The 288,358-nt window shown below is 40.7% G+C and overlaps 11 protein-coding genes and 1 long non-coding RNA gene across 23 annotated transcripts; 5 read left to right on the top strand and 7 right to left on the bottom strand.

Moving 5' to 3' along the window:
- Window positions 1-17,569: 17,569 nt before the first annotated feature.
- Window positions 17,570-35,280, bottom strand: gpr139 (G protein-coupled receptor 139; the record flags this gene model as incomplete). The annotated part of the gene is made up of 2 exons (XM_082531367.1): window positions 17,570-18,584; window positions 35,136-35,280. 2 exons carry the CDS (start codon window positions 35,278-35,280, stop codon window positions 17,578-17,580), a joined length of 1,152 nt encoding a protein of 383 aa, XP_082387493.1. The 3' UTR covers window positions 17,570-17,577.
- A 9,324-nt stretch (window positions 35,281-44,604) lies between these two features.
- On the top strand, window positions 44,605-51,183 carry proza (protein Z, vitamin K-dependent plasma glycoprotein a). Its single transcript, XM_082531365.1, has 9 exons — window positions 44,605-44,771; window positions 45,941-46,075; window positions 46,374-46,513; window positions 46,633-46,657; window positions 46,740-46,853; window positions 46,947-47,078; window positions 48,598-48,713; window positions 48,824-48,941; window positions 50,226-51,183. Exons 2-9 carry the CDS (start codon window positions 45,997-45,999, stop codon window positions 50,756-50,758), a joined length of 1,257 nt encoding a protein of 418 aa, XP_082387491.1. The 5' UTR covers window positions 44,605-44,771; window positions 45,941-45,996; the 3' UTR covers window positions 50,759-51,183.
- A 14,700-nt stretch (window positions 51,184-65,883) lies between these two features.
- On the top strand, window positions 65,884-83,167 carry gprc5ba (G protein-coupled receptor, class C, group 5, member Ba). Its single transcript, XM_082531366.1, has 4 exons — window positions 65,884-66,734; window positions 75,206-76,225; window positions 76,444-76,565; window positions 79,720-83,167. The coding sequence occupies exons 2-4, from the start codon at window positions 75,208-75,210 to the stop codon at window positions 79,762-79,764; spliced, it is 1,185 nt and encodes a 394-aa protein (XP_082387492.1). The 5' UTR covers window positions 65,884-66,734; window positions 75,206-75,207; the 3' UTR covers window positions 79,765-83,167.
- iqck (IQ motif containing K) lies at window positions 80,922-101,936 on the bottom strand. The gene is made up of 9 exons (XM_082531371.1): window positions 101,729-101,936; window positions 101,573-101,655; window positions 100,439-100,565; window positions 100,240-100,337; window positions 99,720-99,772; window positions 99,502-99,579; window positions 98,791-98,875; window positions 92,171-92,282; window positions 80,922-86,650 (listed from the first exon to the last, which is right to left on the bottom strand). The coding sequence occupies exons 1-9, from the start codon at window positions 101,736-101,738 to the stop codon at window positions 86,373-86,375; spliced, it is 924 nt and encodes a 307-aa protein (XP_082387497.1). The 5' UTR covers window positions 101,739-101,936; the 3' UTR covers window positions 80,922-86,372.
- Window positions 101,937-103,361: 1,425 nt separating this feature from the next.
- sun1b (Sad1 and UNC84 domain containing 1b) lies at window positions 103,362-131,999 on the bottom strand. Of its 7 annotated transcripts, none has more exons than XM_082531307.1 (23): window positions 128,703-129,013; window positions 126,267-126,364; window positions 115,497-115,706; window positions 114,513-114,760; window positions 113,086-113,358; window positions 112,821-112,955; window positions 112,257-112,385; window positions 111,515-111,598; window positions 110,727-110,837; window positions 110,459-110,578; window positions 110,263-110,356; window positions 109,477-109,535; window positions 108,773-108,963; window positions 108,386-108,661; window positions 108,197-108,289; window positions 107,740-107,831; window positions 107,491-107,635; window positions 107,064-107,378; window positions 106,832-106,916; window positions 105,666-105,781; window positions 105,393-105,560; window positions 105,207-105,299; window positions 103,362-105,097 (listed from the first exon to the last, which is right to left on the bottom strand). In XM_082531307.1, exons 2-23 carry the CDS (start codon window positions 126,341-126,343, stop codon window positions 104,981-104,983), a joined length of 3,231 nt encoding a protein of 1,076 aa, XP_082387433.1. In that variant the 5' UTR covers window positions 126,344-126,364; window positions 128,703-129,013; the 3' UTR covers window positions 103,362-104,980. The 7 variants fall into 7 exon arrangements, with proteins under 7 accessions (XP_082387433.1, XP_082387432.1, XP_082387435.1 ...); XM_082531306.1 differs by lacking the exon at window positions 128,703-129,013 and adding an exon at window positions 126,768-126,892; XM_082531309.1 differs by lacking the exons at window positions 126,267-126,364; window positions 128,703-129,013 and adding an exon at window positions 131,838-131,999.
- LOC309705493 (uncharacterized protein) lies at window positions 131,398-136,451 on the top strand. Its single transcript, XM_082531373.1, has 6 exons — window positions 131,398-131,449; window positions 135,237-135,546; window positions 135,649-135,684; window positions 135,843-135,992; window positions 136,063-136,181; window positions 136,277-136,451. The coding sequence occupies exons 2-6, from the start codon at window positions 135,477-135,479 to the stop codon at window positions 136,397-136,399; spliced, it is 498 nt and encodes a 165-aa protein (XP_082387499.1). The 5' UTR covers window positions 131,398-131,449; window positions 135,237-135,476; the 3' UTR covers window positions 136,400-136,451.
- A 2,149-nt stretch (window positions 136,452-138,600) lies between these two features.
- ccp110 (centriolar coiled-coil protein 110) lies at window positions 138,601-151,009 on the top strand. The gene is made up of 14 exons (XM_082531334.1): window positions 138,601-138,913; window positions 139,630-139,840; window positions 140,453-140,581; window positions 144,552-145,704; window positions 145,870-145,991; window positions 146,257-146,434; window positions 148,034-148,143; window positions 148,531-148,647; window positions 148,785-148,886; window positions 148,966-149,082; window positions 149,425-149,498; window positions 149,581-149,646; window positions 149,766-149,825; window positions 149,949-151,009. The coding sequence occupies exons 2-14, from the start codon at window positions 139,676-139,678 to the stop codon at window positions 150,022-150,024; spliced, it is 2,469 nt and encodes an 822-aa protein (XP_082387460.1). The 5' UTR covers window positions 138,601-138,913; window positions 139,630-139,675; the 3' UTR covers window positions 150,025-151,009.
- A 5,043-nt stretch (window positions 151,010-156,052) lies between these two features.
- Window positions 156,053-178,997, bottom strand: LOC309705466 (nuclear GTPase SLIP-GC-like). Of its 3 annotated transcripts, none has more exons than XM_082531315.1 (22): window positions 178,772-178,997; window positions 177,752-177,782; window positions 169,702-170,231; window positions 168,957-169,151; window positions 167,003-167,027; window positions 166,763-166,846; window positions 165,678-165,765; window positions 165,186-165,399; window positions 164,868-165,089; window positions 163,466-163,666; window positions 163,216-163,388; window positions 162,544-162,598; window positions 162,368-162,455; window positions 162,157-162,278; window positions 160,200-160,376; window positions 159,953-160,107; window positions 159,717-159,834; window positions 159,478-159,586; window positions 158,071-158,201; window positions 157,869-157,950; window positions 157,712-157,781; window positions 156,053-157,234 (listed from the first exon to the last, which is right to left on the bottom strand). In XM_082531315.1, the coding sequence occupies exons 3-22, from the start codon at window positions 170,182-170,184 to the stop codon at window positions 157,225-157,227; spliced, it is 2,802 nt and encodes a 933-aa protein (XP_082387441.1). In that variant the 5' UTR covers window positions 170,185-170,231; window positions 177,752-177,782; window positions 178,772-178,997; the 3' UTR covers window positions 156,053-157,224. The 3 variants fall into 3 exon arrangements, with proteins under 3 accessions (XP_082387441.1, XP_082387442.1, XP_082387443.1); XM_082531316.1 differs by having other exon boundaries at window positions 177,752-177,779; XM_082531317.1 differs by lacking the exon at window positions 177,752-177,782.
- An 11,130-nt stretch (window positions 178,998-190,127) lies between these two features.
- LOC309705489 (nuclear GTPase SLIP-GC-like) lies at window positions 190,128-197,333 on the bottom strand. Its single transcript, XM_082531368.1, has 13 exons — window positions 197,084-197,333; window positions 196,357-196,557; window positions 196,107-196,279; window positions 194,708-194,762; window positions 194,531-194,618; window positions 194,324-194,445; window positions 192,676-192,852; window positions 192,432-192,586; window positions 192,205-192,322; window positions 192,002-192,110; window positions 191,806-191,936; window positions 191,588-191,669; window positions 190,128-191,484 (listed from the first exon to the last, which is right to left on the bottom strand). Exons 1-13 carry the CDS (start codon window positions 197,153-197,155, stop codon window positions 191,420-191,422), a joined length of 1,548 nt encoding a protein of 515 aa, XP_082387494.1. The 5' UTR covers window positions 197,156-197,333; the 3' UTR covers window positions 190,128-191,419.
- Window positions 197,334-205,970: 8,637 nt separating this feature from the next.
- Window positions 205,971-225,571, bottom strand: LOC309705484 (nuclear GTPase SLIP-GC-like; the record flags this gene model as incomplete). Of its 4 annotated transcripts, XM_082531363.1 has the most annotated exons (19): window positions 218,786-218,858; window positions 217,424-217,448; window positions 217,184-217,267; window positions 216,072-216,159; window positions 215,580-215,793; window positions 215,265-215,483; window positions 213,407-213,607; window positions 213,157-213,329; window positions 212,464-212,518; window positions 212,288-212,375; window positions 212,077-212,198; window positions 210,117-210,293; window positions 209,870-210,024; window positions 209,634-209,751; window positions 209,395-209,503; window positions 207,990-208,118; window positions 207,786-207,869; window positions 207,617-207,698; window positions 205,971-207,141 (listed from the first exon to the last, which is right to left on the bottom strand). In XM_082531363.1, the coding sequence occupies exons 4-19, from the start codon at window positions 216,125-216,127 to the stop codon at window positions 206,988-206,990; spliced, it is 2,136 nt and encodes a 711-aa protein (XP_082387489.1). In that variant the 5' UTR covers window positions 216,128-216,159; window positions 217,184-217,267; window positions 217,424-217,448; window positions 218,786-218,858. The 4 variants fall into 4 exon arrangements, with proteins under 4 accessions (XP_082387489.1, XP_082387488.1, XP_082387487.1 ...); XM_082531364.1 differs by lacking the exons at window positions 205,971-207,141; window positions 207,617-207,698; window positions 207,786-207,869; window positions 207,990-208,118; window positions 218,786-218,858 and adding exons at window positions 219,310-219,504; window positions 220,039-220,574; window positions 223,696-223,726; window positions 225,349-225,571 and having other exon boundaries at window positions 209,345-209,503; XM_082531362.1 differs by lacking the exons at window positions 217,424-217,448; window positions 218,786-218,858 and having other exon boundaries at window positions 207,024-207,152; window positions 207,630-207,698; window positions 217,184-217,261.
- An 8,089-nt stretch (window positions 225,572-233,660) lies between these two features.
- On the bottom strand, window positions 233,661-283,915 carry LOC309705481 (nuclear GTPase SLIP-GC-like). Its single transcript, XM_082531358.1, has 22 exons — window positions 283,570-283,915; window positions 283,364-283,445; window positions 282,961-283,073; window positions 281,060-281,104; window positions 280,915-280,944; window positions 280,621-280,645; window positions 280,419-280,490; window positions 280,034-280,127; window positions 279,392-279,608; window positions 279,082-279,276; window positions 275,067-275,273; window positions 274,804-274,970; window positions 260,455-260,524; window positions 260,288-260,375; window positions 260,014-260,135; window positions 236,103-236,276; window positions 235,864-236,012; window positions 235,602-235,719; window positions 235,290-235,398; window positions 235,054-235,184; window positions 234,475-234,556; window positions 233,661-234,390 (listed from the first exon to the last, which is right to left on the bottom strand). Exons 2-22 carry the CDS (start codon window positions 283,428-283,430, stop codon window positions 234,308-234,310), a joined length of 2,358 nt encoding a protein of 785 aa, XP_082387484.1. The 5' UTR covers window positions 283,431-283,445; window positions 283,570-283,915; the 3' UTR covers window positions 233,661-234,307.
- Window positions 246,816-254,724, top strand: LOC309705496. The gene is made up of 5 exons (XR_014276562.1): window positions 246,816-246,842; window positions 248,567-248,599; window positions 252,626-252,785; window positions 253,005-253,960; window positions 254,598-254,724. It is a non-coding gene; the product is annotated as an uncharacterized lncRNA (long non-coding RNA).
- Window positions 283,916-288,358: the final 4,443 nt, after the last annotated feature.

Raw genomic sequence — 288,358 nt, 5'->3', positions numbered from 1 at the left:
CACAAAAAGAAATCACAACATTTTGCTGCAAAAGAGCATCAAATTTCATTAAAAAAAACCCCCCACTGAACTGGCTTTAGATATGATTTTGAAAATAAAACATTTAATCCAGTGAATTCACTGAAAAGTCTTTTTTCATAACTACAGGCATAACTGACAATAACTTTGGAGAAGTCTTACTGTCCCACCTACTACTGTTTGTTACCGTGTCTTCTAAAGTCTCTCTCAACTGTGTCTCCATGCTCACGAAGTGTAAAGTATTGAAGCCACAATAGCACTACAACATTATACATCTATAGAGTCTATGTGAGCATCATGTTCTGTATGCCCGTGCAGAGATTAGCTGCCCACACACCCAGTGTTGTGTGTTGCCAGGTTGTGTCATAGATGGTTCTAAATTATATAGTGTTGATTGCGCTTCATAGTCATAGTTCAAGCACAAAGAACAAGGATTTATTTATATTTGTCAGGCTGCTGGAAACTTGATCCAACATTTAGAGTTTAGTTTGCATTCATGATTCCTTTTGCTGCATTTTGAAGATGCTTAAAGTTCAAGTTTTTATTCCTGTTTATGTCTCTGAGTTTATTTGTAATTTCTGGTTTATGTTCTCTTGTTTATTGGGTTCCCTTTGTGCCTTTGCCTTCGTCTATCTGTCCCTCGCTCCTTCTCTGTTCGCTCGCTCCCTCGCTCTCCGGGTCCTAGTCACGTCCTTGTGTTTTGTCTCCCTATTCTGTTCCTCTCCTTGTCTTTCATTCCATGTCTCCCCTGTCTGTCATATGCATCCATGTCGGTTTCTTCCCCGAACCCCAGTGTGAAGCCCGTTTGTCTCTGTCTGCATCTCATTGTGTTTCCTGTTTTATTTTGACAGTCTCTTGTCCTGTGTTCAGTTTTGCTTCCCCTGTCTCGTTATATCTATTCGTCTCAGCTGTGTCTCTATTTTGACCCTTGTGTATGTATATATTGTGTCAGTTATCCATTATGCCTTGTCAGGTCGTCTGTTAATCCTCCTTTGTGTCTTCAAGTTGTTCCAGGTTACTGTTCAAGAGTTAGTTTTCCCAGTTTATGATTCATGATTAGTGTCACGGCTGCCGAGGCGAGCCGTGTGGAGTTGGAAAAAGGACCCAAGAGCAAGCAGTGTATGAAAAGATTAGTGGAGTTTATTTACAAGGTGTCAGTGGCAGGAACAGAAAACGAATAATGAGACAAACTAACGGAAACCTAAACTGGGAAAACTAAAGAGCAACTAGAAATCCACAGGACACGGGGTGAAAGGCAGAGAGACGCAGACTGACGGAGGATACAAAAACGCAGAGAGACACAGATGAATGCAGAAAAGCGCAGACTTACATGGAGTAATACAGACGAACCGGCAACAGGCAGGAGAACACACAGGGCTTAAATACACACACCAGTAATCAGGGGATAAGAGACAGGAGGGCAACACAGCTGGGAGAAATCAGAGCTGACGGGACAGGGGAAATGTAAACTGAACACACTCACATCAGACATGAACCTTCAGAATAAAACAGGAAATTAACAGACAGAGAACCAGACAGGACACTGAACTTGACAGGCAGACTCATGAGCAGACACAATAACACCATGGACAGACAGAGGGAACACAGAGAAGTGGGAGCAGGCAGGCAAAGAACAGAAACCTAACAAATGGCAAAATAACAACAGAATACACACTCGGAATGAACAAAAGCATAAGGAAACACAAAACACTGAGTCCTCAGACTCAGGACCATGACAATTAGTTTTTGGTCTAGTTGGTTTTCTCATTCGTTTACATTTTTGTAAAATTATTTTTCTTTGTCAGCTAATGGTAAATATTTGGACGATAATACTGATTATGATAACGTTTTGAATTCTTCAACCAGGAGGGAGTAGAGAAAAGGATATGAAAGAATAAAAGCCAGCACACAGTCATGAAAAGGTTTGTTTTAATCGGGTCCAGTTTGTCTCGTTAAACGCTCTTTTTATTTTTGTTCCTGGTCTCTGCTTGCCTTTCTATAAAAGTTCCCACTAGTACAGAGCACACCTTATCGTGACTGTGTGGGTGTGTTTTGATCAGATTTGTTTGACCTGGAAGTGTATTTGTCAAAACACGGAGATTCAAATGCTGCAAAATCCAGATTACCAGATGAGCACAGCTGGATCGGCACAAACGTGCATAAATCTCTCACGTGAAACAGCTACAGCTGATAAGTTTTGCGTTCAGGCGTCTCATAAGATGACTGATGCAAAAAAAATGTTTTTTAGGGCCTTTCAGGTTGGAAAAATTACCTTATTTCCTCCAGTCTGTACCATATATTCTGTAACACCTTCTTCAATACATTTCCCGGAACAATTCAGCTGATTTGCTCCAGTCACTTTGTTCTCTGAATACAAACCTTTTTAAAGCTTCATCATCCCACTATATAATTTTACCACAATCAAGACATGATTTGCCACCTCCTGCAGTCAAAAAGACTCACAGGTGTGTGACACTCCTGTGACTGTAAACTACTACTGATGTCCCTAATCGTGCTCATCTGTGTGACGAACCTCGTCAGATGAGTCACAAGACGGAGTGCTGTTGTTTGTCTTTGTGTTTCATTTAACTCTGTGCGAAGGCAGGTCCAAACACACACTTACAGCAGTTATTGCTCAGTAAGGAGGATGAGTTGAGTATTTTAGAGAGCGCCTGGAGCAGTGACAGACGCCTACATCACAGACAGATATAATAACAATATAATGCAATCCAATTTGATGTCTCTCTGAAGAAAATATCAGAAACACCCACGTTTGTGCTGTAACACCTGTGTGTTAGGAGGAAATGCAATGCAGCCCTGTACAACGTTATTAAAACCTCAACACTGAGTTTGTTTAGTACTGGTTTTTGCAAGGATGACTGTGCTGAACTGTTACTGCTGTTATGCAGACTCCTCCGCTGACCTCTCTAAATACACCTTATATTACCATAAAGGTTTGATTTAAACCTTTAAAAAGCTTTTCATGGTGCGTACTGCCTAAGTGGTCATGCTTAGAGCGTTAATAGGCACTGAAAAGCTTATCTGAAGAAGCACAAACTGAAGAGGGCTTCATCAGGGTGATATGGAAAAGTACAATGTGGCACGAACTCAAAAATATTTTGCTCAGCAAATAAATGATATTCGCAAATTTTATTTGTATTATTAAATTAGGTTAGAGAGCTTATTAGTGATTGCTTTCTGCTCTGAATTTACATTGTAAAAGTTCCCTTTAAATGTTGTAGTGTGTAGATTTTTCACTCTAATGTGAAACGATTTCTCTAACTCTGGAGGGTTTGAGGCCATTTAGAAAATTTAAGCAGGTAAAATGCTGACTGCACTCACCGGCCAACTGCTTGTTAATGTAGATATCTAATGAGCCAATCAGAAGGCAGCAACTCATGGCATTTAGGCATGTAGACGCGGTCAAGATGACCGGCAAAAGGTCAAACTGAGCATTAGAATGGGGAAGAAAAGGGATTCAACTGACTTTGAATGTGGTGCCAGAAATTAATGCCAGTGGAGCTGGTTGGAGTATTGTTTGAAACTGCTGATCTACTGAGATTTTCGGTTTACAGAGAACGGTCCAGAAAAGAGAAGATATCCAGTGAGCAGCATTCTCTGGATGAAAATGCCTTGGTGATGCCAGAGGTCAAACTTTTTTGATAGGAAGGCAACAGTAACTCAAATGGCCACTTGTTACATCAAAGCTGTGCAGAAGAACATCTCTGAATACACAGGACACCAGATCTTGAAGCAAATGAGCTTCAGCAGCAGAAGACCACATCGGGTGCCGCTCCTGTCACCTAAGAACAAGAAACCGTGACTAGAATACACACAAAAGCAACAAAACTGGAAAATACAAGATTGGAAAAACATCGTCTGGTTTGATAAATCTTGATTTTTGCTGCAACATTCAGATGGTAGCATCAGAATTTGGCGTCAGAGTGGTATGTAGCAGCTTTTCTGCGTCTTGCTTAGTACAAACTGAGCATTGCTGAGACACCACAGCCTACCTGAGTATTGTTGCTGACCATGTCATAGAGCTGAAAACACCCCAAACTGCTTTCTTAAACATGGCAGTGAGTTCACTGTACTTGAATGGCCTCCACAGTCACCACATGTGAATCTAGGAGAACCCGTTTGGGCTGTTTTGGAACAGGAGATTCACATCATAGATGTGAAGCTGACAAATCTGCAGCAACTGTGATGCTGTCATTTCATTATGGAGCAAAATCTTAGAGGAATGTTTCCAGGACCTTCTTTAATCTGTGCAATGAAGAATTAAGGCAACCCTGAAAGCAAAAGAAGGGGTAACCCAGTGTACCTACTGTAGCACAGTGTAGCTGTTAACCAGATAGGTGTATTATATATATAGCACAGTGTGTAATGGACACAGTATACCAAATTAAAATAAATAAATTAAAAAGGTAATTAATTACAAGTGAGATTTTATTCTAATATAAAAACAAAACAAATCTATGACTATAAACACTTTTACTGCCGTGACATTCATGGTCTATTTCCTTATACTGTTTAGAGGCATTTGCAATAGATTTTCCACATATGTAAAATACAGTAAAAGTAGAATTTCCCGAAAAGCAAGTTTCAAGTGAAATAATCATGAACACAGTTGAAGATTTGCCCACCATTACTCTGCTTTGAAGTACACTTGAGTGCACTAAGATTTTAATATGGGATATATTTTCACTGGGTTAAAAGTCAAGCCTCTGAAGCATCAGTGCAGCATTTACTTTTTAAATGCTGCAAAAACATCACCTATGATCAACAGCATATATGGTTTTCCATCAAACATTTGAACAGGCGCTTTAAATTATGTTTTTACAGCTGCCGGCTTGGGTCTGCACTCCATCTTCATCCTCCTTGATCTCAGAGCTTCGTGTGGCACCATCAATCACATCCAATTACATTTAAAGTCTCACAGATTTTCAGGAAGCCTCGCTCCTAAGTGGTCCTATGTCTCACATCTATGCCGTGAGCTTTACGTCAATGTGGGCGGCTTAAGAAAAACAATTGGATTTCTTGAAATCTCAAACCTCTGTAAATCAAAGTTCCCCCTAACTACAGCCCAGAAACATCGTCTCTGTAAAATCAAAACAGATCAAAGAATTTTCATCCTATATTTACAAGATATTTCTTTTAATGACTGAAATGTTTCTTTGAAGCCTGAACTTTTCATTGCTGACTAATATCATTAACACTGCTCTACTCTGTTCACATGTCCCAGAGAGCCAGCACGCACAAAACCCGTTGACTGACTGAAGCAGCTAAGTGGAATTTAGCCATCAAACTGTAAATGATAAAATTAGAAGTTTGACAGCCCCTGATTACAAGGATTTGCTGCTTGAAATGAGAAGAAATTGCATGAAAGTTTTCACAGTATTATGTGAACTTGAATGACAGACAGACAAGGAAATTGGATAAAATAATGTGCCAGGGTTTGATTTAATTTTTCTCAATTTGTCTTCACTCAGGCTGAAATTTTGAATGAAATCCCTTCAATGTATGTGAGATGCATTCTCTGAAACAACCACAGAAACTGTTGTAATGTTAAAATCAGCCTTTCGTGTGGTTTTTGGATGATGTCTAATCTCTGTCTTGGATATATAGATGAACATATACACTTGATTAGATACAGATTGCTAATCTGGGTTGCACCAGTACTGCATTACTTTTAACAAAAGTAATGAGATTTCTTCTTTGACTGAGAATTCAATTCAATTCAATTTTATTTATATAGCGCCAAATCACAACAAAAGTCGCCTCAAGGCGCTTCATAGATACAGAGAAAAACCCAACAATCATATGACCCCCTATGAGCAAGCACTTTGGCGACAGTGGGAAGGAAAAACTCCCTTTTAACAGGAAGAAACCTCCGGCAGAACCAGGCTGAGGGAGGGGCGGCCATCTGCTGCGACCGGTTAGGGTGAGAGAAGGAAGACAGGATAAAAGACATGCTGTGGAAGAGAGACAGAGGTTAATAACAAATATGATTCAATGCAGGGAGGTCTATTAACACATAGTGAGTGAGAAAGGTGACTGGAAAGGAAAAACTCAATGCATCATGGGAATCCCCCGGCAGCCTAAGTCTATTGCAGCATAACTAAGGGAGGATTCAGGGTCACCTGGTCCAGCCCTAACTATATGCTTTAGCAAAAAGGAAAGTTTTAAGCCTAATCTTAAAAGTAGAGATAGTGTCTGTCTCCCGAATCCAAACTGGAAGCTGGTCCCACAGAAGAGGTGCCTGAAAACTGAAGGCTCTCCCTCCCATTCTACTTTTAAATACTCTAGGAACAACAAGTAAGCCTGCAGTGTGAGAGCGAAGTGCTCTAATAGGGTGATATGGTACTACAAGGTCATTAAGATAAGATGGGGCCTGATTATTTAAGGCACATTATTTATTTATGTGAGGAGCAGGATTTTGAATTCAATTCTGGATTTAACAGGAAGCCAATGAAGGGAAGCCAAAACAGGAGAAATATGCTCTCTCTTTCTAGTCTCTGTCAGTACTCTTGCTGCAGCATTTTGGATTAGCTGAAGACTTTTCGGCGAGTTTTTAGGACATTCTGATAATAATGAATTACAGTAGTCCAGCCTGGAAGTAATGAATGCATGAACTAGTTTTTCAGCGTCACTCTGAGACAGGATATTTCTAATTTTAGAGATGTTGCGCAAATGGAAGAACGCGGTCTTACATATTTGTTTAATATGTGCGTTGAAGGACATGTCCTGGTCAAAAATGACTCCAAGGTTCCTCACAGCGTTACTGGAGGCCAAGGTAATGCCATCCAGAGTAAGAATCTGGTTAGATACCATTTTTCTAAGCTTTTCAGGGCCGAGTACAATAACCTCAGTTTTATCTGAATTAAGAAGCAGAAAGTTAGCGGCCATCCAGGTCTTTATGTCTTTAAGACATTCCTGCAGTTTAACTAATTGGTGTGTGTTATCTGGCTTCATGGACAGATAGAGCTGGGTGTCATCTTCATAGCAGTGAAAATGTATGCTATGTCTTCTAATGATGCTGCCTAAGGGAAGCATGTATAATGTAAACAGAATTGGTCCTAGCACTGAACCCTGTGGAACTCCATAATTAACCTCAGTGTGTGAAGAGGACTCTCCATTTACATGCACAAACTGGAGTCTATTAGATAGATATGATTCAAACCACTGCAGCACAGTACCTGTAATACCTACAGCATGTTCTAATCGCTCTAATAGGATATTATGGTCGACAGTATCGAATGCTGCACTGAGGTCTAGCAGGACAAGCACAGAGATGAGTCCACTGTCAGAGGCCATAAGAAGATCATTTGTAACCTTCACTAAAGCTGTTTCTGTGCTGTGATGAGCCTTGAAACCTGACTGAAACTCTTCAAATAAACCATTCCTCTGCAGATGATCTGTTAGCTGTTTGACAACTACTCTTTCAAGGATTTTTGATATGAAAGGAAGGTTGGAGATTGGCCTATAATTAGCTAAGACTGCTGGGTCTAGAGATGGCTTTTTGAGTAAAGGTTTAACTACAGCTAGCTTGAAGGCCTGTGGTACATAGCCGATCATTAGAGATAGGTTGATCATATTTAAGATTGAAGAATTAATTAATGGCAGGACTTCTTTGAGAAGTTTTGTAGGAATGGGGTCTAAAAGACACGTTGATGGCTTGGAGGAAGTAATTATTGAAGTTAACTCAGAAAGATCAATTGGACAAAAAGAGTCTAACTTAACATCGATGGTACTAAGAGTAGCTGTAGATAATGTTACATCTGTGGGATGATTGCTGGTAATTTTTTCTCTAATGATAAAAATTTTATTTGTGAAGAAGTTCATGACGTCATTACTAGTTAACGTTAAAGGGATTGTTGGCTTAAAAGAGCTCTGACTTTTTGTCAGCCTGGCTACAGAGCTGAAGAGAAACCTGGGGTTGTTCTTATTTTCTTCAATCAGTGATGAATAGTAAGATGTTCTGGCTTTGCGGAGGGCTTTCTTATAAAGCAGCAAACTATTTCTCCAGGCTAAATGATGATCCTCTAAATCTGTGACACGCCATTTCCTCTCCAGATTACGAGTCATCTGCTTTAGGGTACGTGTTTAAAAATTATACCACGGAGTCAATGTGTGCACAAATACAAGCTTCAAATAAATAGGGACAAGATGTCGTTCATTTCTAATGATTGTTGCTTACAGCGTTCACAAAATGCGATTTGATGCACTGGACATGATTTTAATTCATTATCAAGGAAAATGAGAAAGAGCAAAAATAGCAACTTCATAATTATTTGTCATTCAATGGATATTAGCCTCATATTAATGTATTCTTTTTTAATATTATTGTTGTTGTTAATACCAAGGATACAACTGAATGCCCACGTGAGCACACGCAGCCACAATCGGCAGCATCCGACAGGCTCATCCATCTTTATTACTGCAGCAACAGCCTGCTCACACTTGCCATGTGAATACACAGACTCTGTGTTTTTTCCTCGTCCTTCCATGTTTCCCTCCTTATTTCCTCATTTTTGAAGCATAAGCTTCACATGGGTAAGAGTGGACAGCACATTTATCAAAAAGACAGACTTTATCTTAGTGTGCAGATGAAAAGCGCAGTCCCCTCAGATCGTAAAATTCAATCCCGTGTGGATTTATTGAGAGACCACTCGCAGGTTGTTTCCATGAAACAAACGCGCCGTTTCTTTTGTGCAGCTGCTTTTAATGTGACTGTTATGCAGGGAATGTGAAATGTGAGCATTATTTTTCTAATTGGCTTTTCGTGAGCTCTGTGAATTGATGATTGGTAGACTGTGAATATGAGCAAGTCAGAGATTGGTTTACTGCCTGTGGATCGAACCAGGGGGAGTTTGGAAGATGACACAATTGTGTTGCTTTGTCTTCAGTCAGAGGTGATTATGGTCTGATAAAATAACATCTTCTCCTGCTCCGTTTCTCACTTATACTGACGCTGACAGGAACAAAGTGTTGGATGACTCAGGGCAGCTGTCAGAAGACTTTAATTGGGCACGCACACACTCACACTCACTCACACAGCATCATCATCACTCCAGAGGGCATGACACTGACTCACAATCACTGTCTAGAGGTTTACACCCTTAGAATGTACTGATTTACATTATGAGGACTGGCTTTCCATTCCATCAATAACATATATCTGCACACGCACACACACACGCACACACACACAAATCCCTCCTCTCGCTGTATGAGCTTGTGAGCAACCCCCTGGACTGCTTCCGATGAGCTTCTGCTTTGTTAGTGCAGTGTAAGTAGCAACATGATAACATCTACCCAGCTCTGCAGTATTTTCTAAATGCTTTAAACCACACTGATTGTAGTTCCCATAATTTTAATGGTACACAGCTGGATTTGAAACTCTAGATTTATGCACCGTTGCACAAACCGGGGAGAAATGCTGTCCTGAATCAGTGTTACACGCTGGCTCTACCACCACAGTAAGTGATAAATGGGCTAAAATAAGCAGTGCAAAGTGTTTCATATGGAAATGGGAAAAATGTGAACCGCTGTTTTAAACGTCAGTAACTTCTGTTCATCTGTTGCAGCAGAAATCGAGACTCATCAGCCCAGACAACTTTTTTGTAGCCTCAGTTTCTTCAGCACCATGGACCTCATCTGCTTCAAGGTTTGACATGTTGTGTGACCACCTCTGCCATCAACAAGGCATTTTCACCTCTGCCTCCGGCCATTCTTTGTAAGCCCTAGAGATGGTTCTGTGGGAAAATCCCATTAGAGCAGCAATTTCTGGTACTCAGTGCAGCCCACCTGGTACCAACCAATTGAACAGCTGTACCTAATAAAGTAATAAGTAAGTAATAAACCAATGGGTGTACATTCTAGCAACTATTTAAAAAGAATAGCTCTACTTAAAAGGTACTTATTTTGCTTTCCTTATTTCCTCATATATTCTCTTACACTGGCCTCAGCAACCCAGTAGGCAACAAAATGGCCAAAATCTGAAATATTAACCTCAAAATTTGTATTACTAGTTGCTGTGCAGTAAGTCAGACTCTAGAGTGCTCTAAAGGCTTCAGACAGTTTTTATAGTCTGGATCTTTATGATGCCTATTAGTTTAAAACATTTCCCTAGTTTTGCATGTTCAGCTAGAACGACTAAAAAGTCTATTAGAAAGTCAGCGTTAGTCATATTAGAAATTTTGTTCTGATAAATCACTAAAAAGACTAAAAACACATATCCAGAAGAAGTATTTTATTAACACAGTTTCTTAACTGTATTTATTTTGAGTATCTTAATTTAGAGTTTTAATTTGAATAGTAATGATAGTAATGGATCCTTTTTGGGTTTCAGCTTAAAATTAGTAAAAAATAACATGATTATGTGATTACCTAAAAAAATAATAATGGGCATTTATCAATAAAAAAAACATCTGATCTTTCAAGACTTCTACAGTTTCTGCATTAGTGCAGTTAAGCCTTTTGTGTTTCTGTTATGGATGTACATCTGTGTAGTAACATCCTTGGTGTTAACTAATGTATGATTTTATTAGTAGACAAAAAAAAAGACACACTTCACCTTCAGCTCTGTGTCTCAACACTTAGACATACTGCTCTTTATTTATTTAATCAAAAATATGTGCCAATACTTTTCTGCATACTTTCTCACAGCACAGTAATACATAGTCCTTATACAGTCAATACATTCATTAAGAGGAGGAAAAAAGTGGATTTATGCAAGCCTATAATCACTCCAATACAATCAAAAAACACTGATTTGAAATACTGCCACGGAGGAGGGTAAAAGACTGCTCGAAAAAGTCATTGTGTAGAAAATCGCTATCAGAAAAATACCAACAAAAAATGCCAGAAGCGTCATGAGTACATTAATACATCATTAGAATAGTGTGCTGCATTTAATGACTGAGTATAAATACATATTCGATCTTATACATTACAAGTCCTATGGCACAAACACTTTTAAAGCTCCTTTCTGTCTAATATAAACTTTATTTACACACACATTTGTGCACACACAATTGTGCAAACACACACGCGCGCACACACACACACGCTGCAGAGCTGAGCAGGTAGAGAGAGACAGAGAGGAAATGGAGCAGAGAAAGATGCGTGAAAGAGAAAATACAATTTTCCCCTCTGATTGATTTATGTTTAGTTATCTTTTTAATATCTGGCTGCAGAAAATATAGATCCCGGGCACTTTCTTTTTTCTCCCCCTCATAATAGGGAATATTTCTTGGCACTGACCACCCTCACACACCAACACCTTCTCCCAGCAGCCTCACGTGGGGGAATATGGGACACCTGCATGTGACGCCCCCCCCCCCCCCCCCCCCCCCCCAACAAACACACACACACATCCATCCCTCCGTTTTGATTTCGCAGCATGTCTGCCTCTCTCCCTGGAGGCCGTGACAATGAGCCGCTGGTTGTCGCATAAAATGTCACATTAACATTGGCGAAACACTGAATGGGGTTAACACGCCAAATGAATGTCATGGCAACACTGATCTGGGTTGAGCTCCGTACACTGATGCTGAGGCAAATTTTTTGAAATTGCACTTTCCTAGTGATCGCATGTTGGCCATTAGGCAACGCTGATTAGAACCGAGGCACATATTTCATGGCGTTTACATTCGATCAAGTCTGACATCCTGCTGCTGAGCGTGGCTTTCAGTATCCACTGGTTTCGGCTCAAGGCCCCTAAATTTCCTGGTGAAAAAGATGGAGCGATACGCTGTGCACGAGGCATAAAAGGCTCCAAGGTAATCAGTTAACAATTAATGAGGACACCTGAGAAATTAACTTTGAGCAAGTCCTTTTGCAAGCAAAGAGGGATGAGTAGGAGGAGTAAAGGAGGTGAGGAGCAGAGGGCTACTCGCTCATTTGTTTGTTTTTCTGTTTGTTTGCATTCAGGGGGAAAAAAATCAATTTGTGTGGGAAAAAAAGAAATTGGAAACGAGAATGGACGGGCAATGTACCGAGAAGGCGGGAGGGTTGGAAGTTGGGAAATTGGGTTTACTCTGGTAAAAGAAATCTTTGATGACAAAAGAAATTGGAAAGACTTGTATTGTATAAGCCCATAGCTGGAATTTGTACAACTGCAGCACTTGAAAATGTTTTTAGCACAAAAGAAATGGAGGTTTTGGACACAGTTTTATCTCTCTGTGAGGAGTTCAGCCAGTTCACTGGTGGAATGAGGATTTCTTAATAAATGAGTTGGACTAAACTCATTATCTCTCATTTCCTCATCACCTATAGACACTCCAGGGCCCTATGATAGTTCAGAAATTTGATTTGGTTTATCTGTGACATCATCAATTCTTGTGAAAACATACCCTCCCTTTCATGTAAAATGTAACCAAATGCATACCAAAGCCCAGTTTGGTGCCACCTGGGGTAAGTGGGCACAGCAGATGTGCAAGTTAATATTCGTCAGCTATAAATGGGTGGATATGCTCATTTTAACATAATATGTACTGTTATATTGTGTTGGAAATGTGTAAGCTTATTTGACTATCAAAAAACAAACGTTACATTACTACAAAGTCTATTTGCCAGAATGATGGTAAGTTTTATTTGATGGGAAAATATCTTCTTATGCCACTTTTATTGTCTCACCAAAGAAAGTTCAAGACTGATTTAATCATAAATGCACTATAAATGCATATTTTTTAAAATAATTTTCAGAATGGGCATAGGAAAATTATATAAAAAACATTTATATATTTTTTTAATGTTTACAAGTGCACTCCAACACCAGCTATAACACAACATTTAAAAACTATTTAATTCCCAACTCATTGCATAGTAATACTTGGCCATCATCACTTTTTTTTAGTATCATTTCCAACATGCATGGAACAGCTAAGGAATACCGTGTTGTATTAATGAAGATGGTAAATAGACTGGTTCACATGTGGCACTCTTATACTTCACAAGTAGAGTAGCTCTTCTTTTTTTCTATGTCTAAGTGCTTTTGTCTAACATTCACACTAAGATGAACACATCAGGGACGACTTGGAGTGCAAAGATACATTGGCATGCAGACTGGAGCATGGCTTGCCCCACTAAACTTCTTGATTAGTAAATGACCTGCTCTGAATCTTGAGTTACCCAGATGAAAGAGTCTGTGTTAAGATTTACAATGGGTGGTAGGTGGCATAATTTAGTTAGGTGGTCCATAAGGCCTCAGTGACACCTAGAGATCCTCTGGCAACCTTTGGCTGCTAGGGAAAAACATGCGTTCCCTGAATGGTTGGTAAGTGGTTGCTGGCCTTTGCAAGGTGAAATCGGTTATCAAAAGGATGATGCACCAAACACCTCTTTGTGATTCCTTTGGTCAATAGCAGGTTTCTGCAGCTGTCTGAAGTTTGCATGGAAGATGCAAACACTTGCTAACTACTAGCCGAACTTTAGTGAAACTTGGAAAAAATGCAACTCAAACTGAATTTCACCACTGCTGGGATAGCAGCAGTTAGCCAGCAGTTGGTGTCATCCATAGCTAGCTAACTACAGGCAACTGTAGGGTGACCAACTGTCCTCTTTTCCACGGACATGTACCCTTTTCATGTTCTGTCCGGGGCGTCCGGGGGGATTTTCGAGATGGATGAAAATGCCTGGGTTTTCCTATTGGCCTACAGAGGACGCATATGTGTGACGTCATCCCCGAGCTGCTGCTTTGTGAGTGATTGTTCTGGGCTTACAGATGGGACAGATGATGTTTAAAAGATGTCAAAGCGCAAATGCATCCTTTCAGACGAACTGCAAAAGAAATTTCCCTCATCCCGGTACTGGTAATTTTTCTTATACAGATGAGGCATCATTACTGTAGCATTATTTAATTCCAGAGGTTTTTAAGTTATTTTTTTTGCACTTGTTGGCTTCTAAAAGCCATAACACAGAGAAGGCATCGTTTAAATATGTTAAATATGTTTCTTTAAGCAAACAGTATTATTAAAGTTCTTCATGACTGGGCCAAGTGTCCTCTTTTTTGGAAATCAAAATATGGTCACCCTAAGCAATTGAAACAATCTGTTAGCGACCAAAGCAATCTTATATACCTCTCTGTGACCAGTTTCACCTAGCGACTGCCAGCAACCACTGGTTAACTATGGAATACACATTTTTCCCTAGTAACTCACTGACTCATCCCTAGGGCTGTCTGACAGGGGTTTAGCTATTGATTTCACAGACTTTTTTCTGGCGACTAGTAGTTGCTGGGGGGAGGGGGTCACAGATTAGTCTCAAACTCTTCTTCTGCATCATTCAAAATACCAGCAGAGCAAATTTGCCTGCTGTCTCTCTGTGTCAGTTTCAGTCATTTAGGAGCCTATTGACGATCATAAGACATCCCAGCACGTATGCAAATCATGACACCTAGGAGTCTGGGCAAAACATTTGTATGTAATGAGTTGGGAATGAAAACAGGCTGTTTAAACATTTGCCTTATTTATGTCAATTATCAGGGTACAAAGAAGAAGGGAAAATGATCTGCAATACATATATATATATATATATATATATACATATATAACATATATATATTAGGGGTGCAACGATACTCGTATCAATATTGAACCGTTCGATACAGTGCTTTCGGTTCGGTACGCATATGTATTGAACAATACAAAATTTTTAATTTATTTTATCAACTTTTCTTCTGACGATGCTGTCTGTGTTGAGAGCTCACTGGATCTGCGTTCGACTACTCCGCCTAGGCTGCACTGTCAAGCGCAGATCCACTGAGCGCAGCGCAAGCTAGCAAGACAGAAGCTAAGCTCGTTGCAACATGGCAAATTGAACCTCCCCCATCCTCATTCAGATCTGGCCTTTGGAACTATTTTGGTCTTCATGTGACGTATGACCCTGAAGGTAAGCTCGTCATGGACAAAAGTAAAACAGTATGTCGGATGTGCCAAGCAATGCTCAATTACATTGGTGGGAACTAGTGCGTTAGCGCAGTTTGCTCGTTAACGTGTTGACGCCGTCCAGCCCCACGCAAGGGGCGATCCGCGGTAGCTCGTTAACGGAGATTTGCCGTGTTGTGGCGTTAATGTCAATGTCAGCTTGCGTGCTTGTTGTTTTTGTCTGCTTCCACTTGTCTTTGCACTAGGGTGATGTTGGTGTAAATGTGCAGTCATATTTGTTGTGTTCCCACTAGTGCTGTAAGCGTTAATCTGAAATGACATTAACGCCATAACGCGGCAAATCTCCGTTAATGAGTTACCGTGGATCGCCCCGTGCGTGGGGCTGGACGGCGTCAACACGTTAACGAGCAAACTGCGCTGACGCACTAGTTCCCACCAATGTAATTGAGCATTGCTTAGCACATCCGACATACTGTTTTACTTTTGTCCATGGCGCTTACCATCAGGGTCATGCTTCACATGAAAACCAAGATAGTTCCAAACGCCAGATCTGAATGAGGGCAGGGGAGGTTCAATTTCGGGTAGCGTTGAGGCAGCTGCCATGTTGCAACGAGCTTAGCTTCTGTCTTGCGCTGCGCTCAATGGATCTGCACTCGACAGTGCAGCCTAGGCGGAGTAGTCGAACGCAGATTCACTGAGCGCTCAACACAGACAGCATCATCAGAAGAAAAGTTGATAAAATAAATAAAAAATTTTGTATTGTTCGATACATATGCATACCGAACCGAAAGCACTGTATCGAACGGTTCAATATCGATACGAGTATTGTTGCACTCCTAATATGTGTATATATATATATATATATATATATATATATATATATATATATATATATATATATATATACACTTAATCACTGTGTTTTAGGATTGTTAGTCAGTTTTTGCTCTCATGGCTTCTAAAGTGCAAGCAAAGAAACGACATGCAGGCAGTCACGCCCTCAAGTGTCTCAGACAGTGTCGAACAAGAGTTTGGAGGGCACGACTTTATCAGCTATGACAGACACACCTCACATTCATCAGATTTAAAGCCTTACAGAAAGAAAGACGTGAGGTGTGTCATCCCAGGTATTAACAGAAATCTGCCCTTTGGCACAGCTCCATTCTCACTAGATTGATGAACACTTCTAATGCCCCAAGGTGTCTGCAGAATGGATGTGCATTGATCTCAGTGCACTCTGTCTGTGGGCAATACAGTACAGGGTTTGTGTGTGTGTGTGTATATGTGTGTGTGTTCTCATTTATGGTTTGTTACCAGGCAATACTGAGACAGAGTTGATGTACGTGACTATATTTCTGTATAAAATGTTACAGAAGTGCCATTGCCCAGCAGCAGAAAGAGCAGAGCAGAGCAGTGTCACCTTGGGCTTGAGACCAAATTCACTGCTGCATCATGGGAGCAAAAAAACAAAAAAACTTTGGACGGAGGGCAAAACCCCCCCAAACAAACAAATGGAGCAGCTTTTTCTGTCCTCTCTATCTTTCTCTCTTTCTCAGTCTCTTACAAAGATAAAGGGTTAAAGAGATGTTCAGCTACATTCATTATATTCTTCCGGTTAATGGCTAACAGTAAGTCACCAAGGACCATTAATAGTTAAAGAGGACTATCTACTTACAGCAGAAATTTCCTCATCCTAATACTGGAGAAGGGATTACTACATAAAATGACACCTTGGCACCACACCAACTCCAAGTCATATTTTTTTTTATCTTTTTTTTTGTTTTTTTTGCAAAGCTACAATAACAGTCATATCTACCATCACATAAATAGTTTACCAACAATAAGCAGAGTGCCTATTCAGCCTACAGCAGTCTGCAAGCTTGGACGTTGGATGACTCGATCTTCCACAGCGAGTGTCGACTTGGAGGTGACCTGCACTGCTAGGGTGAACTCAGCACACGCAAGGAAAAGTCTGGGAGGGCTGCTCGTTTTATGAAAGCCCTACTTAACATGCCGTGGAGACTCTTCTGCGTGTTAAACTGGAAATGACAGCGCTGTTTTACATTGCTTGAGAAAGAGCGTGAGGATCATGTGGCAGTGGGCACACTGTCAGTGGCTCTGCCTGAGTGAATCACCCCTTGAGGTGAGATGTTTAGTGCCCACACTCTTACTGAAACTTTGCCTTTTGGAAATGACTCCCAGCAGCAAAAGACACAGCTGTTCGAAGCTCTTCATCGGCAGCGTGCAGCACGGCCCGCAGTAACTTTGACGCCCCACAGAGGACTTGTTTTTATAGTTTTGTCAGTTTATATGTTACAAATGGTGGCTCATACTGAGTGCTAGATGGTCGTGATGTCTTTTTATCAGTCTACAGCCATCAGTTACTTACAGTAGATTTATTTTTTTTGCATGAAGGAAACCATCAACACCTATTCAGTGCTGGTCGCTGCTTTGTGAATACTTTTTTGAACATCAGAAGCCTTGCTGGTTGTTTTTCCACCTTGCTTTGCTCAAAGGTAGTTGAGCCATTTGCTCAATAGGTGTTTTGACATTTTCAAGCCTTAAAAGATACAGGCAAAGCTGGTCACCATCGAGACAAGCCTGAATACACCCGCTGCCCCACCCCTCCAGTGATTGAGGGTAGGGGAAGCAACTCGTGGCTAAGAGCTCAAGAGGAAATGCAGATGGGCTTCCCATTTTTGTCATACTGGTACACCAGCATCTTGATGCAGTGGGAGTTGGCTGGTGAGATCCAGGGACTGCTTGTGATGGAGAAGTTGTGGCTGGCGTAGAATGGCGGCGGCTGCTTCCGGCAGTGGACCAAGGCTCGCAGCACATTGGCCGCCATGCTCTGGAAACGCTTGCTGATGAAGCAGTAGAGGAAGAAGTTGATCCCGGTGTTGAGCAGTGCTAGCATGTTTGCCAGATCCGTGAGTACATGGAGCAGACGGCTGGCAGTTTGTGATGCCGGGGGAGATGAGTAGAAGTGGTAGAGGATCACGAGGGTGCGCGGTGCCCACAGAACAGCAAAAATGGAGGTGATGGCGAGGAGGATGGCGGTGGTCTTGCCGGTTGAATAACCACGCAGACGGAAACAGCTACGGCGTCTGCGCAGCTTACGCACAATGACGGCATTAAGGGAAAAGAAGACCGTGCAGGGTAGGAGGTACACGGTGGCACAGTGGGCCCACACAAGGACGTGCTGGGCCACCGTTCTTTTGTCGCCCTCTTCTCCTCCTCCTTCTCTTCCGCCCCCTCCTCGATCACTACTACCCAGTCCAGGAAGGCTGTGCCAAAACTCAGGCCACCAGTAGTAGGGAGCTGCAGAGACCAAGCATCCAACGTAGACGGCGAATATCACTCTGCGTGTGCGGGCTGGGTAGGAGACCGTGTGGTAGCGCAGAGGGTGACAAACAGCGATGTAACGATCAATGGTAAGAGGCACGGTGATCCAGATGGAGGTGTGGATGGAGGAAAACTCCAGCACCTGAACTGCGTTATTTAATGACGGAGGCAGCGGCGCTGCCAAAATAAAATCCTCCAATATAAAGTCAACAAAAACAATGAGGAACAGAACGAGGATGTCGGCGGCTGCCAGAGCCAGGAGATAATTGTAGGAGGACTTCTGACGACGCAGCACCAGCTGGGACAGGATTACCACAGTCAGGATGTTAGCTAGGAGGAGGTGGGAGGGGGATGCGGACAGGTGATTGAAAGAAGATAGAGGAAATAGGGAAATGATGAGGAAGGAAAAAGTATGATGAGATCGGGAAAAGGTATGGGCATGGATTAGGGCAGGGAGAAAACAGAGAAATTGAGTGTTAGTGAGCAGATAATTGAAAGCGCTAGCAATAAACAAGACAGCAACAGAGAGGGAGTTGATAGTGATATGTCGGTCGCGAATGAAATGGCTCTTAGAGCCAGATCTTTGACGTGAACAACGCGAGACCTGGCTCCTTATCGCGAGCCGTGGTTTTTTTTTTCTTTCTCGCACCCTCTCTCGCACTTTTTTCCGCTTTGTGCTTTGCACTGGGAAGAGGGGGGAGGGGCGATAGTTACACTCGCAGTAGCACAGGAACAGAGCGGGAGGGAGAGACAGAGAAAGAGAGCCAGGGACAACATCACATTAGAAAGGTATAGTAATCATCCACAACTATTTTCAGTTGCAGATGATAAAGGATTCAGAAAGTTTATTCATGCAGGTCCATATGACAGAGATTATGCATGTTCTTTTTGTTTTCATATTTTAATTTATTTAATTGTGTTGTGGTTTGCAGTGTTTTGTGTGGTTTCACTTTAAATTGGTTTAAAAGGAAAAAGCTGAAAATTTAAATAGTTAAAAGTTGAAATGTGAATAATTGGGTTTGTATTATATGATTTATTTATTACATTTTATGTGGAGTGAATAAATAAAAGTATATTTACGGTGACCCCCAGAGACAAAGCATGTACAAACTTCAAAACACGTAAAAACTCCAAAACACGTACAAAAGACAACAGAAGTGCTCCAGGATGCTAGGCGCAGTGTTGAGCTTTTGTTACCTAGTGGTTACCTAGTGAATATATATGAGTGCTTGTGTATAAATACACAAACAATACACATATGCTTTCAGTTGTGTAATTTAAGTGATCTAGGTAGCTCTGTTTTGGAAGTTCAGTTAAAGCTAGAAATGTGTTTTGGAGTTTGTACGTGCTTTGTCTCTAGGGGCCACCGCATATATTTACATATAAACATATATAAATAAAACCACTTTTCGGAGCCGAAAGAGCCGGCTCTTTTTAGTGAGCCGAGCCGAAAGAGTCGGTTCTCTAAAAAGAGCTGGAAATCCCATCACTAGGAGTTGATAGCAATAGAGATACTGCAGACAGGTAGGTGCTAACACAAGCTCAACACAAAAAGCAGACACCAAAATTAGGAGGCTAGAAAATTTAAACTGAGCAAAAAAGAAAGCACATCAACAGCACCACCTAAAAGCAGGTGTAAAAGCATGCCGAGTGAACTCTGTGCCCTGTGACATTTTCTTGCAGTTTCAGTCCACAGTATACAAAAATATTCAATTCTGTCATTATTCCCAGACAGTGTTTTCCATGTTCAAACAGCTCCTATTCTGTAAACCTTCTCTAGTTTATTGATCCCCTTCATCTACACCTGCTGTGTGATTCCAGCAGCACCTGCCTGTGCCTTTGGCCAAATTGTTATCTGCAATAAAGAGCGAACCCACAACAAAAACAGGAGGGCAGCGTGCAGCATCGCAGCCTTGGCAATTTGCTGAGTTCACTACTATGTGCCATCCTGCTGCCGGCAATTTCGGTCCTAAAACAAAGCACAAGGGCACCCCATCTCTCCATTTGCCTCTGTTTTCGATTTTTATTCCATGTGCCCAGCAAGCTCCATAATAACTTCTCATCCAGCCTGCCAAGTTTCTCTCCCAGCTGATTTATTACGCATTTGTTTTACAGGTAAATACCCAAGATGGAGTGCAAAAAGGCCTGAATGTGATTTAGCTCACGACTGCATTTAGTCTGACTGCTGTGCATCTGAGAGGCACCAGCACAGCTTTCTGGCTCTCACGTGGACCTGCACATCCCATTTCTCCAATCAGTGCAAATTGCACATTGCTCCCAAGATAGTCCCATCACATCAGCAAGGTTTATAGGCCTCACTCAAACCCTTCCCAAACTCCGCTTATTTGTGTTTTTTCATTCCTGTTGTTTCATTGTTGCCCCTCTACTGCACCCATTGGTAATTTAATTAGCACCAACGCATCTGAAACGAATCCACTCTGCTAGTTGACTGACTAGGCAGATATTATAGAAGGTTAACAGAATTGATGCTATACTGTGATTTAAGTGTCCCTTAATTTTTTTGTGCAGTGTATTTCACCATCAACACAGCCTATTATGACACTGATCAATAGTGCCACAGATTAGATACAGGACTGGGAGGAGATCCCCCTAAGACCCAACCCAGCATCACCTCAGAGACATGCCCAGATGTTGTGCATATAGATAGATGGGTGGCTAATCCAACCCTCAAAGGGATGAGGATTATGACTTTCACTGTTACGCCTACACAATGTATGTCAGTAAAAAGTTTTAGCTTGAATACTTTGTTCATCACGATACAATGTGAGCTTTAGGTTTTCTCTTGCTTTTTCTTTTAGGCATCAAATAGTGTAATTTTTTGTGATCTGTAGACTTACTTCAACAAATCTGACTTAAACTCAATGCAAAACAAATTTGTGATATTCTTGAGGTCTTCTCAACCGGCTCAATGCATTTCTCTTGAAATATTTACTGTTTATTTCTACACATTTTTCAGTATTAGTTTGCTAACAGTTATCTTCTGCTTGCTTAATTGGTGCATTGCTACCTGTGGTTGTTGTTGTTTTTAAATACACCAGTGCCACCAACTACACACTAGAAGAATAGATTGCAAGCATCAGTAGGGCTGCTTATCAACTAAATGGGTTTCTAAGTGAAAAATGGACTTTCTCCTAAAAACTGTGCTGCATAATGCTCAGGATACCTTTAATGGACTCTGGCTATCAACTTTCATAACCAAGGTTATCTATCTTCCTGAAACGCTGATGCTGACATTTTGAAAATAAACGTTATTTTTCCCTGAAAGCGATGATCCGTGAATTCTGTTTGCTACCACTTTATTTGAAGGTGTGTCACCCTGAGCCATGGGATGAGTCTTTTTTGATGTTTATGGTCGATGTCAGTGAGTGTTTTTAGGTCATTTATGTTATTTTAAACTAATACCAAAATGGTTTGAGACATCAATGTTATGATAACATGACATTACCAAAGATTAGGTTACTGTACAACCGGGGTTTCATGCCTTGTTCAACCTGCACCGCTGTAGCTGAGGTCAAAGAAAACATTCAAGGCACTTCAAGTAAAGTCTTACCTTCTGTTCTGATAATATTCAGTGAAGGCAGCCATTTATTTAATGCATTTGAACCTTTTTTTGTCCTCACAGGAACGTAAGTGCAGTGTGAAATTCAGAGACACGTTTTGAGTCACTTGTTTCCAGTTTATCCAGAGATTTCTATTTCATGCTCTATTAGTTCAATAACCTAACTAACGATAAAATACACACAACATTGCATGTGTGCTTTGCTGTTGCTGCATAACCCTCTTTAAGTCAAACCTGCCGGAGACACGTAAACATTACACTTTACACAACAGCTTCACAGACATCAAAGCACTCAGTGGCAGTCACAGTCCACACAGTGTGTCTGTGTGTGTGTATGTTCTGTGATCCTTGTGCCTCCCTCTGCAGTAAAAGATCTGGGATTGGATTAAATATGGCAGCTTGAAGTCTGGTACATCACACTTCACAGCCTCTGCCACTGTCAACTGATTAGAAATTACAAAGCCAGCTCTGGATAACGACTAAAGTTGTGCGGAGGATGTGCAGCAGACGACACAAACGCACATAGAAATGCATGTGCGGCTCCACAAATGTGCATAAAAAACACACAGATCGTTAGGGAAGCACCAATTCATTAACGATCTATCAATAACCACAAATGAGACGTCAAAGCTGCTCACAACACCCAACAACTTAACAAATATCAGTCACATCACAATTGCACAGCTCACTATCCTCTCCATAGCTGAGTTGCTTTCGTCTTAAATCTTGTCTGACTGTGTCATCGATTCTTTGAGTTTAAAGCTGCTTGTTGTTGTTTTTGATTTTAATTTTGGTAGATTACAGATTACACAACTCAAATCAAACAGTAAGAGATGTGGTACTTAATCGTTTGTGCTATGAGGTGTATAATAACCCCAAATGAGAGACAGTATAGCGATTTTGTGTCATGTGAAGGTGTTTTAATCTTTTCCCTTTGATTTGACAAAACTTTAATAACAAAAAAACCCTTGATTTTCTTTTTATTTGACTGTTGGCAGTTGATTTGGGTAACAGGGGTCAAGTTTGGTTGGTTGCTCCCAGTTACTGAGCACATTGTCGTTGCTGTTTGCAGGACATTAAGTCAAAGTCAGCGCATTGATTTTTAGACCAAAAAAACATTTGGATCTTGGTAATCGGCTAACTGAGTTACTGTCTGAAGGAAAAATGTCATGTCCTTCTTCTGGCTTCTTAAACGTATGGCTTTGCTATATTTTTTTGTCATTCATAGCATTTTGAATACATGTGGGTTGGGATTATTGATCAGATAAATTTTACTTTAGGTTAACAAGCCAACAATGCTCAGGGTCTAGGAGATGTCACTGGGGTCATACTGACATAAAAGTATACTTAGTGACACCATGATTTTATTTATATGTAGGCTAATTGCTTTTTGTTTTGCTTCCTTACTCAGTGTATCATTGTCTTTTGTACTTGTCTAGTCACATGACTCTTAAGTACTTTTACTTTATTATTACGGTCATCACATCATCTTTTTTCCAACTCAGAAATGGCTTTATTTGGATGAGAGGACATTAGTAATTTGCATCCATAACTGTATGAGGACTCAAAATTTCACTCACTGGGCTGTACTATACAGCAAGCTATACCTCAACTGACAACAGCTAACGGCTTAAGATGACCGCATTGGTAGCACTGTTAACCATCGCTGTGAGTCCATCGCCATTACAGTGGTTCTGAGGGCTTGCCAGACAGTATTTTCCTTAGTGATAAGCCTCATGACTCAGACAAAACCTCCATATCTGAGCTGATATAGGAATTGAAAACATGGGAATTGGAAGCAAAGAAATCATTGAGTTGTTTTCAAAGTTTTCACCAGAAATTAATTATTTTTCAAGCTATATAATCTGGTAATTTCTGAGCTTTTGCGCTAATACAGTATAATAATGGATTGGATTTATATAGCGCTTTTCAAGGCACCCAAAGCGCTTTACAATACCACTATTCATTCACTCTCACATTCATACACTGGTGGAGGCAGCTACAGTTGTAGCCACAGCTGCCCTGGGGCAGACTGACAGAAGGGAGGCTGCCATATCGCGCCATCGGCCCCTCTGGCCAACACCAGTAGGCAAGTAGGGTAAAGTGTCTTGCCCAGGGACACAACGACCAGGACAGAGAGCCCAGGGATCGAACCGGCGACCTTCCGGTTACAGATGCGATTCCCAACCCCCTGAGCCACGGTCGCCCAGGGGGCAGAAAAAATCCACTCCTGTCTTCAACCTACCACTACTGCAAGGTTACAAAAATTGAGAGTTGCATGACCCTGAAAAAACAACACTGAAGTCTGGCTTGTGCTCTTGTGCTGCCATTCGTGAAGGTGACAACAGTGAGAATAATTAACTCTTTAGTCACAGCCCCCTGTAGTAATGTATAATGTTAATCCTGCAATTTAACCAGACAGCAGCTGGTGAGTGTTTTTAATCAGTGTGTTCCATGCAAACTATGGGGAACATCAGGAATCTGCTACCGAGCAAAGCAATCACAAGGATGTTTTCATGAAGCAGTCAAGGAATGCACGATTTTTCCTTAGCGACTGGTGGTTGCCAGGGAGTCACTGACCAATCTGTAGACCTGTGTAACTGGGGCTTAAGCAATCCATTTCCTGGGTACTGTCATCAGTCACTGGGAAATGATTGGTCTTTTTTTCCCACTTGATGCTATCAGACCTAGGGGAAATGTGGACCAGCAGCAAGTGGCACACAGGCTAGAGAGCACTGCGTAGCTAATTATAAAAAACTGGATTAATAGAGAGGACACCAAAGTTAGCGTCTTGCTCATTTATTTCTGGGCTACCATTCATTCACTCAACCTATACACACAGTACAAGTCACATTAAACCAAGCATTCTTCAAATAGTTACAGAATGCAAACTTTAAAAAGCAAAAAACGCAATAATTCAAAATAATTTTACTTATTCAAATACTCATAACTTAAAAAAAACACAAAACCCGGCTGAAGGATAACTTACAGCATAACTCAAATAGCTCATTTAATGTTCACACAACATTCCCACAACATTCGCGCCATATACGCTATTACTCTTGAATGTATTGTTACCAGAGCGTAAATACAACATGGCGGCAGACGACTGCGAATGCCATGCTCATCAAATCACAGGCTTTCCCCTTAACTCATGTACTCCCTACTGTCTGGTTAACACTAGAACAAACTCTACAACACATTTTCTGAATTTGCAGATTGCTTCTATCACAACGCACACCTGTATGACTGGGGCCTTATCTACCTGACCATATACCGTCACCATGATTGTCATGCAATCAAATAAATGAATGAGATAGCATGATGTGGTTAGCGATCATGTGTCTGTAAAACCTCTATAGACACCAAAACAGTTTTTTTCTTTTACTGTGAAACCTTGGAGTCATTTTTGACCAGGACATGTCCTTCAACGCACATATTAAACAAATATGTAAGACTGCTTTCTTCCATTTGTGCAACATCTCTAAAATTAGAAATATCCTGTCTCAGAGTGACGCTGAAAAACTAGTTCATGCATTCATTACTTCCAGGCTGGACTACTGTAATTCATTATTATCAGGATGTCCTAAAAACTCACTGAAAAGCCTTCAGCTAATCCAAAATGCTGCAGCAAGAGTCCTGACAGGGACTAGAAAGAGAGAGCATATTTCTCCTGTTTTGGCTTCCCTTCATTGGCTTCCTGTTAAATCCAGAATTGAATTCAAAATCCTGCTCCTCACATACAAGGTCTTAAATAATCAGGCCCCATCTTATCTTAATGACCTTGTAGTACCATATCACCCTATTAGAGCACTTCGCTCTCCCACTGCAGGCCTACTTGTTGTTCCTAGAGTATTTAAAAGTAGAATGGGAGGGAGAGCCTTCAGTTTTCAGGCCCCTCTTCTGTGGAACCAGCTTCCAGTTTGGATTCGGGAGACAGACACTATCTCTACTTTCAAGATTAGGCTTAAAACTTTCCTTTTTGCTAAAGCATATATTTAGAGCTGGACCAGGTGACCTTGAATCCTCCCTTAGTTATGCTGCAATAGACGTAGGCTGCCGGGGATTCCCATGATCAATCAATCAATCAAAGCTTTATTCGTCACATGCAGGTTGCCCTGCAGTGAAATGGGACCCCCCCCCCCGACCTTACACATATAGCACAAACATTACATGGGGATACAGGTCGGAGATTGGTAGAATCAGAGAAAAAAAACATTGAAATGTACACTACAGTGGGGAAAGTACAAGAGGAAAAAAAGAGACCCCTACTCATGCTGTGCTTCCATGGTAGGACAGCATGAGAACAGGAAACACAAAAAACTCCTCTGCACAAAGAGCACATAAATGTCCACAGCACAACATTATGAAGACATGACAAGCTACAGGGGTGGGTGGGGGGTGAGGAGTAATCTGAAGCGAACACAGCATTGATGCTGGTTGTACTGATGCATTGAGTTTTTCCTTTCCAGTCACCTTTCTCACTCACTATGTGTTAATAGAGCTCTCTGCATTGAATCATATCTGTTATTAACCTCTGTCTCTCTTCCACAGCATGTCTTTTATCCTGTTTTCCTTCTCTCACCCCAACCGGTCGCAGGAGATGGCCCCGCCCCTCCCTGAGCCTGGTTCTGCCGGAGGTTTCTTCCTGTTAAAAGGGAGTTTTTCCTTCCCACTGTCGCCAAAGTGCTTGCTCATAGGGGGTCATATGATTGTTGGGTTTTTCTCTGTATCTACTGTACTATATAAAGCGCCTTGAGGCGACTTTTGTTGTGATTTGGCGCTATATAAATAAAATTGAATTGAAATTGAATTGAAATATAAATACTCTATTTTCACTTCGGTGAAGCTGGACATTTTGATTGGTGTTTATGGGGACTGGTTCGCTCTTAGAGCCTCAAGCGGTGATTTAAGGAACTGCAGTTTTCGGTACGTGCAGCTTTCTTCATTTTTCAACACTATAGCCTCTTTTCTACTACTCGACTTGACTTGATGGGTATTTTAGGGTATTATACAGGTATTTTGGTAAACATAGCTTCTATTCTACGTGTTTGGGGAACATGAACAGCATTTTGGATCACTGAAAACTAAGTTTTTGAAAGAATTCCAGCCATGGTAATAATTTACATGCGTTTATATGTGAACAGGGAAAACCGAGATTTTGTTCTGCAACGTCTAAAGTGTCACACTGTGTGCCATACTATTGTTTGCGGCTTTCGATTGGCCGATATTTCTTCACAGTTTGGGTTCTATGTTTCTGTTGACAGCACCAGAGATATTGTAAATAAATTTTAAAAATCCCTATTTGAAAAATATATGCTCCTTTCACATTATTTTTTTTTAAACTAATTTGGGATTTTCTTTTATTATTGTAGGGTCTCACAAAATAAAGCACCTTAAGGCAACTGTTGTGATTTGGCCCTATATAAATGGACAGTGTTGGGGGAGTAACAGAATATATGTATTTAAAAAACTAAATATGAGTAACTGTATCCATCACAGTTACTGTTTAAATAGGTGATAATTAGAATACAGTTACTTTGTTGAAATAAATGGATTACACGGCGGTCTTTTCCTGTTTCATATGTCTCTCTCTAATTTTGGTAATTCCACGCTGGTGGAAACCCAAACAAAACACACAATAAGAGGCTTTAATGTAAGCGTCCTGTTGGTGGCGTCAGTTACACAATAGACCTGAAGCCACCACAACAGAGCCAGCAGTGCACGGGCAGGAATGCATTTCTTACTTGGAAATTCTGACACCACTTCACATTTAAAGAAGAAAAGGATGGGCGAAATCTGACTGTGCAATGCAAACTCTGTTGCCGCAACTAAGCTGCTCTCAGCATCAAAAGACTCCACCTCCAACCTAAAGAAGCATCTGCTTGTAAGTTCTTTAAAAAAAAACAAAAAAAACTAACGTTAGCCTACTGCAACTAACTTGTTTTAGTTGTGGTAGCTACCTGGGTTATGTGCCACTTCAGTATCTCGATGTACTATTGCTGTGTGATTTATTACTATTACTGAAGGCTACTCGCCACCAACCTAACATTGTTAGCTGGTGCTAGCTGGGGTTAGTTCATAGACAGCAGACTGTTAGACTTGATGGATAGCATTAACAACGTGCTAGCTGCAGATAATCATGTGCACTTCTGAAAGCAGACAGAAAGAAAACATATTACTGATACAGAATTAGTTTTCTATACGAGATCACTGCAAAAAGTGCAGCCTTACCGAATGTCCACCCTACTCTTACTCATTTTATATTGAGATTTAAAAATCTAGTTGGTATTGGTATGGCGAGTAAGCTTCAGTCATAGTAATAAATCACACAGCAATTGTACATTCATGTAGTTGTAAAAAGCGTGACAATATATTAAGTAATCCAAAGTATTCAGAATACTTTGCTCACATTAAGTAACTTAACAGAATACGTTACAAGTATTCTGTACTCTGTAGTGGAATAGATTTTAAAAGTAACCTTCCCAACACTGTAAATAGATTTGAGTAGAATAGTGGGGTTAGTTTAAGTGTGAATATGAGTGTCATTGGTTGTCTGTCTGTGATAAGGAAAAGCAGAAGAGGATGGATGAATTAGTTTGTCTTATCACTGCATTTTTATGGGAAAAGTTTATTGCTAACTTTGTGCTGTCTTCCAGATGGAGATCCATTACAAATCAAACACATAATAGACGTCACCTTCAATCCATTGCCTCACGTTCTCTATTGTACCTCTGCCCATCCGTTTTCCTCTCTGTGTACATACTGCTGAACAGAGGGGGAGTGACATAAAATGGAAACAGTGAGGTGTTGACTGTCACAGGCTGGGTATTATTCTGTTTGGGCTCCCCAGCGAGGCAGGGCACTCTACAAACAAACAAAGGGGATCTGTTGAGAGCTTGACATTTCCATTTAGCCTGAGCCACCCTGCACTGGGTTGCCTATTCATTTCAATTGACTCCTGCTCTTTCCGTCGTCTCTGGAGCGGGGGTAGATCTGCTTGGCATTCAGGTGGTATGGGGTGGCACATGCGGGGCTCGTCTCAGCAGGAACAGGGGAAGCCGAGGTGCAGAGAGGTACACCGTGCGCGCACAGAAAGGCACATGCGACAGAAAAACATTCACCATCCTTTCCTTTTTTTTTCTTTGTGGGAGAAAAAAATAAGCATCTCCATCCAAGAGGAAATTAGAATAACCTGTTGGACGGATAATCGGCTGTTCTGTGTCTGTCTACTTTTGATTGTGTGTGTTTGCACGGGTGATTACTTTGGTGATCTGTGTGCCTTTATGCATGTCTCAGCTCCCCCCGCTGTGCCCCTAATATAACGAGGGACAGGGCCATTGACGTTATTTAGCAGGAAAAGGGAAGGCAGAGTGTGCTCCCTGAGGTGTGTAACGAGGCTGACTCATCCCACCACTAAAGGGACGTGTTCAGCCGGGCTGTCGACAAATGACACAGCACAGTTTAACCCCTCACAACAGCAAGTATAACATAGAGACAGAGAGACTGACACGTTCTTATACAACTGTCATCAAGTTTTCTCACGGGCCCCATGTAAAGCAGAAACAATATTGTAAAACGGAAATTATGATCTAAAAAAAGAGAAGCATTGCATCATTGCAATTAGGGAATTTTTCTCCCCTTTATAATCTTGGAGGAAATCGAGGTCAAGCTTTAATGGCTTTTCCGGAGGCTAATAAGAATAGGGTGAAGTGTGATCTGAGGAAGGTGGCAGGTGAGTGAGCAGGGACAGAGACAGACAGACAGAGAGGTATCGAGGACGGGCGGCAGGAGGAAAGGAAGCGAGGTGAGAGACGGAGAGTGGGTGAATATCAAAAGCTTGCTTCAAAGGTCACAGCACTTTGTTCCTGATGACCAGCATTTCCCTTTTGTCTATCTCTAAGTGTCAGACTGGACATGAAGGGTGGCGATTCCTTAATTTCTCCAAACCAAAAAACAGGGGTGCGTCCCCACTACAAAGCAGTGAAAAGCAAACAGGGAAGATAAAAAATGATGGTTTTCTTTTTTACAAAGCATTCATTTGCATTCAGTATGGGATTTAAATGCAGTGACAGTCAACCTGATTCCTGATGTGTGAGGTGAGTGCTAACAGAGGATTTCAGAAGAAGCCCAAAGGAGAAATAAATTCAATAACATAAAGCTAACAATGAGAAAAATCAGAGAAGGGGAGACGGAGATGTGTACGGAAACTGAATATTTAAGTTTAATGGGCATATTAAGAGAAAATAAGCCCTCTCCCTATGTGCTGCTAATGGTATTGATGTGACTGCAGTGCTTTGCTGCCTGCTCACCTTAACAGCCATTCATTTTACAGACAGGCCACAGTGAGTCAAGGTTTGGGCACGACTGTCCTCACATCAAAGCTAAGGCTGCCGCCGGTGATAAGGTGCAGGTATTGTGCACTGAATGACAAAGACCTGCTATTAATTTTTTAAGGATTAGTCAACTAAATCAGCAATTGTAATGTTCACCTAAGGAAAATGTAGCACGTGTAATTGAGTGTGATGTGTGAAAAGAAAGAAAAGGAGCACATTTGATAATAGATGTGAGGAGGGAAGAAGGGGAAACAGATAGAAGATCAGGAATGTTAATCATTAAAAGTCATCTAATTAGCCATAGATTTATATGTTACTGCTGTCCAAAGAATCCAAACGACTTACACATACCGAGTTTGCTGTATTCTCTGCAGCCGTGACAGCATTTTTCTGCCTACTGGTCAAATAAAGTCAGTTCTGTCACAGCACATCTCTGATTTATTGCCTCAAGCAACACCTCCCTCCTCTCTAGCCTCCTCTGTTCTCCCGTGCCATCTCTGGCCCATCTCTCCCATAACAAGCTCTCACTCTCCCCCTATCTTTCTCTGCTTTCGTAAATCAGTACTTGAAATCTGCTCATGCTTCAGGATATACCCTCACATCCATTTCCTTTGCATGCCCCACCTATTTTAAAAAAACATCTTTAGAGTGATTGGATTTTTATCAACAAGTTACCAACCCACTACAGACGTCCCGCTGCTGGTGCATATTGACAGATCAATAGCTCAAACTGAAAATCGATGGGGGTCCGTCTCTTCATTATCCTAAACAGCGGCTGACACTGGCCCCGTACACTGCAACATGGAGGCAGGGGTTGTTAGTGCTGAACCTTCCCAACCTTTCCCCCCCTGCGTGGATGCAAGAGTGTGAGTGGGAGGAGACACCTGAACACAGTCACACTTGTGAGGAGCTTTGAGGAGCGGCGAGGTACCATGCAGAAATGTGAGCACACATATGTTTGTGCACAGGGAGTCAGGGAGGAATCCCATGGGAGCTTTACAGCAAGCGACTGAAAACAACACATGTGATTCTCTTTTCCCACAATGTTGAAAGTAAAGCATCAAAAAGAGCATCATTTTCTGGTCTCCCACTGAAACGGCTGAAGTGCTTTTTCTTTTTACTGAGATAACAGTCTCAGTCTTCCCAAGGTCAAAAATGTGCTACATTCTTTGACAGTGTGCAGACTTGGAGTTGAATTGCTCTACCAGAACATTTATTCAGCTACTGAACATCACAACCATTTTAAGATGCTTTACTCAAGCGTGCAAAGGAGACCTGCTGTGCTAATTTCCAACTCTATATTTTTAAGTGGCATGGTGCAAGTCGCAATTCAGAATAATCTTTACATGTCTTGTGCAGACACTTTGTTCTTATCCTGGCTTTCTTCTAATTCCTTCTTACTGTAGGATTCATGCTTCAGCAGGAAATCTATGGCATAGCTCCATGGTGACTGCAAACCTCTCTGAAACCTTATGCTGTAACCTATGGCATAACCTTATGACCACCTCCTGTGCATTTACTTTTTCACTGCAGTTTTTTAAAATGTATCCGTTAGAGAATAACAATCACCATCTCCATATAAGGAATAATAATCTAATATAATGAGCATAAGGGCTCAAAAATGTCAGCACATACCTGGAGAGAGATTTCTGTCAAAACCCAAGACGAAAAAAAAAAAAGCCTCAGTAATTTATTTGCTTCTGTCGGCGATGACCACACAGTAATAAATACATAATGCACCAGAACAAACATAAATGCTGGCAACGATATCGGCCACTTGTTAAAAGTTGGTGCTGGTATTGGATTGATACTTTGGTTTTGTTTTCTAATTTCAGTATTCAGCCCGATGAACTTAAATAAAAATATATTGTAAATGAAAATGGGGGGGGGATATGATTTTTGCGTCATGTCTATTTCTTTTATAGCTTAAAGCACATTTAAATAACAGAAGTTGGCCTAGAGTGCTTTATAGACAGGCACGTTTATATTCTGACACTCCCAAAAAATAGATTCAAAATACATGAAAAGCTGTGTTTTGTTGTGTTAACTATACACTGTATAAAGTAAAGATCATAGTGATTTAGTGTTTTTTTTAAACGTGTGTTCAGTTTGCAAACTGCAAATAATGATTCATCTCATAAGTCGGGACACACTGATCTGCCTGATCTGCTATTACGGATACTGATATCAGTAATGGTATCAGCAATACTGTCCCTGTTTTTACTTGGTATCTGCTCGATACCAAAACTTGCACAGCACTAAGACTTACATAGGTTACATCGTAGGCTCTGCACCGATTCGCCGGAGAAGTCTAAATCAGGCCTTATTGGCTACCAAAATATTTGAAAACCAAGAACACTTACTGTTACATAGATACGCAGATGCTGTGCTGTGTTGTAGACTGTCTTGTATGGAGTATAATGGGCCGATGTGTAGAATAGCTTTATCTCAACGGGGACAGTGTATCATGAGTTCACTGGATTGTGCGTTACTCCATTATTCAAGCCCAAACACTGTGCTTGTTTTGGTAAAATTATCTTTTATGACTAATTAAATGAAGTTTTAATTGTTAATTATTGGAGGCAATAGAGTTTAATTTAATCTCCTTAGCGGCTTTGTGCCCTGCTGCATTATCTCGGGGCGCAGACATTTCATTAACGCGTTTTGCGTGTTTAATTCAGATGCAGAAGTCTTCAGGCTACGCAAAATGGCTTCTGTTTGCAGAAAGGGCTGATGAATCACCAGGGGAAGTAGGATTTAAAATGTGTAGGTACAGGTCAGTAAACAGCTCCATAAACAACAAATTGTGTTTGAGAAATGTTGGACTGTGTTGGCCCAGACATTAGGGGGACCCTCTCTCGAGGACCCGCTTGTCACACAGCATTGTTCATTAGCTGATGGCTTCCCACTCCACAATTTTTGTTTCACCGGCGAATGCTCTGAGACATGCTGTACTTCACCTCTATAATTCCATCATGTCAAAGGAAGAGCCAGAGAAACGATGCCTTCATTGTACTGCTTGCTATGCCACCACACGTCTGCTCTGTCTCAAGCAGTGTGCTGTAGTGAGTGGAGAACGAAAGAGAGCGGGTTAGCGATTAATTAAAAATGTGGCAATTCGTTTCAGCTCTGTCGTCTGTAGCACCCCGAGTCGGGGCTCAGAGGTGCTACTTCAGCCAGCTCGGCTGTTATTAATCTCTCCCTCTCTATTAGTGCTCTGATCTTTCTCTCCTAACTCCACTTTTCTTCTTCTTCTGGGTGTCCGCATCTTCCATTTTTTTGACTCGCTCCCAATTCATCTCCTTTTCTTATCGCCTTCTTCCCGCCTTGCTGTGACCCCTGTCTGCCCGCCGCACTGCAGGTCAAAGTCTGTCTGCACGGATGCGATGCTGCCTCGCTAAAACCTCATTTCAGTTAACTAATGAATCACTGGCTGACGATCAAATTAACAGCCTCCTTTCCTTCCTATGTGTCTAATATGTGTGGTTCTGCGGGTCACGCTGCTACTACTCACACATGCTGCGCTCATGAAACATTCATGATTCAGCTTGAGTGGAACGAGCTGTGTCATAATGATTGAATAAGTCGAACCTGCTGCCGCAAAGTATCAGCCCGCTGCACTCAACTCAGCCATTAATTCAGACGACTATTGTAGGATTGCCTTACACTCTCAGGTTATTGTTACTCAGTGATTAAACAACCAGCTTCAATCCAATTTGTAAAGACGACTCAGCAGCAGAATCAAATACAATTTCGGCAGAAAACGACAGCTAAGTAAATTGCTTGCTCTGCCATCCAGGGGAAACAATTAAGCGAGGTTTGATCAGAAAGAACGACTTTTACTTTTACAAGACAGCAAATCTCTGGAGCGACTGCAGTCTTGGCACGCGAGAGCTTTTCACTTTGCAATGCAGATCTGTTTTGAACCAGCACAGCTTAGCTTGTTGATAACATCTCACTCCCTTTATCAAGGAAAGAGGTTCGGCGATAAAGAAGATGTGTTAATCGCGAGGATTAGCATGAATAAGGCATCAGAAGTCAGTGCTGCTGTTCACCAAAGTGAGTCCACGTCATGTCAGAACTCCCAATAAATCAGATCATAAAATTGAGGTTAATTAGTGTAACCTCCAAATTATGTTTTACACTCTTTAATCCCAGATTGAGTTCAGTTTTTGGGTAAAAGCAGACAGTCCACTGGGTCTTCACCTAATCTCTTATTAGGCTTCAGCACTTTTCCTCTTTCATCTGACCTCCAGGTTTTCTGTCTGTGTCTCAGGCTGTCTCTGTTACACACACACACACCTCACTTTGCCTCCCTGTGTGAGACTAGGTCAGTGCTCATAGATCACGCATTGGGATGGAGACAGTAAATGGGTCTGACAGTGTCTGTGAATGGACTAATCATTCAATGGTATAGACACGACAAGGCAGTGTCATTAATTCAGGTCATAGAGAAGAGACATGTAACACACACATACACACTCATCCCAGAGGTTAACCCATGAGTCCCACAATTTGTCATGCAAACATACATATGCCAGCTCCAGATTAATAAAAAAGATGTCATCTCTTAGTTTGAGATCAAATGTCTGGGAAATATTGGAAGAGAGTAATTTCACTTATCAGTATGTCGCTCCCTATTATCCCTGAATCTTTCCAAGTAAGAGGCAAAAGCATAAGAAACTCCAAATGGACACAAGCACAGACACATACATGCTTAGTGCATGTGCACCCACAAGTGTTGGCCACAAGGTCAGGCTGATGAATCAACAGTATGTGTGCATGAAGTGACACTCGGGAGCAGCTGTGCATGACACACTCACTTAGTCCTGCAGGTAAGTGCACAACAAATCAAGATGCAACACTGCACGCCACCAAAGCCAGACTGTCATCAAAAAACGTGAGCAAATTAACACAGAATAAGGCATGCAGGTGAAAGAATACACTCATGTGCACGTCTCTTACCTGGTAGGCCAAGACAGAGCAGGACACTATAATAGATGACGGGTAGTGGTCCGAGAGGGCATCCCTGGGCAGCTTCAGAGGGATTCTGCCCTGTGCTCCAGGTGCTCCCGTTTGGGGGAAAAACAGGGAAGTGGCTGTGCTCCATGGCCTCTTCCTGGTCCTCTTCCTCAGCTGAGCTCAGTGTCAAGAAGCGTGCTGGCCACGAGATCGAACCGCCTGGAAGCCGGTTTTGGGGAGAGGGTGCTCTGTCCTTGGGTGCCAATCAGCATGGGTGTGTGTACGTGTGCGTTTGGCAAGACCGCAAGGTTGAGTGAGTGAGTGAGAAGGAGGGAGGAATGGGAAGAGATGGAGGAGAGCGAGATAGGCAGCAGACGGGGGAGATGCGAGGGATGATATGTGTTAGTAGGTGACGGAAAAAGGAAGGTGGCGAGAGGAGCTGAGAGGGAGGCGTGAAGAGGTGAGTGTGAAGGTAGAAGTGGAGAGGGGAGGATGCTGCCTGAGTGTGTGAGCGAGGGGAATGAGAGCGAGTCGGGAGCGCAGCGGGGAGGAGGAGAGAGGGAGGGCAAAGAAGAGGGAAAGAGAAAGGGCAGAAAGAGAGGGAGGGAGAGACGGAGACTGAGAGTGGAGGCAGCAAGCGGGATGAGGATGAGGGGAGGATGCTTAAAGAGAGAAATAGGGGTTTGAGGGCAGAGAACATAAAGAGATCATAAAACTGATGGGGAGCCAGATGTGATAGACGAGAAAAGATAAATGGGGGGTTAAGTCAACTGTGGAAAAGGACATAGTGCATTTGCCCTTGTCATTGTGTTTGTTTTCTGTCAGTGTGTCTCTTCATTGCTTGGTGGCTTTCTGATTGCATATCGAGTTAGGGGACAGATCACAAGCTGGGTCCATTAGTCTTTAAAATGTCTTTACATCCACAAGCCAATTTGCACATCCTGGATGTCACACAGAGTATAATTACATATGACCAGACTTGTGTGTGCATGTAGGTGTGTGTGTGTGGTGGGAAATGGGGGTTGGGATTGGCTGCACAGTCTAATTCTAATGCAGTGTGAACAGTTTGAATCTCCAGCTAAAAGGTGCTAATGAACTCTAGGCTGACACTTAAAAACTCAAGTATTCCACCTTAAGACAGATTCCAATTTCTGGTTCATCAGTTGGTGTGACAGCAGGTCTGCAGCTGCCTGTTATTTTCATTTTCTATTCATCTGTCAGTTATTACAAATGATCCTCTGGTTGTTTGGTGTGTAAAATGATGTGTTTATTCCTCAGACTTCTCAGATATAGTAGACTGTTTTCTCCATCCCACTGATTGCGATGTAGCTGAAACTCTTTGCTACAATATTACAGATAAGTGTTGGACCATTTAATAAATTGCTCTTGAGTTTCAGAAAGAGAGCAGTAATGAGTAATTTCATGTAAGCTGTTCTAGGCTTAAAAAAAAAGAAAAGAAACCACTGTAACGACCTGTAACTATTTTTCAAATGTTGCCAAGCATGGCAGAATCACGAAAGAGGAGCCTTTGAAATGCTGAGATTAAAAAGACACGGGGATTGTTGTGCTCTGTTTTTGACACATCAAATTTGTCAGAGTTGAGAATTTCAGGAGGTTAAAAAGCTGGGTTGTTAGTTTACCCTCTGATCTGCCACGCTGAAAAGGCAGAAGTAATTTTCTAAGTTATTATCAATAGTTGTTGGAGTTTTTCTAATTGCACCAGTACAAAAAGATTTGTTTAAAATTTTTAAAGCGTCTCTCATTTCCATTCAGTCCGCATTCTGCCGTTCTGCAACCGTTATTGACTTACGTTTTATTCAGGTGGAAATTTTAAACAATAGCCTCGATCTTAGGAACGCTAAAGTTCTTCGTTTAATAAAAGAAAAGAAAAAAAGACTCACAATGACCCATAATCATTCTAATGGAACAGAAAGGAGAAAACAAACAGCTCTTTAGATTCAGTGAACAATATCAGCAAATATATATTTAATTTTTTCTTCTATCAACACTTGTTAACAGAAAGCCCAGTGACTAATTTTTTCACTTTAATTTTTAACATGTACTCTACTTAGGTACGAGTTTGAGGCCATTTACGGTACATTTCTATGATAGATTTATTTGCAGATCAAGATTTTCATACAAAATTCACTCATTAGTTGTGTCTTGCTAGTAGCAGCTTTGACCCTACTTTGCCTTTAGGACTGCTTTAAGTCTTCATAACATAGATTCAGCGAGGTGCTGGAATCATTCCTCAGCGATTTTAGCCCATGTTCACATGATAGGATCACACAGTTGCTACAGTTTTGTCAGGACCACATCCACCACATCCCAAAAGGTGCTTTGTTGGACTGAGATCCGGTGACTGTGGAGCTCATTTGAATATAGTGGACTCATTATTTTGTTCAAGAAATGTGAAATTTGAGATCATTGGGGCTTATTACATGGTATGCTCTGTTGGTGGGAGTAGCCATGAGAAGATGGGTGCAGCGACCGTGTGGCGACCGTGGCTCAGGGGGTTGGGAATCGCATCTGTAACCGGAAGGTCGCCGGTTCGATCCCTGGGCTCTCTGTCCTGGTCGTTGTGTCCCTGGGCAAGACACTTTACCCTACTTGCCTACTGGTGTTGGCCAGAGGGGCCGATGGCGCGATATGGCAGCCTCGCTTCTGTCAGTCTGCCCCAGGGCATCTGTGGCTACAACTGTAGCTTGCCTCCACCAGTGTATGAATGTGAGAGTGAATGAATAGTGGTATTGTAAAGTGCTTTGGGTGCCTTGAAAAGCGCTATATAAATCCAATCCATTATTAGTGTGGCCATAAAGGGAGGGACATGGTCAGCAGCAATACTCAGGTAGGCTGTGGGGTTTAAATGATTCCCAGTTGGTACTAAGAGGCCCAAAGTGCACCAAGAAAACATCCCCAACACCATTGCACCACCAGCAAAATGAACTGTTGATACACAGCAGGATGGGTCCATGATTTCATGTCGTTTCTGCCGCGTACAGCAGGAATGAAGACTCATCAGACCAGACTCATCAGACCAGGCAACATTTTCTAATCTTCAGTCGTCCAGTTTTGTTTAGCTGACAGGAGTGACACCCTTTGTGGTCATCTGCTGCTGTAGCTGATCAGCCACATCAGAGATGCTCTTCTGCACACCTTAGTTAGAATGAGTTTAGTTTGAGCCACTGTTGGGTTCATTGAACAGTATAATCATTCTCCTCTGACCTGTGACATAAACTAAGCATTTTTTACCCTGAGAACTGTGGCTCACCAGATACAGTATGTTCTCTTTCGCTGACTATTCTCTGTAAACCCTAGAGATGGCTGTGTGGGAAAATCCCAGTAGATCAGCAGTTTCTGTCTGGCAACAACAAGCGTGCTACATTCAAAGTCATTTAAATCACCTTTTTCCACCTTTGTGATGCTCACTTTGAACTTCAGCAGAACATGATTGAGAGAATATGATTAGCTTTCCAGTGAAGCAGCCTAACACTTTATTCCAATATCACAACAAAGTTCTCCTCCAAAATGAGAATGTATTTGAATTAACACCTCTGTAAAGCAGCTTGAACAAAAACTAAACATTCTAACTTTTATTAGACTGGGTTGTGACTCCTTATGAATAAGGGAAGAGCTGAGAGAAGTCGCTTTTTTATTAGTTTTACCCAGATGTTCCTAATAAACTGCCAACTGAGTGCAAGCAGAAGATTTACAATTACACCCGAGGGTCTTTTTTCCCCTCAGATCTCACCACCCACTGCTATATCTATCATTTCTGTGTCATTTGCCACGTTATTTCTCAGTGCATGAACCATACAAAACGTGAGCTATGAGATGGTGTCAGTGTAGCGATTACATAGCATGCAGATGCATACGTATTATGATTACACTACAGGCTTTTTTAGGCTTTCAAGAGAAGCTACACGTGCAGAAAGCAGGCATCAAAAAGGTTTTGGCATGATTACAGTGAAACATCATGTCCATTTAGGGAGCTGTCTTAGGGAGCTGCTCTTTCTGCCCATCTTCAGCTCAATCTGGGCCTACGCTGCCTCTTTCTCAGTTCTGAAGCCAGAGAGCCGCATCCTGCTCATCTCTGCTGTCTGAGCACCATACTTTAGATCATTTATAAAGTAGGACATGCGTCTGCGATAAGAAGGTGAGGGCAGATTAGATTATACAGTCTCACACAAAGAAAGAGAAGAAGAGAGATTTTTGTGGCAGAAAATGAACCACTTGTCGAAGGGAAGGAATCACAGCATCATCTTTATACCCGCTAGGAGCTTCATTTATGGCATTATGAGCATTTTCTACCCAGATGGGCACTAGTGTAAAGGAAAGCAAGAATTGAGCGCTAAAGTGTCCAGTAATGGCTCACCCGTATTTGCTAAAAGCCACTTGAAAAGTGGAACAAAGGTGAGCGAGAGTAGAAGAGAAAAGAAAGGAATAATCATGTGCTTTTAATTATTTTCTGCAACACGTGAACAAATGAGCTGCAAGGGATGCAGGGAGGGGAGCTCCACGATTGAGTGTTAAATAAAATATAGCCAGATGACGTGAATTAATCACAGAGAGATGTGGGGGGAAACGGAAGATATCCTTCAAGAGTAGGTAGCATAGCTGTGAAAAACCCCCACAGGGTTAGAGCTGGCCTGCTTTCCAGTACTTAATACAACATCATCATTGGTCCTTGTCACGCAAACTCGATTACATGTAATCTTGTGGTGCTTTGATCCAGGCGGGATTGTGTTGTGCATGTGGGTTGTTGTTTGCAGTTAGATTTAATATAGGACATCAGATACTGTCCTGTGTACGTGTGAGGGTATTTTTTGATGTGTAATGCAGTGATATTTTTCAAAACCAAACCAGGACAGACGACGGCTGTTATACACGTTAGTTATGGAACGCGGTTGAACTTCAGCCCGACCCCATTATGCCCTGCGGTGACGCATGTGGATGAGTTCAGTGGTAGGATAGGTTTGTGCAGGTCGTTACAGGGCACGTGTGTTATTAACTCATTACATCATCATTACACGCAGTGTTTCAGGACCCCATGCTGCCAGGTCATCACCGAAACGAGCACCGGATGCACAAAAGAAAAAAAACAAACGCAGGTTGTTGCTAAAGAAATGGTTGGTGATTTGTGTTCAGTGCAAACGCCACAGAAATAAAAATACTAATTCAAGTGCTGTGCTGATGTTAACAGCTATCTTATTTGTTTTATTCTTTGCAACAAGCCTAAATTTTCAGAAAAGGTGCCAATGATCCGGCTCAGAGGCTTAAAGAGTGTCTACTGGTTTATAAATGGTGTGAGGCCAGGCCAGTTCAGGTGTGCCTTTTGGTTTTCTGTTAACAATACATGAAATACCAGATACTTAAATGTGCAACTGCAAAGAAAGTATCGTGCAGTATTATTGGCATTTGATTGCTTTTTCTGTGGAGCATCTGTCATCTGTTGTGAGAAGCTGGCTAATGTTAAGTACAGTGCCAAACAAGCTAAGAAAACATCCCTACAGAGACAGTTTTGTCCTACTTCAAAAGAGCACCAGCTCTGAACCAGAAGCTCTAAGACTGTGTGTCTCATAGTGATATGCTGACATACACTATATGGTGCATAAATGGTGAATAAGACCAATCATTCAGCCATGGGAACAAGCTTCCATACCATTGCAAATATTTAAGGAAGAATATGTAATTTGTTGTGCTCATCTCAGGTTGCATTTACCTAATTTTAAGATCTAGATATTTTTCATTATGTCCTGATATGTAAACACTTAGAAATGACAGAGGGTGTACTTTCCTTTTACCATGACTGTACATTATAGAGACAAAAGTATTGGGCCACGCCATTTAATATTGGAATTCAGGTGTTTTCAGTCCCGTTATGTGTGTAAAATCATGCACCTAGCCGTGCAGTCTGCCTTTATAAACGTGTGTGAAAGAAGGGGTCGGTCTAAGACCTCACTGAATTTGAAGGTGATACTGAAATGAGATGCTACCATTTCCTCAAGTCAGTTTGTTTAATTTCTTCCCTGCAGGTATTCCACCATCGGTGGTAAGTGGTATTATTGCAAAGTGGAAATGTTTAAGAGTCCCAGCAACTCCGCCACAAAGTGCCTGATCACATAAAGTTACAGAGCGGGGTCGTGCAGTTCGTATACGTCACCAGCCATCAACTGAGAGCTCCAAACCTCCTCTGACATTAACAAAATCTGAGCATGGGGAGCTACATGGCATTAGTTCCTATGGCTGAGCAGCTCCTGTAGCTGTAATGTGTAGGTGTCCCAATGCTTTTTTCTGAATATCACCCATCTACAGCTGTTTGTATAATACGTATGTATAAATGACATGAAAAATAATAATTTGCCATCTTGGGCTAAATGGAAATATTCAAGGCTACATGCAGACTTTGTGAGGCTAAACTTTAACTTATCCAGTGCTAAATCTGCATGCTATTGTACCCGATGCTTATTAGCAGGCACTGCTTAAAGTTAAAATCTGACATGTATGGTTGGACAGACTGAAAGAAAAGTCTGAGGATCGATAAATTCAGAAGCATCCTTTCTCTGGTCTAACGAACTGACGAGGGAGGAGATCCAGGTTTTAGTGTTACTTTTTTAATATTGTAAACAACCATGCTTTGTAACCAGGTTTGAACAGCAGGTGTAAACATGTCTGGGGAAGCCTATTTAGAATAATATGTTAAGTCATTTGAGCCTGGATCAAAGTGGTGGAACAGCAGGCAAATCGACATGTTGCTAGCACAGCTTTAAAGCAAAGAAGGGAAGCCAGAAAGCGAGAGAGGGAGAGACTCCAGACAGGGAGTCCGGTGGACTTAACAACCAGGCTGTTAAATTCATCACAAAGTTGTCAAGTATCAGGTGACATTAATTATAGATGCCTTGTGCGATGAGCCGTTTGTTTAGTGTGCCTGTAAAATTGGGCCATAGATGTGAAGAGGAGTGGGTCAGCGAGGTTACACGTGAGCGCTGTGCCACCCTTTCTTTCCTGCTACCCTCCAATTTAGAGTCAGCACTCAAAAATAATAAGAGGAGTGGGAAAGAATTGGGAGCAAGAGCGAAAGAGAGTGGGAGGGTGAGAGACAACACAAGAGTGGGGATGCTGAATAAAACATAACAGAAGGAAAGAGATGGATGGATGACTGAGCAAGTTTTCCTCTACTCCTCTTTCTAAGCCAGCGCATACAGCACTGAGCACACCTGCATGCTCGCACGTAACACACCAGTAACACATCTGGTGTACGCTGCACATCCCATGTGCGCCCGTGTATACTATGCATGCGTGTCTTTAGCAATTTCACCGGACACCGGACACCAGACACGCCAGGGAAATTATCAGAATCATTTGCACATCTAGCTGCAGCTCGGCACGCCCGAGCAGGCTCTGCGTTCGCTCTCGCCACCCCTGGGTGAGTCTCCCTGGTCTAAGTGGTCCAGCTTCTGCCCCTGCCCAGCACCAGGGACCAGCTGGTCTGACCAGGCTCTTATAATACTTCTGTTATTAGACTTGGGAAATGGAGACATTTAACACTGCTGCAGCTGAGACTAAAGCCCCACGGCCCTGTCTGTAAATTACACTGCTCTCACAAACAATTGCATTGAAATAAGGCCACTGAGGAAGGATTTTGGCTCTGTAAAATGTAGCCTTGATGACCTAGTTTCAGCAACTACCACCACTGCCTGTGTGCGTGAGTGTGTTTGATCATCTTCACCAACTATCGCTAATCACAAAGTTTACCATTAAATATGCAACAGCTCTAAACGCAGGCTCATAACTCTTCGTGAATTAAAGGAATGCCTTTCAAGTCATTCTGCCGTTGTAATTTGCTGCAGCGATGAAGCATAAAAGATTGGGTTTAATTGTGTGCTTTACCTAAAAAAATATTCTCAGCCTCTTTGAAATCGGCTCCTCAACAGTTTCTGTCTGATCCTCCTGATCAGACCCTTCTGTAGCGCCCCAATCTCGACCAGGGCTGTTTGATGTTGTCTGAGCTGATGTGTGTTTGTTTGCAGTTGGACTTCTCCTATTGATCACAGCAGATTGGACCCAGTTATGTTTGCTCAAGTGTGCAGACATTAGAGGACCTCCTCATTCTGATCACACCGCTGAGAGAAATATGGGCCGTAACAGCAGTAATGATGGGAAAACTCTCCCTTTTGTTTTTAGTCAGTATCAAAGGGATTCTGCAATAGCTCTCAGGTTTCCTTTATACTTTCCGTTTAGCATGGATATAAGCTGACAGCAGTTCAATCAAAGAAACATCACAGAACAAAGACTTACATATCTACAAATTCCTATAAATAATTCAGTAACACATATGTTTTAAATAGTTCTATGTATTAGAAATACTAAACTCCTCTAATCTATCACTTTGGTTTGAAGCAAGTGATTTACTTTTTTTGCTTCACATCCTGCTGAGGAGTCAATCAGGAAAAGGCGTGCACAAGGCATCCTTTTCAGACGTCTGAAACACCTCAACTTGCTGCTTTCAATATGGAGGAGCAGCGGCTGTACCCCGAGTCCCTCTCGATCAGCTGACCTCCTCCTATCTCTAAGGGAGAACCCAGCCACCCTTCAAAGGAAACTCATCTTGGCCACATATATCCACAACCTCATTCTATCGGTCACTACCCAGAGCTCGTGTCTATAGAAGAGGGTCATAGGAATGTAGCTTGACTACAACAGATCTGCCCCAATCCACCTGTCAATCTTACCCCTCACACTCACTTATTAAATAATATTCCCAAAATATCAGCCAAGCACAAAAAAGAAAGAGCAAATCTGTCTTGTTATTTAGCTTCTGGTATCAGTCACTCAAAAACCAAACAAAAAAAGAAAAACATCCATTGTGTGGTTCTTTTGATTGACAGATGGCCCTGCTAGGCTTCAGCTCCACTACTTTGAGTCATTCAAAATGGACCTCATCAGAGTGTGTATGTGTGCTGCTGTTGGTGTCTTCTCAAGCATTTCTATTGGATCCTTTGATTACTATCATTGCCTGATGTCAGGTGGAGACTGTCTAAGACACAGACGCTCCACTTCACTTTTGCAGTTCTTTGTTGTCTTAACTTCACCACTCGACGTTGCTGTTTAGGTAGTCGAGGCCCAAAGATTATGTCACTCATAATATCTTGATGGCAGTGAAATGTGTCTGAAATAAAGCCTTTAAAGAAAAATTCTTGGTATTTCTTATATTCTGCTCAGTATCTCATTTATTAACAGGCTTTTAAGTTCATCGGCACTATTCACTCTCACTTTGTCTTTCTTCTCCTTTATTTTATTTTATTTTTTTTAAACTTCAGGCCTGTATTGTCATCTTAGTCGCCTGTGCTTCTGGTGTAGTTTTTGATGGTTTTATTCTTCAACTTCATTGCTATCTATCCGCACACCCAGGCTCTGTCTTGTCTCACAGCACCCTCTGGTGGTTGTTTTCAGTCATCGGACTCGGTACAAGCTGTAAACAGTGAGGGAGTCAGGGAAGGAGTGGGCAGGCGCGGATGTAATCAGGACTCGTTATTTTGGATCGACAGGCCCGATCCGTCTGCGAGGCCGCTGCGTGTCTCAGAACAACCGAGGCGAAGGAGCATCAGCCGGGCCGGCTCCTCCATTCAGTCCGGGGCGGTAAGTACGGAGCAGCACTGCTGCTGTGGTTGTTGTTAATGTTCGTAGAATTTCTCCTTCAGGCCTGCTGAGACACCCCGCCATGAAAACAGTGACTCTGCTACAGTGTAGCATCATGTAGGTGCCCAGCATCCTGTTTACTAAAAGGCGTAGATGCTGCTTTATATCGGTATTTGTTGCAATACCAACCATGTACCTCTAGAAAGAAGCATAAAAAGCCAAGACTGTACTAATAGAGCCATTAACGTGCTACCGAAAGCATATTGTTGTTTATGTTGGGCAGAGGCAGATGTTTGTTTATAAGTGCATTTTATGGGTTGGGCCCACGTTTGTCTCCAGAGCTGCTTTTTCTTCGTGTCATAGATTCAACATGTTGACATGATAGCATCACGCATTTGCTGCACATTTGTCAAATGCACATACATGATGTGAGTCGCCTCTTCCACCACATCCCAAAGGTGCTCTATTGGATTGAGATTATTGTGGAGGCCATCAGAGTACAGTGAGTACGTACTCATTGTCATGTTCAAGAAACCAGTTTGAGGTGATCAGAGCTTCGTGACGTGGTTTGTTATCCTGCTGGAAGCAGCCATCAGTAGATGGGCACCCCGTGCCATCTACCCCGTGGACATAAAGGGATGAGAAGCAACAATACTTAAGTAGACTGTGGTGTTTAAATGATGCTGGGTTTGTACTTGTGGGCCCAAGGTATGCCTATAAAATATTTCTAACACCATGGCACGACCAGCAGTAGCTGTAAGCTTTGATACAAAGCAGGAGGGATCCATGCTTTCATGTTGTTTCTGGCAAATTCTCACACAACCGTCTAAATGTCGCAGAAGAATCCAGACTCAACATCTCTAACCAGTTTCTCTAGCAGGTTGGTAGTGCTGTTGTATGCTCGCTTCAGAGAGCTCCCCAAATGAAGTGCTTAACTTTATAAAGAACCAGTGAGCCAGCTGCGGCCACTACTGCGCAATAACTGAGTGAACTACAGCTTCATAACACCCAGGCAGCGATTTTCATTCTTTCTAACTGACTGCGGCCTTCTAAAACATTAAACAGTGCCTACTTCTTTCTCTTCTGCATGTCCTTCTACTGCTTAATGTCTTTTCCCAGAAATCCTCATGCATCAAAAACTCTGCTTGTCTCTGTGTCTTTCTGTACAGCGGTCCCTGCATCACTGACACATTGCCTCAGAGCTGGGATACACTTCAGTGACACCATGCACTTCGTGACCACACCTGCTGCGGTGCTGTGTCTGCTGGCTGGGGCATCGGTGGCCATTCACGCCCCTGAGACAGGTAAGGAGGGCAGCATGGAGCCAGGGGACTCCACAGGGCTCAACAGCGGTCAGTTGTAATAAAAAGCAAAGATTTAAAGGTCAGGTTTGTGAGAGCAGACAGCAAATAACATGTCAGAGGGATTCAGTGCTAAGAAAGTCAGGTCAGTCGTTTTATGGAGCAGACGTCTTGGCGCTGGGTCAGTGAGATGCTGCTTATTTGGCTTATATTAAGTTAATGGTTAATGATCTGTTTAGTACTTCTAAGCTATATTGAGTCTTTGATGCTATGATATCTGAGACCTTATGTGTCCCCTCAGTTTTTTTGGACAAGGAGCAGGCAACCTCCTTAATCTCCCGTCAGAAGAGAAATACACCTTCCACTCTGGAGCAGGCTTGCATGGAGAAGGTGTGCAGCTACGAGGAGGCCAGAAAGTTCTTCCAAGACACATACCGCACGGTGAGCCCACTGTTAATCCCCTCCTCATTTCCTCAAACCTCCTTTGCGCCTCTGTTTGTAAAGAGAAAGCCACTGTGCAGCTCCAGATGTTTACTTGTGCCGTGTTATTTCTTCTCCAGGATATCTTCTGGTCAGTCTACGTTGGTAAGTGCATTATTAAAAGGATTGTCCATTACTGCCTATGCATTCGCACTGCATTACAGCTTATTAACTTCTCCGTGTTCAGATGGAGATCAGTGCGCAGAGAAGCCCTGCAAGAATGGAGCCATGTGTTCAGACAGCGTTGGAGGCTTTGATTGTGTCTGTAAGTCGGGTTTCACTGGAGCCCTCTGCGAGAAAGGTGAGAAGGAGACGGCAGGATTTCGCACATGAACATCATTTTTGATTTGCTTTTCAAGTTCTGCAAGCTTTCCACTTTGTTTTCACAATGCAGACGAGACTCTGTGCACTCTGGAAAAGGACCAGGGCTGCTCTCAGTTCTGTAAACCAGGCTACATATCCTACGAATGCTCCTGCGCCCGTGGGTGGAAGCTCAACACAGACAAGAAACAGTGTGTGCCTCAAGGTACGTCTGTCATGTATTGAAATTACTTTTTTCTGCATGTTCTTTGTTCGAGTTTGAAAAAAAAAATCCGTGTTTTATGCCTGTGTCTATTATTTACTGAATAACATGGCAGATTACTAGTTGCCAGTGATTGTGGGTGGTGGAAAACCTTTGGCAGTACATCAAAACAATACATAAAGGTTATCCATCCATCTTCTGCCACTTATGTGGGTCTTCAATAAAAGCAGTCTAAGCATAAATGCACAGACCCACTCAGTGAGCCACCTCCTCCAGCTCTTCAAAGATCACTAAGGCCAGCTGAGATATATATAATAAATAATCTCTCCATCGTGTTCCTCTTTGTAGGAAATAACAGAAATACTTCACCTAGGAAGCACCACAGTAGATATACTAAGGACTCCTCGATGTGGAGTGGTAGTGGCTCCACTCTGTGGCCCTCCTGAATGACAGAGCTCCTCTTGCTGTCTCTAAGGGAGAACCCAGCCACCCTGCCGAGGAATCTCTTTTCCATTCTTTGCATCCAAAATCTCATTCTTTCTGTGACTACAAAGATTTTGTGGCCGTGTGTGAGGGCGAGAATGTAAATCAATCAACACTTAACTGTGACACTTGGCTCTCTCTTCAGATATACTCATTTTACTTTCACTGCTGAAACTGCACCAATGCATCTGTCAGTCTCCCCGCTCCACCCTTATGAACAAGACCCTGACATATTTGAACTCCCTCTCTCAGGTACCAGTTTTTCCCTGACCTGAAGTGGGAATCGTGGCCTCAGACTAGGAGGTGCTATCTGTCATTTTTGCTGCTTCACACTTGGCTGCTAACTGCCCCAGTGCGAGATGCATGTCACCTACTAATGAAGCCAGAAGAGAGGTGATGCTGAGGCCACCAAAGGGCAAGTGGTGGAGGCCACCCTCCACCACTTGGCTGTGTTTAGAAATTCTGTGACCATTTTTACACTGCATAAAAATGAGGTCACACCAGGGTACCGCAGTCGATTTAGCATCTCTGCTTAATCTGACAATCTGTCTTTGGGTTGTGGGAAGAGGCTGGAATACTGGGGAAAACCCACAGGGACAGTGAAAATATGCCAGCTTCACACAGCCTCCAACCAACCAGCATTGTTGCCTCAAAGCAAAATTGCTGTTATTAGGTACTATGGAGGACCCCTACACCTCCATAGTGCCTCATGAAGAGCTGAATTTATTACAGCACAAGGGTTTGAAGTGAAAATGGCGTTTAGAGCAGGAAAAAACAGTTTTCTCTTAGAGGGCATAGACAAGAGACCCATCTGCCCATGTTTGTTTACTTTTTCAGTCATTTTTCTAACATTGTATCGCTTACATGATGCTGTCAAAGATATAATCAAGACACCCATCCAGCCAGCTCAGATGAAAAGAGGATTTCTGATATTTCCCCACAGACTGCTTTTGACTACAAAAACTATTGCTAGATATGCCCGTCGTACTTCAAAAATAATGTAGTCAAAGAAATAATCATAATCATCTCCTTCTGTCAGTCGAGTACCCCTGCGGTAAGGCGGTCCGTCTACAACAGTTGCAAGGCAAATTGTCCAGAATCAGCACCAGCAACCCTGAAGGAATTGCCTGTTTGTCATCAGAATGTCCGTGGCAGGTAGGAGGACACTTGTTAACATAAAGACACAATGATTTCAGTGTGTGGGTGTGCGTTTCTCAAAGGTATGAAAAAGAGATGCAGGGTCTTAACTGTCGTGCTGTTTGCAGGCTGTTCTGGTGAGTTCAGAGTCTGCAGGTTTCTGTAGCGGAGTCATACTGAAGGAGAACTTTGTCCTGACTACAGCTCAGTGTGCCAAAAAATACTCATCCTTCCAGGTGGTTGTTGGTGAGTAAACAAAGATTATACAAACACTGCAAGTAGGTAGTGATTGATATGTATTGTACATTTTATAATACACAGTTAGTTTTCCATTGCCCCCCAAAAATGTAATCTAAAATAATAATAAAAAATGTACATAATATGTATACAAAATGTTTAAGTATAGATTCAAAAGGGGGGTGTTTGCATTTGTAATGATTTCCATCCTGTATGAAGGAAATCCATAACATATCCTCCTGAGAACCAGCCAATTAGTTTATGTCCTCTGTAATGGACATTTGTTTTCTGTCTTTATATCTTCAGACTCATTTAAGCTATCCTACTAAATCCTGATGTGTTAAATAGAGGACATCTTGGGCTTTCCATTGATATCTAATGTGTTTGGGTGACCTCTTTCAGCTCCAAAGAGGAAGGACATCACAAAAAAATTAAATCCAACGATTAATTTTCCCCTCGGTTCTCAGGAGGATAAATAATAACAGTACCATAGATGTTACTGTGTGTGGAGGGACCTATCCAAGCTTTCCTTTCAGATTCAGAACAAATTTGTCTCTTTTTTGGTTTATGTTACATGTCCACCTGTGATGATATATTATAATTTTTTAATGGCATGAAAACACATACATGTCAGCACATTGTATAGAAGCCAGCATGTGCCTTAAAATATAAATATTTAAGTGAAAAGTCTTTTCAGTCAGCAGACGCAGCACAGTTTAGGTTTATAACTGAAGAAAGCACAAGACTTCTGGAAACAGACTAATAAGATAAAGGTGGAGATAACTGGCCAGAATGCACAGCATTGTGTTTGGTATCAGCACAAACACTCACAGTAAAAACTGTAAAAACTGTTTTATTATCAAAGACCGACATTTATTTAGCTCACATTGTCTGCTCAGAACAAATAGCATTTACCTAAATAAACACAAATCCACAAATTGAAAAATTCTACCATTTTATAATCGTTGTTAAATAAAATTACAGAATAAATCGATCAAAAAAAGAAGTTTCCAAAATTGTCATTTTATAAATCATGAATATTACATCAGCAAATTAGTGTTTATTTAAATATGGTTTCTTTTGCTGTTTTAAAATGTAATAAAATAATTATAATCTAATAATTATAATAATAATAATAATAATAATAATAATAATAATCAAGCTATTAATATAATTATTGCAACAGCTCTGCACTGAACTCGAGCACAGAAGTGCAGTAAATCTTGTGCTGCATGCCGGTTTTTCGATTTTTAGAACTTTTAACATCATCGCCCTTCCTTATCTCCTGCACAGGTAAAGACAGCAGCAGTAATACTGACCAACAGACGCTGTATGTTAAAGTGATTCATGTCCACCCGCGCTATGTGGAAGGTCGCCCTGAAAACGACCTGGCTGTGATTGAGCTCCGCGACCGCATCATCTTTAAAAGACACATGATTGCTGCCTGTCTGCCAGAACGAGACTTTGCTGAGAGCGTTTTGATGGCAGGTGACTACACAACGGTGGTCACTGGCTGGAAGGAACCACAGCAGGGGTCTGCTTTCCAGGGCTCGCTCACTCTTAACACCCTGGTGTACAACAAGCTTCCCATGTGTCTGGAAACTCACGGAAACTTGATGACCAACAAGATGGGCTGCACTGCACCTCGTGAGAACGCCGGCTGCACCATGAGCTCCGGCAGCCCCCTGCTCACCCTGTACAGGGACGTGTTCTTCCTCACTGGTGTGGTGAGTCAGCCAACAGGGGCCGACTGCAGCAAAGGATACATCTTCCAGAAGGTGTCGCGCCACCTCGGCTGGCTGCGGCAAAGAATAGGTTCACGTTAGGAGCGGTAGTCAGAGAGCACACTGAGGTTATTGATCATGGAATAGGATAATACAGGTTAATAAATAATAAAACAGGGAAACTGAATATTTTCCTCCTTCTAACTTAGTCTCTTCTTTATCCTTGTCCTTGTGTATTTAAAAATTTTTAATAACTAACATAACATATATGCTGTCATCTCCGTTCCTCTTTGGTGTGTCTCGTTTATCCACAAGGTGGCTCTCTGGTTACATAAAGACAGAAGCTTTCATTACATGTATCCTACAACTACAGCAGAAACGGTGAGAGATGTGTGAATTATTCAGCATGTGTTTTGTGATGTGGACGTACCGTTTTAATAACCTCTGAGCGCTGTACTCGTTGACATGCACCTTATAAGACTATTACTCATCACTGTTGTATGAATGTAATAAAGTGTAACACCACACCTACTGTCAGCGTTGTCATTGTGGTTATAAGAGGTTATAATTATTTCAGAACTTTACATATAAAGCTTGAGATGTGTCATAGTTTGTGGGAGATCATCAAACACAAGAACGTGGGCATTACTATTAATGTCAAATGAATATACACGACTGTGCAAAAGTCTTGGGCTGATCCCTGTTTCTTTATTCTTCAGCACAGTCTGAACTCTCTTAGGCTGTTTCTTCTAATTTCTTTAAGGAGTGTTCAGGAATAGGTCTCCAGGTTTCTTGAAGAACATTCAAAGCTCTTCTTTGGATGTTTGATTCCTTTTGTTCCTCTATCTGTCAAGAAGATAGCAGTAATGTTGAGGTCCAGGTTCTGTGGAAGCCAATCCATGACTGATAGTGTTTCAGTGTATGTTTTTTCCATCCAGTTATGCTTTTTACAGCATTGGCAGTGTATTTGGGGTCATTGTCGTGTTTAAAAAGGAAATTGTTCCCAATCAGATACTTTCCAGATGGATGCATGATCGTACTTTTCTGTGTTCATACCGGTAATTCCATCAATTTTGACAAAATCTCCAACAAATGCAGTTCCAAACTATGACAAAGTCTCCGATGTTTTACAGATGGCTGTAGATACTCACTGTTCTATCTCTGTCCTGACTTTCTCTGTACAAATTGACCAAAAATGTCTAATTTGGATTAATCACACCATAAGACTTGTTGCCACTCATTTACAGTCCAGTTCTCCCCACTTCCCTTTCCTAAGTATCGCTGCTGGAGAGCCATCCTTGCATTGAGACCAACTGAAGGGCCAGATCCATCTCTCAGGTCCTGTTCATGCTTGGACAACTCCTAGGTCAGTGTTAAGAAACACTCCTCTGAAAATTATCAGGTACAACAAGTGTACTGAAAATCTGTAAAAAAGCAGCCAATGTCCAAAGAAAAACTTTGGAAGACCTTCAGAAAGCCTGGAGGATTGTTGCTCTGGCTCCTTGGAAGTAAAATATAAAGAAATGACGGGTGGCTCAAGACTTTTGCCCATTACTCTGTAATACATCAACAACAGCAAAGAATCTAAAATTACGAACTAATACTTAAAATATAATTCTGCCACACCAACCACATTTCCACCACGTTTCATATTGAAGCTCTGTGATGCTGTGCTTTGAACACATCTTTAAATCGGCATGCTAACACGGTAACAGCATGCTGTTTATCATGTAGAACCAAGACTGACATGTTAATTCAGCATATTAGCATAGTATTTGCTCATTAGCACTACCCACTCTGGCTGATGGGGGTATCATTAGTTTTGTGGCCATTTGGTTAGAAGCCAAAGTGTCATCAGGGTCATCGTCTTCATGGTCTGATGAAGAGCAGGTGTGCAAGTGGCTTCTTGCGGTATGCGAGCTTTCAGCCCAACACCTTTTCTGTTTTTTAAACATTAAAGTTGGCAATACAGAAACGCTCAAAATAACAACCACTGCAGCCTGAATTACTTTACTTTGATCAGTGATCAGCACACTATCTCAGAAAACTACTTGACTACATTTATGACGTCAGATCAAGACTTTTAGTTTCGTTATGAGGGATGATTTACACATTCGCTCGACAACCAAAAGGTCTCTGGATCGAATCCAGCTGGAGATGCAAATCTCTGTTGGGGTTACATCATGAAGGGGATCTGGTGTAAAAACTCATGTTGACCTAGGAGACAAGAGGAGAGCTGAAAGTATCTCATTCTTATAAAGAGGAATCATTACCTGTCTGTGTTTGTAGCAGGGGAAAACAAGGCGCACATGTGGTCAGGTTGCTTGTCCATCACAGGCTGACAGACAACCACAGAGCTGTGTGTATGATTGTCTGTCAGCCTGTGATGGACTAGCATTGCTGGCTGGTGGACCACAGCCCGTTCAGAATCAGCTTGCCTTTGGACTTTAGTTAGGAAGCCAAAGTCCCTGGAGAGAAACCAAGCATGGGAAGGGCACAAAAACATGCATGCTCTGCAAACAACATACAAACAACCAGATTAGCTATTTAATGCACTACTGTGCCATCCTCAGGGTAGAAGCTCCTCGGGAAGGGAGGAGTGAAGTGCAACATATTATACTGCTAAAACAGCTCCCAGTCCACACACAGAGTCACCATCTTCCACCATCCGCCATCTGCAAATAAATAAAAAATGCACAAGTCACATTAACTGTATGAAAAACAACCTGACAAGCAAAACCAAAATCAAAAGCTCAGAAAGTAGTGAGATTTCAAGACGTGATCTTCCCACAAAATAGCAGGATGTTTAGAAAATTAATTTCTCTAAGGTAAAATATTTAATGGGACCGTGAGGCAAAATTAAAAGTATGTTTGAGAACAAGTACAAAGTCTTGAAGCTGACAGACTTGAGGGAATCAGGGCAGTTATTTTACAGGCATGTTGGTTTGTGTTTAAATATGACGCTTTGGGGTGTGAGTTAAAGCGTTAAATTTGCAGTTTGCATAATTTACATACCACAGTAGCGGACTATTGACAATCTGACAATCTAAACGTCTAATATACCCCTTTCCCCCCACTTAGACAATATTAGCTTACCCTCGCTGTCACATACCCCTGTGTTGTCTGGCAACATTTTCCCACAGAGCCTCTCCCTCTACAGTCTTCTCACAGCCTCCCTGGTGAACAAGGCCAGGCCCATGTCACAGAGGCAGAGAAAAGGAGAGGCAGAAGAATGGCCAAGAGAGAGGGTAGGAGACGCCACATAACAACAAAAACCTGGCCTGCCACTTTTGATTGGAAGCTTGAAAAGGACAGCTCGGAAAGCTGGGGCCCACGTTGGCTGTTGCTATGGCACTCACCTAGGAGATGGCTCCTTGCTCCCAAAAATGGCAGCGCTCCTTTTGCTGGGCCGTCCAGCGGAGATTCATGTGAGCAGAGCTCCTTCCTTCCTGAGTCTGGTCCCGCTCTCTCGTTCTGACAGTTCCGTTTATGTGATCGAGCTCACAGAGCCGTTCAAAAACACACACCGAGCAAGGTGTAGGCTAAGGAGTGCAGCTCTCCTCTGAGCTGCAGAACTGTGAAATGTATCAGTTACATATCAAACAGTCACTGCATCTTACCCCGAGAATAAAACCTCAAATCTGAGCAAATGGGGAGACGAGGACGTGATGGGAATGCTGAGAGGGAGGAAGATGTTTGAGAAGTAAAGTGCTGAGGTGCAGAAATGGAGAAGGACGCAAAGATGAAGAGCAGCAGATGAAGAGATTTGCTGTGTTGATACAGAAGAGATGACTGCTATTGTGCTGATGGATTGATGGACTTAAAGTATATTAGATATGAATGAAACATTAACAGGGTTGTTATTACTTAGGGAAGCTTTTACTCTACACAAATCAAATGTTACTTTTATTGGACAGGTTTGCTGTGCACTGTTATTCAGACTACACTGTGTCAGTGGTGTGTGTTTGCATCTGGCCAGGGTACTAAATCAGTAACACCCCCAAACCCAAAGAGCATTTGCATGCTGTGACCCCAAATCCTTGCTAGTGTGTGCAAGAACATGCATGTAAGTATGCATAACACATGGATGCCTTTTTTGGGGATGGGGGGTCGACATCAAATGACAGACTTTAGGAAGGATTATCTGTCTGTGTGGTGTCTGATCCACACATGGGGGGTTAGCATTATGTCTGCACACTGAAAGCAGATTGACTGTGTTAAAATCTGATGGGCTTTGCATGCAATCTGTAAAGGCATCCCTGTGATCTCGTCCAATAATCCCCCACCCCAAAATCCATGTCCCCAATCTTTTCTCACTTCAGGACTTCACACATATGGAGAACTCTCCAGTCAGATTGGGTGAAAAAAAGGAAAAGAAAAACAAAAGCTTTCCCCCTCCACCCAACCCCGCCCCTAACCTACCCCTATGCAAACTCATCCGCACGCCAAACACAGTAGCTTCTACTTCATTGGGTAATTGTGCAGAAGAGTGGAGGTAACGTGAGACCTCGAGAGGTTACAGCAAGGGCTGAAAGAAGTGTTTGAAAGAGAAAATATGAGACAGGCTGTAGACTTTTATATAACTCTGCAGCAGTCTCCCTGATATCAGCTCAGCTGTTTGTGTACAGCCACGCTAGTGCTTCTGTGAGGCTGTTTGTGCTAAATACATCAGCGTGTTCACAGTGACTATAATGAGGGTATAATGCTTACTATGTTTACCATCATGCTCGCATGCTGAACAGAAGAAATGCTACAATTATATAGTTACTAGGGGTGCAACAATACTCGTATCGATATTGAACTGTTCGATACAGTGCTTTCGGTTCGGTACGCATATGTATCGAACAATACAAAATTTGTAATTTATTTTATCAACTTTCCTTCTGACGATGCTGTCTGTGTTGAGCGCTCAGTGAATCTGCGTTCGACTACTAGGCCTAGGCTGCACTGTCGAGCGCAGATCCACTGAGCGTTCAACACAGACAGCATCGTCAGAAGGAAGAGCGCAGGGCAAGCTAGCAAGACAGAAGTTAAGCTCTCCTTGCAACATGGCAAATTGAACCTCCCCCACCCTCATTCAGATCTGGCGTTTGGAATTATTTTGGTTTTCATGTGACATATGACCCTGAAGGTAAGCGAGTCATGGACTAAAGTAAAACAGTATGTTGGATGTGCCACGCAATGCTCAATTACATGGGTGGGAACTAGTGTGTTAGCGCAGTTAGCTCATAAACGTGTTGGCTGTCTAGCCCCACGCAGGGGTAGCTCGTTAACGGATGTAACACCTGCTTAGTATAGTAGGGTTAAACTTATAGACTAGATTCGAGAGGAGTAAAATAAATTTGAGAGAATTGAGTGTTGAACAGCCGGCAGATTTATTACAATGTTACAGTGGTGCAATAATCCAATGTAAACAGCATAGAAAATTAACAGAAGATCAACAGAGAAGAGCGCTCTTTTGAAAATAACAACAAAATAAAATAAAATAAGTAGTCTCTTTAGACCTGACTCCTGATGAGCAGGATATTGGGAGTTCAATAGTTTCCCAGAGAAACAATCCGTATGAAGTAAGCAGTTTTTGCTCTTGCTTATCTGAAATCCTGCGATTCGAAGTAATTCAGACTGTAGCTCTACTCCTGCATCCAGAACAGCTGGCCACACTGCTTTTGGATTCGCCAAGAGTTTTCACAGGGTCTGGCTCGCCATCCATATCCAGAACCACTTCAGATCCAGGATCACAAAAAACCAGTCAGCACATACAGTACAGAGCAATAAACAAAATAGTTCTTAACAGTTTTTCTAAATAAAATGAGATCTCATAAAGTTTTCAAAATCAAGTACACTGTCGTTTTAACATTGTTCTGTCTCTATGAATTCCATTTGTATTGCTTTACAGCATTACAATCAATTGTATTTAAATACCCCTTTTTAAGGCATATGTAATCACATCATGAAATGTTTGTAACGTAACTAGTTTTAAATAACTTATTTACATGTATTAACCTATAACTGAAATGACAAAGTGCAGAAAAGGCACTGGACAACATTTATGGCTAAAAGAGAAGTGCATCCTGCATTAGTTTTGCACATTTGTGAAGATGTCCAATCAAATAGACAATAAAATAAAATACGACATTCCATTTCACACACGATTCAAGTACTCCGACTGGTTTTAGCTTTTTTTAGACAATACGGAATTCGCACTGTTGCAGTGTTTACCACATGTAAAATTAGCATAAGTTTTCCTGCTAACTTATCATCTCTAGTAACTCACCGGAATTCCCAAGAAACAAATACACGCTCTGCCTGGTTTTGGTCAAGAGTAAAACACATAAAGGCCTCTGAAAAGTACATAACTTTAAGTTGGAGACTGTTGAAAATACTTTATAACACTTATTTTATACCAAAAGACTCACTGTGTAGCTTGTTATTTGCTCTCGGTGTCTTGCTCCGTTTTGCCTAGCTTAATGCAGCAACGTGCTTTTGTTGCATTCACTGAACTACGGAAAATCAAAGTGTGTTCAAGGGGTGTCGGAAATAATAATACCAGGTAAAAACAAGAAAATACTAGTAACCATGTCTATAGGGGTTACACGGAGATTTGCCGTGTTGTGGCGTTAACGTCATTTCAACGAGATTAACGCTGACAGCACTAGTGGGAACACAACCAATATGACTGCACATTTACGCCGACATCATCCTAGTGCAAAGACAAAAACAACAAGCATGCATACTACAAACTTTACCCGAGTCATTTAGACAGCCGTTAGCACATGATTCTCCTTATGGGAACCTGATATGTTTAATATTGTGGCGAGCTCAGACAACGAGGAGACGGAGGTGTTGTTTGGTCTTGCTTCCCGTGAGCTAGCCAGGGAGCACAGCCGTTTATTGACATCTGCAGAAGAACACTGCCGCTAGTTAACTGCTCAGCGCAACCGCACAGCAACAACAACACACAGAACGCCCTCTGACCCCGGAAGGACACACCGTCGCAGCGAGAAGGCGTCACCCGTCACTATGGCAACATAAACAAAACATAACTGTACAAACAGAACCCCGAACAGCCCTGACCCGCTACATAGCCCCCACCTAAGGGGTCAGTCGTCCCCGACGACCCCATTACCCCACACAAAGTCCTGCAAATGTCCAGGTGCCTTCTTTTGGCGCACCGGCCGGTCACGACCGGCGGGGGAAAAGTCACTCGGGTCAGAACATGGGGTGCCACCATCATCCCACTTCTGACACCAATGTGGCGAGCTCAGACAACGAGGAGATGGAGGTGTCGTTTGGTCTTGCTTCCCGTAAGCTAGCCAGGGAGCACAGCCGTTTATTGACATCTGCAGAAGAACACTGCCGCTAGCTAACTGCTCAGCGCGGCAACCGCACAGCAACAACAACAACAACACACAGGGCGCCCTCTGACCCCGGAAGGACACACCGTCGCAGCGAGAGGGCGTCACCCGTCACTATGGCAACATAAACAAAACATAACTGTACAAACAGAACCCCGAACAGCCCTGGCCCGCTACAATATGCTGCTGAGAATATAGCCCAGAAGAAGCGTATAGTATAGCTTTTATTTTGGAAAGAGCCATTTCTCTGTAATAAACTCTCTTTTCCAAAGATGAGTGATTCCTCAATCAGATGCAGGTGTTACCGCGCCAGATCCGCGGCCCCGAACCGTAGTAAGGAAACCTCTGGCAGTTACTTGAAGGTTCCGTAACTGACTCGTAGCCGGCAACAGCTTACTATACAGGTCAACTCCGCAAGCAAAAAGATCGAAGGAGGCGTAGGAAACTGCTTCACCGAACTTTATTTCTTCTCTAAGGCACGAACTTCGCGTACAGTGGGCTGAAACAGTTTACTCACAGCGAGCATCGCCGACACAACTCTGGCTGTCGAGGGAGTTATTATATTCCTTTTATTTATTTTCTTTTCGTCTCTTCTGTAGCTAACCGTTACTTTTTCCCCTTCTCCGCTCTCTCTCTTCACACACACACCAGGCAGTCCCGCTACACACATCCCGAATACATTTTCCATCAGGTTTCATCCTTAAAGGGCCATGCCTGTAACACGGGGCTTGCAAAATCGCTAGCCCGACGTCCCGGGGCTAGCGATTTTTCCAGTCGGGCTACCAAAATCTATCTCTGCCCTGCCGGTCGGGCTATTGTAGGAAGGAAAAATATATGTCAATGCTTTTGCATTCTTTCGGAAATGTAGCTGGGTAATTATGTCATTGCATCGGTGAGCCACTGTCAATATGTGACATATTGAAATCGCGTTTGAATTTGCGCTTGTTTTTTGCTTTCACTTTGCAAATGTCCAGGTGCCTTCTTTTGGCGCACCGGCCGGTCACGACCGGCGGGGGAAAAGTCACTCGGGTCAGAACATGGGGTGCCACCATCATCCCACTTCTGACACCAATGTGCCGAGCTCAGACAACGAGGAGACGGAGGTGTCGTTTGGTCTTGCTTCCCGTGAGCTAGCCAGGGAGCACAGCCGTTTATTGACATCTGCAGAAGAACACTGCCGCTAGCTAACTGCTCAGCGCGGCAACAGCACAGCAACAACAACAACAACACACAGGGCGCCCTCTGACCCCGGAAGGACACACTGTCGCAGCGAGAGGGCGTCACTCGTCACTATGGCAACATAAACAAAACATAACTGTACAAACAGAACCCCGAACAGCCCTGACCCGCTACATAGCCCCCCACCTAAGGGGTCAGTCGTCCCCGACGACCCCATTGCCCCACACAAAGTCCTGCAAATGTCTAGGTGCCTTCTTTTGGCGCACCGGCCGGTCACGACCCGCGGGGGAAAAGTCACTCGGGTCAGAACATGGGGTGCCACCATCATCCCACTTCTGACACCAATGTGGCGAGCTCAGACAACGAGGAGACGGAGGTGTCGTTTGGTCTTGCTTCCCGTGAGCTAGCCAGGGAGCACAGCCGTTTATTGACATCTGCAGAAGAACACTGCCGCTAGCTAACTGCTCAGCGCGGCAACAGCACAGCAACAACAACAACAACACACAGAACGCCCTCTGACCCCGGAAGGACACACCGTCGCAGCGAGAGGGCGTCACCCGTCACTATGGCAACATAAACAAAACATAACTGTACAAACAGAACCCCGAACAGCCCTGACCCGCTACAATATGCTGCTGAGAATATAGCCCAGAAGAAGCGTATAGTATAGCTTTTATGGGAAAGTGCCAAAAACTGGAATTCCTGCAATGGCCACACGAGGCTGGATCCAAAACTAAAGAATCATGTTAAAAATGGTCATATTTACAACAGAAATTAACATATCCAGGCACCCATCCATTTTTGTTAACTTCTTATCCAATCCATGTTAATCAGTTTAACTTCAGCGGCACACTAAATGATTTTGGTCACTAGAACTAATTATCCCAGTCACAACATTTGAATTATGGTTACATTTTAACATTTTGGAGCTGCTACAAGTTTATCTAGGCTTGTAGATATGCCTAGTTAAGGATGTGATTGCCTTGATTGACAAGTGGGTGTGATTTTATTTTGTTGACTATATTCGGTTGCACTAAAAACATTCAAGAGGTCTGCTGTTCAGCTTTTTCCAGTAAGTGTTTTATTTTTTTTTATATTTTTTGTTCTTTTTTTCCCAGCTGTCTGAAGGCTTCAACATAGAGTAATGCCATAATGACAATATCCATCGTTTATATACAGTCTCTAGATAAACTGTAAACTACCATAAACTAAATAGAAACACTAAGAGTCAATTAACAAACTTTTCCGTTCTTATCATTTTGCTAACATTGTCAGATATGTGGGATAAACATGGAGCACAGCTGGGGAGGATGGCAGCATTGCAAGTTTTGTATTGTTTTCATTGTTTTCAGACTGCATGGGTCAACATGCCAAACAAGCACACTCATTTATAGAATACCTCATTCAGCAGCCATTTCCATTGTACCACATATCACACACATACATTACAATATGAATTATTTTTAACATATAAGAGGTAAAAATGTTCAATTCTGTAAACTACTCACAACATCAGACCACCATCCTTTAGTCCCTGTGTGCAGCAAATTCATTGACAGCACTGATCAAAGTCCTGGCAGTTTTCTCCTCCTGCTATATTCTCTCCTTCCTCTTTTGAGCACTACTTTATTTTTTTCTACTTTTTTACTACTCTGTTATTTCTGATAATAAAAGATCATCAACTTTAGGACACACCTACAAAAAACCAAACAAATTAAGACAAGATCTTAATGAATTTGACAGCACCGGCAACGTTTCTATATTTGCTTTTCTTTTGTCTACTCCCGTGGGCTTCCTGTAGTTGCAGGTCTTCTGAAACCAGACCCAGTCCTTGAAACAGGCTTTAAAAACAATATGTCACTTTCAGCATGTGGGCGCAGTGACTGTGGATGATAGAGGAGGAAAGGTAAATCCTGGAGCTGCCTTTATTCCCCTGACCTCACCCTGACCTTGCAAAGGTTAAACCATAAAGCCACTGAGAAACCCGAGGAGCTGAAAGAAAGATCTCCAAAGCTCACTGGGTGAAAACGAGCACACAAAAGTCCCTGTTGTGGTCTTTGAAGAGGTCAGATAAGAAGAGGTGTGTGTGTGTCTTTGTTCAGAGTATCCTGATATACTGTATTGTTTTAAGATGACATGACTAGTTGACATATAGATGATCTTTGCCATTAATCCTCTTTCTTCGGGGCAAGGTTACCTCAGAAGGCCATGACCTCTCAGGTTTAAGGAGGGTTTATGTCAATGTGGTGGACAGATAGGTCTGGATTATGTGCAGAATGTACAACCTTTGGTGATGTAGTTTGCAATTTGCTTAAAGTTAAGGCTATGATGAGAGCAGTATTTAAAAAATAAATAAATAAAGGAGGGGCTGAGATATCTTAATATTTATTCCAAAGTATTGGTTGAATATGAGTGATGTAATCCAACTGTTAAAAACCTGTCTTTACAAGGTGCAAAAACCACCCTTCTACAGCAGGCATTCTGTTGAACGTACACATTACAGGAACACTTTTTAATCAGAGTATAGCATCAAGCCAGCTAATCTTCTGGGATATTGATCTGGTTAGTTAAGAAGCAGAGGGGGTTGTTAATCAGTTTCAGCTGCTTTGGGGTTAATGAAATTAGCAACAGGTGCACTAGAGGAGCAACAATGACACGACGCCCAAATCAAGAATGGTTTTACAGGTGGAGGCCACTGATATTTTCTCACTGCTCGTGCTTTCTGGCTGTTTCTTCACTAGTATTGCATTTGGAGGTTGTACAGATAGTCCAACTCTTCCACCATGCTGCATTGATTAAGTGCCATTGTCAGAAGGTTTGCTGTGTTTCCCGGCACAGTCTCGAGAGCGTGGAGCTAGGAAACATTGTGTTGCCTGTAACATCAGTTTTGTGGTTGGTCGGTGATGGTCTGGGAGGCTTATTCATGTCATGATGCACAGACTGCAACAGGCATACTGCAACAGGCATTTGAAGGATGAAGTCCTTGGACCCGGTGTGCAGTGGGTCCTGGGTTCCTCGTGGTGCATAATAACACCCGGTCTCATGCTGCAATAAAAGTTTGGCAAAACAGACTAGCCTGCCTCATCCAGCAAGGTTTTTTTTCCTACTAAGGTCCGATGTGTTTTCAGGGTGTTCCTTTAATGTTTTTGAGTATATTTTTTGTTAGAAGCATTCAAGGCCAACTCCAAGGATTGGGTGTAGTTATACAGATAAACCAGAGGAGCAAAACTGTAACAAAACGACACAATATAGATCAACTTCAACATTTCACCTTCTGTTTAGAAGTTATTGAATAAAACCTCATAGATATTTGTAAATATACACAATGTAAGAGTTCAGCCAAGGTTTTTTCCTCACCAGACACCCCGCCTAGCACACTTCACATCCTTTGTCCCTGTTTGATATTTTTCAGCCAGTTTAAAATAGGAAGTGAGGCTGGAAACAAAGTGTTCTTTAAAATTAGACTCTTCCCGCTAATTTTGGACACCTGCATCCTGCCATAGTTAATACAGCCTGTGTGGTCATGGACTCTCATTCTGACGCTCGTCACTGGAAACAGATGCAACACATGTTCTGTATGTCAGCCACCCTGCTGTCACTGTGAGGCTTATTGTGTGCAACCCAGCGGGGCCTTGACAAGGCAAAGCAATCTCTGACCAGCATGCAGGCACTGTAACATACTGTATATGCGATATAATGAGCAAACCAATAGAAATTATGACCGACACAAGGAGGATTATAACTCAGAGTCAGAGCCAAAGTTAGTCTAACTGCCTGTCAGTAATGTTATATCAGAGCACGATTGAGACTCACACTGATCCAGAGTTGCCTTGTCACCCTCTATGAATACTTAAGCAGGAATTTTCCACTGGGTGCTTTCATCTGAGCCTCACTGTAGATGTAACTGCACCTATTCTGTTACAGTCTTTGCTTAATTTATTCAGCAAGTTGTAGATCGAGACTGCGTTTGAAAAAGAGCGACTATAAAGCCTGCACAACATAACGTCAAGACAAATTACTCAGACAAAGCACTCACTGTACAACATCAATCACAAACTCAAAGAGATTCAAGGACCTACATACATAACGCAAAAGAATTAACCTAAACTCTTATAATTAGGTGCTATGGTTATCACCTCAACTGAAAAAAAGATGATAAATAAGTAAATCAGCAACATATAAACCACAACAATTTGAGTTTATTACATATAACAAATATAATAAATAGACCAAAATCAGGAAATTTAGTTTTTGGTTTGAATTTGTTTGAAATGTTGTGTCACATTTGACCTCTGACCTCTCCTTCAAGGTCAACAGTTGGATCTGAAGGGGAAAGTGACAATAATGCTATATAGAGCTATTTAAAACTATGTTTCTTACTGCTATTGTTTGTATTGTGAATATATGAGTATACAGGGAACGATATATGGGGATTCTAAATATCACGTTACTTATGACCTCTGACCTCTTCTTCAAGGTCAAATTAGGTCAAACTTTCATAAAATGCATTTTATCTTTAAAATTTGTCAGGGATTCTAAATATTGTGTCATAGTGTGCATCCGTATCATGTGACATTTGACCTCTGACTTCACTTTTACATTTCATATCTGCCTTTCCTTCAAACTGACCCCAAAATGTGTTATATCTTTAAAAAAGTATTGTCAACAGAAACTACTACTTAGGACTTACTAATATTATATAAAAAGCTCAAGTTATTCATGTATTCATGTTCTTATTTATCTACTTATCATACAAATCAATTCCTATTATCTGTTACCCTTTCAGCTGCAACGCCCTAACGCAATCAGCTATCATCTAATGATAATCTTAGTGCACACAACAGGAGGTGCCTCCCTACGCTCCTTATAGCCTTCCTGTTGCTCCCAAAGACTCTCAGCAGTTCCCAGATTATCTTACAGTACTCTAATGAAACTATGTTTAATTTTAGAGTGACAGACAGGTTTATCCCTTGGACTTTTTAGCCTACCACAATTAACGAATTCCTTGGGATCTCCGGTTTTGGCTTGGCAACAAGTTGCCAGAAGATTAGTCACGTACATAATTAGTCCCTGTGAGAATAAATCTAAATAGCTGCCGTTTGTGTTGAATAAATAAAAGACTTCTAGCGTGTTAACTACTTAATTTCGGAGTTGATGATAAGTTGATTTCATTCCACATATTTCTGAGGCTGACACGACAGAGGTATCAGTCTTCTCAGCACTCTCTTTTGTGTTTATGAACTCTGCGGCTCAAAATGGTGGCCTAATTACCCATCCCAGCTCCACACTCAGGAATTACATGGTAATAAACCTCTTAATTGGACTATTACTCTAACCAGATAAGGTATTCACATCGGGATGTTCTTTAAAATCCATTTCTTGTGATTAACTAGGTGTGATTATATAACGATTTCCCTGCCTGTTCGCAGTTGTCCATAAAAACGATGAGAATAAAGATGAAATTGATGTTGTCTGCGGATGCCGGAGTGAGAGGACCGTTAATCTTCTCAGTCCTTCTGTTTTGAGCTGTGACCCCCTTCCTCTTCCTCCACCCCCTCTTCCCATGCTGTCACTCTCCCAGCCTGCACCTGTCAGATTAGTCTCATATCCTCAGCTGCTACTCCATGTGATACGCCTCCTTACTGCCCAGAGCCTGCATGTCATTTTACTTTGCATGTATTTATGAGTCGGAGTGCATGTGAAAGGAAAAGCGGGGAAAAGGGGGAGAGAGACCAGATAGAGGCCAGTCCCATGGAAAATGTATAAAATGTGAGTGTTGCTGGTTGTTGCTTCCCAGTTTCTTCCTCGTGGTGCAGCAGGATTTGGCTTAGTACCATTAACATGCAGAAGCCAAAATTTAGATGAACACCGCCCCCCAAATTGCTGGATTACCTGCAATCTAATAAAACTAAACCTTTCTCTGTGAACGGATATTTTTGCACCAGCTCCACACTGCAAGCATTACCGTCACCTGGTCAGACGTGTTAGGCTGCTTTTGGGGGTAGAATGTTTGTAAAATGGAAATCCTTCCCCATGACTCGCATCTTGCAACACTAATAAAACAGGGAATCCAAGACGAGGATGAGATGGTAGGAGCCAGTGGGGGTGTTCCACCAGTCCAAGCCTCCCTGGAAGATGGACTGGAGCAGCTGAGACAACAAGCATGTGATGTGAGCGAGAAATAATAATCACCACAATTTGTTACCGTCAAGATCCCCAAGATAACAAAAGGAATCCCGGAAAGTGGATCGTGTAACTGTAAAAATAAGAGTCACAAAAAAACGGTCCACGAGAACAGAAGTCGGAGAGATTTAAAAGTAGTTATTATATAGGGCTTTTCTACTCTACAAGGAGCACTCGGAGCACTTCGTAAAGCATGCCTCATTTTTACATTTCAATCTGCTTTGATGAATAAATTGAAGAGCAACTTAGGGTTCAAATATCTTTCCCTAGGATACTTTATGGCATGCAATCCCCCAACCTCCCAATTGGTAGATAACCCGGGATACCTAACGAGCTATAGCCATCAACCTAAATGCCATTTCATTCGTCATCCACGTTATTAAGCGTGTTTATTACTACTATTTATTACCTCTATTGGAATAGAGGACATTAGCTTGAGAACTTTATTCTGAAAGGCACAATCGGAAACGCATTGGATAAGTTGACGTTGCATTGGTGTGTTTTCTGTGAGCTCGGAACAGTGCCGCACCAGCTGGATGTGACAGAGTTGCATGTAGAGGGTCCAATCTGTGCTCACAGGCTGAAACAGTGACAGAGATCTTAGGTGGAGTGGAGTGTGCGCGTGCACGCGCTCGAGTCTCGTCGTGCAGCGAGCTAATAAAGCGTGCACGTGTCAGTGATCAATTAATCTGTCACGGTTACAGTGAACGAGGACAGAGACGGCGGGGACTGTGGCGGCTGTGGAGAGCTGTCACTTTCTCTGTGCGCGTAGAAGGATTATCATTACGCACGTTATGCGGAGCGCAGCTTCGGTGATGCGCTGAGTCGGGAGAGGTGCAGCGGGGAGCAGCGAGAGTCAGCCCGGACATTCAGCGGCATAATCAGCGCAGTAACTGGAAGAGGGGGATCCGTGTTGTTATGGGCATCGCAGGATTCCGACCGGCCGTCTGTTTTATTTATTCCGGTGAACACTCCGACGTTGGTGCCGAATCAAAGTCAAATATGCGCACTGCTGAACAAAGGATTTAAAGGGAAAACGATAAAGAATCTCTTAAATATTTCAACCCTTAAACCCGGTTTGTCTCATCCTCTCTCTTGTTTTTGGACTTCCATTCATGCACATTCTGCCGCTGAGGAAAACAGACACGGGCTGAATAACCGGGTACCTCTGGTGTGGAACCAGGAGCAGGAGGAATCCTCTGGTCTTATCTCATAAGGGTCCATGTGGATGGAGAGAGAATACGCAAACCCAGCGAGCGGAGCTCATTACGAAATGTGACATTTTTATTGTGTTTCCCATCAAACCTGACAACTGTGCACCCGTCTTCATCCTCGAACATCTTTAATTTACGTCGTTCAAGGTACGTGCTGCTCACCATGTCGCCTACAGATACTGATTTTTTAAGGGGAAAGGGGGGGCAGGGGGAGTTATCCTTGTGGAAATGTGTACGCACGACATTTACTGAGGGCTGTTTGGCTGAATACCCTACAGGGAATCACTGTTTATTTGAATGCACCTGCGTCTGTACTGTATTAAGGCCGATTTTTTTTAAAGGGGGGTTTATCAGCTGAGAAGGAAGTTGCATCACTGACAGCCGTAGAAAAAAAGGCGATGCACCAAATGCAGGTGTGGGGAGCAGAGGGCAAACATGGGTTGAGCATTTTTGCAGAAATGTATATTCATGCACGATGCTCAGCTCATACTGTCTCGAGCTTAAGGCAAATTAGGTAAAAACTAAAGAAAATGACTGAAGCAGTTCGACTGGTGAGACATTTGAGGTTTTTTTCTCACGAGGATAGAAACGCTGCTCTCTTTTAGTGGCAGCGACTCCATTTTCACCCCACAACACACTGGGATATTTTGGGAGTGTCAATCACTCCGCCGTGCTTTAGTTCGGAGGTTAGATGTCATTCTTTTATTTTTGGAATCACACACACATTCCCCCCACCCCCAGGATAACAATGGCCTTACTTCTGGTCCCTCAAACAAACACACTCTTCTGGAAGCCCCCAGGGATCCTCCCATGTGGTCGTATTGTTAAGAGAGAGGGGGATGCTGAAAAAAGGAAAAGAAGAAAAGGGCATTCTCTGAATTTGTGTTTGCATTAAGCTGCTTCTTTGGCCAGCTAAAACACAGGGGTGTCCCTTTTAGTAGACTTGAACCTCTCATGCTGGCCTTGCAGACAGGACACAGTGCCCTGGATGTCTAACTTGACAAGAAATCACACTTAAATGACCTCTTGAGCCCAATTAGAAAAAGGATCTTTGCATGGAAACTGATGCCAGTTTATGGATTACCCTCCTTATTGATCAGTAGATAGATGATACGCGAGCTCTGAGCGCAGGATTGTGTACCGAGTAAGCTCACTGGCCTGTTTTGGAGTGCTTTGTTTTCTATCATTAATCAATATTCAGCAGGCTGAAGCTGTTTATTGTCAGACTGTGAATTCATGAGTTACTTAGCATCCTCTTGGGGAAAAATAAAGCTACAGTTTGTCCTCTGGGAGGACGCCATATGTGCCGTGTTCAGATGATTGTAAACGTGTATGTGTGTTTGTGTGTGTAGCTTCATGTACATATGAAGCAGCTGACTGTATAAAATGGGGTATTTTTGTCACTTACATGGGAACTCCTTGCTTCTCCTTTTATATGTGTATTTGTGATCATGCACCTCCCACCCTTTCCAACACACACACACACACACACACCCACACACGCTCCAGGCAAGAGCCTCGCTCCAATTCTTCCTCCGCATATCCGGCTGTTCCTTCTTCCTCTTGCCTCTCTGATCACTATCACGCTCTCTAACCAAATCTGATCTCCCTGGGCCCCTGTGACCACCCCCACCCTCCAACCCCAGCCTCCTTCATCTCCACCCCGGGTCCCATCAAGTTATCTATAATGGATGCAGCTCATTCGTGTCACACGGAAGCAGAACACGTGACACCAGATGTCCGTGGCTCTAGTTTCAGGGTACACTTTGGGGTTTGGCATGCCTTCACATCTGACCCGTCACCTCACGCTTGTTGTTATTGTCGGAGGGAGAGAGACAAGATAGTCAAGGGAGGGGAGTAAGGGTTGAGAATAAACACTGGCGCTCTTAATTGCCAAGTCAATTAGCATATGGTCTCGCTGCGAGTCCAGTCACATGGTAATGAGGCCTAATTAGGGTGGCCAGGGATGTCTGAAGAGTCTTGGGAGAATACTTACACTGTCAGATTCTTCAGTATGGCACCCAAGAGCTTGGTGTGGCAAATGTATCACGTCTCTTCAGGCTCTTCTTTCAGGTTTTTTTTTATTCCTAAACCTGTTTATATATGTTGTCTTTGAGGGGTTTTTTTCCCCTTAACTTTGCCTTTCCAACTTCTTCCCACTGTTTTAGCACCCACATGTACATCACAGTGCAATAACACATCACTTCCCTCATTTTTCTCTTTAAATTTCCATTGTTTTGTCTGTTGCTACCAGCTGGATTATGATCGAGCTCACAAATGTCACAAGACTGTTGACAAACGCAGTCAGATCAGATGATGGAATTCACTTTTGGCTATTTTATGTGAAGTAGGAGGTTGGATGCTTTCCAGCAAATCCATTCCCTCGCATTTGTTTATGATAAACCTTCATCAAAAAAATGGCGTCATGAATGGGTAACAGTTGACCGGCTACGACAAAAATCTTGTCGGAATACTGAAGAAAGCGTGCTGTACTTGCAGGATCAAAGCTGCTGTAGATGTCTCCAATCCATGCACAGGAAACTCTAGGATGTCTGCTGCTGTGTCGCTGGGATCTCAGGTCTGTTTATTTCAGCAGCCTTGCAGGAAGTACAAAACTTGGAAGTATAGAAATATATATTCGTGCATGAGACTCAGCATATAAATTGGCCACATATTGGCGGTTTTCATCATTGAATGTCTGTGACTCTGGTTAAATGCACTGGTAGAGAGGTTGTCTCTGGTCATCTTGTCAAAGTGTTCTCAAGAGAGAAAGAAGACTCGTCGCTATAGGAAATAAAACCAAGTCCAGCCAAGCCAAGTTTAATTTAAAACCCTCTCAGATCCTCTAAAACTGGTTGATGAAAACTGGAAGGAAGAAGATGTTCGAGCCAGCCCTCTCACTCAGAACGTCTTCATCTGTAGACCATGTACAGTCTTAATATACTTTTACACTACAGCACTAGGTCCTTAGAAAGAATAGAATAAAACTAACTCTTATATTAACTGGTTATAATGTACTTCATTTAATAACTGAAAAAGTTACAGGAATAAACACCTGTTATTCAAATGGTCAGTATTTTAAGTAATTTATAGATTTTTGTCAATGCACTATCCTGACTTTATTTGTTTTTTTGTTTTTTTTTTGCTTGTCAGCTAGTTATTATGTAGCAAAGATTTTTATATAAACAACATTATCATTATTTTTAAAAAAAAGGCCCTGAAAGGATCTAATTGCAACCTTCATAATATTCTATAAGGATGAATCAGTGGAGAGGGACAAACACGAGTTGCTCTTTCAGACCAGGCTTTCATTCCTGAAGCCACTGCAGGCCTGGGTTCATATTATATATATAACCCCAGCTAATAATGTAAACGTATGCAGTGTTATAAGAAAAGGTGGATAATGCTGGCGTCATTGAGCGGTGTCACCAGCAAGCAGATGGCAGGACAAGACGTGCAGTTGACCCGCTCACCTCAACAGCTGGATCCATGCGTTTCCAGATGTATACCTATGCATTTAAGCCCTCGTACAGACACAGATTCATCCCCATTCAGATTCAAATTCTCGGCATAAGACTCAAAAAATGACAATTACTGCGGGTTGTCAAATCGTAATAATCCTCCCAATTATCACAAGGGTAATTAGAAAGCATCTGCTCGTGAGCTACGTCTGATAATTGTTGGAGCTTGTAATTGTACAGGACAGCTTGTTTCTACCCCCCACCCCCCCAACCCCTATCCCCCTCCCACCCCCATCCCTGCCTATCCAGCCTGGGGCAGATCTGAATGACTGCAGTGCTGCACATTTGCACTCTCATGCTTGTATTCCTGTTGCGTTTTAACAGCAGCGCTGTAAGGAATTGCATGCTGCATTCTTTCCACAATCAGTGTTGTGTCACAATGTGTTGCCTTCTCTCTCACACACACACACACACACACACACACACACACACACACACACACACACACACACACACACACACCCACCCATAGTAAATGCCACCAAGCTGTTGCGTGAACATAATGCCAGTATGTTTATGCGAAAGCAACACATGTAACACTGCTAGATGGGAAATGAAGGGGACTAAGATGGACCTCTGGTTGCCAGCAGGCTTCTTGGCACTGAGGAAGATGAAGCCTGAGAAACAGCAGCCATGCAGCAGAACTGGCAGGAGCTGGATCCTTCCCTCAGTTACATAAGATACACAGTGAAAATAAAAGGAAAGGAAAGCAGGGGGGATGAGGAGGTGGAGTAGGAAGGCGCGAGGGGGCACAAGCAGAAAAGGGGAAATGATGCCAAAATGGAAGCAAGACGGTGCATTAGGGATTAGACACTGGGTAGCAAAAGAGGGGGACTAGTCGAGGTGTACGAGGCGCATCTTTCACAGCACGTCTTTTTTTTTTTTTTTTTTACTATTTAATTTGTAAAAATGTGTATACACACACACACACACACACACACACACACACACACACACACACACACACACACACACACACACACACACACACACACACACACGTAGGAAAATATTTAGTATACACATCCAGAAATGCATACACTATTATATATTGTACATATATTTATTAGTTTCAGGTTGGCCATTCTTGTATTTTGCTCGTTTGTGTTGTTGTCTTTGCACATCTCTGTTGCTTGTGGGGCTCGCACACAAGAATTTCACTCGCATGTGCTGTGCCAGTGTGCCTGCACATGTGATGTGACAATAAAAGTGATTTGATTTGATTTGATTTCAATTTGACGTCTTCAAATACAGCAAGTCGAGGCCGCTCTGGCTGCTCTGGAGGAGCGGTGGCATTGAAAATCCAACAGAATAGAGGATTTTTTTTTTAATGGAGGGGAGGGCAGAGATGGCTGCGTGATGAGTGACAGAGAGAGAAACACGTCTAGAGAGCGAGGGGAGGGCGAGACGGCGGCTACATCCTCTGTGCTGCACAAACCAAAAGGCCAGACAGTTTCGCTTCTAAAACCACTCGTGTAAAGCTGAAGTAAAAAAGAGGTGTCTGTAGGTGTGCGGCATATTCTGCGTAGCATTTTGCACATGCACGTCTCGCTGCTTGTGCATGTGTGCAGCCATTCTCTCTGCGCATCCTTCAGCTTTGCAGCTTACCGGTCTGCCAAGCCACTCAAAAAGCAGCCAGAGCAACCATCTGTGTGAGAGGGGGGTGACGAGATGGCGAGCGAGTCAAAAAGTCACGAGTGTGCAGGCCACAAGCTCCAGTCCCTCCGTGTCCTGTTGTGATGTGCACTTGTCTCGAGTGCAAAGCGTTAATGTCCCAGTAATTACAACGTGACAAAGGATGTGTGGAAGAAAGACAAAAAGAAGGAGGAGGAGCAGGCTGCTTGGCTTTTTGAGGATGAGCGAGTGAGGTTTTAATTCCTTGGCTGCTCTCCCTTGTTCTTGTAGTTTAGTGACGGAGCATAAAAAGCGGGATGATGTTAGGAGGAAACATGAGTGTTTTTGTGCATTGAGGCGTGCATGATAATGTCAGGTGTTTTTGTATGCACAAAAAGATCCAGCTCTGGATTTTTATGTGTGTGTGTTTTGGTGAGTCATTCCTCTGTAAGCACTGATTGCTGTTAATATAGACCAATAATAACCAGCGGCTAAGAGCTGCTGCAGCAAGGAAGGAAGGATGGGATGAGACAACAGGAAATAACAAGCAGGAAATGAGGGAGCAAAGAATTTTATTAATGAGGAGGCATGAAGAAGAATTTTGGAGAGTGTAAATCTCTGAAGGATACATGAAAGGGCTCGAAACACATGAATATGCACAACGCACATATATATATATGCACACATCTTTCACTGTTATGCCCTCAGGGGAGGGGGGGGGGGGGGGGGGGGTGAGAAATAAATAATGCTATTTCGCAAACTTGTAAACAACTGCTCTCTTAAAAAATCCATCTTAAATGTATATGAGGAAAGAAACATCAAAAGCTTGTAAATAAATGGATGGTCCAACTATGCAGGCAGGGCGAGAAGGAAGGTCTGGAGAAGAATTATAAAGCAGTACATATTGTGTTTTTCAGTTTCTTATAGAAGATTAATAATCCTTTTTTTTTTTTTTTTACATCTTTATGACCTTTTTTGTGGCAAAATAGGTTTGAACATGGGTGTTATTGGTCTTTTTTAAATGATGTGTAAGCAATCTTAGCTACAGTTTATAATATAATTCAAAGATGTAGAGAATCTGGAGAAATCTCTTTCTGCAAAGGACAAGACAGAAAACTAAAACAGTGGTGACCTTTAGGGCCTCAGCCTGTACTTCATTAAACTTAAACTGCAGTACTAAAAATCACTGCATGGGCAGTAAATATATTTTCTATGTGATGTAAAACTGTACCATTAGAAAAAAAGACCTTGACTAGTGGGTGCTGGTACAACTCACCAAGCAAACCGCATGCCATAGGGCTACTGCTCTTTTTCTCTCTGTCTCAGCTTTAGAGACAGAGTGTCTGTCTGTCCCCCCACCCCCCATCAAGACCTTGATTAACCACTGGCTCCTCACTGAAGAGAGACCACTTGGTTTGTTATCAGCACACAGTTCAAAAGTCAGCATCCTTGATGGTATGGAGGTACATTAGTGCACATGTCACGGGTGACCTGCACACCTAAGAAGACACTGTTAAGACTAAGTGACATATGACGTCCACCCATCCATGTCCAAACACATCCTGCGTGTGTTAGAACAACACGGCTGCATAGGAGAAAAAAGAGCGCAGGCAGTTAGCCTGACCCATCCTACAGTCCAGATCTGTAATGCACTGAATTAATTTGGAGCAACACAAGAACTGTTAAGTCTCAGATGATTTATTTGTATTAATACAGCATTTAAATTATTTCAAATCTGCTTGTTTTTATTGAGATTTTAGAGCACGTCCAATGTTGCGCTCTAAGCTGTGACAAACATGTGAGCAGTCAATTTGAGCTTATCTACACATCCAGCCATTATGAAGCAACTTAATCATTAGTTTAGAGTCAACCTGCTATATTTAAATCTACTGTTGAGTGTCCTTTTGTCAAAGGAGAGTTAGAATGAGCTCTTGTTAGAAGCTAAAAGTAAATGGCACCGGTAAAGTGGCAGACAGACATCTGAACAATGAGCTGAAAGTCAATATAGAGCAGCAGAGAGCTGCAGGACTCCATGGGAATATGAGCGATGGTTTTTATTTAATGCAATGTTGTTAAAAAATATTGATTGTAGCTGGTTTCCTCTTTACTGTCATACCTTACAGGAAAGTCAGAAATGTCACAAAGACAGTACAGCCCAAAGTGGGGCTACACTGCTACTTATTGACTAGACTTCCTCGTATTTTCCAAATGTCTTGAGTCTATTTCTCTCTTCTTCCAGTCTGCTCTATTTAATAACTGGTGTGTTTAAACCTAGTACTCTCCTCTATCGCCCCAACCATATGACTCATCCCAACTTACTTGATATAGAGAGACAGAGGACATGAAGCTGGAAATATCCAGTGTTCACTATGTGGTATGCAAACACTGTCTATTCGTGGACACAGCGAGACGTTCGTGGCGGACTCGCACTGTGACTAAAGTTCTCTGAAATAAACAATCCAACGTGCAGCTGTAAGCATGGAGAGGATAGAAAAGAGCAGTGTGCATGAGCCAGCCTGGAAAGAATGCCCGAAAGCTTAGTGACAGCAGCCTGGCAGGAAGATATGTTTGTGCGCGCGGTGTTGTGGCGCCTTTAAATACAGATCAACCTCCCATAAAACACACAGCTTTGTCAGGTGAAACGACAGCGCTGATCATCCCAGCAAAGCCCACAATGAAATGAAAGATTGTGTATTTTTATGTGTGTTTGTGTGGCTGACAACTGTGATGAATAAAGGAAAAGGGAGACTGAGACGGCATTGATTTTGCAGAGTGCTTATGTGGGTTTTTTTGTTTTTTGTTTTTCCCCTCACTGGGACACTTTTCTCAAAAGTACACAAATGTTTGTACTTGTGCTCGAGGTTCTGTTGCTGTTGTCTACAATAGATTGTCGCTAGGTGCCCTTAGATGCCTGATAGTGAGCCAAACTGAGTGTACAGTAGTTCCTTTCTCTGTTTCTCTTGTTTTTTTTCATAAAAATATGCATGATGCTGCAGCTCCCCTGTCAGCACTCCAAAGGCTAGTGTGCTGGATAAGACTAGACAAATCACACCCCAAAAACTCTGTTGTTGTGTAGGTAGGTTGTGTAGGGCTCTTTTGTATTTTTCATTGCATGGGAGGGTTGCTGTTTTTATTTGAAGCCATTTACCTCAGAAATGAACCCTTTAAAAAACTTCTAAAAGGTTCAAAAAAGGTCTGGCTAAAGGCTATTATTGGTGAAACAGGACGTGTGTGTGTTAGAAAGGCTTCAGTCATTCACCCTGCACGAACTACTGTCTTTTGTTCCCTCTCTAAAACACAGCAGTGGCCGATTGTCTTTATTGTCACACAAAGGAATGATTGCTGTGGGAGTGACTGCTCAGCTCTACAGCTTTGCAAATGTTATTGACCAGAATGACTTACTGACTTTCTCTCCCCTACTTTTCTCCACTCTCCCTCATTGCCCCTTACCTCTGCATCATCTCGCTATCTGTCTTCTCTCAGAGATGGCGTTCCCACCAGTTCTCCTCCTGCTGCTGCTGACTGTTGCTCACTGTGCCAACAGCGAGCCAGAGCCGCTCCCTAGAGGCTGTGGCTGGGGCCTTGTGCGTCCGTACACCCTCCTCTGTGACCTGGACTCCATATGGGGGGTGGCCGTTGAATCTGTGGCTGCCGGTGGGGTGCTGGCTGCCATCTTGCTCGCCCTAGTCCTGCTGTGCCGTTTACGCCACATCAGTGAGGGCGAGAAGCGCAGCGGCGTGGGACCTATCCTCCTTCTGCTTCTCGGTATCCTTGGCTTGTTCGGCCTGAGCTTTGCTTACCTGATTGAGCGGGATGAGTCACTGTGTCTTCTTCGCAGGGCCCTATGGGGTCTCCTTTTTGCTGTTTGCTTCTCCTGCTTGCTGGTTCAGGGCGTCCGCCTGCGCAGGCTTGGCAGGGAGCGTCGCAGCCCTGGTGGCTGTGCCTTAACCGGCCTGGCACTGGGTTTGAGTGCCGTACAGGGCATCATTGCTGCAGAGTGGCTGCTTCTGACCGTGCTGAGGGAAGGAAAAGCTGCCTGTCAGTATCTTCCTCTGGACTTCGCACTGGCATGCAGCTACGTGCTAGCCCTCCTACTAGCTGCGCTGACCGCAGCCTCCCTGGCCCTGTGTGGCAAGACACGTCAGTGGCGCTGCAGTGCCATCTGGCTGCTGGTCACCTGCCTGATGTCACTGCTGCTGTGGGTGGCCTGGGTGGGCTTCTATCTGTATGGAAACAACTGGCTCGGCAGGTCTCCAGAGTGGGATGACCCAGCGCTGGCTATTGCTTTGGTTGCTCAGGGCTGGCTGCTGCTGATCTTCCATGCCATTCCCGAATCTCACGTCTGCCTGAGACCCCCACCCCAACCCACTGCCCCGGATTATTTCGACACATCCCAGAACTCAACGCGGATGAGGGAGACGAGCTTCGACGATGACACCCCTCTATCTCACAGGCAGTTTGTGGAGAACCAGGGCTATGGATATAATGACGAGAACACTGCAGGTACAGCACAATCTGATACTTTTGAGCAAACAGGCGTAATTTAGCTTTGTAGGAGGAATGTAGGCCAAAGTGACTAATGCAACTCTTGGACACATTTGTATGCTTGGCTAGTAATAACTGCAGGAGGACATTTCTGCAAGTGTTTCTTTGGTTCCTCCAGACAGTAAGCCGAGTGGTGAGTCAGGGTGAGTAATCTCTGTCCGTCTCTTCCACGCCAGGCTTGAGGAGCGGTGGCGGTGCCGGGCAGCACAGCAGCAACACCGGTGCCAGGCCAAGCGCTCCTTTCCGCAGCAACGTCTACCAGCCCACCGAGATGACCATGATCCTGAACGGGGGAGCGGTGAGTACATCCTCCCAGTCACAGGTACACGCCGCTTACACGCCGCTCTCTCATTCGACCACGCCGACAAGACTGCATGCACATTTGTGCGTTCTGGACCATACGTCATTGCACAAGAATGAGGGAGAGGTGTGAGAGTGTGTGCGTGCGTACTCAGTTTGTGTTTGGAAACTCTCAAGCGACTGTGTTTGTTCCACGTGCATGGACGGATTTGTCACAAATGGTCACTCATCTGACATTGATCTGTGTAAGGGTGATTGTGAGGAAGCTTCTGCTTCTTATTCTGCTGTCTGTGTAAAAATATAATACCAATTGTCCCCTTAATGATGCCACCGTCAGGTGACCCAGCAAGATTCATTGTGCAGGATGAATGGTCACCATGGCTGGTGCAGGTAAACTGCTTTCCAGCCACTGTGCTATGAATTAAGCAAACCCAACAACACCTAGCATATTACAGAAGTCTAAAAAGCTGAAACGACACTCTGCTGACAGAGATAATTTGTAGTCACTATTCCTAGAAATTGCAGCTGGGCGTGCTGATCGAGCTGACAAAGGGAACGGAGAGGCGTCTCCTTAAGCTGCTTTGCATAAAATATCACTAGTCTGCATGAACGGTGTTGTTGTGCACCCCCATTAAAGGCAGGCAGCGTTTATTTGTACAGCCGGCTCAGGGCGCTCTGAAGGAACCGATTTGCAGAAAGCATGAAATAAAGAACCTTTAACAGCAGTTTTAAAGGATACTAAAACAAATACGAGCACAAAGAATTAAATAGAAAACTGCAGGATTGTATTGCAAGGTTGATAATGGTCTAAGTACAGTTTGACATTTTAGGAGACTGGCACATTCCCCATCTTACAGCAAGTAAAACAGGAAAATCAATACCCCTCCATTCTTTACAGTAAATATCAATCATCTGCCAGGCTGAAAGTGGAAACATGGAAACATTTAGCCTTTTTTAATACATTAAATCAGTCTTTGTACTAAATTAATAAGCTCCTGCTTAAACCCACATATTTACACTTAACATAAGTGTAACTTTAGCTAAAGTGCAAGCTAAGTTGCATTGGCTAAATGTGAAGGTGGCCTGTGCTGGAGGTAAAGCTTTATTTCTAATTCTCTCTGTGTGATGAGTCATGTTCGCCCATTTGTCACTGCAGCACTATTTTTGTATAAAGCCTCACTTTCAGATCCACTCCACTTTCTGTTAAGTTACTCCAATGATAAAAACACAGCACTTTCCAAAACCCTTTATTCCTAAATAAGAGTTTTATTGTGAACCATCTGAAGGAGTAGGCAACCATATGTGACGACATCTGGCTGGTATTAATGGATGACAAACCGAAATGGATCAGAATCAACAAATTAAACACGACAAAAAGCAACAATATGATTGTACCGTTGGATTTTTTTTTTTTTTTAATTGGAATGCACATTTTATGACAGGCACTTTGTTTTTTTCCCGGAGGCTGGTCATTATTGGAGACCAGGCTATTAACTGACCACAGTGCATTTGGGGAAATATAATAGCTGCTATAATTGGATTCGTGTGGCTTTAAAATTTAATAGCAATACAATAATATGAGCCATTATTTTCCATCAATAAAAACATTATACTTTTTGACGGATAAATATTGCATTTGTTCCCTTACGGCAGAGAGCAGTATCATTTACTGCAGTATCTTTGTTAACACTTTCCACAATGACGTCCCCTGTTTCCTTAATGACTAGTTCTGACACCTCAGGATAGATCACTAAAGATGTGGTTTCACAACCATTAGAACAGTTTCTGGGGGGGTTTAAGGGTAGCTGCACAAGCTAACTTCTTCTGATGCGCACCTACTCATTTTGTTCTACAAGCAGGCCTGAAAGATGTTCATAAAAGAGCTTCAAAGGTTACTCCTAGTAGGTTTTCAAAGGGTGAAGAGTTAAATAGCATTTTTATAGGGAATATTAATTATGCATTTACAAGAAAAAGAAATGCAGTTTTTAGCTTTTCTGGAGCCCTGAATACAGCCTGCAGGTTTTCCACTCAGGTTTCAGGGTACAGCTAGTCTCTGGCTACGTCCACACTAATGCGTTTTCGTTTGAAAATGCATAGTTTTCTCTCCGTTTTGGCCTCCCGTCCACACTGAGACGGCGTTTTCCCCAAGGAAAAACGCAGCGTTTTCCCCAAGGAAAAACGCAGCATTTTCCCCAAGGAAAAACTCAGCGTTTTCCCCAAGGAAAAACACAGTGTTTTCCCCAAGGAAAAACGCAGCGTTTTCAAAACCCTCTCAAAAATGCATACATTTCAAAATGGAGCTGTCCTGTTGCAGTGTGGACACTCAAAAACGATGACGCATTTTAGTCATGTGATGCAGTCATGTGACCAATTAAACAAAGATAGCGGAGTGCATTATACAGCAGTTGTTTTGTTTGCTCTCAATTTTGACAGCCCTAAAACAGATTAATATCGGTCTGTACATGCTCCAAATAGCTTTTCTTCAAATTCTTTAATTCTCACTCGCTTGGCAACTTTGTACTTTTGTGTTACTCGCAGCAACAACTCCACCTCATTGTTAGTCCATTTAAAAAACTCGGTGCTTTTCCTCGACATTTTGCCGCGACGTTTCAACGAGCCCGAAAGTAAATAAACGGCAGACAGAAACGAGGCAGGCCGAATCTTCTTGCGTTTCATGCATGTGCAGTACTGGAACGTTAGAGTTTTCTGCCGTTTCAATGTGGACGCACAACTCTGTGAAAACGACTGAAAACGCTAGTGTGGACGCGGAGCGTTTTCAGACGAAAACGCCGTTTTCAAATCTATCCGGGCTAGTGTGGACGTAGTCTCTGTGTCACTTGAGAGGTCAATAACAGGGCAAAAAAGCCAAAGTAGCTTCAATTCTGTGAATGGCATAAGATATTTGCAATTTACCTGGATTGTGGCAGCTCGATAGCCTGAAGAGAGAATTCATATAGACTGGTTTTAGTGTGTAAATACATCTGCAATGGCAAAAACATAGGCATTTTGTTTTAAAACACAGAGAGGTGTCCACATAAAGTGTGAATGGAACGTATGCAGACCCTGTAACCATGTGAATTAACATGCATGTCTAAAAATGAGATGCTTTCTCGACTGCTGACGGTTAACAAACGTAACTTTTTCACCTACAGGTGCCCTCTGCCCCTCCTACCTACACGGGGAGGCAGCTGTGGTGAGCGAGAGGTTTGGAAAGAGGCTGTGTGATTTAAAAAGGAAAAAAAAAGGACGAGATGAAGAGGGTGAGGAGGGAGAATGAGGGGGGTCCAGGACGAAGGGCCCACCTCCCTGTCTGGCTGGACTGGACTAAAAGCACGGATGCCTACATCGACCTTTCACTCTGTGTACAGACTTTAACACTGACTGTGTGCCAATCAACTACTGTTTGAGTGTGTGTGAGATTCAGAGAGAGCAGGATATGGAGGACAGAGCTGAAGGTTTTCTAGAAGAGTGGAAATATGAAAGAAAGTAGCAAAAAAAGAAAAGAAAAAGACTGATCTGAAAATGCCGACATGCAGTATTCCTTTTTAGGTATCATTATCTCCTGTGACACTACAACATTGTAGGCATCCCTGAAAACTGTGAAATAGATTGCTTTTTCCTGCTCACTCTCTCTTTCTGTCAGGCAGGATGTCTTTTCTGCAGCTCCACACAATGAAGGCGTTCGAGTGGAAACATTTGGCTCTGTCCTCCATCCCTCCACACCGTAGGTGTAGACAGAGCACATGGGCAAACTGTACAAGTTGAGCAGAGCCCTCCTAAAATAACCCTGCCTCTGTAGGTGTGAATGTACAGCATATAAGAGGAAAGTGTGTGTGTGTATGTGTGTGGTCCCTATAACACTCCAGCAAACCTTTCCTCTCCAGACTGTTACCCCCCACCCGACAACTCTCAACACCCCAGACCTGTCTCCTCCCTCTCTCTCACCTCTGTTAGGGTTAGGGTTGCGATCAGAACCATCTGTGAATAAAACACATAACTCTTCTCACCTTCCGCCATCCTCCCACCTGCATGGACACTTTGCAAACACAAACTCTGAAGCCTGAACTGTGACTGGAAAGGAAGTTTCCCCAATGACCACAGCTGCACCTGAACAGCGCTGCCCACAAACCGCTTTTAGATGTACGATAAAGCAGAGCGGATTATGATTGGACAAAGGGAACGTCAGTCATGACCGGGCGAGGGGGGGAGGGGGGGAGAGGCGCCGCTTAATGAATCGAGGTCAGACAGCTGTACGCACCCACATCTCCAGAGCCACTGGCGTTTTGAAGCAGCCAGGAGAAACTGTCACTTTATATCAGCAAGAAACGGAGCGAGGAAATGAAATGGTCTCCCGTTCTCGGTTCCTGTATTTGTGTTTGTGTGTGCGTACGTGAGTGTTGTGATTTCACGAGTGTCGACAGGGGAGAAAAAAAAAAATCTAAGTCCAGGTACATTTCTGGTGCTAAATATTCCTCGACCCTCCAGTGAGGCACGGAACTACAAAAATAACACTTATATTGATACAGTAGTCAAGCTGTGAGTGACAAGACTATATTTAGAGCTGTGGCTGGTGTTTGGAGATATCCTAGAGCCTCAGAAAGATCAGATTAACAGTGCAAGGTAGAAAGAGGGGGATCAAATGGAAAAGGAGGAGGAGGAGGGTGGCGGTGAGTAGGAATGAGATAGCACGAGACGGCCCCAAAGGGAAGTCTGTGTGACAGTGAAATCTCTGAGACTTCCTTCACTCAGCCTCCAATCTGTATGAGAAAATGGCTCCCACGTCTGTACGTTTGTATCCATGTTCCTCTTCTCTATGTCGTTGTCTTCATTTCTGTTTTCTTTTTTTCTGGTGGAGCGTCTCTTCCTCCTCCTCCTCCTTCCTCTCCTCCTCCAGACTCTTTCTGTGGACAGCTATAGCTCAAGTCTCTGTGCCAAGAAGGACTCTTGTTTCACTGGAGTCTCTGTTTCACGCCCTTTCCCTTCATCATGGCACCAGCTCTCTCTTTCACCCGAGGAGCTGTGTACATAGTAGTGCTGTAAAGCTTTGCTTGCTTGTTTACCTTTTTTTCCCTTTTTTTTAAACTGTAGGCTGAGTTTAGATATCAGTGATTCATTGGAGAACTGACTGACCACTGCAAACTGATTTTATCTTCTTTTTTTAACTGGTTTGCTTTGTGTTTATACATTTGCCTGTTTGTTACATTATGCTTGTATTTTTTAAACTATAGCATTTTGGAAATGTTTCGCCAACACTAGATGTGCTTTTATTTTATTTTATTTCATTTTGAATTTTTTTGTTTGTTTGTTTGATTAAGGAAAAAATGTGAGTTGTCAATTATCAGGATTTATGTTGGTTGTACCTCCCACACTTTGCTGTTACGGGGATGCAAACGTGATTATGTTCAAATTTTCAAAAAGACAACAATGCCTATTGATAATTTTGCCACTTCATGCAGTAAATCATGACTTAGTCTGTGATATATTAGGGATAGCTATAAAAAAAAAAGAAAATGCAAAGCAGGCAGGGCTCAAGCCCACCAATAGTCAGTGCGCTGGCCCCTGATCTTACTAAGAAAAGACAAGGGGTCAATCCTTGACTACTGCTGTATGTTTATGTCTTACACACTGGCTATTCTAAAATAGGACTGCTACTTGCAGGCCAGCTTCATGCCCAAAGACAGCTTGTCCTGTTATACCAGGCTCTGTTTGGGCAGGCCTGGTCTGAAACAGGCTACAAGCCTCATATCCATGCAAGAAGAACTGTCCTCAGGGTTTTAGATGGTCAGCAGCAAAGAAACAAAGCTCCTGAGTATCAGCACTCAGAGCTGAGGGGGAGGGAGGTTTCAATTCTTGTGATGTTTTCACTCTATGTGGAGTACATAAAAAAAAAAGAATAACATGATGTGACTTTGTAGACTTTGCACTCGTCAACTACCTATCTGTGCATGCTTATCACCATTTCTACATATATGACCTTTCTCAGACCTACTTTTGAATACTAACTATTTATGTAAAAGGTCATGTGGCAACAATCATACTTTCAGTGTATATCAGATGACACACTTAATGTCTGTGCGAGCTGGTTCTTGAGAAACAAAGGGAAATGGTCCAAAGCAGTATGATTCCCCAAAAGGAACAAAATGCCATCATCACTGGACCTAATAATAACTTCCTCTGTTAGTTTAAAGAGTTGAGGGTAAAAAAAAAAGTACAAAAAAAGGAGAATCGTCCGACTGATATTGTCTGTGTTTAAAATCAAATAGACTGTGGTGAGATTTTGCACACAACTTCTATGTTAAGTTTGTCGTCCCTGGGTAGCCCATTTGAAAACCCTTACTCCCTGGGGTTGACATGTCCTTGCCTGTACTCTCCTGATTTGTCTTGCCTTCAGACTGCTCCAGTGGGGCAGCTGACAGGGGTAATATTGGTTTTCACAGCTATGACTGTGCAGTGACGCAGCATGCCTATGTATAGAACTTGATTCCCCTGGTTAGAAAAAGACAAAAAAAAAAAAAACCAACAGTTAACTCTCTTGTTTCTGTAACCAATTCAGGACAAAAAAAGTTAAATAAAGGTGTCATATTTGTAGTTAACTTTTAATTGGATGTTGTGTTTTTTTCCTGATGACACATGGTAACAATAACAGCCAGGTATTATGGAAGAATAAAAAACTGCATGTGCTTTTCCCATTTTTGTCAAACCTTCGCAACGTTTCTGTCCATACAGATAAACCATTGAGTCATTGAATGTTTTTGCTTCTCATTCTGTAACCTAAAGCAGTTGGTTAGCCTAGCTTAGCTTAGCACAAACATGCGCAAAAAGGATGAAACCATTAGCCTGAACAAAAACGTATTCATGTGAAGTAATTTAATGAGATGCAACATGTTCAATTGTAAGCTTTAAGCATGTTTTTTGTTACCTTTGAACATGGACAGGCTAGCATAAAGAATTAGCATAGTCTTTATGCTAATTAAGCTAATAGGCATACAGATTCCATCTTTAACAGATAAACTACCCAATCAGACTCTTGACAAAAAATGTTCACTAATATCTGTAGCAAATTCTTGAATCACCCCTTGAATTCTTTACATTTTGCTTCCAGGAAGCTACTTTCTTGTAATATTTTAAAATTGTCTTGAGCAATAATTCTCCAAGTTCTTCTTTGGACACTGGTTGCTTTTTCACTCATGTAGTCCAGTCCTTGTACCTAACCATTTTCAGAGGAATTTTTTTGTTGTTGTTTGTTTTTGTTTGTTAAGCTACTTAACTCAACCTACAAGTAATTAAGCATTACAAAAGGCACCTAACTCAAAGGATGAACCAGAGGTTTGTCTATACATAACAGACAACTTCACAAAGAATTCTTTTACAATTTCTTTAGGCATCTTTAGGCACTTTGTTACTATTGCAAAAACACATAATTAGTTTAAATTTCTTTACTTGAATCTAGAAAAAAATTGCAAAGACAACACAGTTTGACTGGCATAAAATATTATTTCTCAACCAACAAGATGACTTACAAAGAGCTGTTAGCTGAACATTTGGCATATCCCAGTAGTTTGCAGTGTGTCCTCAAAAAAATGAGAAAACTGGAGTGGATAGGAAAAAATCCAGCAAATACCTCCCATGTGAGCAATGCATCTGACCCTTGATCCATCTACCATTCACCAAAGCCTCATCAGAAAAATAAAGTTCCATCAGATTTTGAGCTACAATGCAATGCTATGTGGAAAGCATCTGATTGGCAGCAGCTACATTTTTTAGCATGACAATGATCCCAAACACAATGCCAGTGCAGTAAAACCATACAAATAGAAAAGCATTGTGGAACACAGTCCGTCATGGATTAGCCTCTCCAGAACAACTTTGTTGAAGCAGTGTGGGGTCATCTTCACATCTTCAATGTGTTGAAGAATAAAGGGGGTTTTATAAAACACTGACTTTCATGCTCACCCCTATCCTGCACAGATTTCAATAAAATCATATAATCTACTTCCCATTTTCCCAGCAAAATATAAAGAAATGAGGGATGGCTCAAGTCTTTTGCACAGTATTGCATTTTCATAAATGCCTACTTTGTCCTTTGATGATAAAGATGGAAATATGAGTCTGTAGTTTAACTTTGGGCTACATGTTCTGGGTATTTGTCTGTCTGACATAGGCTTCTTTAATACATTCAGTGCATTCATAAGATCTTTTTGTTTTTACATTTTAAATGTGTAAACAAAGTTTTAACTAACACATCAGCCTGGAATCACAACCCAGAACCAGTTGTTATTTGTCTATGCTCTGACAGCTTGATACCGACACTACCTTCTGCTGCTGTGTGATCGGGTTTCAGTTGGGTACAGTTCTGCCAGACTTCATGGAGCTGGCTCCTCTATCAGATGTCCCCAGAATTAAATGGGCCGTTTTATCTCCTCACCCAGTGGCAGCTGTCTTCCAGGCATCCACATACCTGCAAAGGGAGATACATGACCCTCCCCATGACTCACTCTGAGGTGGTATGCTTCACTTGGTTAAGAAGCAGTTCATCATGAAACAGAAGATCAACCATCAGTACCCTCTCAGGTACGCTGGGTTTGTGGCGAGATGGAAAAATGCCAGGAGTGCACTTTATTCTTTCACTTTAATTGACACCCATAGTCAAGAGAAAACAGCTATAACCCGGACAGTCTTACAGGAAGAAGAACTGTAGAGTCACTTGAGCAGCAGTCTTTTAATTTTTGCAAATCAAATTTCATGATTTCTGAGGCTGATTCAAGATAAATATTTGAATGCCAACAGCTAGAAAAACAAACAGCTGAAGGTGGCAGACTCAATGGGGATGATGCAAAATGTGCGCCTATTCGACACATTAGGCAGAAGACCAAAACAGCAGTAGGAAAATACTCCTACTAAGTAAGAATAAACAAAAGTTAAATACACCTCATACATCTATTTTTATGGCGTTATTTCATGTTGTGCGTGTAATGAGTAGCCAAGCCATCCCATGTTTCTGTGGCAGAAATGTTAAGTGACTTACTGATTAACAGGGTTTTATTTTTTAATCTCCTCAGCTGTGTTATTATATAACTATACATATATATGCACATATTCTCATATGTATTGTTATACAGGGCAAATTTACTTTAACCCTTTAATGTAATAAAAATCTAAGCATAATATTAGAGATTATTGTTTTTTTGTCAGATAGTTGCCAAATACAAACCAGTGATCTAAGTGATGTTTTTCCAATTCTCTTTTATTCTCAGCTGTCTGACATGTCATTTCCTTTCCTGATAAACAGGATATAAAGCGGTGTGCCGTGTGCCGAGCCACCTTTGACTCTGGCCTCAATTTCTGGCTTGAATGGAAATGCTATGACCTCTTTTGTGGAGTGATGTCTATTGCTAAGGAAAGAGGAAAGGACAGATCAAGGAAATATGGTTATCTTCCACTGAGCTGTCATCCAGAGGTGCGGAGAGAGAAATTATGACGCCCGTTACAAGAGGTTTCACTCCTGACAGTATAATATGTGAACCGTGCTATATGGTGTTCATTGGCTGGGTGAGACTCGTGAAGGGAAGTGATCCATCAAAAAGGCAATGAAAGCAATAAACTAATTAGACACGGATCTCAGACCATAAATCCTGGCCTGGCCATATCAAATTGGTTACAGGCATCTTTTTTATTCTTTTCTTTTTTTTCCTTAAACAGGGCTTGTTTGACTGATCACTTTAGGTCAATTTGACATCAGCCTAACAGAGTTTAATAGTGTTTAAACAGCAGAAAAAAAGCTTTTACACAAGGCTAATGATTCCAGTTACCAAGTCCCACCAGGGTAGCTCAGGTTGTGAGTTCCTAGTAACGATGGAGACCCTGCGATTAGTTTGTTGGACACAGACAGGAAATTAGTCAGACATGTAGAGGCTACTTCTTCCTTGACGTGCAGGCTGGGTCTGAGCCACTCACCAGGCTGTGGGCTCATATGGGTGGTGGGTGAGTGGACCGCGGTGCTCTGGGGAGTGGGGGAAACCACCTGGATGGACACATTGTTTCCAGGCTGGGGGCTTTCTGGAAGATCTGTCATAGCCGAACCCACTGGAGACAAACAAGAGATGTTCGGATATGTTTTCCAGGCAAAAAAAGATCCTTACAATCTTTTAGGAATTTGACAGATTAGCTCATTTAAATAACAGGTTAAAAAATCTTGAATGTGTTAGCCTTTAAAGAATTTAGCAGAATTATCTGTTCCTTGCATAAAGGTTTTAATGATATCAAGCGAGTTCTTTTCAAGTGCAGTTTTTTAAGCAGAATAACTTGAAAAATTATGAACAGAACATGACTGAGACAAGTGCTGACACTTTCTCACTTTCACAGCTACAACGCTACTCTGGTTGCCTCTGCTGCTGCTATTGTTGTTATCAGTCAGTAAAGAGTGACAGCTTTGACACTGTTAAAGTAAGCATATCTATGAAAAACAAAAGCCGGTATCACTTTATAACAAATAATGCTATGAAGCATTATTAACGTATTAGTAAGGTATGTGTAGTTGCTTAATTTATCATTTATATAGCATTACTACTCTTCAGTATGCCATTTATAAATATAGATATATCATTATGACTAAAATTAGGATAATTACTAGCAGTGATAGCTGTACACAGTGTAAGAGTAACAGATGGATAAACACATCTGTATTTATAAATGTCAAACTAAGGAGGACTAATGATATATAAATGATGAATTAAGCACTCGCTAATACCTTACTAATGCCTAATAGTATGACATTATTATCAAGTGCTACCCAAGAGGCTGTCATGGAGTGCAAATTACGGTATCGTTTGCCCCTCACTCCAACCGGTCATGGCAGATGGCCACCCCTCCCTGAGCCTGGTTCTTCCTGTTAAAAGGGAGTTTTTCCTTCCCACTGTCACCAAAGAGCCTGCACATAGAGGATCATATGATTGTTGGGGTTTTCTCTGTAGTATTATTGTAGGGTCTACCTTACAATAGAAAGTGCTTTGAGGTGCTTTGAGGTGACACTGTGATTCGGTGCTGTATAAATAAAATGGAATTGAATTGAACTGTTTTATTTACAAGCTAATTATTGAAAAAGTGTGATGGAATTGCGGTTTTGGAAAAAAAATAACTTTTTTTTTTTTTTAAGATTTCAAAATGCATCCGTACATATAGAGAATCCAAATATGCAGTGATGGAGCCCTTCAGTATTTTTTTTGTTTTATCATCTGAGAATCATTTCCCTGATTCAGATCCCATGACTTATCTTTTAAAAAGCTGTAGTTTGGCATGGCGGGTGAAGAAAACCAAACCAAACAAAACAAAACAAGGGAGAAGGCCAAAACAATTAACAGATTTCTGTTGCTACTTCATTTCATGTTGATCTATTCAAAACAATGTCACCAACCACGTGATGTCACAAGCTGTTTTAACAGGGCTTAAACTGACGGTAAACAAGCACCAGTCAAGGACAGTCGAGGTGATTCATGAACTGCTGAGAGCTGCACCTGTCTAGTGCGATGTGACCTTTTGACATATCAGTGTGTGCATGTTCTTTGCTCTTTGCCTCATTGTTTTTCTCTCCATCTCTGACTAATTCTGATTTCAGACTATGAAGCGGCAGAGGAGGTATTGTACGCCGGCTTTCTCGGGTCAAATGAGATGAGCACAGCTGTTGTGGGACTTAAAGAATGAGCGTACAGTTGGAAGGGGAGCTTCCCTAAATTATTTCTCGCTCTCTTTTTAACTCTGCAAGTGCACCAAACATGGGTCATTTATGTGTCACAGTGCAGGAAGGCGACTTCTATAACATCCAAAAAACAAAAACAGAAGAAGCCGGCAAACAAACTGCAACTTCTGTCACTTTCTGTCTTTTTTGTTCTCTCCTATTTTCATCCATTGTAGACTCAGTTGAAAAGGTTGGAAAATGGTTTCCATGCAGGCCGACAGTCTGGACAGACGCTCATGCACTCTCTTACGCATGCACACCCATCCCCAGGCCCCCAGCTAGAATGTCAGGTCAGCAGTAGCAGCAGCGGCGGCGGTTAGCAGTGGCAGTGTGGCATGGCTGTCACACGCCCGTGGAAGAATGTTCGTCGGCCGCAGAGAGCGCCTTTGTTGTGTGGAATGCGTCTGTGGAAACAACCTGTGCTCATGATGCCACTGTTCTTTGTTTCTGAGCGACAAAAACTGAAACACTACCATGACTAGCGTTATTAGAGGGTGTGTGTGTTTATCATGACACACCGCCACACCCCCGTCAGATGGGCTGAAGCACGCCTCAGTGTATGAATGCTCCTGTATCTGGGTTAAATGCGAAGAGCAGAATAGATTAAATATAGATGTAATTGCTTCTTGAGGGTTTCTTTTTTAAAAACTATTTTCATATATTATTATCATATATTATTATTTTACAAAGCTTACATCTGGCGGTTATTTTTATCCTCCCATCTATAAAAAGTTCACCACAAAGTGCAGTAAATTATCAGGCAATTACACCGATTAGAGCACCAAACAGAGTAAAATGTAGAGATTGTAATTATTTATGGATTCATTCAAGAAGACAATTCCCAGTATTGCTCCAAACAGTGTGATGTTGACACACATCCATCCCTATTTATTTGTGGGTAGAAGATGAGTGTTGCCTCGTTGAATATATCAGTTCCCTAAGGGGGAGACAATACGACAACATTACTGTTGAGCTGTCTGCTGTAAGCACGGTGTAATCGGATTTCTTTCCTTCTGTGTCATTAGTCCTATTGTGCATGTAGGAGTTGCACCTTCTGTATCCTTATTATCGAAATGTTTGAAATCATTTACGTGGACCCGCTGGAAAAGTAGACAGCTGCAACAATGCAAAGTAGAGAGAAGCTTCTTTTAGTCATCTTTTGTTCTTTGCCATGTGTTTTGATTTTTCTGTCCACTTGCTAACTTGTTGTGATGCACCATGATGGTACAGCGTTCCAGTAGGCGCGTGGAAAAATAAATACAATGTCCCTAAAAAAAGACCAAGAATCTACCCCCGCTAGCTGCACAAAGACAGACAACTATTCGCACACATTCAATCTGGAAGTGCCAATTAACCTAACTGCACTAAGTGTGTATGTCTTTGAGTGTGGGAATAAGCTAGAGTACCCAGAGATAACCCACAAAGACACAGGCAGAACATGCAACTCTGCATGCAACACCCCAACCAGATTGCAGATTCAAACCAAGAACCTTTTTGCTGTGAGGCTAGAATTCTGATCATTGTGCCACCATTGCTGCTCTGCTGTTTGATGCATATTCAAAAAAATGTGACTTGATTTGCATTTTTAGTAACTTCTGGAATCAGCAGGGGCAGGATGCACCTAAAGGTGTTTTTAGCTATGCTCACATTCTGAAGAAGATGAAGTGAGGACAGCAAAAGCTACACATGGATGATGGTGCATTTAGTGGTCTGCCCCCAGTTGTTTGTAAGAAAGGTCTGGGTCTGCACTGCAGGCAGGCCGTGTTTCTTCTACTACAGTGCTGGCACAGTGCTGTTATAGAGGCAGTATGTGGTTTGGCATTGTTTTGCTGAAATATGCAATGGGAGAATGTGTTGCTCTAAAACCTGTATATACCGTTTAGTATTGATGGTGCCTTTCCAAATGTGCCAGCTGTCAATTCCATATACACTGATGGGACCCCCATGCCATCAGAGATGCAGGTTTTTGAACTTAGCACTGGTCTTAAGCCGGGTGGTCCCTCTCATCTTTAGTTCACGGGATGCGCCATGTTCCAAAATAAATGTCCAATTTCAGTTTGTCTGACCACAGAGCAGTTTTCCATTTTTTCTCAGTCCATTTTAAATGAGCTTTGGTCCAAAGATGACAGCAGCATTGTTGGGTCATGTTCATATGTGGCTTCCTTTTTTTGATGATGGAGCTTTAATGTTTCTTTCATGTCCATCAAAGAATCATGCCTGTTTTTAATGCCTGGGTGACCTGAAGATCACAGGCATCCAATGCTGGTTTTCAGCCTTGTCCCTTGTACACGGAGATTTCTCTTGATTGAAGTCTTTACAATTTTACATTTAGGAACATTATTCTAAAATTGGTCCACAATTTGTAGAAACAGTTTTTGGTAAACCTCTGCCCAACTTTACTTCTGAGAACCTCTGCCTCTCTAATATGTTCTTTTTAGACCCACTCCTGTTACTGACCTGCTGCCAATTAACCTAATTAGTTGCAAAATGTTCCTCCAGCTGTTTTTGTTTAGCACAGCTTCCTTTTCCAGTCTTTTTTCCCCAACATCGCCAATTTTTTAAGATGTGTTGCTGTCATGAAATTCAAAATGAGCTAAGATTTACTTAAAATGGTACATGTTATACCTCATAGGAATGTTAGTAGGTTACTCTGCAACCATCCTGACATTTCAGTCTATGTCCTGTCAAAAAAAATACAGCATTAAAATTTGAAATAAACACTCGACCATATCATCTATTTAAAATGACTTTTTGATAAAGGAGTTGTTGTTTGAGTCCACTGTATACTCAGTTTGTTTTGGTATCAAATTGGGTATCTGTATTGGTATTGTGGCATCCTCATTGGTGACTATATCAGTGAATTTAGCTCAGTATGCTAATTTGTACAAAGCACAAAGATGATAAGAATTTCATTATACTAGCCAAAGGTATCAAGGGTATGGTGATGTTAGAAGAAAAAAGTTGGAGGTTCTCCAAAGTTCTTTGGCTTCTTATGAAGCCCCCACAGAAAATCCTGTTTGTGTGCTTGTTTTTTTTTCTCTATTCTTTATTAGTACAAATAAATTTCTTTTGCTGAACTTTGCAACAGTCGTGTTTTTTTCCCTGCAAGCCTACTTGGATTTAAGAAAGTGCATGTACAGTGTACCACTCTGTTCTTATGCAAGCTTCCAAAGACAACGTGTAGTCATCATCCTTTAACTCTAATGCTTGTCAGTCACAGTGGACATGGGTCTGCATTCTCAGCTGCTCTTCCCTGTCCTTCATATGTGCACAGTGCACACATAGACACACACACTCGCCACAGGCAAAGACGTACACATCACTTTACCCTCGTCTCAGACTTCATCCCCTTCCCCTCTACACTCTGTTACTCCGCTCTTTCCACACATGAATCCCCCCCCCCCATCATCTGCCGTCGCTGTCACACAAGCGTAGCCTGAGCCCTCAAGACATTTTCTTTCTCTTTTTCATTTGCAATCTTCTCTCTCAATTACTTACTTTCTCCCCATGTCTGCTTCTCTTTCTCCGTCACTGCCCTCATTCTCTCTGTGTGTCACCGCTCCCAGAATCCTCGTCTTTCAGCTTTAAAAATCAAAGCCCTGTTGGCGTGAATATCTCTGCAGCCGTTTATATGTGTGAAACTCTATTTGTGCACAGGCTGACACACCGCACTGTATGCGTATTTATTTTTGTAAATCTGAATATTGTATGGACTGATTTCTATGCAGTCTAGTACCTTTGTATGAATATCAGCAGCTTTTGTCAGGCACTGAAGAGAATTTGATAGTAGTAGATATAATGCTACTAGCAAGCCTGAGGGCTGGCATTCAGTGATATCATGTGAGTGTGTGTGTAAGCGTATGTGGGCTTACCTCGTCTCTCTTGTTTCGCCCAGAACTGCTTGACAGTTTTGCCAATGTCACGGGTCTCTCTCAGTTTTTTCTGCCACTGGCGCATCTCCTGAACATCTGGCTGTGCCCTGATCTATAACAATCACAGGACACGTGCAAAGGGCGCACATGCATAAATTCACATGAGCAAACATCATCAATAACTTAATTGAGCCACAAGCTAATCAGTGTTAGTAAGCTGTTAGGACTGTTTAAAGAAGGTTATTTAGAAAGTCTGTTATGCTTTAGTTACTAACATTAAGAACATTTCCAGGGAGGGTTAAGTAAATAAATGTTCTTTTTAAATGATTATTTCATTTATTATTGGAAAAAAATATCCAAACCTACCTGAATTTTTGTGAAAAAGTCACTCCTTAAACTAGTTGTGCCACACTTGGCAGCAAGAACTACAGTCACACTTTTGCGATAACTGGCAAAGAGTCTTTTTCACTGTGGAGGAATTTTGGCCCACTTTTCTTTACGGAATTGTTTTAATTCAGCCAAATTGGAGGGTTTTTATGAACGGCCTGTTTAAAGTCATGCCAAAGCATCTCAATCAGATTCAACTCTGGACGTTGACTAGGCCACTCCGGACATTCTACTTCAGGATTTTCTGGTACAGAGCAGAATTCATGGCTCCATCAATTGTGCCAAAACCTGCTTATGTAAGCCATTTGGTCAGATCTCCATGCAAATATGTGGTCCAGTAATACTGATTGCACTGTGGTTGAAACACATACTGCAACTTACACATCTTGCCTACACCATGCTGCAAAAATAAATGAAAACAATAAGCCAAGCAAGTGATAAAATCCTATTTCCTATTTTAAATTTAATTAATTAATTAATTTTAATGCATTTTAAAATGTTAGGCCTTACTATGAGATTAATGAAGAGCTTCTAAGGATTCACAGGAACCCTGATTCAGCCTAATCCAGGCTGTATGAATTATGCTTCTGTTCTTGGATGAAACTACTGCAGCTGTTGTGTTTGGTTTTGTGTGTGTGTGTGTGTGTGTGTGTGTGTATGTGGGCTGCAGGACTTCCTGAAAGATTACCGAGCAAGTTTGATGTTGCAAATGTGAATAAAATATCTGTAAAGGGCTTCACCTCCTGTTCATATTTATCCCTCCTCCTTCTATTCTTCTCCCACTAACTAGTCCTCCTACTCCTCCTTTTTCTTTCCTCTATGCTCTTTGTACTCAACTATCTCTGACAGGCTTCTTTCTTCCCTGGGTGGTAGATCTCTCCTCAGATACTGTCTTTCATACTAACACATTACTCTCCCTTGATTCCCCAACACATCAGTATTTCTTCCCTCTCCATCCACCTCTCTTCACTCTGAATTCTCTCCCACCTCTCTTCTCACCAGTCTCCTTTCACTCTGCTCCATTCAACCCCAACTTTCTCCTAAGTGCCTGGTTATGTGGCAACAAAAGTGTTGCTATTGTACAAAAGTGGGTCTGTTATATAAGCCTGGTGATAGGTTTAGGAATGGGTAAAACTAGAGCGCTCCAATAGTTCATTCACGGGGTGTCACAGTGCTGCAGCAGCCTCTCTGCTGATGGGAGCAAACCATAGAAATGGAAATGAGGGGTGAGGGTCAGAGGGAGGAGGGGTGGTTAAGTCTGTTGTGTTTGCTCACCATCGCTTGTGTGCTTTATTTGTGTCTGTGTGCCATTTCTTCTCTGTCACTCTTCACTGATGTCCTCCATAAATCTTGTATTCTCCCTTTCTGCTTCTGATGCTGTCAGCTTCTCCGAAATGATGGAAATGGAGCAAAAATCAAAGTCAGTTCTTGGAAAGCTGACTTTATGAATACACTAGCTTTCTGCAGGATGCTGACAGCTTGTGTATGACAGCAGGAGACAAAGGGCTGAGTTGTATGTGTGTGTGTGTGTGTGTGCGCCTGAGTTTTCTGAAGCCTGTCTGTGTGCATCAGCACAGCTGATTTGCAGGGCTAAGTTATTTTGACCCTGGGCACGAAGCCTGGTTAAGAATGTTGACGTTTTACTTGTACTGCGTGTTAGAATATATGCATCTCAACTTCATCGTTTTTCACAGTTATTTATACTCATTTGAATTCTTAGTGAAACTTCGCTAACGCATTATCTTCTTGATATAATCATACGTGCTGATGCACTGCTCACGTGGCAGAGCCTGGTTTTGTGTGCATGTGACTCAGTCCTCTCATGCTGTATGTTTGCATGAAGGCTGGGATTAGAGTGATTAGAAAAATTACCGAGACACTGCAAGGGCCACTGTTATCACACACCACATTATCCACAATTGCATACAACATTATGGTGTGCACGCACACGTTGCAGTCTCGTAACTCAGCCTTTCAAGCTGCATTCCTTTCCAGTGTAAAGCTGACTGTGAGACTGAGCTCCTCACCCGGGGAAGTGGCTGCACGACCAAGTGCATAAAGACACAGCCACAGTCTGCTTTATTTTCCCTTCACACTCCACCCATCCATCATCTTTGTGTTCACCACAGCTTCCTTCAAGGCTTAACCAGCCCAGTGACCTGTGGCCTGTATTCATGCCCCTGTAGACTGAGTCACAATAAGCAGTTGCACTGCCACCCTACTGTCCTAAAGGTAAAAAATACTTACATTTAAATAAGAACTAAGACAAATGTAGGCACAGATAAATGCACAAGTGAAAATATGAGACATCAGCCCATTTACAGGAGGGTAAGCAAGGACCAAGCCTGAGACATATCTTCTGCATGAGTGTCACTGCACGTGGTACATCAAATTGACTTAACAGCGAACCACATTTAAAACCATTCATCTATTGCTGCCCTTGGACCATTGAACTGGAATCATAGACCTACTTCTACTGTTGACTATGCAGTACTCTGGGGAGGGGCAAGTGTGTGTGTGTGTGTGTGTGTGTGTGTGTGTGTGTGTGTGTGTGTGTGTGTGTGTGTGTGTGTGTTTCTTTCAACCAGCTCTATTCGTTTATGTCAGGAGGAATACAACTCAGCAAGTGCCCCATTTCTTAATATCTGAAGCTGCAGTACAAGAAGGAAGGAAAGGTCTATTAAAAGGCCTATGAGAAAGAAGGCCGATGAAACCCAAGATTTTTGCTATTCTGTTGAATTAATTCTACTTATGTGGTGCCAATTTACAACAACAGTCACCTCAAAGCACTTTGTATAAAAATGTCAAGACCCAAGAGAGAAATAGAGAGAAAACACTTTTGAAAAGTAGCACTCCATTTTCACAAGCAGAGACCTCAGGCAGAACCAGGCTCAGGAAGTGGCAGCCATCGACCACGACCAGCTGCCGGCTGGGGATAGAGGTGACAGATAGGAGAGGAAAAGTAGAGTAGGAAAAACGACACATTCTGGAAGCAGACAAAAATTAATGCATGAGGAATGTAAAAAAAGGGAGTATCAGTGAGAAAGAAGATGTATGAGCCTTTTAAAAAAGTTTTTAAGATGACATCATCAAACATTGTTGAAACATGCACAAGAAAGAACGTTTTTCACTGTTTGGTTGCAAAGTTGTATAAAGCCTACTATATGTCATATACGTGGTACAGTGTATACACTGCATAATGACACCAACGCTGTCTTGGACTGGACAAAGCTAGAAGTATTCTGGCTGGTTGCAGCTAGCTAACTAACTGCCTTACATCACCCTTCACTAGAAAACATCAAGTTTACTTTTTACATTTTAGCCATTCTAAGTGTCACAAAACCAGATTTATCCAGGAGGTGCACATTGGGTAACAGGATAGGGCTGGCAATTAGTTAGCCAATGAATGCCGAATTTCACGGTCAGCTCTGGCCAATGCTTATCACATCTGGTTTCAAAACAACAAAATCATGACAATGAAAACACTTCGAAGTTTCAAAATAGGACAGGTGATGTCACGGTGGCTACATCCTTGTTTTATACTGTGTGTGGTTGTATCAGACTTTTCATCTACCAAACTCTCCAGTGGAAATCAACTGATGGTATTTGTTTCAAGTTTTCACTACAGAAAAAGGACCCTCCCCCTCCCCCCAAAAAACTGACTTAGGTTTGATTTTTTTTTTTCCCAGTCAGATAAAAGGTGCGCTGCAGCTGAGATAAGGCCAGCCACATAAATAAATCTGCAACTGGAGCCAGTGGAAATGGCAGTGATGATGATAAAGGGCAAAGCTACCAGACCACAACCCACTAATATTGACAGTCTAATTGCAATTAGAATTTATTACACTACAGCCACACTACTCTAGCTCAGCTGAATAATCCTGAGAAGTCTTAGTGATCAGAGGAGACTGTGTATGTGTCCATGCTTGCACATCAGTGTGCATTAGAGTAGCAGGCATGGATGAATGGATTATAGTTAGGTTAAGGTACACGGTGTAAAGAAGATTATATAATATGTTTAGACCTAGGAGCTCTTAACAGTTATACGTGAGTGAAACAAAAGACAAACGCACTGTCTGGGTCATGAGTTTGCATCTGTGTCTATGTGTGTTTGTGTGTGCGTCTGTGTGCGCTCCAGCACTGCTCTGCTTCAGCCCTCAGCGTTTTGATGAAAGAGATTAATAATAGAGGGATAAAATTCCACTCTACAAAAATACTCTCATGCCCCTTCCTAGTCTTCAGTCTGTCTGTCTTTCTTACCAGAACACTCACTCACGCACACACGCACACACACACACACCCTCTGCAGTCAGCGCTGCGTCAAGCTGGTTATATAACAGCCGAGGGTGTAAGTGTGAGGGGGGGAATGGGGTGCGTGTGGAGGCAGATGGGGGTGAAGTGAACAGAGTGCACTGATCTTATACTGACTATATATTACAGGAAAATCCCACAATCCTATTATGCTCTAATAAACTATCCTCAAGCACATAAAATCAGACAGAGAGGCAGATTTGAGTGAAACATTCCTTGGAATTCTTTACTTAGAAATTAGATTTGTGAGCTACGACATCTTGATTGCACGCTGGTGTAAGAATAATTCTGTAATAGTTATGTTTAATGATCCCAGTAGAAGTTTAACAAGGCACTGGTGCTTTACAGTTCACTCGGTTTGTGCTGACGTGCTCGTCCCTCCTCTGCTGCCCACTCCGCTGTTAACTGCCGTTTTTCTCAAGTCAAGGTGAGAGCAGTCGAAACACACTACAGTGCCTGTCAGGACCAAACAAAAATTCTGCTCCGCTCCATGTAGCCTAAATAAGTCATGATCCTAGAGGCGTCTTCCAAGAGGCCAACGCTCAGCTGCAGACCCTGATTGTGCTGCATCTCTCTCCCTTTTCCCACCCCCTAGAAGAACTGCATCTTCCTACTCTGACACCACTTTGCAACATCAGCTCGCCTCTTTCCTCCCGTTTGCCATCCATGCGAAAGTGTTCCAAACATAGACCAACCATCATCCTTCCTCATAATCCTCCCATTCCCTCACTCTGTCTCTACCCACTCTCTCTCTCTCTTTCCCTGAATCCCTTGGGGTGTTCAGCTGCAGTCCTATCAGTGGCCCTGCTGAACCTCTTATTTCAGGGTAAACATACAGCAAGGAGTGACAGACAGCTGGCTCACTGCTGCCACCACATGTGGGCAGAGATCAATTATATTTTGTTGTTCATGGAGAAAATAAAAAAGGCAAATAAGAGGGAGTGCTGCCCTCTGCTGGTGCCCCAGCAGTTCACGACACACATTCGATCCATCTTTTTTTATGCCCGCATCCACACTTTTATCTTCAGGCCCACATGTGCAAGAACATTTTCAAATCATTCAAATGTAATGCAATCGTCCACGTCGGTGCAGCTGGCATCTTTTCCTCTCAGTGGTTTGTGCAGCCACACTAAGGCTGAATCCTCCCACAAGCACTTCGGATAAGAAACGCACAAAAGAAGAGGTTCTGTCAAGACAAACAAAACATGACCCTTGCTTATCCTTACACCACAGGAGCTGGCGTTTATCTGTGTGTGTGTGCGTGCGTGCGTGCGTGTGTGTGAGGGAGAAAGAGTGACAGAGAGAGATGCTGCTGTTTGCCTCTGGAAGTGTCTGTGCATATCTATTTATATCACAGCACAGAGTGCTTCAGACCACAACACCCACACAGGAGGGATTTAAAGCCTGGCATCACTGATGACATAATCAAGCTGCTAAATGAAACTGCAGCCCCTGTGGAAGAGGGGGCTCTTTAAGGGGATGGGATTATACAACAAGACTGACAACAACAAGACTGTTGGCCGATGCACGCTTAGCGGGAGCCTATTGTAGCCTAACAGACACGCACACACACAGGGTCGCTGTGCTCTTGTGGGATGATTGCCGGACTCCTACACACTTTCTTCTTCAAAATGTTATCTTATGTCCACACTGTGAATTCTTTGATGAGTTTGTGAAGTTGGTCAAGGAGGCAAAGCTAAAGTTGTGTGTCAGTGAAATGTAAAATGCATCCAAGACTATGCAATGCAACCTCTTCATTCCATAAAACGTCCCTCAGTTCTTAAAGTTTAGGTTTCCTGTTTATTTTTTCACACTTTTTGGTGCTTTTCAGACCTGTCATTCTGCAAACCCCAGCCCTTTTTATAAATGTTGGGACAGAAAGCCTGTAAAAAGCACTCAGCTTCCAGTCATGTCCAACATACCTTGTATCCTCTCCAGAAAGCCTGGATGAGCAGAGCAGCCTCGCACTCAGTGAGCCGCAGAAACAGAGGAGTGGGCGGCCTGGGACTGGAGGATGGAAGGAAATGGAAAAGAAAGAGTGATGAGACAAGAAAGGAGAGCGTACATGGAGTTTGTGTGTGTGTGTGTCATAGCTTATAGTTGCTTTGTGCTATAAACCATAGATGTCAAACATATTTTACATCGTGGGCCCATTACATCCCACTTTGATTTTAAAGTGGGCCAAACCAGTGAAACGTGGTGTTGTAAGATTGGCCATGGGGGAGCTCTTTATCATGCTGCAAAACGTTGGAAGATAGAATTAAAAGTCCTAAATTTATGCTCACCTTCACATTTTCTAGAATTGCCCATTGGGCCAGATTGAAGTCTTTGGAGGGCTGATTCTGGCCCTCGGGCCTTATGTTGGACACCTCTGCTACAGACACTGGATTAAAAACTGTACACTGTATGTTTTTGTACAATAACTTCAGTACATGTTATGAAAATTTCACGTTATTTTACAAATACTAAAGCTAAGAATATTCCCTTGAAATGTTTATTCTATTTTAGTCAGTTTTGCAACTCCTAGCATTTTTATTTTATTCTCGTTTACTAAAATGTTTTTTCACACCCAGTTTTAGTTTTGTCTTTGTTAGCTATAATAACCATGGTGTGCAAACTGAAGAGATACTCACTGCATCCCAAGCCAGTCCTTGACAAAGGGGATGTCATGAAAGCTCACTGGTTCCTGTCCACTCCTGCGAGGGTTATGGCTGAGGAAGGATGAAAAACGTGAAACGTGCAGTGTTTCACATACACAGCACTTTCAATGTGACATCAGAGAGAATCTATGTGGTGAGGTGAGGGTAGTACTACAGAGTGCAGAGTGAGGTGTGTGTAGGAGGACTCTTACTTGTAGAGCCACTCAGTCAGAAAGTCACATGGGTTAAACGCTGTTATTTTCCTCTGAAATAAAAAAGAGACTGCCCTATATTCAGCATCTCCCTTGACTATAAAGCAGCAAAATGTACAAGCGTTAAAACAACAAAGCTCCCATTTTGGTGTCTGTAAGCACTGAATTGTTTTTTAGATCCCTCTACTGGCTAATTATTCCTGTACAGCATTTAAATTGATCAGACTACCGCCCAATGTCAGGTTCATGGCACAGATGCACTAAACTAATTACTCTTAAATATTAAAATATTATTGTTGTTATCCGTGAACTTTCAAATTTACCATTTTCCTAAAGAAAAGCAGAAAAAAACCAATAAAATTAATTATTAGCTTTTGATTAAGATGTCAAATTATGGTTATTTACTTCCTGAACAGAAAAAAAAATATTTTAGTGGTTGATTTTTATCCTTGATTAATTTCTGATTTCTCAGAGGTCCAATTGTAGGATTACAATTGATTTTTATTAAAGACACTTAGACCTTAAAGCAGCCATTTTTCTGGGCTTCTCTTAGCAAAGCCTCCAGTCCAGGTACCAACACTGGAAACACTTTCTTCTCCAAGAAACGCGTGACAGGATCTGACACAAGCACAACATTTTAAAGACAGAATTATAATGATGGCAAATATGTATTAATACTTACAGTTTCACATTACAGGGAGAGCAGCTATGTATCTTACTTTCAGGGACTTGGGGAAAAGGTGTAGTTTCAGCAGTTGGGGGGCGATTCTGCCGTGAAGGATGAGGTCCTTCTAATGCAGAGTATCCAGGGAGAGCACAGCAAACATCGGGCTCATCCATAAGTACCTAACCAAAGCAATCATTCAACTTTCATGAACAATTTAGACTTCAAAAATAGTTTAAAAAATAATTTATTTTATAGTTTTCTGTTATAAACCATATAAAAATGGAGGAGCTATTTTGCACTTCAAGCAATATTTATTGTTAGGTATTTTGATACCATAGTAGCATTTACAGGATATTGTTTTATACAGGAAAACTGTTACTCAATAAGGCCCAACTACTAGTTGTTTTTCTCTTTCTCTGTGACCCAAGAATTAATGTGTAGGACTCACAAGCTGGTACCCCAAGGTCGAAAACACCACAGAGATGAGACCACTTCCTTACTCCCATCCTCCCTTTTTCTTTATCTCCTGGAAAAGGCTCGTTAAAGGCTAGGTGGTTTGTTTCAGAATTCACTGATGAAAGAACTCTGTATTCTATGTCTAGGAGTGTATTTTGCTGGGATGATCATAAATTGTAGCTGAGCTGATAAACTACACACAGGATACTTCTTTGTTCACAAGGCAGGAAGACGTTTCCTTATTTGGTCTGTACCGGTTTGAACTGGGAAAGCTGACACACGAACCTTTTTTCATCTATATAAACTGCTGTGTATCAAATAAACCTTTGAGTCGATTTGGGAAGACAACCTGAAGCAGTCTGTGTTTCCTTGTTCTCCCAAGCTGCTCCCGACGTCGTAACTAACCCAGCTGAATGGCATACCTGAGTGTTACTTTAAATAATTAGGAATCTTAGAAGGAAAGGACAGAACTCTGCTTATCGCTCACGCCACGGAGGAAACCCGGGAAGGCAATTTCCTTCATTTATAAATCCCCATCAGTTAGGTTCACATTTTGTCTCAGGGCAGCTGTAATTTACACATCACATGTATGTGTTAGGGTTTTGCGCATGACGGAGAATGCATTTGAATACCCAGCTGGCCCAGTTATCTCAAACGAGGCTGACACAGGATCCAGATTAAATCCCACAGATTTGTATTTGCACACATCACGTCGTCTGCGTGTACTTACGCTGTGCCGGGAGAGCTGGGTGCTCACAGAGCTGGCCTTTGTCCACGCAGGGCTGGGACCGCTGTGCTGTTCGGCCTCAAACTCTACAAAGACACAGTGAACACGTGAACCTTTGTTTTTCTGTTTCACCACAGGGACAAACAGATCAGGCCGTACCTTCACACATTTTCTGCAAAAATTATTTCTTAGTACAGATGATCTCTGCCATTATCTATGTTAACTCAAGCGGTTGCCATGGAGTCACCGGTAGGTGTGCTCACGTGACTTCCGGTGTAAACAAGTCCGACACAGCGAAAATATACTGAAACGATGCAATGCATAGAAAATAAACCGAGTCGGGGAGGGGGGTTGGCCCTAAAATGCTACTGCTGCTTTTGTGGTTCTCATATCTTTGTTTTAAACTTTCAGCTGTTGCAAAAGTAGGAAAATGACTTCTAGTTTCCATGTAACCACTGGAGGGCAGCAGATAACTACATACATGTATCGATCATATAACTCTTAGATTAATGATAGGAGTTAAGGAGAAATAATCCTATAACGGCGTATTTACCTAACAATACTGCGAGACTCAGAAAGAAATAGTTCAGCAAAGACACACTGAATAATGGCAGTCACTAAAGAGTATGCAGTGTTTTTTAGTTTGTTTCCTAACAATAATAAAGGAGTCAACGTGCGTAAAAAAAAGAAGAAGACTGTTTTTGAATAATAAAGTACTATGCAAGTTTTGAGAGACCACTCATTTCTATAAATCTTGCTTCCAAGGAGACAGACTTTCTTGTACAGGTTATCAGAAAGTCTTTCAAAGCTTTTCTTTAGACACTGGCTGCTTTTTCACTAAACACAGACCTATGATTCATTCACAACCCTAACTCCAGGGATGAACCAGAGCTGTGCCTACAGTTGATTCTAAAAAAATGCCAAAGATAACACAGCTTAGCATTTTTGCACCAGCAAGGTGACTCCCAAAGAGCAACTGGCCAAAACTTTCTATCTGTAAAATACAGATAGTATTTGGGGTCAGTTTCAGCCAATGATGTTGAAGATCTTGTCAAAACTGATGGAATTATGAATGCAGAAAAGTACAATCCGATTTTGATCTACAATGCAATACCATCTGGAAAAAACTTGGCAGCAGCTTCATTTTTCAGCATGACAATGATCCAGAACACACTGCCAATGCAGTACAAGCGTACTTGGATGGACAAAAAACCCCCCAAAAAAAACAAAGACACACAATGAAACACTATCAGTCATGGATTGGCCTCCCCAGAGCCCAGAGGTCAACATTATTGAAGCAGTGTGGGATCATGTCAATAGATAACAGAACAAAAGGCAGCCAACATCCAAAGAAAAGCTTTGAATGTCCTTAAAGAAGCCTGGAGAATTATTCCTGAAGACTGATTAAACAAAATTACAAGAAACCTTGGCTCAGAGAGATCAGGTGGTCATACCAAATATTGACGTTCAAGCTCATTAGAACTGTGCAAACTCTGTTTTTGCCTCATACTCTATTTTTGCATTTCATGCATTTCTAATTTTCCTCTTAAAATATGAAGAGATGAGCAGTAAAGACTTTTGTACGTGATTATATATGCCTCAAAAGTATTAAGGTAAAACACATGCATATTATTTTTGGTTAACTCAGAATTACTCAGGCCTGTTGAGCCTCAGATTTTTGCTTGTAGATGCTCCTGCTAAATGATGATGTAAAAGATCAAACAAACAACAACATATTCACTTAACCGTTTCCGCTGTGAATATAAACGAGGAAAAGTTAGAGCTCATCATAGTAATTTTTAGCCATGATGTATTTATTTCTTCAAAATTAAAGTCTTTATTGGAATATAATCCAAAGCAGTTAAGTCATCTCATGACTGAACAAAAATAGCCATTTATCTTTAAAAAAACAAAACAAACAAACAAACAAAAGAACTAAGATGGTTCCAAAATGCACTGAACAGCTTTTAACAAAATATACATTGCAGGAAGTCTTACCTTGCAGCCACTAATTGACTTGTTAATAAATAAGATTGTGAACAAAAGTCTTTTTTTTTTCCTTTTTACACATAACAATTTAGACTTTCCCGTATTTTGAACCAAAATTGATGAGAGAACCCTTAATTTTAAAGAAATTGTGAAGACCCGTGCCACAAACATTTGTCTAACAAGTTCTTGCAGAGCACCCTCTAAAATGAACACCCCCAAAAATCAAATCAAAGAAGTAAAACACCACGAGTAACAGAAGAAATAATAGTAGTACAATTATAATGACAGGATGTTGGTTTTTTATAAAGCAACACTGATAAAAGGAGATATTATAAAGGATCAGCTATCAACAATAAAATATACAGATTACATTCCTTCAGGGTTTTCAGAATAGTGGGAGCTCATGTGAGGAGGACGATTAACTGAGCTAGAGGGAGACAGTGAACCTCTTCTTGATAGAAGCAGAACAGAAAAAGCGAAATTATTGACAGGAGTAGTTCAACATTGGTAATTTCATGGTGTAAAAACTACGAGTCTCTACATAATGAGACGTATAGTGAGTATCCTCCTAATACTTTAGTCACATAGAGCTCAGGTCAGTGGTTTTATAATGTTGCTGTGTAGTTAAAGGAAACTTGCATCAAAGCCGCCGCTTCAGAAAACATTCAGCGCTTATCCATAGGCAGCATGTTCAGTTCCAAAATAAAAGTCTTAGTTATGGCTATATGGAAGCATGAAGCCAAGATTAGAATGTAGTGGATATAACGCGTCGAGTGCAGACCTGCAGACTGCCCAAAACAGTTCTGTAGGAGTCACTGTGGAGACATGACAACAAATTGAAGTGACATGCCTGGATATCATCTCAGGCAAAGGTGCAGTGGTCTTCATCCTGAAAATAGTACTCTGATGTGAAACATTAAAAAATAAAAGTTAAACAGAGATAAGAAGAAAAATCAGACAGATACGGTGTGTGAAGAATTGGTGGAGATGAGTCTGTAACCCCGCCCCCCTCCTTATGTCAAGCATCCACCTTCTTGTCGAAGGTGTTGAGGAGGGACTGGTGGGTTTGTTGGCTCCCGCGAGCCTTGGTGCCCTCAGGGGTGGGGGCTGATTCAGTGCAAGAGGCCTTGAAAAGGGTAGCAGTGGGACTTAGCTTCTTCTGTGGTTCAAATTCTCCCAATCTTTAACAGTCTTCATCCAAACTTTCCTGTGATTCTTTCAAAATTACGCAAAAAACTACGTTCATGACTCGGTCTGAGCACAATGCTTTAAACAATCCACATCTTCTTTGCTTTTCATACAAAAACATCCACAAACTTCCTGCAGAGTCCCTTCAGTTTTACAGGTTTAAGTCAATGAGAGCTATGTACAGATGGGGTGGTGCATCATATATAAGTGAGTATGGTTGTGGTGGTGGTTGGTTCAGTGAGGTCTAGGTTCTCCGTGGACTCTGAAGCGGTACAGGCAGGTGTATTCGGGGTGACCCCAGTTGGACAACACCCTCACTTCGATTATCTGGAACGTCTTGTCATTCTCCTCCTGAGGGGAAAAAAAGTGGAAGATTTCAGGAACTGCTGACAAACATTGAGGTGATTATTATTACTATTTTTACATTTCTAATCATGTTAAGAAGTGCCTCTAAAGTTACCATAACCGGGAAGATCTGCAGTGACTCCCCATCGTCCTGGTATGTGTAGTGTCCCAGCAGCTTTCCCTCTTCTTGGTACTCATCATCTAGACCCTGAACACAAACAAGCAGCCTGTGATCACCTGGGATGTTTGCTTTAGAGTAGAAGGTGTCTCATTACATGGTTTTCGTTGGTGTGTTTCTTACAAAGACGGTGAAGTTGCGTGGGGCGCTGGTGATGTTTCCAGTTGGGGAGAGGGTCTTGGGGATGTGCTCCACAGCAAAGGATGTGGGCAGGATCCTCAGGGACAGCCGGATCACCAGATAGCCCTGAGAGCCTTTAAACGCCCAGCAGTTTCCAGGATACACATCAGGCTAGTGGAGGAGTGAGAGAGACTGGCTTTTAGATCAGCAGATTCTATCTATTTACTTGTTATATTTGGTGCAACGCAACTTTATTCAGCTCATGGCGAGGCTCACCTGAATGACAACACGTGGAGACTGGGAGAAGTACCAGAGTGGCAGGCCAAACAGACTCATGAGGGCCGTCTTGGTTTCATAGGTCTCAGAGCAGCGGGTACTGAGGATGCTGCCACCTTAACACACACACACACACACACACACACACACACACACACACACACACACACACACAATCAGAAATTATACTAAACCGGAAGTTTTCGTTCTCAAGTCCACAAAAAAAAATCATTAATATTAAAATACACCATACACAGTGCTGTGAAAAACCTAAACCTTTCCAAACCTTGCTGTCAGTTCCTAACAGTTTTTCAGACAGCGTGGAGCTTATTGCAATAAAAATTGTACTTTTAAAAAAATGTCTTGCTACTTTGCTTTAAGGCAAACTAGTGGTGGCGGTAACAATTATTTCAGACATGTCTGAGCTCATTTATGGAACTGATCACAACTTAATATACTGGCATGTTGCAATCCTGGGTTAAAAAAAAAAAAAGGAGATGCCAGTCATGCACATTAAGGAGGCAATGTGTGGCGAGACAACAGGATGAATTTATTGCAGCAATCACCAGCAAACTGTGATGCTCTCTGCAAACTAGTTGCCCGGGGGAACTCTCCAACCACTGATGTTACGTGAACTTTAAATCTTTGCACAGTGTGTGAGCGACTCAGTCATGGCGATACCGCTTTTAACAGTTAGAACATCAACACAACACCAGGACTGCTTTTACTGATCGCCATTACTTCTATGCAACTAGAGCATTACAATTAAATAATGTGCATTTTTCTTCTATGAACGTGTTACAATGTTTCAGTGCACACACACGCTGAAGTCACCGGCCCATATAGGTCAACACTCTGCTTAGTGGCACATTTCACAATGGAGATTTTGGCATTAATACCCTGGTGTCCTTGAGCTTGCTAATGCCTGCACTCGTATTGCATAAGAGACGTGTTGCAATTAAATATAATGTGATTTATGCAGCATTCAGATTTTACAGTGTACTTTACCTTGCAACCTAAAGTTTTTATAAGAGTAGTCATGTACCAAACATCAGTTTGTTGATACATTACTGCACAGACGTGAGTTATGTAATAACCAGCCTGATGAGCCGCACTGGCTTAGCTACTGACTTGTGTAAAGAATGGAAAGATTTCCTCCTTCTTACCTCCAGACTCCAGGGCATAGTCCACCTGGCCTGTCCGATCCTGGGAGTAGAGCTTCAGAGCATTCTGCACAATCAGCTTCACTTGCTAATAAGAAGCAGAGATAAAAATGACATGTGAGCCTAAAAAAACAAAACAAAAAAAACATTGCAAAGTAACAGTCTTCAAGACTGAGCTCAACTAGGATTATGTAAATGCAACTGATGATGCTGATGGTAAGTGTGCACACATTACCTCTTCTGTCAGTCCCTCGGCAGCAGAAGCGTGCCGGACAGTTCCGGTTACTGTCTGAACAATGCTCTTGGCTTTGGACTCAGCCTCAACCACCGTCTGGGTCCTGCTGACCTCCAGCTGCTGGGATATGTTTCTCAGGATGCTAAGCTCCAGTGAGGCCAGAGAAGCCTGCAGGTCAGGCGTGCTCACGTAGCGCTGGGACAGCCAGTGGATCAGAGACTCGGGCACCTTGCCCTGCTCCTCTCCGGAAGCACCAACACCAAAGAACAGAGCCTGCAACTCCTTACGCAGCTGAGAGGACACCTGGGCTGATATCTGGGAGCGGGACGGGGACAATTTTAAAAACTCATACAAGAGGATTCACAGAACAAGCAGGCTAAGCTATTATTGTCTTACAAAGCCAAACAAAAGTCAATATTTGACTTACAGTGTCTTGCAGCGTGTCCAGCTGCTCACACCTGCCCTTGCATCCTGCAACGCCCTGCAGGTCCTGTCTGATTTTACTCAGCTCTACCTCAAGTCTCTGTACTTCTGTTAGCAGAGCGTCATGGTCCTCCTGCTTCACGCCCACACTGATCGGGAGACAGAAACTCAAAATGTAAACAGCACAAACAACAAAATAAAGGGAAAAAAGTGGACTGTAAGGTTTATTTATTCTCCTTTTTTTTTCTTGTACCTCACAGGAGCCGTGTCTGCAGCTGAAGTGACAGCTTCTTTCTCTCTTTTCTTCTTCTCATGTTCATACTGCTGCTGCTTCTGCTGCACCTCCTGCCGCACACATATAAAACAGTTATGGAAGCAGTGAAGAAAATATAAAAACAGGAGGATTCGGTTAGCATATTTAAAAAACTGCAAGTGACAAGATACATACTGGATACTATTTTTTCAAGGAGGACATGTGATTTTGTCCTGTTGGCTTTCACAGTGAGAAAGTGCAAGTTTAAATATTTCACGTTGCACCACTGTTCCCTTTATACAGACTTAACACCAGGGCTGCATTCTTACCAGCTTGGCTGTCTAACCCATTTTTCCAACACTATACAAATATTATAGTATTTTAACTGTTTGGCACTTAGTGTTTAATGCTCTTTTATAAGTTCTCAGTGGCAAAGCAGCAAACCTGCAGTACATACCTCAGTCTTGGCAGACAGAGCTTTGAGCAGTAACTCTAAATCAGCCAGTCGTGCTGCCTGACTCTCTTGCTGTTGTTTTTGCAGCTCTGCACCCTGCAAAAAAATAAAATGAAAAAATGTAACTCTTGTAACTCTGTTCTTGAGCTTTCAGCACTAACTTGCGTTTTTGGCACTGTGTCATCCACCTACCTGCGCTCTCTGTGTGTTCTCCTGCTCCAGCTCTCCTCGCAGCACACCGATTCTCTGGTCCAGCAAGGAGGCCACCCACAGTCCTAGGCTGTCCCTGTCAGTCTGCGTATGGAGCTGCTCCCTCAGGGTGCTGTAGAGACCCAAAATGTTATCATGGCGCTGCTCCTGCTTCTGGTTACCCTGCTGGACTCGCTCCCAAAGCAGGGCTAGCTGACGCTCGACGCGTTCAAGACGCTCCATGTCCACACTGGAGACTGCCACAGGGGGAAGGACTGGCTGAGGAGGGAAATAAATCAATGAACATCAATCAGTGATTATAATCATGTTGTAGTGACATGTGTGTATATATATATATATATATATATATATATATTCATTCTCCCTTACCGATACTTGTGAGACTGGGGTGGCTGGGGTCTGCTCCATGGGAGCCTCTGGTGCAGGGCCAGGTACAGAGGCAGGAACTGGTACCAAGTTTGACAAGAAGGTGAAGGGTGACGCAGGACGCCACTCTGTTAGGTTTATGGCTGGCAGGTAGGCAAACAGGGCAGCAGTGGACGGACCCCACAACCACAAAGCTGCACACAAATCACAGATAACACTGTTAAATCTTATTCAACACACTGATATGAGCCTAAACCCTACAGAGTCAACATATCAACATTGTGGATACAAAACAGTCTAAATTGTGGGTCATGTGTATAATACAAGGCATGAGATATTTGAATATTCACATTTATAAGTGAAGCTGCAAGACTACAGTGTCTAAATATTTCCTTCCCTCATTTACAGAAGCAGCAGTAAGCAAGCCCATCGTGATGACAATGTAAGGGCTAAGCCATGTACACTAAGGAGTATTTCAGCAAGTAAACAAAGGATTAATAAAATGTGCTTGTGATTTACCGTTACGTGAGTAGAGCTTGTGTGAGCAGAGCTCAACCACAGCACAGCCCTGAAAAGGCTGACCTGAATCTGCTACTTGATTTGTCCCACACTCTGGGGATGCGTGCTGGTTATAACATCTACTGCCACACGATCACTTATTCTATATGTGCTCGCTAAATAGGTTAGATATTTGATAAGGCACTCACCAAGGAGAAGCAAAAGGGGCAAAAGTAACAACAGGAGCTTCCAGAGTTTGGGAAGGCATCTGAAACACAGAACATACATACATCAGAGCAACGCACAACTGACAGGAGGACATGTGGCATGAATGCAAAATCCCCAGGTAATAACTCAATATGTTCTCACAGCTCAGGAAATGTGGCTTTATGAGAACTGCAAATGTCTTACTCAGTGCAGTCACTACTGCTTGAAGATTATGAGCTGTGGTCACTCGATGGGAGTGAAAATAACAACATAATAACCTAACTTGGCTTTAGAGAGTTCATAGAGTTTGTTAACAGAACTTCCAGCACTTTCAATTAGATATGCAACGTGTATCTGCACTGCTGAGGAAAGCCTAGGATAAAGCTGTCACATACTTAATTGCTAGTGGAGGTCAGACCTGATCGTACTCACTATAATGATTCTCAGTTGAGCCTGACAGCTCTTTGTTTGACCAAACTGTGTACACAGCAGTTACAGGGCATCATTAGCATTTATCTGGTGTCTTGTTTCTGGCTGCATGATGAAAGTCCAGTGTTCACTCTCTTTTAACACCGTGTTTGGCCTCTACTACCTCCTGATGAAAATAAGTTCACCTTTAGCAGCTAAAATGCAGAAATCCATCCCATTATATTATTGCACAGTTTTATCTTAGAAAAATCAAATGTAGATATTTTAGTATTTTGAAAGCTGTTCAACAGATTAAATGTTAAACTCTGTTCTATTCCTTGCGAGATTCTGAAAGACAGCTGAGGAAGGACGACTCTTACCGGGTTAGAAAGAAGACGTTGAGCAGAGACATGAGAGACACCAGCTGGTACCATCCTGTTGCAAGAAACCACAGAAGTCCTTTGCCTGCCTTCACTGTTGAGAAAGAAAAATACAAAACACACAGAATGAGAGGGCAAGAAAGAAGTAGAGAATGAACATTTCTAAAAAGATGAAATAAAAACAAGAGCTACTGACCTGGAGCCGCCAGGAGCATCCAGAACAGTGAGAGCACCCTTTGTGCTGCCGTCCCTACACCTGAACCTAAAGCTTTGCCTGCTCTCATCACACAGTAACCTGGCTGGAGGAGGCAGTGACCTGCAAAACAGGGTAAAAGAGGGAAATGTTTAATTCACTAAACTCAGCTAAAGCAATAAACTGATCGAGCTGCAACTGAATGATCAAAACATACATGTTCCTGTAAATGTATACGGTGTGATCAACAATAAGAGAAGTGCTGGTTAACCTGCATAAACTAGGACGCTCCACAGTGCCCCCGCCAGTCGGCGGGACCTAGACGACTGTTTGAGGAGGACGGTGTGTGTCTCAGAGACCTGCTTCCCTTTACAGTCATCACCTGTGTAAGCCCAAATGATGGACAGCAGGCACGCAGAATGAACAGAAAAAAAGCATGTGTGAATGAAATCATACAAAAAAAAAAAGAAATGCAGTCGGGCAAATTATCAAAGCAAAGCAAATTAAAATAAAGAAAATGAAAAACAAATTATATTATAATTTTTTAAAAAGCCATGAGCATGCATATTCTATATAACTCTGCAATGCATGAGATGCTGCACCATGCAAAGCTGCGTTTCCTGACTTAAAGGTCGTCTCTAATTATTTAAGAATTTATTCAGACTCAGAAGAACAACTGAAAATGGTATTTGTCATATTTGTTTCTTTTATTCTTAATTTTAAAGACCATTGTGAAATCCAGCAGCTACTTCACCTATTACTAGTCTAAAACAAGATGCTTTTCAACCATTAATTTGCTTTATTTCTTGGACCATGGTCAGTCGTGTGACGTTTTTGTGTAAACTGATGGCTCGACATTAGTCTGAGGCACACATTTAAGACAAAGAAACATCTGCAGGTCACGTCGGTCAACGGGCTTCAGACCAGCTAAATCAGTTCACACAACCTTTGCTCGCTGATCTAGACACAGGTCACGCATATCATTAACTCTGTCAATCATGCTACGTGTGAGAAAATGAGCACATGCATGTGTGTGAGTGTGTGTGAGTGCCTGCTTACACAGGGAGCCATTGAGATTAAGATGTGACGCATCTTCAGTAACCAGATCCTTCACATTCATGCTTCCACAGTAGCTCGAGTGAGCTGCAATATACACACAGGGCATGTATTAGCAATATTATCAGTTGTGTGAGAAAGTTATGATGAAAAGGAAGGCGGAGTGTGAGGATGGCAAAATGCACGCCACTAATGTGACGATGAGGAGTCCTCGTGAAGGAAATGAAGAGCAGTAGATAGAAGAGTGAGGAGAAAACACATGTAGTGAAAAGGTCACAGTTGATAAAGTTCTGCAGCTGTGAAAAAAAACAGCTTAGATCAGCAGCAGAGTTGGAAATAAATTTTTTTTGCTAATTAAAACTTTTGATTGCACATTGATAAAGTGGCTGGAGTCAAAGAGCCTTGTTAGTTCTGCTTGACCAGCCACATACTCGACACTTGACAATCAGGCGATGGTTGTTTTGATTTTAATTTTGTGTTTAGTTTACTTCCTCCTTCAGAAACAGAAGCCAAAAGTGTGAAAGTGAAGGTTGAGACATAAACACATGAGGAAGAGATTCTTGGAACGTCAAAAAATCTCCATTTGAGGCGCCTTTCTCCTTAAACAAACAAAACAGTAAGAGCTGAAGAAGGAAGGAAGTGATAAAAAAGAAATTATAACAGGAAAGTTTATTAACACAAGAGCAGGTGAAGATGTCAGGAGCTGCGACCTTTAACCTTTGCCCTTAGTAGTAACAGTGGGTACCTTGTCCTTCATATCCATTAGCCCCGTGGCCCATCATCCTGTGGAGAGTGGTCTGCTTTAATAGCCACAGTTGGGATAAACTTGAGGACGTCGCTTGTCTCACCGAGTCCGAAAACGATGTCAAGGCACCTGGTGACACACCGGTCCGCATTCTTAGTGTTAGTCAAAAATGCACACACTCAACAAAAAGCTACAGATAAATATTGGTGATAAGACGAGGAAGAAGTGACATTAATGATAGAGGAGTTTCCCCAAAGATGCACTTGGATAAAAACAAAACAGGAAGCTATGGAAAGAGTCCAGCAAGAGGAAAAGGTAATAAGGTTACACATGAAACACAAAGAGAGTGAGACAGAGTGATGGTGACAGGGCTGGTGAGGTAGAAATCACGAGGTTTCAAATTAGCTGCACACATCTCTAAAAGCTCCTGGAGTCAGTTCTCTCTCAAGATCACCAAGAGTCTCACTCTAAGCGGCTCAGGAAGTTGGGACAAACGATGAGAGAGGAAAATGTGGAAATGACGGGAAAAGAATGAAGAACAAAAGAATGTCTCTTTTTGTGTACCTTTTCCTGTTTGGCTCTTGGCCCTTGAACCCAGCCAGACCACACTGTTGAAGAGCACAGTGACTAAGGACACTATGGGGGCCAAGGCTTGTTTGCTGTAGCGTATACACGTGTTAGACATGGAAGCCAGGACACCTGTAGAGAAACACCACTACTGATTACATTCTCATCATTTCACAACTTAGTGAAAACATGCATTTAACCTCCCAGCTCAGTTATCCAAGCAATAAAAACAATGGCTGTATTTAAGTATGACATTTCTCACCCGTCTTGTTCCTTCGACTCCTGTCTCTGCTGTAAATACTGGTGAAAGGTGATGATGTTGACGAGAGGGCATCGGTGGAAGGTTCGGCAGCTTGAAATGTTGACGACGATGATGACGATAATAATGACGATGCGGACTGTGTGACAAAGGAGTCCGTCTTCTGAGAGTGTACAGAGCAGTCTCTGCAAATGTAGCCATTGGAGAGCGCGGCGTGGGACTTTGACGTACTGGCATCGCCGTTGACACTTGATAAACTGTGGCTGGGAGTCTGCCCTGCAGGAGGAGAGCGTGTTCACATGTTTATGAATCATTCATTAACAAACACAAAGGAAACCATTAAACTACTAGCTACATATTCTTTTCCTGGTGTTAAAGTAGTTGACTGCACACAGCAACATTAAAAACCTACTGTAGCAGAAGAAGGATTAAGATCTTTTACTCTCTCTTGCAAGATTGCATAAATCTGCAGTAAGTGTGCTGGAGTACACTGCTGTTAAGATACATTTTTTGGTATGGAGTTCTGGAAAAGTCCTCTTAAAACAAAAAACAGGTCTCTCCAGATTACAGGCTTTTGCGCCCCTCAGACTCAGTGATAGTCAACAGTGAATATCTGAAGCTTCCGCGAGCATTAATGATAATGTCTGAAAGTGATTTTACGTCAGATGTCTGAGTGGAAATGATCAGTCAGAGAGAAAGTTAGAAGCAACAGAATGTCTCCTGTTATTCTCTCGCACAGTAAGCGGCCTCCATCTGGCTGCTTTAGCTCGCTGAACGATAGAAAGGGAGTTAGAAATGTGCCTCACTCTGTGAGAGACGTTTTTGTAGAAAAATGAAATTTGAAACGATACCATCCACAGATCTGTGTGCAGCTGCTTTTGAGGGAGTTTCAGGGGATCTCAGGTGCCCACGTGGAGCATGTAAACATGTTCACATTCAAAAATAAAACTGATACTCAAATGTCTGAATTAAGTAAAAAAATTAATAAAACAAACAAACAAAAAACCCTGCAATTACCCAAACATAAATATTTGTTTTATATATTCTCATTTGTGTTGTAATAACATCTTTTACTTGACTGAACATTTTGCTTTACCATTACTCCGCCTCATTTTCTCAACCAACTCAGCAGTTTCACTTCATCCTGTCGTATCTCCACTCCTGAGCAATTATTCTGGGTATGCAAGATTATCTAATATAGGGTCAACAAAGAGCAGTTACCCAAGATAAGCCTTAAATTCTTTTTGATAGAGTCTTTAGGAACTAAAAAAAAAAATAACATCTGTCATTTTATTTTTTCAGAGAGGAAGTTCAGTTGTATATTCTGCCCTGTGGAATCAAATAAAATGCTTAATTAAAGGAGATTTTTCAGAAGTATTCTCTTTCACGATTGAGTCTTTATTGTTATGTAGCTATTTATTCCAACTTACCCCAGTGTCCATCCACACAAGTTGTTGTTGTGGTGGTAGTGACAGTGCGTTGCCTCAGATGTGGCTGCTCCACGATGGCTGTGATCTGAGCGGCATCAGACGCTGTGCTGCTTTGCTGCAAGCTGCTGCTGCTGTTAATGGGGGTATTACCAGCTGAGAAGGTGAGGGTTTTCCTTGGTGTGGCGGCCTGGCTCAGGGATAAAGACAGGGAGTTGGAACTGGACTGTTGCTTTCTGCTCCGCAGCGTCCTGTGTTAGCAGAGAGGGGAAACAGAGCTGTGAGTTTGGTAATTGCGTGGGAATAAAGAAGTCAAAAAGTGCTGCAGAACAAAATAAAACTATAAATACCCAGCAATAATCACAAGAGACATACAATAGAAAATTAAAACACAGCTAACAGCAATACAAAACTGCATTAGAAAACAAATTAAATACAGATAATAAAAATTACGTGATAAGAAAAGTCCACAGAATCAGCTTAATGTAGATGGAGTGGCAGACTATTCTGAAGCTAAGCCATGAGACACAAATCAGTCTGTGTTGGTATTCAGAATGACCAAACGTAAATAAACAACATAAATAAAGCCACGATCGCCACGCTCAAGAGTTGTGTGTTCGTCTTGTAATCGGAAGGTTGCCGGTTCGAGCCCCGGCTCGGACAGTCTCGGTCGTTGTGTCCTTGGACAAGACACTTCACCTACCGCCTACTGGTGTTGGCCAGAGGGGCAGATGGCGCGATATGACAGCCTCGCCTCTGTCAGTCTGCCCCAGGGCAGCTGTGGCTACAACTGTAGCTGCCTTCACCAGTGTGTGAATGTGAGAGTGAATGAATAGTGGTATTGTAAAGTGCTTTGAGGGGTCCCGAAAAGCGCTATATAAATGCAATCCATTATTATCATTATTATTATTATTAAAATTCTTCTTTTACTCTTTGGTTAGTTAAATGTTAGAGTCAAAGAGGAAAAGTGCCCATTGCTGGTCTCACCGTGTCTCTCTCCTGGTGCTGGTGTTGGTGTAGCTGCTGCTGCTGCTGCTGCTGTGGTGGTTCTGGGAGTAATCAGCCAGGTTCTCGTTTCCATAGTGACTGGCACTGGTCTGGAGACGCAGGCTCCGTCGTGACATCCTGGGCGACTCGTACACAGGAGCTATCTGGTGCTCTTTCTCAAACTCTAACGCTGCTGTTGAATAGCTGGAGCTGAGAGTGAGAGCGGACAGAGAAAAGCAGGAAGAACAGAAAGAGCGGGAATGTTAGAAAATTGGGAAGGAAAACAAAACTGTTCTGTGAAAGAAGGCACTGCATGACAGTTAATTACAAAGAGGGCGTTTCTTTTATCCACTGCATGGGAATCCTTTTGGAGACAAACAAGCCTCGAGAGTGCCTTTATGCTTCAAATCAATACTGAATGGGGATATCCTGCCTTTTTACTCATGTCTGTCCCTCAGTTAGTCAACTTAGAGACACTTTTTTAAAAAAACAAAAAACAAACCCAGTCCTTTTTACAGAGCTGTGATGCTTTTGTTCCCTGCAACTGGCAGAGCTCCTGACAGGAAGTGACTCACTCACCACGGAGAGAGAAATATAAGAACAGGCACAGAGTGTCTCTGAAAGTAAAATTAGACAAACAAACCCAGTAAACATCCAAAGTATGCGAGAAGGCTAAACACGAGACTCTTACTCCCCTCCCTGTAAAACCAACTGAAAGTCAGAACACACTATGAATGTTGTTTGCCGTGCTTCGCTGTGACTCACAGGGCCACACCCACCTGGAAGAGTAGGCACTAAGCCAGGACAACATTCAAACAGCTGCAGACTACACTGGAACACTATGGAACTTGCTAATGCCTCTGGGCTGGTGCGAAAAGAAAAAGCCTTAAAGTACAACTGTTCCATCTTTCTCTGTAATAGTAGAGGCACTAATGCTTTACAAGCACCACAAACATGACTGTAGGGTCTGAATGACTCATCAAGGAACTCGATTATAACAAAACCCTCAGTGCAAAGTTTTTGCTACATCTAAAGAAGCGCTGGTGTACTGGACTGGACTCATTTCAAGGCTTTAATAACAATATTTTTAAAATTGCATTAACATAAAATATTATACTTGTGATTATTTGTTTAGGCATTTAAGAAAATGTTTCCTTCTAAAAAAATCTAATTTTAATATGACACACAAATGAAATGAAAGGTTTTTTTTTTGACAGAATGTACAGTATTCAAAAGTTGTCTCTTTTAAATATTTATTATTGCTGATTAATGAGACAAAAGCATTTTATTCCTCCTTTAATTGATGAAATAATCAATTAAATATTTGATTACAGCACGATCTGTAAAGTCTGTCCACAAGTGGGGAGGGTGGAGCTCTGGACTGAGCCTCTCAATGGAGGACGGGGAATAAACTTCCTGTTACACTTCAACAAGGAAACTCTGTAAATGTGTAAACACGAGTTTTATGGCCTGTCCATATCTCTTGCAGAGCACACGCGGCATATGATTTCAGAGGAGACTGACCAAGCCAGCAGTATCTGCATGCATTTGTGCACGTTTATATCTTGTGCAGGTTGCTCTGTGTCCCTCCCTCGGTCTCTAAAACCCAGAGGATTACACACTCCCACTGAGAGCCAATTAAGTCCTTTCGTCCTCACTCTACCTCCCGCCTGCTGATCCAACTAGCCCTTCTTTGAACACATGACCACCGGGGCAGTATCCTGCTGATCTGAAATTAACCTATCTTCTAATGCAAAGCATATACACAGGATTGGTAGCAAGGAGAGGTTTCTGTAAAACACCAAAAAGTAAAAAAAATGTTACAAATCTTTCAAAGCAAAATAGGTTTTAAAATGCTATAATGAGCACTGTCATTAGTGCACTAATTAGTAGGAGGCAAGAGTAAAATTTGAGTAAAATCCAAACTAGAATCAAAAGTTGGAAACATTTTTGTCTCAAATCATTGTCCACTTATGCCTACAGCACTGATATCCCTGAATAAGCATCTGTGCTGTGAAAATGACCAAACAACAGACCCAACAGAGCTTCAGTAGAGACTATAAGGACTCTGCTGGACACTGTCTAAACAAAGGCCTGAGAAAATAGTGCGTACCGTAACACAGGCAGGCTAAATATCAAAATAACAATCAGTTTTCCATCACACCTGCACCTCTTTTTATCTTATTCAAATTTTAAATTTAAATATTGGGAAACAGCTGCGTGGCAGTCGAGCATTTGCCTTTCCAAATCAACTGCGAGTCCCAAACTCTGACAATTCTCTTTTTTTAAAGTGATCCAAAAATGACCGAAAGGAGTTAATCCAGTGATTCCGGTCCACAGCGAGAATGTCTGAATGCCACACTTCAACAGCTGCAACATGGAGTGGATAAAATGTAATAACTGTTGCTTCCAGGTTACATTCTTATCAAAACACAACTTCATTCCTATTTATACAAGAACTCACGCACACACAGAAGTGTGTTTTTCATACCAAAGCATAATGATTCAGGTTTGATTAGTAACGTTTCTGTGGGGTGTGGAAGCAAGTGTTACAGGGCAGATCAGGGTGTGTGCACGAGGAAACTGTCTGCATAGCCTACAGCCAGGTAGAAGCTTCCTAATAACCTTCTGTTCTACCTGGAAACCCCATGTGGGCATATTTTAACAGAACAAACACCATTTGGGTTTTTATAAAAACAAAGCTTTTACCTCCAAACAGAGCTGGTTACCACCCCCTCCTTTAGCAAATTTAAAAAAAGTTTAAAAACAAGCGATTCGTTTCATCGGGTATCCAAATTCATTAATGTGCCGCTCTCTCCCAGGCGGCTTCCACGGCCCACATCCGTGACAAAAATAGAGATGGACACAGCAAAGAAGACAAAGATGAAGAGCCATGCAGTACATTACAGAGAGAAGACACTTCCATCCTGACATTCAGCTTCCTGGAATCTCTCCTTACATAAGACTAAAGCTTTATCTTCCCACACTCAGTGGGCGCAGCCAAACTTTCTTACAGCGCACAACTGCACATCCAATCTGATCAGACTGGAATCTACATTTAACCAGCTTAAGTTTGCCTTGTTGTTACTTTGGACATTTGTTATGCAGTCGAGCCGTTTATATTTGTTATAGATTACTAAAGCTCAGCCTTCAATCAAGTAAAAATCACAAAATATATATTTTATGTCATGACATTCATTCATCCGGGTGTAAATGTAGCTGGGTGAGTCTGTTTACTATGCATGATCAGTGCAAGGAACTTACAGCTCATACAGGAAGCATTCGTCCATGGGACGAAAGACAGGTCTCCACTGATCCCACTTAATAAAATAATCAACTGAAACAGAAAACCAATTGTTTTTTTAGGGTTTTTGTTTTCTTTTATGACAGTGCAGAAATCGCAGAAGCTGCCAAAATAACTCAGGAAATTGTCACTTCTGGTTTCATCTTCATCTATCCAGTGATATATGATCCCGCCACACCAACAGAAAAAAAGTTACTCCTGTGACATCACCACAGGTGAGTCTACACCCCCAGTGCTAGAATTTGTTTCCCATCTCTAAATAGCCTCCCACATGAAGCCTGCTTTGCGTAGTGTATGCAAAAGTATGAAATCTCATCATACAAAATACAAAAGGAGACACTTTGTTGACACCAAGCAAATAAAATGAGCATATCCATTCAGTTATTATAAAAATAATAATTCCGAATACTGGAATGAATACATAAAGTCATTTTTGTGATCAAGCATCATGCATTCACATACAGCAAGTAAATGTCTGTAAGTAAATGTGGCCATCTTCACTACTAAAGAAGTTATGAGGGCTCAGAAATGCTGGCAGCAAATAAAAAATGACATAAATAAAACCCCAAAACGTATAAACCCATTAAAAGCCCCATGTCACTTGGCTCATGTGAACCCAGCCCAATTTTTACTCTTTAAGTGTGCGTGTGTGTGTGTGTGTGTGTGTGTGTGGTGGGGGGGGGGGGGGGGGGAGATATGTGCATTCACATCATTTATGTTAATGAGAGTGTGGGGAGTGAGTTGGAGGGTGGGGTGGGCTGCTTTTAACTATGTAAGGCACCTTGTGCTACATTTTTTGTATGAAAAGTGCTTTATAAATAAAGATTGATTGATGTTCTCCAAGGGCCTTTAATCTGGAAAATATTGATACCATCAAAGTCAAATTTTGCATGGTTTCATTAAAAACACTAAAAACTTATTGCACAAAAAAAAAAAAAAAAAAAAAAAAAAAGATCAGCTGGGAGGCACTAATTAGTTTTTTCCCTTCGTTTTTCATTAACCTTGTTTAAAGTCCAGCAATGAATGATTTAGCCCACCTTGTTTAAGGGACATATGTGAACAGATGTAAGCTAAGGGCTAAAAGTTGTATTATACTGTAACGTTTGTCTAGTTCCTTTATCACTTTTTAACTTCTTTATAGTTTTTTTGAGCCTTTATAGGAACGGTTAGCTTGTAAGACATTAAAACTAGGGCTGGGCCATATTATACCGTTCACGGTAATACCGGTATAATGTTAGGCAACGATAGGAAAATGAAATATCGCGATAGAATGGGAGTAAAACGCGCATGCGCAGTGCCTTTGTTTTCATACGCACATGGCCGATTGTTGAGTGAAACAGATGAACCAGAATTGGTTTGTAAAAATGGTGCAACTTCCGTGATGTGGAACTGGTTTGGTGTTTGTCCGTCAGATACACAACAAAGCACATTTTTTTGCAGAACATGCAAGCGGCCGTTGTCATTGTCATATTTGTCGGACTAAGATGCTCTTAAATCTGGGAGTAATCTGGGTCCTAAACTCCGAATTCTTCAGGTCAAACAACACTGCAGCATCACTTAGAGTTAAAAACTGTCTAAATTCTTTCATCTTTAATAAAACGATCAGCATTGCTGCTTTACCAGGTGTAACTATAAAGTTTAACTTCCAGGCATCCATGAAAACAAAAGTTATTACATTTAACGGAGTTAGAAGTTAGCAGGAAGCTAGCGGAAGTTAGCTCGCTAGTTTCGCTAGTTACCTAAGCATGATATTGCATGTTCTGACTGAGAGATTTCTGAAAAAAATCAAACGTACAGCTCTGCTATCACTTCCAACATAAATGAAGACAGGAAACTAAACAGCAGTGACGTTTGTAGGGTTACTGAAGTTGGGCTAGCTGGTATATAATGATGTGCTACGTGATCGCTAGCGACACAGCTATGTTAGCATAACATAAACAGTGAAGCTGGAGGACGAACACTAACACTTTTCCACTTATAAAAGTTAACGTGAAGGTTCTTCATGGTTAGAGACAAATGCAATCGCATGGCAGGATGCTGTAAATGGACCAAACTTCAGTCAGGAGAACAACTGAGATAATCCATCCACAATACGAGGTTAGTCATTAATATACTGCAACAACATGGGAATAGAACAGCTGCCAGAGAATTCAACATTAATGAATCAATGGTACAGAAGTGGAGGAAGCAAGAAGAATGAGTTTAATAAAGTTTGATTTATCTGACTGCTTTGTTTCGCTTAATGTGCCTTATAATCCCGTGCACCTTATGGTCCGAAAAATGCGTACTGCACACTGCAGTTTAATGTTGCAAAGCACCTATTTTTAACTTCAGTGGATATTATATATGGTTATGCTCAGGATATGTCAGCCCATTTCTACTGGAAATGCCTTTTGGTTAAACTTTCAGCAAGGAATTTGCATTTGCACTGTTACATTTTTATAAAGCTTTAATGTACATAAAAACCAGCTTCTTGTTTAAGTGAAAATAAATGGAAGGTTGTCTTTTTGCGCTAGTAATGTTGTGGAGTTGTATTTTGTCTCGCATCAATTATATCGTCAGTTATATCGTTACCGCAAATTTTCAAATATATATCGTGATAAATATTTTTGGCCATATCACCCTGCTCTAATTAAAACTATAAAAATGTAACAGTTGTAGTTTTTTAAAAGTAAAAGAAAAATGTCATTTTTACCAATGGCATTCAGACCTCAAAGATATCTCAGTTTCATCTGCAGGAGAAAATGTGAACACAGCATAAAAGAGATCAAAGCAATTGTGATAAGTGCAGAAAAAAAAAAAACAGTTAAACACAGCAGGAAGTCAGCTGAAGTCTGCTGCAATATGTCCAGTTAGTAAGAACCCTGCCCCATGATGGCTACCATTTGCACCCTCTGTCTAACACTAACACACACACACACACACACACACACACACACACATCTTCAACAGAGGTTATAAAAACCATTTGGGTTGTAAATCTCAGTGTGGAAACCACAGTTGTGGCTGCAATGCTTTGTCAAAAGCTTGCCAGGAGGTTTATACACCAACACACACGCACAATAATAAGAGGGGCATGCTGACCTGATTTAAACTTTCAGAAAAATGAAAAGTCCTAGTTAAAGTCGTCCAAACAAATATTTTGTTAGTTGCCCAGTGCACACCTGAATGTCTTAAGTACTGTCCTACCACGTAAAAGAACCATTTACATAGAACATCACTTTCGAAAGGAAAAAGGTGGATTCAGACATCAGATTTTCTAATTGAATTTGTCCAATTTCCATCCGCAATCTCATAAATCAAAATTTCTTTGGCTGGCACTTTAATCTAATCACAGCTAAACATTACATCTCTTGTAAACAACACAAAATGTGTTATATGGGAATGCTGCAAGCCCAAGAAAATTGAACCTACTGCAAGTTCTACTACTGAATGTTCATGGGTTATTAGATTGGTGCCAACAGCAAACTATTTTAGAGACTTGGGATGCAGTTATTTGGCTGACGCTCGTTTCTATTTCGTTTCCATTATTCAAATCTCCTCCCTGTGATATTACAGGATTGTGTTGATTGTGTTTAAATTGTATTCCTCTCAGTTTTTTCAGTTGGAAATTCAGTTGTGCGAGCCTTCGAAAGGCTGTGGGGAGAATATGAAATCAGAGCACAATTGTAGCCCCCTCTGTCTTCCTGTTTTGTTCAACTGAGCCCTTTAAGTGCCAAGGCCTATAGTTACCAGAATCCAGGATCTGAGAGTCTTCAAATTTCCATCCAAATATGTTTGGGTGGGTTGGATTTGGCACTGAGATTAGGATCATTTGAGCCCACCCACAGACAGTACCTCCCTCTGCCCTGCTGTGTGGTGTCCTTTTCCTATCCGTGCTATAACACCACAGTGTGCCAATTTATGTTGCTGTTGCTGCCACAGAGACCGTCCTAAACAAATCTCTGGCTGGAGAGAGACTCATCAGAAGCAGAAGCTAGATATTTACCACGTCCACAGACAGATGCTGTGATGCAAAAACACAATACAGGCCAGAAACAGAAGTGCTTCTTTTATGCAGAATCATATTCATCACGCACTTAAGATTTAAGGTTCAAATTTCTACTTTTATTCGTTTAAAGAAACAGAAATGTTTGGATAACACTCACAAGAAAAGAGGAAAGCTAACTCTTAAACTCTTAAAAATCCAGCTGCTGTCATTTACTTGGCACTTGTGCAGCAGTGCATGTAGTTAAAAAAACCCCAAAAAAAACAGACCACATGTCAAAACAACTGCAGCAGCACGGTGAGCAACAACTGTCCAGCTTACTCTCAGTGCACTCAGCCCCACCCTATTCATGTTGTATTCCTGAATCTGGTCTTGCAGAGCATGACTAGCAGGCACAAATCTGATGAGAAAATGTGCTTTGTATGTTCTTGCAGATTTATGTTTGCATCAATTTGCTTAACCAAATTAATAATAATAAAAAAAATCTGTTTAAATCTGTATTTAAAAAAATGTTTCCATGGCTAGAAGGCTGAGTTTCTATCTGTTATTGTCACATTTATTTATTTATTTTTCATCGCTTATGTGTAGCTAATGTTTGCAGATAGCACTATATAGTATCAGAGTACTCAATCAAGCCTGCTGCTTACGGTTTACACACTTCAACCATCACTTGATGGAGAAAAAGCCCCCAAACAGAAGCCCCAGCCCTACTGACCTACTTCCACTTCTATAAAATATGGAGGGTCTCTAAGAGTCAACACTTACAAACACACCTGCTTTCAGTGCATTTTTCTGGAGGTGGTGCAACTAAATTCTCAGTCACAGCCTGTAAAGTGCTATTGTTCTTGTTTGCCATTTATCAAGTCAAAAGGCTGAAAAATGTGCAAAAAAAATCTATGATGTTAAACCTTCAAGCTTAGAATATGCAGTTATCTGAAAAGGCTTCAGAAATAACAAAGAGGACTGAGTCTACATCACTATTCCTGGGCTAGTCACATAAATATCACCCAACTCTAAACAATATTTCAAGAGAAGACATAACACAAAGTCTGTGGTGTTTTGTACTTCAGCCTTGTTCACACATGCAAAAGCTGTTTTTTTTTTTTAGCTTACCTTTACCTTTTTCCCTCTTCTCAACAGTTTTAGGACACTGAATATGGACCTTTTAAAAAGTCCTTCAGCTGTGGTTTTGGTTTGCTGTGTCACTCCTAACAGCATGCTCTAAGCTTCAATTGTATTTTTGCATTTTTATATGGATGGAGGGTTTTTCTGTTTGTTTTTTGAACAAATGTTTGTTTACATTTTTTAATATTGATGACAGCAGGAAAACCCTGGTTAAACTCTCCAGGAAGTTGATTCTGATCATCTAAAACAGTGTCAAAAAGAATGGAACCAATTTTCTGAGGTATCATAATCAGGATTACGGAGCATGAATCAAAGTATCCTGATTTAGAACATAAAAGAAAAGACTATTGAGAAGTCTCTTTTTACTGGACTGAGGCTCACTCTACATTGTAGCAGCTGTGTAGGCACTGGGGAATTCCCCAACTTAAACCTTGTCTGGTGATAAATTAGATTTGCACGAGCATTTCTCTCATTGGGAGCACATACAGTATTACTCAGACTGCTGGGTCCATGTTGTAACAGTCTCTTCCTGGTCTCTAGCACTATCAACTGCTACAAAACTTGTCTCTGCTCTTTTGAGTTTTGACAACAGATGGGCCAACGGTTTCTGTCACCTGACCCTGTCCCTCTCTGTGCTATTCTCTTGCATTCACTGTAGACCATGCACACTCAAACACACACACACACACACACATTGAACACATGAGGGGCTATTTGCAAGCGCCAACATTTAGTGCCTCTGAGCTGCAGTAGACACAGGCTAATAAAAACAACAGATCAGTCAACTAGCTAGTCAAGCAGCATAAACTGTTAGCCTAATCCTGAGATCACGGGCACGGCTTTGACTGGGAGGTTCATTAATAGCTCCCCAGCTGACTGCATTCAAAGGAACATGATTAGCGTGTTTGAGCCCTTCAAGTCTACCTTGCAGACTTGGGTGAGGAGTCAAACAAGCTTTTGTACATTCTTCTTATTTGGCCTCAGTCTAGAGACTGTGACTCATGAGACTTATTACTAGGAAAGGATTTCACACAACTTGAAAACACACCCTGTGTGCCACAATCCTGACCTGAAATCTGAAGAATGTTAATATTTTGTCATTTTCATTATAATACAGCATCAGAGATTACTTGCTACTCTAAAAGCTTAACGTAAAAAACATCTAGTCAGCCAACTACCACTGTCCATAAATACCAATCCCACCTGCTGACACATCAAATACATAATGAAAACAACACAACTTAGTGTGACACACATTTACTGAAGCTGCTGTTGACTTTGTCTTGCTGGCTGGGAAAGAGCACATGGATCTGCTTAGTGCACTTCTCACCATGTGATTTGCATTTCTGCAAGAGAAGCTGTAAACCAAATGAGGGGTCTTTGTTCGAACATGACTTTTTACAAGACTCTCTCATACTCTCATATTCAATTGAGAAGCTCCTAAAAGTCATGCAATCACTCTCCCATTGCCTAAAGCGAGGAAAGGCACAATGAAGTTACAATTTCTTGCTCTGCAAATGCTCCTCTGTTCTGAAAGCAATGAGTCGTAGATTCCTCCACATACCTTACTGATGTAATGTCAACCACGCCCAAGCCAGGATGACTGACAAGAAACAAGGTGTGGAAGAGGACCACGATGGGAGAGGCTGGTGTTACATGCATGCACACGTATGGACAGCATCCTCTCCGACAATAAATTCAAAACACCACGACTTCTTCTCTTTTCTTCTAAAAATCATTGAAAAGTTTTAAACTGCCACGCTGATTTTGCAATATAGCGAAAAGTGCGTACAGACAAGACAATATATTTCTGCGCAAGGCTTCTCAACTGCTCACCAAGCACGAAATGCACAACTGAACTGTGAGGCTGACTCATCAAAACCACAACCAGATGATATTTTTACAGCCACAGATTTACTAAAACCTCAAGTTCAAGCACAGAAATGTACTGAGGAGCAAATACACTTAACAATCTCATGCTGTTCTTATAAATGAAGGCATTTCTATTTTAAATGAAAAGCAAATCATGTGCATATTCTCAACTTTCAAACAGCTGAGGGACAGATGGATATTTTCAGTAAGGAAATAAAATCGGATAAAATGCAAGTCATAACCAAGTAGACAGAAAAATTATTACATGAGAATTAGAGTTTGACTTCAAGCATATTCTGTTCATGGACTAGAGCAAACAGAAGAGAGAGTATTTGGACAACTCTGATTAAAATGCACCAGTAGGATCTCAGCAGCCACAAATGACATGCAAGGTGTGAATGAAATGCTGTGGGCCTGAATGTTTGATGCTGCAGCAAGAGTACCGCAGCGAGTCTACGGCAGCGCAGCGCTGAAGTCTCACCTGAGAGAGTAAGTATAGCCGGTGTTCTCTGGAGCACACTGTGGTGGCGTGTATGTGTGCAGCTGGGAAAAATCCATGTTCAGACTTCTTTGTTTAGACTGCAAGAGTTAGGATTCAAGGCAAAGGACTATTTTAGCCAAGGACAACAAGAACAGACCAACTTCACAGACACACAAAACAAAATGCAAAACGCTTTGTTCAGTTTGTCTCTGGCAGAAATGATGAGCTCGAGTTGCGCCACAGCTTAACTGCATTTCGAGTACAGATTCAGAACTGCATCTACATTTTATAAAATAACACAGCACTAGCAAATTTCCTGCCTCTTCCCAAATCAATTCAAGCTCCATTCACTGGGCTGTTCTCCAAGAAAACACAACCGCCAGTAAGTGCTGTGCTGCACAGCCATGTGCGGGCAAGACCCTAATGAGAGCTGCTGGACATTCCTTTTCCTCTGAAAAACAATACTACTGTGTTTCTGCCTGTGGTTGAGAGTTGGCCAACCTCTTCCTCCATGCTGGCTCACGCTGGTAGATGACAGAAGCTACGGACACCAGTGAAGCTGTAGCGAATGACTCGTCTCTTCTCCTCCGGACACAAAGAAAACAAGCAGCTGATCGAAAAGGCTGGTAGAGACAGGCCAAAGAATGACGATCCTCTTCCCCTTTGTAATAGGAGGACTCCTCACCAGCACAGCTACAGCTACAGTGAGCACTTGAGTAAGCTGAGTATTATGAAACCCAGTAAAACACAAAGGGGTGGGGCTGATTTATAAGGCAATGGGCGGGAAGTCTAAAGCCAAACGGCTGGTCTTCTTAGTGAAACCTGCATTGTGTGAACTGCTGAACAAATACTTCGTTCCACATGCTCACAGTTGAAAGTTTCTCAGGTTAACCAAGGTAAGATTAATGCATTCCAACACAGCAGTTCTGCAAATATTCCTACTTTGGTGAACAGTTTGAAGAGTTGTGTATTGTTGCGAGCATGTCAATATTAAAGTGGACCCAATGTGTCCGTAGCTTAGATTTGCATTATCATGCAGAATTCAAATACTGGGCTGTGATGAAAAGCTGCAGTCCATCCACGGCCTGAAACAAGCCATCTTAGCTCCATTTTTAAGCCTGCTTTCCGTCAATGGCCTCACACTTGCATACGAAAGGTATGACTGGCAAGTGGGTGGGACTGCTGAGTGTCCCTGATTGCTGTAGTAGGGATATGCACTCTAAATGATATCATACAGAGCCAAGGGTAGAAAAAGCTGCCTGCAACAGAGCATTTAAGCAAGCTGAAGAGTGAGATTTTGGCTCAAATGGATCACTTCCACGACCTCACCACACAAAGCTACATGCAGAGTATAAGGTGCCTCAGACAGCTTTAAATGAGATAACTGATGCAATAACAGTGTCCGATTGGAGGTTTCTGGCCACAACAGAGCAACTATTCTAGATGGCATTCTGTGCATGTGGCAGTCTGACTCAAACTTCTGTTCAACAACTCAAAGACAGAGCAGCAGAATAAAACAGATGGCCATTACTGAAAACCCAGCACCAAACTCTCAACACCATAATCTTAATCACGATTTCAAATCCACATCCAAGTCTCCAAGCCGAAAAGCGGGATAAAAGGAAACAAATTCCCAAAAGCCAAGGGGACTACTTAAATTCAGCCAGGATTAGTTTTGGGTTGTTGTTTTTTTTTCTTTCTTTCCTTTTTTGCAACATGTCAGCACTGCGCTGAATCATGACGCAGGCGCTGAATGTGGACACTCCGAAATTAAATAATAATCTCCCCTACGGTGCATTAATCCACCAAGAGACAAGCTGAACAGTAACAAGAGAAACAAACACATGCAACACAGTGACACCTTTACACCTTTCCCACAGTACTATCGCACATCTCCCTTTTTATTTTTTTGCTGCCTCCTTTACGCAAACTGTGTGCGACGAACAGCGCAAACAGCTGAGTCCTGTGACTGCTCCAGCTACTGTCAAAACACAGTAATACACTAACACTGTTTACAGCACATGTGTACTCCTGTTCTAACTGTATTGCGCTCAGGCCCGATGACATATCAGCCCCCTTACATTCGTGCTAAATTTAGAAGCTGGATGTATTTAGACAGCGCCGTCACTGACTTACAGGCTTGTGCAACGACGCGCTAATCACACTGCTCATCGTGCAGGTCAACTTGAGATTTATCTGTAAAAACAACACGCATTTACTGATCACTACTAACCACTGAGAACGCGTCTAACGTTTGATACTGTCGCAGATGTAATAAAACGACCGTAGAAAATCAGGCCTAAAATTGCGCACACTGTCAAAACTGTTGGCAAAGGAGCGCAGCGAAGATCCGAATTTAAAAAAAAAATGCAAACATACTGTCACTAAAAACAGTTTCTACATTAATATGATTTTCAAAGCAGCTGGTCAACTTGCCCGCGTTGTTAGGCTCCATTTATGCTGTTATTCTTTAAGAGCGTAATCCAAATGAGTAAGATCCACACAGTACTATCAGGGAACATGCGCAAACTTCTGCCAGCATCCCGACGCGCGGAACCCCCAAAAGGCTTATTTATGACTGCGGATCCACAAATCCTTCAACGCTATTTTCTCACAGAAATACGCCAAAGTTTACAAGTGGGGAGAGACTGCTGTGCTAGTGCACAACAAGCAGATTTCCAAAATGGCTTCCCGGGCGTAACAAAGCCAGAAGGATCGCTGCTGAGCTGATCCTCCCACTCCCAGACCATCCATTGTCGGCCAGAGCGCACACTTTAAATCTATTGGAGGAAAAGCGGCGTTGCAACGGCATCTGCTGAGCCACTGCTCGGTGTTCCGTGCACTGACGGAGATCACGCTTTTGTTTCAACTAGAAATCCCTGCATGACACCTGCCGCTTAAAGGAAGCTCGATCCATTCATGACAGCGCTGCTGAGGCTCTCTTTATAATAATTTTGTAATATGAAATATTAAATAAGAAAAATAAGACTCGCTCATTTTCACTGACCTCCATATAAGTTATTGTTTAACATTTTATTCCACCACTTGTATTTTTTGCTCCATGTGAAAGGTGAAAGAGTGGAGATGAGCAGGTGACAAGGGGGGGGGGGGGGATAGCCAATCCTGACGAGGCTGGTGAAGGAAGTGAGAAAATGCGGATCTTAACGATTATATTTAAAAGCACCAGACTTTTGAGAAGCCCCGTCTTTTTTTATGCACCATTAACAAACTTGTGAAGGGAAAGGGAAACGCTGGCACTTGCTGCTGTGCTGTTACTACAAACCCTCTAAAGCAGGATTACACCAAAGTTATTAAGGTGTTTTTGTGCATTCAGTCATGTTGAAACAGCACAATGACTAATGCCAACACAAAAAAGTGTTAGTCTGGAAATGATTAAGTGCATAAAGTCACTGCTTATAACAGCCTGCATGTCTGCACGGGTTTTCTATTCAGGATATTTCACCCTGACTAAAAGAAAGAGTCGGTATGGTTGCATATCTGGAGCTGAATTTATCTAATCTATCTATCATTTACACAAACCAATACTATCAAGTGAAGGTCCACTGGTAGCTTGCCTCATAGGCGTAATAAAGACAGTGTGGAAATGCATGACACTTGTAGATGTATGGAAGAAAATAAACTCGTTAAAATACTCATAACTAAACAAAATAACCCAACCACCAGCTTGTAAAGCAAATCCCACACTTTCTACATGCAAAAATCAAAGATCAGCCATTTTTATTACTTTATTGAGCCTCGTGAAGCTCAGTGCTTCACAAGTCTCATGCAGTAAAGAGTTAAAGTGAAAGGGTGTGGCTCATTTTAGGCACAAGAATAAGAGAAGTGAGAATATGGCAAGAAAACCTACAAACAAGTTGTAGGTTTTCAGAGACATAAGCTTCATCACTACCAATACAGTCACTCACACTGCCAAATCAAACAATCCACTTTACAATCAAATCCGGATCATGAGTAATTACACTGCTAAGAACCTTGTTACCGTTTAATGCAGCATGCGGCAAAGAGAGGAAATAAAACACAGCCCAATTCACAGCAAAATGGAAAGGTTACTGTAAGGGGGATTCCTACAAAGAGTCAGGTTTGCACGATATATACTGTAGGTTCTCAATTTGTATAAGACAAATATCCCCAACCCAACCCCCCTTCAAAAAAAATGAACAGGTGCATATATATATATATATATATATATATATATATATATATATATATATATATACACACACATACACACACACACCAACCATTATAATTATTATATAACCCTATATATATAATATATAACCCTATTCCTCTGTGGGGCAACCTGCATATGGCCAATAAAGCATTCATTCATTCATTCATTCATAATGTTTGTTAAATAAGTTTTACTCTTCTCAGAGTTGTTCAGAGCCATACTGAGGATTTTGTGTTTCAACATGCCCTAGAATTATTATGTTCCTGTATGAAGCCACCGAAGTTTCCAATCATGTCCAACAGGAGTCTGGGTTAGATAAGAGAAACAGTAGACATAAAGCTAAATACTATACTGTGCAAAAAGAGGGGATTTTGCACCATAATCACTTTTACCTTTGATTTTTTAAAACTAAAACCTACCTGTATAATGCATGTTTTGGAAGCTAGTGGCACTTATCATTCAACATCATAGTCTTATCTCTGCAGACGATAAGCTGAAAGAGAAAGCTCCCACAGAGGCATATCAGACACCTAAAATCTCTATCCCATTCTGAACAGGCGTGCTTTAGAGAGGCACCATCTGCTGGACAGTCTGCTGCACAGCAACAGTGTATTCACCTTATGGGAGCTTTCGATACGATCTAATTGTAAGTTTTAGCGTCAAGGGCGACAAAAGGTGGGCTCAAGAACTAAGGAGCAAGCCCACTCACTTCCGGTTTCATCATTAAATATTAATGATTAATTACTATGTCTCGTGCAAGTGCGTTTGAGATCAGGAAATAGAAAACAAAACTTGTAGAAAATGTGAGTGTGGAGGACCCATGAGAAAGTCAGAAGTGGTTGTCGTAAAATAAAAGGGGTTCGACAAAAAAAAAAGAAAAAAAAAAAGAAAACAAAGTCCGAGTGTCTGGCCACTTCCTACGAAAACGGAAGTGTACACTTGTCAAGTCTCTCGCTTCTTCACGTGGATCCTTTTTGCTCTGCTAAAGGTTTGTGGAAGTGTTGGTTTAACTACGCCTGCGTGGAAAGCTCCTGATAATATGCAGTTGGTCTGTGTTCAGTTCACGGACCAACTGCCCACAATCACCATTGTGGAAAGAAAAGAAGAAGTTAGCCTCGCTTGTCCTGATGTGAGCCTCTATAATAGTCAGTCGTGCCCACAGGCGTCATTTACAGTGCATACATTATTTGTATTATTATTTTTCTTTTACGACTAAATATTTCCCACCAGTAAAATTCTCCACAACGCAAAACACCAGATGGATGCAACACGGAAGCAAGTTTAATACTAGAGATCATCTGTGTAGCTTCCCATGAGAGCTGAGAACAGCACGCCTAAAAGCAGCACACATCATTCGCAGGGCAGAGTGTACTCACATGCTGAGAGTGACTGCGGGTTACTGACGGTAAACTCGTGGATGGTCTATTCATGCAGCCGGCTTACAGCTTTCACAGTTGTACCTTCACATTCCCGAAAAGAGGACTCAGCTCTAACGTTCGCCTTTCCCGCACACGGTCACTTTTTCCGTTGCAGCACGCGCGTCACCACCGTCACTCCATATATGGTAAAAATGACCATATACGGGAGCCAGCTCGACCGCCCATTCAATGGGCGGTTGAAAATAGCGTCACTTAGTGGCCACGTGCGTGGATAAGAAAGTTAAAGCTGTAACATTTGCCCTGTTTAGTTTAACCTTCCTCTCGTGTTAGCTTTCTGTTATCATCTCTTATGTTAGCGGGTCGGTTTTGACCCGTGAATTAAATCAGCTATAAAATATACTAAAAACAATAAGTTATCATCCAATTTGTTTCTCATCTCTTGGTTACCTTGTTAGGCTTCCTTATCCATGAAAATGTTGGTTTTAATACCTTTGGCGTGGGCCTCTGGGTCTTTTTTTGTCACTATACCCCTCGATTTCAATTTAAAAAAACTGTAAAATTAACCTCAAGAGAATCATATTAATAAATAAAAGTTTTCTGTGTTACCTGAGTATTACTGAGGGGTATAGGACACATCTCTTAAATAAATCTGTTTTATTGATTTTTTTCATTTTAAGATTAATAACTAAAATGACATCTATGGTGTTACAGGTCAATTCCGACCCATAGACATTTACATCAAGAAAAGACAAAAAAAGTTTGTTTTTTTTAGCAGTAGACCTTTAATATAAACTGAAAAAAAGAAAAAGTCCACTCCTCCTTTGTTTTGGTTATAGCCGTGGGCAATTGTGGGCTTTTTATCACTTCCCAATGATACAGCTTCACCTCAGTTTCCTTTGTGAAGTTCTTGTCCGAGGTCATATCTGGTAAAAAATAAAATAAAATATCACAGCTGATATTGTGATCCTGCAGTCCAGTGGTCATATGGAGGACCACACATTTTCATTGTTTCTTCTCAGGGGTGCCACTCGCAGCTTTGACTGTGAAAATCTGTACATTCCAGGCATAGTTGGTTTTTGCATCACAGGCTTCCCAGATTTTTCTGCCGTTTTTCCCTTGCTTACTGGGTATATATTGCCGGAAGGGGCATTTTCCTCAAAAAGTGGACAAGACGTTCATCCACTGTCACTGGCCCTGGGATGAACATCAGTGGTAGAAGCTGCACCCATCTCTCCCAGACATCCCTGATGGGAGCAAGCTTGTCAGACCTCGGTCTGGTCTCTCTGTTGTCAAATCTGAGGACTCTTGAATCAAAATGATATCAAATGTGTGAAGTGACATCGTTGCCCAGAAAATGTTTCTGCCTGTCGATGCATCCCATAGACAATCAGTGGCCTCATTGCAGCATCTGTACACTCCAGCAAGAAGAACACCAACGAAAGCATCCAGGTATTCCTCATCATGTCGCCATGGACTTTTTTTTCCTTCAAGGTTTATCATAGTAATGATGATTCTTTCTAGTGACAATGGCATAAATATCTCAAAACATCTCTTGATGTCACTGACTTTGGTCAGAGCAAACCTTGTGATTCCAGGGGTCATTTTGATGACATTTGCAGCAGCTGCCCTGCCATGTACATCATGAGGTACTGAGCTCCAAAAGATCTTACCATTTTTGGACTTGAATCTTTCAGCAGGGGTAGCTTCAGCACCAGCGACCTCCACCTCTGATCAGATGTGTCTGTGTCTTCTGGATGATAGTCCACATTGCCTTCTTCCGTAGAAACCTGCCCATCTGAATCGCTATGCTGCTCTGTGTCCTCTCCTTCATTTTCACCAAAAATATGATCCTGAACTTAGCTCACTGTGAATCTTCTTCTCATTTTTTGTATGCTGCAAATTGTAAATGTGCACTCTGGAAGTCAAATGGCCACTCAAATAGTGAATTCACCTCACATGCCCGTGTTTATTTTGTTTTGTTTTTGTGCGGGTATACTGCAAAAAACATGCAAAATAAGAATCCCCTAAAGCTCATATGATTAGGAGAGGCGCTTGCTGTAAGCGTTTTAGCTGACAGTGCACTTATGATTTCAGTTTTGGCTTTAATTATTGCTTTATACTCATAATATTATACCTGGGTCGAAACCGACCCTAACAACACAAAGGTCATAATTTTATAATTTAGTGAAAATATTTTTTTTTGTTTTATTTTGTAGAAATAGAGGTTCCTGACAAAGTCAAAAAGCCTTGATACAATAAACAAATGTATGTGATTTTTTTATGCATTTGAAATTTAAAATGGGTCGGTGCCGACCCTAACACGAGAGGAGGGTTAAAGGAATTCGCTTGTCAAGCAACTTACAGAGTAACTTATTAACAAAATCGGTGCTTAATACTAACTTTTTCAAGGTGAAGTGTTAGTGATACAATTGCTTATTTAATCTAAACTGTACAACAGATAACATAAAAAAGGGGACACATTTTGGTCCATTAATTTTTATATTTACTTTTAAATACTGATGAACATTAATCCACAATCTCTCTCTGTGGTCTTCCTCGTTTCTAGCTCCATAGTCAACATCCTTTGTCCTGAATATATCAGATATATCAGTATATATCATATCTGATATATGCTGATCAGATATATCACATATAGTATCTATCTATCTATCTATCTATCTATCTATCTATCTATCTATCTATCTATCTATCTATCTATCTATCTATCTATCTATCTATCTATCTATCTGTGTGTGTGTGTGTGTGTGTGTGTGTGTGTGTGTGTGTGGATAGATAGCTAGATAGATATAGATATATCAGTGTGCAGTAGCTTTTAATCAGACTGTGCAGTGCTCTATGCTCTGTCTTACTATTAACATTCAACCATTGTACTATGCAGTATTCCATCTTGCTGCATACACACACACACACACACACACACACACACACACACACACACACACACACACACACACACACACACACATATATATTGTAAAGTGTACATTTGTCTCCACTGAGGTATAGTATTACTCATATAGGTTATTTTTTTTATTCCTGCTCTATTCATTTTGCTGCTGTAATAACAGGAATTTCCCAACCATGGGACAAATTCGCTTATCTTATCTTCATTTCTAATCCTGTCTCTGGGTGCAAAGACTTATAATTAGCATTGTCTATCAGTGTTGAAACAAATTTTTTAATAGAGTTTAATTTACTCTTTTTGTTGTAAAAAAAACCCCATGAATGATGATGAAAACATGAATAGCAAATGATCAATGAACAAATGCACCCACCCCACACCTGTTATTAAAAGTACTGTACCTCTTAATTCATCTTTTGACATTTAATATTGCATGCATTTATCAAGCCTATGCTAAACTGTGTTCTTCACAGACCCCTATCCAGAGCAGAGTGAAGACTCCGGGCAATATTTTTAGAAAAGGAAAACCTGAAAAACAAGACACCTGTCACTTGTGGAATGGTGGTGATGTGATCCCATTGTCTCTAAGATCACGTGACAACATTTTATGAAAGGGAAGACAGCTGGGTGCAGTTGACTTCTTCTTGTCTGTTTCGTAGTGTGCAGATAGCTGCTACAGTGTTCACAGTTTACATGTTTGGTGTACAGTCACCATGAAAATTGCTATTTTTGTGCTGTTTGTGTGCCTTCTTCTTCCTGTGCAGCCTGAAGAGATAGATCACTGTAAGTAAACACTACAGTCACCTTGGTTTCCTCAGTCATCAGATAATATGTAGTTCGGTTTCTGCTGAAGAGTGCCTCTGTTAACTGTTCTATTATTAACAGACACCTACTGTGAGACTTGTTTAACAGTGGCACAAGGTATGTTGGACAATAAATCATTATGGCTAAGAGCCATATTAATGGTTTCTGATAACCCAGTAGCACAATCTAACAAATGGGATAGCCAGGAATACAAATAGAAAACAAAAGACAAAAGAAAAGGGGAAAGCAAGTCACAGTCTATAAATACCTTACAGAGCTTGAGAAATCCATCAAGGAAGCCCCAGTTAAGAGCAGACACACAGTTGTTAAACGCCTCATCAGTGGGGCGTTGTGTGAGAAACCTCTGCCTCACAGTCACCATGTCTCTAAGGACAAACTGACATCAGCCTGCAGACACTTGTTAGGTAAGGTAACATCAGATATGTCAAGTAATTTATCTTGTATTCAAGAACTTATTCTGGATTTGCCATTCAGAGTCTCACCGTGGCCAGTTCTATGAAGCTCTGGTGAACAAAGAGCCGAAGAATCTGGATATAGCTCTGTGTTATGAGCACTCCAACTCATGTGTGGGGGTTAAACGCCAGACTTTTGAGGTAAGCTGTCAGTGAGCGAGTAGCCAGTTGTGAAACGTGAACTTCGTGTTTTTCAAGTACACAAATTTGCTCTTAACATTTTGCTTTTGTGGCAGGATTCTAAAGGCGCTTTTACTGAAAGTGACATTGATGCTTTACTTCGGGACAACAAGGAAAATGTTCGCATTGCTCAGCCGATACATTCAGGTTCCCCTGTGCACACAGGAGATGAACTCTGAGAATTTCAGCATCATTTACTGTTTACTACTGTAAATTCTGGACATCAGTAAAATAAATAAATCACTAAAAAAACATAAACCAATAATTTTGTCTTTAAATTATACCTTATGCTGTGTTGAGTTGTCACTTTTCTAAAGAATTTATTCAGCCTCAGATAAGGAGTGTATATTCATTAATGAACAAATTATATAAAATTGATAAAGGGGAAGTTTATATTTCAAGCCTTGGGAAGCCCTCACTTTTCTCTGACAGAAATAGGAACTTCCAAAGTGCATCTGAAGTGATTTAGCCTGTTTTCCTATGTCTTTATTAAGATAATACGAGGTCTGTTGCCTGCTGGAAAATGAATCTATTCTTTGCCATTTGCAGTCACCTGTTTACAATAGGAATTCTAAAACATTTTTAAGGTGCTCCCACTTGTCTTCATTCTTTTCTTCTTTATTATTCTTCGGGATGTTACTAACCATTAAAACAACAACAATTTCTAATGCACTTCTTTCAGAAAATTCATAGAAAAATGCAAAACTCCAAAAAATAAAAAATAAAAGTGGGACACAAAGGAAGACATAAGGATGTATTATTGCACTATAAGCAATTTCATCACAAGTGTGCAGATTCAATATCTTCTTCAGAAAAGTAGTTTGCCTTTTGGACACCAAAAATCCAGGCCAGGCAAATACAACCACAACAATTAAGACTCCACAGTTACAGAAATTCAAGGTATTAACAATAAGTAATAGTAAAAACAAACCACAGCTGTGTGCAAATCACACCCATATAATATCAGCTGTGTTACCTTGGGATGGTTGTAACTAAGGTGGCTCAGGTAAACTACTAACCGGAAGGTTGGTGGTTCGATCCCAGTCTGCTCCATGCCAAATATCCTTGGGCAAATACTAACATCATGGTGCTCTCTGATGCATCTATTGGAGGTGTGAATGTCTGATATGAAGCACTTAGGAACAGCATAGAAAAAAGTGCTTGTGTGAATGTACAAGTTGCTCAGATAGAGTAAAAAAGCGCTATAAGAACCAGTCCATTTACAAGGTATAAAAGTCCTCTGGGCACACAATACATACAAAAGTGGTACCCTGTACTTCTGTCATGATGTTAGCAAGGTGTCTTCACGATGAAGAAGGTGTGACACATTGCTAAGGATACATCACCCCTTATTCACCACTCAGGACTCCCAAAGGTGAATCGTACTGTGTTGTAGCTGACCTCAAATCTTTCTGTCCATGTTTGTAATCCTACTCAGTTTGTTCTTGTTAACTACAGACAGTGAAAAATACCATGCAATAAAACAAGAAGTTAGAATGCTCTCTGCAAAAAAACAAACAAAAAAGAAAAAGAAAAAAAGAACCAGCGTATGTCTGTCTCAAACTCCTCTTGAAGTATAATCATTGTAATCTAGCTTTTGAATCCTGCCAGTTTTTCTTCAGTCACTGTCCCTAAGTACTTGTATTCTTTTACGTCCTCAGTACAGTCACCGCTAACTGCCATCTGTTGATCAAGGACTCAACTCATCTGATGATTTTGCTGTTTACCTTTAGCTATGACAACCTATGCACTGACCTTTGCAGTCTTACAGTTTTTAATGCATGTGTAACATCGATAAACATGTTTCATTTTATGTGGTTTGGAGGACAGTGTATTCTGTGTAATACACACAACAGAGCATCTTCTTTGCTCCCACCCCCTTTATATGCGCATAATTGGTTGTAAAATGTGAGAAATTTGTTGTACACATTACTAGAAGGCGCACCTGTTTTGTCACTTCATATTTAGTGGTTGTCTTGCAGAAGAGGACGATTAAAATAGGACTTAAATTACATAAATTCATTAATTCATAAAGTTTCAGACTACAAAACGCTGCACAATGTACAGTAAGGAGAGTGGTACATAAATTACATTATTTTCCCCCAAGATCATCCAGTTTTTTTTAATACTTGGCACATTAAATAATTCATCTAATCACTCATAACAATAAATAAATAAATTACATACATTATAAAATTTTAAACTGAGATTTGTTTAACACAGTAGAGAATAGCTGCAAGCAGATCATATTAATGATATTTATGTAGACTCATTTGCCAAGAACTCGTTATCCTCTTGAGCACTATTAACTCGAGGCTATGAGCAGATAACAACATAGTAAAACAAAGAGCGTGTGATAAAGTAGCCCTGCTAGGATATAGCCTAATTCTATTGCATTCACTGAGAAATGAAGGGGAAAAGAGGGCAGGTGGCATTGAGCTTATTGGAACGAGAGCCTTTGACTTGCTCGGGGGATCAGATTGGAACGTGGCCCGCGTGCTGTTGCTAGGAGGCGCTGTTGGAGCCCGGAAGAGTTGAGCATGGTGATGAAGACGATCGAACCGAGATTGAGGAGAGAGACGTGAGTCTCACCGATAAAGCCTCCAGTTTGTGTTTCCCTGCGACATCTGTCCGTGTCTGACAGTCCCTGCTGGAAGACAGGAGGGCGATATTAGTGTTTCTCCACTGAGTAGGTAAGAATAAGCGCCGGGTATCCGCTGTCATTCTGAAGAGGGTATCTGCACTAAGACGTCTTTTTTAGCTTCCAAAGACAGCAAAACTGGATAATGCTTAAATATTAACATAAAAGCTGCCGAAGTTAAGCTTTCTCTGTAATACCAGATACACAAAGAAAACGATCCCCACCTCTGCTCTGCCGGATGGAAGAACAAGCGTGGATTGGCTAGTGTAATTAGGCGTCTGAAGACCAGCAGCAGCATCATTAGGACCTGCTGGTTGAATTCAAACCTATCCAATAGATTAGATATGCTGCATAGAGCCAGTAACACTCACGCTTATTTCAAAGGCACATTGTTTTAATTGAATCCACACAGGAGCTGTCTGCTTACGCAAACGCCCTACCTGTCTGTGAGTAGTCTGCAGACTACTGTCATTTGCTGACAGACATTTCAGAAATAGAAACAGTATTGATCAGACACACGAGTCCCTTTTGCATTTCCACAAAACATGGAAATGGAAGACAGGCACCAGCAATGTATGACAGAAAGCAAAGGAATGGCAGGAATGTGATGAGTGTGATAAAATCACAGAGGACAGACAGACTGGCTATTGTTGTAGGTGATTTGTCACATTTACCCACATGGTTTCGGCTCGTCGGTCAAACCCCAGTGTAGTGCAGCCTCACACGGACCCTCCCTTTTAATCTCTCGCTCTCCATTGAATTTAACAGCTCGGCCACGAGGCTACATGGTGTGTGTGTCCTACTCAGAGTGTGGATGTGCGGGTGTCCAGAGATGGAAAGCTATGAGGAGTTCTGTCTGCGGAGTCTGGCATTATTGCAGGAGGAGGGGAAATTCAAGAAGACTACATGCGAGCCATCATGTTCCCTGAAGGCTCGCTCTGTCATCCACTTCTATGGAAGAGCTGCGCTTTCACCTCTGGTAAGGAAGAGATAGACAGGCTTGGAAGCCCATGCTAAATGGATTACACAAGATGTAGATGCATGTGAGAGTTCACAGTTTAAACTGAATGAAACATCTGTTTGTGAGCAAATCTGATGAATGAATATATGAACTGCTTTATGACAACAGAGCTTCTCACAGCAGACTTTTTGGCTTGCCATAAAACTGTAAAATGCATTCCATTTAGGTAAACTTACTCGTGCATCCATTTCATTTACTGCTAAGACAAGCCAAAGCCTCTGCTGTGGGAACAGCCTGTTAGGTCAGCAGCTGGCAAAGGGAAACAGTGCGAACGTGGAACATCAGGGCTGTTTGATGTTTGTTAGAAAAATCTATTCGCTTGTGATTGCTGACTAAATAAGTTTGCAGGAAGAGTCCAGCATCAGTCTCTCTTCCATCCAGAAGAAGATACACAAAATATACTGGAAGAAGGCTGAATTCTTCCAGTATATTTCTCATCTGTAATAACATTTTTAGGTACAAAGTGAAAAACTGTGCCTCTTTCAGCTGAATAAACATGCGTATTTTTGAAAATTAAATGCTGAAAAACAAACAACAAAAGCCGCAACCGAATGTATTTTCATTTTCCAGCTGAATGCAGAGCAGTGGAACGAGATGTGTGGCTACAGACAGAAGGCGGTCCAACTGGAAGTGGACAGACAGAACCAGCAGAGGAACAAGCTTTTGGCCAGGATTCAGGGCATACTGGATCAGGCTCAGGTCAGTTGCACACTATGGTCACAGGTCTGGGTGTCATCTGGTCGGGTGAGAGGCCTATTTAGGATAAGATCAAAACATGCTTTGTGAGTACAAACCCAATTCCACACTTTGTCAAATGTAAATGAAGTTCTACCATTTTAAGCAAAAAAGGAGATTATTTAGATTTTGATGGCAGTAACAAGTCTCAAAAACTGTGAGAGGGCCATGTTTACCACTCTGTAATGTTGTATTATACGCAGCATGCATATTGTCATATTTTCCGGAAACATAAAGTGCCATTCCATCTATACGCAGATGGCTGCCAGCTCTACTTACCTTTTAGTCATTCTGATAGTCTCCCAACTCGACCTCTGCTTGACTGCCTTACTGATGTCAATGCATGGATGGCAAAAAACATTTTAAATTTTAATGATCTGAAGACAGAAGCAATTTTATTTGGCCCAAATCGTTCTTCTCATACTCCAGATGTTGATCTTGCAGCTTTGACTTCCCAACTAAAGAGTTCGATCACAAAACTCAGAGTTAAAATTGATTCTGCACTTACCTTTGATGACCATGTAAACGGGGTGGTAAAATCAGCATTTCATCACCTCAGACGTTTATCAAAGGTTAAGCCCTTTCTTTCCCAGCGTGACTTGGAAGGTGTTATTCATGCCTTTATTACCTCACGTTTAGATTATTGTAATTCTCTTTTAATAGGGGTTGGGCAGGGCACTTTGTCACACCTGCAATTAGTGCAAAATGCTGCGGCACGATTTTTAACTGGCAGAAGAAAATTTGATCACATCACTCCGATTTTGGCCTCTTTACACTGGCTTCCAATTGAATTCAGGATCCGTTTTAAAGTCCATTTATTGGTTTTTAAATCTCTAAATGGTCTGGCACCTGTTTATTTGTCTGACTTGTTGAAGCCCCACGTCCCCACTCGTTCCCTTCGGTCAGCTGAGCAGTCGCTGCTTTCGGTCCCAAAGTCACGGCTGAAACTTAGAGGAGGCCGAGCGTTCTCTGTTGCTGCGCCCATGCTTTGGAATAACCTTCCTCTCCATATTAGACAGGCTACATCAGTGCCAGTTTTTAAGTCTTTATTAAAAACCTATTTTTATTCCCTGGCTTTTAACTCTGTGGGTAACTGATATTCTTTTTATTTTTTTCATTGCTATGTCTGGTTTTATTACTATGTGCATATTAGTATTGTACAGCACTTTGGTCTACCAGGTGTGTTTTTAAAGTGCTATATAAATAAATAAATGATGATGATGATGATGATTGTCTTGCTAAAATATGCAAGAAATATGCAAGACCTTCCCCCAAAATACATAGATAGGAGTGTGTGTTGCTGTAAGAACTGCATACACCATCAGAGATGCAGGCTTTTGAACTGAGTGCTGATAACAAGCCAGATGGTCTCTTGCCTCTTTAGTCCAGGTGTGGCGTCCATGTTTTCCAAGAAGAATTTCAATATGTCTGACCACAGAATTGTTTTCCACTTTGCCTCAGTCTATTTTAAATGATCATGTCCATATAAAGCTTCTTCTTTGCATACAAGAACTTCAACCTGCTTTTCTGGAAACCTTCCTCTAAACCTTTTAATGTTATTAGTTGTGGTCCCATGTCCCACCTTGTTTTTAGGTGTGGTGCTGCTATCAAATTCAAATTTAGCTAATATTTTTGATTAAATAGTAAATATATTTGATATGTTTTCCATGTTCTGTTGGCAATGACATATATGAAAATCATTGCATTCTGTTGTATTTATCTTTTACCATCATTCCAACTTTCATGGAATTGGGGTTGTATAATGTTATGTAGGCACTCTGAAAAAGTGCTGGACTCTCGTGCTAATATTATTATGCTGACATCGTGTCCTGCTTTTACTGAATGTAAATAGTTTTGGGGCTTTTGACCTATAGTACAGTGGGGCAAAAAAGTATTTAGTCAGCCACCGATTGTGCAAGTTCCCCCACTTAAAATGATGACAGAGGTCAGTAATTTGCACCAGAGGTACACTTCAACTGTGAGAGACAGAATGTGAAAAAAAAATCCATGAATCCACATGGTAGGATTTGTAAAGAATTTATTCGTAAATTAGGGTGGAAAATAAGTATTTGGTCACCTCAAACAAGGAAAATCTCTGGCTCTCACAGACCTGTAACGTCTTCTGTAAGAAGCTTTTCTGTCCCCCACTCGTTACCTGTACGAATGGCACCTGTTTGAACTCATCATCTGTATAAAAGACACCTGTCCACAGCCTCAAACAGTCAGACTCCAAACTCCACCATGGCCAAGACCAAAGAGCTTTCGAAGGACACCAGGAAAAGTATTGTAGACCTGCACCAGACTGGGAAGAGTGAATCTACAATAGGCAAGCAGCTTGGTGTGAAAAAATCAACTGTGGGAGCAATCATCAGAAAATGGAAGACATACAAGACCACTGATAATCTCCCTCGATCTGGGGCTCCACGCAAGATCTCATCCCGTGGGGTCAAAATGATCATGAGAACGGTGAGCAAAGATCCCAGAACCACACGGGGGGACCTGGTGAATGACCTGCAGAGAGCTGGGACCAAAGTAACAAAGGTCACCATCAGTAACACACTACAACGGCAGGGAATCAAATCCCGCAGTGCCAGACGTGTTCCGCTGCTGAAGCCAGTGCATGTCCAGGCCCGTCTGAAGTTTGCCAGAGAGCACATGGATGATACAGCAGAGGATTGGGAGAATGTCATGTGGTCAGATGAAACCAAAGTAGACCTTTTTGGTATAAACTCAACTCGTCGTGTTTGGAGGAAGAAGAATACTGAGTTGCATCCCAAGAACACCATACCTACTGTGAAGCATGGGGGTGGAAACATCATGCTATGGGGCTGTTTTTCTGCCAAGGGGACAGGACGACTGATCCGTGTTAAGGACAGAATGAATGGGGCCATGTATCGTGAGATTTTGGGCCAAAACCTCCTTCCATCAGTGAGAACTTTGAAGATGAAACGAGGCTGGGTCTTCCAACATGACAATGATCCAAAACACACCGCCCGGGCAACAAAGGAGTGGCTCCGTAAGAAGCATTTGAAAGTCCTGGAGTGGCCTAGCCAGTCTCCAGACCTCAACCCCATAGAAAATCTGTGACGGGAGTTGAAAGTCCGTGTTGCTCGGCGACAGCCCCAAAACATCACTGCTCTCGAGAAGATCTGCATGGAGGAATGGGCCAAAATACCAGCTACTGTGTGTGCAAACCTGGTAAAGACCTATAGTAAACGTTTGACCTCTGTTATTGCCAACAAAGGTTATGTTACAAAGTATTGAGTTGTATTTTTGTTATTGACCAAATACTTATTTTCCACCCTGATTTACCAATAAATTCTTTACAAATCCTACCATGTGGATTCATGGATTTTTTTTTCACATTCTGTCTCTCACAGTTGAAGTGTACCTCTGGTGCAAATTACTGACCTCTGTCATCGTTTTAGGTGGGGGAACTTGCACAATCGGTGGCTGACTAAATACTTTTTTGCCCCACTGTATATATTAAATAGGTTTGTGTGCCAGTCCCATAATGGAGCACATAAAGTGAATTACAGTCTGTCCTGTTGTCTCTGGTGACATACTCAGAGTTGAATACAGGTTATCTGGCCTAACATTTTCCCCAGTGTGCCGTGCTATTTTTTACCTGATGACGTGTTTTCATAACAGCTCAAGATTCAAAGCAGTATTGTTCATTTACTCAGTGTCAGATTTGCTCTACTTTCGTAATTCCCAGTCTTTGAACAAATGTGATCTAAAGATTTTGTCTGTTATCGTTCACAATGGAACAACCAAAACTCAAGCATGTAATCACATTTTCATTAAAAAACTAACATCAACAAATAAGCTAATTATTTACAGACCGTAATTATCACTTGATTTGCCTGTATGCTGAGCTTACATGCGTTTTAATGAAATTCTTTGGTGAAATACTGCTTTTTATGTTTCACAGGTGCCAGATGAAGAGGTTGACAAGTTGCCAGTTTCTAAATCTGCAACAGTCAACGGCTACACTCTGGTCACTGACTCGCCTGGGCTCCCCAAAGATGCTGCATTTGGGGTTCAGACAAATAGTCATCGTGCTGCTCCATGCTCTGAGATTCCTGTGCTTAATGATTATAAGGCAGTGGAGGAAGTGAAGGTGGATGCCCAAGAGAAGAGTGAGGAGGAGGAAGAAGAGGATGAGGAAGAGGACATTAGTTTGGACAGCCTTCTTAAGAGATCAAGGGAGTATGTGAAGAAAGAGCAGAGTCAGCAGGGATCAAAAGCTGTCCGCGCAATGACCCAGTCTCCCCCACCTGAGACTGACTCTGTCAGTGAAGAGAAGAGCTGCAGCCCTGTGACGGACACAGGCATTCAGTTTGGATTCAGTCTGCACCACAGCCCTGTCGGCCCGCCTCAAATCCAGCATCAAGTGCTGCGTGACCCTAGTCCTCAAAAGTCCATCTGCCTCTCACCTAGTCTACCAGAACCATTTTCTTGTCTCCCCAATCCAGAGACCAGCATAAGTCCTCGTCCACAGAGACGCAAACCACGCCCAGTTTCCACAGGCAACATCCATTTTTCATTTCCCATCGGCCCAGCAGACCTTATCGCTCGAAGCCCAGGACGGTCAGAGGAAGCCATTGGTGTGGCAGACTGGGGAGATGCTTCAATGTCTCCATCTCACTGGAGCTCAGTGGGAATAGAGGGCGTCAGCCAGAGTGGCATTCGTCGATCCAGCCACTGTGGAACCAGTCCAGTGAAGGAGAACTGTAACCCTGTCAGTGCCTCGGTGCCCAGCTCAATGGGTGATCACCTGGCTGCAGGTTTTCGCCGGCGCTGCCACACTATGGACAGCCAGCTGCATACCTACCATTCTGGAGCGGAGCGCATAGACCGCAGCCAGGAACGCCTCCCTCGCTTCATGGCAGGAGTTACACTGTTTGCTCCCAGTCGGCGCACACCTGCAGCCCCTTTAAACCAGTCGTATGATGTAGAGAGTCCTTCACTGCCTCTGCTGAGGCCCTGTGTGACTCCTGCAGACGAATCTCCGGGGCCAAACAATGGCAGGAAAACACCGACTGTCCTCAGACATGCAGCTGAAGCACAGGCCCGCAAGACAGGTGAGTGCCTTTGATGTAAGCTATTTATTTTTTTTATGTTTACAACTGTGTAACTCCCACTGAGATTTCTGATTCCCACATTTATATATTTTATGTTAAGTGAGTAAAACTTTGACATGGTAAAAGACAACTGATTTATTTGTATGCATTTGTGCTTATTAACAGATGAGACCCAGTGGCGAGCGCAGGCTCTGGAGGACATGCAAAGACGTCTTGAGAAGGAGCATGCTTTGCAGATGTCTCTGCTCCTCGCTGAGCAGGAGAAAGAGCAACAGCGCCTCCACCTGGTCAGCACATGGAATTTAACATGACCATTTTATATAGAAGTAGATCAGAAAAAAAGTGTTCTTTTTTTAAATGACCATGAAAAGCTACACCAAAACCTAATGTTTAACTACAATGCCAAACTTTATTTTCTTTATTTTATTTTGCTTTCTTTGTGTGTGTGTGTGTGTGTGTGTGTGTGTACATCTGAGTTTTATATGCCTTTTTAAAAAGATTATGAGCAGAGCATTAGTGAAATACAAATAATGTTGTGTGCGGTGTGTTTAGGAGCTTGAGGAGACAGAGAGAAGGCTGAAGGAGCAGGGGTCTGTACGTCCTCTAAGTGCAGATGCTTGTGGCTGGAATCGTAGGTCTGTGAACGACTGCCATCCTATCATGAGCCCCTCGTGCCCGGGACTAAGTCCTGTCCACACACCATCAGAACGATCACCTGGACACAGTATAGGTATCGTTTTAATAAACTTCTGTGCTCAGGATTGTAAAAAGTGTTTACAAAAGACACATGAATGTCATGGTTCATTTTTACCCACCCCTTGCTGAAACAAAATGTTTAGATTATAATTGTTAAAAGTTATCTGCATTAAGCTAAGGTTAGCTCAAATTCAGTACATTGACATATTAGATGAAGTAAATTAGGAGAATATTTAAACTGATGAAGTGCATAGAGGCACTTGACATGTTTGAAAAACTGTCATCCTAAAATGAGCCATTGTTGAGATATAGAGCACATCTATACAAACAATTAATATGCTGAACCCTGTATGCAACAGCTAAAATTACAAGATGGAGAAGCTGAATTAAATATGAAAGTCACTGTGCAAGTCTTTGCCACTGTGTGCAGCAAAGCACGCAACCACTGTGTGAGGTTGCGTTGCGGTCACTTCTGAGCTGATGAGCAGGCTACACATGATCAGAGCAGGAGCTGGCTGAGAACGCATCAGAGGGAGGCAAACAGAGCTATGATAACTCGAGCATGCAGCTATCTGAGAGTTCAGTTTCTTCCTCACACCTCAGATGCGCAGCAGTTTTCTTGCATCTAGATTCATGTGTGTAGAGCGTTCATAGCATCAGCATCATGTTTTTGCTTATTTGTTTTGTTGGGTTGAAAAATAACTAAATAAACTTGTGATCATACTTATGGATCACCATGGCGCATACCATTGGCCATGTGAGTTATTTATGCAGAGGAAAAAAGTGAGTGTGAATGTGCCTGACGTCGCTCCAACTATGAGAGGTGATTCTGCAGGTCACCAGCTATCGTAGTGGGGAAAAAAAAGAAAAAAAGAAACAAAATTTACATTGTTGATGAAAAATAATAATAGGAAAACAGTTTTGTGTTTCTCAGCCAAGAACAACTACAATCTCATTTTCTGTTTTTAAGAAAGGAGAGTTTAAAAAACAGAGAGAGAGATGTGTGTTGTTTAGGCAGTAATGAGAATAATGAAAATGTCTTAGTTTTGTCACTTTTAGGTGAAAAGCAGACCTGGATCAATTTTCCACATGCAGCGGTCGGAAGAAAATTATAGGTTAACATCATTGGAAGTGATCAGGCCAAGTTTCTGGCTGAATTGTTTACAGCGTCATGTGTCCCTCAACCTAACAGTTACTATCATAGGCTACCAGAAAAAGGGTGGTGAAATGACCTTTTAAATGAACCAGAACTGTCCCTTAATTATATACAAGACAGTAAGAGACATAATGTTTTTATTAATATAAGGATGGTGTTTTCCTCACTAAACTGGAAGTGCATTTTGTTGTTAGAGCTTTTGTTTTTCATACAAACAGCATTTCACACACAATAGCTTAGAGGTGATATCAACTTATGAAGTCAGGGAGTAGAGAAACAGATCAGATACACTGACTACTCGCTGAAGAACAACAGTGATTACTTTTTAATGTTTTCGGTCATTGTTATTGTCTGTTATTTGCTTTCTAAATTCTGTGTCCTATAATATCAATAAAAAATAAAATGCTAGTGTTTGTTGATGAGATATGCTGCTCGTTTCAGCTGCGTCTTTAAAATATCTACTGTTTCTTTCTCCAGGTTTGCCCAGTCCTGTCCCTTCTAGTGCATCCTCTCCATGTCTTCAGCCTCCTCTTTATCTGTGGGGTTCCACGTGGGGGGCTAACAAACCTCGGGCCAGGCAAAGTCTGGTGTGTAAACACTGCAAAACAGGAATAGCATTTGCAGCCAAATCCAAACTTCAGCACACTGGCTGAGCTCATTACACCTTTAAGTACATGTAGTATATATACTGTAAAGTGTATATAATAAGTGTATATAAATCTGATTTATATTGTAAGTACCATTGTTTCTTTTACTCTGTTACATCCATAACGCTCTGAACTGTTGTAAGTCTTCAAAGCAAATACCAAATAGAAGCTAAAAGTCTTCTTGGTATGCAGTCTTGCAGCAACCTTTTATTGTAATTGAGTCTATTTTTTGTCCATTAAATCAGAAAACGGGTATGTATGTGAAGACTGATATCATTTATCTTAATATCTCACATTTTCTCCATGTTCTTCATTACTTTCTCCCAGGTTCTGACAGCTGATCAGCAGAAAGCATTTTGCAGAATTGGTGCTATCACTCGCGGCTTCCTCACACGCAGACTGCTTAAAACGGAGAAAGTCAAACACCTCCGCCAAACCATCATGGTGAGTTCCATTTCATACCTTCATACACAATAAAAGAGTTACAGGAGTGTAAGGAAGTTTCATTTTAGATTATGACGTTAGTGACTGAGTGTGTCTAACTGTGCACACTCTCTCTGTATTTATATGTGTGCCTTAAGGATACGCAGGAGTTCATCCGTTCATTTCAAACTGAAGCTCTACAGAAGAGAAGCGCCTACACAGCACAAGATCTCGCCCTGCAGGAGAGAGTTAGAGCCCAGGTATGACTGTGTACTAAACCTCTATAGCCAGCAGAGGGCCATCTTTATTCATGTTTCTCCTTGTTTGTTGTTCCCTCAGTTACGTGCAGCCCTGTATGACATCCATGACATCTTCTATGAAATGCCTTTGGAGGATCGCTTAGCATTACTGCAGCAGGACAGAGAGCTCCGTGTGGAGAGGAAGCTACGAGACATGGTAACATGAACACAGTCAAGTAAATAATCAAGTATCCAGATTTAATCAAGAGAAGGTGATCGTTATTGTCACTGAAAATATCCCTCTGTCCTTCTAGAGCCTATAAACTAAGCTTTAGTTTGTTCAAACACTGGAGAAAGTTTTATGAAGCCATGCATTCTGTGTCTGGAAAGGTTCATCCAGACACTCGTGGCTTATCTTGTTGTTATTAATGCATTGTTTGTAATATAGCACCTTCTCACAAAAGCAATTGTAAGAAATTGGTTTCTGACTGTCTTTGACTTTTTCAGTATTCTGAGTTGTTTTTTTTTAATAAACTATAAACTACATTCACTCCAACAGGAGAAAGCCAAGTGCCCCAAAGAGAGAGTGGCTCTTTCTGCTGCCACACAGAGGTCTCTGGACAGGAAAAAGAAGTAAGACAAGAAATGAAAACACGTGTTTTACGTTCATGCTGTTGAGATCCAGTGATCAGTGGTGTATCTGGTGCTTCTTTAGGGTTGGTGAATCTCCAGCACAGACTAGGAAGATGCAGCAGAAGCCAAAAAGCCCCACTACCAACAGGTGTGAGACACAGCTGTGGGATTTTATTACTTTTTAATTCATTTTGTGTTTCCCTCGATGTAATTTCTAGATTTTTGTCCCCAGACGTTGTTTAGATAAATTCATTATTCCTTTCCTAGAGTCTTGAAGCCAAGCCAAGGACAAAATGCCTCTGTCCCAGGACAGCTTAACCGTCAGGGGTGAGTCTGTACTGGTACAGATTGTAAAAATTGCCTGAATCGCATATTCATGAAAACAGCAGTCTTCAGACACACCCTGCTTTTGACGTATTTAAAGTCACCACAGTGACTTTTTTCTCTTAGGAGCTGGTACAGAAAGACCCCAGAGGAGAGGGTGAAGCGCTCGGAGAACCTGAAGAAGCAACACTCGCTGGGCTAATTCATGACACAACATGCCCCGACCTGTGAACTTGAATATTTAGTATTTTAATACAAACCTTGTACCACTGAACTTTAGTCAGCGCTGCTAACCACATGATTGTCCTTCAGTTAGCTTTGGAAATTCACATGAATGTATTCACACACAAAAACAGCTGATTGTTATGATGAAGAAAAGAATAAGTAGCTGTAGTTAAATGTAAGCCACAAGAAGCTCAATTGACAACATGTAAAAACATTTCTGTGCCTGAGTACTCTGCCTTTGTTGTCTGTCATGTTTTAGCATGCATATATTTAATATCAAGTGCTTATAGCTGTAAGTTGCACACAGACAGTCACATAATGTAGTTGTTCTGAAAATACAATATTTTAATGTATATGATTTATTCCTTCAAGGGCTTTAATTACCAGTTCGTGCATTGTTTTGTTCTTTATGCTGAGTGTACTATAAAATGTATAGTACTCCAAGTCTGAGTCGTATCAGGGTGTTTTAGTATTTGGTTTAAATGCCTAATGAAACGGAAAAAAGATAAATATCTGTGTTTACACTCTGGCATGCTGTTACATTAATGTAGCTTCACACGACCACAGATGCACAGCCGGCATTCAGTGTGGACTTTGTTTCAGAAATGACTGAAGAAAAATAAATTTACAAGACCAAGAAACAATATAAGACATTTTAATGAAATAGTATTTCTGAAATATTGTGTGAACTGATGCGTTCACTGCAGCACCACGCTGACTTCATATTTGTGCACTTGTAGCATTCAGCATTGATGTTTTTCTCCCACATTGCTGTGTGTGTCTTTTAAACGATGATTTATTTCATTTAAAATGTCAGATTGTCTTTTTTCTTCAATGTCCAGAATAAAATCTGAAATTATTTAAATTTTCATGGAATTTAATTCATGATACAGTTAAATTATAACCTAGCTAAACTAAGCTAACTATAACTTAGCCATAAGTTTTTGACATGAGCTTCTTTTCTGTTGTTTGCTTTACCGATGTTTCATGACCCAGTAAATACGTTCAGCATGGTTTCAAACAAGGATCCTACTTAGATATTTAATTCTGGCCCATGATAAGGTAATAAAGCCAAATATTAACAGTGGTCATGTTTATTTTTCATAAATCTCTAAAAATAATTTACTGTATTTACACATCCTTTTTTTGATGAAATTGACTATATTTTAATCTACTCTGAATACCACCACAAATCCAGAGTGAAGAAGGAGACCAAACAGATTTTTCTAGGCATATTTACAGCAATAAGACTTTAATTATAATAATTTTTATGTTGCAGGATACAAACATTCTTGAGCAAATCGATTTGTATTATATTCAACAGACTTGCACACATTCCAACATTAAACAGAATAAGTCTCATCATTCATTACACAATAAAATGTGGTAATATGAAGCTTTGTGATCCATTTTCTCTGTAATAGTAATCTGTGTCAGGATGCAGCTAAACCATATTCATCTAGTTGGCCTGGATTTTTAGCCTGCATGCAAAAAATGTTTTTATGTCACAATAACATGAATTTCATTTCGAAAAGAGGCACAACTGCTATATATTATAAATACATGGTGAATACAAAGTTAAAAAAGGCAAGCTTGTGGCTGTTTACAAATAATTGCATAATCTACAGTACGTGTCTCCTCTATATGCAAAAAATACGTAATAGTAATGAGTGATATAATCCTACATTGCGCTGACTACATTATCTCCACACTGTCACACCAAAAGAAAACGTAAGCCACAGATCTCGCACACATTTGAACAAAATGGCTCCAAACTGCTTTAAAAAAGTTAAATATGTGTAATTTTTCTAAGATTGTGCAAGAAATTTTGTTTTTCATTTCTTCTACTGTCATCAACATAAATAAAGGTTTTTAGTTTCCTGTAGTTAAAACAGCCATTTGCCATGACAGACAGCGACATAGCTGTGCTGGAACTAGAATACCTCTCATATGAGTTTGGTAAAGACACCAGCCGACCATCCACATATATGCATTTACACCTAACATCTTTCAAGAAGAAGGCTTTGAGTCAGTTTTCACTTCCACAAAGATATTCTGTGATGCACTGTCAGGAATCATCTAGCTGCCCTCTGCATCATCCATCCATCCGTCCGTCCGTCCATCTTTTTTCACTTATGCGGGGCCGGGTCGTGGGGTCAGCAGCCCAAGCAGAGAAGACCAGACCTCCCTCTCCCCAGCCACCTCCTCCAGCTTGTCTGTGGTAAGACCAAGGCGTACCCAGGCTAGCCAAGAGATACAATCTCTCCAGCGTGTCCTGGATCTGTCCCGGGGCCTCCTCCTGGTGGGACATGCCCAGAACACACCTCACCCAGACTTGCACACATCCTTGTAAGATGCCCGAACCACATCATCTGGCTCCTTTCGAGGTGAAGGAGCAGCGGCTCCACTCTGAGCCCCTCCTGGAAGGGAGAGGCCAGCCACCCTTTGGAAGAAGCTTATTTCCGCCTCTGGTATCCACAGTTTTGTTCTTCAGTCATAAGCCACAGCTTGTGACCATAGGTGAGGGTAGCGACATGGATCGACCGTTTGAGAGAAATTGAGAACTTCGCTTTTACACTTAGGAATAAAATTATTAAATAAAGTTGTCATGGTGATTGTTATGTACACATTGCAATTCTGCTCATTAATTAGTTGGCACTCTGTGTAATGAGGGTTGTTGGGAAATCAGTTTTACCCCGGTTCTTTTTATTCCTCGAGCATCCAGAGATGGCACCGGACTCAGTAGTCATTTTCACAAAATCTTTATTCATCTTCATTTAAGCATGCACTTCTAGAAGGGAAGACGAGGCCGGTGTCCCTCTCCAAAATCTTCACTCCTTTGTCTGTGAAACACAGTTTTATAGAAGCGACCCCATCATAAACCCCCCCCACGGTGGGCCGCAAACTCTGTGTCTGTCTATGTGCACGAGCACATGAATGCCTACATGTGCGCGTTCCCTAGTGTCTATGTGAGTGCTCGTGTGTGACTGTGTGCACATGAGTGATTGTGCGTGACAGTTAAAACACTGTGGGTGTAGGTAACTCCCTAGAAGTCATAAAACCCCTCTCACTTCCAGACCACAGGTATCCAGTTACAATGTTGAGACCCCCCCCCCCCCCCCCCCCCCCCCATACATCCTCTGGGGAATTTCCACTCAGCATTAACTCTTCTCTGTTTTACTGTCACAGCTCAAGTGGGGGAGGGGTACAATCTACTCCTAAGTTCACGACACAATCAGCCTTTACTATATTGAGGGCAGTGTCAGTGTCTCTACAACAGTTCTACATTCTATGATAACACATTTCTAAACTCTAAATCAGCTAAATATTCTACAGGGTCAAAAGCATCAATTCAGTGCTAAGCTTGAATTGAATTATTGAGACTGACATAATGAGCTGTAGAGGGATTTGCAAACATGCAAAAATTCTGGGCCAAGCGAGTCTGAACAGAATGTCCGGACTTAGATAATAATAAGAATCAATAGGCAGTGAATTGCCAGCTAATATTAATACAGCAAGGCTAGAGAGCGAGGTGTTTTTCTTTCTCTATTTTGTTTCTAGGAAAAGGAGCAGATGCAGACAAGGTCAGATGTGGATAGAGTGGGGGAGAAGATCCACTCGGGAGACAGCAGAACCGGACACGTTGTTTCCCAGAAGAAGTAGTCATAATAACACTTGTTTTTGTTGTGGTATAAAATTGTAATACCTGCTTACAGGCTCATCATTTTTGTGAAGCAGACCTCTGGTTCACATTGAGGTCTAGCATGCTGAAACTTCAAGTGCTGAAATGAATTTAATCTTTTAAAAGACCGTTTCTCTTTCTTTAAGGAAGCAGAGGAGAAAGACTAACTCCAATACACTCAGCTCTCTCTTCACCAAGATGGATTGGTACAGCTTCTGCATCACTGCAGCCGCAGCACCAATCCGTCTGTCAGTCTCCCGCTCCCCTCTCCTATCACTCGCAAACAAGATACTTAAATTCCTCCACTTGGGCCAAGAACTTGTCCCTGATCTGGAGTGGGCACTCCACCCTTTTCCAGCTGAGGACCATGGCCTCAGATTTGGAGGTGCTGCTTCTTATTCCCACCACTTCACAGTCAGCTGCAAACTGTTCCAGTGTGAGCTGGAGGCCATCACTTGATGAAGCCAACAGAACCACATCATCTGCGAAAAGCAGAGATGAGGTGCTGAGACCATCCAAGTGAAAGTCTTCCATCACTTGGCTACGACTAGAAATTCTGTCCATAAAAATTCCGAACAGAATCGGTGACAAAGGGCAGCCCTCGTGGAGTCCCTCATCCACCGGAAACAAGTCTGACTTATTCCTGGCTATGTGCACCAAGCTCTTGCAACAGTTCTACAGTATAAAGATTGAATGGCCCGTAGCAATGGGCCAGACACCCCATACTCCCGAAGCACCTCCCACAGGACACTCTGAGGGACATAGTCGAATGCCTTCTCCAGGTCCACAAAACACATGTAGACTGGTTGGGCAAACTCCCATGGATCCTCCTCAAATATCATTAGTTGGATAATTCTGATCGATCGGCTCTAAAGGGTTAATTTATGTTGATTTGAAGAAATGTTAAAAATAGGTTTCCAGCAACATTGTGTGATGAAATTGTGCAAAGAGTATCTCAGTTATCATAGTTTTTGAAGGAAAGATTTAAAAATTATTTGAAATGACAGTTGTTGTGTCATCTTTGGAGTTGCTTTACACAACAAGTAAACTGGAGTTTATTTTGTTTATGATGTAGTCATCATCTGCCTTAGACTGGCCTCTCGCCCAATGGTAGCTGCTATAGGTTTCTGAAACCCTTGATAAAGATAAGCGTCAGAGGATGGACATAGTTATCATTAACTGATTAGGCCTGTGGTAAAAAGGCTGCTTCTCTGATAGACGACAGAAGAACTCGTGATGAAGTGAAAAGCCTACTTACACTAAAGTGAGAGGCCATTCCTGTCTGAAAGGTTTACAAGATAAATCTTAAGGGTCAAGAGATGATTAGTTTTTCTTAACTGGCTTGGCACATTTCTCCAAATATTTTTAGCTCCCTCAACTGTTCATCAATGCAGTAAAACACCATGTTTAACCACAAAAAGACTCCAACTTAAATAAGCAATGTTTTCATGTCAAATAATAAGTAATTGTCACAAAAACAAGAGGCTAATCTAAGACTATGTAAAACATCATAAATAAAATATAATAAGGACAAAAATAAAATACTGATATACAGAAAATGTCTTTAGTTTTAGATTGTAGAGTAATTTTTGTGTAGTGTTTAAAACTACAGTAGTGTGAAAACATATTTGTCACCTACCTGATTTTCTTTTTTTTTTTCTTGTACGTTTGTCACATTTTAATGTTTCAAATCCTCAAACGGGGGATTTAGGAAGGAACGCTGGTTTGAATGGGGAGTCGAGGAGGGCATTTACGTGAAAAGGCAAAGATCATCTCTGAATCGAGGAGGGGGAATAAGGGTACATCTTTCGCCATCTTACAATGCTGTGATTGTAGACATTCCCAAAGTCTGTGATTGGTACTCAAGGCAACTAATCAATGGTCATGACAATTTGCATATTAATGATCAAGAAACTGACCTCGCAGTCCATTGTTTATTCAGTGGGCTAGTTTCAGTCCTTGTGCAATGTGCTGTTTATAAGGTTGGAGAAACCTGCAGTCAGCTGAGACTGAAGAAGTCACTTGGATAAGGATGTTTCTCCCTCTGACGCTACGTCCAGATGAACAGAATCAACCTTTTGGGACCTTCATTTAGAAACTCCATTTTGTCTTTACTAGTATTATTTTTGTTTGATTTTTAAATTTGTTTGCTGTTCTGAAACACTGAAGTATGACAAACAAGAAAATAGGAAATCAGGAAAGGAGTAAACACTTTTTCACACCACTGTATGTTTGTCACGCAATGCAATCAATTTTTTGGTGATTTTAGGGTAAAAAGATCTGGGTTAAAAACAAATTTCCTATCTAATGATTACAAAAAATATTTGCTTGCACGTAAGATTTATTGAACAGTATACAATATCAAATGCATGCATTCTTTTAGAATCAGTACAGATAAGGAAGCAAGAAAACTAAATGATATACTAGCTGCATCACAGTGTGCTGCATTAATTAACATTTAAATGCTCTATGCAACAATCTCAGTTTGGTTCATCTTTTTCTTCAACAACTGCATGGTCACTTAAAATTATGAGATGTAAATATCTTTGTTTCACCAGTGTAATAAAGGAAGCACCTTAGTACCTTTTTGTAATGACATTACCAAGGTTACAGGAAACATGACAGTAAATGCTAAACGTGAATGAACTGTTTCATGAAGAAATAAAGTATGGTGGGTGGAAGAAACACGAGAGAATTACTGAAGACAAAAATCAAAACAGGAATTTAACAATATGCACAGAAGTAATTAAAATTTTAAACATTTAACGTAACAAAAAATAACAAAGAAACAACCTGAACCTAAACTCAAACTGTAATATATTCACCAATAATTCCAAACCCAGAAAAAGCTAAATGGCAGGGAGATGACAGAAGTAGCTGATGATTTCCTGCAGCTTTACTTAGAGCCATTTCTCACTATTTGTCATGTACACATATTGTATAACTGCAACAAACAAGTATTTGTCATTAGAACTGTGATGTAAAATTGGTTCCTTTTCAGTGCTGGATGAGGCTCAATGTTTAACTGATAAGCACTTACATTAAAATAAATGTTCCCGTCCCAATGAACCAACAGTATACACATCAACTTAAAACATTAAATTATGATATTTAAAACAAGCAAAAAAATCAAAATGCTTTTGGAAACTGTAATCTCAGACTCTTACAATTAAAATCATAAATCTCAGGTTTGAATGGAGAATGCATTACATGTCTTCACGCTCTGCTATAAATGATTAAAAACTACAACAAATTTTTAAAAAGAAAGAAATCAAAACATGATTTAGACACTCGTGATTAACACCTTAATATTAGCAGTTTTAATTGATATCTATAATATTCAAGATGCTTTTTGTATAAAATTCATTAAAAAGTCAAAAGTACACATAAACACAACATTAAAAGAGAGCAAAACAAATATTACTGTGATAATATGTAAAGACCTCGTGTCTCTAATCAGTGTTTCCTCAGGGATGTCCTGTGGGTTATCAGGCCTCAGCTGTTTCTGTGGAGCAAATTAAAAATGGGTGCTGGATGGATCAGTTAAATTTAAATAAAAACCAGTGCTGTCACCGTTAATCTCGTTAACGTGAACCGATCCATGTTAACACGTCAAAACTGGCAAATCCCCGTTAACGAGTTAACGAAGATTAGTCCCTGTGAGGGGTTAGAAGTTCACGCTAATGCCGTCATCACGACTAACACGATTAATAATTAACTCATCTGGAGAACACTCTGACTCAAAATCCTCTGAATGTTTCTATCAATGCATTTCAAGCAGTTTGTCCGAAGTTTGTCTATTCTGCACTACAGATGGGTTGAGTGCATTAAAAATGTTTATCGTGTTAACTTTGATGACGTGTATTAACATGATTAATGCTAACAGCACTAAAAACATTGTTCAAAATGATCAGAAAAATAGTTCATGATCACAGCCTTTTAAACAATTTGTGACATTTTAAGATTTACCCGGTGTGGTTACTTTTTTTCATCTTGATCACGATTAAGTTCATCACAGTGTTTCTTCACCATCTCAAGATGTTCCAAAACATCTAAAAACAAAGTATTTGTTTTTATTAAATATTTATTGTTAGTGTTTGTATTGAGAGGATTCCTAACACTTTATATATTCTGTTTACCTGGCAGTGAGCAGGCCTCAGTCTTGAGTGAGTGTTCAATGGAATCCTCCATGGTTTCCTCCAGCGTCCTCAGGACAGTTTCCTAATTTATCATCAAAGCCTTTGTTACTTTTTAAATAGGCAACTATTGAATCCAAGAATAACTGGACAAGAGATAAATTATTGGTTTGATATGTTTCAAGACTGCTTGGAAAAAAAAAACCTTCAAATCGTTCAACTGCTCCAACATGGCATTTTTTGCCTTTTCAAACATGTCCATCTTTGACTCCACATGTCTCTCAATAGTGTCCCTCATCCTCTTCAAGGTGCCTGGTCCTTCAAATGCTGCTGCTTCTACAAGGAGACAATCATTTTCATGCACAGTTGAATAGAAATACCGAATTTTTCTAACCATAAGACGCATCGGATCATAAGGCGCATTAAGCAAAACAAAACAGTAAGATAAGTCAAACTTTACTCAACTCATTCTTCTTGCTTCCTCCACTTTCGTATGTGAAATGTGAAAATGAAAATTACCTGAAGCGCCTCAATGCTATGCTTTATATTAACCAAAATGTCATATAACTGTATAGTGTAGTATTAAGTGGACACGGCCCTGATAATAAAGGCATTAGACTACGTGTCCTTTAGTGGTAGAATGTTGGAGACTCTCGCCCACATTTGTCTGTAGAAGTAGATAACAGGGAATCATCTCTCAGTGGAAATGTACTAGAATACTGTGGTTTAGACTAGAGTGAGACAGACTGTAATAAAACTGTTAAGCGCACACTGCCATTTGGAGATTCACTGCAGTGTCATGTAGGACGCATCTCCCTTCTGGAAGTAATAAAAGTGTAAAATGGTCTAGTGAGCAGTGTGTTGTCTTCCATTAGATGTGGATGTGTTGGTTTATTTCATTGGATATTTTTGAGTTTATATTAGTTTAGCTGCTGCTGTAATATATTCAGTCTCATGGCAATTTATTTGTTACTACAGACTGCTGGCAACACTGAGCATCTGTTGGCGATAAAACGGCCGGCGGTGACAATCCAGCAAAGTGGAAGTGTCTTGTCCTCCTTCCTGTATCCTGACCGATACACCATCTTGTTAGCTGCTAAACCTAAAAGAACTAGCCCTCACCTAACACTTCTCAACATTCAGTAACCTTACAAAAGTCACTGCTGTTTAGTTTTCTCTTTTCATTTATGTCTGAAGTGATAGCAGAGCTGTACGTTTTAATTTTTTGAGAAATCTCTCAGTCAGAACATGGTATATCATATTTAGGTGGAAACTAGTGAGCTAACGTCCTGCTAGCTTCTAACCCAGTTAAATTTAATAAATTTTGTTTTCATGGATGTCTGGATGTTAAACGGATTACGACTGGGATTATTCTGACTATGGTAGTCGTAATGTTCCGACAATCCATCAAGGGGTGCGGCTTCCTTGCTTACCAAAGTCGTACTAAAACATTTTTTGACAGATTTTTGAATGCCGTGTACCACATGAAATGGTTGGAGGCCAGTAAGCACAACCAGAATTCATACATAAGGCGCACCGGATTTTCGAGAAACTAAAGGATTTTAAGTGTGCCTTATAATGCAAAAAATAAGGTAATTCACCTCTTTCTTACCTTTGTAGCATCCTTTCATGTTACTCCTGATTGTCTCTGTCAGACTGTTGTAGATCAATTTCTTTTGTGTGAGGATGATTTTGTTGAGCTTTGTCTTCATTTTGTTTTCCTTAGAAACATGAAATACAGATTAACATTATTTAAAACAGCATTAAGGTAAAATAACACAAGTTCAGTGTTTGAATGACTTTTTAATAATAGCTAAGCTAACAGGTTCATGGATAGGGAAGTTCTTTTACCTCGGTCTGGAGAAATGTCAGTTGCAGTTCGACATTTTTGTACTTTTCAATCAGTGAATCAGTGCTGAGTGAAAACGCATCAATGGCCCCATTGAAATTTCCACATCTTAGGTCGTTTCTGAATGGGGCAAAGATGTGGTTTATAATAGCAGTATTAGCAAGTTTATGATATAGTGCAATTTGGATACATGTATTGTTGTACATATTGATGCTGTTCAGAATTAGATTATTCTCACGGGAAGGTCTTTCTGAATTTTTCATCAATGCTTTCAGTCAAACAAGATGCTAATATCATGTTGAGGTCTTTTCGCTTCCCTTTTTTTGGTTTCTGGATGCCATCATTCCTAACTGCAAACTTTAGCGTCATGTGAAAAGCTCCGCCACTCGTTTTCTGAAACAAAACAGAATTTTTTAAAAAATTTTTTAAACACATGGTCACAAAGTATCCTTAGGTTTTGTTCCAGTTGTAATTAAAACACATACACTGGGGTATAAGAAGGACTTCAGTTTTCTTTCACACAAATTTTGGGATTTTTCAACTCCGTCACGTAGGTGTTGTTCAAAAGCTTTTGTAATGTCTTCAATTGCTTTTTTGACTCGATTAAGTTGGATGCTCAAGTTTCCCTCAAGGACTGCACACACCTCGTTTTTTTGTTCAACCTGAAAAACAAGAAAGATCATTATTTAAAGCAGCAAAACATCACATAATGGCTCTCTACTCGCTTTTGAGGCGGTCTTGACAAACCCAAGTTTACTCTAGACTCTAGTCCAATGATTTTTTTTTTTTTTTTTGCCTTCTGCAGGCCAATCAGTCTCTATTCTCTGTGCTTTTATATGCTCTCTGTCATTCTGCCTTACAGACTTATCCATGCAACTCGCCTCCTCCCCATCTTCACCTCACCCTTCACTCAGAGCTAGGGCTGGGTATCGTCACTCATTTCTAGAATCGATTCGATTCCGATTCACAAGGTCCCGAATCGATTCGATCCACAATTCGATTCAATTCGATTTGATTCAATTTGAATCGGGAAATTTTGCCTCAGACATAATTCAGATCATGCATCAGTACATTTCTATATTTTTGTATCTATAAAAAGAAATGTGACACTTGTGAGACATAATCAAAGGTGTGAGCGTCACAGCAGATGCCTTTGTGTCAAAGTAGTTGAGGATAAAACACAGAAAAACATGAAGGTGATTTTCCTGGCCCTGGATCTTATAAAAATATTCTGCAGTAGATCAAAAACGAAACAAAACCATTAATAACCATATGAACATTACGTGATGCTGCTGACATAAAGCAGAGATTTATTAGAGACACAGCTGAGCATTTTGCAATTTTGCATAATTTTAACAAGTTTAAATTTGTTCAGCATTCAACAGCAGAAATGAGGCTTTCTTTTAAGAAGTTAGGAAAAAACAGCAGCCGACAGCGCTGTAAACAACGGTAGATTTGTGCATAACAAGCAAGCGAATAATGCAGAAAAAAGATTTTTAGACGGGAAACTGATCTTGAAGTACAGAGAGAGAGAGAGAGAGAGAGAGCTGTGCATGTAGTGTGATTTTATCGAGGTGGCAGCAAAACAATAAGAGGGAATTCATGACGATGTTTATATGAAGCGTAGTTTGCTGCTTCTTTTGCTGCTGGTTCGGTCAATATTGTTTGGAGAGAGATAAAAGCTGCAGCTTCAGAATCAGGACAAAAAGGGCGTAAACACAAAGCGTGGACCCGCCGTCGGATCAGAATCAGCGAGCTGTCGGCTTTCAGCCCCGACTGTGTCCGGGCCGTCGGGTGAGAAAGGCGACATCTCACTGATTCTGATCCGTCGGAGGCTCCGCGCTTTGTGTTTACGTCTTTGTGTAGAATCCGTGTTCCTGCTCTCATTTACTGTTTTAGCTGTTTGGTGGTTGTTGAAATTTTGTGAGGTTTAACCTGAGATTCTGGCATTTCGGGCAAAATAAATTTATATTAAAAAATCGATTCAGGATTTTAATGAATCGATATCACGTTATCCAAGCGAGAATCAATTTTAATCGATAAATCGATAATCAAAACCCACCCCTACTCAGAGCCCCATCCAAACTACCATCTTCACTACCCCAACAATCTAGACTCTCGGGGTCCTGTCCTAACTCCCATCATTTCTGTGCTCTCATTGGTTCACTGGAGTCTCATTGGTAAATAACTATTTAATCAAATTCTGTATCTCAATAAATAATATTCAGTTCTTCCAAATAATCTCTCCTCTTTCAATCACTAATAATAAATTACCACATATAGATTTATGATGTCCAGTATCCCACATTTTCAGTGAAGGTCAGCATGTCTTACAATATATGTTAGTAAACTTTAGTGAACATTTTATGAACATTTTTATTTTATGCATTTTCTAATGACCTTTAAGAAGATTATGAATGAGGCTTTATTGCCTGATCTTACCACTTCTCTGCTTCTGGCTCCTTGAATCAAAGACAGAATCCCATGAGCTCCAGACACATAGTTTGAAGTCTCTGAATGAGCGTCATTTAGATTTTTCAAAATTTCCTTGAGTTTCAGTATTTCTGTTAGAAATTGAAAAAGAAATATAAATCTGAGCAATACATTTTCTGTTACACAAAAACATACCATCACTGGTAGTGACTTCACCTACCATTGACATCTGGATTTACATTCTCCCCTTTGAGGAACTCTTTGGAGCTCACTGTGAAGACTTGGAAACTATCCTCACTGAAGTGATTCTGAGAACATTTTTGTTAGTCAGTTTTTATTTTTGGACTGTTTAAGAAAATAATTGTTTTAGATTTTGCTGTCAGATTGTAAATTTACCGTAATCGTTTTCCGCTTTTTGAATTTATTCATCACTGCTTTCTTGACTTTGTTTCTTTTAGAAAGGAAATAAAAATTGGATGTAAAAGTAATTTATTGTTAGTATTGTAATGGAAAATTTCAATTATTCTTATTTAAGGTTCAAGCATTTGTGTGCATACTTAGTTGTGGCACCGTAATGAAAACTTCCACTGAGCAGTCTAAAACTAGATGAACTTATTTCAGCCTCAGTAGTTGAAAAAATAACTCCTTTTGCAGGTGGTGATAACGCCAAGAGCACGAAACAGGATACGCATTGTTCAGTTAGGTTTCAGAGCGAGCTGCGTCATGTGCTGTATGATCACTTTCGGACTTCCTCACTTTTTTGGGGAATAAATAAAGGTGTGAGAGCTGCACGGCGCCTGACTGCGTGTGCTCTCTCTCATGCGCATGATAATAACGAATGTTCATTACAGCCGAATGTGTCTGTGGACTTTGTTAATTAAATTTCTACAACAGTATTTATCTAATTAAAAACTTATTAAAACACATATACATAGATTTTTTTTAAATGTATAACTTTTAATAATGACTTTTAAACAACAAAGCAACAAAAAAGTGAAGTGTATGGTCACCATGTGTATCTGTGCCAAACTTTCTTTGTAATTTGATTTTTTTGTATATTTGACTTACATATCATCTGGTTTTTCATGATCTGACTTGGTGCAGATAAAATGAATTTGCTGACACTCGCCACCATTTCCCAGCAGGCTGCTGGCACCTTCCAGGATTTCCCAGGCTTCTCTTTCTGATGCTGCTCGAGTCATTTCAGTCACAATCCACACTGTAGAACAACTGGCAATAAACTGAAAAGGAAATGAATACATGTAAATTATAAATAACTAATGCTTTGAAGAAAGATAACATGACTTCTGTGAATTACCTCTTTCCACATTTGATCTCTGCTTCTGTTAAAGTCACCGTTTCCAGGAAGGTCCACGAGTGTGACATGATCAAGAAAATCATTGTCTGGCACTTTGACAGTCACACACTTCACAAGTGGCCAGTACCACCTCTTTACTTCTTCTGTCTCATTTGACTCACTTCTTGTATATCTCACAAATTCTTCAGACAACCCTTCAGCCTGCAAAAACAAACAAACAAGATAAATATAAGCCAATTGAATGTATGTGCCCATAACAAAGGTTTTAATGATTGCATGAAAAAGAAGATGGGAAATTAAAATAAGACATCCTATCTCAAAAATCTGAAATGAAAACCAGGAAAATAAATCCAAAGTAATTAGATTTTTTTATTTAAAAAAGAAAGAAAGAAAGAAAGAAAGAAAGAAAGAAAATAAACCTTTTTTATATTTTACTGTGGATCACAGTAAGTGGCCTGGTTCTTATATAGTGATTTCTTCTACTGCATGTAAACATTTGAAGCACTTTATAAAACTTACCTCATTACCCCAAGCACTTTTTCTGGGTATGTTATTTCTAGCTAACATTTACACACATTCATTCTCTGATGGATGCATCGAAGATCAGCTTTACAAATGTGAAACTCTTCAACACCTCCACAAAGAAAACTGCAAGCTCCATGGTAACAGGATAATCAGACAGCAACAGGATAGTAAACCATAAAATTTTAACCACCACAATTTCACTTGTTTTTTGTTTCTTGTTTGATGGATGTCAAACATTTTGGAAATGAGGCACATCGACATATCGCCGACATATATCTGCTCAGCAATAAACTACAGCAACATCTGCTTCACCAATGCTTTGTCTCTGTCTGCACTCTCCATTAGGGTGGCATTACATAGCGTGGACATCTTCCTGCTGCAAAGGTGCAGCATCAGGGTAGCTTAACGCTGCTTGGGTAACTATTGACTGCTCATTATGTGATGTTCATAAGCCACACACTGTTATGTATCTCACCCAAACTGTGGTCTAATACAGTGGTCCCCAACCCCCGGGCCTTGGACCGGTACCGGGCCGCGAGAGTTGAGGCTCAGGTGTGAAATGTATGGTTTTCAGGGTTTTATCGGTTTTCAGCGTTATTTTGTTATCGTTTTTATCGTTAACTCGGTTTTCCTGGGTCTTTTCACGTGTGTTATGAATAAATCTTCTTTTTTTCAGTACCGGTATTAGTTTTATTTTGTTGTATTTATCCACAACACCTTAAAGGCCGGTCCATGAAAATATTGTCGGGCATAAACCGGTCCGTGGCGCAAAAAAGGTTGGGGACCCCTGGTCTAATATATGCTTTAAACTGCAAGTATTCCTTTGTTCTAGAAGAAGAACCAGATTTTATTTTGGCCTGTATTACTGCACACTTACTGAGTCACTTTCCAAAATTTTTATCTTGGGCTTCAGAAACTCTGGAATATCTCTGAAATATTTGTTGTCCATGAGGCTGTGAGTTGATTTTTCTTTCCACTCTTCTCCATACAGCGCTGATAACTTTCCATCAGGGTCAAGACAATCATCATTACCACCATCATCATCATCATCATCTTCTTCAAGAGCCAGTTTTAGGGACTGCACCTCATTTTCCCAATCCTAAAAAAGATTATATCTTAATTTTAGTAAAGCAGTTTTTGTATCTACATTGTAACACATTACTTCAAAAATCACCATATTCATATTTCATTCTACCTCTTTTGTAATGAACTCGATGTGTGCCTCATACTTTGATCCATTTGTAGCCTCCACCTTTATCATTACTGAGGTACATGCACTGACACTTCCAGAAGGCAACAGGCCCTCCTTATTCATGATGGCATTGATTAAAGAGCTCTTTCCAGTCCCGGTTCTACCAAAGACACCAACCAGGTGTCTCTTTTCTGTCTCCAAATCTTCAATTTTATCCCTGTTGAACGGGTTTAAATATGGATTAACTGACCCATTCTCAGAAATATCAAACTGAAAATGCAGTAAAATCAGAAAAAAATTGTTTTTTAAAATGTGTTGAAAAAATTCAACTTACTACTGAAACAAACTACACAGCTCCATGCTGAGCTCTGACCGAGTTTAAATCTTTAGTATGTTTATTATACCAAATACCAGCAAAATGTTACAGACTGTCCCAACTTCCTGGGAAATGGTTGGAAGAACATCCAACAAAAATAGAAAATCTTTATTACTCACTTTAGGAAAGCGCTGAGCTTGTCACGGCCATGTAGTCTTTCACTGACACGTCTCATTATGTCTTTGACATCAGACAGTATTTTTGTTTCTGTCAGAGAAACAGAAAAAAACCCTAATAAGTAGGAACTTGGAACCAGTGTAATGCAAATATGGTCCACTGATATGCAAATGTAACCCATGGTTATTTTATTGCCAATTGTATTCTGTTTTTATTCTAATTTTAAGTGTTACTGTTTTGTTAAGTTTTCCCATTTTCCCATGAATGCACCATAGCGCTGTGCGTGGTGACTTTCTTTCCCTGCATCCGCCTGCATGGAGCTAGATGCGCAAAGCTGTGTGGAGATTCAGTCCTGCAACGTGTTGCGCTACAGAATTAATGTTTTCTTTGAAGAATATCCTGGCTGTTTTTTTTAAGTAGTAGAAATCTGCTGCAAGGACCGAGCGGTGCCATCTAAGGACTGGATGCCACTAGAGGTGCCTAGAAAGGACGTTCTTAATCTGAAGGCCACCTGTTTCCTTGGAGAGTGGTAGGATACAACGATTTGTAATTTTTTTTTAAGGATTAACGTTTTTTAATGAGCTACTTTTTTCCTTTTTGGGTCAGATCTGATTCCACTTAACACAAAACCTGATGCACCAAAAAGCAAAACAGTGACTAAAGACAATTCAAATAACTTGAACACTTACCACATACTGAACACAAAGTGCACTGAACTGAAATGGACAGCATGCCTGACACATTTATGGACACTTGAAGTGATATGTTGTACATTGTTGAAGATAAAGGTTTGTTCATGTCTATGTTTTGGACCATTTAAATGTTGAATACACTCAAATCACTTTTTTCCTTAAGTTGTTGTCAGTGTCTCATTCTGAGTGGAAGGTTTTTCCCTCTTTAAGTTGAGTTACCACTGCCAGTCTCCTTACGATCCTAACTGAACCCAACAAGAGGAGATTCTGAAATATTGTTTTTTCCTTGACCTTGGATGACAGATTACTGTGGATTTGACTGATTTTGACTACTCAGTTAAAAATGGTGACACAAAGCAGGAATAAGTGTGAGGATTTCATATATGTGTGTGTACCTGACTGAGATCCTGCTGCACAGTTGTCTTGTCGTTTAGGAGATGGTTGCCATTCGCCAAACTCAAGTTCTGACTTTCTTTTTCCTTTTTGGATTTAAACAAAATAATACAATTTAAAAAGAAAATCTGAATATTGAAACTTCTGATTATGGTGTATTTTAGATGTTGCAAAAATAATACTGTGAAAATAAATAAATAAATTAGATGTATTAAAATGAGAGTGAGATACATTTTTCTCACCTTTTTCACTTATGGATGGCAAATCCTGTGGAAGCATATAAATATTCAACTTTCACATTTGAAGTTAAATTATTATAAATTGTACATGTATGCATAATTGAATTTACAGAAGAAATCATTGCTCCTGTACAGAAACAATTTGTTCTTTAACAAACTGTCAAAAACATTCACATGCACTTTTTAAAATGTACACACTTATATTTACATATATTCTCAACTAGCACAGTGATTAAAAAAAAAGCTGTTAGGGTAAAATGTGTATTCCAACATCAGGCAACTACATCAGTTGTTTAGTGGTTGGTGGAGGTTGTAAGAACTTTAAGTCGCAGGGTGGTCAGGCTTGTGTGACTGGGGCCTTGCTTTGACTCAGGTCACCTTAGTGTATATTTATGAAGAATGAAGGCATGCTGCTTCATTATCCGATTTCCAATAACCCTTACCTGATCCAAATCAGCTGTTGCTATCACTATGTAGCAGGGTGTGGTTTTTGCAGGGTGACACGATAGGACTTTCATGAATTTCCCCCATGCACATTAGTGGTGTGAGATACTGCTGGATTTGGTATTCCTTTTATACTAAGTAAATAAAGGCCCAGTATCAACGATTCTGATACAGATACTAATGCTTTTTAATAATTATGGTGGATGGTGGATCAAACTGCTAAATCAGAATGAATTTTCATGACCTATAAGTGTTTGGGGGATTTTCTTTTCTTTGGATTATTAATTAAACCCAAGGACAGAAAACATATAATGAGAAGTCTGTATCACATCTACTTGTAGTTTAAATATAGTAACTGCACAGTATCCCTTTTACAGTTAACACAAAGGGGTTATGATATATTCGGGATATTTGTTTCAATCACAATAAATGTTATTGTGACACTTGAAAGCAGCAGCACTTAGATAGAGGTTGCCCTTAGGTTGCCTCTTTGATGATTCTAGGAGTAACAAAGAAACAGAAACCAGTATCCCAAAAAGTTAATTCTGTTCATCTGGACTGTTTTCAGTGGGAGAAACGTTTCATCGCTCATCCAAGTGACTTCTTCAGTCTCAGCTAACTGCAGGTTTCCCCAACCTTATAAACATTTGCACTTTATATAGTTGGGAAAACTTGGGATTTACTTACCTGGATGATTGAGTATGTATCAAGACAGAAACTAATATCAGTCTCATTATGCTCCTATTTATCAATATCAAAACAAACTTTGGCATCTATGTTTTGGTTTGATCCGCCCACCACCAGGGCCATGCAGAGCTGTTTAAAGGGGCGGGTGCTCAAAGTTAAAAACAGGCACATAGAGCCAGGCTGAACAACAACACACATTCTTTAAGAATCTAATACGGAATCGCATCATACTATATCACTGTTTTACCTGATGGGGTACAATGTTGCTGTTGAGGAGTTTCTGCTGATCCTGCTCCTGATAGTGCAGGAGGAACGGGCTGTGTTGACTAAAGAATACGCTGTACACCTACTTACTGGCTTTTGTTGCATCAGTCTCCTACAGCTCTGCACCGCTCAGACGGCAAAGAATGCGCGTGCTCTTTGCGAGTTCGTTCCTGGTTCGTAACCAGCGCGCTCTGCCATCAAGGGCAATCATTGGTTAATGGTAGTCATGTGACTGATGGAAACCACATCCTTTTACTTAGCAAAACTATGATTAATAGTTAAATATTATTGTTGAGGGGAACAGACAGGACTCCACACGCACACAAAAATAAACAAAAAATAGTAATAAAAATAAAAAATAAATAAAAATTATACTCAAGAAAAGGGCACTTGGGGCACCCATCAGGAAAGGGGCAGGTGCTCAAGCCCCCCCCCCCCCCCCCCCCCCTCGCACGTGCCTGCCCACCACTAATACACACATCTAACCTTCACCAACTCCTCCAACAATGAGTAGTCTGCGTGCAACCCCAATTCCCTGTCGTACAATCCCTTGGCACCTTACCAGAACGCTGTACATCCCTCCTCGACCAAAGTTGGGAGTAGACATCCCGGTAACACTGTACACCTGCTGCACCTCCATGGCGTCCTCCTGGCATTCCTGTTGAAAATGTCCCAGGTCCCCACACTGCTCACGCACCTGTCCCTGTGTCTGTGCAGCCACCAATGAGCCAGGTACAGCGCCTGTCGCTGCCAGGACCTGGGGATAGAAAGCAGAGAGGAAATGGTTGTTGGAGCGTAGCCAGTGGTCCTCAATGGTCAGTGTCGCTGGCACAGGCACGGAAAGTTTGCTCCTTGGGGCCAGTAGGGTACCAAAAAGTGATCATCTGCCAAAAAGGGGTTTCCAGCATTTGTCAAAAAGTTTACTGCAGGAATTTAAGCTGTTATAAATTACTTGTTGACTTAAAATCTGTCAAAAATATTGCTCATGATGAATATCAAGTAACTTCAAATCAGGGTAAAACGTAATTGACAATAACAATGTTTTTTTCAAGAGAGAGCTAGCCAAGAGGGCATCAGAAATAACAAATATAACATCACAGTTCTATAATCAAAAAGAACTGGATTGATGACAATATGGGTACAAATACGCATAAAGTCATAAAGATACTTGGAAGACAGATCATTTCTTTATTTTATATACAACCCCTTCATAAACCCTGTTGACTAAAGTGCATTTACTAACATAAGTAAAGATATTAGACTTAAAAAACCAAAACATCAAAAATCACTCTTTTGCAGATGCTCACCTCCCCTGGCTGCGATCTTCTGGGGTTTTCCGTCCGCGCCGCCAGGTGTTCTTCAGCCAGCCTCACTGCCGCCTGCAGATTGGGTGGCTTGCGACACTTGACCCAGTCCGCCATTTCCCTTGGGAGCCCCTCCACAAACTGCTCCAGAACGACAGCCTCCAGCAGCTGCGCCTCCCCACTGCCAGGATGCAGCCGCCTCCCCGCGTCGTACAGGAGCTGCTGGGCAAAAGCCGAAGGCCCTTCTTGTGGTCCCATGCGGCAACCACGGAAGCGGCGACGATGGTCTTCTGGAGAGAGTTCCAGGTGGAGCGGATTCGCAGCGGCCCCAGACTGAGGCAAAAGGTTTAGTAGCATCTGCATCTGCCGCTGGTGCAGTACTGCCTGCTGCTGCTGTAGTACTGCCTGCTGCTGCTGCAAGTCCGCCATGTCGGCGAACATTTGAGCCAGTGCGCGACCTTGCTGTAGATTCTGTGGGTTTGACATGTCGTAGCGGCAAGCTGGGCACCACTGTATCACTCTGTTACTGATCTCTGTTATGACACACACAAGGAGACAGTTCTGCGTCACGTTTCACTAATAGTTTTTATTTAGTTCACAACTCGAAGCCACTCGTTTCACACCGTGGCAGGCATCAGCTCTTTCTCCCAGCCTCCCCTGCCGCTGTCACCTGAACTCGCTCTACCCCTCACCTGATGCTAAACCACAACCTGCCACAAAATGATATGTTGAAATTTAATGTAATTAGCGCACCATAAAAGTTCTAAAACAAACTCACCTGTATGTATTAACGTAAGTGACACTTTTCAGATGAAAGATAAGAAATAACAAATTAATTTCACTCTGGGTCCAGCCAGGCATGGACTGGGACAAAAAATCCGCCCGGGCATTTTGACTAGAGACCGGCCCACCAGGTTATATAGGAAAAACCACAAAGCCTTTGAATGAAAACAAACACTGTTGTCACAGTGATGTACACTGTCTTGTTGGTATATATGTATCAATCTAATAAACTTAAACCTACACCATCCTCCCTATTCTGGTATTCGAAACAGTACTTAATGGAAATATTAAACAACCTAACTAATAGGGTTGACAAATCCTACCCCCCCCCCCCAAAAAAACAAAAATAGGGAACCACCCCCCACCCTCCGCCTCGTGATGCTTAATTGACATAATCGTCTTTAATTTAATGCACATGTAAAAACAAATGGACAGAAATCAATTATTAACACATTACAATAATTAAATAATAATTTCTTCAACATAATTGTAGACTGCACAGATGATACCTTCAGAAAGGAAAAACTACCATAGCTTAGAGTATATATTAGACTTAATATTTACTAGATACAATAATGGATTTTTATACATTTTACATCAAATGAAAACTTTGTTTGTAAGATTCAGATAATTATTTATTAAAAACCAGACATTTTAAATGAGAATTTCCCGGTTAATGCCCTACCTGGCCCCCCGGCAAAACTTAGCTAGATCCGCCCCTGCACAGTTACTAGCTGTCAACTACAAAGCATCCTGGTGTTATTTGTCTCTCAGAAACAGTTCATAACTTCCCTTCAACTCATTCATGTCACCTAAAAGGTAAACCTGTTTCTCCATCACCTGTTCAGCTCTGATGATTCAGTAAGGACATTTCCTGGTTTCATCTTCATGTTTCCCTCTCACCACATATCCAAACTGATATCATGACCAGCAGCTTTTACAGCTGTGTTTGCAGCAAACATCAGCTGATACTAGAAAGTAATATTGAATCAATTCTAACAACAGCTGATCAAGCTTAAACTTGCTGCTATTGTTTAGTTCAACATCCGCTGGTTTCCTCTTTCTGGCACAAAGTGGGCAAGCGAGAGAGACGGGACAGAAAAGACGATCAGCTGATCATTGATCAGTTTCATGACTGAAGTGCCAAACAGGAGAGGGAGAGAGAGAAGGAGAGAAGAAGAGGCAGCTGTGCAGCATAAAGACGCAGAATAACTCCAGCTTTCTGTCTTTTTTTTATTCTAGCTGAAGTACGGGACAAATCGTGTTCCTTTTCACCTCAGTACCATTTTCTTATATTTGTCTGCAATAAGACTGCTTTCGGAGCCATTGCCCAAGCAAGGGGGAGGGTGCATCCAACCTCCTCGGCTGTAATTGGTCCAGCCCAGAGTTTATCATGACACTTTGCCCAATCCATGAACTTTCATTGTTTATACCGTTACAGAACAAAACAAAACAAACAAACAAACAACCATCTGCCCACCAAAAAACGAAAAATCACCGCCTACTGGGCAAATGCCCGGTATGCCCAATGGCCAGTCCAGCTATGGTCAGAAACAAAGTAAAACCTGGTCTGCCGATCAGGGAATGAGAAAAGCAGGAAGGGCTGACGAGAGTGGCTGGATGTTTGTCAAATGTAGAAACTGTCTTGGTTCATTGTTGTCTGTATGTCAAAGTTCAAATGAGTTAAAGGGGTCAAGTAGAAAAAGAAAAAAAAACAAAAAAACTTTGCAAAAATGAATAATAATAAATTAAATAAAAATAACAAAGAAGAAAAAGTTACATCACTTACAACAGCAACAATGAGTTTGGTGAGGTGCTGTTTCAACTTATTCAGATTATTCTCATGTACTATTTCATCAGAAACACACATTGTTGACAAAGCAGAACAAGAGGATCTGACTATCCTTCTTCCTTCTTCTTCTGACAATAAGAGAAGTAAAAAAACAACAACAACAAAATGTAGGGAGGCACACACTGGAACAGGGTGAAAAGAAAAATCTAGCTAAAAGCAAAAGACCAAAAACAAAACTGAGACTTGGTTTTTGCAAAAAGGTGTAGTTGACTGTTTGGCAAAAGGCAAGTGAAAGTGGATCTCTACATATAACACAACGCTAAACCTAGACAGAGTAAAGTGGGTGTGAAGGGAAAAGCAGAACTCAGAAAACAAAAAAGGGGGTGGGGGAGACGAAGAAGTGGTGTTGATGCATGACTATCCTTCTTCCAGAGCTGTTTAGATAGATAGGCATAGTCAAAAGATGCTTATATTTAACTCTGTGACGATTAAACACATAAAATATGTAATAAAATAGCCTTGTCCAGATAACAGAAAAATAACTGCTATGGAAAGTCACACGTAAAGCAAGGTCAGGAAGCCTGCTGGAGGCAAAAAGTGTCATGTTCTTAATGAAAGAGTACGACAATAAGACTCACTTTCAGTTTCTGATAAAAAGGAAATGAAACTGAACTAAAGATTAAATCCTGCCATCTTTCCATTTACAGGTTTTCATACACAAATCTCCCTAATGCAAAACTTCCCAAAACCTAAATGCATTCACCAAATTGTTTCTGGTTTTCTTTATTACCAGTGTTGGGGAGTAACAGAATACATGTACCGACGTTACGTCTTTTAAATGTTATACCTCTGAAAACAGTCGTTTATTGCAATGAAAGTCAACATAAACATTTCACATTCTGTACTGCTCAATGTCACAGAGTGGAAGGAAAAGATAAATAATGAACCAAAATAATAAAGCGCTAACTGTGTATACATATATATATATATATATATATATATATATACTGTCATGATCCTGGGCCATGTTGGCCCAGTATTCTTAGTTCTCATGTGTCTTTGTATTCAGTTCCCTGTTTAGGCTCCGTTTCCTGAGTTGCCCTGTTGTGGTGTTCCCTGAGTGCTTTCCCTTTTTGACTCTCACCTCCTGTGTGCCCCTCTGTGTATTCATGAGCCCTCGTCCCCTTTCGTGTTTATTCCGTGTCTCCCCTGCCCGTTATGTTGGTGTTCTACTCGTGCTCTCTCTCCTCCTGTCTGAACCTCTGTACTTCCTGTTTCACCTCGCCCGTCTCCCGTCAGTGTTGTGTTCACTCCTGCCATGTCTCGTGATTATTATCAGTGTCACCTGTGTTCCCCATGTGCTCCCACTCCGCTCGTTAACCCTTGGTGTATTTATGTCTGCGTCTCCCTCAGTTCTGTGTCGCGTTCTCCCTCATGTTGTGTGGATCTTCCTGTGTCTTCCTGCGAGTGTTAGTTTACTTTTTCCCAGTTAGTTCTGTATTTCCTGTATTCTGCCGTGCCAGCATTAAAGCTGTGTTCTTTAAGTTTATCCCCGTGTCTGTGAGTCTGCATCTTGGGTCCTTCTCCTGCCTGCCACACAACGAATCATGACAGAAGAACGCGACCACGACATGGACCCAGCAGTTCACAACCCCTCCGCTGAGCTCCGTGAGGACCTAATTTACACGGTGGAATATGACTGTCAGGAGTGGTTGACGCTGCCAAGGGGAGGATACCGGGAGATCTTAGCCAGCCGTCTACAGCGGATGGTGTCCGGACTCCCCTGGTTATTCGGCGCGCTACACCCCCGCATCCAGGACTTCCTCGTCTCCACCGTAGGCATCCGCCCGGAGCAGCCGCTCCAGTATGAAGAGCCGGAGGATGTTCAGCCCGGTCCGCTGGAGGATTCGCGGCCCGGCTCATCTCCTCCCCCTTCTCGGCGAAAACGGCGTTCACGCCGCCGTCGCGCCAGTACTGCTAAGCGGGCTGCACCTGTGGGAGAGAGTGACTGTGCGTCACACTCTCAGCCCAAGTTTTCTGATCCCGGACTTCATAACTTTTCCACCACTGTGAGTAACTGTTTTGCCCGCCAGTGTGTTGCCTGAATCGGATAACTCCGCCACTGTGTGTTTGGACTCTAGAGACACTATACAGCGAGGCACCTCAGTTTCGGATTATTCACCCGTAGCTCTCACTAGTGATCTTTGCATTTCTGAGCCATCAGATTCTTGTAATGCTCGCAGTGTTTCCTTTGATTTAGCCAGTATGAATGTTTCACCTGTAGAGTTAGCTGAACCAAAGACTGCTATCCTACACCAGACTCACCCACATACTGCTACCAGCATTGCAGCTCCGCAGAACTGTTTTACTCAGCCTTTGGATTCTGAGGTTTCCCAGTCCCAGAAACACATACCCCCTGAACCCGTGTGTTCTATAGCTGATGCTCCTTCTAGTGACTGTTTCACATTCCAGCCTGTTTTGTCTTTAGACATTTCTGATGTTTCCCAGTCAACTCCTCAACCAGCCTTTGCTTTCGCAGCTCCTCAAAGAGTTACTGAGACCTGTGTTGCTGAGCCAGCCATCTTAACGTCTACGCCTAGCGTTCTGCCCGAGCCAGGTGACACAGAGACTAGTAGCCATTCCTCTGCTATGAACAGTTTTATCTTTAAACCAGCTCTTGTGTCTGTGACTCCCAGTGTGATTCCTTCAGTTTCTCAGGCTGTGGGTTTTTCTGTGCCACAACTCGAAAGTGCTAGCTCGGATGCTACCTGTGTAACCTCACCTTCTCTCGTGCCTGCTAAGCAAGAGACTGTTTCTGTTTTTCCTCGTGGACTCGTTGAAACTGTGTATTCAATGCCTGCTAAGGTTAAGAGCCGCAAGGCTCCATTCGCTATACATAGACTGGCAAGCGATCTTGGTTTGAGCACTGCAGAGCTGTTTGCACAGGTTAAATTTTCTGTTCCCCGGTCATGTCAGTTCAACTCTGTGCGCCACACTTTTCAGCCAGGTTTCATGGACTCTATGTGCACTTCGTCTCAGGCTACATCCCATACAACTGTGTGTAGTGTTGTCTCACATTCAGGTTGTCCAGACGCTGCTTGTGTGAGTTCTCCTGTACCTGTGGCTGCTCCTAGACTCACTCATTCTAAAACTGCTAATTATGACATGGACAACTTAAGTACAGCAGAGCTGCTAGAACCAGCCGACCATGAGTCGCAGTTTGCTGACACTGTGTTTGGCTCCAACTTAGTTCACCCAGTGACTGTTGCTGTTCCTGTGCTTCGCTCTCCACCTCCAGTTCCTGTAACCAGGGCAGCGCGGGCCCAGCTTTCCCTTGCTCCCGTATCAGTTCCTCGGGAGAGGGTGGCTGAGGTCCAGCTGGTCCCTGCTTCTGTCCCCAGTCTGGCAAAGGCTCCGTTCATCCCGGCACCCGTACCTGCTCCTCGGGTGGGGTTGATGGACACCCAGCCTTTGCCTGCTCCTGTTCCGGTTCCCCGGGTGAGGTCAGCCGTGACCCTGCCGACTCCTGCACCCGTCTCAGTTCCTCGGGTGGGAGCGACAGAGGTCCAGCTAGCTCCTGCACCTACACCGGCCCGCAGGGTAAAGGCAGCCAGAGCCCAGCTTGTCCCTACACCCGTATCTGTTTCTCGGGTGGGGATGGCTGATGTTCGGCCAGGCCCAGCACCCATCCCTATATATATATATATATATATATATATATATATATATATATATATACGCAACAAAAATATAAACGCAACACCTTTGTTACTGCTCCCATTCCCCATGGGATGGACGTAGAGACCTAAAATTCATTCCAGATACACAATATAACCATCCCTCCCAAACAGTGGTCACAAATCAGTCCAAATGTGTGGTAGTGGGCACATCTGCTATATTAGGATAATCCATCCCACCTCACAGGTGTGCCACATCAGGATGCTGATCTGACATCATGAGTAGTGCACAGGTGTACCTCAGACTGCCCACAACAAAAGGCCACCCTGGAATGTGCAGTTTTGTCTCACAGCAAAATGCCACAGATGCCACAAGCAATGAGGGAGCGTGCAATTGGCATGCTGACAGCAGGAATGTCAACCAGATCTGTCGCCCGTGCATTGAATGTTCATTTCTCAACCATAAGCCGTCTCCACAGGTGTTTCAGAGAATATGGCAGCACATCCAACCGGCCTCACAACCGCAGACCTCGTGTAACCACACACCAGCCCAGGACCTCCACATCCAGCAGGTTCACCTCCAAGATCGTCTGAGACCAGCCACCCAGACAGCTGCTGGAACAATTGGTTTGCACAACCAAACAATTTCTGCATAAACTGTCAGAAACCGTCTCAGGGACGCTCAACTGCATGCCCGTGGTCCTCATCGGGGTCTTGACCTGACTCCAGCTCGTCGCCGTAACAGACTTGTGTGGGCAAATGCTCACATTCGATGGCGTCTGGCACGTTGGAGAGGTGTGCGCTTCACGGATGAATCATGGTTCACATTGTTCAGGGCAGATGGCAGCTGAGAATGTCCCAGTTCTTGCATGGCCAGCATACTCACCGGACATGTCACCCATTGAGCATGTTCGGGATGTGCTTGACCGGCGTATACGACAGCGTGTACCAGTTCCCACGAATATCCAACAACCTCGCACAGCCATTGAAGTGGAGTGGACCAACATTCCACAGGCGACAATTGACAATCTGATAGACTCCATGCGACGATGTGTTGCACTGCATGAGGCAAATGGTGGTCACACCAGATACTGACCGGTTCTGGGTCCCCAGACCCCCAATAGCGCAAAAAACTGCACATTCCAGGGTGGCCTTTTGTTGTGGGCAGTCTGAGGTACACCTGTGCACTACTCATGATGTCAGATCAGCATCCTGATGTGGCACACCTGTGAGGTGGGATGGATTATCTCAATATGGCAGATGTGCCCACTACCACACATTTGGACTGATTTGTGACCACTGTTTGGGAGGGATGGTTATATTGTGTATCTGGAATGAATTTTAGGTCTCTACGTCCATCCCATGGGGAATGGGAGCAGTAACAAAGGTGTTGCGTTTATATTTTTGTTGTGTGTGTGTGTGTATGTATGTATATGTATATATATGTGTGTGTGTATATATATATATATATATATATATATATATATATATATATATATATATATATATATATATATATATATATCTGAGCACGTATCCTCACAAAATGGATGATGATAGCCACCTTTCTAGCTCCTGTCGTTTGCTTAACGGCCATTATATAGTACAAAACTGAGGCTTAAAATTACTTTGTCTGTCTACTAAAAAAAACTATAATAAAATGCTTCAAGTTTGTTAGGATAAATTGAAATATTTAACCAGACAGTGCTGCTTTACAGATTTGACATTTGTGACCAACTTTAATGCATATAAAATCAGAGACACTGATATTAAATTCAGATTAAAAATTCAAACTGCTCACCTTTTGTTGAAAGTAATGCTGGAAAAGGCTGCTGGGGGAGATGTGAAGTAAGCAGTGGGACACAAACAGGACACATTAATTATTATTATTTAAGTCATCCTTTGCTTTGCTCCTGCTAAATAGCTTTGATAAAATATCCTGCATTCAGAAAGTCTAAAGTAAAGAGCACAGAAAAAGTGGTTGTATGAATGGGCGTGAATGGGTGAATGAGGCAAGTTGTCTAAACCCCAATTTAAGATGGGCAGCAATACCTCAACTGAACATAATGTCACTGGAAACAGAATAAAAAAACTTTCTGACAAAATACTTAAAGACTTTTGCACTTTAAGAAGGGAAGGAGAGGAGAGTACTTTTTCTCAGACTTAAGCTGAGTTTGATAGAAAAGTTCTAACGGTCTTAAGTTCTCCGTTCTAAGACCTCCACCCATTTTGTGGATGAAAAAGATATTTTAGCCACAGAACATCTGATATGATTTCTTGGCTGTGCGGACCAATCAGTTTCAGTTTATACTGTTTATTCTTGTGCTCTGTGTGCAGCTGGGTTTGCTAGTTCAGAGACTTTATAGAGCGCATTAGATCATGACAAGAAGGAATGCAATGTACATTTTATCTCTTACACCCTAAACCTCCCCACCCCCAACTTCCTGGCGCATCCCACAGCTCTGGAGAATGTACAAAATGTTTACATTGGACTGCAGAACAATGTTGCAGCACTTTTAGTAAAAGATTTTATGTTTCACAGTTAACATATCACATCAGTATCAATATCTGTACCCATCAGGGACACATTTCAATACTTCACCTTCAGATCTCTCCAGCCACTTACTTAGGCCCAATTTGTTCGCACAAAATTATCCATATGCAAGAAACTAAAACTAAAAGATAAACTGTAATATTTAATTTTAAAAGTACTGCTTGAAAATGAGGCCTTTGTAATCAACTGCTCCTTAAATGCAGTGACTCTGATTCTATATTCAGATAAACTTTTATTCAATTCAGATTAAAAGTTTAAACTACTTACCTTTGGTTTAAAGTAATGCAGAAAAAGACAGTTGACAATAAGAAAAGTAAATAAAAAAAATGCAGGGAGGCACACACTGGAACAGGGTGAAAAGAAAAATCTAGCAAAAAGTAAAAGTCCAAAAACAAAACTGAGACTCGGTTTTGCAAAACGTGTAGTTGACTGTTTGACAAGTGAAAGTGGATCTCTACATATAACACAACGCTAAACCTAGACAGACTAAAGTGGGTGTGAAGGGAAAAGCAGAACTCAGAAAACAAATAAGGGGGTGGGGGAGATGAAGAAGTGGTGTTGATGCATGTAGAAAGCGGTTTTGTTTGGTGACAAAAAAATCGAATGGATTAAAGTTTAAAGATTATTACAGATTAAAAACAAAAGAGAAGAAATAAGAACACTGTCTTATATACGTATATAGCAAAAATAGTGATAAAATCGCACAATTATGTCCCGTTTTCTAAGCTTCATTCCGTACTAACAAACAGAGGCGTCATAAAGATGAGAAAAGTGATAATATGAGCGCTAGAAAAATAGTAAACCGTCAATTACTTTTAGTTTTAAAAAATATTATTAACCTATTAGAATAAAGGCATGTTTGTTTCATAAGGTACGTGTTGGGGGCGTTACAGGAGTCAATTTTGTTTTGTTCTGGCAGCAAATAATGAAATCGAGTCAGCGTCTAACACTGCCCCCCCTCCTTATCTCATGATTTGGTTCGGTCCAGTGCGCCAGGCTGAGCGCCAGAGCACTAACGGATCCGGTGTTTCATAAGAGTGAGAGAGAGAGAGAGAGAGCAATGGAAATAATAAGAAGATAGCGAAGTCCATATGAATGAAACTGCTCGACATTCCTGGTATTTGTAATGTGTTGTATTGTCGGTTTATTTTGGTTTTCCAAAACAAAAGGAAAACCAAACAATAATGATTATTAAAAAAGAAAAAGAAAAAAAAGAAGCATAGCACAAGTATAAGCTTTTTTAATCCCACCCTCTTTCCACTAGTTGGTGTCATGGAAAATTTAACAATAACCTGCATCACACCCAGTGTGCTTGATTTGAAGTGGGTTTAATAAACACATTGCAATGTGGAGAGAGCACCCCAGTGAAACACTAGGACCATCTCTGAATTGTGGCCACCGCCCTTACATCTTATATACAGAGACACAGACAAAGAACATTCCACAAACTCTTACATGTAGGTATAGCCCCCCTCTCACAGGGGCTATACCTTCTCCCTCACAGAGAGAATTATGACCTTGTTTTCTGCTTGGCCATCACCTAAAGATTTACATCCCTGATAAGCAGAAGGAGTCTCACTATCTGTTTAACGTCTCCCATTACAACGGCCTCACTGTGTTAACTTTCCACATGCATGTAAACTAGTGACAGGAGTGCTCTTACTATAGTAAAGTGAGAAAGTGATATTACTACAACTGATGTAATATTATTAAATATGTGATTAATATATGAGAAAAGAAATCTGCCACCACATTGGTTACTAACAGTCAGCACTTTTTCTTCCTGTTTATCGATCATAAATTCTTCCTTACAATTTGTTACATGTATTTGCTTTTATAACCCCAGTAACGCATGTAAAATCTAAAAAATACAAAGCATGATGATAACAACAACAACAACAAACTTTATTTATAGAGCACATTTAAAAACCAGCGGTATACCAAAGTGCTTAACATAAGAGACAGAGAAGTAACATGAGTATTATAAGGCTTTAGCAAAGTATCAAATATACTCACAGGTCAATGCCACTAATACACAGGGGTAATATAAAATGCATATCAAAATAAAAACATAATAAAAGCACAAGCCATAAAAAATATGTATAAGAAAAAATAGAGTAAGTCTAAAAGTCAGGTGCGAGCATTAACAAACAGGAAAGGCGAGATTAAACAAATAGGTTTTTAACCGTGATATAAAAGATTGGATGGAATCAGACGCCCGGATCACAATCGGAAGGTTATTCCACAACTCTGGTGCAGCCAGGGCAAACGCCCGGTCACCTCTAGACTTCAGCCGAGATCTAGGCTGCACCAAGAGTAACTGAGTAGATGATCTTAATGCTCTGGCAGGAACATACGATTTAAGGAGTTCTAAAGAGAAAGAGAAAAGTAAGGAAGCATAATTAAACAACTGGAACTACTGTAATCACAGGAAACTATTCTGTTTACCTGGGAGTAAGCACTCCTCAGCCTTGAATGTTCAGTGGATTCCATCATGGTTTTCTCCGGCGACTTCAGGATGTGTACCTAATTTAAAACTGTAATCATTTATCATAGATCAAAATATTGCTCTTGAGTCAAACATATGGGTCAGCATTCCTCCTGTAGTCCACGATGGGGGTCCAGGGTGGGGGGGAGACAGGATTTGAAGTGTGCTATCAGCTGCTCTAAGCACTTAGTGATGATGGGGGTGAGTGCTACTGGGCGGTAGTCATTGAGGCAAGATGGGTTGGAGTTTTTGGGTATCGGGACGATGGAGGTGGATTTGAAGCAGGCCGGTACCACAGCGTGGGCCAAGGACAGATTGAATATGTCTGTGAGCACTCCTGCAAGCTCCCCAGAACACGCTCTGAGAACACGCCCGGGGATGCCATCAGGACCTGCAGCCTTGTGGACATTGATCCTGCTCAGCACCGCTCCTACATTAACAATGACTTTGGAAACATGACCAATTTATGCAGTATATTATTTTGTCACATGGACTGTACAGAAGGACAGAAAAATGGAGCAACACCTCAGGTGGAACTATTATGTCAAGGCAGGTGCACCCCAGTTGCTTTAAGGGGATGGACATCCACCCACTATTCAGATGTATTTGCAAGTTAGTACTTTGTAAAAAAAAAAAAAAAAAAAATACTACCACTATGTATACATAGTGGTAGTATTTTTTTTTTTTTTTGTATGTATGTATGTATGTATGTATGTATGTATGTATGTATGTATGTATGTATGTATGTATGTATGTACGTACGTACGTACGTACGTACGTACGTACAGTGGGGCAAAAAAGTATTTAGTCAGCCACCGATTGTGCAAGTTCCCCCACTTAAAATGATGACAGAGGTCAGTAATTTGCACCAGAGGTACACTTCAACTGTGAGAGACAGTGCAGTGAATCCTGCTTGTGCCGTCATATTCAGGACTGCAAACCGAGCAGCATCACTGACTTTCAGCTTGTTGTGTTTGTGGATATATGACTGACTTTAATTATCCACAAAATCATCACATTCTCTGTAAAATTAAAGTCGACTATTGTATTATTAGATTTTAAAGGCTTTAAAAGCAAGTAAAAGCTGAACGTACAAACATCGCTAATGGCAAATAACTTTGCCGACATGTGGCCAACAGTAATGTTTTCATGTTCCTCATTATTAAACATTTGCACATAAATAAGTGACATAATATTCAGTACTTACTTTTCACAGTTTACTCTTCGGCCGCTCCGCTTCTGCCGTCTGCGGCAGAATTATCCACACCGACTGCCGCGCTATGAATTGTGGGATATATGGGACCACGAAGTCTACACTGCCACAGCCTTAAAATTCAGGGAAATGAAGGACGCATTTGAGGGCAGCATTTCGAGCAGCTTTTGAATTGGGACAGCCTTCGGCGCACCACTGTGACATAATTGGCCTTGAAATGCAGCCTTTAAGGCTGCAGACCCTGAATTGGGATACAGCCATTGTCACGGCTGCCGAGGCGAGCTGTGTGGTGTTGGAGGGAGAAAGGACCCAAAACGCAGGTAGTAGATGATAATGCCTGTGATGTTTATTTACACAGTGGCGTAGTGGCAAAACAGGCAAAGAGGGATAACAAAACTAAAGAAACCTAAACTGGGAAAACTAAATAACCAACCTGAGATGATACCAAACAGGGTGAGCGGCAGAGCGCCGCAGACAAGGCACAGGACACCGTGGAACACAGACGAACCAGCAACAAGCAGAAGAACACACAGGGCTTAATTACACACAGCAGTAATCAGGGGATGAGAGACAGGAGGGCAACACACCTGGGAGAAATCAGAGCCGACGGGACAGGGGAAACGTAAACAGAACACACTCACATGAGACGAGGACCTTCAGAATAAAACAGGAAACTCAGACACAGAGAACCAGACAAGGCACTGAACTAAACAGACAGATTCACAAACAGACAGTGTGACACCATAGACAGACAGAACACAGAAGTGGGACCAGGTGAGGCACAGAACAAAAACCTAACAAATGGCAAATCATAACAGAATACATACTCAGACTAAACAAAAGCATAAAGAAACACAAAACACTGACTCAGTAGACTCAGGACCATGACAGATATGCCATGCCATCGCATAAACAGTGGCATCATTGCCAGACGTGCCCCACACCTGGTTGACATACACTGTGCCATGACACTGGTCAGTCAGAAGTGCCAGCTTGATGCCAGATTTGGGCCAGACCTGTTTTCTATGGGCCTGGGCCACATATCCACACCACAATCTAGCCCAGGGGTGGGCATTGGGCAATCTCAGTCCACGAGGGCCGGTGTCTCTGCAGGTTTTAGATCTCACCTTGGGTCAACACACCTGAATCACATGATTAGTTCATGCATGTATGTGTGTTGCGTAAAATTTTCACTATGTAATAAATGTCCCCTACAACCACTAAGAGGTTGCATGTACACATAAACACTGCAGTACCAGACTGTGGTCAGACAGTGACTCAGTTTTCTTTTGGATAACCAGGTTTCATATTTGCATAAGGAAATATGCAAATGTTGTGACATGCAAAAATAAAGTACAAATGATTTGGGAACATGATGTCCTCCATCCCCTCTTTCCAACCACATTTATGCAAATGTTCTCTGCCACCACTGCACACACCCCAAATATTTTCACTGTGATCCTCTTTTCTTTGATTTTTTGCTCCCTGTTAGAATTTCTGGATGCAGTTAAAATGATATTGTGTGATGAAATTGTGCAAAAAGAAACTGACTTATCATAGTGTCTGAAGGAAAGATTTAAAAAACATTTGACATAACAAGTGTTATGTCATCTTTGGACATGCTTTTCACATCAAGTTAACTGGAGTTTAGTTTGTTAATGATGATGTGGTTATCATATGCATCAGATTTTTAATCTGACGTGAATTTACCTTGCCTATTGCCCTATGGTAGCTGGGATAGGCTTCACCCTTCATGACCTTGATACGGATAAGCAGAAAAGGATGGTGAACTTATGACATGCTGAGGAGGTAATTTAACCATTTAAATCAACTGTGATGGATCAAGGACACATTTAAAACCTGCAGGACACCGGACCTTGAGGACTGGAGTTCGACACCTGTGTACTAAAGCAACAGCTATTGCATGACTCTGTAAAATGAAACTTTCCTGTTTTATGTTAACCTAAGTCAGTCACCAAACTTCCAGTCTGTGAAATACTGTGGGTTTTTTTTTTTTACTTCTGTATACAAAAAAAATTAATTCTTGAACACTTCCACCACAATTGTCACTTTTTGTTCCTTATTTGGTGGGTGCCAAACAATTTGAATGGAAATTCCCAGGCAGCACACTAACATTTTGCCAACATATATTGGCTCAGCAAGACACTGGGCCAACATCTACTTCAACATCTGCTTCACCAGTGCTTTGTCTCTGTCTGTGCTTTCCAAGTAGGGAGGCATTAAGATAGCGTGGACATGATCTTCCTACTGAAAAGATACAGTGTCGGCATAGCTTACTGCTGCTTTGGTGACTATCTACTGCTCTCTATGTGATGTTTATAAGTCACACACTGATCTTCCTTGTATCTCACCCAAACCGAGGTCAAATGTTCTATGTTCTAGCAGATGAAGAAGTGAAGGATTATCTATAAAATCACTTCAAAAATACTTTTCTAAACGAGTTCCTCATTGATGTATGAGTTGAATGCGTGTTCGCTTTTGTTTAAAATAACTCTGTAACTTTTAAATTTTAGCACATTTCCATTTGGTTACACATTTTGTGCAGTAAGTATAAAAAAATGCAAGTGCTAACAGATCATATAAGTATCAATATTTGTAGCCATCACTGATGCATAGAAATAATTTATCTTTAAATGTCTCTATCCATTCACTGAGTTTCCATTCAGTCAGTGTGTTTTGCTATCCATGATCAAGAATAGAAACTGAAAGATAAATTGTAATTTCTAAAAAGCCATAACTACTCTATATATTAGACATTTCAGCTCTTTAAATTGAAGGGGAACAGCAGTTACATAGACACACAGATCATAAATTAAGATTTTACAGTGTGCTCAGCTCTTTTTAAAGGTAATACAGCAACTGGTCAGTTATGGAGGGTGATGTTAGCAGGCAAAAAGAGAAGTCCAAAAATGAGCAGATTACGAAGAAAACTAGATTCAGATTAAAGAAAAAAAAAGCTAGACATGTATGGCTCTGATGGTGCAAAAGACTGTCTGACAGAAATTCATTCTCATGTCCTTTTTCATTAACAACACACATGATTGACAAAACAGAAAAACAAGCTCTGACTTCCAAAGCTATGTTTAGATAAATAGGCATAGTCAAAACATGCTTGTGTTATACTCTGTGATGAATAAACATGTAATAATATATGTTACAAAATAACCTTTTTCCAAATGACAGAAAAAAGTGTCATGTTCTTAATGGAATGACAACAAGACTGAGTGACTTTCAGTTTCTCATGAAAAGAAAATGAAACTGAACTAAAGATTAAATCCTGCCACCTTTCCATTTCCATTTTGTTTTCATACACAAATAATGTAATTTGCATTAACCAAATTCTTTCTTGTATGTATGATTAACCTCTGTTTCAGTCCTCTTCTTTAGACATGACAACGATCACAAGACACAAACGAAGCAGGGAGAGCAGTCCACAACTAAACCACTAAAAGGCCTGGATGTGTTTTACAATCTGTAGGCTTATATTTTTTAAGTGAGGTTGTGGTATATTTTTTTTAAAAAAAAATGTGTTTATGTAGAAGTAACCTTTTCTGGAAGAATAACACAAGAACAAGGCCTCTCACAATTTGCACATTTACTCTTTTATTGAACAGTATACCATATCAAATACATGCACACGTTTAGATTTAGAGCAGATTGAACTAAAGAAAACAAATAACATAAAATGCTGTAAATAGTTGAATGATGTCATTTTGATCCTGGTTTAATACTTCTTCTTAGAAATAATTCTTCTATTTTGCAACATTTCTCTTTTGGATATTGATATGAACCGTCATCGTACAATAGGCAAATATTTATCCTGAATGTTAATTCAGGACAAATGACAAATGAATAAAAACTTAAAACCTTAAAAAAAAAATTAAAAATGCTAAAACTTTTATAACTGTTCTACTTGGACACTATTTATACTTAAACCTATTTATACAAAACCTTACTGACTTTGGTAAGAGTATTGTAACAACATTGGTAAATGTAGAGCAGTTGTTGAAAAGGACGATAAATGTTAAACTATCATCTTCTTTCAGCTGCTTCTGTTTAGTTATATGACCTGCAATTTCAAGTTTAAAACATGATGTGCAATCCAGTGGCGTGTCCAGCGGGGTGGCCTGGGGGGGGCACAGGCCACTTCAATCATGAAACTGATCAATGATCAGCTGATCGTCTTTTCTCTCTTGTTTGTTTATCGCCCACTTTGCGCCAGAAAGAGGAAACCAGCAGATGTCGCGCTAAACAACAGCAGCACGTTTAAGCTTGATCAGCTGTTGTTAGAATGTATTTAATATTAATTTCTAGTATCAGCTGATGTTTGCTGGAGCCAAAGCTGTAAACCTGCTGGTCATGATATCGGTTTGGATATGTGGTGAGAGGGAAACATGAAGATGAAACCAGGAGATGTCCTTACTGAATCATCAGAGCTGAACAGGTGATGGAGAAACAGGTTTACCTTTTAGGTGACATGAATGAGTTGAAGGGAAGTTATGAACTGTTTCTGAGAGACAAATAACACCAGGATCCTTTTCTAAATAGCTGACAGCTGGTAACTGTGCAGGGGTGGATCTAAAGTTTTGCCAGGGGGCCAGGTAGGGCATAAACAGGGAAAGGTGGGGCACAAAGAAATACTTTTCTTTCTTATTCTCATTTAAAATATCTAGTTTTTATTAAATAATTATCTAAATCTTACAACCAAAGTTTTTATCTGACGTAAAATGTATAGAAACCATACATATACCAACAAGACAGTGTACATCACTGACACAACAGCATTTGTTTTCATTCAAAGTCTTTATGGCTTTAATCAGAATCAGAATCAGAATCAGAATACTTTATTGATCCCTGGGGGAAATTATTTTTTGTTAATACCTGGTGGGCTGGTCTCTAGTCAAAATGCCCAATTTTATGTCCCAGTCCAGCCCTGCAGGTTAATACTGGCAGTGTCACCATGCCAGCTGACTGTATTTCATCATCAGCCAGTGTTGTTCTTGATCAATATTACCAAAGTTTACCATAAGGCAGCATATAAAGTATTTACTTGCTTTCAGGTTTTATTCAAATGTTAGTCTTATCAGTTGTTTCCCCACTTTTTTCCTGTTTCAAAATCAAACACCAGTTTGTGAGAAGATTATCTTCTTTTTTTTAACAGGCAGATAAAGTTTTACATTGGAATTGGCTAATTTGTCAATTGTTAGTTACAAATGTTCGTATTTTAATATTCAAAAATGTTTTTGCCCAAAACATATGTGCACTATATGTCAGTAAAAATACTATGCAAATATTGCTGACCTTGAATGCTGAGTAAACACTGACAAAGCACTGATTGTATCTCTTGTACTTTATCAACGCAGTATCTAAAAACTTTGCACCATAGTGGTTAAAATCTCATTCTAATAAGAGTTAAAAGTGCATTCAGTTATTGGGTTTATAGGATTATTGAATTATGGTTAACGGTTGGTAGAATTTTTTTTAAACATTATCTGCCAATTACATCTGCCACCCTTCTCCAAATCTGTGCCCCTACCTGGCCCCCCCAACAAAACCTTTCTAGACAAGCCACTGATTGTGTGGACTGATAACAGCCGAAGCGGGTGAATAAAGTCACCCAGTCGCTAGCTGTGCCATTACCCAGCATACACCACTCCCTTCATAAATGCAATAAACGATACAAAAGTAATAGCCTATAATTAATTTATCTGCTGTATCTGCTGTTTCTTAGGTAGTTGTTTACATTATATAATTTATTGTGTTCTGTATACGTCACTGCAATGTGATTTTGGAAATATATATACGGACAACAGGCTCTTCCGCGGCAATCTCTTGTTGTCAAGAAGCAACATTTAGGGAGCTCTATAGTATTCAATGAGAGGACCCTGCACGTCAATTCTCAACGCGAGGGGGGTCGATAAGTGAAGCAGAGGGAGCCTGACCATGCGTCACACATTTGACGAGTTGGGAGTGAGAACGTGTTGCAATTAAAGGAGTTGAACTGACTAACAAATCTCAGTCACCTAAACTAAGACGAAAGTTTAGACAACATGTGATTTTTCATTAAGATAACAATTGGTTGTGTTACAAGAACAAACTCTATTTCTTGACTTAACTTAAAAATTTAAGGCAGCCCTATTTTTAAGTTGAAACAACAAGTTATATTTTACAGTGTAGGAAGGCAGCAATCCAAATACAAAAAATTACTGTTGATATCCCAGAATAGGACAAGTTCAAATCATTTGCACACATAATGACTCGTTTGCACGCATGATAAATGGTGTTGGTGGAGCAAGACGTCATTGGTTTTGAGGAAAATTAGGCCACATCTAGTCAAACTAGTGTGCAAATCACTTGTATGTACTCCAGGATATCTACAGCAGCTTTTTGCCTATCCAAATAAGAAACTTCTTTATTCTAACAAAAACCAAACAAACAAAAAACAACCTTGGTGTGTGCCACTTGTGCCACAACTCTCTGGTATCTGCATTAATTTCAACACTTTCTGTAGCATTTCTAACTCTACACATCTAAATTCAAATCACTTGGTTGAGTGACAAAACGTTTCTCCCACTGAAAACGCTACATTCAGATGAACAGAATCCACCTTTTGGAATTTTCCTACCTGGATGACTCAGCATGCATCAAGACAACTCTGTTGTGACTTAATGTCACACTGAAGGGGTTTATTATTGTCATGTCCAGGAAATAAAGTGTTTCAATCACCTATATGGTCACAGGGGTATAAAACCAAGCGCCTAGACATTTAGACTTATCCTACAAACATTTATGAGACCAGATCACCTTTGTGATGAACTGACTTTGAGACCTATCCCCTCCATCACAGACACACACTGCAGTACCAGTCTCTGTGGCCAGACAGTGGCTCAGAGTTTTTGTTTAGGATAACCAGGTGTGGCATTAACCCGACCCGACGACGTTCAAAACACTCGTTAACACCTTTTATTGCACACTTTTTTCACACTGTTGCCGTTCAGCTTTCCAGCTGCCAGCCACACACCACCACCACCAACAACAACAACAACAACAACAACAACAATAATAATAATAATAATAATAATAATAATAATAATAATAATAATAATAATAATAGCAAAGAGAGCACAGACTTTAAGCCGGCGAGGCATAATTGACGATGCCACTGCAGGTGCATCCATCACCCCTGCAGCAGCACCGCAGACCACGCCCTGTTATACCAGGTTTCATATTTGCATGGGCAAACAGCTTCTTTGATTCCCTGAAATATGAAGTACAAATGATTTGGGAACATGATGTCCTCCATCTCCTTTTTCCAGCCACATTAAAGCCAATGTCCTGTTCCACCCACTGCACACACCCAAAGCAAACAACCTCGTGCAAACAGAACACACCATATTTAGTCAGAAGAAAAATTAAGCTTAAACCACTTGCTGAACACAGGCCATCTGATTGCCTGATATCATACCAATAATCTCAATCTAATATTCTCTATCAGTCAATATTTTCTTTGTAATCCTCCTTTTCTCTATTTTTTTGCTCCATGTTATCGTTTCTGTTGAGAGAATTCACCTTTTGGGACCTTCATTTAGAAACTCCATTTTGTGTTTACTTGTATTATTTTTTTGTCTAATGTTTTTATTTGTTTGCTGTTCTGAAACACTGAAGGGTGACAAACACAAAAAAGTAAGAAATCGGGAAGGGGGAGCACTTTTTCACACCACGACATGTTGGTCTTGCAATGCAAATTTTTAATGGCTTTAGGGTAAAAAAATCTTATGTAAAAAATAAAAAATTTGCTTGCACTTTGGATTTATTGAACAGTATACAATATCAAATACATGCATTCTTTTAGAATCAGTACACATAAGGAAGCAAGAAAACTAAATATTATAAAAGCTGCATCACAATGTGGAGGAGTAAAAATCCAGATGTGTGACTCCAACAGGAAGCAAAATAAACAATCTGACCACTAGTGAGCTTTATTAATTGATAAATTGTCAAGAGAGCTCTATAAATCCTTGTCGAGGAGGAGATATTATTATAGCAGTATAATAATCAAAACATATGTGTGGCTCTAACAGTTTGTTATGCCAAAATAAAAAATATAAAAATGAAAAGAACACTTATAATTAACATTTAAATGCTCTATGCCACAAGCCTAGTTTTTATAACCTAGTTCTTCAACAACTGTCTGTCACTATAAATTATGAGATGTAAATATCTTTATTTCACAAAGGAGGGTTCAGTGTATCCTAATCCTGTATACTGAAGGAGGTAAAAAAAAGGAAGCACTGAAGTACCTTTCCCGAGCATTTTTAAAAATCAGTCAGCTTTTATAACGACATTACTGAAATAAGATTACAGGAAACATGAAAGTAAATGCTAAACATGAATGAACTGTTTCAGGATGAAAATACAGAAAAGCATTATCAGGGGAGGAAACCCGAGATAATTAATCAAGACAAAAATCAAAGCAGGAATTCAACAATATGCACAGAAATGCTTAAAATGTTAAACACCTAAAATAACAACAATAAAACAACCCTGAACCTAACCCCAAACTGTAATATATTGACAAATAATTCCAAAGCCAGAAAGAGCAAAATGGCAGGGAGATGACTGAAGTAGCTGCTGATTTCCTACAACTTTACTTACACCTAGTCTTTTGGTTTCTTTGTTAGAGTTCTGCTTTCTGGTTTCTGTGTTCCTTAGTTGCTCTGTCTCCCCTGTCTGCTGTATCCCCTTGTCAAGTCTGCGTTGCGTCTCTGTGTTATGTTTCCTGTTTTACTTTGAAGTCCGTGTCTCAGGTTAATGTATCAGGTTTTGCTTCCCCTGTCTCGTTAGCCCTGATTTGCCCCAGCTGTGTTTCCCTTCTGTCTCTAATCCCCTGATTGCTCCCTCTGTGTATTTAAGCCCTGTGTTTTCCTGTTTGCAATCTACTATGCTGTGTGTTCTGCTTGTTTATGCTTAGGTCATGTTTTCCAGTTTAGTTAGTTTTTTTTGTTCTTTTTTGCTATCCAGCAATAAAGTTGAGTTTAAGTTTGTCTCAGAGTGTCTGCACATTGGGTCCTTCTTGCCACCGTTCCTGCCTGTACATCAGCCTTCACATAACATAATCAGCACAAAGAGTTCATGATCAAAGCCCTCAGAACAATTTGTGAGATTTCAATATTTACCCAGTATGGTTATTTTTTTAATCTTGACCACCATAAAGTTCATCATAATGTTTCTTCACCACCTCAAGATGTTCTGAAACATCTAAAAACAAAGCATTTGTATTTATTATACTTGTATTGTTACCATTTGTATTGAGAGGATTCCTAATGCTAACATAAATACTTTACTATATATTTTTGTTTACCTGGCAGTAAGCAGGCCTCAGTCTTGAGTGAGTGTTTAATGGATTTCTTCATGGTTTCCTCCAGTGTCGTCAGGACAGTTTCCTAATTTATCATCAAAAACTTTGTTACTTTTTACAGAGGCAACTATTGAATCCAAAAATAACTGGACAAGAGACAAACTTTTGGTTTGATATGTGCTTCAAGACTGATTGGGCATTTTTGTACATACGTAACAAACCTTCAAATCGTTCAACTGCTTCAGCATGACATTTTTTGTATCTTCAAACATGTACTTCTTTGACTCCACATGTCTCTCAATAGTGTCCCTCATCCTCTTCAGGGTGCCTTTTCCTGTAAATGCTGCTGCTTCTACAAGGACACAACAATTGTCATGCACAGTTGAATAGAAATACCTTAATTCATATCTTTCTTACCTTTATAGCATTCTTTCATGTTATTCTTGATTGTCTCTGTCAAACTGTTGTAGATAAATTTCTTTTGTGCGAGGATGGTTTTGTTGAGCTTTGTCTTCACTTTTTTTTCCTTAGAAACATGAAATATGGATTAACATTATTGAAAAGATGATTTTCTAATAACAGATAAGCTAACAAGTCAATGATTAGGGAAGTTCTTTTACCTCTGTCTTCAGAAATGTCAGTTGCAGTTCGACATTTTTGTACTTTTCAATCAATGAATCAGTGCTGAGTGAAAACGCATCAATGGCCCCATTGAAATTTCCACATTTTAGGTTGTTTCTGAATGTGGCAAAAATAATGGCAGTGTTAGCAAGCTTATAATACAGTGCGATTTGTATACATGTATTGTTGTACATATTGGTGCTCTTCAGAATTAGATTATTCTCACGGGAAGGTCTTTCTGAATTTTTCATCAATGCTTTCAGTCAAACAAGACGCTAATATCATGTTGAGGTCTTTTTGTTTCCCTTTTTTTGGTTTCTGGACGCCATCATTCCTAACTGCATACTTTAGCGTCATGTGAAAAGCTCCGCCACTCGTTTTCTGAAACAAAACAATTTCTATTTCATTTTTTAAACACATGGTTACAAAGTGTACTGAGGTTTTGATCTAACTGTAATTAAAATACATACACTGGGGTATAAGAAGGACTTCAGGTTTTTTTCACATAAATGTAGAGATTTTTCAACCCCCTCACTTAGGCGTTGTTCAAAAGCTTTTGTAATTTTTTCAATTGCTTTTCTAACATCATTAAGTTGGACGCTTAATTTTCCCTCAAGGAGGTCATACAGATCATTTTGTTGTTCAACCTGAAATAAAAGAAAGATCATTACTTAAAGCAGTAAAACAAAACATTGTTCTTTACTCATTTTAGAGAATTAGGTTTTGGATAAGTTCAGTCAGATAAGTCTGTCATCATTCGTCTGCCTCTGTCTATTCTTTATATCAGTTCTATTTTCCCACACTATTGACCTCATTACTCTAGTCCAATCATTTTTTTGCCTTCTGCAGGCCAATCAGCTTCTGTTCTCTGTGCTTTTATCTGCTCTTCTGTCATTCTGCCTTTCAGACTTTCATTCATGCAACTCGCCTCCTGTCCATCTTCACCTCAACCTTAACTCAGAGCCCAATCCAAACTACCATCTTCACTACGCCAAGAAACTAGACTCTTGGGGTCCTGTCCTAACTCCCATCATTTCTGTGCCCTCATTGGAGTCTAATTGGTAAATAAATATTTCATCAAATTCTGTTTCTCAATAAATACTATTCAGTTCTTCCAAATTATCTCTCCTTATTCAGTCCCTATTCTTTTTTTTATTGAAAGTTTTGTAATTATGACAGTCACCCACATGAAGAAAACAAAAACAGCAAAAAAACCCCCAAAAAAACACACAAAAAAATCCCCAGAAAAACAATCAACCAAACAAACATAATACGCACTGACAATAACATAATGGCACAGTGAAACCCACAGATCTGCCCGGTCTGGGGGAGCTCCCCTCCACCTCTTTACAGGTCCCATGTCGTCAGGTTTTTGCTATTGTCCACGCAGCACTTTACAGTCCATCCCTGATGATATTCGGAAGGGTATTTCCAATCTCTTTTATGAGCTACCTTATAAAAAACCGTGACCACGTCCTTAGCAGACCTTCCTTCTTCCAGTAGTTGTGTGAAAATACTTAGTTAAGCTCTTATATAACCCACCACCCCTCATCCCACATTACCTTCAACAAATCTCTCCCACTTCCTCCAGTTTTTATGAAATTGGTCCATTTTGAGGTAGTTAAAAAAAAAAAAAAGTAAGTTTTTCCATTCTATATATTTCCTCCATTATTCCTATCGAGTCTTTCTTTGTTGGGGGCTCTTTCTCCAGCCACCTCCTGGTAAGCGCTTTTTTGCCCGCTCCCAACAGGATGTTTATCAAATATTTGTCCTTTAAGGAGGCTGCTGATGGGATATCGCCCAAATACACAGTACAGAAATCCAAATTTAATTTGAGACCAGTCACCAAGTAAATTGATTCGACCACTTCACTCTAGTATGGTTGGATTATTGGGCATTTCCAAAATATATGAAAATGATCTGCCATGTTTTCCCCACAGTTTCTCCAGCAGTATTCAGTCACTATTAATAAATTATCACATAGATTTATGATGTCCAGCATCCCACATTTTCAGTGAATGTGAGGATACCTTACAATACATTAATACACATTAGTGGCTATGAACATTTTTATTTTATGACCTTTAAGAAGAATGAGGCTTTATTGCCTGATCTCACCACTTCTCTGCTTCTGGCTCCTTGAATCAAAGACAGAATCCCATGAGCTCCAGACACATAGTTTAATGTCTCTGAATGAGCGTCATTCAGATTTTTCAACATTTCCTTAAGTTTTGGTATTTCTGTAAAAAAAATTGAAAAGAAATATAAATCTGAGCAATAAATTTTCTGTCGCTGTATGTTCATTCATAAAGTGACTTAACCTACCATTGACATCTGGATTTACATTCTCCCCTTTGTGGAACTCTTTGGAGCTCACTGTGAAGACTTGGAAACTATCCTCACTGAAGTGATCCTGAGAACATTTTTGTTAGTCAGTTTTTACTTTTCAGGCAGTTTTAGAAGATATTTGTTTTAGATTTTGCTGTCAGATTAAAAATTTACCTTAATTAATTTCCGCTTTTTGAATTCATTCTTCACTGCATTCTTGACTTTGTTTCTTTTAGAAAGGAAATAAAAATTGGATGCAAAATTATTTTATTGTTACTGTAATGCAAAATTCAGATTATTCTCATTTAAGGTGTAAGCATTTATGTGCATAGTTGTGGCACCGTAATGGAAACTTCCACCAAACAGTCTAAAACTAGATGAACTTATTTCAGCCTCAGTAGTTGAAGAACACAACTCCCTTTGCAGGTGCTGATAATGCCAAGAGCACCCAACAACATACCCATTGTTCAGTTAGGTTTCATAGCGAGCTGCGTGATGTGTGGTATGATCAGTTTGTAACTTCCTGCATTTTCTTGAGAATACATAAAGGAGCAAGAGCTCCACTTCTGTTTCAGGGACTGCATAACGGAGCCTTGTTGTGTGTACTCTCTCATGCATATGCTAATAAAGAGTGTTGATTGTAGCCAACTGTGTCTGCAGACTTTGTTAATTAAATATTCACCACAGTATTTATCTAATTAGAAACTTATTAAAACAGATATACAGAAATTTTTAAATTTATAATTGTAAACATATTTTTAAGAATAATATTCATCATATATCATGATATTAGGAGTTATATCTGATAGAATGTAATATTAATAATGTCTAATAATGTTGTATTAGATAAAAAGAAGTAATTGTTGGGTCTGTGTTTCACAAGCCCCGCTAGTTCTAGAGACTTATTCATCATGAAGAAAACAAGACAGTCAGCGATCGATCGATTTTCCTTGCAAGGGAGGCCTCGTCTGTGTCCACCACGAAAATGACCCCAAATCCGGCCTCCTCCCGCTGCCTTTTATTGAGAAACGGTTCACACAAAACACATCACAGCAAAGCAACGCCCACATGGTTCCAAGACAAGGCATTGTATGTATATGTGTGAATGTGTGAACTTCTGTATGTAAGTAAGAATGTGTGTGTCTGTGTGTGTCTGTGTGTGTGTGTGTGTGTGTGTGTGTGTGTGTGTGTGTGTGTGTGAGACCTCCTGCTGGGCAGGAAGCTTACATCAAAAGAAACCCTCACAAGGATGTGTCTATAATAAAAGACTACAGCCCCCCACCCAGAACCTTGAAAATCTGGGGAGGGGGACAGTGGAATTCCTTTTGTAGAGATGACAAGGATAAAAATGGCAACATTCAACAATTCACTCTAACAGTAATATTAGCATACCTCTAAAATGATACATAATAGTTCTTAAATTAATTTGTCATTTTTCTGAAAGAGTGGCCTACTACAATGGGAGAATTTAGCTTCTGTTGTAATGGACATCCTCACTCTTAAAAAAAAAAAAAAAGTGAAGTATATTGTCACCGTGTGCATCTGTGCCAAACTTTTGGCATATTTGACTTACATATCATCTGGTTTTTCATTATCTGACTTGGTGCAGATGAAATGAATTTGCTGACACTCACCACCATTTCCCAGCAGGCTACTGGCACCTTCCAGGATCTTCCAGGCTTTTTTTTCTGAGGCTGCTCGATTCACTTCAGTCACAATCCACACAGTTGAACAACTGGCAACAAACTAAAAAGGAAATAAAAGCATATAAATTATAAATAACTGATGCTTCGAAGAAAGATGACATGACTTCAGTGAATTACCTCTTTCCACAATTGATCTCTGCTTCTGTTAGAGTCACCATTTCCAGGAAGGTCCACGAGTGTGACGTGATGAAGAAAATCATTGTCTGGCACTTTGACAGTCACACACTTCACAAGCGGCCAGTACCACCTCTTTACTTCTTCTGTCTCATTTGACTCACTTCTTGTATATTTCACCAATTCTTCAGACAACCCTTCAGCCTGCAAAAAAATAACAGTATGAATACAAGACAATTTAATGTATGTGCTCATAACAAAAAATGTAAAAACTGCATGAAAAGAAGACAGGAAATCAAACTAAGAAATAATATCGCAATACATGCTATCAACACATTTCTTGAAAAATGTATTGATAGCAATGTTGAATATTCTTACACACTAAAAAGAAAGAAAGAAAGAAAAACTACACACAAAAAAAAAAAGACATATTCCCAACATTTATCTTAGCAATAGACTGCTGTAACATCTCCTTCACCGGCGCTTTGTCTCTGTCTACACTTTCCAAATAGGGAGGTATTAGATAGCATGGACATCATCTTCCTACTGAAAAGATGCAGCTTTAATGCAGCTAACTGCTGCTTTAATGACTTCCTACTACTCTCTATATGATGTTCATAAGCCACACACTGATCTTCCTTGAATCTAATGTATGTTTTAAACTGCAAGTATTCCTATATTCTAGAAGAAGAAGTGAATTTTATTTTGGTCTGTAGTACTGCACACTTACTGAGTCACTTTTCAAAATTTTTATTTCGGAATTTAGAAACTCTGGAATATCCACAAAATATCCTTTCTCCATGAGGCTGAGAGTGGATTTTTTTCCCCAACCTTCTCCATACAGCGCTGATAACTTTCCATTAGGGTCAAATAGATCATCATCATCATCATCATCATCATCATCATCATCATCATCGTTGTCATCATCGTCGTCATGGTCGTGGTTGTCTTCAAAAACCTGTCTTAGTGATCGCACCTCATCTTCCCAATCCTTCCAAAAAAACATCTTAATTTTAGTAAAGCAGTTTTTGCAGCTAGATTGTAACACATAAATTTTCTTTAAGAATCATCATATTCATATTTCATTCTACCTTTTTTGTAATGAACTCAATGTGTGCCTCATACTTTGATCCATTGGTAGCCTCCACCTTTATCATTACTGAGGTACATGACTTGACACTTCCAGAAGGCAACAGGCCCTCCTTATTTATGACGGCATTGATTAAAGCGCTCTTTCCAGCCCCAGTTTTACCAAAGACACCAACCAGGTGTCTCTTTTCTGTCTCCAAATCCTTGATTTTATCCCTGTTGAAAGAGTTTAAATATGGATTCACTCACCCATTCTTAGGAACATTAAACTTAAAATGTGGCAAAATCAGAAAGATTTCCAAAAGGTTGATTCTGTTCATCTGGACTTGGCGTTTTCAGTGGGAGAAACGTTTCATCACTAATCCAAGTGACTTCTTCAGTTTCAGCTGACTGCAGGTTTCCTCAGCCTTATAAACTAGCCCACTGAATGAACAATGGGCTGTGAGGTCACTTCCTTAATCATTAATATGCAAATTGTCATGACCATTTATCAACAACCACTGATCAACCAATGGGATCTACTTACCTGGATGGTTGAGATTTCTTTTTGAAAATTTGTTTAAAAAAAAACTATTACAATGCTTAGACTTGATATTTATAATTTCACGTCTCTGAAGACTACATGTGTGGAAAAACATGAAATATTAATCAGTATTCAAAAGCTACTGATCACCTCTGAAGTGTGAAATGATGGATTCTGGTACAATTCACCTTAACAATGGAATGAACTGAATCACAGCTCCATGTTGAGCTCTGACAGAGTTTAAATCTTTATACCAAATTACAGCAAAATGTTCCTCCAACTGTTTCTTTTTGCAAACACTTACTTTCTAGATTTTTTTTTTAATTTGCCTTCCTAACCTTTCTGAGACATAGTGACATCAAACACAAAACTACCCAATTACTTCTTAAAATGGTGCATTTTCTCAGCTTAGGAATTTGATATGTTTTTGTGTCCTGTTGTCAATAAAATATTAGAGTACGAGATTTCATGAATATTGTTTTTATTTTCATTTTACAGACTGTCCTAACTTTTTTGGAACTGGTTGGAACAATGTCCAACAAAAAAAGGAAACCTTTATTACTCACTTTAGGAAAAGTTTGAGCTTGTCACGGCCATGTAGTCCTTCACTGACATGTCTCATTATCTCTTTGACCTCAAACAGTATTTCTTTTTCTGTCAAAGTGAAAGTAAAAACTAATTAGTAGGAAACAGGAAGCAGTGTAATGCAAAATGTGGCCCACTGATATTCAAAAACAGTAAAGAGTGTGGATTTTACAAGTTCATACTATAGCTATTATATAAAAAAAAAAATGCATATTAGTACTTTTCAAATACCTGACTGTGATCCTGCTGCACAGTATTGTCGTTTAGGAGGTGGTTGCCATTGGCTGGACTCACCCTGAAAATGATCTGAGTTTCTCTTTCCTTATTGGATAAAAAAAAAATCTTTCAAGATTGAAAATTGTGATCACGGTGTATTTTAGATGCTGCAAAAATGATAAAAATAAATACATCAGATGTATTAATATGAGAATGAGACAAATATTTCTCACTTTTTTCACTTATGGATGGCAAATCCTGAGGATAAATGTAAATATTTGACTTTCGTATTTGAAATTAAATTACTACACATGTATGCATATCTGAACTTATACAGGAAGCCATCGCAACTGTACAGAAACAGTTTGTTCTTTAGCAAACTGCGATTAAAAAAATGGAAAACTTTCATATTCTTACCTGTTAATAAACATGATTACATGAGTCAACTTTCCAGCCTCATTCAGTGCCAGTGACACAGACCTTGAGAACAGTTGGTGACCACCCCATCAATGGCAACCACCAGCTGTCAGGGCAGGGGTAGGCAACTCCAGGCCTTGAGAGCCGGTGTCCTGCAGGTTTTAGTTGTACTTGATCCAACACAGCTAATTTAAATGACTAAATTACACCCTTAACATTTCTTTTAGTTCTCCAGAGGCCTGGTAATGAAGTAATCATTTGATTCAAATGTGGTGACCCAGGGTGATATCTAAAACCTGCAGGACACCGGCTCTCGAAGTCTGGCGCTCCCCACCCCTGTGTTAAGGTAAAATGTGTATTAGGTATCAGGTAACTACATCAGTTGTTTAGTAGTGATGTTCGATTCGTGAACGAATTGTTCAGTACTCGAGAATCACTTTACTGACTCGTGAATCATGATTCACAAGCCCAACTGACTCACTGACTCATCCCTGTTGCTGTTAGCAAACTAATTCCATTAGTAGAAATATATCTAGCTTATAATTAAAATTGTGGGGGGAAAAAAACAACAGCCAGTTTCTTAACAAAAGCATTTCTGCTCTGAACTGGAAGAAAAAACCTTGAGTAGAAACCTCACATCAAGAAAATAGCTCCTTGGTTCACTGTAGCATTGCTCAGCTAACATGCTAACAGCACATTTGAGTTACTCACCCCCTCCCTTGCTGTGCTGAATCGTAGAGTAAGCGAATCACTCAGGACTCACCCCCTCCCTCCTGGCTCACCAACATTAAGGTACATTAGCGCCCCCTGGTACACAGCTCAGTGTCCTTCAGTTAGCTTTGGAAATTCACATGAATGTATTCACACACAAAAACAGCTGATTGTTATGATGAAGAAAAGAATAAGTAGCTGTAGTTAAATGTAAGCCACAAGAAGCTCAATTGACAACATGTAAAAACATTTCTGTGCCTAAGTACTCTGCCTTTGTTGTCTGTCATGTTTTAGCATGCATATATTTAATATCAAGTGCTTATAGCTGTAAGTTGCACACAGACAGTCACATAATGTAGTTGTTCTGAAAATACAATATTTTAATGTATATGATTTATTCCTTCAAGGGCTTTAATTACCAGTTCGTGCATTGTTTTGTTCTTTATGCTGAGTGTACTATAAAATGTATAGTACTCCAAGTCTGAGTCGTATCAGGGTGTTTTAGTATTTGGTTTAAATGCCTAATGAAACGGAAAAAAGATAAATATCTGTGTTTACACTCTGGCATGCTGTTACATTAATGTAGCTTCACACGACCACAGATGCACAGCCGGCATTCAGTGTGGACTTTGTTTCAGAAATGACTGTAGAAAAATAAATTTACAAGACCAAGAAACAATATAAGACATTTTAATGAAATAGTATTTCTGAAATATAGTGTGAACTGATGCGTTTACTGCAGCACCACGCTGACTTCATATTTGTGCACTTGTAGCATTCAGCATTGATGTTTTTCTCCCACATTGCTGTGTGTGTCTTTTAAAGGATGATTTATTTCATTTAAAATGTCAGATTGTCTTTTTTCTTCAATGTCCAGAATAAAATCTGAAATTATTTAAATTTTCATGGAATTTAATTCATGATACAGTTAAATTATAACCTAGCTAAACTAAGCTAACTATAACTTAGCCATAAGTTTTTGACATGAGCTTCTTTTCTGTTGTTTGCTTTACCGATGTTTCATGACCCAGTAAATACGTTCAGCATGGTTTCAAACAAGGATCCTACTTAGATATTTAATTCTGGCCCATGATAAGGTAATAAAGCCAAATATTAACAGTGGTCATGTTTATTTTTCATAAATCTCTAAAAATAATTTACTGTATTTACACATCCTTTTTTTGATGAAATTGACTATATTTTAATCTACTCTGAATACCACCACAAATCCAGAGTGAAGAAGGAGACCAAACAGATTTTTCTAGGCATATTTACAGCAATAAGACTTTAATTATAATAATTTTTATGTTGCAGGATACAAACATTCTTGAGCAAATCAATTTGTATTATATTCAACAGACTTGCACACATTCCAACATTAAACAGAATAAGTCTCATCATTCATTACACAATAAAATGTGGTAATATGAAGCTTTGTGATCCATTTTCTCTGTAATAGTAATCTGTGTCAGGATGCAGCTAAACCATATTCATCCAGTTGGCCTGGATTTTTAGCCTGCATGCAAAAAATGTTTTTATGTCACAATAACATGAATTTCATTTCGAAAAGAGGCACAACTGCTATATATTATAAATACATGGTGAATACAAAGTTAAAAAAGGCAAGCTTGTGGCTGTTTACAAATAATTGCATAATCTACAGTACGTGTCTCCTCTATATGCAAAAAATACGTAATAGTAATGAGTGATATAATCCTACATTGTGATATAATCCTACATTGTGATATAATCCTACATTGTGATATAATCCTACATTGCGCTGACTACATTATCTCCACACTGTCACACCAAAAGAAAACGTAAGCCACAGATCTCGCACACATTTGAACAAAATGGCTCCAAACTGCTTTAAAAAAGTTAAATATGCGTAATTTTTCTAAGATTGTGCAAGAAATTTTGTTTTTCATTTCATCTACTGTCATCAACATAAATAAAGGTTTTTAGTTTCCTGTAGTTAAAACAGCCATTTGCCATGACAGACAGCGACATAGCTGTGCTGGAACTAGAATACCTCTCATATGAGTTTGGTAAAGACACCAGCCGACCATCCACATATATGCATTTACACCTAACATCTTTCAAGAAGAAGGCTTTGAGTCAGTTTTCACTTCCACAAAGATATTCTGTGATGCACTGTCAGGAATCATCTAGCTGCCCTCTGCATCATCCATCCATCCGTCCGTCCGTCCATCTTTTTTCACTTATGCGGGGCCGGGTCGTGGGGTCAGCAGCCCAAGCAGAGAAGACCAGACCTCCCTCTCCCCAGCCACCTCCTCCAGCTTGTCTGTGGTAAGACCAAGGCGTACCCAGGCTAGCCAAGAGATACAATCTCTCCAGCGTGTCCTGGATCTGTCCCGGGGCCTCCTCCTGGTGGGACATGCCCAGAACACACCTCACCCAGACTTGCACACATCCTTGTAAGATGCCCGAACCACATCATCTGGCTCCTTTCGAGGTGAAGGAGCAGCGGCTCCACTCTGAGCCCCTCCTGGAAGGGAGAGGCCAGCCACCCTTCGGAGGAAGCTTATTTCCGCCTCTGGTATCCACAGTTTTGTTCTTCAGTCATAAGCCACAGCTTGTGACCATAGGTGAGGGTAGCGACATGGATCGACCGTTTGAGAGAAATTGAGAACTTCGCTTTTACACTTAGGAATAAAATTATTAAATAAAGTTGTCATGGTGATTGTTATGTACACATTGCAATTCTGCTCATTAATTAGTTGGCACTCTGTGTAATGAGGGTTGTTGGGAAATCAGTTTTACCCCAGTTCTTTTTATTCCTCGAGCATCCAGAGATGGCACCGGACTCAGTAGTCATTTTCACAAAATCTTTATTCATCTTCATTTAAGCATGCACTTCTAGAAGGGAAGACGAGGCCGGTGTCCCTCTCCAAAATCTTCACTCCTTTGTCTGTGAAACACAGTTTTATAGAAGCGACCCCATCATAAACCCCCCCCACGGTGGGCCGCAAACTCTGTGTCTGTCTATGTGCACGAGCACATGAATGCCTACATGTGCGCGTTCCCTAGTGTCTATGTGAGTGCTCGTGTGTGACTGTGTGCACATGAGTGATTGTGCGTGACAGTTAAAACACTGTGGGTGTAGGTAACTCCCTAGAAGTCATAAAACCCCTCTCACTTCCAGACCACAGGTATCCAGTTACAATGTTGAGACCCCCCCCCCCCCCCCCCCCCCCCCCCATACATCCTCTGGGGAATTTCCACTCAGCATTAACTCTTCTCTGTTTTACTGTCACAGCTCAAGTGGGGGAGGGGTACAATCTACTCCTAAGTTCACGACACAATCAGCCTTTACTATATTGAGGGCAGTGTCAGTGTCTCTACAACAGTTCTACATTCTATGATAACACATTTCTAAACTCTAAATCAGCTAAATATTCTACAGGGTCAAAAGCATCAATTCAGTGCTAAGCTTGAATTGAATTATTGAGACTGACATAATGAGCTGTAGAGGGATTTGCAAACATGCAAAAATTCTGGGCCAAGCGAGTCTGAACAGAATGTCCGGACTTAGATAATAATAAGAATCAATAGGCAGTGAATTGCCAGCTAATATTAATACAGCAAGGCTAGAGAGCGAGGTGTTTTTCTTTCTCTATTTTGTTTCTTGGAAAAGGAGCAGATGCAGACAAGGTCAGATGTGGATAGAGTGGGGGAGAAGATCCACTCGGGAGACAGCAGAACCGGACACGTTGTTTCCCAGAAGAAGTAGTCATAATAACACTTGTTTTTGTTGTGGTATAAAATTGTAATACCTGCTTACAGGCTCATCATTTTTGTGAAGCAGACCTCTGGTTCACATTGAGGTCTAGCATGCTGAAACTTCAAGTGCTGAAATGAATTTAATCTTTTAAAAGACCGTTTCTCTTTCTTTAAGGAAGCAGAGGAGAAAGACTAACTCCAATACACTCAGCTCTCTCTTCACCAAGATGGATTGGTACAGCTTCTGCATCACTGCAGCCGCAGCACCAATCCGTCTGTCAGTCTCCCGCTCCCCTCTCCTATCACTCGCAAACAAGATACTTAAATTCCTCCACTTGGGCCAAGAACTTGTCCCTGATCTGGAGTGGGCACTCCACCCTTTTCCAGCTGAGGACCATGGCCTCAGATTTGGAGGTGCTGCTTCTTATTCCCACCACTTCACAGTCAGCTGCAAACTGTTCCAGTGTGAGCTGGAGGCCATCACTTGATGAAGCCAACAGAACCACATCATCTGCGAAAAGCAGAGATGAGGTGCTGAGACCATCCAAGTGAAAGTCTTCCATCACTTGGCTACGACTAGAAATTCTGTCCATAAAAATTCCGAACAGAATCGGTGACAAAGGGCAGCCCTCGTGGAGTCCCTCATCCACCGGAAACAAGTCTGATTTATTCCTGGCTATGTGCACCAAGCTCTTGCAACAGTTCTACAGTATAAAGATTGAATGGCCCGTAGCAATGGGCCAGACACCCCATACTCCCGAAGCACCTCCCACAGGACACTCTGAGGGACATAGTCGAATGCCTTCTCCAGGTCCACAAAACACATGTAGACTGGTTGGGCAAACTCCCATGGATCCTCCTCAAATATCATTAGTTGGATAATTCTGTTAATTTATGTTGATTTGAAGAAATGTTAAAAATAGGTTTCCAGCAACATTGTGTGATGAAATTGTGCAAAGAGTATCTCAGTTATCATAGTTTTTGAAGGAAAGATTTAAAAATTATTTGAAATGACAGTTGTTGTGTCATCTTTGGAGTTGCTTTACACAACAAGTAAACTGGAGTTTATTTTGTTGATGATGTAGTCATCATCTGCCTTAGATTGGCCTCTCGCCCAATGGTAGCTGCTATAGGTTTCTGAAACCCTTGATAAAGATAAGCGTCAGAGGATGGACATAGTTATCATTAACTGATTAGGCCTGTGGTAAAAAGGCTGCTTCTCTGATAGACGACAGAAGAACTCGTGATGAAGTGAAAAGCCTACTTACTCTAAAGTGAGAGGCCATTCCTGTCTGAAAGGTTTACAAGATAAATCTTAAGGGTCAAGAGATGATTAGTTTTTCTTAACTGGCTTGGCACATTTGTCCAAATATTTTTAGCTCCCTCAACTGTTCATCAATGCAGTAAAACACCATGTTTAACCACAAAAAAACTCCAACTTAAATAAGCAATGTTTTCATGTCAAATAATAAGTAATTGTCACAAAAACAAGAGGCAAATCTGTGACTATGTAAAACATCATAAATAAAATATAATAAGGACAAAAATAAAATACTGATATACAGAAAATGTCCTTAGTTTTAGATTGTAGAGTAATTTTTGGGTAGTGTTTAAAACTACAGTAGTGTGAAAACGTATTTGTCCCCGACCTGATTTTCTTTTTTTTTTCTTGTATGTTTGTCACATTTTAATGTTTCAAATCCTCAAACGGGGGATTTAGGAAGGAACGCTGGTTTGAATGGGGAGTCGAGGAGGGCATTTACGTGAAAAGGCAAAAATCATCTCTGAATCGAGGAGGGGGTATAAGGGTACATCTTTCGCCATCTTACAATGCTGTGATTGTAGACATTCCCAAAGTCTGTGATTGGTACTCAAGGCAACTAATCAATGGTCATGACAATTTGCATATTAATGATCAAGAAACTGACCTCGCAGTCCATTGTTTATTCAGTGGGCTAGTTTCAGTCCTTGTGCAATGTGCTGTTTATAAGGTTGGAGAAACCTGCAGTCAGCTGAGACTGAAGAAGTCACTTGGATAAGGATGTTTCTCCCTCTGACGCTACGTCCAGATGAACAGAATCAACCTTTTGGGACCTTCATTTAGAAACTCCATTTTGTCTTTACTAGTATTATTTTTGTTTGACTTTTAAATTTGTTTGCTGTTCTGAAACACTGAAGTATGACAAACAAGAAAATAGGAAATCAGGAAAGGAGTAAACACTTTTTCACACCACTGTATGTTTGTCACGCAATGCAATCAATTTTTTGGTGATTTTAGGGTAAAAAGATCTGGGTTAAAAACAAATTTCCTATCTAATGATTACAATAAATATTTGCTTGCACGTAAGATTTATTGAACAGTATACAATATCAAATACATGCATTCTTTTAGAATCAGTACAGATAAGGAAGCAAGAAAGCTAAATGATATACTAGCTGCATCACAGTGTGCTGGATTAATTAACATTTAAATGCTCTATGCAACAATCTCAGTTTGGTTCATCTTTTTCTTCAACAACTGCATGGTCACTTAAAATTATGAGATATAAATATCTTTGTATCACCAGTGTAATAAAGGAAGCACCTTAGTACCTTTTTGTAATGACATTACTAAGGTTACAGGAAACATGACAGTAAATGCTAAACGTGAATGAACTGTTACAGGAAGAAATAAAGTATGGTGGGTGGAAGAAACACGAGAGAATTACTGAAGACAAAAATCAAAACAGGAATTTAACAATATGCACAGAAGTAATTAAAATTTTAAACATTTAACGTAACAAAAAATAACAAAGAAACAACCTGAACCTAAACTCAAACTGTAATATATTCACCAATAATTCCAAACCCAGAAAAAGCTAAATGGCAGGGAGATGACAGAAGTAGCTGATGATTTCCTGCAGCTTTACTTAGAGCCATTTCTCACTATTTGTCATGTACACATATTGTATAACTGCAACAAACAAGTATTTGTCATTAGAACTGTGATGTAAAATTGGTACCTTTTCAGTGCTGGATGAGGCTCAATGTTTAACTGATAAACACTTACATTAAAATAAATGTTCCCATCCCAATGAACCAACAGTATACACGTCAACTTAAAACATTAAATTATGATATTTAAAACAAGCAAAAAAATCAAAATGCTTTTGGAAACTGTAATCTCAGACTCTTACAATTAAAATCATAAATCTCAGGTTTGAATGGAGAATGCATTACATGTCTTCACGCTCTGCTATAAGGGATTAAAAACTACAACAAATTTTTAAAAAGAAAGAAATCAAAACATGATTTAGACCCTCGTGATTAACACCTTAATATTAGCAGTTTTAATTGATATCTATAATATTCAAGATGCTTTTTGTATAAAATTCATTAAAAGGTCAAAAGTACACATCAACACAACATTAAAAGAGAGCAAAACAAATATTACTGTGATAATATGTAAAGACCTCGTGTCTCTAATCAGTGTTTCCTCAGGGATGTCCTGTGGGTTATCAGGCCTCAGCTGTTTCTGTGGAGCAAATGAAAAATGGGTGCTGGATGGATCAGTTAAATTTAAATAAAAACCAGTGCTGTCACCGTTAATCTCGTTAACGTGAACCGATCCATGTTAACACGTCAAAACTGGCAAATCCCCGTTAACGAGTTAACGAAGATTAGTCCCTGTGAGGGGTTAGAAGTTCACGCTAATGCCGTCATCACGACTAACACGATTAATAATTAACTCATCTGGAGAACACTCTGACTCAAAATCCTCTGAATGTTTCTGTCAACGCATTTCAGGCAGTTTGTCCGAAGTTTGTCTATTCTGCACTACAGATGGGTTGAGTGCATTAAAAATGTTTATCGTGTTAACTTTGATGACGTGTATTAACATGATTAATGCTAACAGCACTAAAAACATTGTTCAAAATAATCAGAAAAATAGTTCATGATCACAGCCTTTTAAACAATTTGTGACATTTTAAGATTTACCCAGTGTGGTTACTTTTTTCATCTTGATCGCCATTAAGTTCATCACAGTGTTTCTTCACCATCTCAAGATCTTCCAAAACATCTAAAAACAAAGTATTTGTTTTTATTAAATATTTATTGTTAGTGTTTGTATTGAGAGGATTCCTAACACTTTATATATTCTGTTTACCTGGCAGTGAGCAGGCCTCAGTCTTGAGTGAGTGTTCAATGGACTCCTCCATGGTTTTCTTCAGCGTCCTCAGGACAGTTTCCTAATTTATCATCAAAACATTTGTTACTTTTTAAATAGGCAACTATTGAATCCAAGAATAACTGGACAAGAGATAAATTATTGGTTTGATATGTTTCAAGACTGCTTGGAAAAAAAAACCCTTCAAATCGTTCAACTGCTCCAACATGGCATTTTTTGCCTCTTCAAACATGTCCATCTTTGACTCCACATGTCTCTCAATAGTGTCCCTCATCCTCTTCAGGGTGCCTTGTCCTTCAAATGCTGCTGCTTCTACAAGGAGACAATCATTTTCATGCACAGTTGAATAGAAATACCGAATTTTTCTAACCATAAGACGCATCGGATCATAAGGCGCATTAAGCAAAACAAAACAGTAAGATAAGTCAAACTTTACTCAACTCATTCTTCTTGCTTCCTCCACTTTCGTATGTGAAATGTGAAAATGAAAATTACCTGAAGCGCCTCAATGCTATGCTTTATATTAACCAAAATGTCATATAACTGTATAGTGTAGTATTAAGTGGACACGACCCTGATAATAAAGGCATTAGACTACGTGTCCTTTAGTGGTAGAAAGTTGGAGACTCTCGCTCACACTTGTCTGTAGAAGTAGATAACAGGGAATCATCTCTCAGTGGAAATGTACTAGAATACTGTGGTTTAGACTAGAGTGAGACAGACTGTAATAAAACTGTTAAGCGCACACTGCCATTTGGAGATTCACTGCAGTGTCATGTAGGACGCATCTCCCTTCTGGAAGTAATAAAAGTGTAAAATGGTCTAGTGAGCAGTGTGTTGTCTTCCATTAGATGTGGATGTGTTGGTTTATTTCATTGGATATTTTTGAGTTTATATTAGTTTAGCTGCTGCTGTAATATATTCAGTCTCATGGCAATTTATTTGTTACTACAGACTGCTGGCAACACTGAGCATCTGTTGGCGATAAAATGGCCGGCGGTGACAATCCAGCAAAGTGGAAGTGTCTTGTCCTCCTTCCTGTATCCTGACCGATACACCATCTTGTTAGCTGCTAAACCTAAAAGAACTAGCTCTCACCTAACACTTCTCAACATTCAGTAACCTTACAAAAGTCACTGCTGTTTAGTTTTCTCTTTTCATTTATGTCTGAAGTGATAGCAGAGCTGTACGTTTTAATTTTTTGAGAAATCTCTCAGTCAGAACATGGTATATCATATTTAGGTGGAAACTAGTGAGCTAACGTCCTGCTAGCTTCTAACCCAGTTAAATTTAATAAATTTTGTTTTCATGGATGTCTGGATGTTAAACGGATTACGACTGGGATTATTCTGACTATGGTAGTCGTAATGTTCCGACAATCCATCAAGGGGTGCGGCTTCCTTGCTTACCAAAGTCGTACTAAAACATTTTTTGACAGATTTTTGAATGCTGTGTACCACATGAAACGGTTGGAGGTCAGTAAGCACAACCAGAATTCATACATAAGGCGCACCGGATTTTCGAGAAACTAAAGGATTTTAAGTGTGCCTTATAATGCAAAAAATAAGGTAATTCACCTCTTTCTTACCTTCGTAGCATCCTTTCATGTTATTCTTGATTGTCTCTGTCAGACTGTTGTAGATCAATTTCTTTTGTGTGAGGATGATTTTGTTGAGCTTTGTCTTCATTTTGTTTTCCTTAGAAACATGAAATACAGATTAACATTATTTAAAACAGCATTAAGGTAAAATAACACAAGTTCAGTGTTTGAATGACTTTCTAATAATAGCTAAGCTAACAGGTTCATGGATAGGGAAGTTCTTTTACCTCGGTCTGGAGAAATGTCAGTTGCAGTTCGACATTTTTGTACTTTTCAATCAGTGAATCAGTGCTGAGTGAAAACGCATCAATGGCCCCATTGAAATTTCCACATCTTAGGTCGTTTCTGAATGGGGCAAAGATGTGGTTTATAATAGCAGTATTAGCAAGTTTATGATATAGTGCAATTTGGATACATGTATTGTTGTACATATTGATGCTGTTCAGAATTAGATTATTCTCACGGGAAGGTCTTTCTGAATTTTTCATCAATGCTTTCAGTCAAACAAGATGCTAATATCATGTTGAGGTCTTTTCGCTTCCCTTTTTTTGGTTTCTGGATGCCATCATTCCTAACTGCAAACTTTAGCGTCATGTGAAAAGCTCCGCCACTCGTTTTCTGAAACAAAACAGAATTTTTTAAATTTTTTTTTAAACACATGGTCACAAAGTATCCTTAGGTTTTGTTCCAGTTGTAATTAAAACACATACACTGGGGTATAAGAAGGACCTCAGTTTTCCTTTACACAAATTTTGGGATTTTTCAACTCCGTCACGTAGGTGTTGTTCAAAAGCTTTTGTAATGTCTTCAATTGCTTTTTTGACTCGATTAAGTTGGATGCTCAAGTTTCCCTCAAGGACTGCACACACCTCGTTTTTTTGTTCAACCTGAAAAACAAGAAAGATCATTATTTAAAGCAGCAAAACATCACATAATGGCGCTCTACTCGCTTTTGAGGCGGTCTTGACAAACCCAAGTTTACTCTAGACTCTAGTCCAATGATTTTTTTTTTTTTTTTTGCCTTCTGCAGGCCAATCAGTCTCTATTCTCTGTGCTTTTATATGCTCTCTGTCATTCTGCCTTACAGACTTATCCATGCAACTCGCCTCCTCCCCATCTTCACCTCACCCTTCACTCAGAGCTAGGGCTGGGTATCGTCACTCATTTCTAGAATCGATGCGATTCCGATTCACAAGGTCCCGAATCGATTCGATCCACAATTCGATTCAATTCGATTTGATTCAATTTGAATCGGGAAATTTTGCCTCAGACATAATTCAGATCATGCATCAGTACATTTCTATATTTTTATATCTATAAAAAGAAATGTGACACTTGTGAGACATAATCAAAGGTGTGAGCGTCACAGCAGATGCCTTTGTGTCAAAGTAGTTGAGGATAAAACACAGAAAAACATGAAGGTGATTTTCCTGGCCCTGGATCTTATAAAAATATTCTGCAGTAGATCAAAAACGAAACAAAACCATTAATAACCATATGAACATTACGTGATGCTGCTGACATAAAGCAGAGATTTATTAGAGACACAGCTGAGCATTTTGCAATTTTGCATAATTTTAACAAGTTTAAATTTGTTCAGCATTCAACAGCAGAAATGAGGCTTTCTTTTCAGAAGTTAGGAAAAAACAGCAGCCGACAGCGCTGTAAACAACGGTAGATTTGTGCATAACAAGCAAGCGAATAATGCAGAAAAAAGATTTTTAGACGGGAAACTGATCTTGAAGTACACAGAGAGAGAGAGAGAGAGAGAGCTGTGCATGTAGTGTGATTTTATCGAGGTGGCAGCATAACAATAAGAGGGAATTCATGACGATGTTTATATGAAGCGTAGTTTGCTGCTTCTTTTGCTGCTGGTTCGGTCAATATTGTTTGGAGAGAGATAAAAGCTGCAGCTTCAGAATCAGGACAAAAAGGGCGTAAACACAAAGCGCGGACCCGCCGTCGGATCAGAATCAGCGAGCTGTCGGCTTTCAGCCCCGACTGTGTCCGGGCCGTCGGGTGAGAAAGGCGACATCTCACTGATTCTGATCCGTCGGAGGCTCCGGGCTTTGTGTTTACGTCTTTGTGCAGAATTCGTGTTCCTGCTCTCATTTACTGTTTTAGCTGTTTGGTGGTTGTTGAAATTTTGTGAGGTTTAACCTGAGATTCTGGCATTTCGGGCAAAATAAATTTATATTAAAAAATCGATTCAGGATTTTAATGAATCGATATCACGTTATCCAAGCGAGAATCAATTTTAATCGATAAATCGATAATCAAAATCCACCCCTACTCAGAGCCCCATCCAAACTACCATCTTCACTACCCCAACAATCTAGACTCTCGGGGTCCTGTCCTAACTCCCATCATTTCATCTGTGGTCTCATTGGTTCACTGGAGTCTCATTGGTAAATAACTATTTAATCAAATTCTGTATCTCAATAAATAATATTCAGTTCTTCCAAATAATCTCTCCCCTTTCAATCACTAATAATAAATTACCACATATAGATTTATGATGTCCGGTATCCCACATTTTCAGTGAAGGTCAGCATGTCTTACAATATATGTTAGTAAACTTTAGTGAACATTTTATGAACATTTTTATTTTATGCATTTTCTAATGACCTTTAAGAAGATTATGAATGAGGCTTTATTGCCTGATCTTACCACTTCTCTGCTTCTGGCTCCTTGAATCAAAGACAGAATCCCATGAGCTCCAGACACATAGTTTGAAGTCTCTGAATGAGCGTCATTTAGATTTTTCAAAATTTCCTTGAGTTTCAGTATTTCTGTTATAAATTGAAAAAGAAATATAAATCTGAGCAATACATTTTCTGTTACACAAAAACATACCATCACCGGTAGTGACTTCACCTACCATTGACATCTGGATTTACATTCTCCCCTTTGAGGAACTCTTTGGAGCTCACTGTGAAGACTTGGAAACTATCCTCACTGAAGTGATTCTGAGAACATTTTTGTTAGTCAGTTTTTATTTTTGGACCGTTTAAGAAAATAATTGTTTTAGATTTTGCTGTCAGATTGTAAATTTACCGTAATCGTTTTCCGCTTTTTGAATTCATTCATCACTGCTTTCTTGACTTTGTTTCTTTTAGAAAGGAAATAAAAATTGGATGTAAAAGTAATTTATTGTTAGTATTGTAATGGAAAATTTCAATTATTCTTATTTAAGGTTCAAGCATTTGTGTGCATACTTAGTTGTGGCACTGTAATGAAAACTTCCACTGAGCAGTCTAAAACTAGATGAACTTATTTCAGCCTCAGTAGTTGAAAAAATAACTCCTTTTGCAGGTGGTCATAATGCCAAGAGCATGAAACAGGATACGCATTGTTCAGTTAGGTTTCAGAGCGAGCTGCGTCATGTGCTGTATGATCACTTTCGGACTTCCTCACTTTTTTGGGGAATAAATAAAGGTGAGAGCTGCACTTCTGTTTCAGAGACTGCATGAAGGCGCCTGACTGTGTGTGCTCTCTCTCATGCGCATGATAATAACGAATGTTCATTACAGCCGAATGTGTCTGTGGACTTTGTTAATTAAATTTCTACAACAGCATTTATCTAATTAGAAACTTATTAAAACACATATACATAGATTTTTTTTAAATGTATAACTTTTAATAATGACTTTTAAACAACAAAGCAACAAAAAAGTGAAGTGTATGGTCACCATGTGTATCTGTGCCAAACTTTCTTTGTAATTTGATTTTTTTGTATATTTGACTTACATATCATCTGGTTTTTCATTATCTGACTTGGTGCAGATAAAATGAATTTGCTGACACTCGCCACCATTTCCCAGCAGGCTGCTGGCATCTTCCAGGATTTCCCAGGCTTCTTTTTCTGATGCTGCTCGATTCATTTCAGTCACAATCCACACTGTAGAACAACTGGCAATAAACTGAAAAGGAAATGAATGCATGTAAATTATAAATAACTAATGCTTTGAAGAAACATGACATGACTTCTGTGAATTACCTCTTTCCACATTTGATCTCTGCTTCTGTTAGAGTCACCGTTTCCAGGAAGGTCCATGAGTGTGACATGATCAAGAAAATCATTGTCTGGCACTTTGACAGTCACACACTTCACAAGTGGCCAGTACCACCTCTTTACTTCTTCTGTCTCATTTGACTCACTTCTTGTATATCTCACAAATTCTTCAGACAATCCTTCAGCCTGCAAAAAACAACAACAACAAGATAAATATAAGCCAATTGAATGTATGTGCCCATAACAAAGGTTTTAATGATTGCATGAAAAAGAAGATGGGAAATTAAAATAAGACATCCTATCTCAAAAATCTGAAATGAAAACCAGGAAAATAAATCCAAAGTAATTAGATTTTTTTATTTAAAAAAGAAAGAAAGAAAGAAAGAAAGAAAGAAAGAAAGAAAGAAAGAAAGAAAGAAAATAAACCTTTTTTATATTTTACTGTGGATCACAGTAAGTGGCCTGGTTCTTAAATAGTGATTTCTTCTACTGCATGTAAACATTTGAAGCACTTTATAAAACTTGCCTCATTACCCCAAGCACTTTTTTCTGGGTATGTTATTTCTAGCTAACACTTACAAACATTCATTCTCTGATGGATGCATTGAAGATCAGCTTTACAAATGTGAAACTCTTCAACACCTCCACAAAGAAAACTGCAAGCTCCATAGTAACAGGATAATCAGACAGCAACAGGATAGTAAACCATAAAATTTTAACCACCACAATTTCACTTGTTTTTTTGTTTCTTGTTTGATGGATGTCAAACATTCTGGAAATGAAGCACATCGACATATCGCCGACATATATCTGCTCAGCAATAAACTGCAGCAACATCTGATTCACCAATGCTTTGTCTCTGTCTGCACTCTCCATTAGGGTGGCATTACATAGCGTGGACATCTTCTGTTAAATCCAGAATTGAATTCAAAATCCTGCTCCTCACATACAAGGTCTTAAATAATCAGGCCACATCTTATCTTAATGACCTTGTAGTACCATATCACCCTATTAGAGCGCTCCGGTCTCGCTCTGCAGGCCTACTTGTTGTTCCTAGAGTATTTAAAAGTAGAATGGGAGGGAGAGCCTTCAGTTTTCAGGCCCCTCTTCTGTGGAACCAGCTTCCAGTTTGGATTCAGGAGACAGACACTATCTCTACTTTTAAGATTAGGCTTAAAACTTTCCTTTTTGCTAAAGCATATAGTTAGGGCTGGACCAGGTGACCCTGAATCCTCCCTTAGTTATGCTGCAATAAACGTAGGCTGCCGGGGGATTCCCATGATGCATTGAGTTTTTCCTTTCCAGTCACCTTTCTCACTCACTATGTATTAATAGACCTCTCTGCATTGAATCATATCTGTTATTAACCTCTGTCTCTCTTCCACAGTATGTCTTTATCCTGTCTTCCTTCTCTCACCCCAACCGGTCGCAGCAGATTGCCGCCCCTCCCTGAGCCTGGTTCTGCCGGAGGTTTCTTCCTGTTAAAAGGGAGTTTTTCCTTCCCACTGTCGCCAAAGTGCTTGCTCATAGGGGGTCATATGATTGTTGGGTTTTTCTCTGTATCTATGAAACGCCTTGAGGCGACTTTTGTTGTGATTTGGCGCTATATAAATAAAATTGAATTGAATTGAATTGAAAATCTTCCTGCTGCAAAGGTGCAGCATCAGGGTAGCTTAATGCTGCTTGGGTAACTATTGACTGCTCACTATGTGATGTTCATAAGCCACACACTGCTATGTATCTCACCCAAACTGTGGTCTAATATATGCTTTAAACTGCAAGTATTCCTTTGTTCTAGAAGAAGAACCAGATTTTATTTTGGTCTGTATTACTGCACACTTACTGAGTCACTTTTCAAAATTTTTATCTTGGACATTTGAAACTCTGGAATATCTATGAAATATTTGTTGTCCATGAGGCTGTGAGTTGATTTTTCTTTCCACTCTTCTCCATACAGCGCTGACAACTTTCCATCAGGGTCAAGACAATCATCATTACCACCATCATCATCATCATCTTCTTCAAGAGCCAGTTTTAGGGACCGCACCTCAATTTTCCAATCCTACAAAAGATTATATCTTAATTTTAGTAAAGCAGTTTTTGTATCTACATTGTAACACATTACTTCAAAAATCACCATATTCATATTTCATTCTACCTTTTTTGTAATGAACTCGATGTGTGCCTCATACTTTGATCCATTGGTAGCCTCCACCTTTATCATTACTGAGGTACATGCACTGACACTTCCAGAAGGCAACAGGCCCTCCTTATTTATGATGGCATTGATTAAAGAACTCTTTCCAGCCCCGGTTCTACCAAAGACACCAACCAGGTGTCTCCTTTCTGTCTCCAAATCTTTGATTTTATCCCTGTTGAATGAGTTTAAATATGGATTAACTGACCCATTCTCAGAAATATCAAACTGAAAATGCAGTAAAATCAGAAAAAAAAATTTTTTTAAAATGTGTTGAAAAAATTCAACTGACTACTGGAACAAACTACACAGCTCCATGCTGAGCTCTGACCGAGTTTAAATCTTTAGTATGTTTATTATACCAAATACCAGCAAAATGTTACAGACTGTCCCAACTTCCTGGGAAATGGTTGGAAGAACATCCAACAAAAATAGAAAATCTCTATTACTCACTTTAGGAAAGCGCTGAGCTTGTCACGGCCATGTAGTCCTTCACTGACACGTCTCATTATGTCTTTGACATCAGACAGTATTTTTGTTTCTGTCAGAGAAACAGAAAAAAATCCTAATAAGTAGGAACCTGGAACCAGTGTAATGCAAATATGGTCCACTGATATGCAAATGTAACCCATGGTTATTTTATTGCCAATTGTATTCTATTTTTATTCTAATTTTAAGTGTTACTGTTTTGTTAAGTGTTGAGTTTTCCCATTTTCCCATGAATGCACCATAGCGCTGTGCGTGGTGACTTTCTTTCACTGCATCCGCCTGCATGGAGCTAGATGCGCAAAGCTGTGTGGAGATTCAGTCCTGCAACGTGTTGCGCTACAGAATTAATGTTTTCTTTGAAGAATATCCTGGCTGTTTTTTTTAAGTGGTAGAAATCTGCTGCAAGGACCGAGCGGTGCCATCTAAGGACTGGATGCCACTAGAGGTGCCTAGAAAGGACGTTCTCAATCTGAAGGCCACCTGTTTCCTTGGAGAGTGGTAGGATACAACGTTTTGTAATTTTGTTTAAGGATTAACATTTTTTAATGAGATCTCAGGACACTTTATGTTGCTACTTTTTTCCTTTTTGGGTCAGATCTGAGTCCACTTAACACAAAACCTGATGCACCAAAAAGCAAAACAGTGACTAAAGACAATTCAAATAACGTGAACACTTACCACATACTGAACACAAAGTGCACTGAACTGAAATGGACAGCATGCCTGATACATTTATGGACACTTGAAGTGATATGTTGTACATTGTTGAAGATAAAGGTTTGTTCATGTCTATGTTTTGGACCATTTAAATGTTGAATACACTCAAATCACTTTTTTCCTTAAGTTGTTGTCAGTGTCTCATTCTGAGTGGAAGGTTTTTCCTTCTTTAAGTTGAGTTACCACTGCCAGTCTCCTTACGATCCCAACTGATCCCAACAAGAGGAGATTCTGAAATATTGATTTTTCCTTGACCTTGGATGACAGATTACTGTGGATTTGACTGATTTTGACTACTCAGTTAAAAATGGTGACACAAAGCAGGAATAAGTGTGAGGATTTCATATATGTGTGTGTACCTGACTGTGATCCTGCTGCACAGTTGTCTTGTCGTTTAGGAGATGGTTGCCATTCGCCAAACTCAAGTTCTGACTTTCTTTTTCCTTTTTGGATTTACACAAAATAATACAATTTAAAAAGAAAATCTGAATATTGAAACTTCTGATTATGGTGTATTTTAGATGTTGCAAAAATAATACTGTGAAAATAAATAAATAAATTAGATGTATTAAAATGAGAGTGAGATACATTTTTCTCACCTTTTTCACTTATGGATGGCAAATCCTGTGGAAGCATATAAATATTCAACTTTCACATTTAAAGTTAAATTATTATAAATTGTACATGTATGCATAATTGAATTTACAGAAGAAATCATTGCTCCTGTACAGAAACAATTTGTTCTTTAACAAACTGTCAAAAACATTCACATGCACTTTTTAAAATGTACACACTTATATTTACATATATTCTCAACTAGCACAGTGATTAAAAAAAAAAGCTGTTAGGGTAAAATGTGTATTCCAACATCAGGCAACTACATCAGTTGTTTAGTGGTTGGTGGAGGTTGTAAGAACTTTAAGTCGCAGGGTGGTCAGGCTTGTGTGACTGGGGCCTTGCTTTGACTCAGGTCACCTTAGTGTATATTTATGAAGAATGAAGGCATGCTGCTTCATTATCTGATTTCCAATAACCCTTACCTGATCCAAATCAGCTGTTGCTATCACTATGTAGCAGGGTGTGGTTTTTGCAGGGTGACACGATAGGACTTTCATGAATTTCCCCCATGCACATTAGTGGTGTGAGATACTGCTGGATTTGGTATTCCTTTTATACTAAGTAAATAAAGGCCCAGTATCAACGATTCTGATACAGATACTGATGCTTTTTAATAATTATGGTGGATGGTGGATCAAACTGCTAAATCAGAATGAATTTTCATGACCTATAAGTGTTTGGGGGATTTTCTTTTCTTTGGATTATTAATAAAACCCAAGGACAGAAAACATATAATGAGAAGTCTGTATCACATCTACTTGTAGTTTAAATATAGTAACTGCACAGTATCCTTTTACAGTTAACACAAAGGGGTTATGATATATTCGTGATATTTGTTTCAATTACAATAAATGTTATTGTGACACTTGAAAGCAGCAGCACTTAGATGGCCAGGTTGCCTCTTTGATGATTCTAGGAGTAACAAAGAAACAGAAACCAGTATCCCAAAAAGTTAATTCTGTTCATCTGGACTGTTTTCAGTGGGAGAAACGTTTCATCGCTCATCCAAGTGACTTCTTCAGTCTCAGCTAACTGCAGGTTTCCCCAACCTTATAAACATTTGCACTTTACATAGTTGGGAAAACTTGGGATTTACTTACCTGGATGATTGAGCATGTATCAAGACAGAAACTAATATCAGTCTCATTATGCTCCTATTTATCAATATCAAAACAAACTTTGGCATCTATATTTTGGTTTGATCCGCCCACCACCAGGGCCATGCAGAGCTGTTTAAAGGGGTGCTCAAAGTTAAAAACAGGCACATAGAACCAGGCTGAACAACAACACACATTCTTTAAGAATCTAATACGGAATCGCATCATACTATATCACTGTTTTACCTGATGGGGTACAATGTTGCTGTTGAGGAGTTTCTGCTGATCCTGCTCCTGATAGTGCAGGAGGAACGGGCTGTGTTGACTAAAGAATACGCTGTACACCTACTTACTGGCTTTTGTTGCATCAGTCTCCTACAGCTCTGCACCGCTCAGACGGCAAAAAATGCGTGTGCTCTTTGCGAGTTCGTTCCCAGTTCGTAACCAGCGCGCTCTGCCATCAAGGGCGATCATTGGTTAATGGTAGTCATGTGACTGATGGAAACCACATCCTTTTATTTAGCAAAACTATGATTAATAGTTAAATATTATTGTTGAGGGGAACAGACAGGACTCCACACGCACACAAAAATAAACAAAAAATAGTAATAAAAATAAAAAATAAATAAAAATTATACTCAAGAAAAGGGCACTTGGGGCACCCATCAGGAAAGGGGCAGGTCACACATCTAACCTTCACCAACTCCTCCAACAATGAGTAGTCTGCGTGCAACCCCAATTCCCTGTCGTACAATCCCTTGGCACCTTACCAGAACGCTGTATAGCCCTCCTCGACCAAAGTTGGGTGTAGACATCCTGGTAACACTGTACACCTGCTGCACCTCCATGGCGTCCTCCTGGCATTCCTGTTGAAAATGTCCCAGGTCCCCACACTGCTCACGCACCTGTCCCTGTGTCTGTGCAGCCACCAATGAGCCAGGTACAGCGCCTGTCACTGCCAGGACCTGGGGATAGAAAGCAGAGAGGAAATGGTTGTTGGAGCGTAGCCAGTGGTCCTTGATTGTCAGTGTCGCCCCCTACTCCTTGGGGCCAGTAGGGTACCAAAAAGTGATCATCTGCCAAAAAGGTGTTTCCAGCATTTGTCAAAAAGTTTACTGCAGGAATTTAAGCTGTTATAAATTACTTGTTGACTTAAAATCTGTCAAAAATATCGCTCATGATGAATATCAAGTAACTTCAAATCAGGGTAAAACGTAATTGACAATAACAATGTTTTTTTCAAGAGAGAGCTAGCCAAGAGGGCATCAGAAATAACAAATATAACATCACAGTTCTATAATCAAAAAGAACTGGATTGATGGCAATACGGGTACAAATACGCATAAAGCCATAAAGATACTTGGAAGACAGATCATTTCTTTATTTTATATACAACCCCTTCATAAACCCTGTTGACTAAAGTGTATTTACTAACATAAGTAAAGATATTAGACTTAAAAAACCAAAACATCAAAAATCACTCTTTTGCAGATGCTCACCTCCCCTGGCTGCGATCTTCTGGGGTTTTCCGTCCGCGCCGCCAGGTGTTCTTCAGCCAGCCTCACTGCCGCCTCCAGATTGGGTGGCTTGCGACACTTGACCCAGTCCGCCATTTCCCTTGGGAGCCCCTCCACAAACTGCTCCAGAACGACAGCCTCCAGCAGCTGCGCCTCCCCTTGTGTCGGGCCAGGATGCAGCCACCTCCCCGCGTCGTACCGGAGCTGCTGGGCAAAAGCCGAAGGCCCTTCTTGTGGTCCCATGCGGCAACCACGGAAGCGGCGACGATGGTCTTCTGGAGAGAGTTCCAGGTGGAGCGGATTCGCAGCGGCCCCAGACTGAGGCAAAAGGTTTAGTAGCATCTGCGTCTGCCGCTGGTGCAGTACTGCCTGCTGCTGCTGTAGTACTGCCTGCTGCTGCTGCAAGTCCGCCATGTCGGCCAACATTTGAGCCAGTGCGCGAACTTGCTGTAGATTCTGTGGGTTTGACATGTCGTAGCGGCAAGCTGGGCACCACTGTATCACTCTGTTACTGATCTCTGTTATGACACACACAAGGAGACAGTTCTGCGTCACGTTTCACTAATAGTTTTTATTTAGTTCACAACTCGAAGCCACTCGTTTCACACCGTGGCAGGCATCAGCTCTTTCTCCCAGCCTCCCCTGCCACTGTCACCTGAACTCGCTCTACCCCTCACCTGATGCTAAACCACAACCTGCCACAAAATGATATGTTGAAATTTAATGTAATTAGCGCACCATAAAAGTTCTAAAACAAAGTCACCTGTATGTATTAACGTAAGTGACACTTTTCAGATGAAAGATAAGAAATAACAAATTAATTTCACTCTGGGTCCAGCCAGGCATGGACTGGGACAAAAAATCCGCCCGGGCATTTTGACTAGAGACCGGCCCACCAGGTTATATAGGAAAAACCACAAAGCCTTTGAATGAAAACAAACACTGTTGTCACAGTGATGTACACTGTCTTGTTGGTATATATGTATCAATCTAATAAACTTAAACCTACACCATCCTCCCTTCCTCCCTATTCTGGTATTCAAAACAGTACTTAACGGAAATATTAAACAACCTAGGGTTGACAAATCCTACCCCCCCCCCCCCCCAAAAAAAAAACAAAAACAAAAATAGGGAACCACCCCCCACCCTCCGCCTCGTGATGCTTAATTGACATAATCGTCTTTAATTTAATGCACATGTAAAAACAAATGCACAGAAATCAATTATTAACACATTACAATAATTAAATAATAATTTCTTCAACATAATTGTAGACTGCACAGATGATACCTTCAGAAAGGAAAAACTACCATAGCTTAGAGTATATATTAAACTTAATATTTACTAGATACAATAATGGATTTTTATACATTTTACATCAGATGAAAACTTTGTTTGTAAGATTCAGATAATTATTTATTAAAAACCAGACATTTTAAATGAGAATTTCCCTGTTAATGCCCTACCTGGCCCCCTGGCAAAACTTAGCTAGATCCGCCCCTGCACAGTTACCAGCTGTCAGCTACAAAGCATCCTGGTGTTATTTATCTCTCAGAAACAGTTCATAACTTCCCTTCAACTCATTCATGTCACCTAAAAGGTAAACCTGTTTCTCCATCACCTGTTCAGCTCTGATGATTCAGTAAGGACATTTCCTGGTTTCATCTTCATGTTTCCCTCTCACCACATATCCAAACCGACATCATGACCAGCAGCTTTACAGCTGTTGCTCCAGCCAACATCAGCTGATACTAGAAATTAATATTAAATAAATTCTAACAACAGCTGATCAAGCTTAAACGTGCTGCTATTGTTTAACTCGACATCCGCTGGTTTCCTCTTTCTGGCGCAAAGTGGGCAAGCGCGAGAGACGGGACAGAAAAGACGATCAGCTGATCATTGATCGAGGGTGCATCCAACCTCCTCGGCTGTAATTGGTCCAGCCCAGAGTTTATCATGACACTTTGGCCAATCCATGAACTTTCATTGTTTATACCGTTACAGAACAAAACAAAACAAACAAACAAAAAAACCATCTGCCCATCAAAAAACGAAAAATCACCGCCTACTGGGCAAATGCCCGGTATGCCCAATGGCCAGTCCAACTATGGTCAGAAACAAAGTAAAACCTGATCTGCCGATCAGGGAATGAGAAAAGCAGGAAGGGCTGACGAGAGTGGCTGGATGTTTGTCAAATGTAGAAACTGTCTTGGTTCATTGTTGTCTGTATGTCAAAGTTCAAATGAGTTAAAGGGGTCAAGTAAAGAAAGAAAAACAAAAAAAACTTTGCAAAAATGAATAATAATAAATTAAATAAAAATAACAAATCACTTACAACAGCAACAATGAGTTTGGTGACAAACAGAGGTGCTGTTTCAACTTATTCAGATTATTCTCATGTACTATTTCATCAGAAACACACATTGTTGACAAAGCAGAACAACAGGATCTGACTATCCTTCTTCCTTCTTCTTCTGACAATAAGAGAAGTAAAAAAACAACAACAACAAAATGCAGGGAGGCACACACTGGAACAGGGTGAAAAGAAAAATCTAGCAAAAAGTAAAAGTCCAAAAACAAAACTGAGACTCGGTTTTGCAAAAGGTGTAGTTGACTGTTTGGCAAAAGGCAAGTGAAAGTGGATCTCTACATATAACACAACGCTAAACCTAGACAGAGTAAAGTGGGTGTGCAGGGAAAAGCAGAGCTCAGAAAACAAAAAAGGGGGTGGGGGAGATGAAGAAGTGGTGTTGATGCATGACTATCCTTCTTCCAGAGCTGTTTAGATAGATAGGCATAGTCAAAAGATGCTTATATTTAACTCTGTGACGATTAAACACATAAAATATGTAATAAAATAGCCTTGTCCAGATAACAGAAAAATAACTGCTATGGAAAGTCACACGTAAAGCAAGGTCAGGAAGCCTGCTGGAGGCAAAAAGTGTCATGTTCTTAATGAAAGAGTACGACAATAAGACTCACTTTCAGTTTCTGATAAAAAGGAAATGAAACTGAACTAAAGATTAAATCCTGCCATCTTTCCATTTACAGGTTTTCATACACAAATCTCCCTAATGCAAAACTTCCCAAAACCTAAATGCATTCACCAAATTGTTTCTGGTTTTCTTTATTACCAGTGTTGGGGAGTAACGGAATACATGTACCGGCGTTACGTCTTTTAAATGTTATACCTCTGAAAACAGTCGTTTATTGCAATGAAAGTGAACATAAATATTTCACATTCTGTACTGCTCAATGTCACAGAGTGGAAGGAAAAGATAAATAATAAACCAAAAATAATAAAGCGCTAACTATATATATATATATATATATATATATATATATATATATATATATATATATCTGAGCACGTTCCCTCACAAAATGGATGATGATAGCCACCTTTCTAGCTCCTGTCGTTTGCTTAACGGCCATTATATAGTACAAAACTGAGGCTTAAAATTACTTTGTCTGTCTACTAAAAAAAACTATAATAAAATGCTTCAAGTTTGTTAGGATAAATTGAAATATTTAACCAGACAGTGCTGCTTTACAGATTTGACATTTGTGACCAACTTTAATGCATATAAAATCAGAGACACTGATATTAAATTCAGATTAAAAATTCAAACTGCTCACCTTTTGTTGAAAGTAATGCTGGAAAAGGCTGCTGAGGGAGATGTGAAATAAGCAGTGGGACACAAACTGTCACGGACCCGGCTCTGGAGGACTTGGGGGTCCGTGAGCAGGATGGATTATTATTATTATTATTATTATTGTTATTATTATTAGTGTTGTTGTTGTTATTTGGGGATGTGTGTTTTTCTGCACTATGCTGTGTTCGGTGTTCCACTCATATGTAGAGGCAGGGTGTGTACATGTGTGGCTGGAGGATGGAGAACAGCCACATGCAGGCCTGATGGGTGTGGCCCTGCAGGAGGACTGGCCACACCTGAAGTTCCTGCCACACACCTGTTGGTGATCAGGGCTCGTCGGGGGAGCTACTTAGGAGAGTGTTGGAGCTCCCACCGGCACGGGATCATTAAGCTAAGACTCCAAGTGGAACGAGGGACTAGAAGGGCAGCATGCACAGGGTGTGCAGAAACACAACTGCCGGGAGCACGAGCACGGACGTCGGAGGGGAACACACACATGGGAGTCTAGGGAGCAAAGGGGATTTATTGTGCATCTGTTACCTTCACTGTAAATAAAGTGCACTGTTTGCATCGCAGAACTATGCGTTTTGGGTCCTCATTCCCCCATATCCGCACGGTCTGCCAGCCAGACCATGACACAAACAGGACACATTAATTATTATTATTTAAGTCATCCTTTGCTTTGCTCCTGCTAAATAGCTTTAATAAAATATCCTGCATTCAGAAAGTCTAAAGTAAAGAGCACAGAAAAAGTGGTTGTATGAATGGGCGTAAATGGGTGAATGGGGCAAGTTGTCTAAACCCCAATTTAAGATGGGCAGCAACACCTCAACTGAACATAATGTCACTGGAAAAAGAATAAAAAATTTTCTGACAAAATACTTAAAGACTTTTGCACTTTAAGAACGGAGGGAGAGGAGAGTACTTTTTCTCAGACTTAAGCTGAGTTTGATAGAAAAATATTTACAGTTTAAAAACCAAATATAAACAGTTCAGCTAATATGACACTTTTGGTTCAATCCTTTTTTCTTCCGTTCTAACACCTCCACCCATTTTGTGGATGAAAAAGTTATTTTTGATCTGATATGATTTTCTTGGCTGTGCGGACCAATCAGTTTCAGTTTATACTGTTTATTCTTGTGCTGTGTGCAGCTGGGTTTGCTAGTTCACAGACTTTATAGAGCGCATTAGATCATGACAAGAAGGAATGCAATGTACATTTTATCTCTTACACCCTAAACCTCCCCACCCCCAACTTCCTGGCACAACCCACGGCTCTGGAGAATGTACAAAATGTTTACATTGGACTGCAGAACAATGTTGCAGCACTTTTAGTAAAAGATTTTATGTTTCACAGTTAACATATCACAGCAGTATCAATATCTGTACCCATCAGGGACACATTTCAATACTTCACCTTCAAATCTCTTCAGCCACTTACTTAGGCCCAATTTTTTCACACAAAATTATCCATATGCAAGAAACTAAAACTAAAAGATAAACTGTAATATTTAATTTTAAAAGTACTGCTTGAAAATGAGGCCTTTGTAATCAACTGCTCCTTAAATGCAGTGACTCTGATTCTATATTCAGATAAACTTTTATTCAATTCAGATTAAAAGTTTAAACTACTTACCTTTGGTTTAAAGTAATGCAGAAAAAGACAGTTGACAATAAGAAAAGTAAATAAAAAAAAATGCAGGGAGGCACACACTGGAACAGGGTGAAAAGAAAAATCTAGCAAAAAGTAAAAGTCCAAAAACAAAACTGAGACTCGGTTTTGCAAAACGTGTAGTTGACTGTTTGACAAGTGAAAGTGGATCTCTACATATAACACAACGCTAAACCTAGACAGAGTAAAGTGGGTGTGCAGGGAAAAGCAGAGCTGAGAAAACAAAAAAGGGGGTGGGGGAGATGAAGAAGTGGTGTTGATGCATGTAGAAAGCGGTTTTGTTTGGTGACAAACAAATCGAATGGATTAAAGTTTACAGATTATTACAGATTAAAAACAAAAGACAAGAAATAAGAACACTGTCTTATATACGTATATAGCAAAAATAGTGATAAAATCGCACAATTATGTCCCGTTTTCTAAGCTTCATTCCGTACTAACAAACAGAGGCGTCATAAGGATGAGAAAAGTGATAACATGAGCGCTAGAAAAATAGTAAACCGTCAATTACTTTTAGTTTTAAAAAATATTATTAACCTATTAGAATAAAGGCATGTTTGTTTCATAAGGTACGTGTTGGGGGCGTTACAGGAGTCAATTTCGTTTTGTTCTGGCAGCAAATAATGAAATCGAGTCAGCGTCTAACACTGCCCCCCCTCCTTATTTCATGATTTGGTTCGGTCCAGTGCGCCAGGCTGAGCGCCAGAGCACTAACGGATCCGGTGTTTCATAAGAGTGAGAGAGACAGATGGAAATAATAAGAAGATAACGAAGTCCATATGAATGAAACTGCTCGACATTCCTGGTATTTGTAATGTGTTGTATTGTCGGTTTATTTTGGTTTTCCAAAACAAAAGGAAAACCAAACAATAATGATTATTAAAAAAAAAGAGAAAAAAAAAAAGCATAGCATAAGCATAAGCTTTTTTAATCCCACCCTCTTTCCACTAGTTGGTGTCATGGAAAATTTAACAATAACCTGCAACACACCCAGTGTGCTTGATTTGAAGTGGGTTTAATAAACACATTGCAATGTGGAGAGAGCATCCCAGTGAAACACCAGGACCATCTCTGAATTGTGGCCACCGCCCTTACATCTTATATACAGACACACAGACAAAGAACATTCCACAAACTCGTACACGTTGGTATAGCCCCCCCTCTCACGGGGGGCTATACCTTCTCCCTCACAGAATTATGACCTTGTTTTCTGCTTGGCCATCACCTAAAGATTTACATCCCTGATAAGCAGAAGGAGTCTCACTATCTGTTTAACGTCTCACATTACAACGGCCTCACTGTGTTAACTTTCCACATGCATGTAAACTAGTGACAGGAGTGCTCTTACTATAGTAAAGTGAGAAAGTGATATTACTATAACTGATGTACTATGATTAAATATGTGATTAATATATGAGAAAAGAAATCTGCCACCACATTGGTTACTAACAGTCAGCACTTTTTCTTCCTGTTTATCGATCACAAATTCTTCCTTACAATTTGTTACATGTATTTGCTTTTATAACCCCAGTAACGCATGTAAAATCTAAAAAATACAAAGCAATGATAGGAACAAAGCATGATGATAACAACAACAACAAACTTTATTTATAGAGCACATTTAAAAACCAGCGGTATACCAAAGGGCTTAACATAAGAGACAGAGAAGTAACACGAGTATTATAAGGCTTTAGCAAAGTATCAAATATACTCACAGGTCAATGCCACTAATACACAGGGGTAATATAAAATGCATATCAAAATAAAAACATAATAAAAGCACAAACCATAAAAAAAATATGTATAAGAAAAAATAGAGTAAGTCTAAAAGTCAGGTGCGAGCATTAACAAGCACCCTCACACACACACACACACACACACACACACACACACACACACATGGAGACAAAAAAAAGCTTCTTATTTGTTTCTTTACTTTATGGTTGTGGTTCACTCATGTCATAACTGCTGCTGTGTTTCTTTAATTCATTACTGTAAAATTGTATACAAAAGTACACACAATATTTAGTCTTATTTACTTATTATTAGTCCTATTTTTAGAGTTTTTTCAGTTTAAAATAATGATATAAAGAATATATAAATAAATACACCAATTGTGCTCACCTTGATAAAAGCTTTGGTCACATTCTCACACAGATAACCAGACCTATCAGCATGCACCAATATCTTTTAGGAGAATGATTAGAGTTTGGAAATGAGGAAATGCGCTGGCTTCCCTCACATGAAGACATGTACAAATTAACCTTCCTTTAATCTCTCTTTCTCACTGCTGAACATACATGAATGCAAAGACATACTGAGCAAGATAAGTATTGTGAAAGGAATATATTTGCTGTGATTTGAATTGCATATGTGAGTACTGTGAGAGATCAATAGCTCCAGTTTCCCCTCCAAATCACCTATCCCGCATCCTCCTCTTCTTTCTTTACCTCTTTAAATCAGGCTTTTCAGCTCTGTTTCGATCTTTACCTTTATTTACGCTATCGTTTCCTTATTTGTGCATTACTCTTTCCTTTTTAATCTCCCCCATCTTGCCTTGTTTTCTTTTCCTCCCCCATGTTCTAAAGTTGGCTCAGCCCATGGCAGACTGCTGCCAATACAGACTGATTAGCTATAAATCTTGCCTCAGTGACCAGTTACCTTACAGAGATCAGACAGACAGAAAGACACACATGAGAGGAGGCTGAGCGAGTGTGTTTGTGTTATGCTGTGTGTGGGTACAGCCAATCCTAGATCTGTCCGACTTACCGAGCCTTATTAATACAGCAATGACTGATACTCTCACTTTCAATCCATCGTGCTGTTAGGATGCCTGGGTCGTTGACCCAGGGTTTTTGAGTTTATTATATTATTTATACTTTCTAGTCTTTGGTTTCTTTGAGTTCTGTCTTATGGTTTATGTCTGTCTTCTCTAGTTGTTCTGTCTCCCCTGTCACCTGTATCCCCTTGTCTAGTTCGCGTCTCTGTGTATCCTTAGTTCCTATATCCCCGTGTCCAGTCAGTGTCTGTGTCTGCCCTGGTCCCACGTCTCTGTTCCCTCTGTGGTGCCTGCATGTGAGTCTGTGTCTTTGTTCAGTCTGTGTTATGTGTTTCCTGTTTTACTTTGAAGGTCTCTGTCTTATCTCAGTGTGTTCAGTTTACGCTTCTTTGGTCTCGTCAGTTCTGATTTGTCCCAGCTGTGTTTCCCTCCTGTTACTCATTCCCTGATTGCTCCCTCTGTGTATTTAAGCCCTGTGTTTCTCTGTGTCCGTGTTGCGATCTACCGTTTATTTTGCTGTGTGTTTTGTCAGTCCGCCGGTGTTCGTTTATTTTGACTTTTTTCCAGTTATGTTATGTTTGAGTTCAATATTAAAGCTGTTTCGGTTTAAGTTTGTTTCTGGAGTCTGCACCTTGGGTCCTATTCCTGTTTGCACACAGCCGTCACTTAACACGTGCACCCAGTTTAAATATTAAGCTATAACCAAAAGCCAGGCCGATGACCTGAGCTTTTCCTGTTCTCGAGCCTGTTTGAATGGGAAACACTTGTGCTCATAATCTTTTGACTAATCCCACAGGAATGTGTCTGTGTGTTTGCGTGTGTGTGTCTTTACTCTCTTTGCTCTTCTTTCACCTGCTAGCGCACAATCAGCTCTGTCAACTAGTGATGGGCAGATGAAGCCCCATGAAGCACTGAAGCTTTTCATCCAATTGGTTCACCCCAACGCGAAGCTTCATGAAGCTTCATTTGCTCTAGCAGGACACCTACTGGACGTAAAAATAATAGCTGGCATGAATTTGAAGAGTGTGGCATTTTGCACACAGCCTGTAAATGTCAACAACAAAAGGAGTGTGTAAAACACCTATAGTGTAGTGATGGCAGTATACTGTGTATATTTATGCTGGCAGTATGGAAAATGATTATTTGCGGCAAAGTTCGAACCGCTTCATGAACCAGTCACGTGGTACAGCCGGGCAGCGAGGCTTCGGACGTCATCATTTTCAGCTCCTCCCATAAATGAAGCAAGCCTCGATACGCGCTTCGCGGAAACGCCCCCTCCATTACTCGACACACGCTCCGAAGCCTCGATACAGAACGTCCCATCACTACTGTCAACATCATTAGCTGAGGCGGTTTTCACATCAAAGTTAACAACAAGCTAACATTTTGTACATCGAGAGAGTTTAACCGGACATTATTGGGACTATTGCTTAAAGATGTTTGATGTGTTGCTGGTTGTTTTATGAGATTTTGTGAGTTAAATGATTAATTCATCTATCTAAATGAGTAAGGGGTCCATAAATATTCCTGATCTCTGAAATATTCTCTAATTCATTAAAATGCTCAATTTGAAATGTGAAGTGTCTGTCACATCTTTGGATTGTGGGAGGAAGGTGGAGTCTTCAGAGGGAAACCCCTGTGAAAATGGGAAGAGTGTCCAAACTTCACACAGAAATGGCCAGCACTCAAATTATGTGCAACTGGAGATTGACCTATATGGAAGATTTCCCTAAGTAGCTCTGTAAAATCACAAGAATGCACAAAACACCCAGCCCTTTTCATAAACCTTTAAACACTAGTGCAGATTATATTTGGCTCCTGCCTCTTAATTTTGGAACATAATTGATTTATTTTCTGTTGAGACAAGGGAGGCAGTGATGAGAACTATGAGCAGACAGCTTGACCTTGGCAGTCGGACTCCACAGCTTTGCTCTGTTGAGTCCAGAGAATGGTCTTAAGCTACTCCCACAAGTGGTGCGATTGTCGAACGGACAGACAAGGAATCTGAATTATTTTCTACTTTTATCAGACCTTCCATGTGTACTACACCACGTCCTTTAGCTATTTGCTCTTAACAATGCCTCCCTGCACATGACCATCTGAGAAGACTTTTCCTTTTTTTTTGCTTTTTTTATGCAAGGATGATTAGGCCATTTTCACACTCTCTATTGATATACTTATCAATCCTCATGATACATGTTTTCTTGTTACTGCTAGTGCATACACATTGAAAATTATTACTATATCAGCAGCTTCAGGTGCAAGAGGGCACAACCGGATTCTATAACTATTTTGGAATAGCTTTTTCACTTCCTGTTAACTCGAGAACGTGTAATCATATTTGATGGATTTTATCAGTAAGGAGATCAAACTGATCAAATCCTTGTTTTAACTTACAGTGTTTTTACTGCTGTGTATTCTCACTGTGACGACCCACTGCACCCTGCCTTCCTTTTGGCTCATGTGTGTCTTGTTTGCAGGCATTGAAGAGGTGGAGTTCCCATTTACAATCAGTGACACTGGCAACACCTGGGCCAGTGTGCCAGGACACTATACAAAAAGCCTTTAGGGCAAAGCCCTGCCTATCGTCTATCATGTCGGCCGGCCTTGTGGGATTTTGAACAGCTGTAGCTGCTTCTTGTTCTTCGATAAGCCAGGTCCGAACCAGCTCCAATCAGCCAGAAAAGTTATTGTGGTTCCGAATTGGTAGATGTCCTTCAAAATCCTCCATTGAGACTGTCAAATTCAAATTTTATTTGTCACATACACAGTCATACACAATACGATATGCAGTGAAATGCAACTGCTCGTGACCTAAAATAAAAGACTATGAATAGGATAGAAAATACATATGAAAATTAAAATGAAGGGTAAATTTAACTAGGAAAGAATAAAATAAAATATAAAAATTAAAGTTAAAAAGAAAATAACTGTACAACAAAATACACAATATAGAAAATATAAAAGAATATATGAAGAAATACAGAACAATAAGAGCAGCTGTACGAGTAATAAATGGTAATGAAAGAAATGTAATGTCCAGGGTTGTGCAATCCACATATTTAAGTGTCTTGTGCAGTGCAAATATGCTTAAAAGTGATTTATTTAAGTGAGTGATTTGATTTGATGACCACGCGGTGTAGTTGTGCAGTGGCCACTAGTGTAAACAAATGTCCAGTGTGTGTGTAAAAACCATATGTGTGGGTCAGTACTGTGTGGTGGTGTGATTGAGAGACTGTATCGCCTGCGGGAAGAAGCTCCTCCTCAGTCTCTCTGTGTTGGTCTTCAGGGAGCGGAATCGCTTTCCTGACCTCAACAGAGAGAACAGTCCGTTGTTGGGATGGCTGAGGTCCTTCACGATCTTCCTGGCCTTGGTCCAGCACCGCCTGCTGTAGATTGAGTGCAGGTCAGGGAGCTCGGAGCAGATGGTGTGCTCAGCTGATCGCACAACCCTCTGTAGCGCTCGTCTGTCCTGCATGGTGCTGTTCCCAAACCAGGTTGAGATGTTCCCCGTCAGGATGCTCTCTATGGTGCAGGAGTAAAAGTTCCTGAGCACCTTGGAGGGCAGTCGGAAGTCTCCCAAGTGTCTGAGGTGGTAGAGACGCTGTCGGGCCTTTTTCACCACAGTGTTGATGGATCTGCCGCTTTGACCAAGGTCAGAGCCACATCACCAGGCTCCTGATTGGTTGTCGCGGCACGTTTTGACGCTGGAGTTCAGATTTTTCCAACTCAAGCGGTAGACGTGAAACACGCGTATGCACAAAATGCAACACAAAAACTGACGCGCGTGGTTTTATTCGCGAGCCAAACGCGCCAGACGTGTACACTGACGCCCGTTTCTCACGTTTTCGTGATGCAAATCTGCTTCCAAATTTTCGCGGGACACGCAATCGCGTGTCATCGCGCTTTTTCCATTGACTTTACATGTAAACCTGACGCTCTGGCCGCCTCTATCGCGTTCAGTGTGAACACACGGTTAGAGTGTGGAAAACCTCTAAACCTCAGGCTTAAAATGACCAACAGTCTCCTTTAAAAAGGACATAGTCACAGGCTCAAACCTGTCAAGGACAGCAAAGCAGGAAGCAGAGACTGAGGGGTCATGAGCACAAGGCAAGATTTGAGCCCTTGTGGAGGAGACCTTCTCAATAAAAAAAAAGTAAAACATTTTCACAGGCTTCAGACGAGGGCTTGATACAGTCGATATGTGGTGCACTAAGAACAGAGTTAATAGTTAAAACACACGGGTTGTGACAATTTGACAGAATAATGTCAGATAAGGGTTTCTTTTGGCATCTTTTACAGTTTTTTGATATTGAAGCCAACAGTCCTTTAGCATCTCGAATGACACTTGTAGTTGGTCCTTTTCCCACTTGCGTTCAGCTTGACGGTACTCACATCTGACAGCTTGGGTCATGTCGTTCAACCAGGGCTCAGATTTAGCTTTAGGCAGTTTGGTTTTTAATGGAGCGACAGTGTCCAAAGCAGTCCAACAGGTGGAATAAAACCATGAGCTCAGTTCCTCAGTCTGGTTGCATAAAAACTATGGGATTGTACAGTTCTGGTTAAAAACTGTTGAAAACCCAGGAGCAGCATGAGGTTTAACTGAGGTACAGGCAAGAGGAACTTCAAACATTACAGGACTGTGGTCAGAAAACACAGCATCACGAATCTCTACGTTAAAAACATAAAAACTATGAGTTAAAACAGGATCAAGTATGTGTCCACGTTCATGTGTGGGACCAGTCAAACATTGCACCAGATTAAAAGAATAAATTTAAAAAGCTCTTTGCCATGGGCATATCAGGACAACACACATGAATATTAAAATCCCCAACAATAAGAACACAATCATATTTTGGCATGTATTCAGCCAAGAAGTCATTCACAAAGTCCTTATTTTATTTTGGAGCAGCCCAGCTGAAACACAGACAGTTTAAAGCTGGTGAATGACGGGGTTGATAGCTGCTTACATTTAAAATGACTTTAAAAATCGTAGCTATTCCTCCTCCTTGGCCCAACGTACGCAGGGAATTAAAGTAGCAGCAATTGTTATTGATCTATAAGGAAGAATATTATTTTTCTGTATTTGATTCTTTTAGTAATTTAAATTATTTTAAATTATTTCATTTAATTTGTATCTATATATTAGCTTAAATTGAAATGGATAAATGAACAACTGTTTACTGGAAATAGTTTTGGTGATTTGCAGTATTATATTGTGAAACTGACTCTAAAATTTGATTCATATATTTTACAATTTCAAAACTTAAATTTTTATATTTTAATGAGTGAAGAGGGAAAAAGCTATCAAAAGAATGTGAAATTAAACTAAATTATAATAATATTGAGGAAATCTTTCATAGGTAACTTTCCAAGTCAAAGTTTTGTGAACAAAGGGCTATCTTATCACACTGCAGTTGCCCAGGAGATACACAGGAGAAGGAAGGGGGACTCCCAGCAGTTGACAGCAGTGGCCGTATGTGTATATAGTGTTTAGTTTTAGTTTAAAATGCATATCTCAGATTGTGATTTAGTGTTAGTTGAAGCTTGCAACCTGTAAGTAGTTTTTATCAAGCAGCTTAGTTTTAGGGCAAGTAAAGGACAAGAACAAGGTTTGAAAAACATTTTCATCTTACAAAAACACTTAAATCAAGGTTTATTGAACTGTATACAAAATCAAATGTTTGCATGCATATACAGATTAGAAACAACAAAAAATAAAATTATAAACTAGTAGCTGAAGTAGAAGCTGATAGTAATGCTGGTGTATTATTATTCATGACACCCAAAGAAACCAATGTAATGCAGGAAAAAAATTCTGATTCTGAAATTGCAATAAAAAATATTGTGCTATATAAGGCTCAAAGATAAAACTGAAAAACATATCCATAAACTAATGGCTCTCATTTCAATGAACTAAGACTTAACACATGCAATTAAAACATTAGAATATACTATAAGATGCTAAAATGTGAAGCAGAAATAAATCAATGTCTTCTTCTGATTATCCAAATCAGGCTTGCCAGGGATATAAGTTCTAGTTTAGTAAAAGCAATATTTATGTAATTAAACACAAAACAGGTAATCAAAGCTGATTAATTTAAGTATTACAAAAATAATAATACCATTTTTATTTTTACCCAGCTACTGTTGTAACATTTCTTCATCTTGACCACCTTGAAGTTGATTATAATGTGTTGTCAAAGTCTCAAGATACTCTGAAACATCTAAAACAACAAAGTGATTTTATTAATAATACATACAGGATTCCTAGTACTCAACATGAAAGATTTACTTTATATTCTGTTTACCTGGGAGTGAGTAGGCAGCAGTCTTCAGTGAGAATTCAATGGCTTCCTTCATGATTTTCTGGAGCGTGAACAGCATGACTTTCTAATTTAACATAAGAGCCTTTATTAGTTTTCACAGTGCCAAATTATGAGTTAAAAAAAAGACTTGAATTACTGATTACATGTTTGTTTAGAGTGAGAATTATTAAAGTGCTGAAAGTAGCCTTTTTCAGTTTAAACTCTTCTATTGGAGTCCTAATTGTAACGCCCAGTACAAATTTAACAGCCACCTCACTAATGTTTTAAAAAAACAAAAAACAACAAATAGAAGAACTTGGTTTACATTCTCCTTAGACGGGGCAATAGTACTGATTCTGATATATATGTATTACAGAAATATAAAAGAAGCCTTTATGTGAACGAAGAACATTTTGCAAGATAACCTTAGACTATGTTTTTTTCTAATTTTCTATTTTGAACAAGTTTGATTCTTTTTTCAGTTTATGCTATTTGTATATGTACAGCACTTTGGGAACCCTGGTTTAATTTAAAGTGCTTTATAAATAAAGGTGGTATGGTATGTTATATAATGTGACAAACCTTCAATGCATCCATCTTCATCAACATGGTCTTTTTTGCCTCCTCATACATTTTCTTATTTGAGTACACATGTCTCTCAATAGTCTTCCTCATGTTTTCCAGTGCTCCAGTTCCCTCAACTTCTTTTACTTCTACAAGAAGACACAAGGTTTTGCAACAAAAAAGAACCCAAAACTTTTTATGCATAATTGCGATGAATGCCTACATTCACAATAAATGCAAATGTGTCAACTTACCAATGTAACATTTTGTCATGTTTTCCTTAACTGTCTCTGTTAGACTGGTGTAGATTTTCTTCTTCTGCTTCAGGATGAATTTCTCCATTTGAGCCTTCATTTTGTCCTCCTTAGAAATAGGAAACATTGGTAAAAATGTATTTAAAAAAAACAAAACAAGAGATCAGGGTAATAGAGATGATTCTATTTTTTTCTCCAAAAGTTAATTAGAGCAGAACATATTAATATTTACACATTCTATTTTTTTGTGTAAATATTAATCTTGATGGTAATGGAATCATAAACAGGAGAATTTACAATTAGACAGTGTACCTGTGTCTGAAGAAATATCAGCTGTAGTTCGACATCATTGTATTTTTGAATCAGTGAATTGGTGCCAAGTGAAAACCTGCTTATGACTCCTTTGAATGATCCACATTTAATGTCATTTCTGAAAAATGTGTTTCAGAATAATAGTGTTGATGGCAGCATTGACAAGTGAATAATGTGTATGATGTATATGAGAGAGAGAGAAAGAGAGAGAGAAAAACACTTAATATGATAACACTTTATTATTTATTCTGTTTATTCTTACGGGAAGGTCTCTCTGAACTTTTTATCAATGCTGTCAGTCAGGCATGAAGCCAACATCATGTTGAGGTCTATTTGCTCCCCGCGTTTTGTTGTGTGGATGCCGTCCTTCTTAACTACAGCCTGTAGTGTGCTGAAAAAACTGGGCTCTTTCTAAAACAAATCAGGAAAACATTTTTAAACGCATGCTCATAAAGAGTGCAAAATCTGCTGCTTTGATTTAATTATAATTAAGATACATACACGATCCAAAAAGGTCTTCAGTTTTTTTTCAGAGGTTATGAAATTTTTAATCCCTTCTGCGAGACACTGTTCAAAGTCCTTGGTTGCTTCTTCAACTGCTGTTTTTACTGTATTAAGTTGTTCCCTCATGTTTTTCTCAAGGACTTTACATACATCATCTGCTTTTCCAACACCCTGAAATAAAAAACAAATATGTATGTATGTATGTATGTATGTATGTATGTATGTATGTATGTATGTATGTATGTATATATATATATATATATATATATATATATATATATATATATATATATATATATTGTTACACCCCGGCCTAGGCAACCGGGGTGCAACGTAGAAAAACAAAGATAAGGAAAATAAAACCACGAAGGCTCTCCACCAAAATCCCAAAACGAAAGTATCGACAAATCTATTTACAGCTATTTACAACAAACTATTTATTTACAACAAAACACCAAACTATTTACAACACGGGGGAGATCGCGACCATGACACACTGAAACACAGGGTTTAAATACATAGAGGGAGCAATCAGGAAATGGACCACAGGAGGGAAACACAGCTGGGGCAAATTAGACCTGACGAGACAGGGAAACGTAAACTGAAAACACTAAGATAACACAGACTTTCAAAGTAAACAGGAAACACATAACAGTCACGCCAAAAACAACACACTGACAACACCGAAACGTAACAGTTCCCCCCACCCAAAAATCAAACATTTAACACCAAGTGAAAAGTTTGATCCAGACAGATGAAGCCGATGAAGGCTGGAGCGGTCCCACTGACCCTCCAGCAGACGACGAAGGCTGGAGCGGTCCCTCGGACCCTCCAGCGAAGGCGGATGAAGGCTGGAGTGGTCCCTCGGACCCTTCAGCGAAGGCGAATGAAGGCTGGAGCGGTACCACGGACCCTCCAGCAGACGACAAAGGCTGGGGCGGTCCCCGGACCCCCCAGCGAAGGCAATCCCGGACGAGGCCCCATATGTTACACCCCGGCCTAGGCAACCGGAGTGCAACACGAAAAAAGTAAAAATAAGGCAACAACACCCGAGAAAAACTAATACGGGCTTCCACAAATCATCCCAAAACGAAAGTATCAACCACTATTTTCCTTAAAGCAAAATATGATATTTATTTACAACACACCACAAGGCGCCAAACTATTTACAACGGGGGGGGGGAAGATCGCGACCATGACACACTGAAACACAGGGTTTAAATACATAGAGGGAGCAATCAGGAAATGGACCACAGGAGGGAAACACAGCTGGGGCAAATTAGACCTGACGAGACAGGGAAACGTAAACTGAAAACACTAAGATAACACAGACTTTCAAAGTAAACAGGAAACACATAACAGTCACGCCAAAAACAACACACTGACAACACCGAAACGTAACAGTTCCCCCCTACCCAAAAATCAAACATTTAAAACATGTAACCCCAAAGAAAATGTTTGATTCATGACCAGCGCATACGGCACCGGCTGCTGTTCTGCAGGCGACGCTGATGGCTGGACGGGCCCCTTGGATCCTCCAGTGGAAATGGAAGGCTGGAGCGGTCCCTCGGACCCTCCAGCGAAGGCGGACGAAGGCTGGAGCGGTCCCTTGGACCCTCCAGCGAAGACAGACGGACGGCTGAAGCGGTCCTCAGACCCTCCATCGAAGACAGACGAAGGCTGGAGCGGTCCCTCGGACCCTCCAGCGAAGACAGACGAAGGCTGGAGCGGTCCCTCGGACCCCCCAGCGAAGGCGGACGAAGGCTGGAGCGGTCCCTCGGACCCTCCAGCGAAGACAGACGAAGGCTGGAGCGGTCCCTCGGACCCTCCAGCGAAGGCGGACGAAGGCTGGAGCGGTCCCTCGGACCCTCCAGCGAAGACAGACGGAGGCTGGAGCGGTCCTCGGACCCTCCAGCGAAGACAGACGGACGGCTGAAGCGGTCCTCGGACCCTCCAGCGAAGACAGACGAAGGCTCGAGCGGTCCCTCGGACCCCCCAGCGAAGGCAGACGAAGGCTGGAGCGGTCCCTCGGACCCTCCAGCGACGGCAGACGAAGGCTGGAGCGGGCCCTCGGACCCTCCAGCGACGGCAGACGAAGGCTGGAGCGGGCCCTCGGACCCTCCAGCGAAGGCGGACGAAGGCTGGAGCGGTCCCTCGGACCCTCCAGCGGATCCCGGACGAGCCCCCATATGTTACACCCCGGCCTAGGCAACCGGAGTGCAACACGAAAAAAAGTAAAAATAAAGAAAAAAAAAACACACACACAAAAAACCCCACTAAAGCTCACCACCAACCTCCAGCGGAGACGGACGGCGGAAGCGAAGGCAGACGAAGCTGATGAAGGCTGGAGCGGCCCCACCGACCCTCCAGCAGACGACGAAGGCTGGAGCGGTCCCACAGACCCTCCAGCGAAGGCGGATGAAGGATGGAGCGGTCCCTCGGACCCTCCAGCAGACGACAAAGGCTAGGGCGGTCCCCGGACCCCCCCAGCGAAGGCAATCCCGGACGAGCCCCCATATGTTACACCCCGGCCTAGGCAACCGGGGTGCAACGTAGAAAAACAAAGATAAGGGGTCAGTGGGACCGCTCCAGCCTTCATCGGCTTCATCTGTCTGGATCAAACTTTTCACTTGGTGTTAAATGTTTGATTTTTGGGTGGGGGGAAATGTTACGTTTCGGTGTGTCAGTGTTTTGTTTTTGCGTGACTGTTATGTATTTTCTGCTTTACTTTGAAAGTCTGTGTTATCTTAGTGTGTTCAGATACGTTTTCCCTGTCTCGTCAGTTCTAATTTGCCCCAGCTGTGTTTCCCTCCTGTGGTCCATTTCCTGATTGCTCCCTCTATGTATTTAAACCCTGTGTTTCAGTGTGTCATGGTCGCGATCTCCCCCGTGTTGTAAATAGTTTGGTGTTTTGTTGTGAATAAATAGTCTGTTGTAAATAGCTGTAAATGGGTTTTGTCAATACTTTCGTTTTGAGACACTTTCGTTTTGGGATTTTGGTGGAGAGCCTTCGTGGTTTTATTTTCCTTATCTTTGTTTTTCTACGTTGCACCCCGGTTGCCTAGGCCGGGGTGTAACATATGGGGGCTCGTCCAATCGCTGGGGGGTCCGAGGACCGCTTCAGCCGTCCGCCGTCGCTGGAGGGTCCGAGGGAGGGACCGCTTCAGCCGTCTGTCTTCGCTGGAGGGTCCGGGATCGCTGGAGGGTCCGAAGGGGGGACAGCTTCGGCCTTCTGTCTTCGCTGGAGGATCCGAGGGACCGCTCCAGCCTTCTGCAGCTGGTGGGCTGCGTGTCCGTGTGTGCAGCTGGTGGGCTGCGTGTCCGTGTGTGCAGCTGGTGGGCTGCGTGTCCGTCTGTGCAGCTGGTGGGCTGCTCATCCGCCTTCGCTGGAGGGTCCGAGGGACCGCTCCAGCCTTCATCCGCCTTCGCTGGAGGGTCCGAGGGACCGCTCCAGCCTTCGTCGTCTGCTGGAGGGTCAGTGGGACCGCTCCAGCCTCCATCAGCTTCGTCTGCCTTCATCCGCCTTCGCTGGGGGGAGGGTCCGTGGGACCGCCCCAGCCTTTGTCGTCGCTGGAGGGTCCGAGGGACCGCTCCAGCCTTCATCCGCCTTCGCTGGAGGGTCCGAGGGACCGCTCCAGCCTTCGTCGTCTGCTGGAGGGTCAGTGGGACCGCTCCAGCCTCCATCAGCTTCGTCTGCCTTCGTCTTCAGCCTTCGTTTGTCTGAATCAAACTTTTCACTTGGGGTTACATGTTTGATTTTTGGGTAGGGGGAAATGTTACGTTTCGGTGTGTCAGTGTTTTGTTTTTGCGTGACTGTTATGTATTTCCTGCTTTACTTTGAAAGTCTGTGTTATCTTAGTGTGTTCAGATACGTTTTCCCTGTCTCGTCAGTTCTAATTTGCCCCAGCTGTGTTTCCCTCCTGTGGTCCATTTCCTGATTGCTCCCTCTATGTATTTAAACCCTGTGTTTCAGTGTGTCATGGTCGCGATCTCCCCCGTGTTGTAAATAGTTTGGTGTTTTGTTGTGAATAAATAGTCTGTTGTAAATAGCTGTAAATGGGTTTTGTCAATACTTTCGTTTTGAGACACTTTCGTTTTGGGATTTTGGTGGAGAGCCTTCGTGGTTTTATTTTCCTTATCTTTGTTTTTCTACGTTGCACCCCGGTTGCCTAGGCCGGGGTGTAACAATACATATATATATATATATATATATATATATATATCACTTTTTTAATATATTTTTTTTTTTTACATATTTTTTTTAGGTGTCAGAGTTATGCAGACATTTCAAGTTATACATTTTGTCATTATTACACTGAATAAAAATATAAACGCAACACTTTTGCTTTTGCTCCCATTTTTCATGAGCTGAACTCAAACATCTGAAAATTGTTCTATATACACAAAAGACCCATGATTCTCAAATATTGTTTTCAAATCTTTATAAATCTGTGTTAGTGAGCACTTTTCCTTTACCAAGATAATGCATCCCACCTCACAGGCGTGGTATATCAAGGGGCTGATTAGACAGCATGAATAATGTACAGGTGTGCCTTAGACTGCCCACAATAAAAAGCCACTCTAAAATGTGCACAGTTTTGCTTTATAGGGGTGGAGGGGCAGAAAACCAGTCAGTATCTTCAACACCATTCTTCCCTCGGTTCTAAAGGACAAGCTGGTGAACTCTGGAGTGGACCATCACCTCACCACCTGGATTTTGGACTACCTCACCGACCGACCACAGTATGTGAGGACTCAGGGCTGTGTGTCGGACAGGGTCATCTGCAGTACGGGGGCCCCACAGGGAACGGTTCTGGCTCCGTTCCTCTTCACCATCTACACTGCAGACTTCTCCCACAATTCCACCCAGTGCTTCCTGCAGAAGTTCTCTGATGACTCTGCAATAGTCGGCCTCATCACTGATGGGGACGACAAGGAGTACAGAGGTCTGACCCAAGACTTTGTGGACTGGTGCCAGCTGAACTACCTCCAGATCAACGCCAGTAAAACCAAGGAACTGGTGGTAGACTTCCGCAGGCACAAGCATTCTCCACTGCAACCACTGAACATCCAAGGTATGGACATTGAGGCTGTGGACAGCTACAGATACCTTGGTGTTCATCTGAACAATAGACTGGACTGGACTCATAACTCAGACGCCCTCTACAGGAAAGGGCAGAGCAGGCTGTACCTGCTGCGGAGACTCAGGTCATTTGGAGTGGAGGGCCCACTCCTGAAGACCTTCTATGACTCTGTCGTGGCTTCTGCTATCTTTTATGGTGTGGTCTGCTGGGGCGGCAGCATCTCTGCTGGGGACAGGAAGAGACTGAACAGGGTGATCCGAAGGGCCAGCTCTGTTCTAGGATGCCCTCTGGACCCAGTGGAGGTGGTGAGTGACAGGAGAATGGTGGCTAAGCTGTCATCACTGTTGGACAACATCTCCCACCCCATGCAGCAGACTGTGACAGCACTGAGCAGCTCCTTCAGTGGGAGACTGCGGCACCCACGGTGTGGGACGGAGAGATTTCGCAGGTCTTTCCTCCCCACTGCTGTCAGACTCCATAATAAAGACTTTAACTGATCAAACACACACATCCATACATGTGCAATAACACTAAGTGCAATAATCCTTTCTGTCATCGTTGTATTTTTACTCAGTTGTATATAGCATTTGTATTTGTATTCTATTTTTATCTTATTGTATATTTATTTTATTTTATTCTACTGTATATAGTATTTTATTTTATTCTATTCTGTACAGTTGTGTACTGTATTTATTCTTATTGTATCCTAATTTTTGCCTCATAACTTTTGCACTGTCCACTTCCTGCTGTGACAAAACAAATTTCCCACGTGTGGGACTAATAAAGGTTATCTTATCTTATCTGGTGTGGCCACCATTTGCCTCACGCAGGGCAACACCTCCATCGCATAGAGTTGATCAGGTTGCTGATCGTGGCCTGTGGAATGTTGGTCCACTCCTCTTCAATAGCCGTACGAAGCTGCTGAATATTGGCAGGAACTGGAACACGCTGTCGTATACGCCAATCCAGAGCATCCCAGAACATGCTCAATGGGTGACACGTCTGGTGAGTATGCGGGCCATGTGAGAACTGGGATGTTTTCAGCTTCCAGGAATTGTGTACAGATCCTTGCAATATGGGGCCGTGCGTTATCATGCTGCAACATAAGGTTTATGGTTGTGGATAAATGGCACAACAATGGGCCTCAGGATCTTGTCACAGTACCTCTGTGCATTCAAAATGACATCAATAAAATGCACCTGTGTTTGTTGTCCATAGCATACGCCTGCCCATATCAGAACCCCACCGCCACCATTGGCCACTCGATCCACAACGTTGACATCAGCAAACCGCTCACCCACACGACGCCACACACGCTGGCTGTGTCCCAATTCAGGGTCTGCACGCTTGAAGTACGCATTTTAAGTGCGATTACGTCACCGCCACGCGACGACGGCTGTCCCAATTCGAAGTGTACTTCAAATGCATACTCCAAATGCGCCGTCGATTTCCCCAAACAAGTTTAATGTTGAGAAACCTAAAGGACCTAAAAATAAATGTTTGTTTCAGTTCTATGAAGCTTTGAGTAATTTGGATTAGTAGTACTGCTTTGTTTGTTGCATCATTTTGCTGGAATTGTTTATATGCTTTATATATTCTGAGGTAGGTTGATCTATAGTGTTACATCATATTCTATAAGGATGTTATGTGTTTGTATACTTTCTGCCCAGTTTGACCCATTTAGCAGAAGTCAGCCTGTTTAAGGCTCTGATATCTATTCTGTATGACTTAAAGCAGTTATGACATGGTCTGATTTTCTCACCCAATACAGGAATATTTAATATATCAGTCTACTCTTCATTCTATGATAATAATAATGGATTGGATTTATATAGCACTTTTCAAGGCACCCAAAGCGCTTTACAATGCCACTATTCATTCACTCTCAGATTCACACACTGATGGAGGCAACTACGGTTGTAGCCACAGCTGCCCTGGGGCAGACTGACAGAAGCAAGGCTGCCATATCGCGCCATCGGCCCCTCTGGCCAACACCAGTAGGCTGTAGGGTAGAGTGTCTTGCCCAAGGACACAACAACCAGGACAGAGAGCCCGGGGATCGAACCGGCGACCTTCCGGTGACAGATACACTTCCCAACCCCCTGAGCCACGGTGCTATGGGGCTGTTTTTCTGCCAAGGGGACAGGACGACTGATCCGTGTTAAGGACAGAATGAATGGGGCCATGTATCGTGAGATTTTGAGCCAAAACCTGCTTCCATCAGTGAGAACTTTGAAGATGAAACGAGGCTGGGTCTTCCAACATGACAATGATCCAAAACACACCGCCCGGGCAACAAAGGAGTGGCTCCGTAAGAAGCATTTGAAAGTCCTGGAGTGGCCTAGCCAGTCTCCAGACCTCAACCCCATAGAAAATCTGTGGCGGGAGTTGAAAGTCCGTGTTGCTCGGCGACAGCCCCAAAACATCACTGCTCTCGAGAAGATCTGCATGGAGGAATGGGCCAAAATACCCCAGCCAACATGTATATATGGGCCCCACCTGGTTTTTGCTCGGGCTGGATGGGTACCATGTGGGCATGGGCTCAAACTGGGCTTTTTGTATGGGGCCTACTTGGGTTCTTCACATTAAACCCATATGGGCCATCCCAAGTGAGCACTTTTAGTAGGTCCTAGCTGGGTCAAACATGGGAAACACTTAACTTGGTCCAAAATGGGAAACACATGTAGGACCCACTTGGGTTTTCCACCTGGGATAGACATGGGCAAACACAGTCATTTAAGGATAGGCTGTTGTTGTGTGCCCCAGGTGGGGCAAAGTTAGGTAATCAGTATATGTTTTAGTATCGATGACACAGGTGGGCCCCACCTGGTCAAACTAAATGGGTCGCACATGGGCAAATGCAAGTCAGACCCTGAAAACATGTCTATGTGGGCCCCAGGTGGGGCAAAGTTAGGTAATCAATATATTTTTTTAGCACTGATGACATAGGTGGGGCCCACCTGGTCAAACTATATGGGTCGCACATGGGCAAATGCAAGTCAGACCCTGAAACATGTCTATGTGGGCCCCAGGTGGGGCAAAGTTAGGTAATCAATATATTTTTTTAGCACTGATGACATAGGTGGGGCCCACCTGGTCAAACTATATGGGTCACACATGGGCAAATGCAAGTTAGACCCTGAAAACATGTCTATGTAGGCCCCATATGGGTTATGTTAAGTTAATATGGGCATATATTTTATGTGGGCTCAAGATTGTTTAGTATATATGGGACCCACTTGGGTTTCTCACATGAAAGCCATATGGGCAAAACCAAGTGGGAACATATAGTAGGTCCTGGCTGGGTCAAACATGGGAAACACTTCACTTGTTTCAAAATGGGAAACACACGTAGGACCCACTTGGGTTTTTCACCTGGGTTAGACATGGGCAAACACAGTCATTTAAAGAAAAGCATTTGCTGTGTGCCCCAGGTGGGGCAAAGTTAGGTAATCAGTATATATTTTTTAGTACTGATGACACAGGTGGGGCCTACCTGGCCAAACTATATGGGTCACACATGGGCAAATGCAAGTCAGACCCTGAAAACATGTCTATGTAGGCCCCATATGGGTTATGTTAAGTTAATATGGGCATATATTTTATGTGGGCTCAAGATTGTTTAGTATATATGGGACCCACTTAGGTTTCTCACATTAAAGCCATATGGGCAAAACCGAGTGGAAACATATAGTAGGTCCTGGCTGGGTCAAACATGGGAAACACTTCACTTGTTTCAAAATGGGAAACACACGTAGGACCCACTTGGGTTTTTCACCTGGGTTAGACATGGGCAAACACAGTCATTTAAAGAAAAGCATTTGCTGTGTGCCCCAGGTGGGGCAAAGTGAGGTAATTGGTATATATTTTTTGGTACTGATGACATAGGTGGGGCCCACCTGGTCAAACTATATGTGTCACACATGGGCAAATGCAAGTCAGACCCTGAAAACATGTCTATGTGGGCCCCAAATGGGTTGTGTTAAATTAATATGGGCATATATTTCACATGGGCTCAAGATTGTTTAGTATATATGGGACCCACTTGCGTTTCTAACATCAAATCCATATGGGTGGGCATCCAATGTAGGTCCTAGTTGGGTTAGTGATGGTAAATGTGTACATTGGTTCAAAATGGTAGCACATGCTTATGTGAGGATTCTTCTTCTGTGAAGAGCCTGAGAAAGTGTTATTTGAATAAAGGAGGATTTATTCCAAACAAGCCCATCACAGATTGCGCACAACCCAGGGAGTTCTGAAAGTCAAATTGTAAAAATAATCTCAAAAGAAAGTATGAACATAACTCTCTTTTATAACCTGCAGACGGCACCCATGTGGTACCATTCTCTAAGAAATCACCCTAACTTTAACATATTTGGCACAACCTCAGTCTATCACTTTTGCTACCCTTACGTACAGTCAGATGTTCTTGACCCTTCATTTTTGACCCTCTCAGTATTTAGCCTTGGCTAGCAAATGTACTCAAAGTCCACATTGAGACCTCACGATGTTATGTGTTATCAGACACTACAACCCAGCTGTCAAGTGAGACTATAGGAACTTTGGTGTTTTTGAACATTCAATGTTACTCAAAACACTCTGCACACTATTCCAAATAACTGGTTTGAAACTGGTTACTTTTTAATTTTAGATTTCATTTTATGTACTTAATGTGAACTCTGCATGGTAGGCTGCATGGTGAGGCTCAGATAAGATAAAATAAGGACTTCATGATTCTTCTTAGGTAAATTCACTTGTCACAGCAGCAATAATAAGTGATTAAAACGGACAGAAGAGTAGAAAAAAAGAAAAGCAAAAAATACGAATAAAAAACCTAAGATAAAAGTGAATTACACAGACAAAATCCAGATTTGGCATTTGCAAATTAAGGATTACTGGTTGTTCAAACAATTAAGACTATTTACTTGAGCAAACATGCAGTTGAGGATTTTTAGTAGATCAGACACACTCTACTGTATTAGAGAAAAGACAGTTAGTTACATGGAAGATGGAAGTTTTGGTTAATCAGATCCAGTAAAGCTCCTGAAGTATATTACCGATCTGTTAAAATGTTACTCTTCAAACTTGTGCCCTCAAATTATATAACCAGAAATAATTTATATTTTCTTTGAACTAGTGGAAAGGAGAGGGAATGGGGTCTTTCAAGCAGTCACACTTCAACTGTGAAACTCCCTTGTCCTTATGGTGTATTGACACTATTGAAACTTTTCAAAACCAGTCTAATGTTAGAAGAGCTTTTAGGTAAACTGTTATTCTTCTTCTTATCATTATTATATTTTTATTAATTATATTTTTATTATGATGTTGATTTGGGTGACAATTTTTGATAAATATTATATATTACTTTTTAAAACATATTAACCATCCCTATGCTTAAAAAACTTTTAAAAATAAAATTGTTCTTTTAAACTTGTGCATTGTTTGACTTTTAAAATTTTTGTATCAGGTGTAAAACGACTTTTTAAATAAAGTTGTTTTTAATGTGAGCAGCTCCTATTGGCTCGTTTAAAAAGAGGGAGGAGCAGATTGCACCGCCTAGCGTCTAGTCTTCGCGGTCTTTCGTCTGTTGCGCCTTTTCTCTCCCTGGTGTTTAAGAACGTGGAGGACAAAAGAATCGAAAACTATGACAAAGGTAAATACTTAAAGTTTGATACGTTTTCATCAATGGTTATTTTAGTAACTTTCTATAGTCGTCCTAAACGGTATAAGGGGGAGAAGCATAACATCTTTAGCTAGCAGGTAGAACTGGGTTAATTTGCTGCATTGTCTTTGGCAAACATAATTTAAAGTTAATTAAAAGACTCTTACTGCCTATATTCTACTCAATAAAGTTCATCTTATCTTATTCTGTTTTCATTGCACCATTCTCTCTATACAGTTTTTGAATTTACACACTATAACGTACACGGCAGTTTTTTTCTGTGCTTCTGCAACTGTTTCTTGGATTTTCCTATAAGGTTTTTGTAATTAATTTAAAAAATTTATATTATTTTTTTGGCTTTAGTGGATTCCTGCTCAGCTAACTCGGCCATTATGCACTACCCAGTAAACAAAATGGCTGAACAGTATTTTAAATGTCTGAACATGAGCTAGTCATACCATGTTACGTAATATTCATGTGCAGTGTAGCAAGGTGATTGTTTAAATTACAGGAGTAGATGCCTGCAGCTGAAACGGTTTTCTGATCTGAATACGGTAATGTTACCAGATATGCATTGTACTATGGGAAAACGGTGGTGGATCAGTGTGTAAAAAGCCCCCAAAAGAAACACACAGCGTCTTTAGCTCAAACACTGTCTGATCACTCTCTTAGATACTGTGCTGTTCCATCTAGTTATTGGTTACTGAGAAATGTTAGGTCATTAATTAATTAAGAGAGTGCAGCTGTTCAGATCAGATGGTGAAGTAGGAAAATGCAGAACATGTTATTATAGCTGAATGCTGTGTAAAATACTAGTAATAAATCTAACTCCCATTTATGGCTTTTACTACTGTGGGGCTAAATAAAAAATTACAGACATAATGAAATCTGCTACAATTACAAAGCTTAAGTTTAAAACAATTATTATATATTAAGCATTTTTTTGCTCTTTTTTTTTTTTAATTCTTTTTGCTAATAATGGACTCAATTTTATTATCAACTTCAAAGACCTATTAAACTTTTAAACCATTAAATCCAGGAAATTAGATGCCCGTAAATGTACGAGACCCTCTTTATGTCTAGTATCCCCAAATATTTAATAATCCTTTCTAAAAGTACACAAATTTTGTTCTTTTCAATTAAATATTGCATGTTCAATGTATTCTTGAGCAGGTAAAAATTCCACTAAATTAGTTTTTGCATATTTTTAAGTATAATCAAATTTTTATAGTTTGCGAGTACTTTTAATTTGGAGATTTTGCCACTTGATTTGAAGTTTGGATAGTGCTTTATAGTCATTTGTAAATGTTTTGATCTCATCTGGCTTCTTAATAATTTAATAAAAAATTAACAAGCCATGTAATAATTTGAAAACCACTAGGGACCACTTATAAAAAAGTAATTCCTTTTTTACTTAAAGGAATTTAGGATTTATGTCTGTCAAGTCATTTGTTCTGGCATAAGTCACCATTTTGAAATATCTTCCTGTGACTTTAAAGTCTGTCAGCTAGTTAGATACATTTTTGCACTGCTAGTGTTTGCTGCTTGAATTAGTCAGTTTATCATATAAACACATGCAGTGCCTTTCAAACTTTTAATTACACTGTTCATTTTGTGCATTAGTAAGAGAATCTTTTATATTGAATTATCCTGGGAAAAAACAAAAATGTTTGTATTTTCTCATGCACTTTCTTTCATTTCCTTATCACGTTTAGATTCTTCAAGATCACAAGCACCATCTTTGACATGTAAGTAACTTTCATATTATTTGTATTACTTATTATTATTATTATTTTTGAAAAGTGATGGTCTTTGGGGCATCCTTTTTTTTATTGGTATTAAGTATATATATTTATTTAGGCACAGGAGGCAATGATCTATTTTAAAATTTAACATTTATTTAATTTTCATCTTTTATGCTAACAATAATGCCAACAGTGTTCTCTTCACTTGACCCACAACTCTGACAGTTTTGGTCCTCTGCTCTCCTCACAATTGGCTGATTTCCATCTGAGCTGCTACTGTCAACTGCATTAAACTGATTTTACATTGCCTTGTTATTCTAATCTTTATCTGCGTTTTGGACTCCAAACATTCACACCTGCTGTTAGTAACCAGAGCTCACAAGAGTGTAAGGCGTGTAGTTCAATAAAGTGATCGATGTGTTCACTAGCTGATTTCAATAAACCGGTAACTTATCAAATCCATATTTTATAGGAAGTACATTACTGATAAAAGTGGTAATAAACACGGTAACCAATAAAAATTTAAATTTCCAGTTATAAAAAAAAAATACTGCAGTGAGCTCGGTTTTCTAACACCAGGTGTGAACATCTACAGTCTTTAAGCGCTGGTAAAGATTTAAAAATAAAAGCATTCAATAACATAACATTAAACAGTAAATTAGTTTGATGGTGTTGACTGCAGCAGCTCAATGTTAATCAGCTGATGGTGATGGAAGCAGATGAGCGTTTTTCATCATGGTTGTTAGTGATGTGTTGGTCAAAACGAAACGGCTCTTTGAAGTGAACGACACAAGCGTGTTTTTTCTCTCTCTCGCACTTTTTTTCCGCTTCACTCTGCACGCGAGCCTTGTGCTTTGCGCTGGGAAGAGGGGGGAGGGGCGGTTGTTACACACGCAGTAGCACAGTAACAGAGCAGGAGGGAGAGAGAGAGAAAGAGAGCCAGGGACAACAACGTCACATTAGAAAGGTATAGTAATCATCCACAACTATTTTCAATTGCGGATGATAAAGGATTCAGAAAGTTTATTCATGCAGGCCCATATGACAGAGAATGTGCATCTTCTGTTTGTTTTCATATTATAATTTATATTTAATTGTGTTGTGGTTTGCAGTGTTTTGTGTTGTTTCACTTTAAATTTGTTTAAAAGGAAAAAGCTGAAAATTTAAATAGTTAAAAGTTGAAATGTAAATAGTTGTTTTTTTTTGTATTATATGATTTATTTATTACATTTTATGTGGAGAGAATAAATAAAAGTATATTTACGGTGGCTGCTAGAGACAAAGCACGTACAAACCCCAAAACACGTAAAAACTCCATAGCACGTACAAACTCCAAAGCACGTACAAAACACAACAGAAGTGCTCCAGGATGCTAGGCACAGTGTTGAGATTTTGTTACCTAGTGGCTACACAAGCCAGGAAGTACCAACGACCGGATTTGGTGTGTGGTAGTAACAGGTAAATGAACAGCTTTTGGAATTTTTTATGAATATATATGAGTGCTTGTGTATAAATACACAAAAAATACACATATGATTTCAATTGTGTAAATTAAGTGATCTAGATAGCTCTGTTTTGGAAGTTCAGTTGACGCTAGAAATGGGTTTTGGAGTTTGTACATGCTTTGTCTCTAGGGGCCACCATATATATTTATATATAAACATATATAAATAAAACCACGTTTCTTTTTTTACATTAGTAATTCCTTTGGTTCATAATTTTATATTGTTGTTAATAATAAATTAATTAAAGCAACAAAACAACCTGAAGAGCCGGTTGGGAGCCGAAAGAGCCGGCTTTCTAAAAGAGACGAAAATCCCATCACTAGTTGTGTAATATGCTGGTATTGATATGATCAAAAATGAACTGAGTTGTTTCGTATTCTATAGAAATTGTACATCTAATTAATAACAAGGCTTTCTGCTGATGTTATTAATTAAAAATTTATTGTTTTATTTTTAAGCAACAACTTTTTAGCATGCAATCAGTCCATGCTGTACAGGACAGATTTGTAAACTGTGCATACAAAAATAGACTATTTTACAAAATTGCTCTTTCAACAAATGTAAATCACAGCAGATTTTTTTTGTTGTAGGTGCACTGTCACAACTAGAAATGTGGGGGGAAGTCCTCAAAGTTGAAGGCAGAACAGGAAAATACATGGAAATAACAATTTTCCTTTAAATGGTAAATGGCCTGCATTTTTATAGCGCTTTTCTAGTCCCTAAGGACCCCAAAGCGCTTCACACTACATTCAGTCATTCACCCATTCACACACACAATCACACACTGGCGATGGCAAGCTACATTGTAGCCACAGCTGCCCTGGGGCGCACTGACAGAGCACATCAGTAAAGGTCGATCTGGATACTTGATAACTGTTGGTATAGGTATGACATGAATTTGAATCTCCATTATCACAGGTTTTAATTGGGAGGGAACATGCAGATATACAGGAGGACTATAAACAGCAATTCCTATTGCATACAACTGTTTTAGAAAATACCAACAACACTGTTAATTTATCACTTGCTGGTCTATAGACTTTACAGTGTGGATGGATGGAAAATCCATCTGGCTCCACTCTGGCTGAATTGGTGCTACAAACAACTCTGCGCTCGGCTTTCCTGGCTGTGTGTGGATTTAAACTTACACATCCAAATTTTGACCCTATTTTTCTTCCTTTCAGCTGATTGGTCAATTTCATGTCAATCACCAATTAAACAATCCAATCAGAGAACATCTCCAGAAGTTGATTCTGTTCATCTGGACGTAGCATTTTCAGTGGGAGAAAATGCTGCAAGCGCTACGTCCAGATGAACAGAATCAACTTTTGGAGATTTACTTACCTGGATGATTGAGCATGCATCAAGACAATCAGAGAACAGATAGGTTTGGCTGTTGGAGGGCTGCATTACGGAGCTTCAGGTCCTGGAAGAATAAATTCCCTTTTACATACCAGACCAGCATTTTTCTTCATTAGCACGAAGGAAAACAGTCTGTGCGTGTCAGAGTTCTGTGGTTTTTGTGTCACAGGGCTTATAATATGTGTAAAAATCTGGCCAGGGACCATCACATCACACTGCTATCATATTTTTCTGTTGCTATCATGTTTCTTTTCTGAGATGTTGTTACTTTTATGACAGATGTAACGAGAAATCTTCCAGAAAGTTAAATTTTTTATTCTAATCAAATATTTGATTCTGATAACAGATAAAGATTTTTTTTTTTACTTTTGTTCTGCTATTTCATAGTTTATACAAATTTTGGCCAATTCCTATTTATTTTAACCCTTTAGCCCCCAAAAAGTCGCCAGCGACAGGTTTTTCCAAACCTGTCTCGTCAAACCTGAGCTCTGCCAGGGGCCCAACACGCCTGGACTTTTAGAAGAAAAGAGATGTCCGAAAATAAACCACAGGGTCAAATACTTAATTTTGTTCAGTGTTTTAGAGTTATTAATTTGAATTGACTAATTTAAATATTTTATTCATGTACATTTTGATTGCCTTTAGTAAAAATGGCAAAATTTCAATTTCTTTTTTCTTTCTGTTATTAATCCTTGATTACATTCATATAGTATACAGTAGAGGAAAAAACCTACCAGACCTACCAGTTATCCTGCGTAACATTATTGGGGATAAAGGGTTAAGGAAGCGCAATTAATTTTTTTAGTTTAGCTTGTGTTTACTACCATTTTTTTTTTTATCACCACACAGTAAACATTAAGTAATATGTAAAGTGTCCATTTATCCTCCATTCCGGTCCATTATCTTAAGCTTAGGCTGCTGCCCCTCGACCCAATCCGGTACTAAGTAGAGAGGCCCAGACTTCGCTCTCTCCAGGCACTTGGCCCAACTCTTCCGGGGGAATCCCAAGGCATTCCCAGGCCAGCCGAAAAACATAGTCCCTCCAGCATGTCCTGGGTGTTCTGGGTCTCTTCCTGGTGGGACGTGCCCAAAACACCTCACCAGGGAGGCATCCTAACCAGATGCCAGTATCTAATCTGTCCTTTTTGTATGTTCCCCTCAGGTTGCCATGGTAGCAGATACAGGGGAAACAAGTGTAGACGATGCCACAAGAAGGATGATGAAATTCCTCATATCACCTGAGCTGGCTGTGGAGTACAACATGCTTGGCCGACATGGGGAAAAAAAGTTCAGAGATTTGCGTCTTTTTAATGTTGTGTATGGTAAGTTAGTTTCACTTGAGACATTTGAACTTTAGAAAACTAAACTTTTTTAATAAAGTGTTTGAAAGTGTAACTGAGATTGGTTATCATGCAATTTGTATATATTTTTTGAGGCAATAAAGTGAAATAAACATTGTTCTTTGAAAATCATCACCAAATGAAGTAAGCTAAGATTAACTTTACTTTGGCTTGCCCGTTTTTCTTCTTCTTCATTTGCAGAGGCACTGAAGAATTATTTAACATCAAAAGTCAACTTGCAAGAAGCAGAGAAGGCTCTGTCCAAGTGGTTCAGTGGAGCTAAAGACAGAGGAGGACCGAGGGCTGCAAGGGTACAAAATAGACTTACGGCTCTGTAAAAAAACAAACCCTGCTGATTCAAGATAAGCTTTTGAGTTTTCATCTGACTTTTTCCCCATGTTGCTACAGTTCCAAATATCTAAGGAATTTTGCTGTAGTTTGACATTTCTAGTTTTTAAACGTTTACGCACTTTGGAATACAGTTACGTAAAATCACAGTTGTTGGACAAAATAAATGTGAAAAATGTTGTTTTGTGTACCCTCGTGATTTTTGAAATGGTTTTATTTACAAACTAGATTTTGTTTGCGGTCAGCTTTAATACATTTGGTGTCTTTGTGTCACAGAACCCGTATTAGCCGTCTGAAAAATTGATTTTGTGACTGTTTTACTACATGGGGCCCACTCAGTGCCAGAACTTAGTCAATTCAAACTAGAAATAAGATGCAAATACAGAACCCACTGCTAATGCCATTCCAACTTTTTAGCTCATGTTTTCCTCATGTTGTACCCACTAAGAACTTGAAAAATGGGGCCTAGGTGGGTTTCAGTGTACTTTGCCCAGTTGGGGTCCATTTAGTTCCCAGATTTTACCTATATAACACCGAGATGGGCTTATAAAATGGGGCCATTATGGAACCCGCGGACAATCCCACTTAAAACCCACTTTTTAGCCTATGTGGTACTCACATGGTACCCACAAAACAACTTGAAAGGTGGGGCCTGGGTGGGTTTCTTTGTACTTTGCCCAGTTGGGGTCCATTTAGTTCCCAGATTATACCAATATAACACCGAGATGGGCTTACAAAATGGGGCCATTATGGAACCCGCGGACAATCCCACTTAAAACCCACTTTTTAGCCTATGTGGTACTCACATGGTACCCACAAAACAACTTGAAAGGTGGGGCCCGGGTGGGTTTCTGTGTACTTTGCCTAATTGGGGCCCATTTAGTTCCCAGATTTTACCAATATAACACCGAGATGGGCTTATAAAATGGGGCCATTACGGAACCCGCGGACAATCCCACTTAAAACCCACTTTTTAGCCTATGTGGTGCTCACATGGTACCCACAGAAACTTGAAAGATGGGGCCTAGGTGGGTTTCTGTGTACTTTGCCCAGTTGGGGCACATTTAGTTCCCAGATTTTACCAATATAACACCGAGATGGGCTTATTAAATGGGGCCATTATGGAACCCGCGGACAATCCCACTTAAAACCCACTTTTTAGCCTATGTGGTGCCCACATGGTACCCACAAAAAACTTGAAAGATGGGGCCCAGGTGGGTTTCTGTGTACTTTGCCCAGTTGGGGCACATTTAGTTCCCAGATTTTACCAATATAACACCGAGATGGGCTTATAAAATGGGGCCATTATGGAACCCGCGGACAATCCCACTTAAAACCCACTTTTTAGCCTATGTGGTGCCCACATGGTACCCACAAAAACTTGAAAGATGGGGCCCAGGTGGGTTTCTGTGTACTTTTCCCAGTTGGGGCCCATTTAGTTCCCAGATTTTCCTAACATAACACCTATATGGGCATTTAATATGGGGCCATTACGGAACCCGCGGACAATCCTATATGGGGCCCATTTTTCAGCCCATTTCCAAACCATATGGGCCCCACATATAAATGTTGGCTGGGACCAGCTACTGTGTGTGCAAACCTGGCAAAGACCTATAGTAAACGTTTGACCTCTGTTATTGCCAACAAAGGTTATGTTACAAAGTATTGAGTTGTATTTTTGTTATTGACCAAATACTTATTTTCCACCCTGATTTACAAATAAATTCTTTACAAATCCTACCATGTGGCCGGACGGTCCTGATCCCCAAGGACCCCAAGAAGGGACCGGTCCCCTCCAACTACCGACCAATAACCTGCCTCAGTACTACATGGAAGCTCCTGTCAGGCATCATATCGGCTAAGATGAACAGGCACATGGGTCAATACATGAGCGGGACACAGAAAGGAATTGGCAAGAATACCAGAGGCGCAAAACACCAGCTACTGGTAGACAGAACAATCAGCCGAGACTGCAAGACCAGACTGACCAACCTGTGCACTGCCTGGATTGATTACAAGAAGGCCTATGACTCAATGCCCCACAGCTGGATACTGGAATGCCTAGAATTGTACAAGATCAATGGGACCCTAAGAGCCTTCATCAGGAATTCAATGGGGATGTGGCGTACAACACTAGAGGCCAACTCCAAGCCCATAGCACAAGTCACCATCAAGTGCGGGATCTACCAAGGAGATGCTCTGTCCCCACTGCTGTTCTGCATAGGCCTGAACCCCCTCAGTGAGATCATTAACAAGACTGGCTATGGATACTGGCTATGGAACGGAGCAGTTGTCAGCCACCTCCTGTACATGGATGACATCAAGCTGTATGCCAAGAGTGAACGAGACATCGATTCACTGATCCACACTACCAGGCTATACAGCAATGACATTGGAATGTCGTTCGGACTGGAGAAGTGTAGTCGGATGGTAACAAAGAGAGGGAAGGTAGTCAGAACTGAGGGGATTGAACTACCAGAAGGCAACATTGCAGACATAGAGGACAGTTACAAGTACTTGGGGATCCCGCAGGCGAATGGGAACCATGAAGAGGCCGCTAGAAAAGCTGCAACCACCAAGTACCTGCAGAGGGTCAGGCAAGTCCTGAGGAGTCAGCTGAACGGTAAGAACAAGATCCGGGCCATCAACACGTACGCCCTGCCCGTGATCAGGTACCCTGCTGGGGTAATAGGCTGGCCAAAGGAGGAGATAGAAGCCACTGACATAAAGACAAGAAAGCTCCTTACCATGCATGGAGGGTTTCACCCCAAGTCCAGCACCCTGAGGCTGTACGCTAAGCGGAAGGAAGGGGGCCGGGGACTGGTGAGTGTCAGCACCACAGTCCAGGATGAGACAACGAACATCCAAGAATACATTGGGAAGATGGCCCCAACTGACCGAGTGCTCAGTGAATACCTCAGGCAGCAGAAACCCAAGAAAGAGGAGGGAGACGAGGAACCAGCATGGAAGGACAGGCCCCTGCACGGTATGTACCACCGGCAGATAGAGGAGGTGGCTGATATCCAGAAATCCTACCAGTGGCTGGACAAAGCTGGACTGAAAGACAGCACAGAGGCACTAATCATGGCAGCACAAGAACAAGCTCTGAGCACAAGATCCATAGAGGCTGGGGTCTATCACACCAGGCAAGACCCCAGGTGCAGGCTGTGTAAAGATGCCCCAGAGACAATCCAGCACATAACAGCAGGGTGCAAGATGCTAGCAGGCAAGGCATACATGGAACGCCATAACCAAGTGGCCGGCATAGTGTACAGGAACATCTGTGCCGAGTATAACCTGGAAGTCCCGAGGTCAAAATGGGAGATGCCCCCAAGGGTGGTGGAGAATGACCGAGCTAAGATCCTGTGGGACTTCCAGATACAGACGATCAAAATGGTGGTGGCTAACCAACCAGACATAGTGGTGGTAGACAAACAGAAGAAGACGGCCGTAGTGATCGATGTAGCGGTTCCGAATGACAGCAATATCAGGAAGAAGGAACACGAGAAGCTGGAGAAATACCAAGGGCTCAGAGAAGAGCTCGAGAGGATGTGGAGGGTGAAGGTAACGGTGGTCCCCGTGGTAATCGGAGCACTAGGTGCGGTGACTCCCAAGATAGGCGAGTGGCTCCAGCAGATCCCGGGAACAACATCGGAGATCTCTGTCCAGAAGAGCGCAGTCCTGGGAACAGCTAAGATACTGCGCAGGACCCTCAAGCTCCCAGGCCTCTGGTAGAGGACCCGAGCTTGAAGGATAAACCGCCCGCAGGGGCGTGCTGGGTGGTTTTTTTTTTTTAATATATACATATACATATATATATATATACACACATATATATATATATATATATGTACATATATATATTAGGGGTGCAATGATACACAAAATTCACGGTTCGGTTCGATACTTTGGTGTCACGGTTCGATATTTTTTCGATACAAAATAAAATGTTCATGCCTTTTTAATTTGTCATTTATTAAAATTATAAATATATATTTTAACTCAAAAGTACAGTTTTTAAATTTAACCCTAACCCTTGTGCGTGTTTTTTATTTTGACAGCGAATGCGCACCTGTGGACCACTTATGTGCAGCCCTGGTTATATAGCTCGTCATATTGTAGCCACAGAAATTCTTTGTCCATGAAACCATAAAGCTGCACTTTCTTTTTGCCTTATAGTCTGATTTGTCATAACTTTTCCGTTTTGTGGTAAGCTTTTCTTTGGCTGTCACTTCTTCACCCTGACCTGTCTTATTTGGCTCAGCAGAACTAAAATATATATCCTGCTGCTTTTACACACGCACTCACATAAGCTCAGCGATTCTCTGCGCGATCAACCTCTCACATGTTTAAGCTTGCTGCGGGAGATTTCACTTGTCATGTTTGCGTAGTAAGCTAACGATTAATAAGACAATGTCAGAGGAATTGGTGCACAAATTATCATCACTCACCAATCAGTGCTGTCGCTCTCTATACACAGTTCACGCGATTGCAAAGTGAAAGCAAAAAACAAGCGCAAATTCAAACGCGATTTCAATATGTCACATATTGACAGTGGCTCACCGATGCCAATGACATAATTACCCAGCTACATTTCCGAAAGAATGCAAAAGCATTGACATATATTTTTCCTTCCTACAATAGCCGGACGGGCAGGGCAGAGATAGATTTTGGTAGCCCGACTGGAAAAATCTCTAGCCCCAGGACGTCGGGCTAGCGATTTTGCGAGCCCTGTATCTGATTGAGGAATCCCTCATCTTTGGAAAAGAGAGTTTATTACAGAGAAACGTCTCTTTCCAAAATAAAAGCTATACTATCCGCTTCTTCTGGGCTATATTCTCAGGAGCATATTAAACATATCAGGTCCCCATAAGGAGAATCATGTGCTAACGGCTGTCTAAATGACTCGGGTAAAGTTTGTAGCATGCATGCTTGTTGTTTTTGTCTTTGCACTAGGATGATGTCGGCGTAAATGTGCAGTCATATTCGTTGTGTTCCCACTAGTGCTTTCAGGTTAACCTCGTTAAAATGACCTTAACGCCACAACACCGCAAATCTCCGTTAACGAGCTACCCCTGATAGCCCCGTGCATGGGGCTAGACAGCCAACACGTTAACGAGCTAACTGCGCTAACACACTAGCTCCCACCCATGTAATTGAGCATTGCGTGGCACATCCAACATACTGTTTTACTTTAGTCCATGACGCGCTTACCTCCAGGGTCATACGTCACATGAAAACCAAAATAATTCCAAACGCCAGATCTGAATGAGGGTGGGGGAGGTTCAATTTGCCATGTTGCAAGGAGAGCTTAACTTCTGTCTCGCTAGCTTGCCCTGCGCTCTTCCTTCTGACTATGCTGTCTGTGTGGAGCGCTCAGTGGATCTGCGCTCGACAGTGCAGCCTAGGCGGAGTAGTCGAACGCAGATTCACTGAGCACTCCACACAGACAGCATCGTCAGAAGGAAAGTTGATAAAATAAATTACAAATGTTGTATTGTTCGATACATATGCGTACCGAACCGAAAGCACTGTATCGAACGGTTCAATATCGATACGAATATCGTTGCACCCCTAATATATATATATATATATATCATAATAATCTGACAATACATATAATATTGGCCATATTATATTTACATTACCACAGTGAGATGATTTTAGTCTCATGAAAAACATTAGCTAATTGTTATTTACTAACTACTCTTGAAATGACTGTTCAGTACAGAAATGAAGCCCAACAATCATGTTTTACAGTCCTGTGGTCTCAGCCTCAGATACTCAACTAATCACAGTGATGTCATGACAAAAATGAATGACCAACAAAACATTTTTTCTCCTTCATTTCTGTCAAACAATGCTGTATGTAACGTTTCTCGCGGTTAGTATCATGGTTGCTAGGCAACCTGAACAGCGTGACGAAGGCTAGACCGTCCCATTTCACAAGCCTCTCACTTCCGCACTTCTCGTACTTATAGTACGCACCGTACGTAGTACGCGTAGTGCACGTACTTCAAGCGTGCGGTCTCTTAATTGGGACACAGCCCCTGTCTGCCTAAACAGTGAAAACCGTGACTCATCTGTGAATAGAACACCTCTCCAACGTGCCAAACGCCATCAAATGTGAGTGTTTGCCCACTCAAGTCGGTTACAACGACAAACTGCAGTCAGGGCCAGACCCAGATGAGGACGACAAGCATGCAGATAAGCTTCCCTGAGACGGTTTCTGACAGTTTGTGCAGAAATTCTTTGGTTATGCAAACTGATTGTTGCTGCAGCTGCCTGGGTGGCTGGTCTCAGGCGACCCTGGAGGTGAACATGCTGGATGTTAAGGTCCTGGGCATGTGGGGTCACACGTGGTCTGTGGTTGTGAGGCCGGTTGGATGTACTGCCAAATTCTCTTAAACGCCTTTTGAGACGGCTTATGATAGAGAAATGAACATTCATTTCATGGGCAACAGCTCTGGTAGACATTCCTGCAGTCAGCATGCCAGTTGCACACTCCCTCAAAGGTTGCGACACCTGTGGCATCGTGCTACTTGATCAAACTGCACATTTCATGGTCGCCTTTTATTGTGGGCAGTCTAAGGCACACCTGTGCAATATTCATGCTGTCTAATCAGCCCCTTGATATGCCACACCTGTGAGGTGGGATGGATTATCTCGGCAAAGGAGAAGTGCTCACTAACACACGCAGACAGATTTGTGAACAATATTTGAGAATCATGGGTCTTTTGTGTATGTAGATAATTTTTCAGATGTTTGAGTTCAGCTCATGAAAAATTGGAGCAAAAACAAAAGTGTTGCGTTTATATTTTTGTTCAGTGTATATTTTCACACGTATATAACTTGATTTTACCTCTTTTCTGCGCCTGGCTCCTTCAATCAAAGACAGAATCCCATAAGCTCCAGTCACATAGTTACATGTCTCAGAGTGACAATCATTGCAATTTTGCAAGAAGTCTTGAAGTTTGGCTATTTCTGTAAATAAAAGTAAATTGAATATTGAATTAGATACTTTGGTTTTAATCTTACAATCCATTTCTGATTTATGAGGAAAAATAAAACAACATATGCACCGAACAATATATTTTCTTTGAATCACAAAACATCTTGAGATTCTGACTGCCTACCATTGACATCTTCTTTTACACCTTTTCTTTCTAGGAACTCTTCAGCACTCACTGTGAACACTTTGAAGCAGTCCTCACTGAAGTGGTCCTGAAAAATAAAAGAAAGAGTTTTAATCTTAAAGAAGCTTTGGCTCGCCAAACAATTTTTGGAATGTTATAAAACTCACACTCAGACTCTCATTCAGTTCCCGGAATTCACTCGTCACTTCTTTCTTGGCTTCCTTGTTTTTTATATCTCTTAAATGGGCAGGAAGGGAAATAGGATCAACATATAGCTTAATCACAAAGCAACATATCAAGAAAACAGCTGAGAGGTTTTGTTTTTGAGGATTTGCACATGGAGGGCAACATACCATGAAAAACTTTGAAAACCTTTACCACTTTCAACATGATCAACATTATTAAAGGACTGACCATTTCAGGCCCTGCCCTCCTGCTTTCTTTTTATGTTCTGATGGATCTTGCTTTCTATCCTGTAGATTTCTGTTTTCCTCATAATCTAACATCATACAGTGTAACAGCAGTCTGGCGAGTGAAGAAAATATAATCTGATCAAACATTATTCAGCTTTAAATATTGTTCAGCTTTAAACATTATTCAGCTTTAAATATTGTTCAGCTTTAAACATTATTCAGCTTTAAATATTGTTCAGCTTTAAAGTTACTGTGCAACTGTGTAATAAAAATGTGCTCACGACTTTGGCCTTGAGAGCGATAAGAAGCGATCGCCTCAGCCTGCAGGTGCAAGATATCTGCAAGCGAAGAGACTAGAACACCCAAGGCCGATTTCCTTTTATGGAGTTGTTTTTCTGCTAATGCAGCACTTTCCTCACAACCCCCTCCTGTAAGTTTTAGAGAATATATACTCATCCTCACAGCAAATATTAGGAATCTCCTGATGTGAGCTGTGTTGAGAGCTTGTCTCTGTCTCAATAAAAGTTCACTGATTCCCCATCTGCAGCAGGTGTCCGGTTGTCTTCATTCTCCGCCAGCCTGGTTAAGTCAATTCCTCCTTAACATCTAAAAGAACCTATTTAATGAAGGAAGACGGGTTCACTTTGTGTTTAATATTATTCTATTGCTGTTGTTGTTTTTTTTATATCCTTCAATTGGCGTCACGAACAGGATCCGCTCCAGGTCAACTGGACGGATGGGAGGAGTTCGGCCGTGGTCTGAGTGAACGGAGTTTGGACAAAAGCTGTGTGCACACAAAAAACAAGGTAAGCAGACCTTTTATTTCTGCTATATTGAACATTATAAAAATACTTAGTGTCCAAACTCCTAGTAATTCATAACCAAAATTGTTTGGCTTACTTAAGGCTTGTTGAGAATCAGACAAGTGAATAAGAGATAAGTGAATAAGAAATAAGTGAATAAGTGAATAAAGATAAGAGTGAACTGAGGTCTGACCACGGTTGCGGCCGACGGGTCGCTCTCCGGTGTCGGATAAATACCTCAGCAGGTCTGGGACCTTGAAAGGGTTTATTAGTAACGCCTTTCTAAACAAATTAAAAGGTTAAAGGCCTTGAGAATATTTTTTAGTAATATTCTCTAAACTACAGAAGGGTTAGGAAGGCCCAGAGGACTTTATTAGAAAAGATCCTCTAAAACTTAAAAAAGAGAAGTACTGGTTGGAGTCCAAAGGACGGGTCCCTTTGATCAATAGGAGAAAACGGATCTCTTCTTAAAACCCCGATGATTTTAGTGTTTTAAATGTTTTGATGTTCTGTTTGATATTGGACACACATAAATACACGCTGAATGCTTGCTGTGGAACACTGGGCAGGACAGTTTGGTTCTCCGTTGTTCACAGATTACACAATTAAAGGAACTAGGTTCCTCTTTTGGTTAAAATAATACACCACACATAGAATTTTTTTTACACATTTATTACATACATAAGGAGGGTAATGAGTGACTGCAGGTAATGTATGAAGTGTGAATGAGACGTGTGAACAAGGTGACAACCAACTAGCACCCCTATCAGGAAGCTCTAGGCAAGGTTACCCGCCAGACTCCGGTTTGGTAGAAGCCTGGTAACACCTGAAGGGATATTTCAGTGCTGACTCACCTTTAAAGCAGCGCCCCAGCTGTTAGTGCCTAACAGAGGCAGAAACCCAGCTGGCCCAAATTCTCCTTTAAAATCAATAAATAGAACATAAATTACCGGTGTGTGTAAATAAGTTGTATAAATCTGTTAGATCTGAAACTCCTGCTAAAAAACTTCCTCTCTACAACTCTTTTCTCTTCTCTCCCTCTTTCTCTCAGTTGGGATTCTGTGTGTGTATGTGTGCTGGAGAAATAAAAAAAAAAAAAAGGAAAAGGGTCTCTCTCTCTGTCTCTGTGAGAGGAAAAAGGTGGGGGCCGAGTGAGCCCGCGGGGCCGAGCGGGTCCGCGGGAGCGAGCGTGTATGCTGTATGAGGAAGAAGGGAGTGAGAGGGAGCGAGTGAAAAGAGTAATCGAGTATTTGGTGATTTTTTTATTATTTCAGAGGCACTGGGTAAGAGTTTTGACTTTAGCTGTGAGAGTTGTGAAAAGAGCAGGTTTTTCTTTTGTTGTAGACTGTGAGTAATCGGTGTTTTTCTGCCTATTGTGCTGCGTGGAAGACACAGAAGTGTAGAAATGTTTGTGGTTTATCTTTGTTTGACGTTTTATATAGAGTTGGTTGATTCAGGGTGATTTCTCCCGTTTAAGGGAGGAGTTGCATTGTGGTTATGTTAAAGCTTTGCTGTAGGGGTATGTGTGTGATTTTGTGCTGGCTTCGCATGTTTAAATGGATGCATAGAAGTTTGTCAGTGAGAAATTGTTATGGTGGGGTTTTAAAGTTAGTAAAGAGTCAAACAACGCCCGCTGTTTTAAAAAGGCCCAAAACATCATAAAAGACACCTCACATCCTGGCCACTCCCTGTTCGAACTGTTGCCCTAAGGCAGACGGTACAGGGCAATCAGAGCAAGGACTAATAGACTCAAACACAGCTGTTATCCAACTGCAATAACACATCTGAATACTACAAAAATGTCCACCATGCCACTCTTGTGTTAATCTATGCACGGTCTGAAGCATGACGGTGGGAATACTTAGTATTTTAAGTATTCTATCTATTTTATTGATTGAATTTTATTGTTTTTTTTTTTATATTTGATATTACTAGGGATGATGCAATGATCGGGGACCATTCTTAATGTCGTCGGTCTCATGACAATGACAATAAAGTTTTTGATTTTGATTCTGATTCTGAAATACACCCTCCTCAAGAGTTCAATGATTTAGGCAGTTATGTTTATACAAATACTAAATGTATGTTTAGTGTCTTCATACAGGTGTTTTTTCTTAACCTGGAAGCCTGAGTACGGCAGCAGAAGACAGGCCAAGCTTTGGCTAAAATTCACGGCTGGACACCAGAGTTGTCCTCACCCTTCCCGGTAAAACAAAAAAGAGAGAATGTAGTTTGAGGCGGGTTTTTCTCGCTGAACTGCTCTGGGTGCTGTGTCCCTGAATCTCACCAGTGTTAACCTCTGGCGGAAGACATGGAGAAAAGGAAAAGATGTTCCTGGTAAATCACTGAAACAAATAAAACCACACACAACCAGAGAAAGATATGAGAAGGGTGAGGAACAGACACATGTGCGTGTTAGAGACATGCCTCGTTTGAGAAAAAGTTAAAGTAACCCATATACAGACGCACCCATACATGCAATGAAGAAACAGCTTACATACATGTGCACGTACATGCAAGGTTAAAGTAGCGACACTTAACATACACCTGTTTTTAAATGATATAGTTTATACATTACTGACAATTAAACGCTTTGGGTTGCAGGACAACAACGTAACGTCAAAAGACAAAGACACTGGTCTGAGGATTAAGTGAGGACACGACAAATTTAGTGGTTAAAAGGGTCGACTTGGGACATGTTTTTGTTGATTGTTTAAGACAAATGACTACTGAATGATAGGAAATTCCTTTTTAGGTTTCTAAACAGGATCTTAAGAATTTTAACACGTACCTGTGTTGTCCTGTCAACTTGAGGGGTTATGAGTTGATTATATGGTGAAAAAAAAAAAAAAAAAAACAAAAAAGGGGGGAGACGAGATCTCGTTGTTTCTCCCCTCTCGGGATAACACAGCCAACACAGCACAGCCAACACAACATCATTTTCCTGTTCGCCTGTTTTGTTTTGTTTTTGTTTTTTCTGAGAGCCGAAGCTGACCTGGACTCCTACCCTCCCCTCTACCATCGTTGCCCTCTCCGCGACCATCTTTGACCCTTTGACCCCTGAAGGCCACAGCAGCTGGACTCACAACAACAACTTGAGGATGTCAACAGTGCTGCAAAAGAGTGATCTCATGCAGCAGAGACGGAGAGCACTAAACCTAAAGCCCGTTTCACTACACGGGGGAAATTCCCAGGCTGCGTCAGCTGACAGAGCTGTGACGAGACGCGCATTAAGCCCGGAGGAAAAGGGACGGTGAGCAGAAGGATGCTGACCTCTGAGAAGAGCCGAACAGCAGAGCTGCAGAAGGCCGTGGAGCAAAGTAAGGACAACATAAACAGACCCAAAGAGGAGGGGAGGACCCTAGGCCATGCGTCAGGCCGCTGGTTTACCTAAACTACAGAACAGGAAGGTGATGAACACAAACATATACCAACACACGAACACACACTTCTGCATGCGCCTACTTAGAATGAAGGGAAACACACACATGAACACTTATGCACTTGTTGAGGGAGTAAAAACTGATACATACCCATGCACTAGAATCAAAATGTTGATTTAATTTACTAAGAAGTGACACACAATGCTCCAGCTGCTGCAATGAAGAATGCTTTACTGACAAAGGCTCAATGCTGCACACAACAAAGTCAAATACAGAATTTGCTATAATAATAAGCCCAGAGGGCATTTGTGTGGTCTGGGGAGCAGAGTCCGGAGCGGTTTGGTTATGAAAATGATGCCCGTGCGAGATATCTGGGGCTTAAGGCCTCGACTTAATTGTTTACTCTACACTAAAAAGAAAAGAAAACACTCTGAGCAGTGGTGCAGAGTGAAAACGAGGAATTAACAGTGTGAGTTTTATTTCAGAGCGCCACGTCATTGTGATGGAGATTTAATAAAGGAGGAACACACGGACAAAGAAGAAGAGAAGGGGGGGCAGCCCTTGAACGCGATTGCCTGAGGCATTAAAGTTCTGTACTAAATTCTGGTTTCCAGTGTGAGAAAAGTCACGCAGTGCCAGTAGTAGAGCTAGGTTGAGTGATGATTCTAAATTACTGTAAGTAAATCATCATACACCGTTCAAGTTTCATGATAACGGGGATCTAGACTTTGTTGAACCCTAGGCAATTTGAACAGGTAAAAGTCGAGTGACCAAGTAGCAGTTGAATAAAAGTCATTGAATAAGTGTTGAAATAAACTGGCAGAATTAAGAGAATTAAAACATTTCAAGAGCTCAACTTACTTAATGGTTCAATTTTGTTTCACGAACGCAAAACATATAGGTTTATGAATATGAAAAGGTTGAGATGGTGTTGATTTGACTCTGTGTAGGTTTAGGTTGGTATTTTTATTGATGGGAAGAATATTCAGTGACAAGTCCTAAGACCCGGGCGTCTGCATTTTGTTTTTGTTATTTTTCATTTTATTTTGTTTTATATTTACTGATTTTTGTTGGTGAATCTTTTCTTTAAGCAGATCTGCACATCGGAAATTACAAGCATTACACGTCGGCGAGAAAATTGTTGTAAGTGAGTTTCTCCGCATTGAAATGGGTTCTGGAGGAAACACTTGTGGGGACAATTAGAAACGAGAGTCCCTGTTTAAAAAAGGATTCAGCGAGGTAATCCAAACTCAAGTTCTTGTTTCTTTTTGAGATGACGTCATTTTGCTGAGTGTGGAAACTAGATGCGACGACAGGTTTCACTATCAGCAAAGAACGGATGAATGGATGAAAGACTGGGAATAAAAACAAACGGACTGACTGGTAAAAGATGACAAGACTTGACCATGACTCAAGGTTAACAACCTCCACCTAGATAGGATAAAAGGGTGGATGAATTTATGTGGGTTTCTTTTACAGGAGTAGAAGGATGACAAAATATTCGAGGATGAGTGAACCTGTAAATGCCATTTTTGTGTCTTGTGTGGCTTACAGAGGTAACTGCGCAGCGTTACCATTTACATTTTCTTCCCTACAGGGTTACAGTTTTAATGTTTTTCTATTACAGGATTTCTGGGCGGATGTGTGAAGAAACGGTGTTTATGGGTTAGGAGTTGGGGATGCTATTACACTGTATTCTGGTGAGAGTGTTGGGGGAGACACACCCTGTCTTGAAAACTGTGATTCTTTTACAGGAAATGTTTTATAGCACCTATGGAATGAGGATGCCTGACTACGGTCAATGTGCTGCTAATGTTTGCTTTGCTTTGGTGAGAGGGGTGCAGTAGAAAACAGACAAGTGACATGAAAACAAGTAATAATAACAAATAACAAATTTGGGGACAGTTTGACCTAGAGCCCACTAACTGGCCATTAGGGGCTCTCTCTCTCTCTCTCTCTCTCTCTCTCTCTCTCTCTCTCTCTCTCTCTCTCTCTCTCTCTCTCTCTCTCTCTCTCTTGGAATAACATTGCCCAAAGGGTGAATAAAGCAAATTGTGGCAATAATAGTGATTTAATGATTGGAGAAACCTGAACATGATACTTGTCTGTTGAGCTGAATCGTTTATTACTCTTATGATTTTCCGGTGGGACTATGAAGATTTTTTGGTACAGATTGCAGGTTGTTGCTCTTTAACTCCTAGAACACGCCCTTGGCGAGGTGGGGGGAACTGGACCACCTTTCTGTGCCCCATCATCCTCTATTAGACGACATCCAAGCTAAGTAAACATGTCTTGGCCCTTTCCCCCTGAAATGACAGGCAGGCAAAGATGTTGCGTCTTTGTTTGCTTCCTGGCCCTGGGTCTCATTCCCATTGGCATAATCCTGATCGTGAGGGTGACGAACATTATCGTCTTTCTCTTGTTTAAATTCTTCTAGAATGGTTGTTTCTCTGTGGTGTTTTGTATTAGGCTTGTTATTAATTGTTTCCCTCACCCACTTCCTCTTGAAGGATATATCTGGTTGAACTGTGTCTGGTCGGGTTGTGAGGGTTAAGCGATGTTCTCAGGGTCTCCGGACTTAAGCCTGAGCGAATGTGTACTCCCACCACTGGATATAAATTGTTTTTTTCCACACCCCTTCCTCACGTTTTACCATATTCACTTTTGAATGTCCTTAGCAGTTACCGTTCTGAGTTTATTTTACGGTTGATTTATTCTTTCACATTTTCACGTTTATATCTCTCATTATTATAGTATACTCTGTACTCTCCACATTTTTATCATTACTTATGCTTTTTGGTTGCTGAGTTACAGGAACTGTTAATTTTGTGTCACTACCCTGGTTGCACTAACTCGTTGTACCCTTGTGTGCAGGACAGCTGTTACTGCTTTCATCGGGAACCGAGACTGCTTGCAGCCGACCCCTGGGCAGGGTGGTGCCTGGACTCTTTTCTCCTCATCTGCAATGACAGATAAAGACAAATGAAAAGACCCGAGGAGTTTTTCGAGCCAGGCTTCGACACGTCTCTGTGTTCCTTTGAATGTTACTTATTTTTGTGTGTTGACCCATTTAAGATGGGTCAAAAGGGGGATTTGAAGAAAATATAATCTGATCAAACATTATTCAGCTTTAAATATTGTTCAGCTTTAAACATTATTCAGCTTTAAATATTGTTCAGCTTTAAACATTATTCAGCTTTAAATATTGTTCAGCTTTAAAGTTACTGTGCAACTGTGTAATAAAAATGTGCTCACGACTTTGGCCTTGAGAGCGATAAGAAGCGATCGCCTCAGCCTGCAGGTGCAAGATATCTGCAAGCGAAGAGACTAGAACACCCAAGGCCGATTTCCTTTTATGGAGTTGTTTTTCTGCTAATGCAGCACTTTCCTCACAACCCCCTCCTGTAAGTTTTAGAGAATATATACTCATCCTCACAGCAAATATTAGGAATCTCCTGATGTGAGCTGTGTTGAGAGCTTGTCTCTGTCTCAATAAAAGTTCACTGATTCCCCATCTGCAGCAGGTGTCCGGTTGTCTTCATTCTCCGCCAGCCTGGTTAAGTCAATTCCTCCTTAACATCTAAAAGAACCTATTTAATGAAGGAAGACGGGTTCACTTTGTGTTTAATATTATTCTATTGCTGTTGTTGTTTTTTTTATATCCTTCACGAGGAAGGAGCGGCTAGCAGGTCCAGCGAGCATGTGGTGTGGAGGTTAGCCAGATAACTCGAAGCCAGTTGGTTAAATCAAACAACAGACCTTTATTCAGTGTCAGCAACATTACACCTTACGAGCCAGGTCTCCACGGCTGTACTCGTCCGTGCATACATGAATGGAGATCGGTATCGTACAACAGTACGGTTTTCTGAGAACAGAACACGAGCGGCATGTAATGGCTGCTGCTAAAAACACACACCCACTAGGAGACTCCCACAACTATTATAATAGTAGGGCAACCCCCCCCCAAGTGGTGCTATAACCCAATAAGGGTTGTTACAACAGCTCTGCCTCATCTGAACCTGCTCCACACAGAACAACTAGACTAGTACAGCAAAAAAGTCTGCTACAACAGATAGAGGTTAGTGTGAAGTAATTCAAATTAATTTGAAGTAATGTGAATTAACAATTATTTAATCTTATAGAAGTTTATTTAATTTGTCCTTGTATGAATTGGAAAAGTTAAACGTAAAACCCTGATTTTATGTCTCAGTATTACCTAAAGATTGAATGTGCAATTAGAAAATTAAGTATTACAGTTTTTCTTTTGCGTAATTATCAAAGCAGAAAAGTAATTTTCCCTACTGAACTCCCAACCCGTAGTTCTCAAATCAGTAACACACTTCCTCACTCACTTTTGACATTCTCATTGTTTTTTCTACACATACTTTACTACTAAAAATATTTGTCACTATGTTGATATTTCCTACTTAAATCTGACAGCTTATAAAAAGAGTTATTTTTTCTTATATTTCGTGAATCTGTGCAAAATGTAGCCCCAGTTTCCTGTTTATAGCTAACAAGAGTTGTCTCAAATGTGGTCTTCTTTTGTTTTGTTATGTTTAGCGGGAAAATCCCAGTCCATCAACAACGCCTGAAATAATGACACCAGCCCATCTGACATCAACAACAGCGTAGTGTTCAATCATCTTTCTTTCTTATTCTAATGTTCAGTTTGAACTTTGCTTTTCTCAATTTAATAAATTTTGTACCATTACCAGAAGTTCCATGACTTTATTTTTTGTGTCTTTAAAGAGTAGTGAATGGTTTTTATGCAGTCATGGGTTTTTTTTTAAGCTATTTGGTCAAAGCTCACATACCTTATACTAAAAAACATGGTTCATTGATTGATTCATTATCATACAACTGTTAAATCTTAAGATAAAAAGTAATTACTGTAACAACTGTGTTGGGTTTAAAGAGCCTTTTAAAAAGTTGAAAATCCCTGCCCATGAAGTAACAACAAACACACATGTGACAGGGTGTGGCTCGAGGCTAAGATGCAGGGAAAGGGTGTAGCAGCCGATTGAGGGGGCAGGGAAGAGTGGATGTCACAGCTGGTTTGTATTAATTCCATCATGTGTCCTCTATTTGGAAGCATGCTGGGGCCCGGGCAAGAGAAGTTAAAGTGGACTGAGTAAGCTGTAAAGAGTGTGAGCACACCGAGAAGCTGAAAGGCCACACAACTGTTGCTGTACATAAAAGCACTGTGAATATGTAAGTTTTTTTTGTTTGTTTTAAAAAAAAGAAAAGCAGCTGGATAGTGCAGTGGTAAGTCTACTCACCTTTGGAGTGGGAATCGCAAGTTTGATTCCCACCTGGTATCCAGTAAGGGTCCTGGATAGACCCCCAATGCTAAAAAAAACAAGCCATAGAATGGCGTGGCTACGTCCGCAGCTTGGACACAAGCATTTCACTACATGTTGTACTCTCTATAATTGTGTATGTGATGGGAAGAACGGTGTTAATTTTTTCAGCAACAAGTAATCTAACTAATTACTATTTCTATCGGTACAACGCCGTTACCGTTATTAACAAGAAAATGCGCTTTACTATTTTTCAACAAACAGACGGTTGAAGCTGTCTTCAGCTTACCGCACCTTATATCATTTGCACGGAAGTAGCTGTCTGCGTAAGTAATCTGGGCGCTACAGTTTTAAGCAGTTGCGCGCGCTCCCGCGGACGGCAATCACTTTCTGCCAGACAATCACTTTTTGGCACCTAGAGCTAGGGGGCAAAACAATCTCGTGAGTGCTGCTGTTTGGCTGAGGAAGAATAAAGTAGTAGTGGTAAACCAATCACATGACCACTTCAAGATGCCAAAGTAACAAGGTGCTATATCACAGTTTTTAAATTGTGTTGATAGCCACGTAAAACCAGAGTCATGATAAACAATATATACGTGGTGTTTTTTCCTGAATACTTTCCTCATGTTTACTGTCCAAGGACAGCGCTAGCAAGCACTCTCTGCTTATGACCAAAAAATAAAACAAAACGAAAAACACCCATTTCGTGTTTGTGGAAAAATGTACAATGTCGACCAATTAAAAATGACATGGCAGCATGACATTTGGTTGTTTAGGAAGAGGGTGAGTTTTAGGAGTGACGGCGAGAGAGAGAAAGAGAAAGAAAGAGAGCTGAAAAAAAGAGAGCAAGTTTTGAGATGTGAGAGATTTGTGACGTTTAGCGTGTTTGGAGTGTGTAGTTAGTGTGTTGTCTTGTGTAGTTAGTGTGTAGTGTTGTGGATAGTTGTGTGTTAGAACAATGAGGTGACTGCTGAATGTTACAGGTGCTGCAAAAAAGGCAACAAAGGCAGATTGCAGTGTTAATGGTGTCTCCAGGTAGAAAAAAGGGGGAGTGATACATCTCCTCTTGTCAGACCTGCAGGTATCAGGCTTGTGATATTCTTCTTTATAGTGGACAGAAATTATTTTTGCAGTGGCCCAAATAATTTGTGTGGCATCTTCTTTAATGTAGAACACCTGATTGTTATGTAAATAGTTTGAAATGGTTATTTAAAAAAAAAAAAAAAGGTAAATGGCTGCAAATTTGCAGCTAACTTGTGTCATGGTCCTGGGTCGGTGACCCAGTATTTTGAGTTTTGTGTCATTATTGAATTTTGATTTTGTCATAGTTTATCTTTTCTAGTCTTTCGGTTCCTGTGTTCCAGGGTCTGCTGTATTCCCTAGTCAAGTCTGCGTCTGTTATGTTTCCTGTTTTACTTTGGAAGTCTGTGTCCAATGTCAGTGTCTTTAGTTTCACTTCCCCTGTCCCGTCTTTAGGTTCATGTGTGTCAGCTGTGCTCCCATGTGTGACCACTTCCCTTGATCATCCCTTATGTGTATTTAGTCTCTGTGTTTCATTCAGTCTGTGTCGCGTCGTCTGTGTTCCATGCCCTATGTCATGTCAGGTTTCAAGTCTCTGTGCAGGTCATGGCTCATGATGCTTATTCTTATATTTCACAGTTCCCTCATGATCCGGCACAGTCTTGTTCATAGCCTCACTGTTATTAGTTTCTTCCCAGTTTAGGTTCCTGTTTAGTTGTTGTCCCTGTTCAGTTCTCGTTTAGTTTAGTTCATGTACTCCAGCCTCAAATAAAGGCTCTCCTTGTTTAAACATGCACCATGGTGTGGTCTTTCTTTGCTTGTGACTTCTTGATGTTGGTAAATACAATAATTGAAAAATACCACGTTACATATAATATATACATATAATAATGTACAACACATTATGGAGTATGCTTCTGCTGTGAGGTCTTGCCTCCATGCACGTATGCATTTAATCGCTAGACGGGTGTATTTATAAATAATATTATATTAGGGAAATTTTCCCAGACATATTTTTGACCTGGGGGTAGAATTGATTGAGAAATGGAAACGGAAAATGCTTATGAACTTGCAAATTAAAAACATGATGCATTTAAGGTAACCCTTTTCCATTTTTATTTAAAAAGAGAATTTGTTCTAGTGTGCGATGGCCGAACCTGTTCCTTTTCGTGGAGATAATTTCTCCTGCCTTAAGGAAATTCCCTTCACATGGCACAGAAGAGGCTGGAGTGCAGAGAAACTGGTAGAGATGCAGTTATACAGTCTACCTGGGCCCCACAAACTATCAGCTAAAGAGAATAAATAAATTCAATTGCTGCACATTTGGCAGACTAACATTTTCAGATTAATTAAACAATAAAATATATATTTTTACAACATTACATGTAAAGAATCAAGTGGAAGTTTTTCTAAAGTTATTTAATGATATTTATATTATGGAAGCAGATGTTTGACATTTTACCTTTTTCCCATTTTCAGATATAATAAACACGCACAAAACAAAAGCAAACAGCCAGAACACAAAGCTGGAAAACCCACCCGATTGACAAAAATCAACTCAAAATTCTCCCACACAAGAGAACCTCCTCTATTTCTCGCTGGCTCCAAATCTCTCAGTAGAATGATCAGTGGTTCGCTATCTGTCACCAGTGTTGGGGAGTAACGGAATACATGTACCGCCGTTACGTATTTAAAATACAAAATATGAGTAACTGTATTCCGTTACAGTTACCGTTTAAAAAGGTGGTATTCAGAATACAGTTACTTTGTTGAAATAAATGGATTACACTGCGGTACTTTCCTGTTTCATTTTGTCGCGGGTCAGGACTGTTTGGGTTTTGTTTGACAGCTACGTTCTGTTGTTCCAGGCGGCAGCGTTACGGTTGCCATGGTTACAGGGTGACGCTCTCTCTCTCTCTCTCTGCGACTGTGTGTTTCCTGGGTGAGAGAGCGCCTTTTCGTTGTTGTTGTTGTTGTGCTAAGCTAACAGGCAGAATGCTACAAGCATAGCTCTAAAGAATGTAGCATCATGGGCAGTGTAGTCCGTGCTGCAGGGAGAATGGACTGCCATACACGTTATGTGTCTGTGAGCGCGAGGAGGGAGAAAAAGGGGAGTGGAAAGGTACGAGTTGTCATCGAGGAAAAACGGGAGCTGGAAGCATGTAAATATAATAATAACCACTTCAGCCAAGAAGAGTGCCTGACGAGCCCAGTTGTAAGTAAGCTATTAAGACTCGACTGTACACCGTGTTCGTGTTTTCCTCCGAAAATAATAAGTTCCGTTGGAGCAGCATTTCAACGCCTCTCTCTGTCTCTCGCAAGAAAAGTTGACCCACACAACAAAGTAAAGCTATTTTTTGGCTACGAGCCGACAGGGACCCCGCCGTATTAGTCAGAGGTCCCTTTACTACAGTTCGGAGTCGCGGACCTTCAGTAATAGTAATAAATCACACAGCAATAGTACATTCACGTTGTTGTAAAAAGCATGATAATATATTAAGTAATCCAAAGTATTCAGAATACGTTACTCTCATTGAGTAACGTAACGGAATACGTTACAGAATACATTTTGGGGCATGTATTCTGTATTCTGTAATGGAATACATTTTAAAAGTAACCTTCCCAACACTGTCTGTCACCATCAAAACACTCCACAAATCCCGCGAATGATTCATCTGCTTATAAACCATTGAATCAGACACCGAAGCAGTTAGGTTCTAAATGAAGCTTCGGACGTCACTGATCACGTGACTCTGGCCAAACGAATCAAGCTTCGACACAGTGCTTCTGAAGCAGTGTGTTGATTTTTTTGACACACGCACCGGAGCTTCAGCTTCAAGCGGGCCATCACTACTCCACACGGTCAGCCACTGCGAACCGTTACAATTTGTGCATGGGATTTTAAGATTTACAATTTATATTTGTATTTAAGTTATGAAATATGATTCATTTAACATGTTTGTGGTTGTTACAGCATAAAATATGACTTTTTCTACTCAGATTTTATGTTTGGTTTTTTTTGTCTGATTTTTAGATCAGTTGTATTAATAGAGTATGTCAAAATGCAAACATAACTGTAAATTCAGATATGTGAGGCTGTACTGAAAAGAATGACACCAAACAAGGCAAAGTAAATAGTTTTTAATGGTGATATGTAAAGGTCAAATTAAAAGTAGTCGAAAATGGTCAATTATACCCGGGACCCCAGAAGGTTAAAATTTTTTTTTAAAGTAATGCAATAGTTACTTTTCCCAGTAATTAATTACTTTTAGAAACTCAGTTACTAATTTGGTTACTTTTTGAAAAATAACTAGTAACTATAATTAATTACTTTTTCAAAGTAACTTGCCCAACACTGGTGACAAATAAAGGTTGTTTGTTTTGTTTTGTTTTTTTAAAAATACACCATTATTCGCTGTGAGTTGGGTACTGACTTCACAAAGAATTTTACCAGTACTGTGTTAGTGTTGAGAATATTATGTGTTTTTAGTAAATATCTGAATGCAACTATTAAATATTTCTCCAACAAGATTGATCAGTATGTGATTTTAAATTTTTTTTAAATTATGCACTTTGACATCTTAATTCACTTACCGATTGTCTGAAGGATCAGACTTGGTGCAGATAAAGTGAATTTGCTCACACTGACCACCATTTCCAATGAGGCCATGTGCACTTTTTAGAATCTCCCAGGCCTCATTCTCTGATGCTGCCCGAGTAATTTCAGCCACAATCCACACAGTAGAACAATCTCCAACAATCTGAAATAAATTATAGCACGTCAATTATAAATAATTAATACAAAAGATGTTAAAACAACACCAGAAAAACAACAAGAAGTTGATGTGAAAAATTACTTGTCTCCACATTTCGTTCCTGCTCTTGTTGCGATCGCCATTTCCAGGAAGGTCCACAAGTGTGACATGCTGGAGAAACTTATTGTTTGGCACCCTGACAGTCACACACTTTACTAGTGGCCAGTACCACTGCTGTGCTTTATATCCATCTTCCTGCTTTGGAACATACTTTGTATATTTAAAAAGTTCTTCAGATAGCTTTTCAGCCTGCAATAAACAAGATAAATAAGATTAATACATTTACAATTAAATCGGTAAATTTAAAAAAGAAACCCAAATTGTAGACTAAATTTTTATCTTGGGAAACATTTTAGATTTTTTTTAATGTTTAGATTTAAGGATGATCAAACTTAGGCACATATATGCACACAGCATCACAGACGCATTTGTTAATGCAGCTTCCCTAGTGTTTTATGTTTACAGCTAACAGACGCCCTGTTTGCAGACCTATAGTCTTGTGATATCCAATGCAAATTGTTAACTTATTTGCACGAGCAGTTGAAACTGTTCCTGTTATACCCTTAAACTTTTACATTCATACATTTCTATCATCATACAGGCCTGAGAATTACAGTAAAGTGACAGAGCGTTGTGGTAATGGCTCCTAGACTCTGGAGCTCTCACCCACTGAGACGTGTGATTTGCGTTAAAAAGCAGCTAAAAACTCAACTTTTAAATTTTGGTTTTGTGTAGCTTTCTCTCTTTATGCTGCCAGCACTTTGGTTCTGAACTACATTGTAATATTTATTTCAAAAGTTGTAAAAAGGCTTACTTTTTACTTAACATTACAAAAAGTTATTACTTATGAAAAATTGACATTCTTCTGGAGAAAAAGTATAGGATTGACATCAGTAGCTAGTATTGACCCCTTTAATCCTAAACTAGAGATGGTACGATACCACTTTTTTATGACCGATACCGATATCATAAATTTGGATATCTGCCGATACCGATATGAATCCGATATAGTGTTTTTTAATCAATAAAAATGTTTTTTAATATCTTGTTGCATTTTGTATAAGTTCATACTCAAGTTTAAATAAACAACAACACTAAAGCTATTCTGTTATACCTGTATGTAAAAAAATACACTGCACCCAAAATATTTCATAGTTCAGCAATAGTGATCAATCTAATAAACTTAAACCTACACCATCCTTCCTATTCTGGTATTTTAAAGAGTACTTAGCAGAAAAATTAAGCAACCTAACTAATAGGGTTGCAAACTCCCAGCAAAAAAATAGGGAACCACCCTCCACCTCATGATGCTTAATCGAAGTAATCAACTTTAATTTGATGCAGTGTGAAAAAAAATGCACAGAATTAAATTATTTTTCAAGAATAATTAAATAGATTCAACATCTTTCTTCAACAAAAATGCAGACTGCACAGATGGTATCTTCCCAAAGGAAAAAGTAGTATAGCTTACTTGGTATATTAGACTTCACAGTTACTATATACAGTAATGAACTTCTATACATTTTTCATCAGATTAAAACTTTGGGTGTAAGATTCAGATAATTATTTATTAAAAGCTAGACATTTTAAATGAGAATAAGAAAGAAAAGTATGTCTTTGTGCCCCCTTTTCCCTGTTCATGCCCTATCGGCCCCCCCTGGCTAAACTTTGCTAGATCCGCCCCTGCACAGTTACCAGCCGTCAGCTGCGTAGAAAAGGATCCTGGTGTAGAAAGTAATATTAAATAAATTCTAACAACAGCTTATCAAGGTTAAACGTGCTGCTGTTGTTCAGCCGCTGGTTTCCTTTTTCTGGCGCGAAGTGGGCCAAAAACAAAGAAGAGAAACGGGAGTCGCGACAGAAAAGCCGATCAGCTGATCATTGATCAGTTTCATGATTGAAGTAGCAACAGGAGAGGGAGGAAGAGAGAAGAGGCAGTCCTCCATATATCGGTTGTTAAGCTTAACATGGGAATGCTTTACAAACATTCAGAGATAAACTTACACACTTGCTTTACTTCTCTCGGGGATAACATCCTCTGAGATGAAATGCTGGTTTGGTAGCGAGGCTACAATACACAAAGCCGCTCTATCACGTGACGCACACTGCTCTGACGTGCAACAATTATGAGGCGAGTTATGCCGTGTCGCAAGTTTTGTGAGGTGCTTTTTTGATATTTAATGGATCGGATTACATTTTTGCCCTATGACAGCTGGGATAGGCTCCAGCGCCCCCCGCGACCCTGAAAAGGATAAGTGGAAGCGAATGGATGGATGGATGGATTACATTTTTTATTTCTCTCCGATATCCGATCCAGTAATTTACGTCAGTATCGCACCGATACCGATACGTAATATCAGATCGGTCCATCTCTACCCTAAACCCAGCAACTTATGTCTTTTAAAATTATCCACCAATCTCTGACATTAACCTATTGAGAGATTTAACTACTCTGTTGTGCAAATATCTTTACAGCCATAAAATACTTGATTATTTTCTCAGTTACTGTTACAGTTACTGTGTGATTCAAATTTCAGTAGGATTCAATATTCACTAATAATAATAATAATAAGGCGGCACGGTGGTTGGCGCTGTTGCAAGAAGGTCCTGAGTTCAATTCCACCATCAGGCCGGGGTCTTTCTGTGTGGAGTTTGCATGTTCTCCCCGTGTTTGCGTGGGTTCCCTCCGGCTTCCTCCCACCGTCCAAAGACATGCAGCTTGTGGGGATAGGTTAATTGGATAATCCAAATTGTCACTAGGTGTGAATGTGCGAATGAATGTGAGTGCGAATGGTTGTCTGTCCCTGTGTGTTGGCCCTGCGACAGACTGGCGACCTGTCCAGGGTGTACCCTGCCTCTCGCCCTATGACAGCTGGGATGGGCTCCAGCGACACCCCCCCGCGACCCTGAAAAGGATAAGCGGAAGCGAATGGATGGATGGAATAATAATAATAATGGATTGCATTTATATATCGCTTTTCGAGACCGTCAAAGCGCTTTACAATCCCACTATTCATTCACTCTCACATTCACACACTGGTGGAGGCAGCTACAGTTGTAGCCACAGCTTCTTCGGGGCAGACTGACAGAAGCAAGGCTGCCATATCGCAAACTAAATGCTGTGGCCCCAGAAACGGAAACACTAGGAAACGTGGAACACGGAACCAGGAACGATTGAATAGGGACATATGGAGAAATTTAAACCACATGGGACAAGGCGACAGTGGGCAGAGGAAAACACAGGGCTTAAATACACAAGGGAGTAACAAGGGATTGAGACACAACAGGAGAGCACAGCTGGGAGTATTCAAACATGACGAGACAAAGGGGAAGCATAACTCAAAACACTGAACACAGGACATGAGGCTATCAAAGTAAAACAGGAAACACAAGACAGGCATGGAGAAGCAGACTTGACAAGGAGGTATGGCTGACAGGGAAGACAAAGCAAACATAGAGCACAGAAACAAGAGTAACAAAACATGGAAAACAGGGAAAGAAAGGTAACAGAAACCTAAAGACTAAAACTAAGAATATATTTTAATGTGTCTGGGAAAGCTGACCAACACAGCTAATCTCCATCAACTAATCATGCATCTGGGGTGCCTTCAGCACACGAGGTAGAACCAGTTGTCCAATAATCATAAGGTTGGTGGCTAGATCCCTCTAACTTGGGGCAACATACGCCAAGTTAGAGCTATATACGAATCAATCTCTCCTATTTAAGTAGGATGCTGGGACCTGACAAGGGAGCTCAGCTGCAGGAGGCAGCTGGAAAATGTAAATAAACATCCACGTGCCTTGGGTCCTTTTTCCACATCTAGTTTTCAAACCAGTCAAAAGCAGCACTGAAGTTTGATAAGGCAAGAACAGATTTGTTTTAATATTTTGGTCTGTACATTCTACTTTCCTTTTATATTGTTTTTTTCTTATTTTTTTAATAACAGAATAGGCTGTCTATAAATTATATCATATTATATCAATGCAAGCAAATTCCACTCATTGAAACAACAAACATGGAAAAAAAATGAAGTAATAGAATAGTATTTGAACTTACTGTGTCACAATGCAAAAATTTCCTCTTGGAATCTAAAAATTCTAGAATATTTTTGAAATACTTTTTTTCCAAGAGGTTTTCAGGGGATTTGTCTTTCCATTCTTCTCCATACAGGGCTGACAGCTTTTTAACCATGTCCCGATAATCATCACCTTTCTTAAGAGTCTTCAGTGACCATAATTCATCATGCCACTCCTAAAAGACAAAAATCATTGCATTTTAGTTTTATAAATTGTAATGTAAAGCAAATACCTGCTGTATTTTTGTAAATACATATACTGTAGCTTTAAATAAAATATTTAATTCTCACCTCCTTCGTAATGAACTCAATTTCTGCCTCATACTTTGGGCTGCAAGTGTTAGCCTCCACCTTTATCATGACTGTGGTGCATGCACTGATTATTCCAGTGGCCAAAAGATTCTTCTCATTAATGATGGTATTGATTAAAGAGCTCTTTCCAGCCCCAGTTCTTCCAAAGACACCAACAAGCTCTCTCTTGTCGGTTTCCAAATCATTAATTTTGTTCCTGTTGTACAAGTGGGTTAATTTATTCAACCATGAAATGTGTTGCAAAATGAGGAAGACACCTTTCTGTGCCCAGATTGTTAAATAATAATTTAAAAGTCATTATATTATTATATTATTATTATATTATACTTTTAAACGAACAGTAAGATGAGCTATGTACATATGTAATGTACATATGTACAGTATGTAAATGCTCACTGGAATTAGTTGGCTTGGTGGTTCATTCTTCTTGTGTGTTTAAAGTTTTACGATACAATATTTAACCTATTAATACTACAACAGTTTGGAATGAATGCTTTTGTTCTAATTATCTTTGTTCTAATAAAATCTGTATATGATTTTCTTTCACCATGATTGTTACTAAACTAAAATGTTTTTTACCCAGATGTTTATGTAACAGAATAAGGGAACGTTGATACTCACTTTAGGAAAGTACTTAGCTTGTCTTGGCCATGGAGACTGTTACTGACATCTTTCATGATGCCTTTCACTTCAGATAATATTCTTGTTTCTGTCACTGTGAGAGTAAAGAAGTGTTTAGCAGGCACCAGTTTAATGCACAATGTTATACACGGATAATGAAAAACTGGACTATATCACTTATTAAAGGAGCAGTGCATGGCAGTAGGTTGATTACTTCATTTAAATATTATTTTTGTGTATGCCAGACACCAGCAAACCAATAAGAAAGTATTTTCTGTTTCTCTGGTAAAGTCAGACACATGCAATACAACAAAAGATTCACTGCATAGAAGTTTTACCATACAGTGCAGTGAAACTGTCATTCTTTGGAAACAAATGTAAAAACCTGAGTCACGTTGTCTTTTAGTTGGTGATTGCCATTTGTTGGATTGCCCCTGAAGATCTGATTTTCTTTTTCCTTATTAGATTAGAAAACACAAAAGGTTAGGTTTATTGTCTCTGTCAGTGGAGGTATTTGGTCAAAATCAAAGTGTTTCTGTCTTAAAAGATGAATATTATAAGTAATTCATATGTGACATCTGTCTCACCTTTTGAACTTGTGGATGGTGGAACCTGGAAATTAAAATGGACATTTAGTTTTTTTTTTTTAATGCAAAGAAATGAAAGCTCTTCACACAGGTATCATTTAACCGCATTTTTAAGAACATATGTCTGAACACATACTTCCGCAATCCACGCAGTGAAATGCAAATTTACTTTCTGTCTCATCTGGGATTAGAAATATTAACCCTTAAAAGCTAAATACAGAAAATGGACAATGTACATCAGCTGTATATGCATGAAGAATAAAGGCGTGTCTTGAAATTTAACATAATTCTGACCTGAACCAATTTTGTTGTTTCTTCATTCTCCTGTTTACAATAAAGATTAAACACACAGGTGCAAGATCATGTAAAATTTTGAGCAAACAGTGAAAGTATGACTCCTGGTAAAAAATCATAGCCAATCAGAAACTTCTTAACTTACCTGAGTGGAAAAATCGGGTGTTTCTTGCCTTATGCTTTGTTTACTCTAGCAAAAAGAAAATCCATAACTGTAAATGAGTGATACAATTCTAGAAAATGCTATTGTTGTCACAAAGATATAATCTCAAAAAGCTGAACGCAATTATTTATGAGGGCTAGAAGGATCACGTGAAATGAAGCATTTTGTGCTTTAATTAAATGTGCAGTTTATTATGGTTAGTAAATGTATTTGCAAATCCTTTTTTAAATTCTTTTATTTATTTAAACATTGCTAAACTCAAGTTTATAGAAAATTAAAAGGGTAATTGTAAATCCACACTTAACTGACTTATTAATTAATTAACAAATACTTAAAACTACAAGTGGATTTCACAAAATACAATTAAACCCTTTTTGAATTGAACCTTTTTTTGCCTCTAAAGAACACCTACCTGCCTGGTCTTCATGGTAATTATAAAATGTTCTCTAATAGTCATTGATTCATATGATCTGTTTCACAATGTCTATAGGTTTTACAGTTAAGCACCAAAAGTCACTACATGATTGAAGTACAAACTTCATGTCTCATTAATATATATTATACATTTATGCACACCTCACGCTTTTATTGAGCAAAAACAAACAGTTCATCTTATTTTTTTATTTTAGTAGACAACGCCGACACTTTATAATAGACAGCCAGTTAGCTGTTTAAAAATTTTTTATGTGAATTTTAATTCAGAAATGAGTATGGCATTCTGAAATTGATGCATCCTCAGGTTTTATTGCTGTTAGAGTAGCAGGAAGTGGCATTTTCAAAAAAGTTGGAGGTTTTTTTAACAACATTTGCGCCTAAAAAAAAGTTAATTTTGTGTAATAGAAATAGCAATCCTTTTTTTTTTACAGTTTAAAGTTATCTGCCATTGCTGCTTTGTGACTTTCGTATGAAATGCATTGTGGGACAATTGGCTGCACCAAGAAGTGTGGGTGCTTGTACCAAGGCTATTTGTTCTTGGGATTCACATCTTGGGATTTTTAGCTGCTGTAAGAAAGCAACTAAAAACTGTAAGAATCAGCACTGAGCCCTCTTAGAGCAACCTACAACCTTTAAAACATGTTTAAAATGCTGTCTGTAAACACATCAGTAGAGATGTTACCACATTGATTTTTAAAACTCTGAGTTAAAAGAATTGAGACAAAAAATCTTTTAAATAGATCATCAATTTTAGATATGAAGTCTTTATTTTTTCCAGACTTCTATCTGAGTTGGCCTGACAACATGCAGACGAATAAAGGTCATGTGTTAAGCTTATAACAGTTTCTTTAATACTGGTTTTAGCATCTTTGCATTCAACGTCTTTTATCAGTAAGAACGCAATCACTTCACTTTTTTCTTTTCTTGTATAAGCTGCTAAAATAAGAAGTGTTTCCCCCCTCTTTAATCCACCTTGCTCTGGATCAGGTCGAGAAATATCAGATTACCAGTGCAGTGTTCATGGCATCTAACAAAAGCACTTCTTACTTTCTTTGCATACATATAATCTAATTTGGATTGTAAACTGTCTTTATCTTGATAATTTAATACGATTTTATCACCGAATTTCACACGAATCACAGATCACATAATTTCTTGTAACAATAAAGCTTTCTTTGTTTTTTTTACTTTAAACATTTTTTTAGTTAACAATATTTAAAATAGACTTTTTTTAATTTCAGAAATTCCCATTTATTATACAAAGACATATAGAATAAAAAATAATTTGGAAATAAATTGACCAATGTTTATTTTGTTGCACAATTTATTATTAAACCACAAAACGCTTTATGTTGATGCATGTGACTCTTCTGCTCCTCCATATTTATATGAGATTTTTAAGACCAAATGTAAAATTACATAAGCAGACTTTTTTTTTTTTTAATTACCTTTAAGTCCTCAAGTCTCTTTCTGAATCTTGACCTTAGACCAACTTCAGGGATTAACTCAGTTATGTCTTCATTGGTAAGACAGAAAAGGCTTTCCTCTGTAACTTTGTTAGCTGTAATTAAATATTAAATCTCAGTTATAGAGATGCACACAATTTCCAATTTCATTAGAAATCCACTTCATGAAATAAAGTGAAATAGGCATGGTTATTTATTTTAAATGCCATTGAGCCTTTTTTGTAATACATTTTCTGTGATGACGGTGTAGAAGTGGCTACAGCTCTCTTTAAACACAGCGTAAAATACAAAATATTAGTGTTGTACAGCACAACCATATCAAGAGATTTTTAGTTTCAGAGATATTAAAATCTTTGTTTATGAAGAATTAGTTATTATAATTTACCTTCAAATCGTTCCTCCAACTCTCTTAGCCCCCATTCAAGCAGTTTGTTTCTTATGAAATCGGCCATGATCAAGAAATGAAACTGAAAAACGTAACATTTAACCAGACAGTACTGCTTTACAGATTAGACCTTCGTGATCACCTTCTGCCTCAATGCATATATAATCAGAGAGGCTAACATTAAATTTAAAGTTCAAACTGCTCACCTTTTGTTGAAAGTAATGCAGGAAAAGGCTGGTGAGGGAGATGCGAAGTAAGCAGTGAGACACAAACAGGTGGGAAAAAAAGAAGTCAAATTGCAAAAAAACCCAACACCACAAAAACACTGTATCCAAGGACAGATACGGTTAAAAACAAACTGGAACTGAGTGGCGAACTGAGAGAGAAAGGCAGGAAGAGCTGGTTTTGTGCAGGGCAGATGGGAGTGGCTGAGAGAGGGGGTAACAACCTGCCCCGCAGCAAGTGTAACAAAAGTACTTGTGTTGTTCCCTTATTAACTAAAGGTCATCACAACAGACAGCTCCACATGTTAGGAATTTGTGCTGTGAACCAGGATAAAAACAGGAATCACTTGTTTCTTAGGAAAACAGAAAAAACATTACATTGTGGAGCGATTAACATTAGGCCAAGGCTAAGCTGGACTGGCCATCGGGCATACCGGGCATTTGCCCAGTGGACTGATGGTATTTTTTTGTTTTTATGAGCTGATGTTTTTTTGTTTTGTTTTTCGGTAACGGTATAAACAACGAAAGGTGGTGGATTGGCCAATTTGTCATGATAGACTCTGGGCTGGACCAGTTACAGCCGAGGTGGTTGGCTGCACCCTCCCCATTGCTTGGGCAAGAGCTCTGAAAGCAATCTTATCACAGACAAACAAAGAAAATGGTATTGAGGTGAAAAGAAACACAACTTGTCCAGTAGTTTAGCTAGAATAAAAAAAAAGAAAGACACAAAGCTGGAGTTATTCTGCATCTTTACGCTGTCAGCTGCCTCTTCTTCTTCTCTCATTCTCTCACCCTCCCTCTCCTGTTGATACTTCTTGAAACATGAAGTATCTCTCATGAAACTGTTCAATGATCAGATGATTGACTTTTCTCTCTTGTTTGTTTATCTTCTTTGTTTATCACTTTGCCGCAGAAAGAGGAAACCAGCGGATGTCGCGCTAAACAACAGCAGCACGTTTAACCTTGATAAGCTGTTGTTAGAATTTATTTAATATTACTTTCTAGTATCAGCTGATATTTGCTGGAGCCACAGCTGTAAAAGCTACAGGAGCACGTTCCGTGAGAGACTGAGATTACCAAAAAGCACCACTGAACAACACAGGAAGTCCTTCCTGCCCATGGCCATCTCCCTGTACAAGTCCTCCATCTAATACACTATATACACTGTAAACACTGCAATAGTTACAGCCTTTTTTGCACACGCTCTTTTCTACTCAGTAATGTTGCTGTCAACATTCACTTTGTTTTATAATCACCTCTGTCAATCCTTGAGATTTATTCAGTGATTTGTATATATTGTGCTATTTCTTAAAATCTGTAAATCTGTAACATATTGTATTGTTAAATAGTGTTGTTTGTTGTTTCTGTTACTGTATTGGAGCAACTGTAACCTACATAATATACTTAGGGATTAATAAAGTATTCTGATTTTGATTAGCGAGATAGCAAAAGAGAACGAGAACAGCACCATAAAACACAACCACCTGGGAAGGTGAGAAAATGAGTGACAGAAACACAGTAAACATTTGCACTGATCATACAAAGATGGGCTTAAACTGTTACCTGGATTCAGATTTTTTTTCTTTTTGTTTTACATATTTCAATTTGTATTTTCTTGTTTGATGTTGTTTCACTGTAATAGTTTAAAAGGCCGGGAGAAGGTGATTAGACTAGACCAGTGGTGACACAAACTGCTTGAAAGCATGGGAGTGATGCTTGCCATTGTAAAAATATACACTTTCTCAAAAAAAGTCCCACCAAGATGCACAAATTTACATAGTTAAAGACCAAATCATTGCACGGCCTAGGGAAATAAAGGATGTGGCATTTTGAGATGGCACATCTCAGCTGTGGTAATAAGGCAGACCTGAAACATAGGATGAGAAAGAGCTCTCTCACATGAGGTGAGCACCTAGAGGTAGAGCTGGGTGATATGAGATTTTTTCATATCACGATATGTTTTTTTCATTTCAGGCGATAACGATATCTATCACGATATAAGCCAAATAACTATATTTGTAAGATTTAAATGTGCCGTTGCTCACAAGTAAAATGTGAAATAATCAGCAGCTTGTTTTTATTTAAATATTTATTTCCCATAATAAGTTCAACAGGGTAGATGTACTTAAGGAACATGAGACTTTTTCAGATAAATAAAGGCAAATATTGCAAACTACACAAAAGGCAGCCGCTAAAGCGTTTAAGTTTCAAAATAGAACAAATGAAACAGACTACTAAATTGTCAATTCCACTTAGAAACAAAGTATTAATTCTAAAAATAAATCTTAGTTTGTTTTGCAGAAGAACAGACAAAACTGACTAACTTTTGTCAATATCAAATAAACTGAGAACTAAAAGGAAATTCTCAATCTCTCCTTGTTGTATAGCTTAGCTTTTCAAACAGTTTTAACAGTTACTTTAGTCTGACAAAAGCCGAATGACGAATTAGCGCTTCCAGTCAGAGACTGAGGCTACGTCCACACGTACACGGGTATTTTTGAAAACGGAGATTTTCCGTTTTTGTTTTAAAAAATAATCCCGTCCACACATAAAGGCAGAAATGAAGGAAAACGCTGCTATGAACATGCCAAAGCAGCAGGTGGCGCTAGATTCCTAACCGTGCAGAAATGTTGGCCAATCAGAAGTCTAGAAGCCTCGGTGGGAAAAAGTAAACAAAGCTGGGGCATAGAAGCAGAACAGAGTCGTATGTGTGGACGGACAGTAACTGTGTGTATATGTAAGCATTTAAACACTGCAGAGAGTAGAATTAACAGTAACAGTATTGTAGAAATTCATTTCACCGAAACAATAACGTGGCGCACAGTGTGACGCATGCACCAGTTTATTGTATTTCCAGACTTGCTTTCGGCACAATTTACAGTGCACGCTACTCTGTTTTTTGTCAGACATGAAATAGCCGAAATACCTTCACACTACGGAACTTCTTTGGCTCTTCCGTTCGACAATCTCTCCGGCATTGGAACCATCATCTGTTTTCTCTTCGGTCACGCTCGGTTGATTTTTCTAGTCGGCACACTCATTTCCTCCATTACGCGCTGGCTCCATTACCCGCTGGCTGCTTCCCAAACAAACACACGTGCGGCTTGGCACTTGTGCTGTACGTAACAAGTCACGCGACGTGACGCTGATGGTTCGGCTCTGCGCTACTTAATTTGGATCGGCTGACCTTTTTTTTAAGAGGACAAGAGCGGCGAGGTCTATCGCGATAGCTTAATTTCTCTATCGAGTAAAAGTTATATCGCGATACATATCGTTATCGTTCTATCGCCCAGCTCTACCTAGAGGTCAGCAACTTTAACACCCTTCTTGTACACAGCATCACTGTTGGTCCTCCAGTCCAGTCTGTCATTCAGGTGAACACCCAAGTATCTGTTGTTGTCCACCGTTTCCAGAAATTTACCCCTGATGCTGATGGGCCTAATTGCAGTTTATTTTTCTACGGATGTCAGCCACCATCTGTTTTGACTTATATTTAGAAAGAGGAGATTTCTTCCAGACTATTCAACAAAGTTCCTTACCAGCTGCCTGAACTCTGACTTCTGCACCTCATAATACACCCAACAACTGCAGTGTCATTAGAGAACTCCTTCAGCTGGCATGTTTCACTGTTGTACTGGAAATCTGAGCTGTACGAGGTAAACAGGACTAGAAATAGGACAATCCTTAGTGGTGCCCAGTACTACTAAGCACCACATGAGAGAAGGTGTTCCCCAGTCATGCAAACTGAGGCCTCTCTGAGAGAGAGTCAGCAATCCAGGAGACAGTAGACGTGGTGACGCCTATCCTGAGCAGCTTCTCACTCAGCACAAGTGGTTGGATGGTATAAAAGGCATTGGAAGAATTAAAAAACATGATTCTGACAAAGCTAGCAGTGTCATCCAGGTGAGAGTGAACACACTGCAACAGTGAAACCAGCATCATCTACCCCTACATGAGGCTGGTAAACAAACATGAAGAGTGTCAAAGCCATGCTTCACCTACAAACTAAACCGAGCAAGAACCACCTCGGGCACCTTCATGACATGTGACATCAGTCAACAGGTTTGAAGTAGGCAGACTCTGGTGCTACGGCCAGGCAGGCCAGTGTGTTTAAAGTGGAGTGTGTTTAAAGTGCCATTTATTTAGGCTGTGTTGTGGAAGTTTTCCATTAAATAAAGCCTGCAGACGAGCGGTGAGTGGTAGCTAACATTCTTTAATCAAAACACAAAGAACAGACAACCAAGTTGGTGGAGAGCCTGCATGACCGCGGGGCAGACGGTCAGCATAGTCTCTCTGAGCTTAGCATGGCTCTCAGTTAAATACCTTCCACAGGAACAAAAGGCAGTACACAGCTGTTTCACACCTTAAGGTTCACACTCCCTTGCTGCCTCAAAGAGACAAAAGACTCTTCCTGTGGAGTTGTCTGCTTTCCCCAACTTCCTTACCCCCACCATTTGTCTTACTGTATGAGTGTGAGACATGTTAAAATCCAGTGGCACCAAGGCATTATACAATAAAATAATGTGATTAATACATAAGTAAAAGAAATTCCTATACAGCTGATAGCAAAACAAAACAGGGCGAGGCGAACTGAGGCAAAACTAAACCAAAATCTAAACTGGGAAGAGGTAAGATTACCTACGAAGACTGTGACATAAAAAATGATCATGAATCTCAACTGGAGCATGCAAAACCAAGACTTGAGGCAGTCAAAACATGAACCTGAACAGAAACATGAAAAACCCTGAGACCTGAAATGACATGAATCAAG

The sequence above is a fragment of the Aulonocara stuartgranti genome (genome assembly GCF_965226115.1).
Source record: "Aulonocara stuartgranti genome assembly, chromosome: 4".
Classification (NCBI taxonomy): Eukaryota; Metazoa; Chordata; class Actinopteri; order Cichliformes; family Cichlidae; genus Aulonocara; species Aulonocara stuartgranti.
This window is presented reverse-complemented; position numbering and strand designations above follow the sequence as displayed.

What these genes read in the sequence shown, in the direction of transcription:
- proza (XM_082531365.1), top strand. Translation starts at nt 45,997, where the DNA reads ATGCACTTCGTGACCACACCTGCTGCGGTGCTGTGTCTGCTGGCTGGG. An exon ending in GAAACAGTGTGTGCCTCAAG is followed by an intron (nt 47,079 to 48,597) that starts GTACGTCTGTCA and finishes TCCTTCTGTCAG; the next exon opens with TCGAGTACCCCTGCGGTAAG. An exon ending in CATCAGAATGTCCGTGGCAG is followed by an intron (nt 48,714 to 48,823) that starts GTAGGAGGACAC and finishes TGCTGTTTGCAG; the next exon opens with GCTGTTCTGGTGAGTTCAGA.
- gprc5ba (XM_082531366.1), top strand. Translation starts at nt 75,208, where the DNA reads ATGGCGTTCCCACCAGTTCTCCTCCTGCTGCTGCTGACTGTTGCTCAC. An exon ending in TAATGACGAGAACACTGCAG is followed by an intron (nt 76,226 to 76,443) that starts GTACAGCACAAT and finishes CTTCCACGCCAG; the next exon opens with GCTTGAGGAGCGGTGGCGGT. An exon ending in TGATCCTGAACGGGGGAGCG is followed by an intron (nt 76,566 to 79,719) that starts GTGAGTACATCC and finishes TTTCACCTACAG; the next exon opens with GTGCCCTCTGCCCCTCCTAC.
- iqck (XM_082531371.1), bottom strand. An exon ending in CCCAGCTCTCCCGGCACAGC is followed by an intron (nt 100,566 to 101,572) that starts GTAAGTACACGC and finishes TGCTTTGGTTAG; the next exon opens with GTACTTATGGATGAGCCCGA. An exon ending in CTTTCTGGAGAGGATACAAG is followed by an intron (nt 92,283 to 98,790) that starts GTATGTTGGACA and finishes TGATTGTTATAG; the next exon opens with ATCAGGGCACAGCCAGATGT.
- sun1b (XM_082531306.1), bottom strand. An exon ending in TTGTGTGGATGGACACTGGG is followed by an intron (nt 113,359 to 114,512) that starts GTAAGTTGGAAT and finishes CTCCTCCTGCAG; the next exon opens with GGCAGACTCCCAGCCACAGT. An exon ending in TGCAGATCTTCCCGGTTATG is followed by an intron (nt 105,098 to 105,206) that starts GTAACTTTAGAG and finishes TTTTCCCCTCAG; the next exon opens with GAGGAGAATGACAAGACGTT.
- LOC309705493 (XM_082531373.1), top strand. Translation starts at nt 135,477, where the DNA reads ATGAAAATTGCTATTTTTGTGCTGTTTGTGTGCCTTCTTCTTCCTGTG. An exon ending in AGCCTGCAGACACTTGTTAG is followed by an intron (nt 135,993 to 136,062) that starts GTAAGGTAACAT and finishes TTTGCCATTCAG; the next exon opens with AGTCTCACCGTGGCCAGTTC. An exon ending in TTAAACGCCAGACTTTTGAG is followed by an intron (nt 136,182 to 136,276) that starts GTAAGCTGTCAG and finishes CTTTTGTGGCAG; the next exon opens with GATTCTAAAGGCGCTTTTAC.
- ccp110 (XM_082531334.1), top strand. Translation starts at nt 139,676, where the DNA reads ATGTGCGGGTGTCCAGAGATGGAAAGCTATGAGGAGTTCTGTCTGCGG. An exon ending in ATCACCTGGACACAGTATAG is followed by an intron (nt 146,435 to 148,033) that starts GTATCGTTTTAA and finishes TTCTTTCTCCAG; the next exon opens with GTTTGCCCAGTCCTGTCCCT. An exon ending in AGAGGAAGCTACGAGACATG is followed by an intron (nt 149,083 to 149,424) that starts GTAACATGAACA and finishes TCACTCCAACAG; the next exon opens with GAGAAAGCCAAGTGCCCCAA.
- LOC309705466 (XM_082531315.1), bottom strand. Translation starts at nt 170,184, where the DNA reads ATGTCAAACCCACAGAATCTACAGCAAGGTCGCGCACTGGCTCAAATG. An exon ending in AAGCTCAGCGCTTTCCTAAA is followed by an intron (nt 165,400 to 165,677) that starts GTGAGTAATAAA and finishes CCCGTTCAACAG; the next exon opens with GGATAAAATTGAAGATTTGG. An exon ending in TGTAAATCCAGATGTCAATG is followed by an intron (nt 162,279 to 162,367) that starts GTAGGTGAAGTC and finishes AATTTCTAACAG; the next exon opens with AAATACTGAAACTCAAGGAA.
- LOC309705489 (XM_082531368.1), bottom strand. Translation starts at nt 197,155, where the DNA reads ATGGAGAAAGGATATTTTGTGGATATTCCAGAGTTTCTAAATTCCGAA. An exon ending in TGACATTTCTGAAGACAGAG is followed by an intron (nt 192,111 to 192,204) that starts GTAAAAGAACTT and finishes CATGTTTCTAAG; the next exon opens with GAAAAAAAAGTGAAGACAAA. An exon ending in CATGAAAGAATGCTATAAAG is followed by an intron (nt 191,937 to 192,001) that starts GTAAGAAAGATA and finishes GTGTCCTTGTAG; the next exon opens with AAGCAGCAGCATTTACAGGA.
- LOC309705481 (XM_082531358.1), bottom strand. Translation starts at nt 283,430, where the DNA reads ATGGCCGATTTCATAAGAAACAAACTGCTTGAATGGGGGCTAAGAGAG. An exon ending in ACCATCCACAAGTTCAAAAG is followed by an intron (nt 280,491 to 280,620) that starts GTGAGACAGATG and finishes TAATCTAATAAG; the next exon opens with GAAAAAGAAAATCAGATCTT. An exon ending in AATTTTTGCATTGTGACACA is followed by an intron (nt 275,274 to 279,081) that starts GTAAGTTCAAAT and finishes TGTTTATTGCAG; the next exon opens with GCTGAAAAGCTATCTGAAGA.